The 288,358-nt window shown below is 42.5% G+C and overlaps 4 protein-coding genes, 1 long non-coding RNA gene, 1 other non-coding gene and 1 pseudogene across 15 annotated transcripts; 5 read left to right on the forward strand and 2 right to left on the reverse strand.

Moving 5' to 3' along the window:
• Positions 1 to 37,466: 37,466 nt before the first annotated feature.
• On the reverse strand, positions 37,467 to 56,364 carry LOC135524155 (Wilms tumor protein homolog). Of its 4 annotated transcripts, none has more exons than XM_064951406.1 (9): positions 55,572 to 56,364; positions 50,960 to 51,076; positions 49,808 to 49,910; positions 44,532 to 44,615; positions 42,038 to 42,137; positions 39,759 to 39,903; positions 39,552 to 39,641; positions 39,229 to 39,312; positions 37,467 to 38,859 (listed from the first exon to the last, which is right to left on the reverse strand). In XM_064951406.1, the coding sequence occupies exons 1-9, from the start codon at positions 55,969 to 55,971 to the stop codon at positions 38,738 to 38,740; spliced, it is 1,245 nt and encodes a 414-aa protein (XP_064807478.1). In that variant the 5' UTR covers positions 55,972 to 56,364; the 3' UTR covers positions 37,467 to 38,737. The 4 variants fall into 4 exon arrangements, with proteins under 4 accessions (XP_064807478.1, XP_064807477.1, XP_064807476.1 ...); XM_064951405.1 differs by having other exon boundaries at positions 39,220 to 39,312; positions 55,572 to 56,362; XM_064951404.1 differs by lacking the exon at positions 44,532 to 44,615 and having other exon boundaries at positions 55,572 to 56,360.
• A 1,008-nt stretch (positions 56,365 to 57,372) lies between these two features.
• LOC135525243 (uncharacterized) lies at positions 57,373 to 68,200 on the forward strand. Its single transcript, XR_010453100.1, has 3 exons — positions 57,373 to 57,505; positions 60,192 to 60,336; positions 67,842 to 68,200. It is a non-coding gene; the product is annotated as an uncharacterized LOC135525243 (long non-coding RNA).
• Positions 68,201 to 93,434: 25,234 nt separating this feature from the next.
• Positions 93,435 to 97,227, forward strand: LOC135524970 (DEP domain-containing protein 7-like; annotated as a pseudogene).
• A 4,369-nt stretch (positions 97,228 to 101,596) lies between these two features.
• tcp11l1 (t-complex 11, testis-specific-like 1) lies at positions 101,597 to 114,780 on the forward strand. 2 transcript variants are annotated; one of them, XM_064951407.1, is made up of 11 exons: positions 101,597 to 101,691; positions 101,878 to 101,984; positions 102,979 to 103,126; positions 104,550 to 104,682; positions 104,854 to 104,974; positions 105,715 to 105,935; positions 106,122 to 106,258; positions 106,406 to 106,569; positions 107,295 to 107,476; positions 107,720 to 107,892; positions 108,113 to 114,780. In XM_064951407.1, exons 3-11 carry the CDS (start codon positions 103,006 to 103,008, stop codon positions 108,325 to 108,327), a joined length of 1,467 nt encoding a protein of 488 aa, XP_064807479.1. In that variant the 5' UTR covers positions 101,597 to 101,691; positions 101,878 to 101,984; positions 102,979 to 103,005; the 3' UTR covers positions 108,328 to 114,780. The 2 variants fall into 2 exon arrangements, with proteins under 2 accessions (XP_064807479.1, XP_064807480.1); XM_064951408.1 differs by having other exon boundaries at positions 101,882 to 101,984.
• An 11,416-nt stretch (positions 114,781 to 126,196) lies between these two features.
• On the forward strand, positions 126,197 to 168,912 carry LOC135524971 (homeodomain-interacting protein kinase 3-like; the record flags this gene model as incomplete). The annotated part of the gene is made up of 14 exons (XM_064952783.1): positions 126,197 to 127,350; positions 151,208 to 151,331; positions 154,614 to 154,733; positions 156,057 to 156,143; positions 156,320 to 156,504; positions 156,686 to 156,839; positions 157,097 to 157,217; positions 157,344 to 157,453; positions 157,612 to 157,730; positions 157,844 to 158,002; positions 158,332 to 158,775; positions 158,898 to 159,154; positions 164,417 to 164,547; positions 164,706 to 168,912. Coding segments are annotated over 14 exons (3,579 nt in total), but the record flags the coding sequence as incomplete, so codon positions are not given.
• On the reverse strand, positions 129,273 to 129,348 carry trnaa-ugc (transfer RNA alanine (anticodon UGC)). Its single transcript has one exon. It is a non-coding gene; the product is annotated as a tRNA-Ala (tRNA).
• Positions 168,913 to 169,797: 885 nt separating the features above from the next.
• LOC135524157 (UPF0606 protein KIAA1549L-like) lies at positions 169,798 to 206,458 on the forward strand. Of its 6 annotated transcripts, none has more exons than XM_064951411.1 (23): positions 169,798 to 170,067; positions 186,492 to 186,806; positions 187,254 to 187,850; positions 188,030 to 188,145; positions 189,022 to 189,244; positions 189,401 to 189,534; positions 189,653 to 189,821; positions 194,807 to 194,866; positions 195,359 to 195,510; positions 196,133 to 196,304; positions 196,572 to 196,732; positions 196,964 to 196,999; positions 199,183 to 199,373; positions 201,256 to 201,386; positions 201,737 to 201,864; positions 202,214 to 202,428; positions 202,863 to 203,001; positions 203,522 to 203,902; positions 204,142 to 204,239; positions 205,003 to 205,145; positions 205,330 to 205,490; positions 205,608 to 205,681; positions 205,765 to 206,458. In XM_064951411.1, exons 1-22 carry the CDS (start codon positions 169,845 to 169,847, stop codon positions 205,635 to 205,637), a joined length of 3,975 nt encoding a protein of 1,324 aa, XP_064807483.1. In that variant the 5' UTR covers positions 169,798 to 169,844; the 3' UTR covers positions 205,638 to 205,681; positions 205,765 to 206,458. The 6 variants fall into 6 exon arrangements, with proteins under 6 accessions (XP_064807483.1, XP_064807482.1, XP_064807486.1 ...); XM_064951410.1 differs by having other exon boundaries at positions 205,786 to 206,458; XM_064951414.1 differs by having other exon boundaries at positions 205,330 to 205,481; positions 205,786 to 206,458.
• Positions 206,459 to 288,358: the final 81,900 nt, after the last annotated feature.

A 288,358-nucleotide genomic window follows, 5' to 3' on the forward strand; every position in this document is an offset into this window, starting at 1 on the left:
AGGAGAGTCACAGAGAACAACAACATGCATTTGGCCACCTTAAATACCCTTTCTCATGATTGGATGCACTTGTCTATGAAGTTCAAGGCTTAATGAGCTCACCAAATCACCAAATCAGTGCTAAGTAGTTACAGGTATTCAAATCAACAGAATGACAAGGGTGGCCACATTTTTGCAAAGCCTATTTTTCACATCTGATTTAATTTCATACAACTTAATATTGCTACACTAAAAATCTTTGTCTGGACAATACCCCAGTACTCAGCTTTTATTAGAAAATGAATGGCATGCCACTGTGATCATTTTCTGTGACGACAGAGTAAATTACTATGCAGCCTCAGAGGGGTGCCCAAACTTTTTCATACGACTGTATATATATATATATTTAGCTCATTTAGCAGAAACATTTAGCAGACTTCTGATACCAATACAAGGGTGAACCACACACACGTTGTGTTATAGACAACTAGTCAGTATTTAGAAAATACAAATGACAAAATACTCAGAAGTAATTAAAAAACCTATTTCAAATACAAATAAACATAAATACTGCCCATCGCTGCGTGGCGCCTGATTAACAGGGAGATCACCTTCAGTCAGCTCAAAGTGGATGTCAAAGCTGATCTCTCCACTGTCGTCTTCTCTCTGCTTTTCAGAGGGCCCTCCACACTGCCACAGGGGAACCTAACAGACACGCTACTGAGCAACCAGAGAATACTGAGTTAATAAGCTTTGTCGTCTTCCCACCAGCATATGTGTCAGCAATTGAGATCATGCAAGAGGGGGTAGGACTTACCTAACCTCTAACTTTAATTGCATCCTTTGCCTTATCAGTTTTATATGCTATGTGTCGGAGGGAAGGCCCCTGACACAACAACTTAATGACCTATGGCCCTGGTATAAAGTGACACATTGTGTTTCCCTCACGTCCTCCATTAGGGATAATAAGTCTCCCATTTGTTCTTATTGACAGTGAAAATGACCTACATTATCCCCTTCTTCCTCATTGTCCTCCATTCACAATGAGGTAGCTAGTGCCAATCTACTGAAAGTGTCACGGCTTTCGTTGTGGGAAGGAGGAGCGGACCAAAATGCAGCGTAGTTGTGATTCATTTTATTTAATAAGGAAACTATACACGATGAAACTAACAAAATAACAAACGTACGAAAACCGAAAACAGCCCTATCTGGTGCGAAACACAGAGACAGGAACAATCACCCACAAACACACAGTGAAACCTAGGCTATCTAAATATGGTTCCCAATCAGAGACAATGACTAACACCTGCCTCTGATTGAGAACCATATCAGGCCAGACATAGAAATAGACAAACAAGACATCCAACATAGAATGCCCACTCAGATCACACCCTGACCAACCAAAACATAGAAACATATAAATAAACTATGGTCAGGGTGTGACAGTAAACCCCCCCCAAGGTGCGGACTCCGGCCGCAAAACCTGAACCTATCGGGGAGGGTCTGGGTGGGCATCTGTCCGCGGTGGCGGCTCCGGTGCTGGACGTGACCCCCACTTCACCGTAGTCCTCCCCCACCTTGTCCGCTTCCGTTACCTCCTAGCCACGGCAACCCTGCTAAATAAAACGGGACAGAGGGGCAGCTCGGGACAGAGGGGCAGCTCAGACTCCGGCAGCAGAGCCGTACAGGCGGGAGACTCCGGCAGCAGCGGAGAGGAGGAAGGCTCTGGCAGATCCTGGCTGACTGGCGGATCTGGAAGAGTCTGGCTGACTGGCAGATCTGGAAGAGTTTGGTTGACTGGCAGAACTGGAAGAGTCTGGTTGACTGGCAGATCTGGAAGAGTTTGGTTGACTGGTAGAACTGGAAGAGTCTGGTTGACTGGCAGATCTGGAAGAGTCTGGTTGACTGGCAGATCTGGAAGAGTCTGGCTGACTGGCAGATCTGGAAGAGTCTGGTTGACTGGCAGATCTGGAAGAGTCTGGTTGACTGGCAGATCTGGAAGAGTCTGGTTGACTGGCAGATCTGGAAGAGTCTGGCTGACTGGCGGATCTGGAAACTCCTTGCAGACTGGCAGCTCCTTGCAGACTGGCTGCTCCATGCAGACTGACAGCTCTGGCTGTTCCATGAAGACTGACAGCTCTGGCTGCTCCATGAAGACTGACAGCTCTGGCTGCTCCATGCAGACTGACAGCTCTGGCTGTTCCATGAAGACTGACAGCTCTGGCTGCTCCATGCAGACTGACAGCTCTGGCTGCTCCATGCAGACTGACAGCTCTGGCTGCTCCATGCAGACTGACAGCTCTGGCTGCTCCATGCAGGCTGGCAGCTCTGGCTGCGCTAAACAGGTAGGAGACTCCATCAGCGCAGGAGAGGAGGAAGGCTCTGGCTGCACAAAATAGGCGGGAGACTCCAGCAGCGCTGTAGAGGAGGAAGGCTCTGGCTGCGCTGAACAGGCGGGAGACTCCGGCAGTGCAGGAGATGAGAAAGGCTCCGGCAGCGCTGGAGAGGCGAGAGGCTCCGTCAGCGCAGGAGAGGAGAAAGGCTCCGGTAGCGCTGGAGAGGCGAGGCAAACTGTAGGCCTGATGCGTGGTGCTGGCACTGGTGGTACTGGGCCGAGGACACGCACAGGAAGCCTGGTGCGGAGAGCTGCCACCGGAGGACTGATGTGTGGAGGTGGCACTGGATAGACCGGACCGTGCAGGCGCACTGGAGCTCTTGAGCACCGAGCCTGCCCAACCTTACCTGGCTCGATGCCCACTCTAGCCCGGCCAATACGAGGAGTTGGTATGTACCGCACCGGGCTATGCACCCACACTGGAGACACCGTGCGCTCCACAGCATAACACGGTGCCTGCCCGGTCTCTTTAGCCCCCCGGTAAGCACAGGAAGTTTGCGCAGGTCTCCTACCTGGCGTAGCCCTACTCTCTGTGAGGCCCCCCCAAGAAATTTGTGGGGCTGACTCTCGGGCTTCCTTCCGCACCGCCGTGCTTGCTTCGCCATCTCCATTCTCCTATAATCCTCTTCGCACTGCTCCAGTGAATCCCAGGCGAGCTCCGGCACTCTCCCTGGGTTGACCGCCCACCTGTCTATTTCCTCCCAAGTAGTGTAGTCCCAATATTGTTGCTCCTGCTGCCGCTGTTGCTTCTCCTCATACCAGCGCCTCTCAGCTCTCTCCGCTTCCAGTTCTTCTTTGGGGCGGCGATATTCTCCAGGCTGATCCCAGGATCCCAAACAATTCGTCCCCCCATGTCCATTCCTCCCTTTGTTGCTCCTGCCTGTTACCACGCCGCTTGGTCCTGTTGTGGTGGGTATTTCTGTCACGGCTTTCGTTGTGGGAAGGAGGAGAGGACCAAAATGCAGCATAGTTGTGATTCATTTTATTTAATAAGGAAAACTATACACGATGAAAATAACAAAATAACAAACGTACGAAAACAGCCCTATCTGGTGCAAAACACAGAGACAGGAACAATCACCCACAAACACACAGTGAAACCCAGGCTACCTAAATATGGTTCCCAATCAGAGACAATGACTAACACCTGCCTCTGATTGAGAACCATATCAGGCCAGACATAGAAATAGACAAACAAGACATCCAACATAGAATGCCCACTCCGATCACACCCTGACCAACCAAAACATAGAAACATACAAATAAACTATGGTCAGGTTGTGACAGAAAGTAGCTAGCTAGTGTAACCTTTCACTTTTCCCCTCTGACAACTCCTGCTCCTCTCCCTCAGCATGCTGACAAACCACCCCAAAAAACATGAATTATTCAGCTCCAAAATGAAGCCTATATAATGCGAGAGCGTAGTGAACAAAAAGGAAATGTGTTCTCGTCCTCTGAATTAAACGACAGACTGAATAAGATTACAGCAGGTCTGTTTTAACGCTATACCATTGCCAACCCAACCAATTTACCTGCTTGACAAACACAGGGGAAGGGGCGGCATGGGGTTGATAGCTGTAATGCAGAAATGTGGCATTCATCTGACCACGTCAACAGGAACCTTGTTATTTGTGTTAATGTAACTTCGCTCGAGGAGTCAGCTTGTAAGAATGCCTTTTTCTTTTCTTGTGAGACAGAGGGTAGATCGAGTTATTTCTTTAACTGTCTGGTCTCGCCTCTTTTTCAGTTTGGGATTCACGAAGAGAGAAGTAGGGGTCAGGCTACTCATTGACACACAGTAGGAAAGGTCGGTGAGACGTTAAGGTAAGTCGTGTTGTGGGGGGGGGGGGGGGGTGAGCATCATCCTTCAGCCCCATGAGCTCAGTGCTGAGGTGAAAGTGTTTACATGATGTAATCAAGAATAAATGAAGGGACATGGTATGTTCGTGAAGTCAGGGGGTTCGACAAGGCAATTCATCTGATGTCTTATCACATGGGCCAATTTATTCCACAGTCTACTCTTGGGGAAAGAAACAGGCTAGTCTAGGCTAACCGGAGGGCTAGACGTGTGTGGGCTGGCAGAGTGTGACTGAGACATCATTTGTCTTCCATTTCATGTTCTGTCCATCACGACATGGACTTCTCTTCATCCGTGTATCATTATTTTACACCGCGTGTCATGCTTATTATCCTTAGCATCGGCATACAGATGGAGATAATTGGCAGAGATAGTAGGGCAGGCTAATGGCTAAGCTAATGTGTGTGAGCGAAACGAACGGGCCCAATGAAACGACGCCTTGCGTGATGGGAGGTGACAAGACAAGGTGACGAGGGAACTTTAGGAACATTTTTGTTCACTGTCATTTCAGACACAGCTAATGACTCCCCCTCTGTAAATGTGTGTATATATGCCTTTGGTTGCAATGAAATGGACCAGGACATTGCTATAAGTTGCACACGGCGGATTGCCCAAAGGAGAAGAGGAGTCTCAGGACTTTCATTGGGTGCGCTAAACTCACACGTAGGTTATGGCACTGATTGTTTTTCCTTTTGTTTCAGCTCTGTACTATGCCTGCTTAAAAAAATCTATCTATATATATATATATATATATATATATATATCTATTATTTCAACTGTTGATTTAAGCATGCTGTGTTTTCATCAGCCAGCGGTAGGACCACTATCCACTCTCAGCATACTTATCAATATCAGAAATATCCCGATCCTGATATTTATCATCATGTGGCATTAATGTGAGCCGCCACAGAAAAGCATTGTTAGCGTTGTTCCACAATATGGGGCAAGAGGTAGCCTGGGTGGTTAAGAGCTTTTGGCCAGTAATCAAAAGCTCAATGCTTTGAATCCCCATGACGGCAAGGTGAAAAAAATCTGCCCTTCTGCCCTTGAGCAAGGCAGTTAACCCCCAACAACAACTGCTCCCCGGGCGCCGATGAAGCAGCCCCCCGCACCTCTCTAATTTAGAGGTGTTGGGTTAAAGGCAGAATACTCATTGAGGTTGAATGCATCCAGTTATACAATTGACTAGATATCCCTTTCCCAATAAAGAAATCTACCTAAACGGAATGGAGCTGGAGAGCAACTCTACTCAACAGAAAGTCTAAGGACTCGCTTTTAACGTTTTTTTTTTAATATAAATAATGGCTAGCTGAACTTTATGATTTGACAAGAGATCACGTGCACAGTGAGATTTAAAAAAGACTTGAGTGTGATTTAGATACTGTACGAAGCGACTGTCTTATCTTGGAACTCATCTAAAAGGGGAAAGGAGCGCCTCGTCGTTATCTCTTGACGACACTAATTGAGTCAGAGCTGTATGGCGGTTCAAATGGGCTGCCAGAGGAGAGCCATTAGGTTCCTCCAGGCCTGGAGAGAGGAGGTGTTGGAAATTATAGGTGACAGAGAACATAATTACCCTTCACTGACGAACCGACCTACGAGAACCTAGATCACCGGCTTCCTGGAGGGGTGATTCATCCACATGAAAATAATAGAATCTAGTTATTCTATTTTCATGGAAACATCTTTCTACCATAGACGTGCAAAAGCAGTGAAACAAAAGATGGACATTAAAGATAATTGACTCATGTGGGACAGTCTGTGTTTTGATTGGTGATCCTGACAAACGAAAGTGACTGTAAGAAATGATTGCTCAAGTCAACGGTAGATTGTGGATTTACTGATTCAGATGGATGTTTTCCTGGGCAAAGTAATTGACTAAATCTAAAAATAATTAAGAGCAAGTAAATGAAAGGTTTGAATGGCTATTGAGTGGAGCTACAGAGAACAGAACAGAAGCCTAGGCTCTAGAGAGGTGTGAAGTCAATAGGATTACATAGAACTAATTATTGTCGTACAGAGCCTTCAGGGCGCGCTAACACCACAGTGACTTGGCCCCGCAGATCCATCAATCTGGCTTAAGCGTCACTTGAATGAAGGAAACAGAGCACGCTACCGCTATCACTCTCTCACTCTCTCTCTCTCTCTCTCTCTCTCTCTCTCTCTCTCTCTCTATGTTTAATTCAGTAGATCAGTAGACTTTATTGACATGGCAACTTACATCACTTACAGTACATTGTCAAAGTATACAAATAACAAAACCGGTAGTACCAACCGCAATACTAATAGTAGCAGTTGAAACAATATTAATGAGAATAATAATACATGAAAGCAACAGTAGTAGACTAGTCTCAAACTGACTGAGAAGCCACATGACATGGTATGAAAATGCTTTTCACTGGCTGTCCCTCAGGTTCTGTCAGGAGGACACATACTTGGTTACCGAAACTGCACATTTTGGCTTTTCAACCAATAAATATCCAGTTTCAAATTCTTTGTACTGAATGATCATTTTGGGGAAAGAAAGATTCTCTTAGGTCTGAGTATTTGTCACAGTGTAATAGGAAATGAAGCCCTGTCTCTACCTCTACCCTGGAGCAGAGTGAGCACAGCCTGTCCTCTCTGGGCAGCCAGGTTTGCCTGTGACAACCAGTCTCTACAGCCAGACTGTGCTCACTGAGTCTATAGTCAGTGTTTTCCTCAGTTTTCTATCAGTCACAGGGATAAGATAGTCTGCCACCATGTACTGTCTGTTTAGAGCCAAATAGCATTGACGTTTACATATATTGTTTTGTGCTATCTTTCCAATAGGTGATGTATTTTTATTTTTGCTGTGTGATGATTTGGTTGGGCCAGATTTTCTGAGTGTTGTCCTGAGGCTCCATGGGGTTGGTTTGGGTTAGTGAACTGAGCCTCAGAACCAGCTGGCTGAAGGGACTCTTCTCTTGTTTCATCTCTTGACATTGTAGGGCTGTGTGATGGAATGTTTTGGGATCACTTGTTTTTAGATGGTCGCAGGATTTGATGGCTCTATTTTTCTATTTGAATACGGAGGGGGTTTTGGCCCAATTCTGCTGTACATGCATTATTTAGAGTTTTTCTTTGCACTTGTAATAAAGTCTGGCAAAACTTTGCATGCAGTATTTCTATTTGATGTTTGCCCCAATTGGTGAATTCATTACTAGAGAGCGGACCCCATACTTCGCTGCCATATAGAGCAATTGTTTCTATAACTGATTGGATTTTTTTTTTGTGGCAGATTCTAATTAGAATTTTGATTTTAATGTTCCTTTTAATGGCATAGAATGCTCTTCTTGCTTTGTCTCTCAGCTTGTTCACAGCCATGTGGAAGCTACCTGTGTTGCTGATATTTAGTCCTAGATACGTGTAGGTTTTGGTGTGTTCTAATAGAACTGTGTCCATAGAATAGAATAGAATAGAATTTATATTTATGATCCTGATTTCCGGTTTTGGAATATAATTATATTTGTTTTTTAGGTTAACGGTCAGAGCCCAGGTTTGACAGAACCTGTGCAGATGATTTAGGTGCTGCTTTAACGCCTCTTAAGTGGGAGACAGCAGCACCAGGTCACCTGTCTACAGCAGACCCTCCTTAGTGGGAGGAGCAGCACCAGGTCATCTGTCTACAGCAGACCCTCCTTAGTGGGAGGAGCAGCACCAGGTCATCTGTCTACAGCAGACCCTCCTTAGTAGGAGGAGCAGCACCAGGTCATCTGTCTACAGCAGACCCTCCTTAGTGGGAGACAGCAGCACCAGGTCATCTGTCTACAGCAGACACTCCTTAGTGGGAGACAGCAGCACCAGGTCATCTGTCTACAGCAGACCCTCCTTAGTGGGAGACAGTAACACCAGGTCATCTGTCTACAGCAGACCCTCCTTAGTGGGAGACAGTAGCACCAGGTCATCTGTCTACAGCAGACCCTCCTTAGTGGGAGACAGCAGCACCAGGTCACCTGTCTACAGCAGACCCTCCTTAGTGGGAGACAGTAGCACCAGGTCATCTGTCTACAGCAGACCCTCCTTAGTGGGAGACAGCAGCACCAGGTCACCTGTCTACAGCAGACCCTCCTTAGTGGGAGACAGCAGCACCAGGTCATCTGTCTACAGCAGACCCTCCTTAGTGGGAGACAGCAGCACCAGGTCATATGTCTACAACAGACCCTCCTTAGTGGGAGACAGCAGGACCAGGTCATCTGTCTACAGCAGACCCTCCTTAGTGGGAGACAGTAGCACCAGGTCATCTGTCTATAGCAGACCCTCCTTAGTGGGAGACAGTAGCACCAGGTCATCTGTCTACAGCAGACCCTCCTTAGTGGGAGACAGTAGCACCAGGTCATCTGTCTACAGCAGACCCCTCCTTAGTGGGAGACAGCAGCACCAGGTCATCTGTCTACAGCAGACCCTCCTTAGTGGGAGACAGCAGCACCAGGTCATATGTCTACAACAGACCCTCCTTAGTGGGGGACAGCAGCACCAGGTCATCTGTCTACAGCAGAACCTCCTTAGTGGGAGACAGTAGCACCAGGTCATCTGTCTACAGCAGACCCCTCCTTAGTGGGAGACAGTAGCACCAGGTCATCTGTCTACAGCAGACCCTCCTTAGTGGGAGACAGTAGCACCAGGTCATCTGTCTACAACAGACCCTCCTTAGTGGGAGACAGCAGCACCAGGTCATCTGTCTACAACAGACCCTCCTTAGTGGGGGACAGCAGCACCAGGTCATCTGTCTACAGCAGACCCTCCTTAGTGGGAGACAGCATCACCAGGTCATCTGTCTACAGCAGACCCTCCTTAGTGGGAGACAGCATCACCAGGTCATCTGTCTACAACAGACCCTCCTTAGTGGGGGACAGCAGCACCAGGTCATCTGTCTACAGCAGAACCTCCTTAGTGGGAGACAGTAGCACCAGGTCATCTGTCTACAGCAGACCCCTCCTTAGTGGGAGACAGTAGCACCAGGTCATCTGTCTACAGCAGACCCTCCTTAGTGGGAGACAGTAGCACCAGGTCATCTGTCTACAACAGACCCTCCTTAGTGGGAGACAGCAGCACCAGGTCATCTGTCTACAGCAGACCCTCCTTAGTGGGAGACAGCATCACCAGGTCATCTGTCTACAGCAGACCCTCCTTAGTGGGAGACAGCATCACCAGGTCATCTGTCTACAACAGACCCTCCTTAGTGGGAGACAGCAGCACCAGGTCATCTGTCTACAACAGACCCTCCTTAGTGGGAGACAGCAACACCAGGTCATCTGTCTACAACAGACCCTCCTTAGTGGGAGACAGTAGCACCAGGTCATCTGTCTACAGCAGACCCTCCTTAGTGGGAGACAGCAGCACCAGGTCATCTGTCTACAACAGACCCTCCTTAGTGGGAGACAGCAGCACCAGGTCATCTGTCTACAACAGACCCTCCTTAGTGGGAGACAGCAGCACCAGGTCATATGTCTACAACAGACCCTCCTTAGTGGGAGACAGCAGCACCAGGTCATCTGTCTACAACAGACCCTCCTTAGTGGGAGACAGCAGCACCAGGTCATATGTCTACAACAGACCCTCCTTAGTGGGAGACAGCAGCACCAGGTCATCTGTCTACAACAGACCCTCCTTAGTGGGAGACAGCAGCACCAGGTCATCTGCGCACAGCAGACACTTGATTTCAGTGTTGTGTAGGGTGAGACCAGGTGCTGCAGATTTGTCTAATGTTTTTTTCCAATTCATTCATGTAGATGTTAAATAGTGTTGGACTTATTGGGCAGCCCTGTTTCACTGCAAGTCCCTGAGAGAAGAAGTCTGTTTGCTTGTTGCCAATTTTTACCGCACATTTGTTTTTAGTGTACATTGATTTTATTACATCATGTGTTTTCCCTCCAATACCACTTTCTATTAGTTTCTAAAAAAAAATACCTTCCGTGCCAAATTGAATCAAATGCTTTCTTGAAGTCTACAAAACACGAGTAGATTGCGCCTTTGTTTTGGTTTACTTGTTTGTCAATTAGAGTGTGTAGGGTGTAAATGTGGTCTGTTGTACCATCATTCTTTACAAATCCAATCTGGCTTCTGCTCAGAACGTTGTGTTCATCAAGGAAATGACGAAGTCTGCTATTTATGATACTGCAGAGAATTTCCCCCAAGGTGCTTTAACCCAAATGAACCCAAATGAATTCCACTGTAATTATTTGGGTCAAATTTGTCTCCATTTTTTATAGATTGGTGTGATCAATCCTTGGTTCCAAATATCAGGGAAAATACCTGCAGTGAGGATAATGTTGAAGAGTTTGAGTACAGTCTATTTGAATTTGTGGTCTGTATATTTGACAATTTCATTTAAATTACCATCAGCACCACAGGCCTTTTTGGGTTGGAGAGTGCATCGTTTTTCCAATAATTCTTCATCTGTAATTGAGGTATCCACATGATTCTGATAGTCTTTGACTGCTGATTCAAGGATTTGTCATTTTTCCTATACATCTTTTTGTTCTGGGCTCTTTGTTATATTGCTGTAGAGGTTTGCAACGTGATTTCGCCGCATATCCCCATTATTTGATAGCCAATTCCTCATGATGAGGCTCATCTAATTTATTCCAATTCTCCCAGAAGTGGTTTGAATCTGTGTATTCCTCAATTCCATCCAGCTGATTTCTAATGTGCTGTTCCTTTTGTTGTTCTTTGGGTGTGTTTGTATTTCTTCCGTGTTTCCTCATATTGGAGGCGTATATTTTTGTTGTCTGGTTCTCAGTGTTTTTGATTCGAAATTTGACTTTCTTAGATTTCTGCAATCATTATAAAACCCTTTTTCATTATCTTTTATTTCTAGTTTGCTCTTATGTTTCTTTAGATTAGCTGGCTAATTTGTCAAATATAAAGTTTATGTTCCAAAAGGCCAAATTTACACCTTCATTGTTGTAGGAGAAAGTTGTCCAGGAGAGATTATATTTTTTGGCTACTAAATTGCTTTTTGGTAGATTCCTGTACTGTTTGCACTCCATCTATATAAGACTGTTTAGTACCATGTAATGTATTGGGCTGTGATGCTTCTTGGCTGGGTTCCGCTCCTCTCAGATACACTGTGATTTTACTGTGGTCTGAAAGAGGTGTTCGTGGGCTGACTGTGAAGGCTCTGAGAGACTCTGGGTTTAGGTTGGTGAGGAAGTTGTCTACAGTACTTACCTACCAAAAGAGTACCCTATAAGCCTACCATTGACGATGTACAGACCCAGTGTTTCGACAGAGTTTCAGGAGCTGTGCTCCATTTTCATTTTTCACTTTGTCATAGTTGTTTCGGGGGAGTTATGTGGGGAGGGAAATGTTGTTGCTTCCCGGTAGGTGTTTGTCCCCATGACTGTTAATAGCGTAACGTTCTTCTGGTGGTCTAGCATTGCTCCGCTGTTTGTCGGTGAAGAGGTCGGGCTGCGGTTTAAAGCAACGTCCTTTGTAGAGGTCTGCAAAAAAGGGTTTCTGGCCTCCCCCTTTGTAGTTTCTGTTAAAGAGCTTTCCTTGTTGAGGGGAGTGGGGACATGGTGCCTTTGGGCTCTGCTACTGCTGCTGTTGCTGCTGCACTGTTCTGCTGCTGCTGCACCATTGCCATGGCAACTGTTTTTGTTTGACTGCTGCTGTTGCTAGCTAGCTCTAATGTAGCGCAAAAAAACAGCAAAAATAGTGAAAAAATCTTGGCAAGGATGGGGACTGTCTCCCTGTACAGGTGAACATGGTCATAGAGACAGTCCAGATCGAGGGTGGGATGGTGGGCCAGGTCCACATTGGGTCGTAGGGCACAGTCCCTGGAGAGGCTGGCGTTTATTCTTTGGATTGTGCCAGGGTTGACATCACTCCCGTAGTGAAGTCACCACCCTCTCCCGCTGAGCACGCAGGTCATTGCTTCCGGTTTGTATGATTACATGGCTTGGTGACCCGAGCTGGGCCTTATCAAGCAGCTCCATGGCACTCTGCGTTGTTGGGCCCCACACCTTTCTCCTTTTGTGTTGAGGGAAAAGTTTCTTCTCCTGAACAAACTTCCCATTTGAGTCCATCAACAGGACGATGTCAGACAGTGTTTCTTCTGGAGTGGAGGGGGTAGAGTGGGGGCTGAGGTGTGGCTGGTCTGTGCAGGTGCCACTGTCAGTGGGAGACTGTTCTGTGGGCTGGGGGGGAGGCGTGCAGCAGGCAGGGCTGGGGAAGCCTGGCTGGTTGAGGTGGGCTCCTCTGCTGTGTGAGGGCAGGTCATAGAGTGGTGATCTAGCTGCTCCTGCAGCCTGTCCTCTGTTCTCTTTCTCTCCTGCAGCTCCTCTCTTAGTGTGGTCAGCTCCTTATTACTGCTCTGCCTGGATTTTTTGGAGCTCTCTCACCTCCTTTGCTAGATCAGCCAGCTCTCTCTTGAGTCCCACTCTCTCTCTTAATGAACCTCTTTCAGCTGTTTTGCAAGACTGCTGTACGGCTCTGTCCGCACCTTAGTTATTAGCTCCTCCAAGGTGTGGATGTCTGGTTGCTGTTTGCTCACGCTCTCCCTCAGCAGGATAACCTCCCCCTCCAGTTTGGTGAACTCATCCCTCATGGCAGCCATGGTGGTAAGGAGGGCCTGAGCCTGCTTTGCACTGAGGGTGGTCACTCTCCTCCTGGGGTGGGAAGAGAGGTGCTGGATGTGCCCTTTTGGGTGGGGAAAGTAGGGATGAGGATGGTGCTGGTGGAGTCTGTCTTGTGGGAGGTGGTGTCCTTCTCTCTCTCTCTGCTCTCTCCTTTTAATGGTCTGAAAGTCTGTTCCAAACAGCCTAAGATTACCTTGCACCATGAGAGTCCCAGTCTTGTAGATGTTGATTGTTATCATGTTGCTGTCAGGGTCATCTTTCTCTTTGACTTTCAGCTTCCACCCATTACAGATTCCCTCTTTCTTTATGGATGGGTGAGAGCAGACTGCTGAGCCCCATGCATTTGGTTGGTCAGTGAGAAAGATGAGTTTACTCACCGTTTTTGTAGAGGGTTTGCAAAAAGGGTTTCTGGCCTCCCCTTTTGTCGTTGCTGTTTAAGAGCTTTCCTCGTTGTGTCATTTTTGGCCTCTGGAGGGTAGAGAATGGACTCAGCGCTGTGGGGGAGTGGGGACATGGTGCCTGTGGGCTCTGCTACTGCTGCTGCTGCTCTGCTGCACTATTGCTATGGCAACCATTTTTGTTTGTCCGCTGCTGTTGCTTGAATTAATGGATTGAAAAATCTTCACACAAAAAAAACAGAAGATATGTTTTAACGTTAGAGTCCGTGCTCCTTTTCGGTTTACTCACACAGTTTGGTCTTTGACATAGTTGTATTAACTCCCCTTGCTAGGTTAGTTTAAGCTAAATTCTTCTGGCTCCCATTTTTGTCTCTCTCTCTCCCTCTCCTCTCTCTTTCTCTCTCTCCCCTCTCTCTCGCCCTGTCTCTATTTCTATTTCTGTTTCTCTCTCTGTCTGTCTCTCTCTCTCTCTCTCTCTTTCTTTCTCTCTCACTCTCTCTCTTTCTCTCTCTCCCTCTCTCTGTGTATCCTTGCAACTTGGAGAGAGAGAGAGACATAAAGGGCTTGAGGCGTTGGGAGGCTGTTGGCCTGCCCCGAGAGACGGGGAGCCCATCTGTTCCTCTGTGTTCCTGAACTTTAACTACCACAATGCTCCGCTCTGCCTGACCCTCCACAGAGAGACCCTCTACACACACACAAACACACACGGCAGATGGAGCGCTGTGCTGCCTCCACACTCTCCACATACCCTCCGCAGCCATGATGTTTGTTTAAGACATTTAATTAATATCCCCAAACGCCTCAATCGGGACCAAAACCCTACTGTCTTCCTCTTCTTCGCTGTGTTCCCTCTCTACTCACCCCCCCCTCTCTCCTTCCCTGCCTTTTCATCTCCCCCTCTCTCTCCCTCTCGCTCTCTTTCTCTGTCTCCCTCCCACTCACTCTCCCTCTGTCTGTCTCCGCTCAGTCTGATTGGCAGTATTAGCAATGGGGGTGATTATTATACATGAAGGACAGGGTAACAGTGCCCAGGAGTCATGTGTAAATGAAAAGGCTCCATGCAGTTCTCATCGCGGCGTGATGTGTTAACCATAGCAACTCCTCCAGAGGAACAGTGGATCTCTGGGCCTCTCTAAGAAGTCGCCCTCTTTTTGAAAGTGCGCATTATCCAACACTCTTCTGACCCTATATGCCCTCCTTTCACTCAACATACCCCTCTGGTATGAACACTGTGGGATCTGTGACTAAACACCCTATATGACTGAGCATGGCAACATGACATGAGGGTCCACCCTTAGGCGATACAAGGCCAGACGACTTCTCACAATTAGTGGGTTATATTTTAAAGGCCAATTTAGACCGTGACTTGTTTTTCCGTCTTTTATTTACCAAAGGCAGGGAAGCAATCCTAGAGTCATCAGCAGTCTCATGTTATCCTGGGGTTTTAGACCAGAGGGGGATACTGTCATTTAGACGTTTAGACAGGCGCACACGCCTCGCCTCGCGCCAAACCTGCAGTGCTTTCCAGCTGGGTGTGATGCTCTGAGTGGGCTAATATGGGAGCATTCCTAAGAACGGAAAAGGTCAGGATCTGAGTCACGGTTGGTTTTTACTTAGATTGCCGCCTCTTCAAGACTATAAATTGGGTTGAAAGCCTAACAGGCGTTTAGGCATAGAGTAGCGTAGAACTGCATGCATGCAACTATGGTCTTTTTGGTATGTATTGAAGATTCTTTGGTTTTAAAATCAAGCAGATATTTTTGAGGAATACAAAACCAAATGAAATGCTGAAACCATTTGATTGTACTAGGTAGTGTATGTGTTCTTTATTACATGTCTTACCGTAACACAATGTTCATTTGAGCTCCGTCTCCTGTGCCACTTGTTTTCTCCGCGTTGCAATCATGATATCTGCATCTCCCAGTATGTAGGGCAGATCAGTCAAGCAGAAAATATACCGTTGCATCTCTTTCTAGGATGATCAAATTCCAACGGCTATTTCTCTTGGTGCCTATTCCCTCCCAACTCTATGTGCACACTTCCCAGCTGGCTGGAAAAGCCCAATCTGTTGGCATGTCTTAGTCCACTACTCTGACCTTCCCACACGTACCTGTGTGAAAATAAGCCCTGAGCTGACCGTCACATGGCAATAGTAATGGTGGATCTTAGACAAACAGGAATAAATGAGGAGAATTACATTCATTATTCTGATAGCGAGTGCAACCTTCAGTCTGTAAATAGCAGCCTTCACCAATTACATGCCAAGAGGCGAGAGTCTGGGCCAGAACGTGCTGAGATATGGACTTCCCCATTTAACTAAATGCCTGGATACTATGTCCTATTAGTTGAACTGAAGTGGAGGGGTGGGGGGGGGGGGGGGATCAGTGATGACTATGGACCCATTTGACCCATTCAGTGTTTTAAAAAACCCAGAGAAACTCCACCAGAACGAACAGGAACTACAGAACAACGGCCTTTTTAATGAGTGAGTCGGATATTTAGAACGGCTGAATCCAGGCCGAGGCTGTGAAAAGCCATACAGTATGTAGGCGTCCCTACTTATGAATGCGTAATATAGTTAGCTAGGAGTTACGTTTTCACCGCCAAGTCAGAGCATATCCTTTTCATCGCAGTGAGCAGCGGAGAGGAGAGAGTTAAATCTCTTGGCTCTATACGATTTCCCCCCACAGACACCGAGTACGGGCATCCATCCGGCCTGTTTCATGTACCACTGTAGCACAGAGGACGCGGAGGAGTGGGAAAATATTTCAGAAAGGGGAAAAACAACAACAAAGGACTATAAATCCCTTGATAGTAAAACATTGGCTTTGGTTGAAATCAACGTCCTGAGACCCATCAATATTATTATCTATTATGAACATCTGATTTGTCCAAGATACTGTTCTCTTTACATCGAAGCATATGTAATAGAGAGTCAGTTGTCACAGTGCCACTGTGGCCCTGAAAGCTTAGTAGCTTTACAAGGCCCTTAGAGAGGGGTTTAGGACGGTCGCCAAAGCTGCAGCTTACACAAATGAAACACAGCAACTCCACAGATGAACACATATTTGGGCAGCCCACTCCTCGCTGCGACTCATCAGACATCACCATCAACATAAAGAGAACACGGCATGAGCAACTCCAACCTGTCGTGAGCATATGCACAACAGGCTCATTTGACTTGCAAACACGACAAGCATGGGTTTTTGCCACCACAGATATAGTTTAGTATCTGGTGATTGAGGTGAAGGGTACATAACATGTTCCTCTCTCTGCACTAAGGCTTGTATCCCCCAGGCCTGCTTTATTCAAATCAGCTTGATTTGACTACAATTACTGTAACATCCAAATTAAAATGTTCCATATGCCAAAACATACCTCCAACATGACGCATTGTTTGTCATGTAAATGTGTTTTTGTTTTGTTTTATTCAAGCCTCCAAAATATTTTGCTCGATAATGTCAGTCATTGTGATGAACAAAGTAAACATTCTATTTGAGAGTTATTTTTTCTTTACAATATATTGATATACATATATATATATACACACACACACACACCTTTAGAGCCATAAACACAGTGTGATCTAAAATTGTAACATTGACAGAGCTTTTAAAGTTTTTCCTGAATCACTAAATTAAGATGGTGATTTAGAATGGGGTGATTAGGAAGGGGGTGATGTAGAATGGGCTGATGTAGAATGGGGTGATGTAGAATGGGCTGATGTAGAATGGGCTGATGTAGAATGGGCTGATGTAGAATGGGCTGATGTAGAATGGGCTGATGTAGAATGGGCTGATGTAGAATGGGCTGATGTAGAATGGGCTGATGTAGAATGGGCTGATGTAGAATGGGCTGATGTAGAATGGGCTGATGTAGAATGGGCTGATGTAGAATGGGCTGATGTAGAATGGGCTGATGTAGAATGGGCTGATGTAGAATGGGCTGATGTAGAATGGGCTGATGTAGAATTTTGTGCAGTAGTATTTACTGATTGCCGGAAACAGTGAACACAATGACACATTTCAATGTGTTATATTCTATGAACAAAATACTTTACCGTATTCACTGATGACATTTGTGTGTGAAGTTTTGCAAAAAAAGGTGGTCTAAGATCTTCAAGTCCGTTACTAAGGCAAGAAAATGATCCGAAGTTCTGAATATGTATATGTGATGTGCGGTAAGGTCGGTGGTTGGGGTTAGCACTGGCTCCTACCAAAGCAACATTTACTCACAAATAAACCTTGATGAAGCCCAAGTTTACCATACAACAGATACAGTACCTACAACAACCAGAGTGGCATAGACTATTAATCAAAATCGACAAACAATATTCACCAAAATGTAAATACCAATGTAGCCAAGATACATAAGAGATAGCTGCCTCCACACTCTCCACATACCCTCCACAGCCAGGAAGTCCAGGGTCCAGTTGCAGAGGGAGGTGTTCAGTCCCAGGGTACTAAGCTTAGTGATGAGCTTGGAGGGCACTATGGTGTTGAACGCTGAGCTGTAGTCAATGAACAGCATTCTCACATAGGTGTTCCTCTTGTCCAGGTGGGAGAGGGCATTGTGGAGTGCAATAGAGATTGTGTCATCTGTGGATCTGTTGGGGCTGTATGGGAATTGGGATGGGTCCAGGGTGTATGGGATGATGGTGGTGATGTGAGCCATATCCAGCCTTTCAAAGTATTTCATGGCTACACATTTGAATGCTAGTCATTTACAGGTTACCTTGGCTGCCTTGGACACGGACTATGGTGGCCTGCTTGAAACATGTAGGTATTACAGACTGGGTCCTGGAGTGGTTGAAAATGTCAGTGAAGACACCTGCTAGCTGGTCAGTGCATGCTCTGAGTACGCGTCCTGGTAATCTGCCTTGTGAATGTGGCAGCTCACGGCTGGGTTTCCCTTTGTAAATCCATGCTAGTTTGCAAGCCCTGCCACATGAACGTCAGAGCCAGCGTAGTACGATTCAATCTTAGTTCTGTAATGACGCTTTGCCTGTTTGATGGCTCGTCAGAGCTCCTATCAGGATTTCTAAAAACGTCTGGATTAGTGTCCCGTTCCTTGAAAGCGGCAGCTCTAGCCGTTCGATCAATGTGAATGTTGCCTGTAATCCATGGTTTTTGGTTAGGATATGTACGTACGTTCACTGTGGGGACAACATCGCCAATACACTTATCAATAAAGCCGGTGGCTTATGTGGTAAACTCCTCAATGTTATCAGTTGAATCGCACAACATATTCCAGTGTGTGCTAGCGAAACAGCCCTATAGCTTAGCATCCGCTTCATGGGACCATTTCTGTATTGAACATGTCACTGGTACTTCCTGTTTGTTTTTTCTTGTAAGCAGGAATCAGGAGGATCAGATTTGCCAAAGGGAGGGTGAGGGAGAGCCTTGTATGCGCTTCCATGTGTCGAGTAAAGGTGATCTAGAGTTGTGTTGCCTCTAGTTGCACTGGTGACATGCTGGTAAAAATGAGGTGAAACGGATTTAAGTTTCCCTGCATTTGTCACGCCCTGGTCAAAGTTTATTGTGTTTGTCTTTATTTATTTGGTCAGGCCAGAGTGTGACATGGGTTTATTGTGGTGTGTTTTGTCTTGGGGTTTTGTTAGGTATTGGGTGTGTGGCTTAGTGGGGGTTATCTAGCATAGTCTATGGCTGTCTGGAGTGGTTCTCAATCAGAGGCAGGTGTTTATCGTTGTTAGTTATTTCATGTTGAGTTCCCTTTCATTAAAGAGTTCCCTTTCATTGAATAACCACCACGCTGCATTTTGGTCCGCTTGTCCTTTGACAGACGAGAACCGTTACAGAATCACCCACCACAACAGGACCAAGCGGCGTGGTAACAGGCAACAGCAAGAGCAGGAGCAACAAAGAGAGGAATGGACATGGGAGGACGAATTGTTCGGAGAAGGACCCTGGGATCAGCCTGGAGAATATCGCCGCCCCAAAGAAGAACTGGAGGCGACGAAAGCTGAGAGGCGCTGGTATGAGGAGCCAGAGCCGTCAGTCTGCAAGTATCCGCAAGTCAGCCAGACTCTTCCAGGTCCGCCAGTCAGCCAGACTCTTCCAGATCCGCCAGTCAGCCAGACTCTTCCAGATCTGCCAGTCAGTCAGACTCTTCCAGATCCGCCAGTCAGCCAGACTCTTCCAGATCTGCCAGTCAGCCAGGATCCGCCAGTCAGCCAGACTCTTCCAGATCTGCCGGTCAAACAGACTCTTCCAGATCTGCCGGTCAACCAGACTCTTCCAGATCCGACAGTCAGCCAGGATCTTCCAGATCCGCCAGTCAGCCAGGATCTTCCAGATCCGCCAGTCAGCCAGGGTCTTCCAGATCCGCCAGTCAGCCAGGATCTGCCGGATCCAACTACCTGCCTGAGCTTCCTCTCAGTGCTGGCCTTCCTCTCAGTGCTGAGCTTCCCATCAGTCCCGAGCTTCCCATCAGTCCCGAGCTTCCCATCAGTCCCGAGCTTCCCATCAGTCCCGAGCTTCCCATCAGTCCCGAGCTTCCCATCAGTCCCAAGCTTCCCATCAGTCCCGAGCTGCCCCTCAGTCACGAGCTGCCCCTCAGTCACGAGCTGCCCCTCAGTCCAGTGGGGTTCTGGGTGAGGACTACTAGGCCATGGTCGGCGGCGAGGGTGGACTATCCAAGGACGCGAGGAGGAGGGACTAAGACATTGAAAGAGTTGGGTCCACGTCCTGCGCCGGAGCCGCCACCATGGACAAAAGCCCACCCGGACCCCCCCCCCTATGGTTTTGGTGTGCGTCCGGGAGTCCGCACATTAGGGGGGGGGGGTTCTGTCACGCCCTGGTCGAAGTTTATTGTGTTTGTCTTTATTTATTTGGTCAGGCCAGGGTGTGACATGGGTTTATTGTGGTGTGTTTTGTCTTGGGGTTTTGTTAGGTATTGGGTGTGTGGCTTAGTGGGGGTTATCTAGCATAGTCTATGGCTGTCTGGAGTGGTTCTCAATCAGAGGCAGGTGTTTATCGTTGTCTCTGATTGGGAACCATATTTAGGCAGCCATATTCTTTGAGTATTTCGTGGGTGATTGTTCCTGTCTCTGTGTTTGTTGTTCACCAGATAGGCTGTATAGGTTTCCACGTTCCGTTTGTCGTTTTGTATTGTTAGTTATTTCATGTTGAGTTCCCTTTCATTAAAGAATATGAATAACCACCACGCTGCATTTTGGTCCGCTTCTCCTTCGACAGACGAGAACCGTAACAGCATTAAAATCACCGAACACAAGAAGCCCCTCCTCTGGATGTACATTTCCTTGTTTGCTTATGACCCTATACATCTCGTTGAGTGCGGTCTTAGTGCCAACATCAGTTTGTGGTGGTAAATAGACAGCTACGGAAAATACTGATGAAAACTCTCTTGGTAAATAGTACGGCCTGCATCTTATCATGAGGTATTATAAAAACTCAAGTCTTCCATAAAATTTGAGATTGCACACCAGCTGTTGTTAACGAAGAGACACCTCCCACCCCCTCTCATCTTACCCGAGGCTGCCGTCCGATCTTGACGACGCCTGGAAAAGACAGTGAGGTGTATATTATACATGTCCTTGTTCAGCCAAGACGCTGAGAAACATAGGATGTTACAGATGTTCAGGTCCCGTTGATAGGATAGTCTCGAACGGAGCTTGTCCAGCTTGCTCTCTTGGGATTGTGTGTTTGCTAACAAAAGGTATATGCTCGCCGTCGTAGCCTAATCATGACGCCACCTCGCTTGCCTCTCTTTCGCCGCTGCTTCCACCTTCGAGTCCAGGGCCTGATCAGGGGTAAATATGAGGTCAGTGATCGTTGTTCGGATGTCCAGAAGCTGTTTTAGGGCATAGGAAATAATGGCGGAAACATTATGTACAAAAAAAAGTTAAGATCAGCATAAAAACACACACAAATAGCTGAGTTGGTCAGGAGCCTGTGAGACGGCAGGGCCCATCCTTCAAAGTCCGAAAGACAAAGGAACTGGACTACAGGAAACAGAGGTCCGAGCACATCCCCATCCACATCGACATCGGGGACCATACAGCATATCGGGGCTGTAAATATGAATTTGTTCTTAACTGACTTTCCTAGTTAAATAAAAGAAGGACAACGCATTTAGGCCTACCTTTACTTGTAAACAAAGTCCATTCATCTGGTGAACCTCTTGGTGACAGAGTTGTAGAAGTCAAAGCAGAACCTCATGTCCATTATTTTATTCTGCATGCACACAGCAGGCCCCAGTCCTGGGAGACCCCAATGCCTACTCCGGTTCCATTGTCACACTGACACAAGTCATTCCCATTACATCCAATGTTCGCTTGCCCGGCAGCTAGCAATGAGGGATATGGTGTTTGCGCGTCATGGTCACTTCTTGTGTGTAGAGCCCCTGTATGCTGCCTCTGTCTGGTCTTAACTTTCATTATAGGTTCCACTCTTCACCCTCCAAATGGCGCTTTACATTATTCCAACTTGGAACATTTTGGAGGTGCAATAGTGTCCATTTCTCAGGTTGTTTTTGTTCGCTAGCTAGCTTTGTTCAGTTCAACAGATGCAAGTGCCGTTATGTAGACCAGATCAAATGTGCGCAGTTTCCCATGGTAATACCTACACAACATGTTTAGGCAATATGAATGCGCAAAATATGAAATCGGCTCAATGCAACAAATTAACCTTCAAGCTAGGTAAAGCAGCGATGCCTATGCTTACCCTGTCCATTAACCATGACTGGACTCAGGAACGGCTGCGCCCTCAACGATTTGAACGTATTTGAATGTCTGGAAAGGAAGGCAATGAATACCCGAGGACATTTTCTGAGGTTTTGATGCAGTTTTAGCAAAGTTTTAGATTTTTTTGCATAAAAACCACTAGAATTGTTGAGGAAAAAAACATTAGATATAAAAAGAATGACAATATTTTATAGAATTTTCTTAACAGCTTTTTTAAATTAGATTATTACAGGGTTGGCACTGCCTACCTTGCCTACCCTGACTGCACATCCCTGTGTATTACAAGAGGCTGGTGGCACCTGAATTGGGGAGAACTGGCTCGTGTTAATGACTGTAGCGCGAATTAGGTTGAATGGTATCAAATACATCAAACACATGGTTTTCTGACATTTAATGCAAATCCGTTCCGCAGTTCTCCCCTTAGCAGCCTCCTGTAGTGCGTGTGTGTGTGTGTGTGTGTGTGTGTGTGTGTGTGTGTATGTGTGTGTGTGTGTGTGTGTGTGTGTGTGTGTGTGTGTGTGTGTGTGTGTGTGTGTGTGTGTGTGTGTGTGTGTGTGTGCGTGCGTGCGTGCGTGCGTGTGTGTGTGTGTGTGTGTGCGTGCGTGTGTGTGTGTATCTGTGGCTAGTTTGCATGCACTGTTGTGCAGTCATGAGAGAGAGAGAGAGAGAGCGAGAGAGCGTTTATATGTATGTGTGTGTGTGTGTTGTCAGTGGTTTATTTTAAAGTAATATCCAGCAAGTAAAGGCAAGTTGAAACACGCAAATTTCTTCCAGACCAAACACGGACATGTTTTACTTAAAACACCTTTACCACAATAATTCCTATATGTAATTGAACTGCACACAAACTGACACACAACTCCATACACATCATAAATGCTTAACCCACACTGGATTCCGACCCAAGTACAGGTGCCCTGACATAAACCATTGTAGGGTTTCACACTCCTCCTCAGTGCAGTTAGTAATTACACTCATCACTCCAGGTCTCTGACAAAGACTAACACTGCTCTCATGTGGTTGGGAAAGAGCAACTGCAACACAGTATTTTCTCAGAGCAAGAGATAGAGGTTTTTCCAGGGTTCTTTTGTGGTGGGCCTTTATGTGCCTGTGTGTTAGTGGAGGCTTGGCCCCTATAGTGGCCCTAGCAGAGTGTTAGAAATCCCCTGGGGGGATTGATGTGCCTTCCGAGGGGGACAGCTGAGACAGAGAGGAGAGGGAGAGGGGGGTTCTGGGAGGAGGTGTCTCAGTACTAGGGCTCAGGATCCTGCTGAGCTGGAAGCTGAAGTATGGAGGGATGGAGGGAACAGGGAGGAGGGTAGTTGGCAGGGGCCCAGTCCCTGGGGGGGGGGGCACCCCTGCCAATTCCAACTTAGCCTTGGGGACAACAACCACAACAACAACTGTCTTACACACTGAACTGACATACATATGGTAAGAAACAAGAGCACGCACACACACATACACCTACAAGTACACACACATGCACACAGTTATAGAGTAATGCACACACATTATAAATCATACCAGTAGCCATTCATACAATAAAAAACCTGTTCATAAATTTTTTTCTGCTTTTAACCAACCGTACTTGCAATAGTAGTATCCTTGAATCTAGACAACACACATCCAAATGAGAATTACAAACCTAAAGCAACCAAACAACCTAGCCCTGGCTGATAGCCAATACGCCTCTCATTGTGTGTCTGTCCACCAGCACCTTAGCTTCTGTTCCCCGCTGACTGTTTCCCTGGCCGCTCGCCGCCTCTTCACTTTGTTTATATCATACATCTCCTTGTTGAGGCTAATCTCTTGTTAATGTGATACCTCTGACAGTTCATAAATCAGACAAACAGCGCAGCATGTGACTTTGAACCTTCCCAGGTAGTGGCCAATGGCTGTCTGTGGCTGCTGTCTGTAGAGTGATGGATGTGCCCCTGAAATGTGATACTCTGCTGGGTAGTTTTCACTTGGCTCTGTACAAACACACTCCACATGTTTAGGGCTACTCCTTCCTGATCCAAACCATCCGTTTTATGCTCATGGGGCTTTCATTCTATAAGGGAAATATACAAGAAACACCAATTGAGAAATATATTTACACTGTAAATTACTGGATGAGTTTATGATAATCTGTCGGTTCCAATTGCTATTATAAAAAATATATAATTTATTTCAAGTCTTGGCACTAGGTGGCGCTGTGGGTTGGCAATTATAGCATCATTCAATATAAGTCCCTTCTATTTACAATGGATGGGAAAACAACGGGTAAAATGTGATGATGAGCTTTTCACCACTAGAGGGAGCTATTGCATATATTTTAAAGATTTTCTTTAACAATTTTTCAGAAAATACATTTTTTCAAAGGACTGCCCTCTCAGGTACTGTATTATTTAAATCAGATTTCAGCTAATTCTCCTCTCCACATATTTTACAGCACTTTTTCAGAATCACTGTTTCTTTTTAAATGTATTGCACGAAAATGTATATATATTATACAACCTGCTGTTGGAACATGGGCACATACAGTCAGGTCAATAATAATTGGCACGCTTATTGAAATGAGCAAAAAAGACTGTATAAAATAAATCATGCAAATACTAAGCTATATTGTATGATCCCCCAAAAATTACATTATACCGTGGTGGAAAAAGAACCCAATTCTCATACTTGAGTAAAAGTTAAGACACCTTAATAGAAAATGACTCAAGTAAAAGTGAGTCACCCAGTAAAAAAATACTTGAGTAAAAGTTTTAAAGTATTTGGTTTTAAATATACCTAAGTATCAATAGTAAATGTAGTTGCTAAAATATACTTAAGTATCAAAAGTTAAAAGTAAAAGTATAAATTATTTAAAATTCGTCATATTAAGCAAACCAGACGGCACAATTGTCTTGTTTTTTTTTACATTTATGGATAGCCAGGGTCACACTCAGACATAATTTACAAACAAAGCATTTGTGTTTGGTGAGTCTGCCAAATCAGTGGCAGCAGGGGTTCAAGCTGTAGAACTCAGTTTCTACATTTGAATATAAAAATGGATTTGATCAAAAACAACTATACTACATTTGATCTCTGGGACACTCAGGATGACAAATCAGAGCAAACTTACTGAATGTAAGTACATTATTTACCTTCAGAGATGAATGCATTATTTACCATGATAAAAGGGTTTTGTTGTTGTACATTCTCCTAAAACAATAGCATGTTATTTTTTTCAATCTAATATCTAATGTAAATTGGACAATGCAGTTAGATGAACAATAATTGAAGCTTTCTGCCTGTATAAGACATGTCTATGTCCTGGAAAGTTGGCTGTTACTTACAACGTCATTCTAGTCACAATAACGCACCCTTGCAACAACCGTCCCGTCCCGGGTTTAGGGACACCGATCCCTTAAAGTGTTTTTACTTTAGTACTTTACGACACTCCAATTCTATAATTCTATTATTTCAAACTATGATAAATATATTTGAACTAATCAAATTTCCCTCTAAAAAAAGATAGGCGTCAAAGTTATAGGCACCCCTTTTTTCAATACCTTTCAACCCCTCATCTTGCAAGTATAATGACTGAGCCTTTTTTTGTGTGTGTGTGCATTGTTCAGTGGCCAATCTTTTTAGATAATGGGGTTATTTTCTGCATATGCATCCTTATTTCGACCCCACACCAACCACCGGTGTGCTTGGCCAAAGAGCTCTATTTTCATGTCATCTGACCATTGCACCGGTTTCAATCCAAGTGCCAATACCCTTTAGCAGACTCCAGGCATTTACATTTGTTGGATCACATTAAAATAGAGCTCACGCTAGTAGTGGGTTTGGCATCAAAATAAGTATGCATAAGCTGAAAAGAACTCATATTGTAAAATATGTTGGTGGATCTTTGATTTTATGGGGCTATTTTGCTTCCAGTGGCCCTGGGGACCTTGTTAAGGTCACCGACATCATGAACTTTACCCAGTACCATGACATTTTAGACAAAAACCTGGTTGCCTCTACCAGGAAGATATTCCAGCAAAACAATAACCCCAAACAAGCACACATCATAATCCACAAATAAATGTTTAATTGACCACAAAATCAACATTTTGCAATTGCCGTGTCAGTCTCCGGACGTGAACCCCATTGAAAATGAAATTGAAGAGGGCAGTCCCTAAGCGCAGACGAAGAATATCAAGGATCTGGAAAGATTGTGTATGGAGGAATGGTCTAAGATCCCTCCCAATGTGTTCCCCAATGTCATAAAACATTTTAGAAAGTTTGGCAGTTTTCAGTTATGAAACATCAGCAAATTGATGAATCAATTCCGCAATTGACTTTTTTTATACTTGCACTTCCTGTACGCCTACAGATAATCACTCAGAATCTCGAGAGCCAGTCAAATGTTTTATCTTACCATTAATCATAAAATATTTGTTTAATCTATTTATAGGTTCCGCTTGATGTTTTTATAAGATTTCATCACCCAAGAGAACACATCTAGGCTAGTTTATGTTTTTATTATGTGAAATATTTCCCATCTATGTTAATACACCATGGACCGGATAAGGCTACAAAAAAAGAGTGTTTCACTTTCTAAATAAACGTATTGTTCTTAATCTTTCGGACTCCTTGGAACTAATGAAACTCCACACGAACCGCTGTAGCAGAGTCGCGATAGGCCATAACCCATATATTTCGGGGCCCGTCTCCCTTGGCTACTGGAACATGACACGGGAGTGGATATATCTGTCCTTTATTTACTGAGATCCCAACATCATTGTTGATATACTATATTCACTTGTAAGGCTTTACATGATTTCATCACCTTTTTATAACACGGAACACTGGGAAATATTCCATCCAGGAATGTTCTCTTCTATTCCCACTTTTCATTCCGATCATATATTCTTCCCCGTTCTATTTCAAGAAACAACGTAGTCAATTTTACAACAGTGCTGAGAGAATAACGCTGCGTGAGGGAGAACAACTTTTTTTGTGGTGAACTCACTGCATCAGATGAAGTCATTCATCAGAGGAAAGTTGGTGCCACAGTGAAGGCCCTGAGAAGGACCAGCACCCACCAGTCTCAGAGAGGAAGAGCCATACCTGAGCAGAAAAAAGGCATTTAAATCAAACCTCCTTTCTCTGATCACTCTGTTCCCTTCTCTTAGACCAGGGGGGATGAATTATCAGACAGTGTGTGTGTGTGCAGTAACCTGGCTCTCTTCTCTCCTGAGTCCTGCCATCTAAATGGTTACGTTAACTGACACTTTCAGGGGCCACTGGAGATGTGCACCCAAAGCACCTCACCCTCTTCCCTCTGTGGTGCAGCTGCAGCACTGACCTCTCTAAAGCACTTTATGTCATCTCCTGTGTGTTTGCTTTCTTCTGTCAGCCTGTTTTACTGTGTGGAACGGGGCAGACCCCCTCATCACCCTTAACTCACAGGACAGGCTTGCAGAGCAGCTCTGCTTGGGCCTGAAACAGAGATGTGCACTTCCAACATTAAACCAAACATTCCATCACATATACTGTTTCAGCTTCTAGTCCAAGTTGAGGGTATGACTCCACTGTTGTGCCTCTCCATGTGTTTCACAATGTTCTGCAGATCCCGACTGAATTCTGACACACTGACTTCATGTCCACTTCTTAGTTCAACCCTAACCCTCAACCCTAACCCTAACCCTAGTTCATGTCCATATCCTGGTTCAACCCTAACCCTGGCCTCAACCCTAACCCTCGTTCATGTCCATATCCTGGTTCAACCCAAACCCTTAACCCTAACCCTCGTTCATGTCCATATCCTGGTTCAACCCTAACCCTGGTCTCAACCCTAACCCTTCCCCTTAACATTAAAAGTACTATAGGGCCGCTCTTTTTATTCTGGTAGGAGTTTGAAGTGACCTGTGTGACCCTTTCCCCGAGCCACTCTGGCTAGTTTTGAAGTGTTCATTGTTAACTATAGATGTTTGGTCTAGTGTTCCTTTATAACCTCTCTAGGGTACTTGGGACGCTAACGTCCCACCTGACCAACATCCAGTGAAAGTGCAGGGCGCCAAATTCAAACAACAGAAATCTCATAATTCAAATTCCTCAACCATACATGTATTATACACCAGTTTAAAGATACATTTGTTTTTAATCCCACCACAGTGTCCGATTTCAAGGCTTTACGACAAAAGCATACCATGCGATTATGTTAGTTCAGTACCAAGAAGAAAAAGAAACGTGCACCTATTTAGGCAAGGTGCTGGTTAGCGGAGTAGAAAACTTGAAAATAAAGGAGAATTTTTAATCCAAATTTAATCCAAATTTAATATCCAACGTTTCGGCAGCCAAGCTGTCTTCATCAGGGTATAATCACAAACACTGCGGGATGACTCGTTTATATAGTGTCAAAAGATACACAGGTGTCTGTAATCATAAAGAGTGGCCTAATATCATTGGTTAATTCTCAAATTTTAAAATGGCATACAAAGAACAGCATACAAAAAACAAATGGAGAGCATACGATCATAAATTCATTTTAGACTACACAAGCTTACAAACAATTACAATGGCAAAGTCACAATAATCACAAGAATGGCTTCAGATCAAAGTCTACGTTGAGACAGAAGGGAGCAAGGGTCTTTAAGTTAAAGATCCAGGCAGCCTCTTGTTTTAACAATAAATTATCAAGGTCCCCCCCCTCTCCTAGGGAAGGTGACAAGTTCGATGCCAATGTAACGCAGAGACAAAATCAAGTGGCCTGCCTCCAGAAAGTGGGCCACAACTGGGTAAGTCAAGTTTTTGCACCTAATGGTGCTACGATGCTCTGAGATACGTACGTTTAATTCGCGCTTTGTTTTACCCACATAATTTTTACCACAAGAACAAGTTATAAGATAAATAACTGCCTTAGTGGAGCACGTAATAACCCCTTTGATTGGGATCGATTTCCCTGTTTGTGGGTGTTTGAAGGATCTACATTTATAAGTGCCATTGCATCGAGCACAGCCATTACACTTGTAATTTCCATCCAGTAGGGGTGCAAATAGACGTTGTTCAGGAATATCTTGGGGTGGTAAATCAGAGACCAATTGGTCTCTGAGATTTCTGCCCCGCGAGAATACAGAATACAACCAAGGGAAGGTCCGAAAACACATTACCGAGACAATCATCGGATTTTAGATCAGTACCTAGTCACACAAAAACACAGCCATTTTTCCAGCCAAAGGGAGGAGTCACAGAAAGCAGAAATAGAGATAAAATGAATCACTAACCTTTGATGATCTTCATCAGATGGCACTCATAGGACTTCATGTTACACAATACATGTATATTTTGTTCGATAAAGTTCATATTTATAACCAAAAATCTCTGTTTACATTGGCGCATTGTTATGTTTTGCCTCCAAAACATCCGGTGAAGGTGCAGAGAGCTACGTCAATTTACAGAAATACCCATCATAAATGTTGATGAAAATACAACTGTTATGCATGGAATTAAATATATACTTCTCCTTAATGCAACCGCTGTGTCAGATTTCAAAAAAGCTTTATGGAAAAAGCACAACATGGAATAATCTGAGTACAGTGCTCAGAGACCAAAACAAACAATACAGATACCCACCATGTTATGGAGTCAACAAAAGTCAGAAATAGCATTATAAATATTCACTTACCTTCGATGATCTTCATCAGAATGCACTCACAGGAATCCCAGTTCCACAATATGTGTTAGTTTTGTTCGATAAAGTCAATAATTTATGTCCAAATACCTCCTTTTTGTTTGCGCATTTAGTGCAGTAATCCAAATGCGCAGGCACTAGGTCCAGACAAAGTCAAAAAAGTTATATTACAGTTCGTAGAAACATGTCAAATGATGTATTTAGGATGTTTTTATCATAAATCTTCATTAATGTTTCAACAGGAGAATTCCTTTGTCTTTTGAAATGAAAGGGAACGGAGCTAACTCTCACGGGTGCACGCCTGACTGAGCACATTGCCTTCTGGCAGACCCATGACTCAATCAGCTCTCATTCTCTCCCCCTTTACAGTAGAAGCCTGAAACAAGGTTCTAAAGACTGTTGACATCTAGTGGAAGCATTAGGAAGTGCAAAATGACCCCACAAACACTGTATATTGGATAGGCTAAGACTTGAAAACCTACAAACCTCAGATTTCCCACTTCCTGGTTGGATTGTTTCTCAGGTTTTGCCTGCCATATGAGTTCTGTTGTACTCATAGATATCATTCAAACAGTTTTAGAAACTTCAGTGTGTTTTCTATTCAAATATACTAATAATATGCATATCCTTGCATCTGGGCCTGAGTAGCAGGCAGTTTACTCTGGGCACACTTTTCATCCGGACGTGAAAATACCGCCCCCTACCCCAGAGAAGTTTTAACTACAGGTGTTTTGGTTTGGTCTGGTGTTCCTTGTTAACTATAGGTGTTTTAGTTTGGTCTGGTGTTCCTTGTTAACTATAGGTGTTTTGGATTGGCCTAGGACATCATATGCACCCGTGCACCCTGTTCCCCTTGTGGGTAACAGACCTTTAGTCCCCTTACTAACCCTATATTCCTGTGCACTTCCTGGTTTAATCACAACCTTATAGCCTCCTTACTAACCCTAGGTAACTGTAACTAACGTGTATCAATTAGTATTTACAATAATTACAGTGTAATATGAAACACAGTAATAAGGTCACTGTAATGTAGTGCAACCAAAATCCTCTGTATTCTTTATTCAGAATTGGTGCAGCACTGTTGGCGGGTTTTCGGAGAGAATGCCAACTTTCTGCAAAGCTGTCATCAAGGCAATGGGTGGCTACTTTGAAGAATCTCAAATATAAAATATACTTTGATTTGTTTAACACTTTTTTGGTTACTACGTGATTCCATATGTGTTATTTCATAGTTTTGATGTCTTCACTATTATTTTACAATGTAGAAAATAGTAAAAAATAAAGAAAAGCCCTTGAATGAGCAGGTGTGTCCAAACATTTGACTGGTACTGTACATATCTCTATTTCACAGCCGTGACTGATTACAATGCTATCAAAGAGGCACTACACAACTACAGTTTAAGGCTCAACTAGCTCCTTTCCCCCCTTTCCAGAGCCACCCTCCCCGGCCCCGCCTTGGCCCATGTCTCTGACAGGCAGCAGGAGCTGAAGGAATGCAGCCTCCAGAGGAACAGGCCGCACTCTGCTTCGCGCTGAGTCGTACCAGGGCCCAAACATCTACAGTATCATCTCCTACCATTACAGCATTACCCTAGAGGCCTGCGCAACACCAAGACTCACTAGCTCATTTACTCTTGTTTCTTTCTTTCCCTCCCTCTCTCTCTCTCTCTCTCTCTCTCTCTCTTGCTCTCTCTCTCTCTATCTACTCTCACTGTCTCTCCTCTCAATTCAATTAAATTCAATTAAATGTGCTTTATTGGCATGATGTAACAATGTACATATTGCCAAAGCTTTCTTTGGATATTTACAATGTGAAAATAACAAGAATCAAAATAGTCAACGGGACAACAGTAACAACAATAACCAAGGGTCAAAATAACCATACATTGGACAATAACAATAAGCATACCGTCACGCCCTGACCCTAAGAGAGCCGTTTTATTTCTCTATTTTGGCCGGGTATGGTTCTCAATCAGGGACAGCTGTCTATCATTGTCTCTGATTGGGAATCATACTGAGGTAGCCCTTTTTCCCTCCTTTCAGTGTGGGTAGGTAACTTTGTTTGTGGCACTTTGCCCTGTAAGCTTCACGGTCGTTTTGTACTGTTTATTGTTTTTGTTGGCGACATTATCAAATAAAGGAAAATGTACGCTCACCACGCTGCACCTTGGTCTACTTCCCATGACGATCGTGACACATACAGTAGAGGACATGTGCAGGCTGATTTGTCTGTCAGACACTGTCCCTCATCTTATGGCAAGCAGCAATGTAGTGCGCTGCCAACCCACAGCTCTCTGTGTCCTCCCCTAACAGGACGGGGAGCCTACTCTTATCAGAGAGGTATTTGAAACCTTGAATAAGGGTTTCAAATTTGGGGAAATGACGTTCTCTAATTGTTTTATATTTTTGACATTTTGTCAGGAAATGCCGCTCTGTCTCATGTTCTGCTGTTGTGCAGTGGTTGCACAGCCTTTTCTCTACAGGGAGCCAGGTTTTCCTGTGTCTACCCTTCTCAATGGCAAGGCTGTGCTCACTGAGCCTGTACTTTATCAAGGTTTTTCTAAGGTTTTGATCAGTAACCATGGTCAAATAAATAAAATAAAATCTCTCTCTCTCTCTCTCTCTCTCTCTCTCTCTCTCTCTCTCTCTCTCTCTCTCTCTCTCTCTCTCTCTCTCTCTCTCTCTCACTCTCTCCAGCTTTCCCTCTCTCCTCATTGGTTCACTTGTTCCTGTGAAGGATTTATAGCTGTGATTTGGCTCAGCTTACTGACTGCCTGCTGAGAAAAAATATGGGATTTGAGTGTTATTAACGATTTCACTTTTCCATTCTATCTTCAGTGATGCATTTCTCATAATCATAATAGGATTTAAGTGCGCTATAAACAATGGAATAAATAGCATTTTACTCAAACACCTCTGCATGTGCTTGTGTTTGATCAGCCCTCTCCTGTTTGTTATAGGGGAAGAGCTTCTATAAATTGCAGGTACGGCAGTGTTTAGTTGCCATTACTTGTGAAAATGGTATTTGCGTAGTACGCTAAGGAACTCCCATTGCATTGTGGCCCATAAACCAAGGAGCGTCCCAGGAGCATCCTCAAGCATCCACAGATGATTTGGAATCAAGTAAAAGGTTAATGAAGGAGGCTCGAGCTACGAAACAACTCTGACCCCAAGGTGATGTTACAGGTTCTGTTTATGCACTCCATTGCCATGCAGGTTGGAGTGCACATGTCTTTGGGATAAGTGAATGTGGTTGGGGGTGAGAAGTGTAACTCCATGAGATTTACAACTCACTGATACTTCATATCCTCTCCACCCTCCTCGGGTCAGATTCTCAGCAGCCGGCTTTAAGCCGCCGACGGCCGACAGACTCCTCTGGTCTCACTGCCAATCCCCCCAAATAAACAAACCGATCAGATGCTGAGTGCCTAAGACCTTACACATTCCCTCCTGTGTCTTTATTTATTTATCGCCCGTTTCCCTGTTAATCTTGTCAGATGAGAGGCTCGACTAAGAGGCTGAGACTGGCTCAACTGGTCTAGCTGGTAAACGTGTCAGCGTCGCGGCAGGCCAGCAGAGCAGCGAAGCGGCTAAGGGTTTATCAGGATGGAATCACCCACCAGCACTTTACCAGCTCAACACACCAACCACACACACTGGTCACACCCTAACATCACCTATCGGACTTGAATGAATGCTTTTGGTGCGTTTAATAAGGTCACTATTATATATAAAGGGATATAATATATCGTTCTTGATGTATTTAGAATGGTTGAGTGTGATGAAAATAGGATGGAGATCAGGTTTGAAATTGTATAAGCTCTGAACAGCGTCCGTATCAGCTGAATAGTTTGCATAACTTTAATGTGTTTCATATACTGTACACCTCGTGTCTGCTAAACTGGAAGACTAGCGCATCTGAAGACCATAGGGTAGTCATGCAAACGTGTTAATGACCTTTTATGATGAAGGTCAATCTCATGAACAACGTCTTCAGAAATAACACTAAAGGCCATTCATGCCGTGTATAAAGTACGGCAAAGTTGGCCTGCGATAGTACACTACACTGACGTCGAACGCATCCAATCCCATTCAACCCTGTCCTCCTAGAAAGTCCCACATTTGTCTAAAAGGAACTTACCAAGTGGAGGGTTTTCATACAGCCTCTATTGTGACGATTGCAAGTGGACCGCATTAAAGTTACAAAAAACAGCCACCTCTCTTCAAAGGCCGTGGAGCTGGGCCATGGAGCAGAAATCTGGGACAGAGATTAACCACTGTCACTCTTGAGATATAGCGGGGGATTTTTTTTTTACGTGACTAATAGGGTGGAGAGTCAAGCTGATTTACGGAACGCTGGGGCCAAGCGAATAGCTAAAGAAGAGGATGGCCACAACAATATTCTCTCAACGTGGTCAAACACCATCAGATACATTTAGGTGACATCCGCATCGCTGATGTTTTGGCGGTGTCAGAGGTGGAACTGCATCAGAGCTGTTAACTCCACAAGGGTCTCGCAGGTCTTATACCTAAAGCGGACATTACCATTGGAATCTGCACCTCCATTAACATGATAGAAACCCTCATTATTTAGTTGAATGATTTTTCAATTTGAGTGTAATAGAGCTCGCCCGCTTATAGTCCTAAAAACGGAAGTGAGTTATCTCTGGTTCATTCAGCCATTCCTATGGGGAAAATGTATAGGGCAAGAGTAGGGTTTTGGGATAAACTCCGAAAATAAGGTCTGAGGTTATTAACACAGGTTTAGGAGATCTTTTATGTTTTTGTTCTATGAGATAATAACAGTCTGTTAACATGACCTTTGTGAATTATGAAGCCTTTATGTGTTTTTTTTGACTGCATAAATGCTTCCAGGTTCACAAAAGGTGAAGTTAGCTGATGAAGATAATCTGACTGAACAAAAAGTACAACATTCTCCTAAGCCTGTGTTTACCACAGACCTTATTTTCGGCATTTATCCAGAAACGGCATTCATTTCCCATGAAAGGCTTTGTCCAGCGAACGACGGAGGAGTTAGTGCCTACAAAAAGACACCATTACTATTTCTCTCTATTATTTCTCTGCAGCCTACACTTTTTTAGTTCTGAGCTTCTAACACGAGTGGGGCGGAAGTGGCTTCCTGACAATGATCGCAAGAGCAGCTGCTCACCGATTTGACAGCTCCAACGCAGTTCCGCCTCCAACTCCAACACCAAAGCATCAGATGTGCCGCAGTCTGCTATTGCTGGTTAACGCTTGATCTGATTGAGTCTAGGCCACAATGCAGCGGTATTTAAAGTCTTAGTGGCGTCGTGGGGGAACAGCAGTTGGGTTACCAAAAAACAAAACAAAAACGATATACACTACCTTTCAAAAGTTTGGGGTCACTTAGAAATGTCCTTGTTTTTGAAAGAGAAGCTCTTTTTTTTTTGTCCATTAAAATGAACATCAAATTGATCAGAAACACAGTGTAGACATTGTTAGTGTTGAAAATGACTATTGTAGCTGGTAATGATTTTTAATGGAATATCTACATAGGTGTACAGAGGCCCATTATCAGCAACCATCACTCCTGTGTTCCAATGGCATGTTGTGTTAGCTAATCCAAGTTTATCATTTTAAAAGGCTAGTTGATCATTAGAAAACCCTTATGCAATTATGTTAGCACAGCTGAAAACTGTTGTTTTGATTAAAGAAGCAATAAAACTGGCCTTCTTTAGACTAGTTGAGTATCTGGAGCATCAGCATTTGTTGGTTCAATTACAGGCTCAAAATGGCCAGAAATAAAGCACTGTCACGACTGCCGAAGTTGATGCCTCTCCTTGTTCGGGCGGTGCTTGGCAATCGACGTCACCGGTCTTCTAGCCATCATTGATCTATGTTTAATTTTCCATTGGTTTTGTCTGGTCTTATTACACACCTGGTTCCAATCCCATTCATTAATTGTTGTGTATTTAGCCATCTGTTTCCCCTCATGTCCTTGTCAGAGATTGTTTATTGTTATGTTCATGTTTTGTGGATTGGTGTGCGATGGGTTTTTGTACCCACATTTATTTTACTATGGACTTTGGTTTTGGAGTTTATGTTTTAAGTTATTAAAATACTCCATTTATACCAAGTTTAATTCTCCTGCGTTTGACTTCCCTGCCACCTACATACGTGACAAGCACTTTCTTCTGATAATCGTCAGTCTATTCTTGTTCTGAGAAATGAAGGCTATTCCATGCAAGAAATTGCCAAGAAACTCAAAATCTCGTACAACTCTGTGTACTACTCCCTTCACAGAACAGCGCAAACTGGCTCTAACCAGAATAGAAAGAGGAGTGGGAGGCCCCGGTGCCCAACTGAGCAAGATGACAAGTACATTAGAGTGTCTAGTTTGAGAAACAGACGCCTCACAAGTCCTCAAAAACACCAGTCTCAACGTCAACAGTGAAGAGGCGACTCCGGGATGCTGGCCTTCTAGGCAGAGTTTCTCTGTCCAATGTCTGTGTTCTATTGCCCATCTTAATCTTTTCTTTTTATTGGCCAGTCTGAGATGGATTTTTCTTTGCAACTCTGCCAAGAAGGCCAGCATCCCAGATTCGACTCTTCACTGTTGATGTTGAGACTGGTGTTTTTGAGGACTTGTGAGCCGTCTGTTTCTCAAATGTTGAGACTGGTGTTTTGTGGGTACTATTTAATGAAGCTACCAGTTGAGAACTTGTGAGGTTCTCAAACTAGACACTCTAATGTACTTGTCCTCTTGCTCAGTTGTGCACCGGGGCCTCCCACTCCTCTTTCTATTCTGGTTAGAGACAGTTTGCCCTGTTCTGTGAAGGGAGTGGTACACATCATTGTATGAGATCTTCAGTTTCTTGGCAATTTCTCGCATGGAATAACCTTAATTTCTCAGAACAAGAATAGACTGATGAGTTTCAGAAGAAAGTGCTTTGTTTCTGGCCATTTTGAGCCTGTAATCGAACCCACAAATGCAGATGCTTCAGATACTCAACTAATCTAAAGAAGGCCCGTTTTATTGCTTCTTTAATCAGGACTACAGTTTTCAGCTGTGCTAACATAATTGCAAAAGGGTTTTCTAATGATCAATTAGCCTTTTAAAATGATTAGCTAACACAACGTGCCATTGGAACACAGGAGTGATGGTTGCTGATAATGGGCCTCTGTACGCCTATGTAGATATTCCATAAAAAATCATTACCAGCTACAATAGTTATTTACAACATTTGATGTTATTTGATGTTATTTTAATGGACAACAAAAAATGCTTTTCTTTCTAAAACAAGGAAATTGTAAGTGACACAAAACATTTATACATTTAGGTTTTAAAAAATGAGGAGTACAGATTATTATGTTGGACAATATACAAATGTTTTTGAGAAAGGCAATTTGAAAAATACAATTTTATTCAGTAAATTTATTGGTTTCTTTTCATTTTGATGAAAAATGAAAATGAAATTATTAAAGGTTATTTGTTTATGTAAAAATAGAAAACTACCAATTTTAAGGTTGTGTCATTACATTTGGGGGTGAAGTCGCAAGACATTTTTGTTGGATAAAAATGGGGTCCAAGCAGAATAACTGCAGTCCCCGCTGAAAAAGTTAGAATTCCACTGCCTTAAAGTTTTACAACTAACTGTGATTCATTTTGAAATTGTACCAAACTTTTGGTTTGTTGTTTGCACAGAGACAGTGCATTTACGTGGTCTTCGAACGATAAAAAAACTCACAACTTAAAGTGGATATTTTTTTCTTGTTTGAAAAACAACAATAGTGGATTAAAAGTGTATTTTTTTCAAAGTGCAGGGAGACTGCACCGCTTAATTAAGATGAATAGTCCCAAGGAACAGTGAGTTTGAGAGAAAACACGTTTATTTTTTATCTGCGTCTCCTGTTTCACTCAGAAGTCAAGGAATTTGAAAAGAATCTGCTCAGAGATAAAGAAAGCAGCGGATGTTAGCTACAGTCAAGAGTTGTATTTTGTTATCATAGCTATTTTTATTCGGAGACCGGGCCAGTATAAGCCTCCTCTGGTAACTTGTGTCAGGTGACTTACAAGGGGTCATGACCTGGTCAGGTTACGCTCTGGTCAGTGGGTCTCAGGAGCGCGGTTGATCAGCCCTGTTAGTGAAGGCAAAAGTAACTCAACACTGGCCCCTGAGCCAACACAGCTGCCCAGGCAGTTTGCAGACTCCGAGGGGGCTTTAATACAGAACGCAATGGGAAAAAATAACAACAACAACAACAGAATCAGTATATATACTGTATAAAAACAGTAAGAACAATACAGTTTCAACAGATGGGAACAGACTGCAATGTATTTATAATACACTTCAGAGAAAAAAAACAGATAACTGTTTTATGACTTATGAAATACACACTTAAAAAAGCATTTCCTGGATCTATCGAAGTAGGTCTAGTCTAAACTATAATACTTAAGTCACATTTTCCATGGCAAGAATATGAATGCAATCCATGGTCCAGTCTGATTATTTACATCATTTAATATGACAACTTCTTGGCCACATAGCCAGTGTGCCCGATACATATTTGTTTAAACTCACAGCCCCAAAATCCACTGTCAAAGTGAAACAATATTTACAGACAACATCACAGACAAAAGCGGACATAGTGTAGTTTTATGTTTCAACTACCCGGTGCAGATCAAATCAAAAACACAGGGATGTGGACTGAACAATAGCGATGATGAAGATACTGTCAGACCAAAGTCCCCCTTTCCAGAAATCCCCCTTTCCAGAAATCATTCCAGTGAAAGATTTTAATTCACAAAAGTATGATCAAATAAATTAGTCTGTAATACTTCAACTGAGAAATGGGCACAAAAGTTATACACATCTATAGAACACTGACAAGCGATAGAAACTGTTTGGTTTCCTCATTAAATATATCTTACTAAAATAACCCTCTGAATCAGAGTGTATGAACAGAGGACTGTCCCTAGGTGGCACTGTTTGGAGAACTGTCCGTTGGTAGGCTGTACAGTAACATGCAGATGAACAATGTTGTCGGCCTCCTGCTCTGCTGCTGCTCCCCCGTGCGAGTTGGGGGATTCAGTCTCATGTAGGGAGGATGTTTGAGAGCAGTGAGGCTGGCTAAGTTCTGGCTCAGATGGCCAGCTGGAGCTTGGTCAGGTTCCTCTGGTGCATGTTGTGGTGACGAACCAGCTCATCGGACCTGGCAAACTTCTTCTGACAGTTGGGCCATCTGCAGTTGAAAGGCTTCTCACCTAGGAGAGTGAGCGGGAGAGAGAGAGAGAGAGAGAGAGAGAGAGAGAGAGAGAGAGAGAGAGAGAGAGAGAGGAGAGAGAGGAGCGAGAGCTGTCAGTGAGTATTGTGGTTTAAACCTAACTGAAGGGGAGGAAGAGATGAATGAATTGCCTATGATCATTTTCGATCACTTTCAGTAACAGGTCATTTGTTACAATGAACTGACTTAACCTATTCTCATCCAGTATGATAACAGACCGTAGATGAGTTGAAATACTAAACCACCAAAGCCTTGAGACGTTACCTACCGACTGTTCATGAAAAAGTGAAGTAACTAGCTAAGTAATAAGCAGAATGTGGAAAAATCAAAGTTTACGCACTTGTTTTACCTGTATGAGTCCGGGTGTGGGTCTTAAGGTGGTCAGACCGTGAGAACTTTCTCTGACACGTCTCGCACTGGAACGGTTTAACCCCTAGGCACACGCACACATACACACACACACACACACACAGAGAGAGAGAGAGACAGAGTAGAGCAGAGGCCAGGGGAGAAGCCATTCCAAAGGGAGCACGAGCTACAGCGTTCTATTTACAATACGGAGGGCAGAGAGATGGAGGGAGCTCGAGCAGAGAAGCTGAAAAGAGGGAAAAGGAACGAGAAAAAAAGAAGCAGTGGGAGAGAGAGAGAGAGAGAGAGAGAGAGAGGGCAAACCTGTGTGTCTTCGCTGGTGTCTCTTCAGCTGGTCGGACCTGGAGAACCTTCGTCCACAGTCGGTGAAGTCACACTGGTAGGGCTTCTCGCCTGGAGCGAGGGCCCAGGGGAACACAGAGAGGGCTTTGGTACAGCAAGACCTGAATCCCTGATACACTGGTATGTTAGTCTCATGAGCGCTTGATCTATGGCTGCCCTGGCACTTACCTGTGTGTTTTCTGCTGTGCATCTGCAGGTGGGACAGCTTGAAGTATCGTTTGTTGCAGCCAGGATATGTGCACATGAACGGCCTCTTCTCACTGGTCTCTGAGCGAACAATGGCAGGGACGATACCTGGCACCCGTCGGACATCCTGTGAAAGGGTGGGCGCGCGCACACACACACACACACACACACACACACACACACACACACACACACACACACACACACACACACACACACACACACACACACACACACACACACACACACACACACACACACACACACACACACACACACAGTGAGCCATGATACAGGTTTAGAACCACGACATATCATACGAAGAGATAATAGTAACTAAGCTACCCACTAGTCTATTGCAGCAAAATGTAACTCAAAAATAATAAACACATTTTTTTTTAAAGGCAGAAGAAGTGTAATTACCTTGCTAAGGGGGGCTTCATTATACTGGAATTAGCCGTAAAATGATTGGTCAAATTTACTCCATGCCACTGATTTACTCTCTAAAGCAGTTAGTCACAGACGTTAGGCAGACCCCATCTCAGTTGTCCGTGCCCCCCTGTGCTCCCCTCTCTCCCCCTCTCTCCCCCTCCCTCCCTCCCTCCCTCCCCTCCCTCCCAGACCTTGATACCCATCTGCTGTCCATTAGCAGGCGCTTAGTGTAATGGGCTCTGTGGGCACACTGGCGCTCTTATAAATAGCGTTAGCAGCCTATTGATAAGCAAATTACTTCAGTGTTTTATGACACTACCGTATGCCTGACTTGTCCCTTGTCTAGACGCCCCACTTCACGGAGGGGGCAAAGCCAATGATGGGAATGTCAAATAGAAAGCTTTCTGAGCACCAAGTGTCCACATACAACTTGAACATGACTTTCAAAAAATATACACTGAGTACACCAAACATTAGGAACACCTTCCTAATGTTGAGTTGCACCTCTTTTTGCCCTCTGAACAGCCTCAATTTGTCTGGGCTTGGACTCTGCAAGGTGTCGAAAGCGTTCCACATGGATGCTGGCCCATGTTGACTCCCAAGGTTCCCACAGTTTGTGTCAAGTTGGTTTGATGGCCTTTGGGTGGTGGACCATTCTCGAAACACACGGGAAACTGCTGAGCGTGAAAAACCCAGCAGCGTTGCAGTTCATGACACAGGTGCGGCTGGCGCCTACTACCACACGCCGTTCAAAGGCACGTAAATCTTTTGTCTCGCCCATTCACCCTCTGAATGGCCCACATACACAATCCATGTCTCAATTGTCTCAAGGCTTAAAACGTCTTTATCCTGTCTCCTCCCCTTCATCTACACTAATTGAAGTGGAGGTAACAAGTGACATCAATGGTCGCTCCATGTCATGGAAAGAGCAGGTGTTCTTAACGTTTTTGTACACTCAGTGTACTTTTGCATACTTATGTGATTAAGCATACTTATGCGATTCATTTTGTGAATGAGGTTTTACTGAATTCATTTCACTTGAGAACAATGAGAAGGGAGAAAGAGACGGATGTAGTACCAAAATTCCCATTTCTCAACGGGAATAGGTCTGGAGAATCTCTGCTCTCTCTGTGCTTTAAAGCTGCTGACGGACATTAATGAAGAGCTAATGATTTATTAACATGGGCCTGTGTAAGGAACCTGTGGCTTTATTGCTAATGGATTTCTTGAAAGTGATTCCTCGTCCCTTTTCATCCTGAGATGCCTTTTAAATGTCTCAACTGTTCTGGCAGAGGACTGCTTCCTCTCGCATAGTCTGCTCATTGCGTCAGGCTATTAACTCTCTCTCTCTCTCGCGTGCGCTCTCTCTCTCGCTCTCCCTCTCTCCCTCCTGTACTGTATCTCTCTAGTCTCTCCCACCTCCTCCTCTTCTGCCAGCACCCGTGCAGTGCCTGGAGCTCGGGAGTAGAGGATGACCTTGTGCTGGCATTTAGGGAGTGTTTGTGTGTGTGTGTGTGTGTGTGTGTGTGTGTGTGTGTGTGTGTGTGTGTGTGTGTGTGTGTGTGTGTGTGTGTGTGTGTGTGTGTGTGTGTGTGTGTGTGTGCGTGTGTGCGTGTGTGTGCGTGTGTGTGTGTACATGTGTGTACATGTGTGTACATGTGTGTATGTACATGTGTGTGTGTACATGTGTGTTCATGCAAGAAAGTGTTGGTCTGTGCTCCACATCCCGGCCTTGGCCCTGATCACATAAGCAAAGATGTGTATGGAGAGAGGAATCAGAGTGTGTGACCTGGATGCGAACTCAGAAGCCGTGAGAGGACAGAACTGACCTGTATGCCTCTGAATACTCCGTGGGTGTGGATGCGGTACTGGGTGCTGCAGCTATACACCATGGGATTGCTGGGGTCACTCTCATAGCCCGTAGCATGGCTGTCCACAGAGAGAAAGACACAAGAGCATTTTTAGTGAGGAAATATGTGACCGTTTCCTATTTTGTCTGCCAAATTACAATTCACATAAAAGTTGTTCAAGAGCATTCAGCAGTTTTAAGAGCGGACTGAGTGAAAGGCAAGAAAATGTAGGATGAATTGTAGGATGTATTGTAGGATGAATCTTAGGATGAATGGCTATTGTCTTCCACGCCGTTAAATGTACTGTAAAATGTTGCCGTAAACAGCCCACTCCTGAAATGTAGGGGAAAGTTGTTAAGAAAGGGTCTCCCACTCGTAAATAAACGTTGTCGTTTAAGCGTTTCCCACTCTTATCTGTGTAAGCCAGTTCACCAAAGTTGCATTGGCATTGTATTTCAATAGCATGCACAGCAGGTAAAACCTCCCAATAAATAAATGCAGCAAAATCACCAGCTATAACTTGTCTTGACATAGGGGCAAATTGCTCTACGGGTCACAGTGCAGTATATTCACCTAAAGCATCCAAAGTGGAACTCGGAGGAAAGACTAATGGTTAACTTCCTGTCATTCCCAGATTTATTCATACGGCTAGGCGGTAAACTGGCCTCTCTCTCTAACCCTGGATTAACACAAATTCAAGCTGCATACTAACTTATTTTTCTTCCATAAATAAGGGCCTGTTTTAGTAAATCAAAGAGCAACTGGTTAACACCGCAAGACGTTCTGCCAAAACGTGTTGTCACCCACACACTACTCTCAATCAAATAGACGTACAGGATAAGGACATACAGTAGCACAAAAGGACAATGATCCATTGTAGTATATGTAGAAATAACAAACACAGGTCAGGTATTGTGTGCTATCCATCCATTGTGTACTAACCTACTTATTTTATGAGGTAAAAAACAAACAAAAAACTATTCAATTTAGAAATGGCAATTTTAGCTGAACACTTATTAACCCCTCAAAAGACGAAGGTAGCTCCCCGAAAGTATTCATTCAAGTTGGTTCAGTTACACACACTGCAGCTATTTCAAGGCAGCTAAGGGTCACATCCAGTTTCATAATAACCAGATGGCAATACCGTTATATTATTAGTCTTACAAAACTGTCCGTCATTTTTGTATTTCATGGAAGGAGGGGGTTGTATCCTGTACAGTTAAATTATGAATAGATGGTTGAGAAGGCATAAGGCTGTATTTGTCTCTACTCTTTCCAAGGATAGCCGGAGTCGGGACAGTGCAAGCTGCATGCTGCAATAAATCTCCTCACAGTTCATTCATTCACTCATTCACTGTGGAGCTAAACACCTCAAGCTCACGTTAATGTATGCATCCAGGGCCTGGGGAGAAAGACAGGGCCTGGGGAGAGAGACGGGGGAGTGGTGGCGTTTATCTGGAAGAGGCACATTGCATACTTTGGCGTGAGTCCCTGGAGATGAGACTCCAAGTCTGATTTTCCACAGCCTAAGCACCAGAGTCCCTCTCATTTAGCAGCAGATTAATCATTCAGTCACCCCGGCCTTTGCTGGCTTTTTCGGGGAGGTGGTGGAAGGGTCAGACCCTCCCCTCCAGTCTAACTGAGCCCTGGCTCTGTAACCCTGGCTGGAGAATCCCAGGGGGAAAGCCATCCCATTGTGTACTGATCCACTTCCACTACTCCCCAGTGCAGGGCCCTTCCCCTCCATTACATGTCCCACTGTGGTCAAGGCTAATGCCCTGCACGGGAAAATTATAGCAGGATACATTTCACAGGAAGGTACAAAACAGAGAAGCTAATTTAACCTGCACATGATACCTGGCGGAAAGAGAGGAGGTTCGGGAGGAGATGGAAAGGGAGTTGGAAAAAGAGGGCCACAAAAAATGACAAGAAAGCAAGAAGGCAAGAGGATATTTTCATTAAAGCACTAAAGCAGGAGAAAAAGTGATGTTTCCCCCTCAACTAGAAATAGCCCTCTGAAACGATCCTAGACTTACTATCATGGCTTGTCACCTTTAACATATCAGGGTCACACACAGGCATGGAAAACATCCAAAATCACCATTTCAGGCACAACCCGCACAACCCAACTTGCTCAGGTAAAACAACAAGCAACGCGTATGCGACTTCTGTGATACGAGGTCTTTTCTCCTTTCTAATCACCTCAGTGAGAAATGACAGGGCCCCTGTGGAGTCCCACTCTGCCGCAAAATCAAACACCTCAGCAATGCCCGTGAGTGGTCAAACGTGTGATTTAATGAAGGGAGCCCCCCCCCACCCCGCCCCCCGCCCCCTCTGCCCCCTCTGCCCCCCCCGCCCCCTCCACCCCTCCACCCACCCCCTCTGCTATTCTGAGACAAGTGCAGATTGACGACTGTTAATCCAGATCAAATAGGAGTTCTTCAGATGACAGGAACTGGTCATGTCGACATACCTAGTAATGGTGGAATCCAGCGTGTTAACAGGGTTCTGTGCCGTACATTCCGGCTGAGATGCCATTTGATATAAATGGTCACCGCTAGGAATGTATTCCTCGGGCGAGGACGTCCAGCGGTGGCACCACTGTTTTCAGTCTGGACGAGCGCCACAAGAGAGAGGATTATAACATTTGGCCCCATCTATACAAGTGCATCCTGGGTAACGGCTCTTGAATACACTGCACAGTGAGGATCCTCCCACACGAATAATTACAGCCCTCCATCACTCAGAACCAAATAAGCAATCCGTTACTAAGCATCAGATGCCAGGACCATTAGTTAACCTGCTAGGTGCTTTCCCAAACGCATACTTTAGATTTATTGGGACAGTAACCGAAAGGTCGCTGATTCAAATCCCCGCGCTGACTAGGTGAAAAACATGTTGATGTGCCCTTGAGCAAGGCACTTAAACCCTAATTGCTCCTGTAAGTCGCTCTGGATAAGAACGTCCACTAAATGACTAAAATGTCAATGTAAATCACTGCCGCCCCTGACATCACAAACGTTTTATCATACCACGGGAACAGCTCACTGCGCTGGGATGCTCTGGTGCCTGGTACCCTGCACATTGACCGTAGTAGCCTACACTCTGTTTGGTACCTACATACAATAAGGGAGAGTGGAGTATCTTGAGTCATTTATTACATTCAGCAACACTCCGTCAAGGGAAACATAGTATTATTTCGATCAAAGATATCTACACATATTTTAGGATGTTGTCTATCCCTGGAAATAATCAGAATTCATGTAAACATTACAGATTTGAAAAAAGCTTGTCCAAAAAAAAAGGTGGTCTCTTGGCATAATTTATGGGGTAAATTGAGCTTAGGGCCAGGGTAAGCATTAGGACTCATTTCTAAACACTAAGACACTTTTAACAATAGGTCAGGCCCAGGTGTAACATCATATCCCAGTGATAATGCCTTGCATTACCCATGGGGGGAAAAAACACTTCAATTGTGGCCTAGCCCTAGAGGGGGGCGCACCCAACTGAGGATGGCATTTTTTATCATTTCAACATGACTAATCACACAAATGCGAGGTGTCTTCAAAATACTATGCATAATATGCATAAAACTGACCAAATGTAATCATCATTTGTCTGGGGTAGATTGATTCGCCATTTGCTCAACTTGCCCCTTGCCAAATGGCACAATTTACACCAAAGCAACCATTTTGACTATTAGCCCACACAGCTACAAGGATGCACATTATTGCTAGGTTTAAGACCTCATATTATAGCTTACAGAGACCCTAACTGTCTTACAACGATCTACTTTGGTTTAGATACAAGCATCTTGAAACCTATAACAAAATAAATTAATTGAACTCCGTTTTATTTTTACCTCATTTGCTTACCACTTTTTCCATGTGGTTTATTCCTTCACAGACTCCATAAAATTATGACCTCTTCCTAAATATTTGGTCACATGATTAATTTTGTGTATGGTTTTCTAAAAACAAGTGGTGGCTCAACTAACCCTTTGGCACGACTTACCCCAACAGTGCTCAGAAGAGTTTGACTTTTTAGGCTGTAGTTTTTTTGTTTAAATCAATTCAGCAATTTGGATGACAGAAAGTGTCACAGTTGAGTCTTGAGGATTAAAGGAAGAAGAAAGGTGTGCCCATTGTTAGTACACTGCAGTGGCAACCCGTCATTCAGGGTAGGTGGGGCAGAGCCTGTTTTGAGCCCCACATTTTTGGCAAAAAATGGGGTGGGGCATGCCTGTTATTTTGGCATTAATACGTGTCACATATCAGTTTGCAAACAATGTAAAAATATATTTATATATCATTGAGTTAATAAAACTGCACACAAACATGGTCTCTTTTTTGTTTTCTTGAATGATGCAGCTCCAAAATGAAGGTGTTTCAGCCCAGCTCAGTGCTTTCTGTGGTGGTGGTGGGGCAAGCCAGCAGGAAATACGGAGCGGTGTGCCATGATTGGCTCAGAGTTCTGTCACTCATGGGGAAACTACGTCACTGTGAAGTCTAAGGGGAGACCTCGAAAATTTGAGCCCTTTGGGCTCTAACATAGAGATACATTAGAAGTGCCCCTCCAAGAAGGCTCAAGGTCATTGGCCACAGATATAATGATGTAACATCAAGTTATAGGTACAGTAGCTGATCATGTCAACATCATACTTTCAAAATCTTAGCTAGCAGTCAACATCATCAATCAAGTCAACAATCTACTGGCAAATCCTTTTCAATCCTTGTCATTTGAAGATAAATAATGAAGAGAAATTATAGATAAAGCGTATCGGTGCTCATCGGCCACCGGACATTAACATTACACAACAAGTTGGAAATCGTAAATTCAACAATGAGTGGTATGGAAGGAAGTGACTACAACAAAATGTGAGTCCAAAAACGTATTGTTTGCTGCTGCATAAATGATGTAATATGCCAGGGAGATATGTATACTGTAGCTAAGAAAGTAATACTAAGTGTATGCTATGTAGTAAGATGTTAGTAGCCCATGTGCCTCACCCTAATAATTTAATAATCTTAATTGTGCCTACTGTTCTGACTTGGTGTTTCACATGTACATGTAGCCTATAGCCTGTTTTAGAGAAATTTAATCATTGAATATTGTAAGAGCATTCATTGTCTGCTTATATGGCCCCTTTATTTATCCTGCGGTTCTGACTTGGTGTACAGGGAGAATACTGTACAATTCAAAAGTGCTGAACAAATAGTTAAATTGACAACATCCATACTAGCTCGCTCATTGATGTCTTAATCGAAATTACGGATTGCCTCTAATCCGCTCGTCTTTCCCTTATGCCATAGTTTGTACATCTCAATTGTCAGTAGAAACCACATTTGTTTAAACAAGTCCGCCTATGTTTTTTAAAAAGACAGTAAATGAGGCTGAATTAACTGTTTCATTGCCAGACAAGGCTCCGCTGATAGCCGGGTGTAGCAGTGGTAAGGTGTTGGGACTGCTGTTGGGATAGCTTTATGTAGGCCACTACACAACAATTTTTGGGCACCGTTTGTCACCGTTCTACTGCAATTAATGTATTGTTTAGTGTTGTGTTGTGGCTTTGCTGGCATACATAATAAAAAAATATTTTTTTGCACCACCAAGATTTACATGCTAAAATTGCCACTGGTACACTGTGAACTTTCTCTAAACCATTACTGTACAAGATAGGTAAAGTCCTCTATGACAAGTTCTAGACATACCTAAGAATATCTTGATAAAATAACCAAATGTTTGGGTATTTTGATTCAAGGTGCTCTGGAGCTTTTTTTGGGGACACACACACCAGTCTTCATCCTCTACACCAGTGCTTCCCAAAGAAACCTTGTCCCTAGCTTGTTTTTACTTCATGTACTTCCAAATCATTAGAAAGTGCATAACTGCAGTCTCACTGTATAAATACAGAGCTGTTGGTACCAGGAATTTGATTAGAGAGCGGCTTTGATTTGAGTATTCCCAGCCCCCTTCCCTTCCCCAACAGATATCAGGAGGATATAAGGAGGAGCAGAACCTGAAGAATGGGCTTCCAGACCATGTCTTACACACTCCCATTATCTACTATCCTCTTATTTTGAATCTTTATGTTCCCTTGAGCTGAAAACAAAATGTTAAAGCTATTCGAGGAATGCAAGCTAATTTTGTGCCGTCTCAAGACCAGTGAGTTAACAGCAGTGGTGTTTTTTACTTAAGTAAAAATATTTTAAAGTACTACTTAAGTAGTTTTTGGGGGTATCTGTACTTTACTTTACTATTCATATTTTTGGACAACTTTGACTTTTACTCCACTACATTCCTAAAGAAGATAATGTACTTCTTACTACATACATTTTCCCTGACACCCAAAAGTTACATTTCGTTACATTTCGAATGCTTATCAGGGCAGGAAAATGGTCCAATTCACACACATCAAGAGAACATCTCTGGTCATCTCTACTGCCTCTTATCTGGCAGACACACTAAACACAAATGCTTCGTTTGTCAATTATGTCTGCGTATTAGTGTGCCTATCCGTAAAATAATACAACAAGAAAATTGTGCCTTCTGGTTTGCTTGATATAGTGAATCTGAAATTATTTATACTTTTACTTTTACTTTCGATACTGAAATATATTTGAGCAAGTACATTTACTTTGGATAAGTCAGTCAATTTAAAACCAAATACATTTCGACTTTTACTCAAGTCTTATTTTACTGGGTGACTTTCACTTTTACTCGAGTCATTTTCTCTTTTTAAGGTATCTTTACTTTTACTCAAGTATGACAATTGGGTACTTTTTCTACCACTGATTAACAGTTGTGCGAGGTTACAATGGGGTTCTCTCCACAATGGGGTTCTCTCCACAATGGGGTTCTCTCCACAATGGGGTTCTCTCCACAATGGGGTTCTCTCCACAATGGGGTTCTCTCCACAATGGGGTTCTCTCCACAATGGGGTTCTCTCCACAATGGGGTTCTCTCCACCCAGAGGACAGTGAGCTACTTTTTTTTAGGAAGAATTCAACATTGGTCTAAGACTGGAAAGCAGTAGTGGATCACACTGTTTATCTTGGCCTGCTGAGCACTGCTTCTGTCTTGAAAACTGTTAGGAGTTTATCTGGACATGATCCTCATCCACACCATCTACGCAGTGTATTGAAGTATTATTTTGCCGCAAGACAACTAACTTTCAACGTGAACACAACACTGTAAATGTGCTTTTATAGTATACTATTCTTTGTCAAGAAGGACTGCGGTGGATTTAGTCCAATGGAAGGTTTTCAGAGTACAAAGTCGACAAATGGCTTTATTTTGATAATTTCCTGACTGAAAATCAGGATGTTCTCCTTCTGTCCAACTTCCTTTCCCTGTTACTTTACTTCCTCTAGCCACTGGGCGTGCTCAATGGCAGCGTGACATTTTAGAACCACAATGCTGATGATTATTGTCTTAGCAGACAATCTGGCTGAGGGCAGCACAACCTTGGCCAGATTAGGACTACTACACAGGTGAACATCCTGTACAGATTGTCCTTAGAGCATCCTAGCTACCTTTAACAAGACGATAGTCACTACAAACAGGATTCCTTAGTAAGATTTCTGCCTGTCAGCCTGCTGCTTTGTGGCAATAGATGACAGGTGAGTGGTAGGCCTATTCGACTGGGACTTATGTGACTGATAAGGATGGGGCTAAGGTGAGTGGCAGGGATGTGATGTCAGGTAAGAACAAGTGAAGCTACTGTAGTGGGGAGGCTCCAGCGCCTACCTGTTGTAAGGATTCCTTAGCAGTAGTGCTTGGCTGCCTGCACAGCTGTCTGATGGGGTGTGACATCCATACACGGGTGGAGGGACAGGATACTGCTGCTCACCTACACAAACAGACAAATGAAACCGTTACTGTTCATCTCAATTATCACCCACCAACTAAACACATGACAGATTGAGAATTTAAACAGTGTCATGGGACAGTCCTAAGGATAAAAGACAGCTTCACGACTGAACTGGAAGTGAGTTCCCCGATCCTTTATTTCTCTCGATGACCCAGACGCACGGCTATGAGAGAGTAACAATGGTAAACATTTTTGTCTGACGGTTCATTTTCTGTGCGTGAACAAACAAAATTTTTCAATTGAAGCACTTTGCCGTTCTCCGATTGACGTGGGTATGGGTCAAAGAAAGAAGAGCCACATTAGCTATAAAGCTTTCAGGGAACTCATCTCTGAACGAATGGATCCTTCTCTGAGAAAAACTATCCTGAAATGGAATTGTGAAAGAAACCTGTGACCTGTGGCCCGAATGTACACAGCACTTATACAAACAAGAGGCTCTTCTTTGAAGCCGTAAAGCACACTGAATCTTTTTGCTTTTTCAAAGCGCAAATGAAGGATCTCTGCTTTGGCTCTGCCTCCACATATTGTGAATTGGTCCCAGGGCAGTTCTAAACATTCCAACAATCTTGTATCGCTGTTTCCTACAGTTATCATTTCCATGAAGAGAGTCTGAAATTTACAACATCACAGATATAAAATTAACAACACACGTTCAGCCGTTTACTAACAGGAGGGCCATGGATGAAGAAAAGGAAAATGAAAAACCCAAGATGGTAGTGATTTAGGACACTGACGTGAAGGTCACTGTAAGACTTAACCTCGCAGTGACTTTAAGATGGAGGCCACTCCCTAGGCGAGGAGTATGGAGTTCACAATACACGTGTTTACACACATATATACTTTAATACTCGCTCGCTCGCTCACAAACACACCCACCCACCCACACACACACACACACACACACACACACACACACACACACACACACACACACACACACACACACACACACACACACACACACACACACACACACACACACACACACAAACAAGCAGGAATCTAGGTGAGAATATTGTGCTGTTTACCCATACTGGTCTGCTGAGTGAGGGAGTCTTCATGTTTAAAGGAGTGGTTGGGGAACTGGGAGGAGTGGTGTGCGGGAGTGTGACCGTAATTAGTGGTACCATCGAAAGCACTGTAACCTGTAAAGACAAAGAAGAGCGGTTTAGAAAAACTAAATTAATAACATCAAGGTTTTTCAGACCATGGAAAGTACGTAAAAACGTGTTTGCATGTGAAAAGTTACTTTATAAATTCTGATTTAGCTCATCCGTTAACATTCAGAACCATAACCTTTTGTACTGAATGGGTAGTAAATTACCTTCCTCTTCCCTCCTCAAACTCCAGTTGCCCCTGGGTTGGGGTGAGAGTGAAAGCGTCCGGAGTGAAAACAAACTGTGGCAGGACACTGGAGGGCTGACACCAGGTTCAAGGCTTAATCATGTCTATGTCTGACCCAGGGTGGAGCACCAGTTCATCAATCACACACCAACCAACACCGACGCCAGTAAGTGCACACCACAGCCACTTTCACCAGCGCCCCAGCAGGGTTTACTCAAAACTCATTAAAGAGCTCTATTTGTCTTCCACTCATCTCTGTCTTGACAGTGGAGAGGAGGACAGGAATGATCCCCATTACAGTAGGCTTACATAGGGCTGGGTAACCTCCTGGGCTGGTCTGGGAGACAAGGGGGCATAGTGAAGGGCACTACCCAGGAGTTTTTGTGGTAGTGTCCTCACCTTAAACCAGTCTGCTTTACGCACTGCAGTAGAGCGGGATGTGAAGAAAACCAAATGCACCTACGAAGTGACCAGAATTTTCTGCCATATACAGTGCCTTTGGAAAGTATTCAGTCTCCATGACTTTTTACACATGTTGTTACGTTACAGCCTAATTCTAAAATTGATTAATTACATGAAAATCCTCAGCAATCTACACACAATACCCAATAATGGTAATGTAAAAAACAGAAATACCTTGTTTACGTAAATATTCATATCCTTTGCTTTGAGATTCGAAATTGAGCTCATGTTCATCCTGTTTCCATTGATCATCCTTGAGATGTTTCTACATCTTGATTAGAGTCCACCTGTGGTAAATTCAATTGCTAGGACATGATTTGTAAAGGCACATACATATCTATATAAGGTCCCACAGGTGACAGTGCAGGTCAGAGCAAAAACCAAGCCATGAGGTAGAAGTAATTGTCCAAAGAGCTCCGAGACAACATTGTGTCAAGACACAGATCTGGGGAAGGGTACCAAAACATTTCTGCAGCATTGAAGGTCCCTAAGAACACAGTGGTCGCCATCATTCTTAAATGGATGAAGTTTGGAACCACCAAGACTCTTCCCAGAGCTGACTGCCCGACCAAACTGAGCAATCGGGTGAAAAGGGTCTTTCTTGGTCAGGGAGGTGACCAAAAACCCAATGTTCACTCTGACAGAGCTTCAGAGTTTGTCTGTGGAGATGGGAGAACCTTCCAGAAGGACAACCATCTCTGCAGCACTCCACCAATCAGGCCTGACAGCCCGTTTGGAGTTTGCCAAAAGGAATCTAAAAGACTCTCAGACCATGTGAAATAAGATTCTCTGGTCTGATGAAACTAAGCTTGAACTCTTTGGCCTGAATGCTAAGCATCACATCTGGAGGAAACCTGGCACTATCCCTATGGTGAAGCATGGTGGTGGCAGCATCATGCTGTGGGGATGTTTTTCAGCGGCAGGGACTGGGAGACCAGCCCTGAATATCCTTGAGTGACCCAGGCAGAGCCCGGACTTGAACCCGATCAAACATCTCTGGAGAGACCTGAAAATAGCTGTGCAGCAACGTTCCCCATCCAACCTGACAGAGCTTGAGAGGATCTGCAGAGAATAATGGGGGAAACTCCCCAAATACAGGTGTGCCAAGCTTGTAGCATCATACCCAAGAAGAGTCAATGCTGTAATCGCTGCCAAAGGTGATTCAACAAAGTACTGAGTAAAGGGTCTGAATACTTATGTAAATGTTATATTTAAGTTTTTAATTTTTAATAAATTAGCAAACATTTCTAAAAACCTGTTTTTGCTTTGTCATTATGGGGTATTGTATGTAGATTGATGAGGGGGAAAAACTATTTAATCCATTTTAGAATAAGGCTGTAATGTAACAAAACGTGGAAAAAGTCAAGGGGTCTGAATACTTTCCGAAAGCACTGCATATATCTTGTAAAATATAATGCGTTGCACATTAATTGTAATAATTTATTTGATGGTCTGCTTATTACTTTTGCTGAAAAGATTATGAATCATTCACAAGCCATTTATTATAAGGACAAGTACTCAAATGTAAATCACTGAACCACGGCCTTATGCGTATTACTTACAGTATAGTATCAATGTAATAATAAATTATAAAGAGTTTTTACTGACTCCCAAAGAGTTAAAATATTACAGATTTGTGAATTGTCAACCGGTAACCCAATTGATCTATAGTCAGATACAAAGTGTCTAATTCTATAAATTAGTGCCTTCATCAATAAAAACTAATATCACAGTGACTGTATAGGTATTAATCAACTTCGGAATTCCATCTATATTTTCCCAGTAATTGTACTTCAATAAGTATCTTTTTTTATTGTTCGTTTTGAAAAAGCGGGTCAAGAAGTAGCCTACAAATCTTGTATAAGTTATTACAGAATTTCCGTGTATTAAAAATGTCAACCAGTATGGTAAACCAAGGGAAGTCAACTATAAAACTGTGTGACCGTTGGAATATCAGAATGATACTTAGAAGCAACACGTTAATTAAAAATACTATACTTAACAAAAAGGGTTCTGAAGGGTAATATAACCCATTGAAGGGTAATACAAATATTTGCAGTTTTTAATATTTTTTTTACAAGGAAAGCCCCTACTAAGACTATTCTCTTTTCCTCAGCTTCCATTCAAGTAAACTCCCCCCCCCCCCCCCCCCCCACACACACACACAAGTACATTTTAATGGCACAGACACTACTGCACACAAAATACCTGTCCCCACACTAACTCGTTTTGACTTTCAAGTTTCGCATTTTAAATGTAAACACAGCATGACTACAGTGGATATTCCCTCAGTGACCATCATTGTCTTAGTGTTTAGTGAAAGTGACCCCCATGAGTCTGAGCCATGCTTGTTTGCACTGCCTGGCCAGGCACAGAAGGGGTGTGATAAGTGGGTTGAAGGTTGGACGAGCCCTTTGAAACTGATGTTATTTCTAATTAATCCTCCGTTGAAAGTGCAGACTGATTACATTTGGTGTGTGAACATTGGTGACCCCCAACAGCCCTAAAAAGAAATCCCAGAGCCTGATTACAAATAGCTCAGGTCAAAGTGTAAACTGAGGCATAATAATCTTTTTTTTTTCTTGGAAATCAGAAGCCAAGTATATGTCACACTCACAACTGGTCAGCTTCAGATAAACTTTTATTGATTTAAGGAACACTACTGAGATTAGTTCATGTCATAATACAATTTAAAAAATAATGACCTTTTCTGTCATCACTGAGCCTTTTCCCCTTAATTTGTAATACATTAGCATACTCTTCTATAGCCTATTCAGTGGCCTAATGCCATGGCTAATTCATGGTTCTGCATAATACTGAACGTTCAGTAGCTATGTATATTAACCTCTCGCAGGACTCTTAAACATTTGTATTTGAGATTCAGTGGTAAAAACAAAAACACAAGTCCACGCTAAAGGCAATGTTTTTTTTTTTAGTATAATCAAATGTTTAAGAGTCCTGCGGTTGTATGAGGATTGGCAACTGTATGATCAGCTGAACAACAACACAGCTACTGCTATTACAATTTCAGAGATCAAATTGTACATCCATTCGTGATGAAATGAATCTATTCTGTTTGAAATAACGCTTTGTTAATAGGGCACATTCATTTAGAAGCAATGTCAGTAATGCATAGTATCATTCGTTATGAAATTGACTCACTGCAGTGGAATATACTACTGGTAAATCATTTAAACAGTACTAAGTTCAGTGAGCGGCACTAAACAATATTTTTATATATATATATATATATATATATATATATATATATATATATATGTATGCAACGCACTAATTATAAACTCGCTAAATCAATCATAAGTTTGTGAAAATTGTGATAAGGTAATAAAGAAAAGAGCATAGCAAATGGAGAGATTTTCTCAATTGGAAACTCATGTCAACACATTTTCATTGAATTGTGCTGACAATAAGATCAGTGAGTATCACTGACACACTGTACAATAGCATAACAAAACACAAGTTTCCTTGCAATGACGAATGCATTTACTGTTCATAGGACCTTTTTCTCCAGGTGTATCTATTAATCATTTGTTTGTTTATTGATCGTGAACTACAGACAAATGTACATCACTCGAGTCAGCAAAAAAAACTGTCGGCAGGGAATATAGTCAAATCATAAGGAATGCATGAATTCGCAAAATTATTACAGGACCAGAAACGTAACTCCTTAAAACTACTTTGAACAACACGGAACAAATCCATTCTTTCTGAGAATTAAAATATCGTATTTAACCTAATATCAAGTCTTTATGCAACCACAGTAACACTTCACTACACTAAATCTCCAGAAGAGATGATTATGGTTCATCTTACCCTGGTTCCTGGAGGGGGGCTGGGTGTCCATACAGTTGGTCAGGTAGGGTGCATTGCTGAACATCCTTGGCTGGCTTGGTGGGGGCTGGCTGGGTGGAGGGGGAGCCCCGAAGGCCCCGTACCTGCAGGCCCCTGTGCCAGTGAACTGGCCGGAGAAGTGCACAGTGAAGGCGCTCAGGCCGCAGTGGGGGTCCTCATGGGGGTCTCCAGAGCTCCAGCTGGGTTCCTGCTTGATGAAGGGGTGGGGTGCCAGCGAGCTGTAGGGGGTGCCAGTGTGGAAGTCCAGTACGGGGCCCCACTGAGGAGCACTGCTGACGGGCAGGGTACAATTCCCGTTCCCCCCTGGCAAGGATGGCACCGGGGGCAGCAGGGCATTGAGATCACGCACATCTGAGCCCATCTCTGGCGGAGCAACCGCACCCTGAAACCAGTCTGTCCAAAACCCCGACAGGGTCGCTCGGAAAATGGACCTAAGTCTTCTTCGGCGTTCTGATGTACCCGGCTCCTGGTTCTGTGGAAGTTCACGCCCAACAAAGCCTCATTGTAACATAGGAAGACGGCAATCTTTGTATCTAGGGAAACACAGACAGTTGCCCCCAAACGAAGGTGAAACAATGGTGTTTCTTTTGTTGTGTGCTGTGGTGGACAGAGAGAGGTGCTGTCTGGAGGTCCAGCCTGGGGAGTGTTCTCTCAGCTCGGTGAATGGAGGAGAAAAAGTGGGAAGGGAGGAGAGGAGGAGAGGAGTAGCCCTCTATTCCTTTACTCATGCGTCTGTTTTCTTTAGAGCCCACAGAGCTCAAATAGAGACCTAGTGAGGAGGCTGGAGGAGGAGCCAAGGCCAATGAGCAAGAGGGATGAGAAGCTGGCTTCATTTCATTGACAGTATGGCTCCTCAGCCCCTCACTCTAAACACCTCTCTATGTATGCTCACACCATGCAGTAAGTCTAAATGGGCCTGTTTGTGTGATTTGGGGTATTTTATTAGGATCCCTAGTAGCTGTTGTGAAAGCAGCAGCAACACTTCCTGGGGTCCACAAAAAAAAACATGAAACATGACATAATGCAGAACATTAATAGACAAGAACAGCTCAAGGACAGAGCTACACACATGTAAAACATGAAACATAGCCTACATACACACAGAATATCTAGGTCAAACAGGGGAGAGGCATCATGACATGAGGTGTTGCTTTATCTGTTTTTTTGGAACCGGGTTTGCTGTCTACGTGATCAGCGTGTGTTCATGGATGCATGCGCATGTGTGTGTGTTTTTGTGTGCGTATGTGCGTGTGTGTGTGTGTGTGTGTGTGTGTGTGTGTGTGTGTGTGTGTGTGTGTGTGTGTGTGTGTGTGTGTGTGTGTGTGTGTGTGTGTGTGTGTGTGTGTGTGTGTGTGTGTGTGTGTGTGTGTGTGAGAAAGTGAGCGAGAGCGTGAGAGAGTGAGTGACTGAGAGAGAGTTCCACTTAAATTGAAATAGTTTGGTGGATTTAGAAATAAGATGTGTACATGCCTTCACTATATTCCTTCCGCAGCACATGCAAATAAGTTGTGAGTACCAATATCACTGCTTGATTTGTCTTGAACACGATTATTCACTGAATCTTTGGATGTTGCCAAAAAAAGTTAGATTTGGAATTATTATACCTACTGTTTGTTTAACTTATTAATGGGGCGGCCTCTATCTATTAATAATCAGCTTTACCAACCAATAGAACATATGTGTGATGTTGACACATAGCCTATTTAATTTTACTGCATTAAAGAACCACAAAATGTAGGCAGTGCTTTCGAAATAACAACATCATCTCAATTCTCACATTGTTGGTCATTTAAAACTGGAACATACACTTAAATGAGTTACATTCTTGTTGACGCAATGAAATCAGCGTCTCTTTCTCATGTCGTGCGACGTGATGAGGATGATTTCTTGGTTCGGTGAGTTGGATATACATTATGTGTTGCTCATGCCTTGTCACTGCACGAAGCCTAGGTTGTATATCACGAATGCAATTAAAAGCCCTCTATTTATGAACAGAAAATGTACCTGAACACGACATATAAACGATGGAGTGACATTCTCGTCTCTTGAAATAATACCATAGCTTGAATATGTGTTGGTTGACATTGATTAAATAAGCGGCTCATACAAAGTAACACAATTCGTTTTTCGATATAGGTGCCTTTGTCAATTATTTTCTGATTGGCATATTTATGTTTCAAGTTTTAATGTCATATGCACAAGTGCAGTCAAATGCCTTTCTTGCAAACTCAAAGAAAGGCATTTCACTGTACTTGTGCACGTTACATTTCAACTTGAAACTGAATTGTTTTGACTAAATGTATTCCGATAATCCCTGTATTTTTTCTTAATTCGTTCACTGTATCTCTAAACATTATAGGAACCTCTGTCTATCGAACCAGTTGAATTTAGCTCAATGGCTAAAAGTTCATCCAAGTAGAAAAAGAATACTAATAGTCTACTAATACTAAAACTACTACTAATAAAGCACTATTACATGATATTGTTATATTCTATTATATGTGTATTAATAATTCAAACTATGCTTCTAATTTGTAGTAGGCCTACACTTATATTAGTAATGTTTTAACGATGATGAAGTACATTTTCTAGACATCGGTTATTTGCATTAATTCTTTCAAAAAAGGATTGTGACCCTGAGACCAAAATAGACTGTTAATACATCCTTAATTATGAATACATTTCAAATGATCTTCCAGTGTAAATTATGTGTTATGGCGCTATGACAAGGCAACACATTGAAATGCATTATTTATTAGTTATATATATATATATATATTAAACATATAAATATTCTGAAAGACAAAACAAATAGGCCTAGCCTACCTCTCTACTTTCAATCCATTAATACATTTTGCGCATTCGGAAAGACTCCAACATCTTCTCTATGCCCCCACTGTAACAGCGATAGGATTTGGAAGGCTATTTAATTAGGCTGTCCTACCTAATATTACCATGCATCTGATGATGGCAGCCGCTGTGGTAGGGAACTAGACAAAACTTCACAAGATTATTAATGTGTCTCTAGCCTACTTCAGCACGGATAATTCCGTTTTGAATAGGGAGTAGTCTATATGGCCAGGTCTTATCTTCTTATAGCCTACTAAAAAGGGGCCACGCAAAACCCATCCACAGGTTGCAAAATTAACTCTAAAAGCAGCAATGGGTCCGTTTGGAAAAATGTCTCTCTTTTGTATAAAAGTGGTGTGTGTAGGACCTCCCGAGTGGTGCAGCGGTCTAAGGCATGGCATCGCAGTGTTGCGGCATTACAACCGGCGGTGACCGGGAGTCCAATAGGGTGGCGCACAATTGACACAGCGTTGTCTGTTTTAGGGCCTGCAGGCTGACTGCGGTTTTCAGTTGAATGGTGTTTCTTTCCAACAAATTGGCGCAGCTGGCTTCTGGGTTTAAGCGAACGGGTGCTAATAAGCGCGGCTTGGCGGGTCATGTTTCCGGGGGACGCATGACTCTACCTTCCCCTCTCCGGAGCCCGTTGGGGAGTTGCTGCGACGAGACAAGATGACAATTGGATCTTAATTGGATATCACGAAATTGGAGAGAAAAAGTGGGTAAAAATTACAACAAAAAAGTGTTGTGTGGCTGAACTGAAAACGTTGACTCTGTAGTGCACTTTGTGATACAAGCACAACATTTGGCACAGAGCAGCTATACAGGAGCCCATCATTCTGTAGCGATACACTATCCCATCTGGTTTGCGCTTATTGGGACTATCATTTGTTTTTAAACAGGACAATGACCCAAAACACACCTCCAGGCTGTGTAAGGGCTATTTGACCAAGAAGGAGAGTGATGGAGTGCTGCATCAGATGACCTGGCCTCCACAATCGGCTGACCTCAACCCAATTGAGATGATTTGGGATGAGTTGGACCGCGGAGTGAATGAAAAGCAGCCAACAAGTGCTCAGCACATGTGGGAACTCCTTCAAGACTGTTGGAAAAGCATTTTTTATTATTTTTTATTATTTTATTTAACCTTTATATAACTAGGCAAGTCAGCATGGATTCCAGGTGACTACCTCATGAAGCTGGTTGAGAAAATGCCAAGAGTTTGCAAAGCTGTCATTAAGGCAAAGGACTGATCATGTCAACATCATACTTTCAAAATCTTAGCTAGCAGTCATCATCATGAATCAAGTCTACAATTTACCGGCAAATCCTTTTTAATCCTTCTCATATGAAGAGAAATAATGAAGAGAAATTATAGATAAAACGTATCGGTGCTCATCGGCCATTGGCCATAAACATTACATAACAAGTTGGAAATCGTAAATTCAACAATGAGTGGTTTGGAAGGAATCAGTGACAGTGGCTGTGTGGTCCCAAATCTGGGATGAAGGGGCTTGTTTCCAAGTTTAAAATGATAAACATTCAACATTGGCCATGCTGTCAATGAAGCATGATTTGTGCTGTGCTCAAAACAACTGTTAACTAGGAACTGCGAAGTCTTGACTTCAGCGAGTTTAAGTCAACTGGGAAGTCAGGAAATAACCAGCTCTGACTGGGAAAATAGGTTTTGAAAGGTCATCCAATTCAAAATTGTAAATCCGGCCTTTTTTCTAGAGCTACGACCTGAAGATCTTGTTTTTTTCCGGAGTTCCCAGTTGTCTTGATAGCACCATAAATCCAGAGTATACCAGGCTTTGATGACAAAAGTTTCCCACGAAGGACTGCCGCGCCACCTTCCTGTTCAAGTGAGCACAACAAGGTGAGTCCAAAATGTATTGTATGCTGCTGCATAAATGTTGTAATATGCCAGGGAGATATGTATACTGGAGATAAGAAAGTAATACCACGTGTATGTTGTGTAGTAAGATGTTAGGAGCCCACATGCCTCACCCTAATAATTTGGTATATTTACCTCTCTTCATTTCACCTACTATTCTGACTTGGTGGTGCACATGTAGCCTATAGCCTGTTTTAGAGAAATGTAATCATCGAATATTGTAAGAGCTTTCATTGTCTGCTTACATGCCCCCTTTATTTATCCTACGGTTCTGACTTGGTGTACAGCGAGAACACTGTAAGAACGTCCCATGTTCTGAATTCTGTCTCCGTACATTTCATAAGTGCTAAACAAATAGTTATATTGACAACGTCTGTCCTAGCTCGCTCATTAATGTCTTAATCGGAATTACAGATTGCCTCTAATCCGCTTCTCGTCCCCTAATGCCATAGTTTGTACATCTCAATTGTCATTAGAAAACACATTTGTTTAACCAAGTCAGACATATCAGCTATGTTTTTTTGAAAGGCAATAAATGAGGCTCAATGAACTGTTGCTGCCAGACAAGGCTCCGCTGATAACCAGGTGTAGCAGGGGTTTGATGTTAGGACTGCTGTTGGGACAGCTTTATGTATGCTCTAACAGTTTGTGGTACCGCTTGTCACCGCTATAGTGCAATTGATGTATTGTGTTGTGTAGTGGCTTTGCTGGCATGAATCCCACTTTTCCCCCACCAAGATGTACGTGCTACAATCGCCACTGCATATTTCAGATGTAATTAGAACTGAGTTGATAGCCCAAAGCATTCCAAAGATAGAGCTAAAAGTCTCATGGCAGATAAGCTCATTTTGCCTATATCGGTGGCCATTTTAGGTTGTACTGATATATGTATGTCAGATTAGCTCAATCGACAATTTCTCAGCCTCTGAGTATCACAGAAATCCAACACTTTGAATGAATACCAGAAAAATGTCCATGACAAGTGGCTATGGATCAAATTCATCAAAATAACTTTTCAAAACATGAAAACCATACAAAAACATTTATTTTCAAACATCCAATTTGCTATAAATGTCATTTTTTTCTAATATATGCTTAGTTTAGGGCATTAAACCATTTATTTGTGTTATAAAAAGTTAATAAAATAATAAGTGTTACTGCTTGACAGACAGTGTCAATTTGCAGCCATTACCAATTATGACCTCCACTGACGCTTTTATGATAAAATATGTTGGCGCTTTCATAGTTAAGACGACAGCGGCCGTATTATGGGGCAAACCATCCCGACCCCTGAGAGCAACGAAAAGACACTTTCTGCAACGATGAGTGATCATGACCCCGACCCTATCTCGGCTAGTTAAGAATTTCAGGAATTGTACATTTCAGGAAAGTTAAATGGATGCATTTTAAGTCCCAGAGGAATGATCAGATCCTTGTCTATAATACACATTTGTGAAGAATGTGAAAAAGTGAAAAAGTGGATACAGAAAGTAATGACTTGTAAGGACATCACATTAACTTTTGCCAAATCACGCACATTCAGCTTCAACAAAAATAGTAGGCTACTTTCCCTTCTGGGACAGTGCACCAACTCCCCTTTTCAACCCCGTCTCTGTTGTAATCCAATCCAAGATGTTTAGTAAGGGAGAGAATAGGAATCCACTAGTGGCCATCTTCACCTGGGAGTGAAGCCTATTCTGTACGCCCACAAACAAGGACGCTTGCCCATATAAACAAACACACATCACACCCACACACGCTGTGTTCCTCACTCATCATAACTCCCAATAAGCAGTGTCCAACTGTAAAACAAGGCAGAGACCCAGGAATCTGTCAGGCCCAGTGTCTGTATGGTTGGTATTCCTCAGTGAGTTTACTGAGCTCAGTAATAAATAGCCGGGGTGACCCAGCTTTAGCCTGCTGGAGGCTGGGGGGACACAGCAGAATGCTGGATCAGAGTTCCATCAAAACACACAGCAACACACAGAGAGAAAACTAAACACAGCATAATGTTTGTGTGGTTAGAGTTAGTGACTCACTGATTTTCCTAGAAAAACAGGGATTTTTGTGAAAAGTGCTTGTAGCATAGAAAACATTGGAAACAGGGCCTGTCTGAGAGTGATGGTAGGCTAGCGCGTGAAATGGCTTTGAACAACGCGGGATGTCTGTTTTGCAAAAAAAATGGCAAAAACTGAGATTAGGCCTGCCATCGCTATATACTGTATGTTTTCATTTTGTGCCGTCAGTATCGATAGCTAAATCATTTGTTGCTGGAACAACAACTTTGGGAGAAACAAAGCATGTTAATGAAGAAACATATTTATAAAGAAACATATGTTTGGTAATGTTACCAATAGACCCAGGGCAGGTTCTAGGCAGGAAATGAACTTTACATGTTTCTCTCCACAGTCAAGAGGGGGCCATTAAATGTTTTCACGCGAGGTGGGGGAGCCCCCCAACCAAACCTTGCTTCGGGTCCCCAAAAGGCTAGCGCCGGCCCTGAATTGACCCCAATGTGTTGTTGCATTTAATCACAAGTATTTTATGTAGTCCTTGTTTTTGATCTATCTCCACTGCTTCCGATCTTGCCAACCCCTCAGTGCTCATGGCAACACTGACACAAACAGGAGACATGAATGAAAGTGAACTCAAAATGGCCACCATCTCTGTTTACATGGAAATAAAAGTAGATTCTCAGTAACTGCCTCAATTTGTTACATTCCAGAAATGTTCTTGCAGGGAATATTTCCCTGATCATTTTTTTTAAACATGGTGTCATCTTTCCTCTTGGTATAGAAGAATGTTCAGTAATACACAGGAAAACTGCCATAGGCCTAGATGGACATTTGGTCAGTCAATACCGTAGGATGACGTGTCAGAGTTTGGGATTCCTAACGGAAATATGCACTCAGCATCATTTCACCCTCGACAGCTTCCTTGTAGGGTACATAGTGGTCATCATGTAACCAATTAGACAAGATATGTCTCAATTTGTTCCTTTGGGGCCATGGTGTGGCCGGAAGCTTTGGCCCGAGCAAGCGTAGATATATGCAGCAGCACTCTGTTAAATTGATGAGCTGAGATAGTTTCTGACTCCACCATCTGGAATTCTAGTCTGGAGTTCTGCTAAAAGCTGCTGACCCACGTTTCAACTCTTAAACTCGGGGAAGAAGGCAAGAAAGAAAAAAAAGCCTGTCATGTCGGGAAGAGTCACTGTGTCAAAGTCCTTTATCTTACCATCAACAGGGGAGTTGGAAATAAGATTGGAGGGCTGAGTCGTCTGAGGCTGGGGAAATAAAGACAGAGCTATGAGACAATTCAAACTGCTGTTCGTTCTAACAGTGTGCAGCAGGGCTTGGTCCCCGGTCCCTTATGGTTTCACAGCTTAATGCTATAATGTTTCATATTTGATTGATTTCTAGCAATAACTACATACTTATTGTTTAAAACATGAATGCAACAACTGGACTCTGATGAACATCTTTTTGTTCTTTGTGTTCTGATCAATGGGCAGACTAATCTTGATCATTCTTTAGATGTCCGATAAGGACTGAGACCTAATACCCCACCTTGACAACGAAGATCTCTGTCTGTCTGTCTCTCTCTCTCTCTCTCTCTCTCTCTCTCTCTCTCTCTCTCTCTCTCTCTCTCTCTCTCTCTCTCTCTCTCTCTCTCTCTCTCTCTCACTCTCTCTCTTTCTCTCTCTCTCTCTCTCTCTCTCTCTCTCTCTCTCTCTCTCTCTCTCACTCTCTCTCTTTCTCTCTCTCTCTCTCTCTCTCTCTCTCTCTCTCTCTCTCTCACTCTCTTTCTCTCTCTCTCTCTCTCTCTCTCTCTCTCTCTCTCTCTCTCTCTCTCTCTCTCTCTCTCTCTCTCTCTCTCTCTCTCTCTCTCACTCTCTCTCTCTCTCTCTCTCTCTCTCTCTCTCTCTCATACACCCTTTCACTCTATTTAAAAAAAAATGTATCAAAGGTTTTCCTATCCCAGAGGATCTCCTAGGCATTCTGTAGATGTCCGATCTGGCATTTCTTAAAAATAGCAAAGAGGAGTAATAGCTCCCAGGGCCATACAATGCATTTTTACTCTACAAACAACAAATGATCTTCAAATAAAACCTGACAGACTTTTACCCAAGTGCTTTCCAGTCTCAAGAAACACAGTGATCCAGCTGACCCAGAAAATATTTTGTTTTTCCACACCCTTCAGTTCCTTCGAGAATGATGGACTTCAAGGTAGAACATTGGGCCACTTCATTTGCTCTGCACTAATTGATAGCCCCAGTCGACTTTCAGTCATTTGATTCATCTGTGGCCTAAGTCCACTGAGAGGCCTTAGAGAAAATGAGAAATTCTGCTTTTAATCCATGGCAGAGAACACTCAAGTTTGAATATGCTTCTGGCGCCTTGAGCAAACAGACAGCACTTGAAGCGACAAATTATTGTAAACATGGAGAGAATATGGCCTCACTTCAATGGAGTGCAGAGGACAGCTGTTGAGAGCAGTCTGCAACAACCTGTACAGATGTTACAACTGACAGATAACACAAAACCCTTTTTCAAATAAATCACTGTCTTCTATATAATCAGCTTTCGTCTTCAGTGAACTACATCAACTGGGAAGGGGATACCTAGTCAGTTGTACAACTGAATACATTCAACCGAAATGTGTCTTCCGCATTTAACCCAACCCCTCTCAGAGAGGTACGGGGGAGGCTGCCTTAATCGATGTCCACGTCATCGGCGCCCAGGGAGCAGTTGTTTTTGGGGGTTAACTTCCTTGCTCAAGGGCAGAACGGCAGATTTTTTCACCTTGCCGGCTCTGGGATTTGAATCCAGCGACCTTTGGTTTACTGGCTCAACGCTAGGCTACTCGCTTTTGAAACCCCCCTAAGTCTGCTTCAAAACAATGTCCCTCTGTTCACATGCTCAGCATAAATAATCGGACACTCTCTTGTACTCGTACTGGTGCCGTTAAGGCCCTTGCTCACTCCCTTCTACACTATCTGCGGATACCACCGAGGTCAGTTCACATCAGCACAGCATGGCCACATGCAGAACGACATAAAAACTACACAGGTGTTGGACGAGAAAGAGCCTCTTTGGGGCGTCTCTCTCTCTGGGGATAGTAGACTGATACAGTCATTATTACTAAGGTCCAGTAGAGAGAGAGATGTGGCCTTGGGGCTGGTGCTCCACAATGCCCATTGTTTACTAACTGCTACAGAGGACTGACTAAGCTATATCTGTACCGCCATTCAGTTAACTCAATGCTATATAAAAAGTTTATAACAAAAACACAAAACATACTAGCTACTGTAGTCACTGTAACAAACCTTCGCTGATTATATTGGAGGAGCAACATTGGACTCTCAGAGAGGGGGAGAAAAAGTCACATTTAATCCTATTTTTTATCAACTTAATGCAAATGACAACAAGACTAAACTGGGCCCACCTCCACGGAAAAGTTACAGACGGAGCTCGCAGTCTGGTCAGAAATAATAATGTAGCGTGTGGGAGTTTGATTTACAACCAGAAAGAGGAGGATCTAAGAATAACAGGTGGTACTGGACGTGCAGGTGGTGATGGATTTGGGCAGTGCAGTTGATAAGGCAAAGGCCCAAAACTTGTGTGAGACTTGAGTATCTTAAAAACACTGGCAACTCTTCAAAAGGCTGAACGGGGAAATGTTCAGCTATTTGAGCGGATGTTGGAAGCCGTCCAACATTACCTAAACACAGGGAGACTGAGGCACTGAGCGCCGTATCAGCCAGAGAGGTACCGCCAGCTGCAGCACCATTAATTCATGCGCCTTGGTATGCTGCAAGTCAGACTAACTTGAATTCATGTCAAAAACACTACACTAAACTATGCCTGGAAAGTACAGAAACATACCAATAGGAATATTTAGAAATGCAGTGATAAGGATTCATAAGGAGTCATTTTGGTAGTAGTTTCTATGAACCCGCTGTATATAACACGTTCACACAGTGTCTACCTGTGTACTGTAGGACATACAAAACTTCAATAACATCCATTATGAACTATATGAATTACTATAAGCCGTTGCAACTGCTTATGGCTCCCTATAACAGCCTTTATAAACAATTTCCAGACTACATTGCAGTCCTTAGCAGTCCTTTGAGTTGAAACTGTTCAGTCTCTACTCTCTATGGTTTATGAGGAGGAGAAAGTGGAGAGAAGGGCTGGCTGGGGTTCAACAGACAGAAGAAATGATGTTTGGTCTGCCCATTTTTCTCAAACTTACTTATCTCTGTGTATAAGAACGCCACAGCATCAGTATAGTAGGAATCAAAGTCCTACAAATAACAGAGCAGTTCTGATCTGCTGCCAAATCCACGGTACTGAACTCTTAAAGTGAAGAGCACGTCAGACGATTGGTGTCAGCGATGGGATCCAACTCTGCTGATAGTGAATGGAGAATGAATTGCTTTGATAAAAAGGTCACAATGTTACAGTGTTTCAAATTGAGAAAAGCATCACCCAAGGACAAGCGTTCATTGGTGTACTAGCTTGTTTTGGTCACGCCACTGTCTGGCTGTTTTGATTCCTCTGACTCACCAGAGCTGGGAGATAATGAAGTGTCACTTGATGATGGTCTCAATTTTGATCTATCCTCATTGCTGGGTGGTGAGTGAGTCATGAGTCGTGGTAATATAAGTAGGGATGTGGAAGCCACATTCAAGGTTGTGTTCTGTTCCCTAAACATCACGTCCTTGTCACCTGTCCATGAGGAACATACTCCAGTAGTTACTAATGGGGAGTCGGGCGAAACAAGATTACCTTTCTGCCTAGAACGTTTGGCAGGAAAACTAAGAAGAGCACAGTAAACATGAGGTCTAGTCTGTGTCTGCCACTGGGTTCACTGGCTGGTCACTACAGTTTCACATGGCCTACAGTAGCCTAAATGCAGGGCCTTACCACGACAAAAACATGGAAGTAGAAAGAACATCACTCAAGTTCCAAGTAGGCCTACCATATGCATCACAGATTCCTAAAGAAAAGTTTGACATTTTCCAGAATAATGTAATATTCTGACTCCTTCGTCGTAACTATGAGACCAAGGCGCAGTGTGATTTGAATATATTCTCCTTTATTTACAATGAACACGAAGAAACACTAAACAAATTAATAAAATAACAAAAACGACCGTGACGCTAATAATAACGAGTGCTGACATGCAACAACACACAGACAATAACCCACAAAACAAAAAAGGAAAATGGCAACCTAAATAGGATCCCCAATCAGAGAAAACGATAAACAGCTGTCTCTGATTGGGAACCAATTCAGGCCACCATAGACCTACAATTTACCTAGACAATACCAAAACACATGACAAGCCAAAAACACACATACCACCCTCGTCACACCCTGACCTAACCAAAATAATAAAGAAAACAAAGACAACTAAGGTCAGGGCGTGACATATTCTAACATCATTTTTTGATATTCTCTTTGTGTTATTGGCAGATTTGACATCCTGATCATCAGTCATTGCTCTGGGGCATGACGTTTTAGCAGTGCCACTTCAGCCACTATCAGTGTAAATTCAGCTCACTCCTGGACCGTGGCTGTGAGGCAGTGAGTACCCACTAACTAAACACTCCCCAGTGACATGAAGGCCATCCATCACTGGACTCTGCCATTGTAGTGCATGTGAGAGAGCGATTGGGTCAAACTCTGCTAAATCATCTGAATTCCTGCTGTGTCTTGGCCCTTGCTCTCGAGATGAAGATAAAGAGTCATGCACATTCCTCAATTTAATAATTAATGAAGTGACATGTGATGATGTTGTGGTGTGTAATGTCTATTAAATGTGCGACATAAAATCAAATCAAATCAAATCAAATTTTATTTGTCACATACACATGGTTAGCAGATGTTAATGCGAGTGTAGCGAAATGCTTGTGCTTCTAGTTCCGACAATGCAGTAATAACCAACAAGTAATCTAACTAACAATTCCTAAACTACTGTCTTATACACAGTGTAAGGGGATAAAGAATATGTACATAAGGATATATGAATGAGTGATGGTACAGAGCAGCATAGGCAAGATACAGTAGATGGTATCGAGTACAGTATATACATATGAGATGAGTATGTAAACAAAGTGGCATAGTTAAAGTGGCTAGTGATACATGTATTACATAAGGATGCAGTCGATGAGTACAGTATATACGTATGCATATGAGATGAATAATGTAGGGTAAGTAACATTATATAAGGTAGCATTGTTTAAAGTGGCTAGTGATATATTTACATCATTTCCCATCAATTCCCATTATTAAAGTGGCTGGAGTTGATATGTAATATTTGTATTACATTTTTGTTCTATACAACGTTACATTATTGCAGGTATTGTAATAACATTCTAATGTAGTGGAGCTTTTTTTTATTTTTAAATGTTCCCACCAAAATGATCACACTATCGACTCTTGGTGATATATACGTCTTCTTGGAAGACATGCCAAAACTTGAGTTCCGATGGTTATACTGTACAGAAAGCACTAAATAAATAAACGTTGCTTATCCCTGCTGAGGAATAGAACACACAGTGGCACCAGGAACTCCACCGACATCAATCTGAAGACCTTTGACCCCATTTTTCCTCCAATCTGACAGGTCATTAGACACTGAACGCTACATCATCAATCTGAAGCTCATTGATCAGATCTGATCATTGTTTCCAGAAAGTTGCCTTACAGACTTCATCAACACATCTACTTTTTATCCCAAGGAACTCAATAATCGAGAAAGAAACAAATCATCTACACTGAGCGGCATGACAAAACAAGGAAGTGGGTAGATCAGAGAGACTGTCCTTCCAAAGAACATCCTTCCAGACACAAAGTCAGTTAGCATTATTAGTGAGAAGAAGAAGAAAAAAACAACGACAAAGACATTAAGGGGCATCCCCATGATTGGATGAGGGCTAAGGGATGGACAGGGACTGTCAGCCTGGTGTTTTTATGTGCCGACAGATGCCTATGAACATAGAGGAAGACCGCGATGGAAGGCACCTGCTCCAGGCACTGGTTCCTCTCTACTGAGCCCCTCTTGGATGGCCTATCCTCTATACTTTCACTGAGCTTCCTATATCTGGGGCTTCTCCCTCCAGCATACCAGCAGCTCACCCAGACGTAGCCTTCTCTGATGAGCTCTTCTCTGGCCAGTGGGAACCAGGGTGAAGGGCCACAGTGCTGAAAACTGAGACTGGATCTACTAATTAAGTGGTAATAATGTGACCCAGTTGGAGGATGTATGAGTGCCTGCGCGACAGCTCCCTTCTAAACAGATTTATGAGCGAGAAAGAGACCAAACCTCAAATAACACGCTCCATAACATCTGTCATCTCATAACGTCCTTTTCCGTCTCATATAATATTGTCGTATCACTGAAGACCCTGCACCAAGATTCACACAAAAAAACAGGGTGAGTGAGAGAGAGAAAAAGGGACAACTAACCTGGCATCAACACTCCCCAAGTCAGAGGCTACATTCATCAGGGAGGTGAAGTCAAGGGTCGCTTGGTAAGAGTAATGGAGCATGTCATTGAAGCCTCATCAGGAGGTTCTCTGGTTGGCTGCTAAAGTAAGCAGATACCCTATAAGGAAAGAAGGAAAGACAGTTCGCAAGTGTAAGTAGATCAAATAATTCCAGGTTAAATCAGAGTTACAATACTTTGTGGTGTGTTGAATACAGCAAGAGCACGGAACATTCCCTATTAGGTGGATCTAAAAACATTAAGCAGAAGTTTCAGTCTTAAGTTTCTTCAGGTTATAAGCAGAGTTCAGAGCGCATTCTATAACAGTATTTTCATTTGACGTGGAAAATCATTGCAGTGGAAAATATAGTGGAGAAAAGCAGTATTGAGTAACACAGTGAATTCTGAACACATGAACGCCCACACACAGTAGGTCTACTGTAACTTTAAACAACACCTTATTGATCCTGTCATAAACTAGCATTGACATGGTTACAGAGGACATTGGTTTTTGTACAGTATTCCACACATATTTTAGCCCTTTGAAACATTAAACAGGACAAAATGTAGCTCTGATCTCCATCCATGTTTCAACGTTAAATAAATAGAACACCACTACTTAGTGAACAACAGAAACACGCCTTCTCTTAGCTATTCTACAAGTTGCTAACTAAACACATTCGCCCCTTACTGGATGTTGGCGTGCTATTATATAGTCGTGATTTAGGAAGAGAGTAGTGCAGGCTGAGGTTGAGGCCCAGACAAGGAGGAGAGGCTGGGGGCATGACAGTTTTACAAGATCCCCTGGAGTGAAGAAAAGTTCTCCATCATTTGGCTGCTGCGTCCTGCTGTTGGAGACTTATGGGCTGACACCTCAATGGCGACGCGGCTTAATGCAAGACGGCATACTGTTTAAGGCCCGGCTCCAGTTCCTCCCCCAATCACAGCTGAAACAGTTCATCCTTTATGGAGCTCCACACAGTCAGAGTTATTCATACAGATATATAGGGTGACATACTGTACCTCCTAGCCGTGGGAGGAGGATGTCCCCATGTGATGTTCTCAACCTTGCTCAAATCAAACGCGTGTGTGGTGCTGGCATGGTGGCCTTTGATGTGTATAATTCAATCAGAGGAACCATCCAAAGAGTGTTAGCCTTACTTCCATGTCTCTCACCAGAAGGATTTGTACGGAAATATTCCATCATTTGAAGACTGATAACTGACGGCAAAAAGTGAGACCGCGGAGAGACAAGGGCTGAGCTTACTTATTAAGAGCATAAATTATATAAAGGATGAACTTCAAACCCTGGTGACCTTTGACAGCGGGGGACGGCCTAAGATGATCTTCTCTATGCTCCAGATCCGGGGTAAGACGAGAGGGCCAGAACAGAAGTGCTTCACAGCGGTACACATGCACACAGGGAGACCAAGAGCGTAGTCGTTCCTCTTAAACCTTACAAGCAAAGGTAAAGTCAGTTATTCATTGTTCAGTTGTGAGTTTTAGTGCAGCTATTAATTGCAGAGGCTGTATAATTTTTCGAACAATACTGAAGTGTATAAATGCTACAAAGTCGACGTGTAAAATGAATGCCAAAAGTTCAAGCTCGTTTGATCTTTAAAACTATTGAAAATATAATCAAACACTAGATCCCTTCTTACTTTAAATACACATCTTTGGTTTATGTTTTCATTGGATTGCTATAACACTCTTATGTGGGCAATGCATTTCTAAAAAAAACTCTGGTTTCTCTACAGAGGCACTATGGGGGGGTCCAGAGTAAAATCAGCCCAGTATAATGTGCTCATGTACCGGAAGTATTTTATAGACCAGCAGCTGCAGTATTTCACTGCATGAGGCAGTGCACACAGAGTGCCAGGATTGCACTCAAGCTTTCTTAAAAGGACATTTTCTTCTCAATTTAATAAGACTTCCTGGTTAGATTTATTGTGATGGCTTTTGAAGTAAAGAGGCATAACGTGACAAAAAAACAAGCTCTATAACCTCGGGATATTCCACAAAGTGCTGAGCATTCCGAGGGATCCGTTTGGTTGATGGTTGCAGAAAATTGGAAAAATAAAATGTTTTCCCTGCCTATAAAGACTTTCAATTCAATTGATCCGGGGATGTAAATCCGAAGCAAACTCAAAAATGGACTCAAACCGTAAAGATGTGAGGTGTTTGTTCGGTTCTTCAAGGCTCATCACCTACAGTATGTGGGGAATACGTTAAAAACGGCAAGGTCTTCTAGTATTTTACGCAAATTTGTTTGTCATACTCTGGCAGTAATCATCGCTCACACACTCACCCACGATGAACAGCATTGTCTATCGGATCTAAAAAGAGAGAAAAGATGAACAATAGCACAGCTGAGACATTCAAACAATAAGACAGGAAGTGCTTAATAAAAAAAATGTTAATTCATTGAGGTCTAGGATTCACACAACCTCACAGCAAAAGAAGACTATGTTGACATGATTTTGAACAGGGCGCCGTGTTCCCAGAGAGAGGCACCTTCCTCAACAGTGTTATTCTAATGTTAGCCGAAAGCACACGACCCAGTGGAGCATGCAGAGAAGAGCAAAGAAAGGGCCTGGCTAATTCACTCGGCACTCAGTGAGGACACAGTGATGGAATGTGAATGTCAGCAGCCTCTTTATTTACACACTGTATAAAAACCAACTGGTAATTAACACCGGGGCGCCCTCCCGCGCTCAAGTGTAATTGACTGTTTCAAAAGGACCACCGCTTCCTAATCCTGTCTGTGTATTAATATTACCCTCTCCATATTGCCCCATATCCCACCCTCCGTTTCAGGACAGGGGTCACCAACACTGGCTGAGACACTCAAACACATAAGACTTCTTTATGAAGGCATTAACATTTTGACGTGTTCATGATGAGTAAGTGTAGTAAGATGGACCTCGGAGAGACCTTGTGCTACTGTCGAAGGTGTGTGGAGTCTTATTTGTGCTGTGTGAGGAATTCTCTTGTGGAATACATCTTGAGTGGTAAGCCTACTGAGCATCTGTAGGAGCAAAACGATAATTGGCATTTTAATTGCATTCGTACGGGTAACTGGCTGAAAAACTAGTCAATTTGCCTTTGTATCTGCCAGGGTTCTGTAGTTGTAAAAATTGGAAATGGGCAGAATTGTAACACATTTCTGCTGCGTTTCGATTAGATCGAGTCAATTTGACAGCATCTTCTGGCATCCATTTCAAAGTGATCACCCCAATAGCCAATTTACAGCATAGTAATTATCCATGGTTACAAATAGTATAAGTGTTGTGGTTAAAGACTAGTTCTTTATTCTCAACACTGCTCTCTACACCCGCTGTTAGTCGGAATAAAATATTCACTTGTTAATCTTGACCGGTGAGGCCTGTGAGCAACATACTGTATCGCCCTAACATGTGTCTATCTGGTCTCTACTGCTTCCTCACAGGGGGGACATAAACTTAATGAGAAGCTCATTTGCATTTGTTAATTTGGGTTAATGTGCACTAATTGATTCTTGTAACTTGTGTATTCCAATTAACTCAAGTTACAGTTGCCCAGTGGTCCTGCTCCTGCTGGAAATGAGTGGTGTTTTCTCCATTAAATTCCCTCTGAGACACTGCCAGATTGGCTGTAGAGTAATTAAGAGTTAATGAGCTTGGAAACAATTAGACCAAGCAATTTTCTTCCTACTTTGTTTATCTATTTCAGTGTGTCTATATTGCAACGTAAGACTGCTGACGACCCTTTTGAAGTCTATAACGATACAACTAAAACATGCCAGGTACAAAGAATTCGGCTACTTTTAATTGACTGAACTGTAGGTAAATAATAGACTGCATGGATCCGAAAATAAATACAGGGAACCACCGAAAATACTCAAGCTATGCCTTCCTGTCTTGGGAGTAGTTTTCAAATCTCAACAACAGAACATTTGATAGTTTAAACAAGTGAACTTGTGGAATGTAATGATCAATAAATGAATGAAATCTACTCTCGTACTTCTTTATAACTGCGTAGTTTCACTCTGCTCCATTTTTGAGTCTCTTGGGGAGTCTCAACCTCTCAGAGCACAGGAACTGCTCGATCTTGGCAGTTTGGGCTCTGATGTTAGACTGCTGTGACACCTCGTTGTCCTGTGAGCTGGGTGGAAAAGCACCAGAAGCAGTCCCTCTGCTGAAGCTGGAGTGACAGGGAGAGGAGTCGGCCCTGGGGTACTCCTGCCACACCCTGCTGCTGCCCATAGTGGAAGGGGTCGGGATGTTGGGCAACACAGAGCTGACAGTTAGTTATTAGTTATGAGCCTTTTAGGCTTAAATAATAGATCCAACTTGTTGAAATTGTCCCTTTACATGTTTTAGGTGCTTTCCCCTCAAACATGTAACTCATGCTCATTGTTTCTCATTTCACAGCACCTGGCTCTAATAAACAGCAGACTGACACACTGCGATGATTGTGACGAGAGAGTAAGTGAGTGTGTGTGAGTGAGTGAGTGAGGAGAGGTAGCAAAGTATCCTTAGGTAGCCTATTCCCACAGCCACTCCATTCTCTATCTAGCAATGTGAGTTGTATGTGTTGAACACACGTTGAAAATCCCAACCCCTCCACAGTAGCATCTCTGTGACCCTCAACATTAAGACTCAGACTCTGTGACCCTCAACCCAGAGGCCTGGATACAAAATAAAAAAAGATTTACAGGAAACAATTATCTGAAATAGTTTTAACTGTTTTCTGTCACTTGTGATTGGACAGAAATGTCTGAGGGTTCCCTATAAACTTATGCGGAAGAGTTGATTCAACATTCGAGACATTCCCGAAGCAGGGTTGATCGCATCTACTAATCTATCCCTCCGGAGTCGAGATACTGCTGTTCTCCATCAACCTCTAACTGAGAAAAATGCTGTCATTTCACACGGTTGAAACGTTTTTGTAAAATAAGAAAAAAAGTGAGCTTCAAGTTATTTTCATTGCTCTGCATAACTGCTCCTTAGATACTGTATATGAACTCACCTTTTCTATTGATATTTCATAAAGGGTATCTCTGATTTGGTTCCACTTCCCTCGATGATCTGTCTTGCGGGAAGTCAGGATGCTGTCATCTTTCTGTGAGTCTGCAGACGTGGTCATCACTGACGGATCTGAATGACAAACAGGGAATGGAAGATATACTCAAGCCAATCAGATTCCAATCGCAAGGGGTCAAAACAACGATGTTCCTTTTTCAGAGTAAATCAAATCAAATCAAATGTTATTTGTCACATACACATGGTTAGCAGATGTTAATGCGAGTGTAGCGAAATGCTTGAGTAAAAGTACTTCGAAAGACTATTTGAAGACTGTACTGACCTTCTCACTGTTTTGCTTGCCCTTTAGGATGATGGGTATTGTGAATGGAGAAGGAAGCTGTTGGAACCCAGAGGACTGTTTGGTTTTCAGTTCAGACACTGGAGATATCTGGCATGTAGAGGTTGTAGGCCTACTGTCATTGGTACTTTGACTAATTGCGATGCCCTGCATGTTCCTGGAATATATGTCCAGTTAACACAAATGATGATTCATATCTTTTGTTGCTTGCAAAAATCACATTGTCTTCTCTTCAACTTTTAGCGGCTCAGATTGTTTTGAATGATTGCTTTTGGAGGAGAGATTGGTCTCAATTCTTGGGGGCTTTGACGTCAGTGGGTTGTTGTGCGTAACTGCAGCATCCTTTTCATTGGCATGTTGTGGTCTCAACTTTTCCTCCATTGTAGAGTTACGGCAGTGGCCTTCATGAACCCTCTCAGACTGTGGTGAGCCCATAGCAAGTGGAGAAGGTTGGGACTGTGATCCAACAGGGCCGACAATGTCCACACAAACATTTGAAGAAGGATGTTCAGGGACATCATCTCCATGGGTTCCATCAGGGCTCGCATCAAGCTCTCCACTCTCTGGTAAGGTCTCCTGACAGTTAGGATCCAGTGTGTCCTCTGTCACCGGCACACAGTCTTTAGCTGGTTGTTCATGCTTATCCTCCGACTTCTTGGTGGCAATATTATAGTCCAACTGAGCACAGTCCTGTGCAACAACACTCTGGGGACTGTTTTGCTGTGGATGGTTCAGGGGCATTGATGGAAGACAACATATTCCCGTTATCTCTTGCTCTGTTGTATTCTCAATGTGTGTATTGCTGTGTTGCGCTGAAGCTGGTAAGGACCTGCTAGGTGACACATCGTTGACCTCTGGCGTGTGACATCTTATTACATTGATTTCAAAGACCTTCTGAGGAAGCGCGTTGCATGGATCTGAGGACTGTGAGACTGCCAATGGGGTCTCAGCTCGGACTGGGCCAATGTCCTGAAATTATGATGATGCTTTTCTGGCTGCCTCCGTGTTTATCACATGTCTGGCTGGTTGTCATCTCTGGTGTATACACCCTCTGTTCTTGCTATCCATCCCTTGTTCCTCCAGCCACTGGGTTAATGTCTAGCCCACCACAGACAGACCTGTTCTCAGAGCCAGATTGCACCCTCATAGAGTGACCTTTGTCGGTTAGATGGACATCCAGACATTACTAATCAAACTGCAGACTGGATCATTGGAATAACTGGAGTTACGTTTGTTGTTTGAGTCAGCTGGCTGACTTTCCCCTGCTCTGCAGAAACTCAGCACATGGACCACGTCTGTGACCGTGGTCGGACCATCTGCAGATCCAGACTGGAGCGAGGCCAACCACTTCAGACTTCCTGCTAGTGGCAGGAGCACTGAGCTAGGTTTGTCAATACCCTGATGGCTCTCTCCACCTCCCTTTATGCCTGTGTACGCTGGATCGGAACCATGGGTGGCCAGTACGCTGTTGATAACCTTATAGTTGGCTGTCTGTGGAGAGACCTCCATCACAGTCTCCAAACACCCCTCAGGACCGACTTCACAGCTTTGATCTGTGTTGGTAAACCACATAGCCAAACAACATCAAAGATATATTTGGTACAATTTCTACAAAGTTATTGAACCAACATCGATGCCACAATTAAATATGCAATTAACTTGAATGCGATGGTAATGAATCATGCAATGGCAATGACTGGCAAACAATATAATGTTATGTTTGTACAATATAATGCATCTTACCTGGCACATTTGTAACAATTCCCCTGTTTGTGCCTCTCCATCCACCACATCTGCATCCTCTCTAGGAATACCCTTAGCAGATTGGTCTCTGCCTTCACCCACTGGGGTCTGGTTGTCTTTCAGCCCACTCTGTATAGATGAACGATAACCGATAAGAGTATTATTGAGGAATTCATGGTGTAAGGTCGAAATACGGCAATTAAACATCTGTCTCTCTGTTATTAATTAGCAGTGTACAAAACATTACGCACACCTGCTCTTCCCATGACAGACTGATCAGGTGAAAGCTGTGATCCCTTATTGATGTCACTTTTTAAATCCAGGTTAAAGAAGGATTGTTAAGCCTTGAGGCAGTCGAGACATGGATTGTGTGTGTGTGCCATTCAGAAGGTGAATGGGCAAGACAAACGATTTAAGTGCCTTTGAACAGGGTATGGTAATAGGTGCCAAGCGCACCGGTTTGTGTCAGGAACTGCAATGCTGCTGGGTTTTTCACACTCAACAGTTTCCTGTGCGTATCAAGAATTGTCCACCACCATCCAGCCAACACGCCAACTGTGGTAAACATTGAGGTGGGCCAGCATCCCTGTGGAACGCTTTCGATACCTTGCAGAGTCCATGCCCCAGCGAATTGAGGCTGTACTGAGGGCAAAAGGGGGTGCGACTCAATATTAGGAAGGTGTTCTTAGTATTTCGTACCCTCAGCATATGTCAGCATGTGTAACTCAGATTTTTATTTGGCAAATGTTACTGTCCCCCACCTCTAGGCCCTGTATGCGTTCTGCTTGCAGTATAACATGGGGATGATAGTTCTGTGTGTTTCTCGTGAAGGTGATCAGAAGCTGGACTGACTGGATCCCCACATGTCACATAAGCTTCTGTTTAAGCACACGAAGTACACACAATTTTAACACAACTTTAGTATGCTCAGCTGTGTTCAGCTATGTGAAGCAGTGATACGAACATACATATGTCTAGTTAAGTTTGACCACACTTTTACATCACAAGAGAGACTTGGTCCATTGAATATATTTGTCCAGTGCATCACAGCATCTATTCAACCATATTTGACAATATTCAGGGACACCTCATTGTCCCGTGTCATCTTTGAATTTCTGCACTCCTCCATCAGATCAGTCTTCGTTTTTCCTGGGTTTTCTCTCGGATCACTTCATGTTCTCTTTTAAGGGCCTGCAATAAAATTAATCACCCGAGAGGTGTTTTTGTGCAATAATACATTTTTATGTGTTTATTTAACCTGGACTGAGGGATCTAAACAGGAAGAGAAGCCAATACAAATCAGCTGGGCTGTGTCATGTTAATAATGATTTTAATAAATGAATGAATATGTGAATTAAACTGGGGTAGAGGGGGCGAGTAAGAGGCAATAAGATACGCGGCTGTAAACAGAGGATAAGCACACTATCATTCAGTTGCACTTCGTGTGTACTAATGTGCAAAGTGTGATATATAATGCAGTCCGCCATCTTTATGTGCGGCGCAGACTATCGTCATTTATTTCTGTCCTTGTAGAAATTCACTTCATAATCATTTAACTGGTTTTAAGAAGTCTTTGATCGAAAAGAGAATGACAGATGAAGTGTTTGTTCCACCATTTTGTATTAAACCATCAACAGTACTCTCTGGTCATTTAAATCATACCTATCAAATTGTGTTCTATTTTCAGAAAATCATGGGGCAATTAAAAAATGCAATAAGTTGTAATAGAGCAGAATAAACATGGAACGGGAAAGTGAATTTTGCAGACCATTTTGTAATCTGAAAAGAAAAACCATTTTCTTGAGCTTAGTTTGCTTATTTGAAACGAGGAGACACTAATAACTGCTAAAAGGCCTGATCTGGTACTCCTTCCGCTGTGCTTCAACCTCCAGCTCCACTCAGCTCACAGCCTGAGTTGATGACAGCAGAACCTGCTGGACATGCTGTAGTGAGATCATCACCTCTTGAACACACACAAAGGGGTGGGGGCTGTGTTAATGACATAAAGCACAACCGCTTGCCTGCCCCGTGTGGGAATCCCCTTTCCCAACCCCCACAAACCAACCCCCTTCATTTTACACTGACACACTTTCCCCAAATCCATCAAATGTCACCTTTTAACATTTTCACCCCGTCAAGCAGCCAATGTAATACACTATGCTATGCAGGGAAAGACCATTTGGATGCTGACCTTTTCTCCAGCCCTTTCAGTCGTACACTCATTAATTTATGTTTCCTGCAAAATAAAAACCTGTTTAATTATTAACATTTCATTCATGTTGTCTTGATATACAAGGTAATAAATACCCTGCTACATATCTAGTTTTCTCCCAAAAACGAAATCCCTCTTACCACATGCAGTCTGTGTTGCTCTTTGACTATGAGGTTGCAGTTCTCCAGATCCACCCACTGATGACACTTTGGCCTTAAGAAGCTTGCTATTAAGTTCCTCCACATACTTGACGAAGACAAGAACATAAGAGTGCTTTCATTTACAAACTTGGAGACCCCAAAACTCCGATCCACATCCATAAGAGGGAAAAGTAACAAAATTATGTCATGGTAAAATGTGTGTAACCTTCAGTCTTTTCACTTTATAGTGCACTATGTATATTACAGAGATACTGCACAACAATGATATATATCTTTGATTGTAACGCTCATCTGAAGAAGTGGACCAAGATGCATTAATCATATTCTTTAATGATCACCAGAAAAACAAGAAAGAGAGAACCAACGAAACGTACAGCCTTGTAGGGCTCAACAGCAACAATACAAGGACAAGATCCCACAACATAGGTGGGAAAAAAGGCTAGCTAAGTATGATTCCCAATCAGAGACAACGATAGACAGCTGCCTCTGATTGGGAACCACACTCGGGCAAACACAAATACTCCATGCTCTGGACACTACACTGACAGACACAACCTTCTTGACACAGCTCGCATTGATGTGCCATCCTGGATGAGCTGCACTACCTGAGCCACTTGTGTGGGTTGTAGACTCCGTCTCATGCTACCACTAGAGTGAAAGCACCGCCAGCACTCAAAACACAGAAACAGACAAACTAGACATCCAACACAGAATGCCCACTCAGATCACACCCTGACCAAACAAAACATATAAACATACAAAGCAAACTATGGTCAGGGTGTGACACTAGGTTTTTTCCTAGGTTCTGGCCTTTCTAGGGTTTTTTTCCTACACACCGTGACTCTACATCTGCATTGCTTGCTGTTTAAGGTTTTAGGCTGGGTTTCTGTACAGCACTTTGTGACATCGGCTGATGAAAAAAGGGCTTTAAAAAATATATTTGATTGATTGATTGATGACGCTACAAGCTTTGCCACACCTATATTTGAGAAGTTTTTCCCATTCTTCTTTGCAGATCCTCTCAAGCTCTGTCAGGTTGGATGGGGAGCGTCGCTACAGAGCTATTTTCAGGTCTCTCCAGAGATGTTCAATCAGGTTCAAGTCTGGGCTCTGGCTGGACCACTCAATGACATTCAGAGACATGCCCCGAAGCCCCTCTTGCATTGCCTTGGCTGTGTGCTTAGGGTCGTTGTCCTGTTGGAAGGTGAACCTTCGCCCCAGTCTAAGGTCATGTGCCAGCCAGCCTGCCTGGCACATGACAGCCAGGCAGGCTGGCTGTCATGTGCTTTTTACTGAGGAGTGGCCTCCGTCTGGCCACTCTACAAAAAGGCTGATTGTTGGATTGCTGCAGAGATAGTTGTCCTTCTGGAAGGTTATCCCATCTCCACAGAGGAACTGTGGAACTCTGTCAGAGTGACCATCGGGTTCTTGGTAACCTCCCTGTCCAAGGCCCTTCTCCCCCAATGTATCACTTTGGCAGGACAGCCAGCTCTAGGAAGAGTCTTGGGGGTTCCAAACTTCTTCCATTTAAAGAATGATGGCGCCCACTGTGTTCTTGGGGACCTACAATGCTGCAGAATGTTTTTTGGTACCCTTCCTCAGATCTGTGCCTCGACACAATCCTGTCTCTGAGGTAATAAGAAATAAGGGATTTCTGTTTCTACAAACATTTCTAAAAACTTGTTTTCCCTTTTTCATTATGGGGTATTGTGTGTAGATTGATGAGGACTTAAATTTAAAAAAATTTTTTTTAGAATAAGGCTGTAATGTAACAAAATGTAGAAAAGGGGGAAGAGGTCTGAATCCTTACCCAAATGCACTGCATATGTAGCTTCATCTTCACTGCAAATGGAAAAGTAACATCCTCCAGATTAACTCCACAAGGTGGAAAAAATGATTCCTATCTTCTTTAAATTAATAGCAGCTGTTGACCCCACCGTAACTGTATCACTACTTTACATAAATAGTGATACTATGGTTTAGGGGCAAAAGATGAACATGTTTCAAAAACCAAGCGAGTTACTGGTTGAATGCCAGACAAGCTAACTGGGAAAATGTGGCCTGCCACTGATTTCAAAGGCACTTCAATATTTTGACTTGTCCATTCACCCTCTGAATGACACACATACACAATCCGTGTCTCCACCGTCTCAATCCTTATTCAACCTGTCTCCTCCCCTTTACCTACATTGATTGAAGTAGATTTAACAAGTGACATCAATAAGGGATCATAGATTTCACCCGGATTCACCCGGGTCAGTCTATGTCATGGAAAGAGAAGGTGTTCCTAATGTTATGTACACTCAGTGTATATTAGAGTCTTGGGCAAAGTCTGGCTTTTAAAACGTATGGTAACACTTTACATTAAGTTCCTCTGCACAGGTATAAGAGCAACTTAAGTTTGACATCAAATGTCTAAATGTTCTAGTGGGCATGGCTGTGGTGGGAGTACTATTTTGCTCCAGCTTCTTGTGGGCCTGCTTGACCATGGCCCACTGTCTGGAGAGAGCCCCACACCACTTCTCCACTTCCGCCAGTTGGTTCAGGTGGCTGTCTTTAGTCTGGGTCTGCAGCTGCAGCTTCTGCTCCTCTAATAAGAAGTAAAGAGGGTTCTCTCTCAGCAGAATGGTCAGGATTGGTATGATTTTTCAAAGTCAGTCGCCACAAAGGAGGACACTGGGAAAGAGTTTGCTGTCACTTTGGGCTGAGAGGACCTTTGTTTAACATCTTGGCCGCCGGCTCCCCTCCTAGAGATAAGGAGTCAACTTGACACATGCCTGAGAGCCTTTTATTGTTCGTCGCTGTCATTTTTGTTTGATTGTCTGTATCAAGCCGCTTTTTTCTTTGCCACTGGAAGGTTAAACAGAGTGAGGCTCAGTTGTAAAATATTATAGTGATATTTTCCCGGCTGCACTGGCAGTTCAAGTGTCACACACTCCCTATCCGTTACTCCTGATGAGCCAATCCCTCCCCTCATCCTCCTCTTTAATTCCGCCCACTCCCACTCTCCCCCGTCGACATTTTATATAATTGGAATCCGTACCAGCTCGCTTAATTTCTTCTCCAAACTGTACTCGAACAACTGTAGAACCGTAGTAAAAAAGACGATTATGTTTACAGTCTACAGTGCAGACTTTCAGGGAAGTTTTATAGTATTAAGCAAAGCCTTGCATATGTGCAAATAACATTCAGTTAAACTAACAATACAAATGATTTAATATACAGTACGACGTCAAATAAAGTCAACACAATTGTGCCATGATATAAGCAAGAAGTCAATTATTTTACTCCAAAATAAAATGTCAAAAAATAGCCTGCATTCCTCAATAGCAGGGTTAGGTTGTAAATGCAGTGAACCATGGGGACTTCCATATATCAGCTGTCTCAACCCAGTATCTATTCCACATACACACCAACTCATAAGGCCAGCGGTGGGATAGTATTTCACATCGTTCACCCATATCCTCCAAAATGGGAAAAAAGCGGAGGGAATCTTCCTGGTGTTGTTTTCTAGAAATGTTGCCTGTAACAATTTCACTTCCTTCTTCCGACTGTTAATCTCCTTGTCCAGCTGGTGCTTTCCCTTCAATTAAACATTGTCACAATAGATGTTTTTAGTTTATTAGAATCAATAGAATAGTATTTGGGAACAATAAACTAAACTCAGTAACTTAATTTTGGCATTACTGAATTACTGCATTTGTACAACACAATTTGAAATAATAATAAAAAATAGTATGAATAAAGGGAAAAAAGTTAAGAATAGCTTTATCATATTGTTTCATCTTCGACACCACTGATTTGGGACTGAATCTAAATTCAGGGGAGAAAATTAAACAGATTGCAAAATTATTATATCATGATATCAGAATCAAATGTTTCCAAACGATAACGCAAAATTGGACACAAAAAAAAAAAAAAAAAGCTGGCTACATTGAGCATGTTTACATGCACACCAATAATTTGATATAAAACTGATTATGGCAGTAGGCCGAGTATGGCAGTAGTCATGGAAACACTTTACTCTGCTTATCCTAAGGTCAAAATCGAAGTAAGCACACGCCGACTAAAACACCTGGTTTTCTGAGCAATCTTTGGAAGGAAATGTTTACAGTTTTATCCAGCGGTGTATTTGATCTGCGCATGTGCCAGCACCAGCAACGCAAACGTCTTGCTTTTGCACGAGTGCAGTGAATTCAGAGAAACGGAAAGTATGCATTTTATAAATAGTTTTCACATACAAACTTTATATATCCGAACTCGGAATCAAATGGTCTTTGCAAAAATAACATGATATAACCAGGTGCTAGAACGTTTATTTTCATTGGCGATTTTCTGCATTTATTTAATTTAAGTCCCACCAGGTAGCCTGATTTCAGATGTTAGAACGCTCATTTTGATTGCCGATTTTCTGCATTTTATTTAAGTCCCATCAGTTAGCCTGATTTCAGATGTGTCCATGTAAACAGAAATAGTAGGCAAATCCTTCTTCCTGCAAAGCATGTAAACATTTTAAACAAAGTATGACATTAATCTGACAATCCACAATAACCGTATTATTGTGTGCACGGAACCATAGTCATGCTTCCACTCCACCACATAGTCGCGGGAAGTAGGGGTGTTGAGGGTGAAACATCTGGAGAAAAGGAAAAGAAAAAAGGGGTGCTGTCATTTGTGAGATATTCTGCTTTTCTAATTTCTGCTTCTTCGATACAAGTTTACTAATCTTTTCTTCATACTGAGTTTCAGCCTCCGGAAGCAAAGCGCATACAAATAATATATAAAATACATAGTCAATCTTAAATTTAAAATTATTACTAGAGTATTATTTGCAGTGCCGTCAAAAAGGCCCAGTGCAGGCAAAATCTTGATTCTCCAGTGTTTTATAAATATTTCCACACTGTGAGGTTCGGAAAAATACTGTGAAAATTATGACATTGCCCTTTTAGTGTAAGAGCGGTTTGAAAACGCCACCTGAGATTTCAGCCTGTTCGGGTGGGATGGAGTTTTGGCCTTGCAGTTTTGGCCAACGACCAATAAGAAAGAGTTCCAAACCTCTCTGCCAATAACAGCTCATTTTCAGTATTCTCCCCCCCCCCCCGCCCCCAACTCCCAGACAGTGTTAACGAGTTCAAATCAAAATCAAATCAAATATATTTATATAGCCCTTCGTACATCAGCTGATGTCTCAAAGTGCTGTACAGAAACCCAGCCTAAAACCCCAAACAGCAAGCAATGCAGGTGTAGAAGCACGGTGGCTTGGTGGCCAGTCCTCTTCTGGCTGTGCCGGGTGGAGATTATAACAGAACATGGCCAAGATGTTCAAATGTTCATAAATGACCAGCATGGTCGAATAATAATAAGGCAGAACAGTTGAAACTGGAGCAGCAGCACGGCCAGGTGGACTGGGGACAGCAAGGAGTCATCATGTCAGGTAGTCCTGGGGCATGGTCCTAGGGCTCAGGTCCTCCGAGAGAGAGAAAGAAAGAGAGAAGGAGAGAATTAGAGAACGCACACTTAGATTCACACAGGACACCGAATAGGACAGGAGAAGTACTCCAGATATAACAAACTGACCCTAGTCCCCCGACACATAAACTACTGCAGCATAAATACTGGAGGCTGAGACAGGAGGGTCAGGAGACACTGGCCCCATCCGAGGACACCCCCAGAGTTTTGTTTCTTTTTACCATTCTAATTGAAAACAATCACAGTAAGGTACTTAATTGTTAACCAGAAATGGTTTGATATTGAGATAAAAACATCTGCAAACATTTAAAATGACTGAACAAATCATGATCAATACCAATTCATTTTTCCTAAAGACAAAGTTGGATATTGGTCTACAGAATAAATTCAAAGAGGGAGGCTCAACTATGAATTGAGTTTCAGTAGTTCATCCCAATATCTTCGGGGAAGTAGCGGTACATTAGAGTGGTGATATTAGTGCCCTGGAAAGCAGGTAAAAGGAAAACGCTTTCTACATATAGTTCATTTGTATATGCGTGTGGCATTTGGCTCATGGAGTTTATTTAAGTTCCCATTAAACTATGCATTGCATACTCGAAAAGTGCACACAAGATTAAGCTGTTAGTTTGCAGAGGAATAATGGGTGGTGAGCCCAGTAAATAGGTTATTAAACTTGGTTATCCAAGTAAATCAAGAGGCAACAGCAGATTAAATAATGCCTGAGCCAAAACACATTGTCAGGCCTATCCCATATGCAATCTGAATACATGTAAATAACCTTATGTGAAAATTCACAACACAGTATTCTAAGATCAGATCAATGCCTATCATCGGCTTTCATTTAATTGCTAGTCTGGGCATTAAAGAATCTGGAGTTTGAATGCAGGTAAACCAATGAGATACCCAGACGTTGACGTCATGCCCCTAAAACGTCCATATGATTCTAAAAAAAATTGGTGTAATTAAAATATTTGCCACTACTCCATCGTCACACTGTATAGGAAAACAAACGTGATGGAATTTATCTTGGGCAAGATATTCTGCCGAGACATCCTCTTCTTTTAACCTCACACCTATAAACCCAAGAACTACAAAGTATTACTTTAATGGCATGCCTGAGGATCACATAGATGCAATACTTTTGTTTCTGTTCCAGAAACATGGCAATAACAATAAAAGGCAAGAGACAATAGTTTATTTTCCTCTTATAATCTTAAACATGTCCAGTGTCAGGTTTAAAGTGCTTGCTCCAGGGTACCCCTTTTTACAAGCAAATACGAGAATTCATCAGGTCTTTGCTTGTATGACCCCGTTCTGGTGTGCAACTACAGCTGGCTGGTGTCCAGATGGCCAAAAATGTCGGTGAGCTTCCTCTGAAAAATCATAATACACCTCCTACGAAATTACACTCCCCAATTCCTCATGACTTGGCCAAATAGAGCCGTACGTGTCCGAGCTCTTCCTGGTAAATAATGGGATGAAGAGGAAGTTGTTGTTGTGGAGACATTCCTGAAAATGTTAGTTTTTCCAAGAATGTAAAAATCGATAATCCGGCTTTATGTTACAGGAACATCAAGAGATATTTAAAGGGTGTTTATAAATCCCCATTCCATGTGAATATGTAGTTCTTCCACTGCAGCATGTAGACTTGTTTTAAATTCCAACACTTGTAAGGAAATGATCCCACTGTCTGTCTCGTGAGGGGTGTACGATAATGACAGCTCCTTTTCAAAGTCGTGTCCTCCAGTCAAAAAAATAATAATAATACAATTATTGTATTGTAAGTTAGGGAAATAAGAATTCAAATGCATTCTATAATTTATGTCTTTCTAGCGTGGCAAGGAGTTTTCCTGAGTGTGCACTGAGATCCATCAAGACGTTTAGGTCAGGAGGTTTTGTTGGGACTAATTAACACTGATAACTCCTGTACAAGGAAAAATATATAATATAATAATAAGTCATATTTGTTATACGCCTAACGTTACAGAACTGCAGGGTATACTGTGCAATGATTTGGTAGTAGTAGCAATTCTACTGCATTGAGAATAACATCTTCAACCCATCAAGGTGGAAATGAAGCTGTCCTGAGAGTCTAATAGGGGTCAGAGCCATTACACTGAATGGACAAATTGCCCTGTCATTCATCTTAAATTAAATAAGTTATTTAATTTGACCTGTAGATGGTCCCTGTCTCCTCATCATGACCACTTTTTAAGTGGGAGGTCTCCACTGCCGACGATCCTTTAATAGAAAATAGTATTTTCTCCATTCAAACTGCCCCATTATCAATCAAATGCAGGGATTAAATGAACCAGTTAGAATTTGCTACTATCATAAATGACATTGTGACCTGGGGGGAGGGGGGGGGGGCAATTTCTTTATTTGCCTGTCCTCTGATTCATTTGAGCAGATATTAAACAATTCTATAAGCCATGAAAAGCTAAATTAAAAGGACACCATCCATACAACGGGATAATTCCCATCAGCAACATGAAGGGTTTATTACCTTTGAGTTTTATTACTATTGTCTTGTAATGCACTGAGGGAGACCACTGCCATAACCAAAGCCCTGAGGTGGACTTGATACGTACTTAATCACAATGTCATCGATCATGACGGCTGGGCTGACTTAAATGCTTAAAGCACAGCTACAGCAAACTATTTAGGGCTCTTATACCACAATTACATAATTACCACCAGGTAGTAACTGAGCTCAATAATATTGTAAGAGATAAAGTAAACAAGCATCATAAATTCATGCCATAGAAAATAAATGACCACACAATAGCATGAAAATACTGACTGTGCAAATAATATAATATAAACACAACATGCAAACATTTCAAAGATTTTACTGAGTTACAGATCATATAAGGAAATCACTCAACTGAAATAAATTCATTAGACCCTAATCTATGAATTTCACATGACTGGGAATACAGACATGCATCTGTTGGTCACAAATACCTTAAAAAATGGATAGGGGCGTGGATCAGAAAACCAGTCAGTATCTGGTGTGACCACCATTTGCCTCATCCAGCGCGACACATCTCCTATGCATAGTTAATCAGGCTGTTGATTGTGGCATGTGGAATGTTGTCCCATTCCTCTTCAATGGCAGTGCGAAGTTGCTGGATATTGGCGGGAATTGGAACACACTGTCGTACACGTCGGTCCAGAGCATCCCAAACATGCTCAATGGGTGTCATGTCTTGTGAGTATGCAGGCTATGGAAGAACTGGGACATTTTCAGCTTCCAGGTATTGTGTACAGATCCTTGCGACATGGGGCCGTGCATTATCATGCTGAAACATGTAGTGATTGAGGTGGATGAATGGCACAACAATGGGCCTCAGGATCTCGTCACGGTATCTCTGTGCATTCAAATTGCCATCGATAAAATGCAAATGTGTTCATTGTCCATAGCTTATGCCTGCCCATACCATAACTGAACCGCCACCATGGGGCACTGTTCACAACGTTGACATAAGGAAACTGCTCGCCCACACGATGCCATACATGTGGTCTGCGGTTGTGAGGCCAGTTGGACGTACTTCCAAACTCTTTAAAAAGACGTTGAAGGCGGCTTATGGTAGAGACATGAACATTCAATTCTCTAGCTTCTGGTGGACATTCCTTCAGTCAGTATGCCAACTGCATGCCCCATCAAAACTTGAGCCATAATGTCGTGTGACACATTTTAGAATGGCCATTTTTGTCCCCAGCACAAGTTGCACCTCTGTAATGATCATGCTGTTTAATCAGCTTATTGATATACCACACCTGTCAGGTGGATGGCGTATCTTGGCAAAGGAGAAATGCTCACCAACAGGGATGTAAACAAATTTGTACACAACATTTTGTAGATATAAGCTTTTTGTGCATATGTAACATTTTTTGGGATCTTTTATTTCAGCTCAGGAAATATGGGATCAACAATTTACACATTGCGTTTATATTTTTGTTTAGTATGCTTCCATTATATGATGATTCCTTTATGGGATGATTTAAAATTATTTAGATGACTGGGAGGTTCAGAATTACATGATCACTTGCCAAACAATATTTGGCAGCTCACTAAAGAGCCTCACATATGACTCTCTGTTTAAATAAAAGGTTAACTACAATAAATATAACATCCAAGTTAGACAATACAGTAAATCCTTAGCCAGGGTGGGCCAAGGTGAGTGGAGGCTTTTGTTTCAGCCAAGCAGTAACATATTTTTTACTATGGTCTTTTACCTTATCAGTATTTTGATATCTAGCAAGCGAAATCAACATTTTATGTGCATGTGCTTCCGCATGGTCGGCAGCTTTATCATCCCTGCCAGTTATAATCCATAATGTGTTTAACGCATATGTAGCCTAATAATTGCATTTAATCCTATGCATTCACCAATAATTGTGACTAGCACTAGGAGGCGTGAGATGACCAGAGTACACACTTACAGCAGATGGACGGTACAGCTGAATAGTTTTAGAAATATTCTAAAACACACAAATTGCCATATTTTGAAAACCTTGGTCACTAACTTTATAACATTGAAATATCAAAAGCTTGTGATTTTAGAAACTATTCTGCATCATTGTATGTCAACATCACCGGGTTGCTTCAACTTCAACATGAGCTTATTTGAACCCGAGCACTTAGCAGGTATGACATCGGTTCTCTGTGTCCAAATATGATTCAGGACTTTAAATCAATCCTGACCTAAATCAACTGAAAAATAGAGCAAAAAACAAGGGAACAGTGCATACCTGGAATAGTGATGAGCGATTAGGGCTTTTTGAGGTCGGTTCGGGATTAATGCTGTAACACAGAATTATTATTTTTTAAGTCCCATGATGGTAGTGACTGCCCATTACTGCTTATCAGTTACTAACCATAATTTCTTCAAAATGTTTTACTAAAATATTTAAGTTGTTGTGTAGATTACATTTTTTGATTCGATTACTTTATTACTTCATTCCCAAGTCATCTCTATTGAGCTGCTGCCTGTGCTGTCTGACTAAATTGGCACCTTGTAGATCTTCAAAGTAAATAAGGTATACTTTTATTTATTTTTTATTTCACCTTTATTTAACCAGTTAGGCCAGTTGAGGACAAGTTCTCATTTACATCTGCGACCTGGCCAAGATAAAGCAAAGCAGTGCGACAAAAACAACTACACAGAGTTACACATAAACAAACGTATAGTCAATAACACAATAGAATAGAAAAATAGAAAAATCTATGTACAGTGTGTGAAATGTAGAAGAGTAGGGAGGTAGGCAATAAATAGGACATAAAGGTGAAATAATTACAATTTAGCATTAATACTGGAGTGATAGATGTGCAAATGATGATGTGTAAATGAGCAAGAGGGTAAGTAATAATATGGGGATGAGGTAGTTGGGTGTGCTATTTACAGATAGGCTGTGTACAGGTACAGTGATCAGTAAGCTGCTCTGACAGCTGATGCTTAAAGTTAGAGAGGGAGATATAAGACTCAGACAGCTTCAGAGATTTTTGCAATTCATTCCAGTCATTGGCAGCAGAGAACTGGAAGGAAAGGCGGCCAAACGAAGTATTGGCTTTGGGGATGACCAGTGCAATATACCTGCTGAAGCGTGTACCACTGGAGCCAGTGGGTTTGGTGACGGATATGTAGTTAGGGCCAGCCAACGAGAGCATACAGGTCACAGTGGTGGGTAGTATATGGGGCTTTGATGACAAAACAGATGGCACTGTGATAGACTACATCCAGTTTGCTGAGTGGGGTTTTGGGGGCTATTTTGTAAATAACATCACTGAAGTCAAGGATCGGTAGGATAGTCCGTTTTAAGAGGGTATGTTTGGCAGCATGAGTGAAGGAGGTATTGTTGCGAAATAGGTCATGACTCCTGAATAGAAACTACCAATGTATTTTCAGATAGTGATACCTCGTGAAGCAACAGCTGTTCTCTATATTTACTCCCGATCGCACATTCTTCTGTCTCTTCCATTGCAGGTGTAAAAGAAACAAACTGGACAAGTAGATGCACAATGGATTATGATCACTGTAGTTAATTACCTTTATGTGCTAAACTATGTTGGACATTGGCCTGTTGGAAACTACAACTCCCTACTACATTTCCAGGCTGGATCACAACCGGCTGTGAATGGGAGTCCCATAGGGCGGCGCCCAATTGGCCCAGCATCGTCAGGGTTAGGGTTTGGCTGGGGTAGGCCGTCATTGTGAATAATAATTTGTTCTTAACTGACTTGCCTAGTTAAATAAGGGAAGAAAAACTTTGCAAAGTTCAGGCTGGATCTGATTTATCTCAAGAGAAACAATGTGGGCATTGAGCTCACCGGGAAAAAAACAGAACGAAATGGAATTCAAATAGTTGAAACAATGTTGGTCAATTAGTTGTTTGAAAACAGAAAAAGAGAAAGAGAAACATTTTGGGTAAATCGCTCAGCACTAAACTGGAATAACTAATTCATTGATTGAATTGTGTCCTGTACATCTCACTGATTGCCTCCATGTCTATCTCTTTGAATAAAAACCTTCAGCATCACCTTGTCTCGGTGTGATCAATCTTCTAGTTGATCAATCTTCTAGTTTTCTATTTGTTAGATTGCTCCTTCCCCGTTCATAGACGCTAACTACCGTTACCGCCTATTGATGAGGTATCTTTAACGCTTATTGATGAAGGTATATTTTTCCTGGGGGACTTTTGTTAAGATCCCCTTACACTCGGTCTGATGACTAAACACATTTAAAGGGTTAGTGTCGCACATGTCCATATCTCCATGTTACAGCACGTGTTCACGGAACACAGATGGACGGTCAAGGCGACCACCTGCGCTAATTAGACATCTAGCATGCTCTGAACACCCGTGTGTAAAGGAACGCTGCCAGAAACGTAATTGAACTGAAAAATACTGTCAGCTTCAACTGTAATAAAGCTGGTTACAACAGTAAGTGTATATTTTTGTATTTGTGAAATTATTTTTTGTGTGATATGAAAGTAAAGGGCTTTATGTTTTCTAAAACCGTGTCACAATTGAGAATTAATTCATGTTTAGATATAGTTTTTGCCTGTCAGAGCCAGCCTACCCCTGAAAATAGCCAGGTCCTTGGACCTTAAGGAGTAACGGTAGGTTATCTCAGCAACATTGGGCTAGATTTCTCCCTGCCTTTTCAGGAACCCCCTAAAAGCTCACTCGGGCACCCATAGGACCTCTGGCTGAGACCCACTGGTGTAGCTCTAGGCCTATATAGTTAGCAGACCCCTGTTTAGAGAAATGTGCCTTTGACTAACTACATGGCATCGACCTCAGAGCCTGGGGTCACAGGGGTGTATTAGTCGCACATGGTATTTTACAATGTGTTTTTCTACATGACAAATTCAGGTCGTTTTCCCCGTTACGTTTGGTTCCTAGGTTGTACAACCCTGGTTAAGTCTGGTTTCTAAAATCACAAGCTTTTGATATTTCAACCGTCTTCAAGTCCAAGGGCCTATAAACCAGAACAAGGCACCAACTTACTGATAGACCCCTTCCAGAGAGCTAACGTTAGCTGGCAAGGTAGCATGGTTGGTGACTTACCAATTTCACAACTGATTTCCTTTGGATGGGAAGAAACAAGCACACTTTCGAGAATACACAATAAGTGATTTTAAGTAAATCTAGCAAGGTTTCTAATATTATATAGTGACAGTGTTGTTTGCTTAGCTAGTTAGCTACATTTATGAAAGTAATAAAGGCAATGTTGTAGGCCTAGCTAGCCATCTGTTATTTAAATGTAATCAGCCGCTAGCACAGCTCACACACAGCCAGGCCAGCGCGCGAGAAAAACAAACAAAACTGGACATCATTTGGACCTGTGTTCTGACACCTGAATGCAGAGCACACATATCTACAAAAAGCCAATTTCTGAAATGTATCATCTTAATATTAAATTTGCAACCTAACCATAACCACACAATTTTGACTTTGTGGCTGTGGAATCTGACTGTGGCTACAGAAGCTAGTGGAAACCCGACCGCTGATTGGGTGCATGCCAGATATGTGACTGCACATTATTTTACCTGTGCAAACGGAAGGAAACACTTACGTTACACACTCTCCAACCAAAGTGCATGTTTTGAGAATCAAACTGAAGTGAAGAGCTAATTTAGCAACACTTTGAGGATAGTGGAAGTTTATGCTTATTTATGAACCATGAAAACAGCCCCAGACCATTATTCCTCCTCCACCAAACTTTACAGTTGGCACTATGCATTGGACCTGGTAACATTCTCCTGGCATCCGCCAAGCCCAGATTCCTCCGTCAGCCAGATGCTGAAGCTCCACTCCAACCGACACTTGGCATTGCTCATGGTGATCTTAGGCTTGTGTGCAGCTGTCTGGCCATGGAAACCCATTTCATGAAGCTCCCGACAAACAGTTCTTGTGCTGGTTGCTTCCAGAGGCAGTTTGGAACTCTGTGTTGCAACTGAGGACACTCAGCACTTGGCGGTCCCGTTCTGAGCTTGTGTGGCCTACCACTTCACGGCTGAGCAGTTGTTGCTCCTAGACGTTTCCTCTTCACAATAACAGCACTTTCAGTTGACTGGGGCAGCTCTAGCAGGGCAGGAAGTTGACGAACTGGCTTGTTGGAATGGTGGCATTCTATGACGGTGCCACGTTGAAAGTCACTGAGCTCTTCAGTAAGGCCATTCTACTGCCAACCGTTGGAGACAGTTGGGAAATCTGAGCATCAGTCCAAGCCAAGCAGTCCATGACGCTTCAATTCCACAGACCTGTAAGTCATCATCTACTATCATAGTGTAAAGTCAAATTGAAACCAGAGACTACATTTTATATAGTATCTATACATTTGAGTCCATTTTTTTCTGATAGGAGAAATGTTTTCATTGAAATATTCTAAAATCTGCATGAAAAAATAGCATTTTCCCAAAAGAGGTGTGTTTCCCTCAAACTGACTTGTTGCAGATGTATAACTATTGGTCATGACGTAATGCACTTAAAAAGCACTTAGTTGTATAACTTTTCATTTACCAAAAAAAATAAAAAATAAACTTCTGTGATTCCATCCGATTTTTAATAATCTCTGTTGATGGTTTTTGGACAAAGTCTGCGATAAACAGCAAATATGCCCACTCTACAGTGCGGAGGGTACATGATGAGGTTATAGATAAGAGCGGGATCATTTTTATTTGCCAATTGGCAGCCAAGCACCGATCATCATGTCGCCACAATACAAATAAAGATCCTCAACAGTTATTGGAAAGGAGCATCGAACTCACCACCTGCACTATCACAGTCGTTGTAACGAGGAGACCAAGGCGCAGCGTGATGAGAATACTTTCTCTTTATTAAAGGAAGCACACAAACAAAAACAAACAAACAAACAAACAAACAAACAAACAAACAAACAAACAAACAAACAAACAAACAAATGTGAAGCTATAAACACTAGTGCTGACATGCAACTACACATAGACAATAACCCACAGATAAACCAAGGAATATGGCTACCTAAATATGGTTCCCAATCAGAGACAACAGTAAACAGCTGACTCTGATTGAGAACCAATCTAGACAACCATAGACATATAAACCCCTAGACTAGTAAACCCCAAAACATACAAAAAACCCTAGACAATACAAAAACTAAACACACCACCCTTGTCACACCCTGACCTAACCAAATAATAAAGAAAACAAAGATAACTAAGGTCAGGGCGTGACACCTGTGAAGTTCATCATATCCTTTTTCATCTGTAGCCTAATCAACTGCTCATGCTTTTCCAAATCTCAGTGGGAGGACCACACAACATAACATCGCTTGACTGCAAGTTTACTTCGACATGATTGTTATTTGGTCAATATTTGCACAAAAGCGTTTCCACAAAGCGTTTCCAATGCAGTTGTCGCATCTATTTCACCAACAAAAAAATGATTAAACCTTTTCTAGTGCATTTTGTTTTGTCGATATCAAGAAATTTTACTGACAAATTAGCTGTTTTCATCAGGTTACATTTTTGCCATCTCATAAACAGTCTGGACCTGTTAACTGTGTTTATATTGTCTAATACTCTTCAATTTAGCATTTGGGAACCACAGGGATGCACATTTTGTTATAGCCCAGGACATATACACCAGATTCAACTAAAACTAAGTACATTGGGGATGCTGGTGTCGGGAAAAAACTTAAATGTCGAGCCATGTAAGGTACCCAGGAGTAGGATTGAAGAACAGTCCATTCCTTTACTCTGGTTGATGAAGTGAGGCAGGAGGAGACAATTCTGAGACTGCTGCAGCTAGTAGCGTTTCCTATGCTGGACAATCTGTTGGAAGGTAGAGAGGCCTCTCTCTCCTCACTTGATGTACACCAGCAACTACCTGGACAATGAGACCCTGAGGGCCTTCAAGGAATCACAGTATGTTGTGTGATTTTTTTATCGGTCTTAATTTAATATCTTATATGAATATTTCTACCATAATTGAAGATCTCATACAGGCCTACAGAGTACAATATTCCTGTTGGTGAGGACAACAGTTTTTTCAGTGGCACAAAATTGTATGTTTTCTTCTGTGGAACGGAGGATAATTGGCTTTCAGCAGCATTGGTCTGTCTGGAGTACCTGCCTGACCAGCAGGTGGTGGAGGTGAGTCGTGAGCTGCCCAGGTGTCCAGGTGCTGTGTTGTTGGCCAGGGCCAGCACCATTGCTCTGGCAAACAATAGTCCATCCGACGCTGTATGAAGCACTGGTGAATACTACAGCCGGCCCGACCGCTCGCCCCTGCTCGCCAATCACATGTCCGACATATACATTGGGGTTACCGAACTTCTAGGTGACCACTTCATTTGACTTCGGTCAAGATGGCACCTTTTCTATTACCAGCTATTTGTAATGCTGCATTAAAGGGGCAATATGTGGTTGCTACATACATTTTTTAAATAAAATGAATAAATATTTATATGCAGACATTTATTCTTAAAAAATATTACTTACCAATGTGTCATGAGCTCAGTTCAACTGTCTAACCCCATCAGAACCCAAAATATAAGCTTGTTTTACTCCATTGTTTGTAAACGATGTCATTGTAAACTAAACACATTGTAGCTTCTAAACTATCATTTTGATCTCACGGATGGTCAGTCCCTGCATCCATATACCCGTCTATGAATTTGGTTACATTTCTCCAGTCCCACCCCTAAGCTGTTTATCCAAAACTGTGGTGGTGTGAATGCGTTGTTGTTATTTGAACTGCAGATTCAGTTAATGCAAAGTTTGATAAAGCTCTGGAGGCATTGCAGTTGTGTTTGAAGCAACTGCACCCTTGTAAGTGAAGCGGGAGGAGCTGTGCACATTGTTGGGCTTCATGGCTGTGGCTACAGACCCACTGGAAATCAAGCTAGACAAAGAGGTGAGACTGTAAGAGTAATGCCCTGCTGGTAATCTATGAACGTTTGAACATCTTGGCCATGTACTGTTATAATCTCCACCCGGCACAGCCAGAAGAGGACAGGCCACCCCTCAGAGCCTGGTTCCTCTCTAGGTCTCTTCCTAGGTTCCTGCCTTCCTAGGGAGTTTTTCCAGAGCCTTGATTGATTGATTGATAATGCACATGGGTCAGTTACTGTTTCTGTAGGGAGTCCGAGCATTCTAATTCAGACCTTGATTAACCAGAATACATTCTGTTTCAAATTATCTTGGAATTACTATCGTCATTATATAGTCTCATTTTCAGATTGAGAACAAAATGGTTATGAAGATAGCTTTTTCCAGAGCTATTATCCTCAGCAAATTGCTAGCCAATGAGAAAGTGAACCTTCTGGGGCTGTTTATGCCGGACAATCATCATGATATTTTTAAGGTATTCTTGTTTTGTAGACAGAGCAGTGACTGATTTATTTGGGTCCTTGAAAAGCTATATGAATGTTTTATTAACATTGTATGTTGTGAGAATTTCTCATGAACATGCATTCATTACATCATTACATTTGACACATGGCTTAATTGAAAAAACGTCTGTTTCAGATACCAGAATCTTTGTACAACCTGGTCAGAGACAAACTCGCCAGAGTTGTGCACGGGAAACAACCAGAGGTCAAATATATATCTGGCCTTAGTCTTTGTGGAGAGTGCTCTGACTCAGATGTCTCACATTTTGCTCGCTTTGTTATCCTTAGGCTCCACCTTCTGTCAGCAAGCCTCAACAAAGGCTTATTATACTCAAAGAAGGACTATATTCAAAGAAGGACTATACTCAAAGAAGGACTATACTCAAAGAAGGACTATACTCAAAGAAGGACTATACTCAAAGAACAACAAATGAAGAGCTGTTTGCATTACTGAAGAACAAGCGTTTCACTTCACCTGCAATAACATCTGCTAAAAACGTGTGAGAAATGAAATTTGATTTGATGAAGAGCCAAATCAGAGGAGGTTGGTGGGAAGGGGGGGGGGGGCTTTAGGAGGAAGTGCTTCTTGTAATGGCTGGAATGGAATAAACTGAACAGTTTGCATATGTTTGATGTGTTTGATACCGTTCCATTGATTCCATTCCAGTCCTTGCAATGAACCCGTCCAACTAGAACTCCTCCCACTCAGGACCGCCTCAAGCCTTTTAGGGGCCTATGCGAGATTTGACGGTGGAGAGAAACATTTATGTTTTAAAGTTGATTTCCTGCAATTCTATACATTTTGCCATGTGGCGCAGAGAAAATGTTGCAGGTCAGGGCCTCTGGGCGGGTGCCATGCATGCTCGATTGGTATTCGACTATGATTAAATTCCATCAGATAAAAAAATGTCATGACATGCCTGATGGAAACAGAACATTTGACGGTAAACTTTCCAAATGTAGACAAAACTAAATACGCTAGTGAAGGTGGCCTCTTTTTGTCTGTAAAATTAATTATGAGAGAAATGTCGGTGGAAATGCTTTTATGTGAAATGTATGTATATAATAACCCTCATATCGAAGTAAACTTGGAGTCACGCGATGACATGTTCTGTGACCCTCCAACTATGATTCGTTAGGAAATCATGCACTTTATTCGGCAACAAATGAAATAAGTTCTGATGAGCTTCACAGGGTGGTGAAAGTGCCAGGTGATGAGCTTGATGCTCCTTTCCAATAATTATTGAGGGTCTTATGCTGGTGACGTGATGAAAATCGATGCTTGGCTAATGTTTGACAAATAAAAATATCTTGCTCTTTTGTCCATAATAATATTATCATGTATAGTGCATTCTGAAAGTATTCAGACCCCAAAATTCAGCTCAGGTGCATGCTGTTTCCATTGATCATCCTTGAGATGTTTCTACAACTTGATTGGAGTCCACTTGAGGTAAATTCAATTGATTGGACATGATTTGAAAAAGGCACACACCTGTCTACATAAGGTCCCACAGTTGACAGTGCATGTCAGAGCAAAAACCAAGCCATGAGGTTGAAAGAATTGTCCGTAGAGCTCCAAGACAGGATTGGGTCGAGGCACAGATCTCTGGAAGGGTACCCAAGACCACAGTGGCCTCCATTATTATCAAATGGAAGAAGTTTGGAACCACCAAGACTCTTCCTAGAGCTGGCAACCCGGCCAAACTGAACAATCAGGGGAGAAGGGCCATGGTCAGGGAGGTGACCAAGAACCCGATGGTCACCCTGACAGAGCTCCAGAGTTCTGTGGAGATGGGAGAACCTTCTAGAAGGACGACCATCCCTGAAGCACTCCACCAATCAGGCCTTTATGGTAGTGGCCAGACGGAAGACACTCCTCAGTAAAAGGCATATGACAGCCCGCTTGGAGTTTGTCAAAGGAACCTAAAGGACTCAGACCATGAGAAACACGTCTCTGGTCTTATAAAACCAAGATTTAACTCTTTGGCCTGAATGCCAAGCATCACGTCTAGAGGAAACCTGGCACCATACCCAGGGGGAAGCATGGTGGCGGTATCAAAGACTAGTCAGGATCAAGGAAAAGATGAACAGAGTAAAGTACAGAGAGATCCTTGATGAAAACCTGCTCCAGAGCGCTCAGGAACAGGAGTGGTTAACGCAGGAGTGGCTTCGAGACAAGTCTCTGACTGTCCTTGACTGGGCCAGCCAGAGCCCGGACAAACCCAATCGAACATCTCTGGAGAGACCTGACAATAGCTGGGCAGCAACGCTACCCATCCAACCTGACAGAGCTTGAGAGGATTTGCAGAATCAAATAGGAGAAACTCCCCAAATACAGGTGTGGCAAGCTTGTAGCATCATACCCAAGAAGACTCAAGGCTGCAGTCACTGCCAAAGGTGCTTCAACAAAGTACTGAGTAAAGGTTCTGAATACTTATGCAAATGTGATACTTCAGTCTTTTTCTATTTGTTTTTATACATTTGCAAACATTTCTGAGATATTATGGGGTATAGTGTGTAGATTGATGAGGGGAAAAAACTATTTAATCCATTTTATAATAAGGCTGTTACGTAACAAAAATCTGGAAAGTGGTCTGAATACTTTCCGAATGCACTGTATGTCCTTTGCATAGAGTTGTTCAGGCTGTTGATTGTGTCCTGTGGAATGTTGTCCCACTAGTCTTCAATGGCTGTGTAAAGTTGATGGATATTGGCGGGAACTGGAACATGGTGTCATACACATTGATCCAGAGCATCCCAAACATGCTCAATGGGTGACATATCTTGTGAGTATGCAGGCCATGGAATAACTGGGACATTTTCAGCGTCCAGGAATTGCGTACAGATCCTTCTGACATGGGGCCTTGCATTATCATTCTGAAACATGAGGTGATGGCGGCGGATGAATGGCACAACAATGGGCCTCAGGATCTCATCATGGTATCTCTGTGCATTCAAATTGCCATAGATAAAACACAATTCTGTTCTTTGTCAGTAGCTTATCCCTTCCCATACCATACCAGCACCACCACCGGGGGGCAATGTTGACATCAGCAAACTGCTCGGCCACACAACGCCATACATCCTGTCTGTCATCTGCCCGTTACAGTTGAAACCGGCATTCATCTTTGAAGAGCACACATTTCCAGCGTGCCAGTAGCCATCGAAGGTGAGCATTTGCCCACTGAAGTCTGTTATGACGCCTAACTGCAGTCTGGTGAAGACCCTGGTGAGGACTATGAGCACGCAGATGAGCTTCCCTGAGACGGTTTCTGACAGTTTGTGATGAAATTCTTCGGTTGTGCATAAGGGCAGTTGGGGTGACCGTTTTACCGTCACATCGGCAGTCATTAGTCATGACCGCAGTAAAATTCCACATGACCTTGAGTCACGTAATCTCTTCTTATGCACTCTGGACATGCTTTGGTTGTACCCAACTCATGACCTGAGCTAATGGCCTGGTACTCAGAGCTCTATTGTCCCTCTAACGACTCTGACATCAATGTAAATGGGATCAAAAATCACATCCAACACTTATCAAAACAGTATCCTGCTTTTAAAACTAATTTTGCTGTGATGATCAATTTGAAGAAAGAAGTTCAACATTGTGGATGTTGTTTCATAGCCTTACTCAACGAAATGGACAGGGAATTAAAAAAAAAATATTTTCATAATTATTTGGGTGGCACATTACCTTTAGCTACACAGAATTTCTCAACACCATGCATTTCCATATCCTCCTCTCTCCCCTTTATTCCTTTATAGAGCGGGCAGAAGGGCTGTCAACTGTTTAGTGAAATATGTTTAGTTGCGAAAACATGTTACCGTCGATGTTCCCAAACAGACTTCACTTGGTTTCCCAAATTAAGCACTGGGTAGCTGCAGGAACAGGGTTGGAGAGCCCATGGCATACTGAGTTTCAGCAGCATACCACCCTGCGGCCCACTGATGGCTTGCCTCTGAAGCTAAGCAAGGTTGGTCCTGGTCAGTCACTCCCTGGATGGGACACCAGATGCTGCTGGAAGTTAAAAAATATATATATATATATATAAATTCCACACGGTAGTGATTGGGGACATTGCCCTGTGTAGGGTGCTGTCTTTCAGATGGGACGTTAAATGGTTGTCTTGACTCTCTGTGGTCACTAAAGATCCCATGGTACTTATCGTAAGAGTAGGGGTGAAATGCCACGTTCAAAACAACTGGGAACTCAAATCATGACGTCAGTGATATTCAGGTCGGAAAGTCAGAGCTCTAGAAAGAAGAAGTTCCCGAGTTGGTTGACAATTCAAATAGATTTTTACTGAGTTCCCAGTTGTTTTGAAAACACTGAAGTCTGAGATTTATTTTTGAGCGTATGGAACATTTCTGGGATCTTTTACTTCAGCTCATGAGACATGGGACCAACACTTGACATGTTGCGTTCATAATTTGATTCAGTGTATATTTAATAATTTTGGTCGGGGCCACCTAGCGGCCGGGGTTCCTAAGCGACCGATTATGCCTGGAATCGGCCCTGCACCCACCATCCTCCACTGATCCAAAGTACTCTGCCAAAGAGAAGAAATGCATCCTTTCTATGTCTGCTGTCAGTGTGTAGCCAGTTTCAATGTTGTCAAAAGATCACACTTTGTACATGTTTGTATAGGCCTAAGATAAACTTTGTAAACATGCATTATGAATTGCATGTAAATAATCCAAGTTTTTTAATACATGGAGATGGATGGTATTTGAATTTAACTCGAGTGGGAGAACTCTGATTGCATCAGTCTTATTTTACTTTAAGTTTCCGTGTTTTTGTGTTGAGGGACACATTGCAGTCATAAACATTGTAGCCATCTTCCATCTGAGGATGTATTCAGCAGGGACCTCACGACTAGTTCGACGTCACTTTGGCCCAACCCACTACCGGAAGACTTCTCTTCATTTTCACCAGAGATCAACAACGCATTTAGCTAGCTATGTAACTTCATCCACCATGTCAGAAGTACACTTTGATTAGGTAACCAAATTGATTGTAATTATTTTACATGTAACATTAGCTAGCCTGGCTTCAATTCAACCAAGATAGTTTTTTTTTTTAACTATCTTGGTTGAATCGAAGCTATAGTTAGCCTAGCAGCCAGCTGATGAAAGTCAGGCAATAGGTAACGAATCGCTTTGTCACACGTTATTGTTTTGTTGTCAGCCAGCAGAGAGACTACTACTCCATCACTCGACTGTCCATTCACTTCAGGACTGGCAAAAGTCGGACCGAAGAAATCTACCCTGCAAGCTAGCTAACCACAGTATACGGTATGTTGCTCACAATAATATAGTGTTTTTGCTTGCTAGCTCATGACGTAAATTAGGCTGTCTCTGCTGTCGAGGTGTAAGGACTCGGTGATGTCATTGAAATCACACTATTGGTTTAGCCTTGACAGAACTGTGCATGGTTTGTTATGCGCCAGTGATCTTATGACCAGACGCCACAGAGCTCTGATTGTTTTTGTTTGCAATCACATCATTAGGATGGTGCGATGTCCTGGCTGCCTTAAGTTGTCTTAATGCTTGTGTTGGCGTCAGGTTGTCTTATCAGCCTGTTACCATGGTTACTCCATGCTATCAGTCTGAAAGATGTCGCTGTAAAAAAAAAAAATTCTCTACAAGCCAGCATGTTGAATACGGTGATATTTAAACGTACTTTAGGAGATAGGGTAACCACATGAAAGTATTGTTTACCCGAGTTTTTGCGGCGTCGTTAGGTTCTGTTGCTTGCTTGTGTTTTCCATCTCCTGATGCATTTCGCGTGGTGCACAGTATGTAAACAATAGCCGAATGTAACCAAATGTTCTCGACCAAAGCTCTTCCCTTGCAATCAGCTGATTGTGTGGGATTTTGCCAGATGATTGTGTGGGACACCTTTTGGTCTGTGCTTTGGTTAAACTCGGCTATTGTTGAAATATTGTGCAAATCGCGTGTGAATTGCGGCAGCATTGAAAATACAAACCGATTTACAGGCCTTCATACTGAAAGTAGTGTTAATAACACTACTCTGTGGCTATTTTGGCTCAGATTACCTCCTACATAAGGACAAAATCTGCAGACAACATGTGAAGTATGTTCAAGGGAAGTTTATTCTGCAGTCTGACTTGTGATGAGACTGTACACAAAAAGTGAGCCTACATGTTAGAGAGGAGAGAGGAGTCTTCCACTCTCTGATTCGTAGAGGCGGGTGGTCAGCCATCACACAACTGAAAGTATTTGAACATGTTTCTTATCCTAATTTATCCCAACTTAAATTGTTCAGTCCCGGGACTCAAGTGAGAGGAGCAACATGCCCAAGGACTCCGACAAACCTGGGGATGGAGAGGACAGAACTGACTCCTCTGAACAGTCCCATAGTAAGAGAGTCTGGAGAGGCACACCGAGTCCTCACAGAGGGAACACCCCACAATGTGAGTAGCACTTACAGGGTGGGAACTAGATGGTATACAGTTTCAACAGTGGTGGGCTAGCAAGGCCTTCTCTGCTGGCCTAAACATCATCAGAATATATATATATTTTTTAATATATTTTCCCACAAATATGTATTAAATTATTCCCCAGAGTAAGAGTTACACTCTTCATTTCATAGCGTTCCTCTTGGTTGCACTGCTTCCAGCCCCAGGTTGAGATTTGGAGGGCTGGTCTTTATGTTAGATATTTTATCCAATCATATTCAGCCATCATGTGTTGCCAGGGGTCTAAAATCTGCCCTCAGGCCTTCAGAATCAACAGTGCGGGCGCTTGTAGCTTAAAGTGAATGGATATTTAAATTTAGTGTCAACCAATCAGCTTTAGAGTTGGCTATTGTATGCCTGCTGGCTGGCTCCAGTGTTACACAGGAGCCAGCTAGCAGGCGTAGTGCCTGCACGTCTTTTGATTGGATTACCAACTAGGAAACTGAAATTGATCAACGATTGATCAACAAATTAATTTGCGTACTACTAAACTGTTTTTTCAACCCACAATGGCGGAAGGAGAAGATATCGATTTGGTCGAGGATATAATTATAACGCCATTCTCAAGACAAACTTTTCAAGAAAAGTTAGACATTGTCAGGAGAGGTAGACGCTGACGCTACAAAGCCGACGCTACAAAGACAGGCTCCGAGAAGCACTGCAAACTGTACTGCTGGGAATGCCTATTATTTTCAAGTGATCGATTTGGTGTTTGGAGCCACACTGGCTTTGCAAACCTGAGTTGTCTAACCAAGGCAGCAACGAGACACCAAAGTACGGCTGGGCACTTACAAACAATGGTGCTTTTGAAAACTTTTGGGGACACCCGAGTGGATCTACAGCTCAACGAACAAACACGCAGGGCAACGAAGCTGCACAATGAAAAGGTATTGTACTCTTCCCCTGCAAATCTCTGAAAAGAAATGTAAATTTCAAGGTGATGCAACGCCTGGTTATACTGCGTTTCTGTCTAAATGTAGTGTCTAGAGCCATGGCATCATAATGATGGTAATAAGAGGTGGATTAATTCGGGTGGGACTGTGTAGGACTTCACTCAAGGCCCAGGCCCCAGAACCACGGCACGCTACTGAGTTTCAAACATAATTTACTTTTTGTAGAAGGTTAGGAAATGTGGGTTAAGGTTAGGACAATGGTTAGGTTTAGGGTTAAAATAAAAAAAATCTCCCTGAAACGACAAAAAAAATATGATTTTGACAATTTGTGTTTCGCTATAACCCAGCTTCCTTAATGGTTCAAAATCAGGTGTACTATTTGAAGGCTTGAAGTCTAAAACTAAAAGATGTACTTTAAGTATAAGTTGGTCCACATCCCTTTTTAGAGCTACATAACCTGTTGCCATTGCTCCCCTGTTTCACAGCCAGCCCGCCAAGATTTGTGTCAACGGAGGAGCTCATGGAGACGGCGAAAGGTGTGACCAACATGGCCCTGGCCCATGAGATCGTAGTGAATACTGACTTCCAGGTGAAGCCCTCGGAGCCAGCAGAAGGAAGGTGAGCACAATGGGTAGTCTTATAGAAGTGGCTGTCACTATGTATTCTGATTGCTGTGCCATGCACAATTATAAGACCTGATGTACTGATGCTATCATCCACAATTTTGTAAATATGCTATTTTTGCATTTTGTATTTCCATTTAAATTATTATTCTTGCTATGCTCCCAGTTTGGAAAAAAGGGTGAAGGATATTATGCATAAAGCATTCTGGGACGTTCTAGAGGCACAACTGAGTGAGAACCCGCCATCATATAATCACGCCATCAAACTTCTTGCTGAGATCAAAGAGGTAAGACAGCTGTTGTAGTAAAGAGGTCTACGGACCGCAGACCGTGGGGGATAGAAGAATGACGCCTGATTGGCATTCATTAAACAATTCTGATCGAACAAAGTAAATATTCGTCAAGTCCGTCACGATTAATGTACGGTATCAGGCCCAAAGGGTGGTTGCTAAAGTCCGATTTGGATATATCTTCGCTGCATAACATTTAGTAGTCCCTTTTCAGGTTTAGAAAAAGTGACTGCTAAATGCTAACTCCAGTTCATATGAGCTGGTAGCATAGCTAGCGTGGAGAGGTCATAGGGTGGTATTGAAAGTTGTTTTTTAACCGTAACTGCAGTTGATTGGTGACAATGACATGAATATGTTTTGGGGTTGAAGGCCATACAAGCATCAGATTTTTACCTCAAGAGCGAAATTCCCATACATTATAAACATTAGCCTAAATGTAGGCTAATTTTGCTGGAGGGCAATGAGGAGATTCGTGATCTTTCCCCACAGCATCTTTCTCCCACATGTTTCCATATTTCCTATTCTTATTTCTCGTGTTTTTTTCTTCTTCTAGTGATACATTGTTATTAATTGTTGGGTTTTGAGTTTGCAAGAAAGGCATTTCACTGTACCTGTGCATGTGACATTACAACTTGAAACTTGTTTTGGTCGAATTCCATTGACCTCTTTACCGCATCTATGTTTTATCATTCAGAAGAGCAATTTTCATTAAATGGTCACTCTCTCTACCACTGTAGACTCTGCTGTCCTTTCTGCTTCCGGGTCATGGTCGGTTGAGGGGGCGAATTGAGGAGGTGCTAGACCTCTCTCTGATCCAGCAGCAGGCAGAGAACGGAGCTCTGGACATCAGTAAGGTGGTTGAGTTTGTCATTGGTATGATGGGTTCACTCTGCGCTCCGAGCCGAGACGAGGAAATCAGGAAGCTTCGGGAAATCACAGATCTTGTGCCTCTATTAAAGTAAATCGGCAGTCAATTCTTTTTAGTACTGTAATGGGGTTATGTTTTGAATGATATGTTAACGTGACACAATTGATGTCTCCCTCTTTTTGTCATTCTAACATACGGCCTTATTTTGTTAAGATTTGTGCTTGGAATGTCTTCCTCCCTGTCACTACTTTAAAATTGTCATACTCTCTCTCATAGGGCGATATTTCCAGTGATGGATAAAATGAAACTTGATATGGCCAATTTTGCAGTCAGCAGTATTCGACCCCACCTCCTGCAGCAATCCGTTGAGTACGAACGGAAGAAATTCCAGGAGTTTGTTGAAAAACAACCCAGTAAGGAGGACATCATTAGCGTCTCGCATCACATCACTGGTTGCTTCAGTCATCACTGGTTGAACAAAATCCTACCTAAGCTATGCTGTGCTGGCTCTTACTGTAGATGATGTAACTGTTTGTGGAGTAACATGCAGACTTTTTCAGACGCCTTAGACTTTACTGAGAAGTGGCTTCAAGACTCTGCCAAGTCTGTACTTCATGAAGATCAAGCGGGTGGTGCGGGTGGTTTACCCACTCCTCTCGCTGTGCACAACCATGCTTACCTGAGTCTGCTTAAATGGAACCACGCCTCTGATCCTTTCCCTGAGGTAGGCTTGTCTGTCATACACCTAACACAGTCCCAACAATGGCCTAACAGTGGTTAATAAACCTTAAGTCTATTGATGCACCTGTGTGTCGTAAGTAACATAATCATTATAAAAAATCCCATTAAAATCCATCAGTTTAAGGTAGAGATATCAGTTTTTTTGGCTACGCCTGGATCTACCGCATTCGCCAATGTTGGCCTTCCGCATCTGCAGTGGAAGGGGGCTGAGTTACAGCGGTATTCAGACCATGAAACAATCCAGATCATCTCACGAAAACATCTGTAGCATCTGAATTGTAACGCTTATGTGCCAACTTCTGTCTGTAACGTCCAAACCGTTTGGGCTACAAACGAATGTGACCCCATGGGACTCGTCTGAAGGTAACCCATACAAATGAATGGAAGTATGGAGGTCGTTTTCTGCCAAAATAATAAGGGGCTAAGTACTGTATGTCAAAAACCCCAACAAAATTTCCTGAGCTTTCTTGTATCTCCTAGATAAAGGACAGACACTTCAAAACCTTATTCCTTATTATTTATTTTTTGAATGTCTTTTTTTTTTGGCCATTTATGAATGTTTTTCTTCATTGCGTTACTATGGGCTATAGTAGTAAAGGCCAAATTCAATATTCAAATATATATATATATATATATATATATATATATATATACCTAAAGGGGTCTTAAAATTCCAAATCAAATCATCACTTTTTTATATGTTCCCAGACTCTTCTCATGGACCAGGTGCGTTTCCAGGAAATGCAGCAGGACTTGGAGCAGCTGGTTCTGGTGGCGTCTGTGCTGCTCATAGTGTACAACACCACGGGAGAGGCCATCTCAGGCCTGCCAGGCCTTATGGACAGACTGAAGAGGACCATCGGGGTTCTGCTCACAGAGATGCACATGCCGTAAGTACACATTTAAACACCCACTGTTGGAATGATCATACACACCCTTGAATATACTCATAACCATGGTCTACGACATTAGGCATAGTGACAACTCTTGTTTGTCATACATTTAAAAAGAAATACACGTATATATTTCACCTTTTTTTAACAAGGTAGGCTAGTTGAAATAACGTAACACCCAGAGCTCTCATTCATTTTATGAATTTATGAACTCGCCCAACTCTTAACTTTGGTCTGAAGGTCTTTCATTGCAGATGAAGCCTTGGCTACCATTGGAGAGAGGATGTGTGTGGAGCTAAGTGGACGTCTGTCTGAGCATGGCTTCTCCCCGTTCTCCACCAACCGGCAGAGCATTCTGAAAGGCCAAATCTCGGCTGTTACTCTCCCAGACAACGCCATCCGCAGGCTTATAGGTAATCTAAACATAGTTGAATGTATTTTGCCAATCCCATTCCCCTGAATGAAGTTCTGTGCAAAATATAGTTTGGGTCTGTATCTTCTGTCTATTCTTTGATCATCGTTTACATGTGTGGTCATGCCAATGACATGATCTGCTTTTGATGATAGCATACCTAGTTTGTTGCTCTACTGTGTCACTAACCCTCTGAGCATGAACATTCTTTCCTTACTCAGGCTCCCGCATCCAGACTTACCTGCTTGCCTTCCTCGAGTCCAGTCACAGGAGTGCTCCAACCCTGCCAGGGGGCCTAGCTCCAGTCAGCAAAGAGCTGGAAGAGATTGCCATGAAGTTTGGCCGTCTGGTCCACTTCAACAAGTTGGTTTATTCCCCTTTCTACCAAAAGATCCTTCAGGAGATTGTGCAAGAAGGAGAAAGTAAAGACACCTAGGCTTTAACACTGAACTGTTAATTAAAATGGGATCACTGTAGGTTATCCATGCTTTCCATTGTATGGCTAAAGATAATGTAATAATGACAGTATTGTACAATGCCAGTATTAATTGATATCAAAATACTTATACAACAAGCGCTGTTGCATTCACATGTTCTACTGCAAAGATAGCCTGCAGAGTTCTGTCCTGCTATCCAGGTCTGTACCCAAACAATTTGAACTTCTACTTTTAAAAATCCACCTCTCTAAAAACAAGTCTCTCACCGTTGCAGTCTGCTATAGACCACCCTCTGCCCCCAGCTGTACTCTGGACACCATATGTGAACTGATTGCCCCCCATCTATCTTCAGAGCTCGTGCTGCTAGGCGACCTAAACTGGAACATGCTTAACACCCCAGCCATCCTACAATCTAAACTTGATGCTCTCAATCTCACACAAATTATCAATGAACCTACCAGGTACTTCCCCAAAGCCTTAAACACGGGCACCCTCATAGATATCATCCTAACCAACTTGCCCTCTAAATACACCCCTGCTGTCTTCAACCAAGATCTCAGCGATCACTGCCTCATTGCCTGCATCCGTAATGGGTCAGCGGTCAAATGACCTCCACTCATCACTGTAAAATGCTCCCTGAAACACTTCAGCGAGCAGGCCTTTCTAATCGACCTGGCCGGGGTATCCTGGAAGGATATTGATCTCATCCCGTCAGTAGTGGATGCCTGGATATTTTTTTTAAATGCCTTCCTAACCATCTTAAATAAACATGCCCCATTCAAGAAATTTAGAACCAGGAACAGATATAGCCCTTGGTTCTCCCCAGACCTGACTGCCCTTAACCAACACAAAAACATCCTATGGCGTTCTGCATTAGCATCGAACAGCCCCCGTGATATGCAGCTGTTCAGGGAAGCTAGAAACCATTATACACAGGCAGTTAGAAAAGCCAAGGCTAGCTTTTTCAAGCAGAAATTTGCTTCCTGCAACACTAACTCAAAAAAGTTCTGGGACACTGTAAAGTCCATGGAGAATAAGAACACCTCTTCCCAGCTGCCCACTGCACTGAAGATAGGAAACACTGTCACCACTGATAAATCCACCATAATTGAGAATTTCAATAAGCATTTTTCTACATCTGGCCATGCTTTCCACCTGGCTACTCCTACCCCGGTCAACAGCACTGCACCCCCCACAGCAACTCGCCCAAGCCTTCCCCATTTCTCCTTCTCCCAAATCCGTTCAGCTGATGTTCTGATAGAGCTGCAAAATCTGGACCCCTACAAATCAGCCGGGCTAGACAATCTGGACCCTTTCTTTCTAAAATTATCTGCCGAAATTGTTGCCACCCTTATTACTAGCCTGTTCAACCTCTCTTTCGTGTCGTCTGAGATCCCCAAAGATTGGAAATAGCTTTTGCAGTTAAATTCCCATGTACCGAATATATTTTTTTTTAAACAAGTTAGTTGGGTTTTCAGCACATTTTCACAAAAAAAGTGTTGGATTATATAGTGAGTGTGCCCACTCTGGTATTGGCATTGCTGTTGGCTAGAGCGCATGTATAGTTTACATGATGAGATTATTAGGACAAAAGAGCGAGGTTATTTGATATGTCAAACAGCAGCCAAGCATCGATGATCATGTCACCAGAATGAGACCCTCAATATTTATTGGAAAGGAGCATCAAGCTCATCACCTTGCACTTTCACCACCCTGTGAAGTTCATTATAATTTATTTAATCTGTAGCCTAATAAACTGCATGCTTTCCCTACGAGTCGTAGTGGGAGGACCACAACATGTCATCGTTTGACTCAATGTTTACTTCAACATGATGGGTATTATATCAATATTTGCGCAATAAAAGTGTTTCCATTGATATCTCTCCCATAATTCATTGTACCAACACAAATCCCACCTTGTCTAGCGTATTTAGTTTTGTCAACATTTGGAAAGTTCACTGGAAAATTGTCTGTTTCCATAAGACCTGTCATAACATTTTTGTTATCTGACATGTACTTTGCATAAAAAGTTTGGATGGGAACCTGGTTATTGACAGTGATCATGATTGGTGCCTTGCATACCTTCATGTGACCAGCTGTAGATTCATGATTTGGTAATTGTTTAAACATGTTTAGAAACAAATATGAAAGGAAAAAAGGTAATACTGAAACATACAATCAATCAAATGTATTTACAAAGCCATTTTTATATCAGCAGACACAAATATACACGCTATACAGAAACCCAGCCTAAAACGCCAAACCGCAAGCAATGCAAATGTAGAAGCATGCTGGCAGGAACCTAGGAAGAAACCTAGAGGAACCAGGCTCAAATGGGTGACCAGTCCTCTTCTGGCTGTGCCAGGTGGAGATTATAAGAGTACATAGCCATTAAGGCCAGATTGGTCTTCAGTATGTTGAAATGTTCTTAGATGATCAGCTGGGTCAAATAATAATCACAGTGGTTGTAGAGAGGTTGCAACAGTTCAGTACCTCAGGAGTAAATGTCAGTTGGCTTGTCATGGCCAAGCATTCAGCAGTGGTGTTAAGTACTTATGTTTTTGGGCGGTATCTCTACTATACTATTTATATTTTTGACAACTTTTACTTCACTACATTCCTAAAGAAAAGAATGTACTTTTTCCCCCCCATATATTTTCCCTGACACCCAAAAGTACTCATTTACATTTTGACAGGAAAATGATCCAATTTACGCAAGAGAAGATCCCTGCTCATCCCTACTGCGTCCGATCTGGCGGTCTCACTAAATACATACTTAATTTGTAAATTATGTCAGTGTCGGAGTGTGCCCAAGGCTATCTGTCTGCTTTGCTTACTATAAGGAATTTGAAATTATTAATAGTTTTACTTTTGATACATAAGTATATTTAAAACCAATAATTTTAGACTTTTACTCAATTATTATTTTAATGGGTGACTTTTACTTGAGTCATTTTATATTATGGTACCTTTACTTTTACTCAAGTATGACGTTTGAATATTTTTTCCACCACTGGCATTCAGAGGTTGAGACAGCAGATATGGAGAGCGAGAGTGTCTAAAACGCCATGTTTTTACAAGCTCTGTTTGCTTTTTGGCAAACCAGGTTTCCATCCAACCTTTTTATGTGAGTAAAGTACATGTTGGATAAAAAAAATGTAATGACAGGCCTGATGGAAACAGCAAATTTGTCTGTAAACTTTTCATATCTCAATAAAACAAAATACGCTAGACAAGAGGTGGTGGAATCCTTTTGTGTCTGAAATGCATTATGCGAGAAATGGCAGTGGAAATGTTTTTATGTGCAAATATTGATATAATAACCATCATATTGGAGTCACGTAATGATCTTTGTGATCCTCCCACTACGAGTCGGGAAAGCATGCAATGTATTAGTTAGGCTACATAAAATAAAAATTATACAATTGTATTTAGCCTTTATTTAACAAGGTAGGCCAGTTGAGAACAAGTTCTCATTTACAACTGTGACCTGGCCAAGATAAAGCAAAGCAATGCGACACAAACAACAATACAGAGTTACACATGGAAAAACAAACGTACAGTCAATAACGCAATAGAAACATCTATATACAGTGTGTGCAAATGAGGTAAGATTAGGGAGATAAGGCAATAAATAGGCCATAGTGGCGAAGTAATTACAATTTAGCAATTAAACACTGGAGTGATAGATGTACAGAAGATGAATGTGCAAGTAGAGATACTGGGGTGCAAAGGAGCAAAAAAACAATATGGGGATGTGGTAGTTGGATGGGCTATTTACAGATGGGCTATGTACAGGTGCAATGATCTGTGAGCTGCTCTGACAGCTGATGCTTAAAGTTAGTGAGGGAGGTATGAGTCTCTAGCTTCAGTGATTTTTGCAATTCATTCCAATCATTGGCAGCAGAGAACTGAAAGGAAAGGCGGCCAAAGGAGTAATAGGCTTTGGGGGTAACCAGTGAAATATACCTGCTGGAGCGCGTGCTACGGGTGGCTGCTTCTATGGTGAACAGTGGGCTGAGATAAGGCGGGGCTTTACCTAGCAGACTTATAGATGACCTGGAGCCAGTGGGTTTTGCGACGAATATGAAGCGAGGGTCAGCCAACGAGAGCATACAGGTCTCAGTGGTGGGTAGTATATGGGGCTTTGGTGACAAAACAGATGCCACTGTGATAGACTGCATCCAATTTGCTGAGTAGAGTGTTGGAGTGGCTATTTTGTAAATGACATCGCCGAAGTCAAGGATCGGTAGGATAGTCCGTTTTACAAGGTATGTTTGGCAGCATGAGTGAAGGATGCTTTGTTGTGAAATAGGAAGCCGATTCTAGATTTCATTTTGGATTGGAGACCGATGAAAGCTATGAACTTCACTGGGTGGTGAAAGTGCACGGTGATGAGCTTGATGCTCATTTCCAATACCCAATACCTATCGGGGGGGGGGGGGTCTTGTTCTGTTGACATGATAATTGATGCTTGTCTGCCGTTTGACAAATTAAAATAATATCTCACTCTTTTGTTCATAATAATCTTATCATGTAGTAGGCTATACCCACACTGTATCTGCGAGTGCGAGCTGTTGGCTAGAGCGCACATGCACTTGCCAGAATGGGACGTTCGCAATGTTACACAAAATGTTTTGTGACAAAACCATCAGTAGAGTTGCAAATGTGATGGAAATGTTTTACTCGCCATTTGGCACGGCCATTTATTGGCCACTAGCCAATTGGATGGAAACGTCTGTGGTGGGAAAATGTACATATTGTTTTTAAGAATGTTTGAATATTGGCATTTAAAATCTGTCCCCAATTGGATGGAAACCTAGCTATAGATGCAGATAAAACCAGTCGTGCATGCAAATGTGTATATACTGTAAGAGCTTGATGTTACTGTTTAACTTATTGTTTTCTCAACATCTACTGCATGTCCATCAATCTTTTGACTCATTCCATGCAACATTAACGCTCCTTCAATGCATAGCTGCGGGAAATAGGGGTGCCGAGGGTGCTGCAGCACCCCCTGAAAAAGATGGGGGGGAAAATTAGATTAATTAAAATATACACTACCAATGAAAAGTTTGGACACCTACTCATTCAAGGGCTTTTCTTTATTTGTACTATTTTCTACATTGTAGAATAATAGTGAAGACAATAATATTGAAGACATTGTGGAGGCCAGGTCAGCTGATTCAGCACTCCATCACATTTTTGCAAAAAACTCATCTCTTTTTGCCTTGTTATTATGGGGTATTGTGTGTAGATTGAGGGGAAAAACAACAACAATTTAATCAATTTTAGAATAAGGCTGTAACATAACAAAATGTGGAAAAAGAAGTCAAAGGGTCTGAATACTTTAAGTGCACTGTAAGTATTTTCTTTTTTTGTAGGCAGGTATCCTAGTGGTTAAGAGTGTTTGGCTAGTAAAAGAAAGGTCACTGGTTGGAATCCCAAAGCCGACTCGGTGAAGAATCAGTTGATTTGCCCTTGATTTGCCCACGTAACCCCAATTGCTACTGTAGGTTTCTCTGGATAAGAGAGTCTGCTAAATGACTCAAATGTAATGATCAGCTCGTCAAAAATTGAAGGATGCAAACTTGAAACCACTTTTCATGACAATTTAGCCCACGGCGGAAAGCTCCTGGACAGCAGTTGTGAGTAGCCTGATTATCCATTCCATATTGTCCATTTTACTTTGACCTGTCCTGTTTTTAGGATCTGTTTTTTGGCAACTTGTCAGAAATGTTTATTTTTATTGGGCACCATTTATGTTAGACATATCATGCAGATTTATCAGATCAAATTACATTGTCATACAATTTTATCTCCAGCCTGTAGGCCACAGAAAAGGCCACATATTCTTTCTGCCATATTTGATATCTGCTATGATTTATGTCAGATTATTTGTCGTTGTTGGCGGAACGTTGGAGAGTGGCAGTGATGCAGTTGTCCAACAGCACCATGGAGACGCACGCTGGGAATGGACAAGCAACATTTCTTGCGCCCCTGCCTTTGACAAAGTGGCCACTGTGTATTACACGGCGGCATCAGCACTCACTTAAAAAGCCCATATGCCACAGGTTGAGAGAAATTGTCATTGTTTTTGTGCAGAATTATGTGAGGTTTTTGTGTTGTTGAAGGTGTGTCTTGATCAGTTTAGCTCAGAAATTGCCACCTTCAATCTGCCGCCATTAGGCGGCCGCATAATCCTGCCTAATGAGCAGACAGGCCTTGCCTGTATTAGTGGACGGATACAGCAGTCTGTAACACGAGAAGAAATGTTTTTCTCCCAAATTTGCAGCACCCCCACCCCCAAACATCTTCCCGTGGCTATGCTTCAATGTATTGTTACAAAGTGTTATCACATCAATGTTACTTATTTTGTGTAAGGCTGTAATTACCTATCAGCAATGTTCAGCACCGAACATGAAGCACTCAATAAAACCTGTGAATATTTATTTGTTTTCAGGTTTGTGTTGGTTGTCAAGCCTTTGCTCAATTTAGTTTGCAGCCTTTTTGTGACTTTGATATGATTAGGATCTTCATTAGCCGGCGCCAATGGTGACAGCTAGTCTTACTGGCGTCCGACACATAAGGAAAAAGACATTACAGACAAAATAATACAATTTACATACATTTAAAAACATGAATGTGTGTGTTTGCACGCGTGTGCGTGCCTGCATCTGTCAGTTAGCCCATATGCCACTGGTTGAGAGAGATTGTCATTGTTTTTGGGCAGAATTAAGCGAGGTTTGTATGTGTTGTTGAAGGTGCGTCTTGGTAAGTTTAGCTCAGAAAATGTTACCCTCTTCAATCTGCCGCATTATCCTGCTTAATGAGCGGACAGGCCTTACCTGTATTAGTGGACGGATACAGCATAAATGTCAGTACATACACACAACTTTGAAGGTGAGAACGATCTATTTTTTTGTTTAGAGGAAACAAACATGTATGTATATATACAGTTGAAGTCGGAAGTTTACATACACCTTAGCTAAATACATTTAAACTCAGTTTTTCACAATTCCTGACATTTAATCATAGTAAAAGTGCCCTATCTTTGGTCAGTTTGGATCACCACTTTATTTTAAGGATGTGAAATGTCAGAATAATACTAGAGAGAATGATTTATTTGAGCTTTTATTTCTTTCATCACATTCCCAGTGGGTCAGAGGTTTACATACACTCAGTTAGTATTTGGTAGCATTGCCTTTAAATTGTTTAACGGGTCAAATGTTTTGGGGAGCCTTCCACAAGCTTCCCACAATAAGTTGGGTGAATTTTGGCCCATTCCTCCTGACAGAGCTGGTGTAACTGAGTCAGGTTTGTAGGCCTCCTTCCTCGCACATGCTTTTTCAGTTTTGCCCACAACTTTTCTATAGGATTGTCGTCAGGGCTTTGTGATGGCCACTCCAATATCTTGACTTCGTTGTCCTTAAGCCATTTTGCAACAACTTTGGAAGTATGCTTGAGGTCATTGTCCATTTGGAAGACCCAAGCTTTAACTTCCTGACTGATGTCTTGAGATGTTGCTTCAATATATCCACATCATTTTCCTCCTTATGACATCTATTTTATGAAGTGCACCAGTCCCTACTGCAGCAAAGCACCCCCATAACATGATGATGCTACCCCCGTGCGTCACGGTTGGGATGGTGTTCTTCGGCTTGCAAGCATCCCCCTTTTCCTCCAAACATAACAATGGTCATTATGGCCAAACAGTTCTATTTTTGTTTCGTCAGACCAGAGGACATTTCTCAAAAAAGTATGATCTTTTCCCCATGTGCAGTTGCAAACCGTAGTCTGGCTTTTTTTATGGCGGTTTGGGAGCAGTGGCTTCTTCCTTGCTGAGCGGCCTTTCAGGTTTGTTGATATAGGACTTGTTTTACTATGGATATAGATACTTTGTACCCGTTTCCTCCAGCATCTTCACTAGGTCCTTTGCTGTTGTTCTGGGATTGATTTGCACTTTTCGCACATAAGTACGCTCATCTCTAGGAGACAGTACGCGTCTCCTTCCTGAGCTGTATGACAGCTGCATGTTTATACTTGCGTAATTTGCATGAATGTGGTACCTTCAGGCATTCGGAAATTGCTCCAAAGGATGAACCAGATTTGTGGAGGTCTAACATTGAGGTCTTGGCTGATTTCTTTTGGATTTTCCCATGATGTCAATCAAAAGAGGCACTGAGTTTGAAGGTAGGCCTTGAAATACATCTACAGGTACATCCGCAATTGACGGAAATGATGTCAATTAGGCTACCAGAACTTATATAGCCATGACATCATTTTCTGGAATTTTTCAAGCTGTTTAAAGGCAGAGCCAATTTAGTGTATGTAAACTTCTGACCCACTGGAACTGTGATACAGTGAATAAGTGAAATAATGTCTGTAAACAATTGATGGAAAAATGACTTGTGTCATGCACAAAGTAGATGTCCTCACCGACATTACCGCTCAAAAGTTTTTGGTGACTTAGAAAACAGTTTTCAGCTGTGCTAACATAATTGCATAAGGGTTTTCTACTGATCAATTAGCCTTTTTAAATGATAAACTTGGATTAGCTAACACAACGTGCCATTGCTAATGGGCCTCTGTAGATATTCCATTCAAAATCAGCCGCGTCTAGATACTATAGTAATTTACAAAATTAACTGTCTACACTATTTCTGATCAATTTAATGCTATTTTAATGGAAAAAAGTGTTTTTCTTTAAAAAACAAGGTCATTTCTAAGTGACCCCAAACAGTAGTATACGTAGTCAAATGTTTAGACAAACCTACTCATTCAAGGGATTTTCTTTATTTACTATATTGTTGAATAATAGTGAAGACAAACTATGAAATAGCACATATGGAATCATGTAGCAACCAAAAAAAAGTGTTAAATCAAAAATGTTAAATTTGAGTCACCCTTTGCCTTGACAGCACACTCTTGGTATTCTCTCAACCAGCTTCATGAGCGCTTGTTGGCTGCTTTTCCTTCACTCTGCGGTCAAACTCATCCCAAACCATTTAAATTGGGTTGAGGTCAGGCGATTGTGGAGGCCAGGTCATCCGATGCAGCACACCATCACTCTCCTTCTTGGTCAAATAACCCTTACACAGCCTAGAGGTGTTTTGGGTCATTGTCCAGGTGAAAAACAAATGATAGTCCCACTAAAGCCAAACCAGATGGGATGGTGTATCGCTGCAGAATCCTGTGGTAGCCATGCTGGTTAAGTGTGCTTTGAATTCAAAATAAATCACGAGTGTCACCAGGAAAGCACCCCCACACTTCCTCCACCTTGGGAACCACACATGCGGAGATCATCCGTTCACCTACTCTGCATCTCACAAAGACAACGGTTGGAACCAAAAATCTCAAATTTGGACTCATCAAACCAAAGGACAGATTTCCGCTGGTCTAATGTCCATTGCTCATGTTTCTTTGCCCAAGCAAGTCTCTTCTTATTGGTGTCCTTTAGTGGTTTCTTTGCAGCAATTCAACCATGAAGGCCTGATTCACGCAGTCTCCTCTGAACAGTTGATATCAGGTTTGAAGGTAAGACCCAGATGCAGATTGTGTCAAAGTAACCATGTTTATTACAACAACAGGCAATAACGACAGGTCAAGGCAGGCAGGGGTTGATAATCCAGAGTAGTGGGGCAAAGGTACAGGATAGCAGTTAGGGTCAGGTCAGGCAGGCAGGCAGAGGTTGGTAATCCATAGGTGGGGTATGGGTACAGGACATCAGGCAGGCTCAGTCAGGACAGGCAAGGTTCAAAACCATGAGGGTGAGGGAAAAAAGAGAGACTGGGGAAAAGCAGGCGCTGAGACAAAACCGCTGGTTGACTTGACAAACGAATCAAACTGGCACAAACAAACAGAAAACACAGGTATAAATACACAGGGGATAATGGGTAAGATGGGCGACACCTGGAGGGGGGTGGAAACAAGCACAAGGACAGGTGAAACAGATCAGTGTGTGACAATTTATTTATTTGGACTGCAATTTCTGAGGCTGGTAAATTCTAATGAACTTATCCTCTGCAGCAAAGGTAACTCTGGGTCTTCCTTTCTTGTGGAGGAAAAGTAATTATGGACATTTGTTTTTCTGTGCTTATTTGAGCTGTTGTTGCCATAATATGTACTTGGTCTTTTACCAAATAGGGCTATCTTCTGTATACCACCCCTACCTTTTCACAACACAACTGAATGGCTCAAAGGCATTTAGGAAATAAATTCCCCAAATTAACTTAAGGCACACCAATTAATTGAAATGCATTCCAGGTGACTACCTCATGAAGCTGGTTGAGAGAATGCCAAGAGTGTGCAAAGCTGTCATTAAGGCAAAGGGTGGCTACTTTGAAGAATCTAAAATACAAAATATATTTAAAATATAAATATATTTCTACAATGTAGGAAATAGTACAAATAAAGAAAAATCCTTGAATGAGTAGGTGTGTCCAAACTTTTGACTGGTAGTGTATATATATTTCCTTTGCTGAAAAATTACACTAGTTTTAAACCCCATGCTTTTGGGACAAGCAGAGCCTTCACTGTGGAGTTACATGCAATATACATATCTAACAGCAGAGGGAAACAATACTCAATATTGAAACAGACATTCAAATCAAGTTTTATTCATACATTAAAGTGGCCAGCGCTATCATTTAGGAAAAGGTTAATGTATTGCTGTGGGGAAATGACAGAGGTGTTCTCTTTTTATAATTTGCTGAAACCGAAGGGCATTCTGAGGGCCTGGGAGGGTTATTTTAGAATTTCCCATAATATAACACAGCCTATTATTATTTTACTATTATTATTATTAGCTATGGATAGAATGCAGAAATGTCCTTATTAATATTTTGTTGCATTTTGCACTGAACAAACAAATCCTATTTATGATGTTTTATGTGGTGGGGTCTTCACCTTGCCGTTGAAAATGGATTCAATAGAATTGCATTAATTGCATTAGATATTGGAGGTAACTAAAGTTCATTTTGAAATTGATACTCTAATTAAGCAATAAGCATGAGGGGTGTGGTATATGGCCAATATACCATGGCTGTTCTTAAAAGCACAACGCAATGCAGTTTGCCTGTGTACAGCCATTAGTCGTGGTATATTGGCCATGTACCACAAATCCCCGAGATGCCTTATTGCTATTATAAACTGATTACCAACCTAATTAGGACAGTAAAATCCCATTTTTTTCCACCAATGCATGGTCTTACGGTCTGTTATAAACTGGGTGATTCGTGCTCTGAATGCTGATTGGCTGAAAGCCGTGGTATATCAGACTGTATACCACAGGTATGACAAAACGTTAATTTCTACTGCTCTAATTACATTGGTAACCAGTTTATAATAGCAGTAAGGCACCTCAGGTTTGTTATATATGCCCAATATACCATGGCTAAGGACTGTATCCAGGCACTGCATTGCATTGCCCTAAGAACAGCCCTTAGCCGTGGGTGTAGTATATTGGCCATATACTACACCCTCTCGAGCTTTATTGCTTAAATATACCACCGTTTTTAGCCAATCCGCATTCAGTGCTCAGAACCACCTGATTTATAACTGGATTTAAGGAACTAAGGAAATAAATCACGTGACTGAGGCTATGGGGATTGTTCATATTTGCTCAAATTTGTCAGTTTTCTTTTTTTACTTTTTATAAATCATGTTTCATAAATGTTATTTTCTTTATAGATTATAATTGGTGCAGTTCGTTTTGCTTGGCCCGGTGCCCCGATTGAGTGGCGATTTCCTTTAAGGACCAATGGAATGGTCTAATATCAGTTAACTCCGCATCCTCGGGGAACCGGGCCATGCAAAAAGAACTCTGCCAGCGGCTTTGACGATATCGTGCTCAGGAGTCAGCTCGTAACGTGTCGATGGTTGATTTCTCTGGTTTTGCTCTATGACTCTTTAACATTGCACACGCAACGGGGTGGGGAGACTTTTCTGCTGGCTTCCATCATAGCTAGTGCTAGTTGATGAAATAACGAGCAAAGTGCTGGAACTGCACGGCCTCTGGGATAACTGGTCCCAACAAAGATTAGAAATATGGGCTTCGTTACCCTTTAAACGAAAACAAGAGCCACTTTTTTTGCGAAACTGGCAGTTGTTGACTACGCGGTGGACGAAGACTGGTTTCATTTAACGGTGTAATACGTGAGTTATTTGGAGTTTAAAATGTGTGAGATTGTGGGTTTATCGAAAGCCTCGTTGTCCAGGAGAACAAGATGGCAGCATTGCAGGCAGACTGAGCATGGTGTGGGTACTTGTTAAACTCGTTAGCATGTTCAGAGAAGCCCTGCTGACTGTATTCTGTCACTAACTACTGTTAATAAAGATAGCAAACGTTTATATATCATAACGTTAAAAATTATCAAGCCATTTGTGCGAATTTCAATGCATTTCGTAACTAGTAAATAGCTAGTTTGTTAGTTTTACTCAGTTTGACTTCAATGCCTAATGTAGACGTTGGCTAGCTAACGTTAGCAAATCTGTCAAACTAGCTAGCTAGTTGCTAGTCAATAGTTAATGTTAGCAAGACGTTTGTTCGTCAGCATGGGTTGCATTTTTGATTCGTCCATTGGTTTGTATGTATATTTTAATTCTGATTTTGGGTGATTTTTAATTATTGCCTATCATCTAGCTGGCTAGCCAACGTCATGAAATGGCTAACGTTAACTAACTACATTGTATAGAATAGTAACAGTAACGTTACTGCACACACACTGTCTCTGAGTAGTAATCCACTCGGGGGGAACGAGAAGTCCCAGTCATGTCCTTCCTCTTGTTGTGACATAACGTCAACTGACAAGATGAACTCTTACATTCACCAGCCATCTAACTTATAATAATGTTTTATCCCTCAGACATATAGTTAGTTAAAACATTAACTCTCTTATATAATTGACATACTATTGGATTTCTGCCTTGGCACTACTAATGTTAGCTACTTACTTGAAATTACTTAAGCTACGTTGTCAACAGGTGCCTTATCAACCACCCATGCCCGTCCTCAGTTTGCACCCCCTCCCATTTGTTGATTACTTACACAGAAAGGTCAGTCAGTCACTAGGGATTCGATTTGACTTAGTTACTAGTGGCCTCTTACAGCAGGCAGCCTTTACAATCCTGAAATGGTGAGGAGTGTAATTCAACACTAGACCAGGGTCTCCTACCGATGATGGGGTATCAAGCCTCTGCGTGTATGGACAGATGGCATTGCAGCTGACACTGTTTTTGTACTTAGCTAGTGTGGTAACTAGTAAGTGTTGGACAAGGTTTATGTAAATAATGATAAAGAATTTAGACTTGCTATTCTGATTTATATCACCACAGGGTACCTCTGAGTGTGAAGTGAACCTTTTCATTGGGTAATCAGTTTATTTTATTTTGCACTGTTCATTTTGGTAGGATGACATCATTTCAGTTCATGTGTGATGCAACTAGCGATCTGCTTTTTGTTATGTTTGTTTTTACAATTTTAAATTAGGAACTGAAGTAGGGATGGGCATTTAATATTATGGTACTATTCATATTAGTTTTTTGGGATATTGTCACAATACAAAATAAAATAGCTTACTGACTCTCGAGCAATCAGAATATTTGTCAGGGGTCTCCAACAATTTCCAACAGGAGAGCTACTTAAAAAAATGTTTTACTTATTGCGAGCTACTCATTTTGATTAATTTCTTCCTTTCAAATTGGCACATTCTTCTCTTCTACTCTCCCTAGTAACTCTTTCTCCGGGTCCTTAGTGTACAAGAAAAAGTGCACTCTGTTTTCTGTCAATATACCTGATAAAATAGTGGCTAATAAGCAACTCTATAGAATCTGATTGTTTTATATTTTTCCTTGTAGAATATTTTTTCAGTAAAAATTACAATTGTTCTTGTTTTATTTAACTAGACAAGTCGAGAACAAATTCTTATTTACAATGGTGGCCTAGGAACAGTGGGTTAACTGCCTTGTTCAGGGGCAGAACAACAGATTTTTTTCCTTGTCAGCTCGGGGATTTGATCTCGCAGCCTTTCGGTTACTGGCCCAACACTCTAACCACGAGGCTACCTGCCTCCCCTCTTAAAGAAACATCAAAATTTGATGTTCTGAGTCCTTGTCAATGTTTAAATCACATCAGAAGATCTGGAATCATTTAAATTGCACCTCTGGCCCTTTTTACATTGCAGATCTAGTGAGGGAAGAGTGTGCTGTCTAATCTGCTGGTCTAGTGACAGTTCTGAACTGCTGCTGTTCATTTCATGGCAACGTTTGCAAATAATAGATACACTTATTCATGATATACTTCTGCCAGGTAAGCCTTCTTTGCAGTTAACATTTAATTGAAGGTTTTGGGGCAAGTATTTCTGTCGGTGGAACAAGCAAAAATTGCATGTACTTTCAGAATTGTTTGGCGAGCTACTGGTAGTGTGTAATTAACCTGTTGGAGACTGCTGATCTAAATGCCGGACAGCAGGTATGCTGCTTTTCTTCTGTAGTTTGGCTAAAAGCAACAGAGAATGAAAAGTCAGATTTCACCATAACTGACTATGTAACAAAAGATTTTGGGGTCAGAGTGTTGCGGTCATCTGTCAGGTATTGTGAAAACCGTTAGGTGAGGGCCTGTAATTGCTTTTTGAAGTGTGGGAAATAGCATACTAATGTCAAGGCAGCCTGGGGGGCTAAATACGCAGCAATAGTTCAATGCACCATTATAAAAATGGCATTCAAAAGTTGTTTTACTCAATTAAGACTTTCAAATGTCATGGGGTATACTTGTTGGTAAAAATGTCAAGGATAATTTAATTTAGACAAAGCCTTTCAATTGTTAAAATAGGCCTATATATGCAGTATGGACACCTACTCATTCCAGGGTTTTTCTTTGTTTTGACTATTTTCTGCATTGTAGAATGATTGTGCTGACATCAAAACTATGAAATAACACACATGGAATCGTGTAGTAAACAAAAGTGTTAAACAAATTAAAATATAGTTTATATTCTTCAAAGTAGCCACCCTTTGCCTTAATGAAAGCATTTCACACTCTTGGCATTCTCTCAACCAGCTTCACCTGGAATGCTTTTCCAACAGTCTTGATGGAGTTCCCACATGTCAATGTCAAATATCCCTTACACATCCTGGGTCATTGTCCTGTTGTACAAATGATCCTTCCGATAAGCGCAAACCAAATGGGATGGCGTATTGCTGTGTTTGCCATGCTGGTTAAGTGTGCCTTGAATTCTAAATAAATCAGACTGTCACCAGCAAAGCACCATCACACCACCTCCTTGCTTCACGGTGGGAACCACACATGCAGAGATCGGAACGAAATTTGGACTACTTTGAAGAATCTCGTATCAAATATATTTTGATTTGTTTAAGACCTTTTGGGTTAACACATGATTTGATATGTTTCATAGTTTTGATGTCTTCACTATTATTCTACAATGCAGAAAAGAGTAAAAAATATATATCTCAAGTACCGTAAATCTTCAATTAATAGCCCTGGTGTTGAGCGTTTTAAGCAAATAAACACAACGGGTGCTTTTTGGAGACAGGAATCTACTAACGTCTGTTCGGATATTCGATTAACCGTGCCCCTCCCTAAACTAAAGCCATTTCAATACGAAAGACACACCCATTCCTCTGTCTGAACATGGCATACAGTGCCTTCAGAAAGTATTCATACCCCTTGACTTATTCCACATTTTGTTGTAGCCTGAATTCAAGATTGCTTAATAACCCATGACAAAGTGAAAACATGATTTTTGAAACTATTGAAAATGAAATGTAGAAATATCTCAATTGCATACGTATTCACACCCCTGAATCAATACTTTGTAGAAGCACCTTTTACGATGATTACGGCTTTGTGTCGTCTTGGGTATCTCTGTCAGCTTTACACATCTGGATTTGGTGATTTTTCTCCCATTCTTCATTGCAGATTTTCTCAAGCTCTATTAAATTAGTTCAGGAGTAGCTGTGGACAGTGATTTTCAAATGGCATGCAAGTATGGTCTTTGGCTGGGCTCCTCAAGGAGTTTTACATTCTTGTTCTGGAGCCATTCCAGTGTTTCTTTGGCTGTATGCTTGGGGTCATTGTCCATTTGGAATGTAATTCTTTGCCCCAGTCTAAGGTCGTTTGCTCTCTGAAGCAGGTTCTCATCAAGGATTTGCCTGTATTTGTCTCTCTCTACTCATTGTTCCCTCAAGCTGTACCAGTCTCCCAGTCCCTGCTGCTGACAAGCATCCACATAGCATGATGCTGCCACCACCATGCTTCATGGTAGGGATGGTGTTAGACGGATGTTGAGCTGTGCCTGGTTTTCTCCAGACACAGTGCTTTGCAATCAGGCCAAAGAGTTATATTTTTGTCTTCTTCGACCACAGAATCTTTGCAAACTGAAGGTGTGCTGTTGTTTTTTTCCTCAGGAGTGGCTTCTGACCTCCCATAAAGCCCAGATTGTTGAAGTGCTGTAGAGACTGTAGTCCTTCTGGCATGTTCTCCAATCTCAGCCAAGGAACTCTGTAGTTCTGTCAGGGGTTATTGGTCACCTCCTTGACCAAGGTCCTTCATGCCCGGTTACTTAGTTTTGTCAGACAGCTCTAGGCAGAGTCTGGGTAGTTTTGTATTTTTTTCAATTTCCCAATGATGAAGACCACTGTTATTGAAAACACTCTATTTATGGACAGTTCCTTGAACTTCATGGTATAGTTTCTGCTCTGACATGCACGATCAACTGTGGGAATGTTATAGAGAGGTGTTTCGAAATCAAATAATTGATTTGGCCACAAGTGAACTCCCAAGTTGTTGTGACATCTCAAGGATGATTAAAGGAAATTGGATGCACCTGAGCTCAATTTGGAGCGTCATAGTAAAGGGGTATGAACAGTTATGTAAATTCTATCTCTGTATAATTTTCAATAAATTGGCTAATGATTAAATAAAAAAAAATACTTTGTCATTATGGGTTATTGTGTGTAGATGGGTGACAGAAAAAAAAATATTTCAACTATTTTGAATTCAGGCTGGAACACAACAGAATGTGGAATAAGTCGAGGGGTATGAATACTTTCTGAAGGCACTGTATTTGTACCCCATGGTGTAACTATTGCCATGTCAGCATAAAACCTTTCCATACTGTTTGACGCATTCACTCACTCTGATAGAATCCGCAGCACAGCTAAAACATTCATGTTTCCCAACTTTGATGATCCAACAAGTGCTGGTACTCCAGAGACTATAGTGACAAGATGAGACATTTTAAAAGGTAATGCTGAAATGTTAGCTCTTGACAGGTTGGCTGTCTGTTTGCTTGTGGTCTAGAGTGCCACATAGTTTGCTGTTTGAATAAAGCCCCCCCCCCATCTACTGTAGTTTCCTTTTTTGCTTGCTCTGCTTTTCCTGCCTGAGTGAGACAGACACATTACAGCTCGCCCACAGAGGGATGGGATTCCCCCTCATTACATTGATATGGTTTTAGTTTTTTGCTGAATGCGCCCCGGTAGAGCTTGCTATGGAGAACCAATGGAAATTCTGGAAACCACATGCTATCTGATCTAACTGAAATGTCTAATTGCCTCCTCCATAGCAGTTTTTGTTGGAAGTTGTGTTGATGGCCTAACAATCAGCCACGTAACAACAACGTGGCTGGCTAAGTTTTATTATACAGCGTGAATAATGTATTTTGGATAGTTATTGCCTGCAAAACAAGCGGTGCGGTAGTTGTAAACTAATCTTTCCCATTCCTTCTCTCTTACAGGTATGGCCTCAAAAATATTGGTGTACCCACCAGATGTTTATCAAACACAAACGAGTGCCTTTTCCAGTGTGAAGAAACAAAGTTGAGTTCAACAGCTGTTTTTTTTGAATGATTGGACCCTGTCGACCTATATAATTGGAATAAACCTTGGCATTGCCCAGCCTACCAATATCCTCCATTTTTAAGACAAACTTCAACATCTTGTAGACTCCTGAGTGGGCAGGACATATCTTTGCAGGCCACTGCATCCCTGAAAGTAGTACACAGTGAGTTGCTCCCAAAAACACCTCAGACCCAGGACCAGGGTCCCCCCGTCAAGGCAACTGTCCAGAGAAGCCGGCACAGCAGCGGAGCTACAGGGGCAGTCAGACTGGCTAGAGGGGACTGTGGCAAGAGAAGTCGGCGGCACAGCAGCGGAGCTACAGGGGCAGTCAGACTGGCCAGAGGGGACTGTGGCCAGAGAAGCAGCAGTGAAGGAGGTGAGGAGATAAAGAGCGAGGGAGGTTTGAACTCGTTGAAAAGCCCCCTGCAATGTGGGCTGAAACGTCAGGGTGAGCACCCGGAGAACTGTGGGAAAGCCATGCAGATAGTGGAGGACGTTTCCATGATACCTGCCATGTTGCAAACTAACATAGGGAACACGGTGGGGGGAGTGCCCCGCAAACAGAATGGGGGAGGGACTGGGGCTCGCAATGCGGTCGGGGATGGGGACTACCAGTTGGTGCAGCACGAGGTCTTGTGCTCCATGAAGAACACTTACGAGGTGCTCGAGTTCCTGGGGCGCGGCACCTTCGGACAGGTGGTGAAGTGTTGGAAGCGGGGCACAGGAGAGGTTGTGGCTATCAAGATCCTGAAGAACCACCCGTCGTACGCGCGACAGGGCCAGATAGAGGTGGGCATCCTTGCCCGTCTGAGTGGCGAGAATGCAGATCAGCATAACCTGGTGCGGGCCTTTGAGTGCTTCCAGCACCGCAGCCACACCTGTCTGGTGTTTGAGATGCTTGAGCAGAACCTCTATGACTTCCTCAAGCAGAACAAGTTCAGCCCGCTGCCGTTGAAGGTAATCCGGCCGGTCTTACAGCAGGTTGCCACTGCGCTGAAGAAGCTCAAGAGCCTGGGCCTGATCCACGCTGATCTGAAGCCGGAGAACATCATGCTGGTGGACCCTGTGCGACAACCTTACCGGGTGAAAGTGATCGACTTTGGCTCGGCCAGCCACGTGTCCAAAGCTGTGTGTTCCACGTACCTGCAGTCACGCTACTACAGGTAGGTTGGGCCTGCACTTTTACGTCACAATAATACAATTTAGTATTGTGACCTGACTGCATGAATAGTGTTGTTCATGCCTTTATCTTCATAGAACTATTCTAAAAGTTGGAATGACAAATCAGCACAACTCCAGTTAGGCTACCAATTAAGCACTGACCAGTTCAAGATACAGGGTTAGCATTTCACAAGGGTTAGTCTATTGTCCAGAGCTTTATGCATTTAGTCCATTATGCAATATGAACAAAGGGCCCTGTAATAACCTGCAGATCTTTCAGAGGGAGCTTGACGGCATGCAAACGCTTTCCGTGCTCTGCCTCTGTTAACCATCAGACGGTCACACCCAAATGGGCCGACATTACGTAACCTGTTGAAGGAACAGAAATGTTTACATGAACAAGAATGCCTTTAATGTTTTACATGTTTCCGGATGAGACACATGGAAAATTCTTGATGTCTAATCCTTTTGGCCACTACCATATATAGGCCTTACGCTTCCAATTTAACAAGTATGTGAAATGTTGAAACGGTGTTACGTAACATACCTCCGTGACCCGCTTCGGTGTTATGGTGCTTCTCAGAAACGGTCCTGGTCTATGAAGAGCTTAGAAAGCCAGTTTATTCTCATGGCTTGGCTGCATATAGCCAGAGAGGTCAGTAGGCGGGGCGAAGAATGTTGCGTGTAAATGCACATTTAGAGACCGGAGAAAGGCATTTGGACGTTCCTCTGTTTTAGAGTGTGTGTGTGTGTGTGCAGCACACGGCACCAAGGAATTTATTTTCTTTCCATCTGCATCTTGGTATTGGGAACAGCAGTTCTCGTGTTCATGGAGCATGTCGGAGGCTGACATGAGGTTCACAACAGCTAAGGCTGGTTGCCTGCCTTCTGAACTGTACACAGTGAACAATTGGCTTCTCTTGGATTCATATTTCCATATCATTGTGATAAACTACAGTTATCTATGTGTAGACATGCCAGTATGTCCAGTGAACTCAACCTACGCAGATAGCAGTATGTGAACACCCCTGCAGTTGCACACCTGCTAAACCTCCCCCTACGCTGCTCATGTAGGTGTTGGACTTATCTACTTTCTTGATGATGTAATGTTTCAGTGAGGGTACAGAACCCGTGTGTGACTTTGTTGCACTCAGGTTATCAGTCAAATGGATATAAGGAGGAACTGAGTGCATAAACTGGAGGTTTAAACCGAGTGTTTCATAAGAGGGATATTACTTCTTTTCATAGTGCTTCATATTTTGGAGGTGACTAAAGCTTTACTTTTTTACTTCTCCACTAGGCCCGGAATGCAGCTCTCAACTATTACTGCTGGATTAAATCAGAAATGTGTTCAAATTACAATGCATAGACTGCTGCCTGTGACATGAAGTTCAAGTTCGTTTTATAGCAGTGGTCACCAACCTTTTCTGAGTCCAGGTCACTGAGTCAAAATGTAACCTGAGATCTACCATTCACATTTTTTTAAATAATATTATTTAAACATAAGCCTATGCTACATTAACCAATTAAAAACAGTTCTGTAGCAATGAGGTTTGTGCAGTAGGCTATAGGCCCAATACATTATCACAGCCGTGCTTGAATTGCCCTGCCAATGTTCTTGTCAGACTATTTCAACATTTTTGGTATACACTAGTAATAGATCATTTGTTGTATTATTTGTGGCAAAGCTGAGTGAGCATAATATATACATTTTTGTTACTGGACTGATGGCCTGCATCTGATGGTCATTCTGAGGGGATGGAGGGAGCAGCCGTGAGGCTGTCTCTCACCAGACACCGTCCCCTCCGCTCTCCCTCCTTCCGCTGAGAAAAGGGGACACAGTCTTATAATATATCCCATTTAGCAGACGCTTTTGTCCAAAGCGACTTACAAGTCGGCTGGGGCCACTACTTTTACATATGGGTGGCCCCAGCGGGAATCGAACCCGCGACGCTTGGCGTTGCAAGCGCCATGCTCTACCGACTGAGCCACACAGGACCCCAGTCTTCCAGCTGATGGTGAAACTTAACTCGCACTGCATTATTTCTGCCTCCGAGACCAGAGAAAGTGCAATATTCCTTGATAATAAATAAGACACAAGCCACAAATAATAACAGAACCTTAACAAAAACATTTTGCTGTACTCGTTCATTGCAGCTGGTTGTAGCATGAGTGGAAGTAGGGAAACGCACATTTCATGGCTTTATAAAATGGTTGAACAAAGTGTTGACAGGGCCGAATAACAACTTACACATGAACTTACTCATAAAAACAGCAGCTCTTTGCTGTATTCATTGAGTCTCTATAGTCGTGGTTTTTAAAAAAGTTTTGAAATCTCACATCAACTTTGCTGTGCATTCAAGGCTTCTTTTTAGTCTATGGCATGAGGTAACCGAACTCTGATCACTGTCTGCAATCTGATTGGAGAGCGGTAGGCCTATAAGTGGACTTAATTTGCTCTCTGGGCCTGCCAGGTAGGTGGAGTTCAACCTTCAGACACAAATGGTTCAAAAATGGGAACACTTACTTCCTGGCACTAGGGCTGCTGAATCAAGTGCACCTATCGCCAACAGCGCTGTTTTTTTATTAAATAAGAATATATATTTATTTTATATATATTGCTGAAATGTTTGGTGAATGACTAGGAATGCCTTGGAGACTACTGGTTGGTGACCAATGTTTTTTTATTTATTGGAACACATAAAGTGAGTTTTCCGAGGTACCACACTGTGCCTTAAAAGCTCTCGTTTCGTTTTTTCAAAGTCACTATGATGCCTTTTGCCTCCACTCTCATTTGTACCTGCTGTTTGTAGTCTTCACTTTGCCTCCCATGAAGGTTACCTATATATGTACCTGCATGTTTCAAATGGTAACCTCTTTTCTGACATCAGTTATCCAAATCCATGGACTGCAGGAAAACCCTGGTCTTGAGTAAAATACCCCTAAAACCTCTACAGGATCGGTGTCCCTATACTGGGACGGTTGTTGTCTAATTTGCAAAAATGTGACTAGAAAACGTTGTATACAACAGTCAACTTTCTGGGACATAGACCTATCTTATATGGGCAGGTAGCTTTAATTTCTTGATAAAACATCAGACAGAAACAATAAATGAGGACGGTTGCTAAATATCATGTGCGCAGACCTTTTAGATTAAAGCAATTGTGCATATGCGTAGGTGTGTCTTTGCCTATGGTTGTGGGTTATGCCATTTAACACATGCCTCAGTTTTTTTCTTATTTTCAATGTGGTCAGTACCATAAACACACTTACTGATTGCCCATGGTGAAGAGCAACCTTTATTCATAGTCAGGCTCGTATGCTGGGTTGTCATGACTAAGTACACTTGAGGGGCTTACACAGTAATTAGTTTTTAGAAAGGCATCAATCCGACGTACGGTCAGACTGCTACGAACTCTAATTCACATATACAGTGCATTCGGAAAGTATTCAGACCCCCTACTTTTCCACATTTTGTTACGCTACAGCCTTGTTCTAAAATGGATACATAGTTTATTTTCCCTTTATCAATCTACACACTACCCTATATAATGACAAAGCAATAACTTTTATTTTTTTTGCACATTTATTGGAAGAAAAAAAACTGATCACATTTACATAACTATTCAGACCCTATACTCAGTACTTTTGTTGAAGCAGCGATTACAGCCTCAAGTCTTCTTAGGTATGACGCTACAAACTTGGCACAACTGTATTTGGGGAGTTTGTCCCCATGCTTCTCTGCAGATCCTCTCAAGCTCTGTCAGATTGGATGGGGAGAGTCGCTGCACAGCCGTTTTCAGGTCTCTCCAGAAATGTTCATGTCCGGGCTCTGGCTGGGCCACTCAAGGACATTCAGAGACTTGTCCCGAAGCCATTCTTGCGTTGTCTTGACTGTGTTTTTGGGTCGTTGTCCTGTTAGACTAGTTGAAGTTTCACCTTCCGAGGTCCTGAGCGGTCTGGAATGGGTTTTCATCAAGGATCTCTCTGTACTTTGCTCCATTCATCTTTCCCTTGATCCTGACTAGTCTCCCAGTCCCTGAAAAAACATCCCCACAGCATGAAGCTTCACCGTAGAGATGGTGCCTGGCTTCCTCCAGACGTGACGCTTGGCATTCAGGCCAAAGAATTCCATCTTGGTTTCATCAGACCAGAGAATCTTGTTTCTCATGATCTGAGAGTCCTTTTAGGTGCCTTTTTTTTGCCTAACTCCAAGTGGGCTGCTGTGCCTTTTACTGAAGAGTGGCTTCTGTCTGGCCACTCTACCATAAAAGCCTGATTTGTGTGTAGATTGAGGATTTTTTTATTTAATACATTTTAGAATAAGGCTGTATAACGTAACAAAGTGGAAAATGTCGAGGCGTCTGAATGCTTTCCGAACGCACTATGAGAGACTGCATTTAATTATACCGCATCTGGTAGATGTGTGGTAGTGATACTGAAAGTGGTGAAAGCCTAATGTGGAGGTCCTGGGTTGGCATGGTTACACATGGTCTGCAGTTTTGAGGCCAGTTGGACGTACTGCCAAATTCTCTAAAATTACATTGGAGACAGTTTATAGTAGAGAAATTAACATTAAATTGTCTGGCAACAGCTCTGGTGGACATTCCTGCAGTCAGCATGCTAATTGCACGTTCCCTCAACTTGAGACATCTGTGTCATTGTGTTGTGACACAACTACACATTTTAGTGGCCTTTTATTGTCCCCAGCACAAGGTGCATCTGTGTAATGCACTTTAATTCGTTTCTTGATATGCCGCACTGGTCAGGTGGATGGATTATGTTGACAAATGATAAAGTGCTCGCTAACAAGGATGTAAACTAATTTGTGCGCAGTTGAGAGAACTATATTTTCTTTGTGCATTTGGAACTTTGGGACCTTTAATTTCAGTTTATGTAACATTGGACCAGCACTTAACATGTTGTGTTTTTTTAAAATATTTTTGTTCAGTGTAGTTTGCACTTGCCTTGAGTTCTCTCTTCAACTATTGGTTGAGGTTGTTGTTACAGTTTGGCTGAGGAGTGCGTAAGAGTTGCTGAGCATGATACACTGCTGCTAGAAATAGGCCTAGAAATAGGCCTAGCCTTTGAGTGTTGGACAGTGCAGTCTGACTGCTACAGATGGTAAGCTGCTGGCATGGGCCACAGTAAAACATGCCAGAAGTAAATCCCCGAAGGTCACACTCTTCTGGCTGATCTCGGATCAGTTTATAGATTAAATTATACTTTCTGAATATTCCAGGATAACTTTTATTGGGGGGGGGGTTGTTCTCTTAAAAGTAGAATAATGTGCCTGTCACCTGGCCGCCTCCTTTGAGGAATTTGACCGCTGGGTGTTTTTTTTCATTGCCCTGCTTGTCAGGTTTGGATGTTATTTGGGCATGTGTGCTCTTGAGCACAGCCCACATGTGGTGTGTGGTATTCTGATGAGAAAATGAAGTTGAACCTATTGAGATGCGAGAACAGATAAAATTTCATAAATATGGATACCATTCCTAATTTAGGCCTAATCAGGAGCACTGGTAACAAGTTCATCCTTTTAGAACAAACTAAACATTTTAAAACACTTCTTATGGTTATGCTTGGCGGTGTACTGTTTATGCTGTATACAATGATATTTGGAAAAAGCCACAGGGTGTTTTTTTTCAATACGGTCAAATGTTTATTGGAAGTTTTTTCTTTTACGACGTTTGAATATTTGTAGCTATTTTTTTAAAGTTGCAGTCAGCTTGTGCAGTACGTTAGGGGAAGCAGATTGCGTTCTTCATTTCACCTGTAACATTATTTGACATTATGAAGCCTACTGTAGTTCCCCAGGACAGTTGAGCCAGTCACGTGTTTGTTTGTAAATGGGAGACGGCGGGAGCTGGTGAGTCCAACATTCTGTATCTATCAGCTAGTCTGTGAGGCGCATATGAGGTGATAAAGTTACACTTGTATACAATTCACTACTGAGTGTTTGCTATCGGATATCTTATAATGGCTTTCTGCTATAAATCAAAGAGCTCTGGATGAGTAGTCTGTACAGCTACCATTTTTATTTTTACCCCTGTGCGTCCTAGTGTGTTTTTTTGTGTGTTTTTTTTCTCTCTGTTCTTTTCCACTCTGCTCCGTGTACACGCGCATGCTTTTCTGAAGGAAATGCAGCATCACAACTTTGTCAATTTGCACAATTTATCTCATTCACTTTTGCTTGTAAATGTCCACACTCACTGAAATTGACATTTGGTAGCTATTAGCTATGCTTAACTTTGAGCTCGAGTTGTCTGTCTTTGTAATTTTGTTTACGTTAGTTTTCGCACATTAGCATTTGGTTAACGAATTTGCTATTAGTTTGTGCAAATTGTCTTAGCATTCTGTTAATTGAGGCCCGATGGGCTTTTCTTGTTTTAGCACTATAGTTTTGGCAAGTCGGTTAGGACATCTGTTTTGTGTGTAACTCAAGTAATGTTTCCAAAAATGATTTACAGACAGATTATTTCACTTATAATTCACTCTCACAATTCCAGTGGGTCAGAAGTTTACATGCACTAAGTTGACTGTGCCTTTAAACCACTTGAACAATTCCAGAAAATATCATGGCTTTAGAAGCTTCTGACTTCTGGCTAATTGATGTCAATTGGAGGTGTACCTGTGTGTATTTCAATGCCTACCTTCAAACTCAGTGCCTCTGCTTTACATCCTAACTGACCTAAAACAGGGAATTGTTAATAGGATTAAATGTCAGGAATTGTGAAACTGAGTTTAAATGTATTTGGCTAAGGTGTATGTAAACTTCTGACTTCAACTGCATATACAAAACCTAATATTCCTACTGTAATCTGTAAATATGACATTGTGAAGTGACTCCAGTAATGTAGGCTTATTAATTGTTAGGCTAGTCAGTTAATCATTCTCTTGTGAGAAATGTTTTTTTATTTTGTGGTTAAGATATGGGTTAGGTGTAATTTTTAAATTGTATTTTTATCCTCTTGATGTTTAGCCTCCTCTAGCTGTAGTTGGGCAGTGTTCACCCTCCAGGTTCTTATCCCAGAATAAATGGAGCACTGTGCTCTTTTGAATAATTCAACCACCAGCTCGTGTGTTGTGTTTAGGTTTTCTGGACAAGAGAGTTCTGGAGTTACACAGCCAAAGAGTTTGACTTCATGCAAGGTTTCAAAGTAGCAGGCTATAACCGGGGTTTAGTGTACTTTCCCTGAGCGCTAGGCTATTTTTGTTCAGTAGTTTTGTGGTTTAGCCCTACCCTGAGGTTGGACTTTCCCTCTACCGCCCCAGGGCTGTCAAATGCACAGTTTGCCGTGTCCATGCTGTTATTTTTGCACTAATTGTCATTAGCAGTGAGCCCTTCATTTTTTGCTTTTAAAGACCCGTTTCTCCTTCTCCGCTCCTGACTGCATGTGCTGGTGCTGCAGGGAGGGGGACGTTGCCTAGGCTACTGAAGACTCGTTTGCCGCAACAGCTTGCATGTTTTAGCAAGGAGGAACAAAGTTTCATCACGTTGTGGAGTCCACGTTACAGCAGAAACTGACTCAACCGCACGAATGCCCAGCCGTCACGTCTCCTGTCAGCTATTCCATGTTCCATGTTTATGGCAGGTATTTTATTTACTGTCTTCATCCATAACCATCGGTTATACTGTAATTGTACCAGCCCTACTTGGAGTACTACCACAAGTGGCATCACTGCTCAGCCACTCTTTTTGTTGTTTGAGAACGACAAGACTGTCAAATGTTGGCGATGGAGGTAAACCAGTTTTCATCAGTGTTTTACAGTTTGTATCAGCTCCTAGATCAAATCTTGATAACGACTATCTGGAATAAAATGCTTCTCTCACTGTATTGTGAATGACATTTTCTCCGTTCCATTTCCATGACTTTTGGGTTTTGTAACAGTTAGGCTAGCACCACTAAAACACAGCCAGGTAATTACAGACCGTTAGAACAGAGCTGAAACGCGAGACAGCCTTGATACCCAAATGTGCCTAATTGCTTTAGTCTTATACTCTTTTTTTTTTTTTTTTTTTTTACAGAAATGCGATGGGTAATTGGATCAGTCTAAAACTTTGCAGAGACTCTGTCAAATGTTAACAAGGGAGGTAAACTGGTTTTCATCATACACTGCTGCCATCTAGTGGCCAAAATCTAAATTGTGCCTGGGCTGGAATAATACACTATGGCCTTTCTCCTGCATTTCAAAGATGATGGTACAAAAAAATACAACTTTTTATTTTCTTATCAGATCTAATGTGTTATTCTCCTATATTAATTTAACATTTCCATAAACCTCAGTTTTTCCTTTCAAATGGTATCAAAAATATGCATATCCTTGCTTCATGTCCTGAGCTACAGGCAGTTAGATTTGGGTATGTAATTTTAAGCAAAAATGGGGGGGGGTTCAGATTCTTAAAAGGTTTATGGATCGTGTGTGCTTTCCACATAACCAGCTTATCTTGTGCCAGCTTAGGGGAGAACCTTACTTTTATGGCTGATTGTTGCTTTGAAGCAGTATTCCTTCCTTCAGTCTTGCCATCTAGCCGGTTGCGTTGTTGATCGTCATATTTAGTTTAGACTTGTAGAATGTTACTGTGCCAATTTTTTTGATATGACACGGATCTCTGTGTACACAACCAGGTCAATGTATTTCCCACATCATGATTATTGATCTAGTGCTGATAACTGTGATATAGGCCTATTAGTGTTCCGCAGTTGTCTTTCTAATTCTATTTACTAGGAAAATATCCAACAATATGTTTTTTCTTGCGTGGAGTCCGATGTTAAGCGTCGAATAGGAGGCACTGGTCTTATTGCCTAGTATGCTATAGGGTAGATATGGGTTTTGTACTTTTATTTTAAAGCCATAAACTTCCTGGAACAACATGTTCAGGGCCTTTTCTCTTTGGGTACATGCCTTGTGAAATGCTTGCATGCAAGTCTAGGCAGGATCTGTCTGTGGGTGCAATACAAGCTGCTTGACGTTAACCAGAGCTATTTGCCTTTGCCACAGTAAAATGAATTACTCCCTCCCTCGACATTATGCAACATCACTGTTTTTCTTCCTCTCCTCTTCGCTTTGGTTCATAAAGCACATTTTTCATGTCTGCTCTGTCGTATGGCAGACTTGAATGGCCTTAACATATACCTGCTGTTATATTTTAGGTTGGACCCCATTCCATAGAGCCAGGAATGGAGTGGCTCACAATGTGTTTGAACACTACCTCCTTAAACTCTGAACATTCTGTACCGAGCGTTAGTAAACTTTAGAAATTAGGCAAAACAAATTTCACTTGCCCAGGTGCCTGCTAAAAGTGTTTGTTTGATTTCAATAGATATTCCCTGGTTCTCTCCACCCAAAACTATTTTGTCCATATTAAAAGTGCCCTCTTAAACTTAAGGGCAAGCTGCAGTTTTCATCACAAGGTGTTGGATATTATCTAATCCATGACCTGCGTAGTTGTATCTGATCCCATTCAACAGATCACAGAACTGTGGTGTAACAAGCCTCCTCGGATGTCTTAACCATGGGCTTAGTCTCCTCTGACCAGAGGCCAGTCTCTCGATGAAGTCTGGCAATTGACTTGACTCTTGGTGTATTGAAATGCCTGCAGGGAATGAGGGCAGTGTTAATTACGCATTGGCTTTGATGATTAAGCTGTAAAGACCGATCTGAAGACTTACACCAAAAAGTGTAGAGAAGCTAGCCATGTATCCTACTAATAGTTACCACTATAGTAGTGCATCTCATCTTGGTATAGAGCTCTTCATGCAGTTGCTCTACTTTGTTTGTGATTTGTCCCGGTAAGCATGCTGGCCCTCATGGGGCAGCAGGTAGCGTAGTGGTTAAGAGCGTTGGGCCAGTAGCCGAAAGGACACTGGTTTGAATCACTGAGTCGATGATGTGAAAACTGTTGATATGCCCTTGAGCAAGGCACATAACCCCAATCTGCTCCTGTAGGCTCTGGATAAGAGCATCTGCTTAATGAGTAAAATGTAATGATATTGTTGCTCTGTGTTTGATTGCTTTACCCTATCCATATCAGTGTCTGGTTAGGGTTGGGCAACTTACACTCTTGTCTAGCTGTTTAAAAGAAAGAAAAAAGACTGCCTATATTCTCTCGCTCGCTCTCCATTTGATAGGCTAGGAATATGACTGAAGGCGGGTTATGCATGGCTGTCCCCTGATTTAAAATGTAAAAAATAAAACATTTAAAAAAAATGAATAAAAAATAATATAAGTTTCATCTCATTATTTGAATAGCCTAAAAATGCACGATGCTTACAGAAAGTATTCACACCCCTCAACTTTTTTCCAAATTTTGTTGTGTTACAAGGTGGGATTAAAAATGATTTAATTGTCATGGTGTAGATCTTTGACAAACAAAATACTTTTCTGTAGCGTTTAAAAGGTTTGGCCTACAAACTACTATGACCCCTCTGGAAAGATGACTCTCATTAACACGATGATGTCCTTTGTTTTGCTCGTAAGACCCCCACAAGCGTTTTGTGACTCGTCTGAAGTCGGTATAGCCGATCTGCCAACTTCTGTCTGTAGCGTCCGAACAGTTTGGGATACACACTAATATGAACTGCCTTTGGAAAGGTGACGCATTTCATTTTATATATATATATATTTTTTGGTATCTGCACAAAGGAAATATCTGCAATTTTCCACCAGTGGTGTGTTTCCACCAAACTGACTTGTTGCGGATAAATAACAGTGCATACAATATACTTTTCCGCTTAAGTTTTTGTTCACCAAATAAAAATCCAATGTGTTTCCATGGATTTTCAACTCTACCGATTTTTAGTTTTGTCTCAAATGTGTCTACTCTGGTCTTGGCACATGCACTCTAACCAACAGCTGGCAGATAGTGCTGGTAGGCTCTGTGGATAGGGTAGTCTACATCAGGAGTCATCAACTAAGAGTCACCCTCCGGAATTTAGTTTTTCTTGAGCAGATGGTCATGGGGCCGGAACAGAATTGGACTAAAACCTAATAATTTCAAACCTTGCTTACATTTTGTATACGATTATATTATATATATATATATATATATATATATATACTGCTCAAAAGAATAAAGGGAACACTAAAATAACACATCCTAGATCTGAATGAATGAAATATTCTTCACATAGTTGAATGTGCTGACAACAAAATCATACACAAATTATCAATGGAAATCAAATTTATCAACCCATGGAGGTCTGGATTTGGAGTCTCACCCAAGATTAAAGTAGAAAACCACACTACAGTCTGATCCAACTTTGATGTAATGTCCTTAAAACAAGTCAAAATGAGGCTCATTAGTGTGTGTGGCCTCCACGTGCCTGTATGACCTCCCTGCAACGTCTGGGCATGCTCCTGATGAGGTGACGGATGGTCTCCTGAGGGATCTCCTCCCAGACCTGAACTAAAGCATCCGCCATCTCCTGGACACTCTGGTGCAACGTGGCGTTGGTGGATGGAGCGAGACATGATGTCCCAGATGTGCTCAATTGGATTCAGGTCTGGGGAATGGGCGGGCCAGTCCATAGCATCAATGCCTTCCTCTTGCAGGAACTGCTGACACACTCCAGCCACATGAGGTCTTGCATTAGGAGGAACCCAAGTCCAACCGCACCAGGATATGGTCTCACAAGGGGTCTGAGGATCTCATCTCGGTACCTAATGGCAGTCAGGCTACCACTGGCGAGCACATGGAGGGCTGTGCGGCCCCCCAAAGAAATGCCACCCCACACCATGACTGACCCACCGCCAAACCGGTCATGCTGGAGGATGTTGCAGGCAGCAGAACGTTCTCCACGGCGTCTCCAGACTCCGTCACATGTGCTCAGTGTGAACCTGCTTTCATCTGTGAAGAGCACAGGGCGCCAGTGGCGAATTTGCCAATCTTGGTGTTCTCTGGCAAATGCCAAACGTCCTGCAAGGTGTTGGTGTAAGCACAACCCCACCTGTGGACGTCGGGCCCTCAAACCACCCTCATGGAGTCTGTTTCTGACCGTTTGAGAAGACACATGCACATTTGTGGCCTGCTGGAGGTCATTTTGCAGGGCTCTGGCAGTGCTCCTCCTTGCACAAAGGCGGAGGTAGCGGTCCTGCTGCTGGGTTGTTGCGCTCCTACGGCCTCCTCCACGTCTCCTGATGTACTGGCCTGTCTCCTGGTAGCGCCTCCATGCTCTGGACACTACGCTGACAGACACAGCAAACCTTCTTGCCACAGCTCGCATTGATGTGCCATCCTGGATGAGCTGCACTACCCTGAGCCACTTGTGTGGGTTGTAGACTCCGTCTCATGCTACCACTAGAGTGAAAGCACCGCCAACATTCAAAAGTGACCAAAACATCAGCCAGGAAGCATAGGAACTGAGAAGTGGTCTGTGGTCACCACCTGCAGAACCACTCCTTTATTGGGGGTGTCTTGCTAATTGCCTACAATTTCCACCTGTTGTCTATTCCATTTGCACAACAGCATGTGGAATTATACATGCATGCATGCATACAGTGCCTTGCGAAGGTATTCGGCCCCCATGAACTTTGCGACCTTTTGCCACATTTCAGGCTTATTGGATATTTCAAACTTTTTTAACAAATCAAAAACTGAAAAATTGGGCGTGCAAAATTACAAACAAAAACACAAAATTGGGCACACACACACACACACACACACACACACACACACACACACACACAGTGGGGCAAAAAAGAATTTAGTCAGGCACCAATTGTGCAAGTTCTCCCACTTAAAAAGATGAGAGGCCTGTCATTTTCATCATATTTACACTTCAACTATGACAGACAAAATGAGAAAAAAATCCAGAAGATCACATTGTAGGATTTTTAATGAATTTATCTGCAAATTATGGTGGAAAATAAGTATTTGGTCACCTACAAACAAGCAAGATTTCTGGCTCTCACAGACCTGTAACTTCTTCTTTAAGAGGCTCCTCTGTCCTCCACTCATTAACTGTATTAATGGCACCTGTTTGAACTTGTTATCAGTATAAAAGACACCTGTCCACAACCTCAAACAGTCACACTCCAAACTCCACTATGGCCAAGACCAAAGAGCTGTCAAAGGACACCAGAAACAAAATTGTAAACCTGTACCAGGCTGGGAAGACTGAATCTGCAGTAGGTAAGCAGCGTGGGTTGAAGAAATAAACTGTGGGAGCAATTATTAGGAAATGGAAGACATACAAGACCACTGATAATCTCCCTTGATCTGGGGCTCCACTTAATTTTGACCCCATGGGGTGAGATCTTATCACAAGAACGGTGAGCAAAAATCCCAGAACCACTCACGGGGACCTAGTGAATGACCTGCAGAGAGGTGGGACCGAAGTAACAAAGCATACCATCAGTAACACACTACGCCGCCAGAGACTCAAATCATGCAGTGCCAGACGTGTCCCCCTGCTTAAGCCAGTACATGTCCAGGCCCGTCTGAAGTTTGCTAGAGAGCATTTGGATGATCCAGAAGAAGATTGGGAGAATGTCATATGATCAGATGAAACCAAGATATAACTTTTTGGTAAAAACTCAACTCGTCGTGTTTGGAGGACAAAGAATGCTGAGTTGCATCCAAAGAACACCATACCTACTGTGAACCATGGGGGTGGAAACATCATGCTTTGGGGCTGTTTTTCTGCAAAGTGACCATGACGACTGATCCGTGTAAAGGAAAGAATGAATGGGGCCTTGTATCGTGAGATTTTGAGTGAAGACAGCAAGGGCATTGAAGATGAAACGTGGCTGGGTCTTTCAGCATGACAATGATCCCAAACACACCGCCTGGGCAACGAAGGAGTGGCTTCGTAAGAAGCATTTCAAGGTCCTGGAGTGGCCTAGCCAGTCTCCAGATCTCAACCCCATAGAAAATCTTTGGTGGGAGTTGAAAGTCCGTGTTGCCCAGCAACAGCCCCAAAACATCACTGCTCTAGAGGAGATCTGCATGGAGGAATGGGCCAAAATACCAGCAATAGTGTTTGAAAACCTTGAAGACTTACAGAACTTTGACCACTGTCATTGCCAACAAAAGGTATATAACAAAGTATTGAGAAACTTTTGTTATTGACCAAATACTTATTTTCCACCATAATTTGCAAATAAATTCATTAAAAATCCTACAATGTGATTTTCTGAATTCTCATTTTGTCTGTCATAGTTGAAGTGTACCTATGATGAAAATTACAGGCCTCATAAGTGGAAGAACTTGCACAATTGGTGGCTGACTAAATACTATTTTGACCCACTGTAAGTGCAAGAATGTATGTATTTGTCAAACGGGAGTCGAGCATTGATCAAAATGTCACCAGAATAAAACCCTCAACATTTACTGGAAAGTAGCATCAAGTTCATACCGTGCACATTCACCACCCTGTGAAGTTCATCACTTATTTAATCTGGAGCCTGATAAACTGCATGGTTTCCCCGAGTCGTAGTAGAAGGACCATACGCCATGTCATCGTTTGACTCCAAGGTTACTTCCATATCATGGTTATTATATTCATATTTGCGCCTAACACGGAACCCAAACCGGCTGCTCGCGTGCGCCATCGTGCATAAATGTATTTTGTCCCCCCACACCAAACGCGTTCACGACACGGAGGTTAAAATATCAAAACCAATTACATTAATTTGGGGACAGGTCGAAAAGCATTCAACATTTATGGCAATTTAGCTAGCTCGATGTTGCTAGCTAATTTGTCCTGGGATATAAACATTGAGTTATTTTACCTGAAATGCACAAGGTCCGCTACTCCGACAATGAATCCACACAACGGTCAACCTAATCTTTTCTAGTCATCTCTCCTCCTAGGCTTTTTCTTCTCTTGACTTTATATTGCGATTGGCAACTTTCATAAATTAGGTGCATTCAGTCACCCATGTGGGTATAACCAATGAGGAGGTGGCACGTGGGAACCTGCTTCTATAAACCAATGAGGAGATGGGAGAGGCAGGACTTGCAGTGCTATCTGTGTCACAAATAGAACTGACTTCTATTTTAGCCCTTGGCAACGCAGATGCTTGTTGGCGCAATAATTCAATAATATAGATTTCTAAATTTATTTTGCAACGCTCACGCACTCGAGCGGTATAGTCAGCCTGTAAAGGCTTTTCCACCGCCAGTTCTTCCATAATGAATTTTACACAAAGATCCCACCATGTCAAATTAACAAATTACAGTATCTTTCGGCATTTATTATATTGTACTTCCTGTTTCCACCACAACTGTCGTTTTTTATATTTTTTTTATATATGTTATAACTTTACGGTGGATGGAAACTAGAGGTCGACCGATTATGATTTTTCAACGCCGATACCGATTGTATTGGAGGACCAAACAATCCGTTACCGATTTAAAAATAAATAAATAAATAAATATATATATATATATATATATATATTTTTATTTTTTTTTTGTAATAATGACAATTACAACAATACTGAATGAACACTTATTTCAACTTAATATAATGCATCAATAAAATAAATTTAGCCTCAGGTAAATAATGAAACCTGTTCAATTTGGTTTAAATAATGCAAAAACAAAGTGTTGGAGAAGAAAGTAAAAGTGCAACGTGTTATGTAAGAAAGCTAATGTTTCAGTGCCTTGCTCAGAACATGAGAACATATGAATGCTGGTGGTTCCCTTTAACATGAGTCTTCAATATTCCCAGGTAAGAAGTTTTAGGTTGTAGTTGTTGTTATTATAGGACTATTTCCCTCTATACCATTTGTATTTCATTAACCTTTAACTATTAGATGTTATTATAGGCACTTTAGTATTGCAAGTGTAACAGGATAGCTTCCGTCCTCTCTTCGCTCCACACCTGGGCTCGAACCAGCAACACAACGACAATTAGCACGCGCTAACTAGCTAGCCATTTCACTTTGGTACACGAGCCTCAGCTCGGGAGTTGATAAGCTTGAAGTCATAAACAGCGCAATGCTTGACGCACAAAGAAGTGCTGCTGTCAAAACGCACAAAAGTGCTGTTTGAATGAATGTTTACACGCCTGCTTCTGCCTACCACCGCTCAGTCAGATACTTGTATGCTCAGTCAGATTATATGCAATGCAGTACACGCTAGATAATATCTAGTAATATCATCAACCATGTGTAGTTAACTAGTGATTTATGATTGATTGTTTTTTATAAGATAAGTTTAATGCTAGCTAGCAACTTATCTTGGCTTACTGCATTCGCATAACAGGCAGTCTCCTTGTGGAGTGCAACGAGAGAGAGGCAGGTCGTTATTGCGTTGGACTCGTTAACTGTAAGGTTGCAAGATTGGATCCCCCGAGCTGACAAGGTGAAATCTGACGTTCTGCTCCATTACAAGGCAGTTAACCCACCGTTCCTATGCCGTTATTGAAAATCAGAATGTGTTCTTAACTGACTTGCCTAGTTAAATAAAGATGTGTGTGTGTGTGTATATATGTGTGTGTATATATATATATATATATATATATATATGTATATATGTATATGTATATGTGTATATATATATGTATATGTATATATACATATACATATGTATATATGTATATATGTATATATGTATATATGTATTATTTTTTAATCGTATGTATATATACGTATACATATACGTATGTATATGTATATATACGTATGTATATATACGTATACATATACATGTATATATGTATATATGTATATATGTATATGTATATATGTATATGTATATGTATATATACGTATATGTATATGTATATATACGTATGTATATATACGTATGTATATATACGTATGTATGTATATACATATGTGTATTATTATTTTTTAATCGGTGCCCAAAAATACCGATTTCCGATTGTTATGAAAACTTGAAATCGGCCCTAATTAATTGCCAATCGGTCAACCTCTAATGGAAACAACATCGTTATTGACCATATATTTTCAGTGGATTCAATGGCAGTTTTTACTTTCGCCACAAGGGGCATTGTGCTGATTTTATTTATTTATTTATTTTTTTAGTGCTTTTGGCACGTGTGCACATTCCAAAAGTACCTTCAGCGCCAACGCTGCTTCACAGGCACTATTCATGGTTCAAAAGTACATGTACATGCATATCCAAAGCTCTTGCTATCAAATTCAATGGGATCTGGCTCCAGCAGATACCTTCTCAGGACACAGACGTGAGACAGACGAGCTCAGACGGGTTTAATGGTGCCAGAGAGGATGGTGCGTTACTGCCACCAACAGTTGGTGTGTGCGTTGCACACTGATGCCCTGCAACAAAGCTACTGACTCGTGCGATACACGCGACCAACAAACTTCTACCGTTTGCACGCACACATACCATCTGAGATGCAAAAATACAATTTGGAGGTTCGCAGACCAGGCGGCGTCAGCATGCATAATCTGCAGCTGGATGCTTCTCAGCAAATTGGCAGTTCTTGACTGTTAGCAGTCTCTTACTGGCAGTAAGAATGGACGATTGACAGAATTGTTTTACTTTCATCAATATTACATTTCTATTTAACATACGAAACGTTGACAAATACCATTATGTAAGGTAAAATAGAAATCTAAACCGATCTGTGCATCAATACTGGTGTATATAGTGAAATGCAGTTTACGGCCCAGCCCTACCACTGTTTTACAATCGCACTAAGTCGAAGATTGAAGCTTCTATGGTTATACAATCACACAGTAGAGAGAAGGTTGTGTGGTCGGATCAGCCAGGGCTGCTGTTTTGATCAGAGAAACATGACCTTGGCAGTCCACATCATTAAAGTAGAAATGGTCAGAAACACAATGGCCTGTGGCTGCTTGATGAAGACCTGTTTCTTAATTGGCACATTAAAGGAGGGTCATCTGGCCATGTCTGGGCTGATGCTGCTGATGAGTCCCTAATAAAGTCAGTCAATGTCCTGTGTCGACAGACTGCAGATGGGCCTTCTCGAGTTGGAGAGCAGTTATCTGCTGGTGCAGAGTCACTACTCTGTTTGTTTAATCACCCAAGCAGACATGGAAGATATTTAATGGCTGTTGAGTAAAGTAAATGATGCCCATTTTGTTTTTGTGTGTGGCTGTTGGCTAGAAACTAATATCTTCCTTCCCTGTGTAATCTAATCTACATTCTTAGCTGCTATTCCAAATGCTCTTTTGGCATCACAGTATTCTTGCTATGTCAGTTTGGTCTGTTTCTACCCAGATAAGGCAGCTCTCATATGAATGGTCCAGTGTATTTTAATTCTGGAAATGGTTGCCCCCCACCCCCACGAGGCTCCACAAAGTGCTGTGTTCCATCAAATATGGTGTGTGCATTGTACGGGCAGCTTCTGGAAAGGCAGGCTGTGGCTGCAGCCTTTATCACACTGCCGGATTTCAGTTATGAGCTGTATGCTTTCCCTGCTGGGTGTGAGAGCGACACAAATGGTCCGATATGTATATTCACAGGTTCAGTCACTCACTCACACACACTTCAGCCACAACACATAAAGAATGCACTAGCTTACATTAACTTGATCGTATCTCCTCTTTCTAAATATCCAACATTAGGTCTTAACAAAACATTTTGTTAAACTAGTCTTTCTGGTTCCTGTGGTATCTGTATGGAGGAATTTCTGACTGTCTGTGAATTTGAAGGGCTGTAAAGTGCATACCCTGTTCTGCTGTAAGAGTATAGGCAAAATGGAAACACTTGAGTAAATGAGGGATACAGGTGTGGTTCCAGAATTAATTAAGCAATTAACTAACATCATGCTTAGGGTCGTGTAAATATGGCGACCTTGACTATGCCCCCATAGAATGACAATGCCCCCATCGATAGGGCACGAGGTCACTGAATGGTTTGATGAACATGTAAACTATGCCATGTTCGTCAGTCACCAGATCTCTACCCAATTGAACACTTATGGGAGATTCTGGAGCAGCAACAGAGAGAGCAGTTTTTTCCACCACCATCAAAACACCAAATAATGGAATTTCTCGTGGAGGAATGGTGTCTCATTTCTCCAATAGAGTTCCAGACACTTGCAGAATCTATGCCAAGGTGCATTGAAGCTGTTCTGGCTCGTGGTGGTCCAACGCCCTATTAAGACATTCTATGCTGGTGTTTCCTTTTATTTTGGCTGTTACCTGTATTTGCATCAAAGAGCGCTTCTGTTCTTGCTGCTTGGGTAATGGGGTAAGTTCAGTCATTTATCCTTGACCTCTGATAAGGCATCTCAATGGAAGGTTGATTTACAACATTTAAACATTCTCCAAGTTTTTCCAAAGAACACATGGCTGTGTTTATCAGCTGTGGAGATATCTAGCTATGCACCCCATGAGTCAGAGTATTTTTAGCCCAGCAGGTTGAGAACCGTGGCAGGAGAGCTGTATGTAGAGCCGTATGTCTCTAGACACAACGTGAGAACCGTCTGAACTGGAATAAACTGATGTAGGAATGGAGAGCCAATGTCGCTCCGAGAGATTGTCTTCGCCTGCACCCAGCTGTGCTGACAGGTTGAGGAAACCCCCTCACAGCTCCCCCTAATCGGCATTCCCCTGACAAATGTAGTGTTTATTTTAGTAGATTGAGTTTAGTTGGGGCCATGGTTAGATATTCCCTGCTCCTGGGCCTGTGGAAGACATGTGTTCTCCCCAGAACAGCTGCAGTGTGCAGAATTCCCTTGGACCACAGGGAGGCGGATACCCAGGCCTTGTTGACCAGGCGGTCAGATCCTTGGTCACAGTAGCCTAGGAAACACGTTCTCTGGGGATGAACTTCCTGCTCCAGCCTGGATTAATCAGTTACTTGCATGTTATCTATATTAGTTCATGCCGGTGTTATATAGGCTAGGCTTTATCTCTAACGGGACATTTTGTAATATGATATAACATACTCTTCTGAACTTAGCCGTAAGCACACCATGTACAGGAGTTTAAAAATGATATTTTTTAAATAACCCACCCACCACTCTAATCCATTCCTTTGCCAATGTTTTGCAAAAACATGGGGAAGACTATCTCTGCTCTGGATAGCACTCGGACCTAATTTCCACTTTATGCGACGGATACTGACGTTGAAATGTTCTGCGTTTCTCAATGTCCCTTGTCCTTTCTTTGCTTCACAACTCTAACTTTATGCTCTTTTTAGGAATGACAGGAAATAGTTAATTGTTGCTTCCCCTTCCAGCACAGGGTAGAAAAACATTAACTGTCCTGATCTTCCTGTTAGAGAAATGCCTTTTATAACAGGTGTTACTTTCCCAGATAGCTAAGGTTTTATACTATGTCTGGTTATCTCTTATTCACAATGTTGCCTGAGGTGAACACTGACCGTCTGTCTCCCTGTGGGTGTACATGATCCCCCTCAGCTGTTGCCAGTGTTGTCCAGGGCTGGATATAGAGTAACTCTGCATCTCCTCTTCCTGTATGCTGGGTGTGCTAAGCCATGCTGTCATCAGGGCACAGAATTAACTGCTGATGCAAGAGAGGGTGCCCATGGTCACAATATAAGATTGCACTGTTGATATTCTCTTTTTCAGACGTCTCATAGCCATGCCCACTCTTTGGATGTCCAAAATAGGTTTTGAGAAAGTAGTTCATTCTTTCTTGCCTGAAATAATTACAGATGGCCTATTTGTCTGTATCTGAACTGAAGTTTAATGGGTCTCTGCTGCACAATATGATAGACTATATAACCAGAGGCGCGTACCCATGGATGCCAAAAAGTTAACTTATTAAAAAAAGAACATGAAAGATAAAATGTTGTCTCTGTTTCATAAAAATAATAGCCAACCAGCATTGAGCTAAACTGTGAATGATGCAAGCACAACAAATAAAGTGTTAACGGAAGCCAGTTTGGATTTGGCTTCACACCATTCACATCACATCAAAAACAGAATGTAATTTACAGAAAAACTTGAATTGTTGCATCTCTTTGTTTTGTTGACCTCCAGTGGCTGGCCAGCTAAAATTGTCCCTTACCTAAAATAAGCCATGCATGGAGATAGGGATTTGAATTTGTGGTTTTACTTACTTCTCCACACTGGCCAATGCTTATAACGGCGATGCTAACCATAAATTCATACGTTGTGCCCCTGGCCTGAGAGGATCGAAGTTCAATATGTAGTAGGCTAGTGTTCACTAGCTGGCCTGGCGCATCGTTGTCCATGAAAGGAAGTTAGGCTAACGAGCAAGCATTTTAGCCAGGTAACCTAGGACAACGAACTAAAAGCCTGTACTGTATGACAGTCAGACCTTTTCATCAACATGAATGAGGGGAGGATGTTGTTTGCGTTTCTCTACAAGTAGGGTGAGTCAACGTTTTTTTTTTTTTTACTCACGTGCACACCAGCACCATGGACAGCTACTTCATATTTAGCTTGGACTTAATAGTTTTTGATATCTTTTTAGTTGTCACTCTATTAGACTTAAGCATAAGTTACTTGATGTTAAAATGGTGCTGGAATAGTGGAGGCAGCTCCTGTTTTCTTTTAGACTTGCAGTAACTCTCCGTGGTTACTAAACAACCGTTGATTTAGAGTCTGAAAATGTCGGAAACATTAACTTGCTTGATCCTGCTGTAGGTCATGTAACTGTTCGATACATGTAAAAATGCTTTGTGGACATCACCTGACGTATTGCTCTCTGGTTTTGTGATGAAACAAAGGTTATTGTCTCTGCTTTAGGCCTATACACACAGTGCATCCGGACAGTATTCAGACACCTTGACTTTTTCAAAATGTTACGTTACAGCCTTATAAAATGGATTCAATAGTTTTTTGCCTCATCAATCTACACACACTAACCCATAATTTAGAAATTATTGCAAATGTATAAAAATGAGAAATTGAAATCACATTTGCATAAGTATTCAGACCCTTTACTCAGTCCAATTTTGAAGCACCTTTGGCAGCGATTTATAGCCTCAAGTCTTCTTGGGTATGACGCTACAAGCTTGACACACCTGTATTTTGGTAGTTTCCATTATACTCTGCAGATTTTTTCAAGGGCTCTGGCTGGGTCACTCAAGGACATTCAGAGACTTGTACCGAAGCCACTCCCGCGTTGTTTTGACTGTGTGCTTAGGGTCGTTTTTTTCATCAAGGATTTCTCTGTACTTTGCTCCGTTAATCTTTGCCTTGACCCTGACTAGTCTCCCAGTCCCTGAAGCTGAAAAACATCTCCACAGCATGATGCTACCACCACAATGCTTCACCTTAGGGATGGTATTGGCCAGATGATGAGCGGTGCCAGTTTTCCTTCAGACATGACGCTTGGCATTCAGGCCAAAGAGTTCAATTTTGGTTTCATCAGTCCAGATAATCTGGTTTCCTTGAGGTGCCTTTTGGCAAACTCCTAGCGGGTTGTCATGTGCCTTTTTACTGATGTGTGGCTTTCGTGTGACCACTACCATGAAGGCTTGTTTTGGTGGAATGCTGCAGAGATGGTTGTCCTTCTGGAAGGTTCTCCCATTTCCACAGAGGAACTCTGGAGCTCTGTCAGTGACAATTGGGTTCTTGGTCACCTCCCTGACCAAATCCCGTCTCCCCCGGCTGCTTAGTTTGGCCTGGCAGCCAGCTCAAGGAAGAGACTTTGTGGTTCCAAACTTCCATTTAGGAATGGTGGAGGCCACTGTGTTCTTGGGGACCTTCAATGCTGCAGAAATGTTTTGGTACCCTTCCCGAGATCTGTGCCTCGACACAATCCTGTCTCGGAGCTCTACGGACAATTCCTTCAACCTCATTGCTTGATTTTTGCTCTGACGTGCACTGTCAATTGTGGGACCTTTTTATAGACAGTTGGGTCCCTTTCCAAATCATGTCCAATCAATTGAATCTACCACAGGTGGACTCCAATCAAGTTATAGAAACATCTCAAGGATGATCAATGGAAACAGCATGCACCTGAACTGAATTTAGAGTCTCATAGCAAAGGGTCTGAATTCTTATATAAATAAGGTATTTTTTATACATTGGCAACAATTTCTAAAAAACTGTTTTGGCTTTGTCATTATGGGGTATTGTGTGTAGATTGACATGTTTTAATCCATTTTAGAATAAAGCTGTAACGTAACAATGTGGACAAAGTTACGGTCTGAATACTTTCAGAATGCACTGTATCATGGTGGCAAGGCATAAGAACTAACCTGTTGTAGAGCAAACAACTTCTCCAGTTATTTTACCCGACCACCGCTACTGGATATAACCTCCCATTTTGCATGCACTTCTCTGAGGGGTTGGGTTAAATGTGGAAGACACATTTCAGTTGAATACGTTCAGTTGAACAACTGACTAGGTATCCGCCCTTTCCATAGAACTAAGAGCCTGTTTTTTTTTTTGGTCGCACCTTCTCTCACTGAATTTGTTTCAGCATTTATCCATCGACAGACGTTTCCTGCCAGCAGGATATCAAAACCGAGTGATGACGTCACAGGTTACCTTGTGTGTCACCCTATAATGGTCGCATTAGGGTGTTGCATCTGTCAAGGCAGCCGCTGTGCTCCGCCTTGGTTTTAAAATGGTAACTGATTGATTGGCCTTAATTTTTTATGGAAGTGGAACGTTGCGGTAATGCCCACAAAATTGCTTGATGGCCGTCAAAGTCCACGAGTGTCACTCGGCTTGATTAAACATTTGTTTTGTGTGCGTGTGTGCTCTGTCTCAGTATTTGTGAAGAACTAACACGAGTTCAATATACAGTGACTAATGTGTTTGTGACCTCATGGTCTTCATACATGAGTTCCCACAATAAATCATGTTAGTTAAGATCTCATCTTGAGTTCCCTGCCCTCCCATGAGTATAACAAATCCAATGCCTGTTGTGTATGTGTGTAACAATGGTTGTTGAAAGTGCTCCCCACTAAACTCATTCCTGTGTTGTATTCCCTATATACAGGGCTCCAGAGATCATCCTGGGTCTCCCATTCTGTGAGGCCATCGACATGTGGTCCCTGGGCTGTGTCATCGCTGAGCTCTTTCTGGGCTGGCCCCTCTACCCAGGAGCACTGGAGTATGACCAGGTAAATCAAAGCACCTGCCTGACATCTCCAAAGCTAGCAGACTGTCAAGGGAAGAGAGCGATACTGACATCTCAGTGAAGACTGGCCACACACAGACCAATGGAGCAGTGTAACAGACCCTGATGCCTGTGTGCTGGTGCATTTTGAATCTAAATGTGATGGTTAAAGCCTCCACTTTTCGTTTGTTTTCTTATTGAAACCCTGTCTTATTTTGTTGGTGCTCTCTAAGCAGTGAAGCATACGAATACAAAATGTCTCATCTGGACATTAATGGAACAGGAAATTGGCTGTGTCATCTTTTGATTATTTCCCTTAGGCCAGTAACTAAGTGATTGGGACTGAGTCCCCCAGCTTAAAGGGGAGACCATGGGAAAGCTCTGTGGTGTGCTGGTGTAGGGCTGTCATTCTTGGGTCTAGTGGTCATTTGGACCACCACCAGGCAGTAGTGCTTTGCTGACCATGAGCCCCCCTGACTGCTGCACCGCGCCAGCGCTGGGTCCAGTTCCATGCCACACAGCAAAATGTATTTATAAGCCTAATGCTAGACACACCACACACACCTCGACCCCAAGCCTGCACCATCAGCAGGTTCTCACTTCATTGCTCTCACTGTGTTTGTGCAGCGTTGTGGCAACCCAATTTGAATCTCTATAACATCCAAATCATCAAGCCTTAAACAGAGCCAGTTAATCTCGCCGGTCTCCTGGCTGTATTGAGAGATACAGCGGCAGCTTTGCAGAGTGAGGAAAAACCCCTGCCTCCTGTCCTAACACATGCCTGGTCTTGTAGTTTTAGCAGCTCTAAGGCACAGTGTTTTGGCTGGAAGAGGGTAGATATGACGTACCCTTTCTGAGAAATAGGCCTTACTGGCTTTACTGTCAGGGACAGATGCTAACTTGTATTTGTCATACTGTCAGTGTCACTGCTCCCACAGGAGAGCAAGTGTCAAAATCTAAGTCCGGTCTATTGCTGCTTTTAAAAACAATTTTAATAATGAGCTCATGGGCAGCAATGACGTTGTTTGAATAATAAAGAAGTAGATCTCTTCATTATTGTTTTTGCCATGTTACCAGATGAGTACCATGTCTTTTTGTAAGGTGATTTTATTTTTATTTTTATTTTTTTTGCATTTATCTAGGTCACCCTACCTCCACTTTGTGGGATTGGAAAGGTTTCCATGGCAATTTTGGAGCACATTACATCTGTCCTGGGCATGTCAAGTGGCTCTCAGCATATTGGCCTGGCAAAGTAGCAAGGGATTAGCAGCAGTACTATAATAGAAGAGTAACCGATATTCCTACTGGAATTATATTTTACAAGTGTATGACATGTGTCCATTTACTCCGTTTGGAAGACCTACATGTAACCTTTTTGATTAGCTTGGATTAGTAGAGACCGAAACACCCTGTTTGGCTTAAGTGTCTTTGTCCTGCGGGTATGTTTGGTAGCGCTGGGATAGCCATGTGCCTGTGTCAGGCTCCCGACGTGGGGGTGACGGAATGCCGCTAATGGGAAGTTCTCCTCGACACCACTCTCACAAACCTCACAACTCCATGACCACACTTGGAGGTCCAGTCATTGCATGCCATCAATAGCAGTGCAGTGGTCAGCTCTATTTACGTCCTGCATTAAAATATTATCGTGTAGTTTGTTTTGATGAATATCTGTGTAGTGCCATCGGGGTTTTTTCAAGATCAAAATGGGCTTTTGGGTGGTTGGTGTGGCTGGGGCGTGGCCAATTGGTGCGGTCTCCGACCACCATTTTTAGAGGCCCTCCTGTTGACTGCAGTAACAAATGTACATTTCCTGCAGTTCCACACATCTTGCCATGGCTTATGCTATCTGACTGACTCAAACATAACAAAATCAATAGGGGCCCTATTCAATGACAAAAATACAATACACATTTTTTGGGGGAATTTTTGATTCTCTGTCTAGCTTTTATTTTGGTGATTGTTAGTTCTCAAAAATGATCTTATTTGAAAATATAGGTCCATTATATTTTCTACATACTTTACATCTGGTGTTAGTCATTTAAGTTGACATGTTTGTCCATTATCCTTAATGTTTGTGATTCCTTTGTAGATGTATTCAGAAAGTATTCGTACCCCTTGACTTATTCCACATACAGCCTAAATTCAATTTTTTTTTCCATCCTTCTACACACAATGCCCCATAATGACAGTGAAAACATGTTTTTAGAAGTGTTGTCAAATATATTAGAGAAATATCTCATTTAAATATGTATTCGCACCCGTGAGTCAATATTTTGTAGAAGCATCTTTGGCCGCGATTACAGCTTTCAGTCGTCTTCGGTATGTCTGTGTCAGCTTTACACATCTGGATTTGGGGGATTTTTCTCCCATTCTTCCTTGTAGATTTTCTCTAGCTTTGTTAAGTTAGATTGGTAGCGGTGGTGAACAGCCATCTTCAAGTCTTACCATAGGTTTTCACATGGATTCCAGTCTGGGCTTGCGCTGGGCCACTCAAGGATTTTCACATTCTTGTTCTGAAGCAATTTCCAACATGGCTTTGGCTGTATGCTTGCGGTCATTGTCCTGTTAGACTGGGGTGAAGATTTACATTTCCAAGGTTATTTGCACTTTTTGATACAGGTTCTCAAGGATTTGGCTCCATTCGTTGTTCCCTCTATCCTTACCAGACTCTCAGTCCCTCACTGAAAGCTGCCACCATGCTTCATGGTAAGGATGGCGTTAGACGGGTGATGAGCTTTGCCTGGTTTTCTCCAGACATGGAGGGTAAAGTTTCTCATCAGACCACAGGATCTTTTACATTATGATATCTGTCCGCTCTCTCATAAAACCCAGATTGGTATAGTGTAGTAGAGCTCTCATCTCAGCCAAGATACTCTGTACTTCTGTCATTGGGTTCTCGGGACACCTCCCTGACCAAGGTCCTTCTTGCCCGTTTGGTCGGACGGCCAGCTCTAGGCAGAGCATGATCAAAGGAAATTAGATACACCTGAGCTCAATTTGGAAGTTCATAGCAAGGTGTTGTGAATATTTGTATAAATGAGATTACATTTTCATTTAGTTTCATTTTCAATAAATTAGCTAAAATAATAATGTGTTCACTTTGTTGTTATTTGTGTATAGATGGGTGAGAAAATCAATATAATCAGGCTGTAACACAACAAAATGTGGAATAAGTCAAGGGGTATGAATACTTTCTGAATGCACAGTATATTAGTAGGTCCAACAAGCAGGAATATGATGTAAACACTGCAATCATATTGTCTTCCTCTGTCTTTCTTCTACACAGATTCGCTACATATCTCAGACACAAGTGTTGCCGGGGGAGCAACTGCTAAACGCGGGGACCAAGACCTCCCGCTTCTTCTGCAAAGAGTCCGACTCGCCTTATGCTTCCTGGAGACTGAAGGTAACATTGACACTCTGATTCCTGAACATGGGCATCCTAGACCAAGGCTAGGCAACTACACTGAACAAAAATATATAAACATCAACATGTGAAATGTTAGTCCCATGTTTCCTGAGCTGAAATAAAAGGTCCCAGAAATGTTCCTTACACGCACAAAGCTTATTTCTCTCAAATGGTGTGCACAAATTTGATTACATCCCTGTTATTGAGCATTTCTCCTTTTGAAAGATAATCCATCCACCTGACAGTTGTGGCGTATCAAGAAGCTGATTAAGCAGCATGATCATTACACTGGTGCACCTTGTGCTGGGGACAATAAAAGGCCACTATAAAATGTGCAGTTTTGTCACACAACACAATGCCACAAAGTTTTGAGGGAGCATGCAATTGGCATGCTGACTGCAGGAATGTCCATTAGAGCTGTTGCTAGAAAGTTGAATGTTCATTTCTCTACCATAAGCTGCCTCCAATGTCGTTTTAGAGAATTTGGCAGTACGTCCAACTGGCCTCACAATCGCAGACCATGTATGGCATGGTGTGGGCGAGTGTTTGCTGATGTCAATGTTAACCCCACCGCCACCATGGGGCACTCTTATGGTATGGGCAGGCATAAGCTACGGAACACAAACACAATTGCATTTTATCAATGGCAATTTGAATGCAGAGATACCGTGACAAGATCCCGAGGCCCATCGTCATGCCATTCATCTTTCCCGCCATCACCTCATGTTTCAGCATTAAAATGCACGGCCTCGTGTCGTAATGATCTGTACACAATTCCTGGAAGCTGAAAATGTCCGTTCTTCCATGGCCTGCATACTCACGACATGCCATCCATTGAGCACATTTGGGATGCTCTGGATTGACGTGTACGACAGCGTGTTCCAGTTCCCGCCAATATCCAGCAACTTCGCCAGCCATTGATTTAGCCGCGGGATGATTTGTCATAGCAGATGGTAGGGTGGTCGGAACATAATTGTAATAATTTTGAGTACTGCAAATGGGCCACAACTAAGCCAAAAATCGATTGCATTTGATTACATTGAGACACGATCACATATCTATTTTATTTGTGGGAATACTTGGAACAGATTTCCTGAATTATTATTATTATTTATTATTATTATTATTTTTTGCTGAACTGGTGATTTTATTTTTCAGGTTTTTGTGCAAAAAATAAATCACCCACAGACTAAAAACCGAACCGCCTGTTGCCGACCCCTGTCATAAACCATCAACAGACCCAGTTCTGAGTACACTAGGTAGAATTCTAGAGAATGCATGTTCACAATTGAAGACTCCTCACATTTTCTGTTTCTGCAGACGACAGAGGAGCATGAGACTGAGACGGGGATGAAATCCAAAGAGGCCAGGAAGTACATTTTTAGCAGTCTGGATGACATAGCACATGTGAGTACAAAACTTTGCTTAAATGTGTCAGATAATCATGTCATTCAAAGTACAAATTTGCGTACAAGTAAATTATGATGTGTGAAAACGACCATATGATACAGTAGTGTGACAAGTGGATACCTGTGTATTTTGATACATAGTAGCTAAAGATGTTGGTTTTGTTTTGCTGCTAGGTGAATCTGGTGCTGAATATGGATGGCAGTGACTCGCTGGCAGAGAAGGCAGACCGGATGGAGTTTGTGGGCCTGCTGAAGACCATGTTGCTGATTGATGCTGAGAAGAGGCTCGCTCCCTCAGATGCCCTCAACCATCCCTTTGTCACCATGCAGCACCTTCTTGACTTCCCCCACAGCAATCAGTAAGTCTACCCTAGGGCTAAACAATAACATAATAAACCCAACAAAAGCTCTTGCATGCTCTACCAAGAAATTAACTACAAACTGATTACAGATGGACACTGATCAGAAGTAGGCTGCAATGTTCCATGAATGCGCTCTGCCAGATCGTCCATCTCACCCGTTCTCCTCCCTTTTCTCCAGTGTTCAATCGTGTTTCCACATCATGGATGCCTGTCAATCACGTCCCAACACTTATGATACACTCAACCGCAACAAAGCACCGTTCCACAGACCCTCAAACAACTCAGCTGGACTGCCAATGGCCTTCAATAAAATGGGATCGGTTCACTCTCAGGTAATCTATTCATCACAATTACAAGAAGCTTAATGTATGGCCTGAATGGATGTAAACTGGAAATCTGTTACATTTATGGTTGGGGTAAATAGACTTCTTATTTAACCAATATTGCCACCTACAGGATTATTGGTGCTATTGAATTGCTTTTAATTGCTATTAATATTTACCTTTGATGGTACTGCTGTCTCTCTCACTTCAGTGTCTGAAGTAAATAATGAAAAGAAAAGTTGATTAAACGTACCCCCCCCATGCAGGCTTTGACGCAGTCTGCGCCCTCTGTGATGCATCCTGGGATGCTGCAGACTGGAAATGGTCAGTTTGGGTGTAACGACTCCTTTCAGCCAGCCCTCATCCTTTGCCCCCCAACCATGCAAGGTATGGAGCGCCTCAAATTAGCAGTCGAGTCATTTCATGAGAGCTATAAGATTAATGCTGGATTTACAGTGGCCTTGTCGATCAAAGTTCAAATCCAATACTAGGCTATGCTTGTTGTTTTTGTAGGTAACCCAAACCAGTCTGGATATGCAGTTCGGATGGAGAGCACGATACCAATGGTGAACCAAGCCCCTCCCATACAGCCTTTGCAGATGCGACCTGGAGTTATGGCACAGGTGAGACTGGCTCACATTGGAGATATTTGTATACAGGGGTCAGATGCCACACTGTACTTAGTTGAGGTCCTTGACTCATGCTAGTCGGAGGTAACACTTTCAAGTGAGGCGGTTCAGGAGTTTGGCGTGCTAATGATTCCTGTCTTGGTTCTTTGCAGCAACCGTGGCCAAGTAGAGGCCAGCAAATCCTGGTACCAGCCTGGCAGCAAGTGGCTCCTCCTACCTCCTCTATGGCTTCTGATAATGTGGCTGGCCCACAGAGGCTCAGTGACTGGGGGTGAGTTAGTTCACCATTGAAGAAATTACCTTTTTAACACTTATTTCACTTTCCCCTTTCTTTGTACTGTGGAGATAAAACGTATATAATGTTGTTGTTTTGCCTTTTTAAAGGAAGGTACGGCAACACAGCAATCATTACACCAACATGATGCAGCCTATTCTAACCAACCAAATGACCATATCCGGTCCACAACCAATCAACATTGGTATTGCACACGTGGTGTGGCCACAGCCGCACGCCAACAAGAGGAACCAGACCAGTCAGAACAGGTGAGATTTCCTTCTTCCGCCCAACGCTTCTCCTCTGTTCCAGTTAGATAGTGTCCATGGCAAATCAATGCTGTTGAATTGACCCGAGTTCATTGTTTCTGGCTTGATAAATGATTGATTTTGCATCATCATGATAATGTGACGCTTTGCTTCTTGAAAGTCTAATATCTTTAACTTTACTGTTTTGAGACAATAAAACAAATATAAATGTATAGTTTTGAGTGGATTTTCCCTTTAAGTGAGTGTACTACTTAATCATAGTCATATTGTTCTTACATAAAAAAATAGTCAATGTACGGATAAACAACTTTTACTCTACTACCTATTAGGAGCATGAACTACTCACACAACAACAGGGACATCCAAATCTCAATGTGCCGATCTCCAAAGATGTCCGACCGTGTTAGTAACACAGGAGGAGGTGATTCGTCCCATCGGGAGAGGCCTGTGGAGGTTCAGCAGGAAAGAAGTGAAGAAGTGAGCTGCTGTAAGGCAGTGGAAGACGAGCGGATAGATATGTCCCACCAGCAGCGAGAGTCTGTGGTCATCGATGACCTACCCAGCCCCACCCTCAGCGTAATCAGTATCAGCAGTGACACGGATGGGGAGGAGGATTCTTCCTGCAGGTGCAAAGGTGGCTCTGACTGCGAGGCTTGTAAGGGCTCTCTGAACATGGAGAGGGTGTGCTCCCTCAGCAGCCCAGACAGCACCCTCAGCACCAGCTCCTCTGCCTCGGTGCAGTCCAGCCCGTCCCCCTGCAAGAGGCCCAACAGGTACTGCCAAACTGCACAACTTTTGATAACTTGCCTGAGAGGTCTTGATCATCAGTAGCACGCCTGTGCATTTAGTTGTTCTGTTAGTTATTCTGTTATTGATTGTGTTTGTCTGTTTTCAGCATGTCTGAGGATGATGGTCATGGGAGCGGCTGCGAGACGGTAGACGGTTCCCCCGCCTCAGACTCCAGCCAGAGCCACAGCCCCTACCTGGAGAGCCGCTACCTAGGCAACCACAACCATCAGTCCCTGGGTATGACGACGCGTGGCATGGACCCCGAGAACGAGCCCAGCAAGCTCCCAGTGAGAACCATGGTGGTGCCCCCTATGAGGGTGGTGCAGAACAACAACAACATGGACCAACACACAGACAGAACGGGTCAGTTTCTATTTGCAGAATTTCACGTCAAAATTGTTTCAGTATTAACAGTAAGAATAGGCCTATACAGTAATCTTTTGTTTCAGTTTTGTGTAATGCAAAGGCCTGGTTAGAACTGATCTCTGAACTGTTCAAAGTTAATTTATGGAATTTCTTTCCTCAATGCGTTTGAGACAATTATTGTGTTGTGACAAGGTGGTATACGGAAGATAGCCCTATTTGGCAAAATACCAAGTCCGTATTATAGAAAGAACAGCTCAAATATGCAAAGAGAAACAACAGTCCATCATTGACTGGACCTTTGTCTTAAAGTAATCTGGAAAATTTCAAGAACTTCTTAAAGTGCAGTTGCAAAAGCCATCAAGCACTATGATGAAACTGGCTCATGAGGACCGCCACAGGAAAGGAAGACCCAGAGTTACCTCTGCTGCAGGGGATAAGTCCATTAGAATTACCAGCCTCAGAAATTGTAGCCCAAATAAATGCTTCACAGAGTTCAAGTAACAGACACATCGCAAAATCAACTGTTCAGAGGAGGCCTTCATGGTCGAATTGCTGCAAAGAAACCACTACTAAAGGACACCAATAAGAAGAAGAGACTTGCTTTGGCCAAGAAACATGATTTAATGTACATTAGACCGGTGGAAATCTGTCCTTTGGTCTGATGTGTCCAAATTTGATAAATTTGGTTCCAAGCGCTGTGTCTTTGTGAGACGCAGAGTAGGTGAACTGATGATCTCTGCATGTGTGAGTCCCACCATGAAGCATGGAGGAGGTGTGGGGGTGCTTTGCTGGTGACACTGTTGGGGATTTGTTTAGAATTCAAGGCATACTTAACCAGCATGGCTACCACAGCATTCTGGAGCGATGCACCATCCCATCTGGTTTGGACTTAGTGGGGGACTATCATTTGTTTTTCATCAGGACAGTGACCCAACACACACCTCCAGGCTGTGTAAGGGCTATTTAACCAAGAAGGATAGTGGTGGAGTGCTGCATCAGATGCCCTGACCTCCACAATCCCCCTCTCAACCCAATTGAGATGGTTTGGGATGAATTGGACCATAGAGTAAAGCAAAAGCAGCCAACAAGTGCTCAGCATATGTGGAAACTCCTTCAAGACTGTTGGGAAAGCATTCCAGGTGAAGCTGATTTGAGAGAATGCAAAGGGTGGCTACTTATCTAATATATAACATTTTAAACTGTTTAACAATTGTTCTATTTCATAGTTTTTATGTCTTCACTAGTATTCTACAATATAGAAAATACTAAAAATAAAGAACCCTTGAGTGAGTAGGTGTGCAAAAAATATAATAAATACATGTTTTTGGGGGGGGGGGGGGTGTAAGTCAAAGATAATGGACTTATATATTTTATATTAGTATAATCTTTGAGAACTAACAATCACCTAAATTAAATCTAGGTAGTCAGAGAATAGAAAATTCAGAAAAAAGACGTATTTATTTTGTTTGAGCGAAAGAACACCGCATGGCAAAATTCATGGAATTGTAGAAAATTTGCTTTAAAACCTCATATCTCTCGGCTCAATGGAGAAATGTGTAGAAATGCAGGAAACAGCTGACTGAAGAGAGGACGGCCGGGATTTGTGTGGTTAAATTACTTTTTGCGGTAACGTGGACTTTTAAAAATGTATTATAGTGTGATGAAAAGTTGTTGCGCTTTGCTGAAATATGTAAGCAAGCCTTTGGTTGTCGAGGCACCACCCTGCAGCATCAACCAGCACATTGTCAGGAGCAGAGGCGAATGACCAATAAGTCATTAAAAATTCCATTACCCTCACAGCCCTGTCTTTACACAGAGCAAAGGACTGTCAGCATACTATGGATTTTTTTAGTTATCAAATAAATATAAACACATTATTTGATTTAAATATAGTTGTTTGCCTTTACTACTAAAGCCCACAGAAACGCATTGAATAACACATACAGAAATGCCAAAAGGACAGTCAAAAAACATATCATAAGAAACAAAGTTTTGAAGTGTCCTAAATCTAGGAGATTTTTTTTTTAAATCAGAAAATATACACTGCTCAAAAAAATAAAGGGAACACTTAAACAACACAATGTAACACCAAGTCAATCACACTTCTGTGAAATCAAACTGTCCACTTAGGAAGCAACACTGATTGACAATACATTGCACATGCTGTTGTGCAAATGGAAGAGACAACAGGTGGAAATTGTAGGCAATTAGCAAGACACCCCCAATAAAGGAGTGGTTCTGCAGGTGGGGACCACAGACCACTTCTCAGTTCCTATGCTTCCTGGCTGATGTTTTGGTCACTTTTGAATGCTGGCGGTGCTTTCACTTTAGTGGTGTAGCATGAGACGGAGTCTACAACCCACACAAGTGGCTCAGGTCGTACAGCTCATCCAGGATGGCACATCAATGCGAGCTGTGGCAAGAAGGTTTGCTGTGTCTGTCAGCGTAGTGTCCAGAGCATGGAGGTCCTACCAGGAGACAGGCCAGTACACCAGATGTGGAGGAGGCCGTAGGAGGGCAACAACCCAGCAGCAGGAACGCTACCTCCGACTTTGCAAGGAGAAGCACTGCCAGAGCCCTGCAAAATGACCTCCAGCAGGCCACAATTGTGCATGTGTCTGCTCAAACGGTCAGAAACAGACTCCATGAGGGTGGTATGAGGGCCAAACGTCCACAGGTGGGGATTGTGCTTACAGCCCAATATTGTGCAGGACGTTTTTCATTTGCCAGAGAACACCAAGATTGGCAAATTCGCCACTGGCACCAAGTGCTCTTCACAGATGAAAGCAGGTTCACACTGAGCACATGTGACAGACATGACAGAGTCTGGAGACGCCGTGGAGAATGTTCTGCTGCCTGCAACATCCTCCAGCATGACCGGTTTGGTGGTGGGTCAGTCATGGTGTGGGGTGGCATTTCTTTAGGGGGCCGCACGGCCCTCCATGTTCTCGCCAGAGGTAGCCTGACTGCCATCAGGTACCAAGATGAGATCCCCAGACCCCTTGTGAGACCATATGCTGGTGCGGTTGGCCCTGGGTTCCTCCTAATGCAAGACAATGCTAGACCTCATGTGGCTGGAGTGTGTCAGCAGTTCCTGCAAGAGGAAGGCATTGATGCTATGGACTGGCCCGCCCGTTCCCCAGACCTGAATCCAATTGAGCACATCTGGGACATCATGTCTCGCTCCATCCACCAACGCCACGTTGCACCACAGACTGTCCAGGAGTTGGCGGATGCTTTAGTCCAGGTCTGGAAGGACATCCCTCAGGAGACCATCCGTCACCTCATCAGGAGCATGCCCAGACGTTGTAGGGAGGTCATACAGGCACGTGGAGGACACACACACTACTGAACCTCATTGACTTGTTTTAAGGAATACATCAAAGTTGGATCAGCCTGTAGTGTGGTTTTCCACTTTAATTTTGAGTGTGACTCCAAATCCAGACCTCCATGGGTTGATAAATTTGATTTCCATTGATAATTTGTGTGATTTTGTTGTCAGCACATTCAACTATGTAAAGAAAAAAGTATTTAATAAGAATATTTCATTCATTCAGATCTAGGATGTGTTATTTTATTGTTCCCATTATTTTTTTGAGCAGTGTATATACACAAACACTGCGTTCAGAAAGCAATCAGACCCCTTTACTTTTCCCACATTGTTACATTTCAGCCTTATTTTAAAGTTGCTTTAAAAATCAATCTACACCCACTATCCCATGATGACGAAGCAAAAACAGGTTTTTAGAAATTGTTGCAAATGTACAAAAAATAATTACAATGAAATATCACATTTTTTACATAAGTATTAAGATCCTTTACTCATTACTTTAAGCACCTTTGGCAGTGATTACAGCCTCAAGTCTTCTTGGGTATGACGCTACAAGCTTGGCACAACTGTATTTGGGGAGTTTCTCACAATTGTTCTCTGCAGATCTTCTCAGGTTTGATGGGAAGAGTAGCTGCGCAGCAATTTTCAGGTCTCCAGAGATGTCCGGGCTCTGGCTGGGTAACTCAAGGACATTGAGACTTGTCCCAAAGCCACTCATGTTGTCTTTGCTGGGTGCTTAGGGTCATTGTCCTGTTGGAAGGTGTACCTTTGCCCCAGTCTGAGAACCTGCTCCAGAGCGCTCAGAACTTCAAGGATCTTGACTCGTCTCCTGGTCCGTACTGCTGAAAAACATCCCCACAGCGTGATGCTGCCACCATGCTTCACCGTAGGGATTGTGCCAGGTTTTCTCCAGATGTGACAGGCCAAATAGTTAAATCTTGGTTTCATCAGACCAGATGATCATGTTTCTCTTGGTCTGAGTTTTTAGGTGCCATTTGGCAAACTCCAAGTGGGTTGTCATGTGCCTTTTTACTGAGGAGTGGCTTCCGTCTGGCCGCTCTACCATAAAGCCCTGATTGGTGGAGTGCTGCAGAGATGGTTGTCCTTCTTGAAGGTTCTCCAGAGGAACTCTAGAGCACTGTCAGAGTGACCATCATGTTCTTGGTCACCTCCCTGACTAAGGCCCTTCTCTAATTGCTTAGTTTGGCCGGGCGGCTAGCTCTAGTAAGAGTGTTGGTGGTTCCAAACTTCTTCCATTTAAGAATGATGGAGGCCACTGTGTTCTTGGGGACCTTCAATGCTGCAAAATATTTTGGTACCTTTCCCCAGATCTGTGTCTCGACACAATCCTGTCTCAGAGCTCTATGGACAATTCCTTTGACCTCATGGCTTGGTTTTTGCTCTGACATGCACTGCCAACTGTGGGTCCTTTATATAAACAGGCGTGTGCCTTTCCAATTAATGTCCAATCAATTGAATTTACCACAGGTGGATTCCAATCTAGTTTCAGAAACATCTCAAGGATGAGCAAAGGAAACAGGATGTACTGGAGCTTAATTTGCTTGGGTATTCAAACCAGCGACCTGTCGTTTACCGGCCCTACTCTTTAACCGCTAAGCTACCTGCCGCCCTTAGCCCTGAAAGTGCCATCTGCTGATCGTAAGCCTTAGACCTGGTGCCAAATAGAGATTCTCTCTAGTTGGCCATGCGGATGAAACCGAGATGAATACTCTTACTAATGGGCTTTATTACCACTAGCAAAGAGGAGCAATTGTATTTCTGTCTGCCAAAGCTTCTCTCTCTGTGTTTATTTCAGCAAAGCATGCTCTTGTTTCCAGTGGGTCCTTATTGGTGTTTTACCCAGTCATATTTAAAATACTTATTTTATCTGTTAGTCTTACTGACCCCTTTTGTGGTTTCTCTTGCAGTCTTCGAAGTCTCGTGCCAGTCCAAAGGGCGTTGCGCCCCCGGACGACTGAACCACCACTCCACACCTCTCCATCCCCGGCAGCAACAGAAGATGACCACGTTCCAGCAGCAGCCCCTGGGCTTTGGCCAGGTTAGTCCCCCCTTCTTACTGGTGTCTTCCAGGTTTTGTCATTTAAATCTAATACTACCTGCATCATTTTACTTTGACATTTTAGTAATTTAGCAGGTGCTCTTATCTAGAACGGTGCTCTTATCTATCTCTTCTCCCTCTCCTCTGCCCACCCTCAGGTGCAGCATTACGGCTCCTGCAACAAGGAGTGGAACGGAAACTATGGGCAGCACCGGCGGCCGCACGCTTACATCCCTCCCACGGTGCACGGCCATGCTTTCACCCTCCCCCACAGCAGCCCCACCCACAACTCGGGACACCACCCCCAAGCCGCCCTACTCTCCTACCCTCCCTCGGCGCCCGTCGCCCACCTTCTGGCCTCGCCCTGCGCCCAACGGCCCGTTCTGCAGCCCACCTACGGCATTGTCCACCAGGTGACCATGGGCATCAACCACCGGCTGCTGCCATCGCCCACCATCCATCACCAGGGCCAGTACAAACCCCTCTTTCCACCACACTCCTACATCGCCTCGCCCACCTATACAGGTTTTCCCCTCAGCCCCACCAAACTCAACCAGTACCCTTACATCTGAGAACCAGCCACCCAGTGCCATGGGCCAGCAGGGGCAGCCAGCAGTGACAACTACAACCAAGGCCTTCATCTGTCATCTCTCATGTTATGACGGATAAAGAATCCCCTTTGACAAATCATGTTGGTTGATGGTGATGATAATAGAATTGAAACCGTTAGCTTTAAAAAAATATAATTAAAAAAACATAATGGAAAAAGAATGAATAAATCAGTGAATGATTAAGAAATTCTCACTTTTAATGTGTTTTGCACATTTGCTCTGCTTTGTCATTTGGATTGAATGGTTCTCTCTATGAAATGGGTCAAATGGAGGGGTTAGAGGTCATTTTCTCAACCCCCACTTTTCCTGTTTTTCTGTATTGCCTTCGATCTAGCACGTGTGCTAATCACATCACTCGTTAAGCCATCCCAGTCTCCAGTGCTAGGACAGCAGAAGTTTGTCTCCGTTCGTTTGTTGGTTCATTGTGGTGTAAAGGTGTTGTTTGCTAATGTCCTCTGTTTTCAGTGTGATACCGTCAGTGGTCTGAAAAGGTTCTTCCACACTGCATGACGTCGCATGGGCAAAATAACATAGTCAAGTCGTTGACAGATGCTTAGATGTCACTCTTTCTATGTGTACTGTGAGACTTGCTGCATCGTAACTTGTTCCCACACCTACTAGTGCCTTAAATATATGAGGTTGTTAATGTTACTTATATATATAAAATAAATGTACTGGACTGCAGCACTTGAAGATTATTTTTACTCTGATATGCTTATCAGATAATCAAATAAGTCTTGCTTATTTGGCCTCATTGTATATTTGAGTAGTTGAGCTTCTTTTACCAGAGGACGCCAGCATGCTTTGCTGTGGCAAATGTTTATTTGGTTTGGACTTTTCCCAAATGAACTAATGTACATAAAACACAATTTGAATGATTTTAATATTTGATAATCAATTTCTAGTCACTTAGTACTTAATTACTAACAGTATTGACACTGTTTTTTTGAAACTGCAGTACAATCTAGATATTAGGCGCTGGTTTGCTGTGGTATGGTTTTTTACAGCCTTTTTCTTAAGTTAATACTGAAGTGAGGCATAACGTTGACTATCGACAAACATGCAAATGGTTGGTTGGTTCTTGGTACAGTATGATCTCATTATCTTCAGAACACCTATACAGTGTTTGATATACCCATCTATCAACCTACAGTATAATTGCTGGACTATGTAGTGCTTGACAAGGTGTATTGGTTGAGTGCAATTTGCTTTCATTGTTCCATTTAAATATTTGTCGTCGTCAACTGCTTTAGTGCTTATTTTCTACATTCCGTCAGGGAGGAAATATATTTTGAATTTTGTTTTTAATTGCTTGCATGAGCATTAGATTTGTCTTTCCTTACTTTTCAAATGCTCTTTCAGCACCAAAGACTAATTCATATCCTAAGCAAGGTAGCTACTCTTTTTCCGTTGACCTCAAGTATTCTGGAGTCATCGAGATAAAATATATTTTAAAAAGGTTTGAGGTTTTATTTTCAGCATTTTTGGCAAGTTGTATGATATATTATGTATTGAATGTATCCTAGATAAGCTGCTAGCTATGTACTGATTGCCACATCAAAATGATTAACTTAGTTCTTACTGTGTTCTTACTTTTGTATAGTTTTAATTACCATATAACAGAGGTGGATTTTATTTTAGTATAGAGTATACTTAATGGCATTAATACTTGTTAGTGCCTCTGTATATTTGCTTTGACGTTTTGAAGTGCGATTGTATCTACTGTATTGCAAGTAATGGAATTTAGCGTTTTTGTTGGGGGGTTTTCTGTTTTTTTTGTGTGTGCCTATAGCATCAGTATTTTATGTTATTAAATATAGGTTGGGTTCATCATTGCATACAGTAATTGATGTGTTGACGATTTTGTGTTGATTTTTAGTTATTGTTCTGTTAACACGCTCAAAAGCCTGCATCTTACTCACATTATCATTGATTGACAGATCTGTATTACCATGCAGATATATTTACTGCAACACATCTATTTGGTCCTTATCTAAACATTGGGCTACAGGGAGGCCTTCTTCACATATGTACTATTTGTTATGAAATGCATCAGTAAGCACTTGTTGAAATTTATTGAACTCTCCATATGCTCATCAGGTTCAGTAGAAGGCAAAATCCCACACAGTTTTCATGAAATTGCTGTGCTCTGTGGACTTTGACTATATGATTTTTTTCTAGACATTTATTTTAAGCCTAAGAAAATGTTCTAAACCCACTTTTTGTATCTAAAGTGGATTGAGAGATTTTCTACAGATTATTCTGACCTATTCCTAGTTGATTGACTGAGGCAAATGGGTGGGATTTTTCTTCAATCTTTAATCCAAACAAGGGGGATTGTCAAATGACTGATCTTTTTTTCTTTCAAATCTTGCCACTCCTTTTGTAGTCTCATTACATTGTGGACTGAGAGATTTGTTTAAATTTGTTTACTCACTAGCCCCACAACCCCAGACACACACGGATGCATTTTTTTTGTCATTCTGACTGTCTACAACCTAGTGCCTTTTTTAGATATGTGGTCCAGAGAATAACTGTCGGTCGATAACTCCCTGACCCCTAGGCAGTCCCCTCTCCCGCAGAGGTGTGGCAGTAGAGTCAGACGTGGATGCTCCTCAACAGAATAGAGTATTACACATCCAAGCGGAAGGATGTTAGGATTAAGCAGCCTCTTGTTATTTCAGGACTTCTGCAGCCTGTCTCCAAATCCAAATATGTTTTACATGTTTGCCATCAAGTGAGAAAGCATTCTGCTTTTGGACTCGTGTACAGTATAATAGAGCTGACAAATCCAATGCATTCTTCTCTCTTGAGAAGCTCTTATGGGTGCTGGCTTCTATCTTCAGATCACTCAACCCCAATGTGCAACCTTAGACCATATGGTCTGAATCCATAAAGCTTTTCTACAGAATATAAAAATACAAATGTTATTCTTAGTCAGGGAATATTTTTTTACACTCTTCACCCAAGACACAGTTGATCTCTTATTGGACATGCACAAATGCAAAGCTTTACATACAATGTGAATGTATATGTGGAGTTGAACATATGGTTTGCGGACTTGACAAAATGTAGTTTTGTTTTAGTTTTCGATTGGCTACAGAGAATTCTGTTCTGTGTATATGATCAACATCCATATAGCAGCCTTAGTTTTGATGTATCACTTGTTGGTATTTGCTTTAACATCCCACGTAAATATTAGGTCCAAAGTTGTCACATATACTGCAATTGTATTGTTTTATGACTTCCTATATGATTCATTCAGGGTCTTTTGTATTCTACTGTATTAACCTTCCAATCCTTACCACTTTGTTTGATTGCTTTGGATATTTTTTGCAGTAATTTCACCTGTTAGCACAAGTTGTTTCACTTCAATTTATTGGATAATATACGGTATCTAAACAACACAGCATATAGACTTGATTGTGAAATTGGAACTGTTACTGGTTTAATGTGTAGTTTTTGTGGCTTTATGATTTTGTTTGATTTTATGCTACACTAGTTTGCCATGTAGCAAATGCACTGTGCTATATATATATGAGGACTGGGACAATTTATTATTTTGGATGTAATGTCTTTTACAGTTTGCGGTCGTATTTCTCTCTAGTTCTCAGTGATTTCAATGTGACCAAGCCTTATGTACTTTGTCATAAAAAGCGGGTTTTCCTGGTGAATATTGGCGAGTGTCAAATTAAGAATTGGTGTACTATTGTCAAGATTCACTTTGAATAAAAAAAAATGATATTGCTTCAGCCATCTTGTTTGTCACTGTGTTACCCCAGTTTAGAAAAGGTATTTGCTTTGCTAACTTGTATTTTAGTTTGTCCAATTTCAGATGCAGTAAAATACAGTAGCTGAAACGGGTCGAAGCCAATAGCACCACCCTGTGCAAGCAGAGTAGAAAAGCATTACCTGTATTTTGATTGCATTGACCATGTACAGTATAGGGCATGGTAAATCATAGTGATGTAGATGACACCATGTTCCTCAGCTAATGCCTGGAGTGTTCTAAATAATAGCAGACATGTTAATATGAGCTGTCATTTTGAAACCAGCCAATTTTTTAAATAACATGCAATGCTGTTCACAAACCCAGATCTCAAATGTCTCATCACTTATGTATGCCATACCATTGGCCCGCCCTGGCTGCCCCCTGGTGACAACCTGTCCTTTTTGAAGCCCAATTTTAATTAATGCAAATCAAATTGGTGATAGAATTAGCGTTTTCCAGTTGGTTTACTATTGATGGCTTATTAGTTTGGTTTGCCATCTATACCCAGAAGCGGTCGTCTCTCACTGAGAATGCCAAATATTTTTAGCAGTCAATGCTGGCGTCACTGGCGTGAAATGACGGGTTTGAAAGTAAATATTCTGACGGTGTCGTATGATTTCAGTTCGTTTTTTTTTTCAATGGGAGACGTTTGTTTCGTCAGTGACTGAACTCACTACTATGGATATGAGTGCATCTTTAATTTTTCGCAGATAATAGCTTATTACGCGCTAGCAGGTCGACGTGGTGCATGGAGTGTGCCCTACAGACGCATTACACACAAGTGTCAATGCTGCCGTTTTGTGTCAACCTCTGGGAGAGACGGGCTTACGCAGAACCTCTCATTGTCCGCAGTGAAGGATTGATCAAATGTATTTTACAAGATTAAGACTGTTAGATGTATCAAGGATAAACAAATGGCTTCAAAACATGCGTGTAACAGCCTCGATGATTTGATCGCCAGCGGAATAAACAATGCTCGCGCGCTTGGTTCGATTGAATGGATAGGTATGGGGATGGGATCCACCTTATGTTTCCAGAAAAACGGAAAAACACTGGGGCTGAATCGAATGTGGACTAAATGTATTTTATCCGTTGGAATGGTTTTGCTTTTAATGCCGTCGGTCCTAGCTGCTGATGGTAAGACTTATTTGGTTGATGACAACCTGTTCGAGTAATATTTTTCTTGATTTTGGTAGGACAAACTAATTGGTCTTCATTGAGATGTTGGGCTGTATTATTATAGAGCCGTACCCCAAATTGGTTGCTCTTCAGGTTGGTGGAACTCTTCGTGCCCTGTCCCTATATTATGACTATCAGCTCACACACGGGGATAATGACCGTGGAGAAAGTAGCCCACCACCTAGTTATTTTTTTCGATGTAGGAAATTGCGATTTATTACAAAAATCTAGATTTTAGAAGACAACAACAACAAAAAGCGCCACTTGCAATGTAGCCTATGTGGAGGGCACTTCACAAATCCACATTATTTTTTTTATATTCAAACAATTTGGGTAGTAGTGGTTTATTGTGCGTAAATGATGACATTGCGCCAATTTTTGCATGATCTAAATGTCCCACTAGCCGTGTTATCTGTTGCAGACACATTCAAGCTATTGAACGTCCCTAAATCAATATGAATGTTGATTTTCTATAATGCAGCCTCCCAGACACTGTCTTTCGAATTAGTACAATAACTGCTGGAGTGGCCTTTGTGCCTGGGGTGGCCTGCCTGTGTGCGGTCAATACTGCAACCGCTTTTAATAATATCCATACTAACTTACTTGATCGACGGTGTTGGCAACATTTGTGGAGGTTATTCACAATATAGATTTTTTTTTAAAGAACACAACTCGTGAAACGTTCATACTCATTATTTATAATGCTGTCATAAGAAGCTAAAACTAGCCTAAATTGGTTTTCGTTTTTTCTTTTCCTCTCTGATTTGAACCTGATGTTTATTAGCCTATAATTTAACCATGGGTAGCTGTTTTCATCTCATTGTTCCTTCAAGTAGGAAAAACAGCTCGTAACTTAGCCATGGGCCTGACCTATACACTTTCAGGTCCTCTCAGATTGCCATAATATACCCCTATTCCTCCATTCATAAAACAATATTGGAATTTGGCGTTTGGCTGCGGTCCAGGGAGGGCTAGATCAACGTACCATTTTGAGAATGAGGTGTTTTTTTCTGTATTTCCCGAGGGGGGGGGGGTTGAGCTGTTCCTTTGAGTCAACATGGAGCCCACTGTGCCTTGTTGCCATGGGAACTGATCTGTCTAACGCTTTTTTTCAGACTGGGCTGTATATAGCCTGCCCTATAGCATCTGAATAACCAGTACACGCTCCAATTTGTGTCTGCTTTTAGACAATAGTTTAAGATTGATTTGAAATTATTGGATATGCTGTGTGATTCGAATAGTACGTGCAAACAAATTGCTTCTTTGTGTAAATGACGGAAGATAGGATTTCACACTGCTCAACGGCATCAACAGGCATTTTGGAGATACAGTACAGTGCATGCCTAGGCCTATAAGCATTTCTTCACAAGAAAATACTGAATTTTGTGCTCCATTTTCTTTCCAGTGTTGTTCTACCATTACACACAACTAGACCTTTCACATTTCTTTAACCAGGCTTTCCATGATGTGGTCATGTCTTGCTGCTATATCAGTATTGGTGTGGGAAACACTGGCCTTATTCAACCCCATAATAAGATGCCCAAAATTTGGATGAATAGTTGGGTTGCTTGGATACTTAGTCTTTAATTTTACCTTTATTTAACCAGGCAAGTCAGTTAAGAACAAATTCTTATTTTCAATGACGGCCTGGGAACAGTGGGTTAACTGCCTGTTCAAGGGCAGAACGACAGAGTTGTACCTTGTCAGCTCGGGGGTTTGAACTCACAACCTTTCAGTTACTAGTCCAACGCTCTAACCACTAGGCTACCCTGCTGTACAGCACCTTGCCCCATGCACTCTGCTTTGCTTCATTAGGGTGATTGCCTGTGCTGTGAAAGTTAATTATGCATTGCTAGAGCCACTCTCAATGTGTCAGATCTTAAATAGATATTTCCCTTGTACATTAAATACATTATGCATGACGAGCCTCTACAAATCATGTGGTTTGGATGATCTTGTTGGCTAATTTGATTTCTAATCCCAATTAGGTATAGTACTTATTTCCCAATCTATGGGGAATTCTATATCGTGTTCTGAACATGAGAGTATGTTTGAAACACAGTTTGTGTTTTTTGTTGTTGTAATGAAGTGTAACCCTTGATGCAGAAGATTTAATTATGTATGCACAATATAATGTATTCGTGGGTAATACATGTTATTACATAAATACATGTTAGTATATTATACTGTGTGTGCGTATGTGTGTTTTCCAAATGTCTGTATTTTGGAGTCTGCACAGCAGCTATAAGTCCAGCCACTGTGTCCCCTTTTTAAAAGCTGTAATTCTGAGTGACATGTAATCTGTATCTGACAAGCTTAGACGTCCCCAGAGATTGTCCATATTCATAGACACAGTGTTTTGTAATTTCTTTCCTTGGAGAATAGCGTTGACCCCAAAACCAATGCATTAGGTAACAGAGATTTTTCAGTAAAAATCACAGCCAGTGAATGCTCTTGACTTGCATGAACATTTCATCAAGTCCCTCAAGATTGAGTGAAGAATGGATTTATGTCTCCGTCTCCTTGAGCATTTTCTGAACTCACAATGTGTTAGAGCGCCCTCTCGTCATCGCTCACAGTGACGGCTGTGTGACGGCCTTAATAGATGCGTTGTGTTGGCCTGGGAGGCTTCAGTGCTGACTAAAGAGAGAAACACAAAGGGAAGGGCTGTCTGGCTGGCCTCACCTTAGACCTGAGCAGATCAGCAGGTCAAACTCAAAAGAAACTGAAACAGAAACAGAAAAATAACTGCTTTGATTCATGTCAGCACTGCCATACAGAAGCGCTGTGTAGTTATTTATTTGGCACGGCTTAGATATAGGGCTGTAAAGGTATTTGGAATTTGCATGTAAAAAATGTTGTGCTGTATACCCTGAAGATAAAGCAAATGAAACCTGGTTGGCACAACCCCAATGAGTTTGGAATCTTAGAAGTATTCTTCCCTCCAACTTTAGCGTCCATTTAGAACCCACTTGCTGTATCCTCAACTGGCGGAGAGCTGCAAAGATGCTTCTCACTGTGTGTTGTATGACTGTGTCTATTATGTAACGGGAAAGGACATCCAAGAGTCTTGGCCTTCTAATGAATACTATATGCAATGGAATCAGAGCCATTTAACAAATGTGTTCCCTAAGAGGGGTTGAAAAGTCAGGCGATCATGTGGTGGCCTCTGTCAGGTTAATGCTTCTGATTCCCAGAAACAATGATGAAATCGCTTCTGTGCTCACACCATATGTTCCTGCAAGTCTTCCACTACAGTAGGTTATGAAACAGAGTCCTTTGTAGCTCAGTTGGTAGAGCATGGAGCTTGTATTGCCAGGTTAGTGGGTTTGATTCCCGGGACCACCCGTATGTAAAATGTATGTACGAAATTGTTGTAAGTCGCTTTGGATAGAAGTGTCTGCTAAATGGCTTTTATTATTATGTATTGAGCCACGGTTGGGGACAAGGAAGGGCAAAGCATGGCTAGTGGTTCTTCATTGGACAAGTGGCGTCACGTGGTCCTGCAGCAGTTTTGGCATTTGTTATGAAAAATCAATGCATACTTTCATTTTAAAAGTCTTATCAATTGAAGTGCTTCTGCTTCCCTGGAATAGGCTGTTGCTAGGGGCTTTTATGATTTACTGTCTGTGTTTGGCCATTTGAGTCAATAGGAATTCATAATAAATAATATGGTTTGTGTACATGCCTGCAAGTGTAGTGTGTGTGTGTGTGTGTGTGTGTGTGTGTGTGTGTGTGTGTGTGTGTGTGTGTGTGTGTGTGTGTGTGTGTGTGTGTGTGTGTGTGTGTGTGTGTGTGTGTGTGTGTGTGTGTGTGTGTGTGTGTGTGTGTGTGTGTGAGCGCGTGCGTACATGCGTGCATACATGCCTGCCAGTGTGCGTGCATTTGTCACTTAGCTACAAAAGTTCAGGTGACTGACTTTCCTAATTTCGCTCTACCCTCAGTGCCAGTTCTGACAGTTGATCATACTGTAGTGAAATAACTGTGAATTCATCACACAATCTGAATTTGAGAGAAGCTATAAGAAATGTTCTTAACACCTTTAAAAAATAAAAAACAATCCGTACTGAAAAAATATTCTTAATATACAAATTGGTCTTATAGAAGGCTTGTGTAAGCAATTCAGTTTTAAAATGGGCATGTTGTATTGAATTGTGTAAATGACATTTTATTATGAAAAGTTTTATTTTTGTATGATCAGTAATGTGTTTGCCAACACCAATCATGTCAGTATCTTGTTTTGTCAAAAGGCCGTACATTGCTTCTGATAGTATTTGGAAATTAAGTGGGTTGTCTTTAGTGTTGGTCTTATATTTATGAGTGAGACTTACTCACGTGGACATGATAATGATATTGTCTGTCTGAGGATCAGTAGGCTACAAAGAACAATTCAACAAGAACTAATGCAGAGTGAAACTAACTTTCCCAGTGTCTATGTCTTACTTCTGGTACCCTGAGGTCAGTTTCGACTCCTCAGATATGAGGGGGGATTCTCGCTGCTCTTTTGCAGGGTGGTACTGGAGGAGCAAGACACTCATCCACTTTTAATAGGGTTGTGATTTGCCTCCTGCATCCCTGGGACTTGAAGCTTGAAGCATGTGTTTCTTAGGATGCACTCAGGTGAAGGAATCTCACATGCTCTCCCTTGCAGGAGCTTAGAAAGCTCTCAATATTTCAGTCCCTGGCTGCTGTGATGCTAACCAAAGGAGAAGGCTGCAGAGCCAGACTCAGAATACAAAACGAACAAGGCCTGCTGAAATCCATGCTCCATCCATCTTTGTCGCCATTCATTATCACTGTCCCGCAAGCCATCAGGTTTGTTGTAGAAAGCCAGTGTGGCAGGATCAGGATATGTTTGTTTGCCAAGGTGGATTTAGGGCAATGTACTGTAATGCTGTTTGTTGTGTCCCCTTCTGTGTTGTTTTTCATGAGCTACCGTGCTAGACTAGAGTTCTCCCAACAGTGTCTTTCCCCTCCAAATCAAAGGCATGCAGTAGAAATAGTCAAAAGAGCCTCTCTCCTCAGTGCAGCTCACTTAGTGGATTCTTCATTGCTGCCTGCCTGATCACCATATGGCCAGATTGTCAACTGTATAATTTCCACTCTCTCAGTATGTCCTTACGTGACCAATTTTAAAATTGTCGTGGCTCAGAATGTCTCACCCTCACTCTGTTTTTGCTAGACTGCCTTGACATACCCCGAGCCAGGAAATGGTCACATGATTGTCTTGTCTAGTCACATGGGACCACTTAATGCCTACACAGATGAGCTGCTATCCATCTGCATCATTGACATCACAACCTAGTTTTGTTTATCACATTTGGAAGGCATTCTTCATGTGTGTGCAATGTGCTAGTTACATGTTTATTCCTCCAATTAAATCAATTTCCAGGCTCTTTAACATCAAATCATTTTAGTTTGTGGTTAGAAGTTTAACAAGTAGGCTTATTAGTTGTTGTTTTTTGTGATATTGAGTTATGATAACACAGTTGTACTAAGCTATAACTTATAACTTATATTCTTAGAGAATCTATGGGTATTTTTGTCACAGCCTGAATTTGAAATTGATTCAATTTAGATTTTTTTGTCACTGACCTAAACACAATTTCCAATGCCTTGCAAGGTTGGGCACCTATCAGTAGATGGGTAAAAATAAAAGAGCAGACATTGAATATCCATTTGCGCGTGGTGAAGATATTCATGATATTAATTTCACTTTGAATGGTGTATCAATACACCCAGTCACTACACAAATACAGGCGTCCTTCCTAACTCAGTTGCCGAGGGGGAAAGATACCGCTCAGGGATATGGTGACTTTAAAACAGTTACAGCGTTTAATGGCTGAAAACTGAGAATGGATCAACAACATTGTAGTTACTCCACAATACTAACCGAATTGACAGAGGGAAAAAAAGGAAGCCGGTACGGAATAAAAATGTTCCAAAACATGTATCCTGTTTGCAACAAGGAACTACAGTAATACTGCAAAATCAAATCAAATTGTATTTGTCACATACACATGGTTAGCAGATGTTAATGCGAGTGTAGCAAAATGCTCGTGCTTCTAGTTCTGACAATGCAGTAATAACCAACGCGTAATCTGACCTAACAATTTCACAACAACTACCTTATACACACAAGTGTGAAGGGATGAAGAGTATGTACATAAAGATATATGAATGAGTGATGGTACAGAACGGCATAGGCAAGATGCATAGGCAACATAACAAAGCGTTATGTTTGGGGTAAATCCAATACAACACATTACTGAGTACCATTCTCCATATTTTATTTTCAAGCATAGTGGTAGCTGCATTATGTTATGGGTATGCTTGTAATCAATCGTTAAGGACCGGGGAGTTTTTCAGGATAAAAACAAAATGGAATGGAGCTAAGCACAGTTAAAATCATAGACAAAAACCTGGTTCAGTCTGCTTTCCACCAGACACTGGGAGATGAATTCACCTTTCAGTAGGACAATAACCTGAAAACACAAAGCCAAATCTACAGTGGTTGCTTACCAAGAAGACAGTGAATGTTCCTGAGTGGCTTAGTTACAGTTTTGATTTACAGTAAATCTACTTGAAAGTATATAGCAAGAGCTGAAAATAGTTGCAATAGTCCGTATCAAATCAAATCAAATTTTATTGGTCGCATACACGTTTAGCAGATGTTATTGCGGGTGTAGTGAAATGCTTCTGTTTCTAGCCCCAACAGAGCAGTAATATCTAACAAGTAATGACTAACAATTTCACAACAATGCCCACAATGCACACAAATCTAAAGTAAAGGAATGGAATTAAGCATATATGAATATTTGGACGAGCAATGTTGGAGCAGCATAGACTAAAATACAGTAGAATAGAATAGAATATATTATTAAAGTGACTGGTGTTCCATTATTAAAGTGGCCAGTGATTTCAAGTCTATGAAATCACTGGCCACTTTAATCAATCATGAATTGTTTAGGAAATATTGCAGACTGTGGCTTTAACGTGTGTGATAACTGAAGTGCCAGAGTATGTCCATCATATTCTCCCAGGACCCAGGAGTGTGATTACTGCAATATGGGTCACCCACACAGGGCCTGGGCTCCAACAAGATATCAAACAGAATATGGCACTCAGTTTATTCTGCAGCTGAATCTTTTTTTTTCACTGTCACAACATCACTTCATTGGCTTTTTTTTCAACTTTCGAAAAATGTTTAATACTCTCCTTAATCATAAGCTGTGCAAACCTCAGGCTCTGATTTGACTTTAGGTTGGCATTTCTATGAGTTAGTGTCCTGTAGGGTTTACTGACATAACTTAATACCTTGCTTCTATCATGAGAATAATTGGTGTGCGTTTTCTTCCCAGTCTGAAATGGAACACAAAAATATCTTTCTTCAGATAGTCATTTATGGTAATGTTTTACCTGGGAGACAGTGGCACTAGCTTACAATTGTTTTGTGTGTGCATGCAATTACAGTAGCCTAGGTTGTTTGCTTTGATTCTGCTGATTAGTAATATTGAATGACCACTAGTAACAGTACTATTGAATTACTGTGAATAGAATTCCATTGAATCAGATGGAACAACAGCCTTTTGGTATTTGGTATTTGGTATTTTATTAGGATCCCCATTAGCTGTTGCAAAAGCAGCAGCTACTCTTCCTGGGGTCCACACAAAACATGAAACATAATACAGAACGACATAATACAGAACATAAATAGACAAGAACAGCTCAAGGACAGAACTACATACATTTTAAAAAAGGTACACGAAGCCTACATATCAATGCATACACACAAACTATCTAGGTCAAATAGGGGAGAGGCGTTGTGCTTTATCTGTTTTTTGAAACCAGGTTTACTGTTTATTTGATCAATATGAGATGGAAGGAAGTTCCATGCAATAAGGGCTCTATATAATACTGTACGCTTTCTTGAATTTGTTCTGGATTTGGGGACTGTGAAAATACCCCTGGTGGCATGTCTGGTGGGATAAGTGTGTGTGTCAGAGCTGTGTGTAAGTAGACTATGCAAACCATTTGGGATTTTCAACACCTTAAAATGTCTTAATAAAAGAAGAAGTGATGCAGTCAGTCTCTCCTCAACACTTAGCCGAGAGAGACTGGCATGCATATATTTATATCAGCCCTCTGATTACAATTAAGAGCAAAACGTGCCCCACAGTTTAACTAGGTCTTTCCTTGCAGCACTGGACCACACGACTGGACAATAATCAAGATTAGACAAAACTAGAGCCTGCAGGACTTGCTTTTTGAGTGTGGTGTCAAAAAAGCAGAGCATCTCTTTATTGCGGCTGGACCTCTCGACCACCTCCACATCTTTAAAAGGCAATGTTGTTGCTGTGACTGAAGATGCATGCTGAGCTGCAGTGTGACCGTGCTTAGCAGGTGTCTGTCCAGTGCCACAGGGTAAATAGGAGCCATATTCTGTTGAGTTTGACAAACAAAACAGTGAAATATCAGCTGAACTTTCATATAGCTTTTAGAGCTCAAATCTGCAAGCCCTGCTGTCACTGCATGCTGAACGCACTCTGTCCATACTTGATGATTCCCTTTTCTTATCTGCCTTGTCTACCAGGGAGATGACATACAGTGGCAAGTAAAAGTTTGTGAACCCTATGGAAATATCTGGATTTCTGCATAAATTGGTCCTCACATTTGATCTGATCTTCATCTAGGTCACAACAATAGACAAACAGTCTGCTTAAACGAATAGCAGCAAAGCAGGCACAAACCATGATGCTCCCTCCACCAGACTTTACAGTTGGGATGAGGTTTTGATGTTGGTGTGCTGTGCCGTTTTTTCTCCACACACAGTGTTGTTTGTTCCTTCCAAACAACTCAACGGTAGTTTCATCTGTCCACAGAATATTTTGCCAGTAGCTCTGTTGAACATCCAGGTGCACTTTTGCAAACTTCAGATGTGCAGTAATGTTTTCTTGGACAGCAATGGCTTCTTCTGTGGTGTCCTCCCATGAACACCAGTCTTGTTTAGTGTTTTATGTATCGTAGACTCGTCAACAGAGATGTTAGCATGTTCCAGAGATTTCCAAGTCTTTAGCTGACACTAAGTTCTTCTTAACCTCATTGAGTATTCTGCGCCGTGCTCTTGCAGTCATCTTTGCAGGACAGTCACTCCTAGGGAGAGTAGCAACGGTGCTGAACTTTCTCCATTTATAGACAATTTGTCTTACCATGGACTAATGAACATCAAGGCTTTTAGAGATAGTTTTGTAACCCTTTCCTGCTTTATGTAAGTCACAATTCTTAATCTTAGGTGTCCTGAGATCTCTTTTGTTAGAGGCATGGTTCACATCAGGCAATGCTTCTTGTGAATAGCAAACTCTAATTTTGTGGGTGTTTTTATTGGGCAAGGCAGCTCTAACCAACATCTTCAATCTCGTCTCAGTGATTGGACTCCAGGTTAGCTGACTCCTGACTCCAATTAGCTTTTAGGAGAAGTTGTTAGTCTATGGGTTCACATACTTTTTCCAACCTACACTATGAATGTTTAAATTTTTATTCAATATAGACAAGAAAATACAATAATTTGTGTGTTATTAGTTTAAGCACACTGTGTTTGTCTATTGTTGTGACTTAGATGAATATCAAATTTTATGACCAATTTCTGCAGACATTCACATACACTACCGGTCAAAAGTTTTAGAACACCTAGCCATTCAAGGGTTTTTCTTTATTTGTACAAATTTCTACATTGTAGAATAATAGTGAAGACATAAAATCTATGAAATTACACATACAGAATCATGTAGTAGCGAAAAAAGTGTTAAACAAATCAAAATATATTTTATACTTGAGATAGCTTAAAATAGCCAGTATATTTGAGATACTTAAAATAGCCACCCTTTGCCTTGATGACAGCTTTGCACACTTTTGAGTTTTAGATGTGTGCAATTTTGCAAAGTACAATACAATGTGATACCTATTTTTTTTTTTTTTTTCATATTCACGTTTCCTGTGTTTTGCTTGTGGAATAAATTGCTCGAATCATCATTTTCAAGGTTAATTGTTGCATTTGGGTCCTGTAGTCTTCTTGAAAAGTACTGTAGAAGTGTGACTTACTCTCCAGATCCAATATTCAACCCAGAGAGACAGATGGACACTATGAATAGTTTCAGGAAGTGTGTATCTGTACATCCTGTTGGAAAGGTGTCACTCCATGGAAAGCACACCACACTGTTGCAATGGGTTTCAGTTCAGTTGGACACTTCCCAAAGGCCCCCTCCTCACCACCTGCGCCTTGGATGGTGGTGCACTGTGTTTCGCCATGCGTCCCTCTTTCCTGCCCCAATGGCTCACTGTTTTGAATGGGCAGAGGTTCTTCATGAGTCCCAGGACGGCTGGAGTTGCCATGTGTTGTCATAGGAGCCCAATGGAGGAGCTTTGCTGTCTACTGCCATGGCTCAGTCTCTCAGTGATCTCTCAGTGCTGCTGAGGGAGGGCCCTTATGTTGCCCCCTGTTAGAGCAGGTGGCTTTCTGTGGGGGGATAGGATATATACAGGAGAGGTCTTCAGTGTGTCCTGTCTGGAAGACACTAAATACTGTCACACTCACTGCTGAGCCTATAGGGTATTTTAGGATAAATATCTCCTGATCATGTTTGCTATAAAGAACGTACAAACTCGTTGTCATATATATATATATATATATATATATGTATATATATATATATGTATATATATTCATGTAGGGCTTTAAATGATTGGTTCATTTGAGTTTTTTTGTAGGATTAAGCAATGCTAGTTCCTGCTAGACTCATTGTTTGAGATGAACAGTCCAGTAGGTAGTGTTAATGGAAGACAGTGGGCTTGCATCCTGGGGATGTAAGCACAGGCCTGGTTGTACTGTACAAAGCCAGCCTGGTTCGGAAATCCTTCCTTTTAATTAAACAATCCTCCGATGAATAGATTTAGAGTGTGGGGGAAGCATGTGCTCGGTACGGAAGTACAAATGCGCTCTGGAGGTCTGCCAGTATTTAATCGTCTCCCTTATAGAAGGCAATAAACCCTGCTAGCTGCCCATTCCTCATCGTTCACTTGTACTGAGGAAAGATGTCTTTGAAAACACCACCACCGTATCAGCACTGATTCAACGCACTAGCTTTCCCTCGTAGGTTGAGATTATATGTTTTTAAATCACAGCAGCTGCTTATGTGTGCCCCAGATATGTACTTGAGAGCATCTAAATTAATTCCCTATGCTCATCCTGAACAAAACATAAGTGACCTACTTATTAAGATTATTTTCCCTCTGTCACGGTTTCATAATACTGCTCCTGGATGACTAAGAAGTGTTTGTATCCTCAAATGTTCTGCTCCATGGTTTGACGTTGGCCTCTCCCCGTACCACTCATGTTGTTGACAGGGGGCACTGCCAGGCTGTGTTTTGGAGAACAATATTTCATGCTTTCAAGATGTGGTTATAGAGAGAGACGATGTTGATGAGAAACATAGGGGGACAGTCAGGATGTCATCATCAGGCCTCTGGGATTGATGAGTCAAATGGAGAATGTGTTCCTGCCTTCCCAGCTAACAATTCTAGGGCGAGAGAGAATGTTTTAGTAATGTTAGCTGTAATAGTGCCTAGATGTTTCAGTGTCCAGTTCTCAGTTAGTTAGGTGAACATTCTATGTATGTAAGCAAAACTCTCCTGAGAACCTATTTTGCATGTTTTGGAACTAGAATTAGGAGAACGTTCCCTAAATTTCAAACAGAACTTACCCAGAATGTGGTTGCCATGTTCTCAGAATATCCTATATTAATATTCTAGACACATTTCATTGGATGCTGCAAGAACATTCCTGTGTCCAGTTTTCTGAGGGTTAGGATAATATTCTATCAGCGTCCCACCAAACATACACAGTAAATGGTTACCATGTTCGTAGAGTATAAGATATTAATGTTGTAGACACGTTTCATGGGAACATTGCAGGAACATTTCTGTGTAGTGGTCTAAATGTTGGGGCATTTTACCCAGTCTTAATGTTACTCCTGAATCACTATAATCAATAAAACAGTTTTTCTTGAGTGTACTTTTAGGAGAGCTGAGATTTACTTCAAAGTGCTATTCAAGAAGACAATGCAGAGATGCTCAGCTATTCAGAATGGATAAATACTCATAATTTATGAGAGGTAGTGGATATTATTTGCGCTGAAAGTAGAATTCTACAGATTCTCATCTTTCAATGAGGAACTGATTTTAATTAGACCAGATGAGGGTGTTGTAAATGTTGCCAAGTAATGACACTAACGTATGTTGCTAAGAATGTGAGAGTAGTGTGACTCCACTAGCAGGTCTCGAACCCAGGCCACCAGCATCAATGACAAACACCTTAACCACAGTCCCAATAAGGGATCTCTCTAGGTCATGTGCTTGTTCGGCCTGTCCAGAAGCAAAACCTAGCTAACATATGGAATTGTTTTAAGAGGGTCATACAATGGACCATTTAGCTATTTGATTTTGAATGTTAGGACCCTTGTACATAAAACAAAAATATATACAGTATATACAGTACCAGTCAAAAGATTGGACACATCTACTCATTCAAGGGTTTTTCTTTATTTTAATAGTAAAGACATCAAAACTATGAAATAACACATTTGGAATCATGTAGTAACCAAAAAAAGTGTTCAACAAATCAAAATATATTTGATCTTTTAAATTCTTCAAAGGAGCCACCCTTTGCCTTGATGACAGCTTTGCACACTCTTGGCATTTTCTCAACCAGCTTCACCAAGAATGCTTTTCCAACAGTCTTGAAGGAGTTCCCACATATGCTGAGCACTTGTTGGCTGCTTTTCCTTCACTCTGCGGTCCAACTCATCCCACTAAGCAAATTCTAAACAAATCAGTGTCACCAGCAAAGCATCCCCACACCATCACACCTCTTCCTCCATGCTTCACAGTGGGAACCACACATGAGGAGGTTATCCGTTCACCTACTCTGCGTCTCACAAAGACATGGCAGTTGGAGCCAAAAATCTCACATTTGGACAGATTTCCACCGGTCTAATGTCCATTGCTCGTGTTTCTTGGCCCAAGCAAGTCTCTTCTTCTTATTGGTGTCCTTTACTAGTGACTGTCTTCTGTATACCACCCCTGCCTTTTCACAACACAACTGACGGACTCAAACGCATTATGAAGGAAATCAATTCCACAAATTAACTTTTAACAAGGCACAACTGTTAATTTGATATGCATTCCAGTTGACTACCTTGTGAAGTTGGTTGAGAGAATGCAAAGAGTGTGCAAAGCTGTCATCAAGGCAAGGGTGGCTCCTTTGAAGAATATAAAAAATATTTTGATTTGTTTAACATTTTTTTTGTCACCACATGATTCCATATGTGTTATTTTATAGTTTTGATGTCTTCACTATTATTCTACAATGTAGAAAACAGTAAAACATAAAGAAAAACCCTGGAATGAGTAGGTGTGTCCAAACCTTTGACTGGTACTGCATATAAAAAACAATATTTGATGAAATATTGATTTTGTCCTTTACCATTATAGCCCATAGAAATGCATTGAGTAACACATTTGTACATGGCAAAACAGACAGTCCAATAATGTATCATAAATAAGGTTTTGAAATGTCTGTCCTATATCTGAGATACAATAGATACAATTTAGACACAAGTTTGGTCACTTTATTCATGGCACCTTTTACCCCCTATGGACGTTGTGCCTTCACTCCTGTGAAGCTTGTGTGCTTCATAGAGCAAAACAACCAACACCGTCGTGTTTGTGAGAGACTCCCCTTTTGATATTGGTGTCTTATAGCTCAAACGGTTCGGTCTGGATAGTCGGTTTTGTGAGCAGACTTCTTCGAAATGAGAACGTCCATGGCAGAGAGTTCAGACGATTGCAGTAAAGCTTGTGGATGTTGTAGAGCGAGATGATTGTTATACAGACGATTTTGTGACCATTCTCTTGTCCGGATCCTCTCACGTGTAGAAAAACAACTCTTTTACAAGCCCCATGTTATGGAATAGGCACAAACGTTATATTGGCGGACAGAGGTGATTGAGCTGCAGCCACTGCAAGAAATGCTAATTCTCTTGCATAAACATACAGGGGGCTATTCGATATTCAAAATTGCATCACCGTGTGATGCACGGGGGTGCGTCAATCGACTCTAGGTGGCTAACCCTCAGAAAACTGGACAGGTATGTTCCAGCAACCTTCCCATGAAACACGCCTGGAACATTAGTATCTTATATTCTGAGAACATGGCAACCATGTACTGTGCATGTTTGGTGGGACGTTGATGGAATAGTCTCCTAACCCATAAATCACTAGATGCAGGTATGCTTTTGCAACGTTTCCATATTCTAAGAACATGGTAACCACGTTCTGGTTAACTTCTGTTTGACATTAAGGGAATGGTCTATTGGCAACCGCTTGTATGTCAGTGAAGCCAGGGGCGGACTGGGACAAGAATTTGGCCATTTTATCTACACCAACCCACGTCACTGCATGCAGGGCCGTGCACAGACCTTTCAGGGGGCAGGTGTTCAAAATGGTTGATGATTGATGTAAATCTGCTCGTTAGCCCGTTAAATATTAGTTTTACTGATTGCTATTTAGCTTCAGTGCTCTTAAATAATAATTTTATGATATATCCTAATATTCATAACCTTCTAACTCATGATTTATGGCTGGCTGGCTGGCTGGCTGGCTCGTGGCTTGTGTGGAATTTGCATGTATGGTGGTTAAACTACCTGTGAGCCTCTTTTTTTAATACCTCACAGAATTTTTTTTAATACCTCACAGAATATTTTTTAATACCTCACAGAATATTTTTTAATACCTCACAGAATCTTTTCTTAACACCTCACAGAATCTTTTTTCAATACCTCACAGAATCTTTTTTCCATACCTCACAAATGATCACGACAGGCTACTTTGACACTAACAAGCTGAGAATTTGCGATCAATCAAAAGGACCTCATCTTGAATCCATCAATAGATTAGCCTACGCCTAGGTGTCTGGAGACACACATTGTACAATATGAGGAGTCCGATGTCTGATGCACTTGTGCTAAAAGCCTATCTCTCTTGTTTTGCTTTGTAAAACAATGTTTGCTCAATGGGCCTATTTGTATGTTAAAGAGAATATTTTGGTAGCCTACAGCAGACAGATTATAGTCTTCACTTTTCAGTAGGAGCCATTTGCTTTCCAAACTCTTTTCCCTGGATTGTATTAGAAATTTAGTGAAAGGCCTGCTTTGTCTGCATGCTGTTCACTGATAGATTTGTCGCGTGTTCCCGACTGCAGGCCTAGGCTTATGCCTTCTTATTGGGCTACACACAATCCACAGGTAGGCCATTTTTTTTAAAGAAGCTATGGCTCCTCTGTTTTTTTTTGTTTAAATTTTACTAGGCAGGTCAGTGACAGCCTAGGAACAGTGGGTTAACTGCCTGTTCAGGAGCAGAACAACACATTTGTACCTTGTCAGCTCGGGGATTCGAACTTGCAACCTTTCGGTTACTAGTCCAACGCTCTAACCACTAGGCTACCCTGCCTCTGTGGCTATGTTATAAGTCTACTCATGGTGTAGTAGGCTGTTCTGAAGGATTTCATTTATATTTCAACATACGGCAGTTAATTCTATAACTTTGGCAAATGTATTTAAATTCGTCAGGGGGTTGCAGCACCTCCAGCACCTTTCCCATAGCTATGATTCTATAAGGAAACAAATGATGAAGTGCTGCTGTGTGTAGGCCAACCAGACTGAATATTGATGATGATGTAGCCTAAATCAAGTGTTATGCTGCTCTGGTAGTAGCCTAATGTTGATATTTAAACTAAATAGCTTGCTACACACACTCGACCGGTCAATTCTCAAGCCATGCATGTTTGGATACTGGGCGCACACAATCTCTGTACCCTGCAGGGCAGACTGGTTAGGGGTGGGGTGGTGAACTTCACGACATCACAATGATATTTGGGTCAAACGACAAAAATGGTATACAAAAAAATAATAATGATACCAATACCCAAAAGAGCACTTGGAGAGTGAGAGGGCAAAGGGGCAGGTACTCAGGCACAGGTTAACCTCTATCCGTGCCTGACTACATGCACTGCCAACTCAGTGCCACCAACCACATGGAAGAATAAACACATATGCTGTGCTTTCTTGTGTTCAAAAACTGTTAAATTATTGTCTCATTTGTATCCTGTCACTTTAGTTGATACATGATGGAGTGCTGTGTGTGTGTGTGTGTGTGTGTGAGAGAGAGAGAGAGAGAGGTAACCATATGGAATGTGTTCTTTCTACATTTCCATGCTGCATCTACATGCTTTCAGTTGCTGTTTAAGTCCCATCTCTCTCCTCGTTTTCCAGATGAAGGGCACTACAACGAGTCATCAAGGCATGCGGCTCTGCCTCAGGACCCAGCCGTGCCCTCTAACCTCTCTGCCAGGGCAACGCCAGTGGAGGACGGGCCCCGGGCCCCTCCAGCCATACCCACGGACCCAACAGACCCATCAGGGGTGACAGCAGAAAGCACCAGAGAGCAGCCTGTGCAACCATCAGTGCTAGCTAATGCCTCCTCCTTAGCCTCCTCCTCAGCCATCAACAGTGACAATCAAACAGCAGGAACAACAGACCCTTTGTCTTTAGCACCTGTAACCAACAGCACCTCAAACACCAGCCCAGGTAGGACATGTCATCAAACAATAATCAAACCCATCTTGTTGTAGAAGGGAAAAAAACAATCGGAATGTTATGTACGCACATACCCACCTCATGACTGTTGTGTCTCTACACACTAGAGAGACGTTGGTTTCTTGTCATCATTGTTGTCGTCATCATCATCAGCGTTGTCGTCATCATCATCATCCTCATCATCATCATCGTCATCATTATCATCGTCATCATCATTATGCTCTGCACCTTCATTCCCTCAAAATCCCATTTTCTTTTGGTCCAGCTCAGTCCCACATTACCCTGCTCCGTCCCCTCCATCATGCTGCCTCTCCAGGTTTCACCTCATCCTCACATAATGGGACATCATCCAAATGGGACATTTTTCACCTGATATGAATGACCTGATATGAACCGATTTTTGAAATCCTTTAAAAGCTGCTCCTTCTTTCATTGCAGAGAAGGGAGACAGCAGTTTGCCTGCGAACCCAGATTTACCTACAGTCCCAGTGTCCTCTCTGGCCACAATGGGAGAGAGCGACGCCACCCTCCCAGACAATGTGACTAGTCCTTTCTCCACTCACACATGGAACACCACTACACCTGCAAGGGCTGACACCAATACCACTACACCATCCACCACAGCAGCACACACCAACCCAACACCAGACACTGTGACCAATGACAGTCTACAGCTCACGACTGTGACCACCACGACCGTCACGCCCCTGACCGTGACCACCACAACTGTGACACCCCAGACCACCACAGCTTCGACCACAGAGGCGGTTACAACCACAACCTGGACCACTACGACCACACAGGAAGTGACCACCCTCCAAGAGACCACAGTGATGGCAACCACAACTGACCAAACCACGACCACAACCACAACCGCTCCCACTACAACCACAATTGCACCGACTACCACTTTGACCATCCCCACCACCACCAAAGGAACAACCCCTGGACCGACCACAACTGAACCTACCCCCACCAGTCCTGAAGGGGAGAATCTACCATGTAACATCACTGAGAAGACCTGGGTCAAAACAGGTACAGTATGGGCACTCAATCAACAGCAGCTCAGTTTGAAAACCGTTCATTAGTGTACTCTGTTTCGCCAAATAAATAAAACAAGTTTTGAGATGCCACCGTATGATTACATCCCTAATGAAGACCTTCATTAAAAAAAAAATATATATATATATATAACTGTTTGTTTTCCTCCAAAGTTTTGTCCATGCAGCTGTGGAGGAACAGGCTTGATATCATGACGAGGCAGAATCTGTCTAAAGGACTCACCCATGCTCTACAGAGGGCCTTCAACGACACCAATGTTTATGTCCAGGTCCGTATTATTCTGCTCTCTACTCTCTGTGTTAGGATGTTGTTACTGCTGTAGTGTAACTGGAGAAGAACACCTACCACATCAAATACAGAATACAGTGCCGTAGTCCTGTTTAAATGTTGATAGTCCATGTTCACGTTGTGGGACAAGGATTTCATATTAGTTACTCTGGATGTCCAGCTCTAGGAACTAGAGTGAGTGTATTTACTTATTCTGGCTCCCCTCTTAGCCATACTATTCATGGGGTACAATCTCTCACTTTGATAGCGGAGGAGATTGAAGTGACTAATGGTGAAAGGATTTCAGTATGATGATAAATGGCATCTTGAATGGTGAATAGGCTTAGCTTTATAGAGGCTGTTAACAGTATGTGAAGAGAATAGCTCTTTATTGACCCTACTAGCTGAATGACTAAAACCTATTATTGCAGGCGTTTCCTCTTCAGACACGTCCGTTATTCAGTTCTCTCTCTCTCTCTCTCTCTCTCTCCTCTCTCTCTCTCTCTCTCTCTCTCTGTCTGTCTGTCTGTGATGGCTGACTCAGTTTAAGTCCATTGATTTCCTACCTGTGCTGTCTGTTTTTCTGTCTGTCTGCCCGAGGTGTAATTCAGTGATTGCTACTCTATCCCAGTCCTCTTCTCTCCCCCATCAGAACCCATGTATTATTACTGAGCCCGGAAGTGATCGGCAGGAAACGACACAAACACAAGCTGCATAGTTATGTGTCCGGAGATAGCTAGCTAACACATACTGGTGGAGACTGGAGAGGAGTGAGTGGTAGTACATAGGACCAGAAACACTAGTCTTGACCCACTGCAATTGTGTTGGGTGTTAGCGATAGCGATCAAGACATAAACAACACGTTTTCTCTTCTCAGGTTGAACGGGACGTCTGCAGCCCTCATAATGTCACTCTTGGGTACTATGTAGCCAGTGAGAAAACGGTCTACATAGCATCTGTGGTGGTGGAGACAATGAATACCTATGGCTTTGACAAAGTGCTGGCAGACATCCGGCAGCACAGTCCTCTGGTGAAGGCTGTTCTGCTCCCTGTAGCCCCCTGGGCCTCCAGCCTCAGTGTCCATCTGCAGCTCAAAACAGGTAAGGCCCAATAGGGACAACACTCCACAACAACACATGTAACGCTGCTGAATGATGTGACCATGCTTGTAGAAAATGTTGTACTGCGCTCTTACGTACTGTAACTGAATGTACTCTACTGGTATATTGATTGTTGCTCTGCCTTTTTGTTTTTAGTTCTCAGGTTTGTAGGCCCAGAAGACAATGTCAACTCCTGCAGTTTTGTTCAAATGATGGAACAACGGCTGGAGAATGCATTTGAGGAAGCTCAGGACAAAGTGCTGGAATCTTACAGCGGGCTTTCTGTAGAGGTGTGTTAATGACTTTGGGCCATATTCAATCGCATGCAATTAGCATACCTGTTTAGTGTGTTGTATTTACTTTCGACATGTCTGATATTGTACAGCATCCTTGTCTGTGTTTGTTCAGATCCAGAGCACCGCCCAGGTGATTGGCTCTCCTGCCGTGTCTCTGGTCTATGTGGTGAAGAATGAGAACGCGGTGCTGAACGGAACCGTCTCCAGCGCTCTCCTGAATCAGCTGACCGCAGAGCTGGTGGGCTACTTCCTCTTCTTCCCCCCGCTCATCATCGCTGAGCGTAAGTGGCCCCAGGGCATCACGGGAAGGGTTTGGGTGATAGTCGTTTCCAGTGGCGTTTTCGTCTTGTTTTCTTCATTTTTTTACAGAAATATGTCCTATTTCCACTGAGTGTTGTCCTCAGCGAAAGCTTACGTTTGCGTGTTTGTAAGTGTGTGGTCTGAACATGAAAATATGGAATGGTGTCTTTATTTCATTATACCAGCAGAGTACTGATAATTAGATGTTGAACTAATTGACGTTATGGTCCAATATTGTGCAGTGGAGAGGAGGCTGATTAGCTCACTTCATGCTAACCTGCAATTTGCATCACCTTCTGGGTGTTTCTTCAGAGAATTGATGATTTGAGCACGAAGGGAAGATCAAATAATATTCTATGTTTACACTGAGTGTACAAAACATTAGGCACACCTGCCCTTTCCATGACATAGACTGACCAGGTGAATCCAGGTGAAAGCTATGATCCCTTATTGATGTAACTTATTAAATCCACTTAAACCAGTGTAGATGATGGGGAGGAGACAGGTTAAAGAAGGATTTTTAAACTTGAGACAATTGTGACATGGATTGTGTATGTGCGCCATTCAGAGGGTGAGTGGGCGAGACAAAATATGTAAGTGCCTTTGAACGGGGTCTGGTAGTAGGTGCCAGGAGCACCAGTTTGAGTGTGTCAAGAAGTGTAACGCTGCTGGCTTTTTCACATTCAACAGTTTCCTGTGTGTATCAAGAATGGTCCACCACCCAAAGGACATCCAGCCAACTTGACTTGACTGTGGGAAGCATTGGAGTCAACATGGGCCAGCATCCCTGTGGAACGCCTTCAAACACCTTGTAGAGTCCCGACAAAATCGAAGATGTTCTGAGGGCTAAAGGGGCTGCAACACAATAGTAGGAAGGTGTTCCTAATGTTTTGTACACTCAGTGTATTTGAACCCTTCAAATCAAATCACGCTTTATTTATACAGCACATTTCAGACATGGAATGCAACCCAATGTGCTTTACAGGAAAACACTAATAAAAACAATGAAAATAAAAGCTCAAATATCCACTATACAACAAGCATAATATGAAAAAACACAACGAATAACACAAACTGAACAACTAAAAAGCACCCGAAGGACAAAGATGTGTTAAGATCTCTTTTAAATATGTCCACAGTTTCAGCCCCCCTCAGGTTCTTTGGCAGGCAATTCCAGAGACAGGGGTCGTAATAAATAAAGGCTGCCTCTCCATGCCTCTTGGTCCTGGGTTTTAAGATAGTTAAACGGCCAGTGCCAGAGGACCTGAGGGACCGACTGGGTACATAACTTAAAAGCATGTCTGACATGTATTGGTGTGCACAGTCGTGGATTGATTTAAAAACCAATAGAATAATCTTAAAATGAATTCTAAAACTCACAGGCAGCCAGTGCAGAGACCTTGAAACCGGTTTAATGTGGGCTGGCCACCTGGTCTTGGTCAGTCCCCATGCTGCAGCATTCTGTATGTTTTACAGCTCACCAATGGCTTTCTTGGGTAGACCAGACAGGAGAGCATGACAGTAGTCAAGCCTGCTTATAATAAAAGCATGGATGAGTCTGTCTGTATCAGCCTGAGAGAGAAAATGTTCCTCAGGTGATACTAAGCTATTTTAGTCACATTCCTAAATAAAATTGTTCAGAATCTAAAGTAACACCTAGGTTTTTTTTTCCTGGTGTTTTATCTTTACTGCCCGTGAATTCAAATGTACGGCTAGATTCTCTCTCTGTGCTTTGGCTTCAACAAAGAGTACCTCGGTCTTGTCTTGATTTAGCTGGAGGAAGTTGTGAGCCATCCAAGTATTTTAATCACTAATACAGTATAATAATTTATCTGTGGAGCTAAAGTCGTCTGGTGACACAGAAATGTAAAGTGTGTGTCGTCTGCGTAGCTGTGAAAATCAATGCTGCACTTTCTGATAACACGGCCGAGGGGTAACATACAGTATATAAACTGAACAGTATCAGACCCAAAAATCGAACCTCATGGAACTCAACATTTGATATGTATTTTCTCTGAGTTATGTAAACTAATTTAGAGGCCAACCCACCTCTCCAGTCTGTCCAGAAGGACTTCATGGTCAATAGTGTCAAATGCAGCCCAAGGATCGGACCCTTTAAAAAAAATCACCTAAAATGACATACCCAAATCTAACTGTCTGTAGCTCAGGACCTGAAGCAACAATATGCATATTCTTGATATCATATCATTGAAGGAAATGAATGTAGGAGAATATAGCACATTATATCTGGTAAAAGATAACCCGTTTTTTTGTATTGTTTTTGTACCATATTCTTTGAAATGCAAGAGAAAGACCATTATGTATTATTCCAGCTCATGCGCAATTTAGATTTTGACCCTAGATGGCAGCAGTGTATGTACAAAGGTTTGGACTGATCCAATGAACCATTGCATTTCTGTTCAAATTTTGTGTCAAGACTGCCCAAATGTGCCTAATTGGTTTATTTTTAACTTTTCAAAATCATAACTGTGCACTCTCCTCAAACAATAGCATGGCATTCTTTCACTGTAATAGTTACTGTAAATTGGACAGTGCAGTTAGATTAACAAGAATTTAAGCTTTCTGCCAATATGAGATAAGTCTATGTCCTGGGAAATTTCCTTGTTTCTTACAACCTTATGCTAATCGCATTAGCCTACGTTAGCTCAACCGTCCCGAGAGGGACCCACCAATCCTGTAGAGGTTAAATCTACAAGTACATGGACAGAGAGCTGTTTGGCCTGTGTTGGCTCTAAGATAATTTATCACTTGAACTAAGGCTGTCTATGTGCTGTGGTTGGCACGAAAACCAGATTGTATTTTTTTAAATTACAGTTGGCACTTAAAAATAATTTTGCTGTTTGAACACCAATTTCTCCAAGGAGTGATTAACAATAGCTTACACTTCTTCAGATATGCAATTAAAAACATTTTTGACGAAGGTGCTGGGGATAGGATTGAGAATGCAGGTAGATGGCTGAAGTTGTGATATCACTTTCCTGCGCATGTCTGTGTCAACCAGGTAAAATGCATCCATTGTGCCTTTGCTTGGTAGCCTGTCATCAGGCTGATACCCAGCCTAATGTTGGTTATCTTATCTCTGTAATATGCCACAAACTCATCACATTTAGATGTGCAAGAAAGTTCACATAATTTTGGATTCATCAGGCCATCAACTGATTGAGAAGAGCACTCAAAAATTCTGATTAGTAGTGATCAAGTAAGAAATATTTGCCTCTCCGGCATTTCTAATTGCCTTGTTATACACTACCGGTCAAAAGTTTTAGAACACCTACTCATTCAAGGGTTTTTCTTTATTTTGACTATTTTCTACATTGCAGAGTAATAGTGAAGACATCAACACTATAAAATAACACATATGGAATCATGTAGTAGCCAAAAAAAGTGTTAAACAAATCAAAATATGTTTTATATTTGAGATTCTTCAAATGGTCACCCTTTGCCTTGATGGCAGCTTTGGACACTCTTGGCATTCTCTCAACCAGCTTTGTGAGGCAGTCACCTGGAATGCATTTCAATTAACAGGTGTGCCTTCTTAAAAGTTCATTTGTGGAATTATTTTCCTTCTTAATGTGTTTGAGCCAATCAGTTGTGTTGTGACAAGGTATGTGTGTGTGTGTGTGTGGGGGGGGGGGGGGTATACAGAAGATAGCTCTATATGGTAAAAGACCAAGTACATATTATGGCAAGAACAGATCCAATATAGTAATGGAAAACCCAAAGGATAAGTTCATTAAAGTCACCAGCCTCAGAAATTACAGCCCAAATAAATGCTTCAGAGTTCAAGTAACAGACACATCTCAACATCAACTGTTCAGAGGAGACTGTGTGAACCAGGCCTTCATGGTTGAATTGCTGCAAAGAAACCACTACTAAAGGACACCAATAAGAAGAAGAGACTTGCTTGGGCCAAGAAACAGGAGCAATGGACATTAGACCGGTGGAAATATGTCCTTTGGTCTGCAGTCCAAGTTGGAGATGTTTGGTTCCAACCGCCATGTCTTTGTGAGATGCGGTGTGGGTGAACTGATGTGATTTATTTAGAATTCAAGGCACACTTAACCAGCAGGGCTACCATAGCATTCTGCAGCGATACTATTCCAATCTGGTTTGCGCTTAGTGGGACTGTGATTTGTTTTTAACAGGACAATGACCCAACACACCTCCAGGCTGTGTAAGGGCTATTTTACAAAGAAGGAGAGTGATGGAGTGCTACATCAGATGACCTGGCCTCCACAATCCCCTGACCTCAATTGAGATGGTTTGGGATGAGTTGGACAGCAGAGTGAAGGAAAAGCAGCACAAAAGTGCTCAGAATATATGGGAACTCCTTCAAGACTATTGGAAAAGCATTCATCATGAAGCTGGTTGAGAGAATGCCAAGAGTGTGCAAAGCTGTCATCAAGGCAAAGGTTGGCTACTTTGCGGAGTCTAAAATCTTTATACTGTATAACATTTTTTTGGTTACTACATGATTCCATCGTGTTATTTCATAGTTTTGATGTCTTCACTATTATTCTACAATGTAGAAAATAGTCAAATGAAGAAAAAACCTTGAATGAGTAGGTGTGTCTAAACTTTTGACTGGTACTGTATATATGCATTTTTTTAAGCACAAAACTATTTCGGCAACAGGTATCTTGATCCAGAAGGGGATTGAATGTCTCTGCTGTAACCAAGAGGCTTGATCTCGGTATCAAGCCACGTCGCTTTCAAGTTAGCCAACCAAATGCATAGCTGGACTCCTGAGCTGGATATAATTTATTTGGCACATCTTAGATTTCTTGTAGTTATACTTAACTTATTGTTATAAGCAGTGGCCGAGCACGCACCCCTGCAGCCCCTTGTATACGGTATAAATGGTGTATTGCCCAAGCCTACTCTCTGTAACCTCTCTCTCATCTCTGTTTTCCCTCTCTCTTTCTCTCTCCCTTTCACCCCACAGCACTAGAGTACCACAACCTCAACACATCCACTGCCACAAAGCACTACTGGGTGATCACAGGTAATTTAAACTGTCATTGATTTTCACTAACTGCTAGTTAGTTAGTGCTTTGGTCGACTGTGTGTTGTGTACATTTGCCCCTGTGGTGTTTCTTCTCCCAACATCTTTGAGCTCCTCCTTTCCCTCCCGAATCCTATTGATGCATTATTTAGAGCTTCCTGACATCTGTTTGTGTGAGATCACATCGGATAAATGCTCGGTGTGAAGGAGGCCCTGTTTTGTGAGAGGACTCTAAATGGCACACCTTTCTGCCACTGTCGTGATGAGACTGCAGTGCGCCCAGGTCAGCCCTACTATAATATGACTTACAAGTTTTAAATTGAGGAATGACCAAACCTCTCTTTCCTCCTCTGTCCCTATCCCACCTCTCCATTACCTCTCTATCCCTCTCTTTTCCTCTTACCTCTCTCTCCCCCCACATCCCCCTACCTCTGTCTCCACCTCTCTCTCTCTCTCTCTCTCTCTCTCTCTCTGTGCTCCACTGTTCTGCAGTAATTCAGGATGTTGACAGCTCTTCTCTGGAAGGGAATTATCAGAGCTTTGCTAGTTTAATGGAGCAGCGGCTGGCTGAGCTTTTTTTGGTGTCTGGGCGTCAGGGGAGCCGCTTTAGAAGGGCCACCACCGTCGGGAGCTACACCGTCCAGGTGAGGCGGGCACGCACACACACACACACACGCACGCACGCACGCACGCACGCACGCACGCACGCACACACACACACACACACACACACACACACACACACACACACACACACACACACACACACACACAGGGGACTGCATGCTCGCTCACTGATAAACCACTCAGTCCCATTTTATGTTCACTTGCCCCAGACTTTCACTATTTTATGAAGATTCACGTAATTTCTATGTCCCCTTTTAGGTTTTGTCACAGATTAACATTTTTATGTAACGTCACAGATGATCAGGTTTTATGAGGGGGGAGAGAGCTCATGTAACGGATGTTGATCTCTTCCATTTAACACTCCCTTCCCCCTTCTTTATGGCAAGCTTTAATCACAGCCCGTGATGAAACCATTATGATATATTATGGACATTAAACATGTGATCTATACTAAAATACAATGAATTCCGCTGATTCATATTAATCCCATGAGTGTGTTCCCTGAGTGCTGTTATTTTTGGAGTGTTTCAAATACATAATTATTGCTATTGTATTTTTGCAATGTCTCATATGACAGTACTGCATGTCTCATGCCATATGACAGCACCGAATCCACCAAATTGTGCTGCTCTTGTTTAGATGGTTGGCATTCGTCGACTCCCGGGGCCTAAGAACTCAGCCGAAATGACCTACTATGCCCAACTGAATGGTGCCCCCATAACTGGCACCACTGCAGCTAAGACCCTCAGTACCTTGGATTCCCAAACCATGGCCCTCACTCTGGGCTACTTTGTCCTGCTCCAAGCTGATCGTAGGTTGTTTTTTTACACATCTTTACCCAACAGCCTTAACATTATTCTCTTACATGAAGTCTACAGAATGAGCGTCTTCAGTCATAAAGAGATGGATGCACAGGAGGTATTGCAGTACATTTGAGTTATGCTCAGGCTGAAGCACTTCTATCTGTCTCGCAGCCTGTTGAATAGCTATGTGCCTCAATCATTTTGTCATGATTGCAAACAAAAATACACATTGATAGATAGTGTGTATTTCTTTTGTCTCCGTGGTTCCCCGACAGCTGTGGTAAAGGTCCCGCCTGCCAATCTGTGGATCATGGCTGTGCTGACGCCTGTTGCCCTGGTGATGGTTGTTGTCGCCATGGTCACCGCCATCGTGTGCAAGAGGAACAGGGTCATCTTCAAGACCGGCGCTTTCAGGAGCTTCAAACCCCGCTCTAAGGTGAACTTTACATATCTCTTATCACCTTAATGCGCAGTTCAGAGAAATGTCTCTATCTTGGGCGGGTCTTAACACTTGGTCTTACGTTCGCTCCATTACTTCTAGCCAATGGTGACGATAGTGATGGGTGCTCAATAAGCATGATGGGGCGGCGAAATGAGAATCCAGATGGTTAATGTGATGGAAGTGAATCCTCGGCTAAATGTCCCTTTCAATTGTCTTCTTGTTTAGACATCCTATCGGAGGGAGGGCAGTTATCACCACCAGGTATTGACTGAGTGTTATTTGTCAATAAATGCATGTTGACGGTGCCTGGGGGGAATCAATGGAAGGGAAGGAGTGGGCTCACCATGGCTTATCGTCCACGATCACTGGGCCATTTTATACGTCCTTGTTGCCTTCCAATGCATAGTAATGATTCTTATCCACCAGGCTTCTTCTCATCTCATACCAGCCAGTGGCTCAGTGGCGCAATCCAAGCGATCAGTAATTTTGTTACTGGATTAAATATTGTGCCATTTAAATGAATAGAGATAATGTGTGTGTGTGTGTGTGGGGGGGGGGGGGGTTACCAAGGTCTGCCCCTCAACCTTTCAGACTCCGACTCAACACGCACTCGTGTAACTTCTGTACGTCACACCAAAATCACTCCCTCCAGAAGAACAGATGTAACATCAGTGCATATTTCTCGATGGGAAAAAAGAAGTGCCAGCTCCAGTTTATGGTGTAGGACAAGGTCAGACATACACTAGTGTCAAGTAATAATAGGACAGTAGGATAGGACTTCCTCTCCCAGAACGTGGCCAATTAGCACCATATTTGCCAACTGTATTCTACATGTGCGAGTACAGTGCTTCAAGGCTTTGTTGATTTGTGAAACTGTTTGTGAACCTTTCATGTCACTGGGTTGGTTTTGAATGTGACATGAATGATTTGAAACGGCACCAAAATAGGAGATTCGCATGCGATGCTGCGAGGCAGATTTCTCTCTCTGTCCCTTGCTGATCCAGAGATGTGGCACGCATGCGCAAATTAGACACACGTTTTTATAATTACTTGGTTTATGAATAGCTTGTGGCGATATGACAAGAGGACATTAGTGGTAAATGTGCTGAGTTGAGCTCGTTGGTTCCACCACACTGCACATATGTGCAGTCTGTTGCAGTGGAATGTGTTTGTGTCCAAACGTTCTGGGAATGAAGACAGAATACCAAGCAGAGCCTAACCCACTAGGGAGATAGTGGACTTCTTGAAACACCAGTCCCAGCACATAATTATCCATCAAAGTGGGACAATGACACAAAGCTGCAAATCAATGGCATGGCTTCAGTCTGCATGGGTGTTTTTGTTGTTGTTGCGTTGATCATTCAATACATGAGCGTATTTCATTGCTCTCCAAACACAGTATGTGGTATAGTCCGTCACGTGGCTTTATTTTTGGCTGTTTGTGCAACGAAAACAAATATCATGTCAATCATAATTGAGTTGTTTAGAGTGGCTCTGCCATGAGGTCTCTTTACAAAAAGTTGTTAAAAAATAAATAAATAATCAAACCTCTCCTTCTCCATCAGTATACCAAAGGAGCCCAAGTCAAAACACAGAATCCATCTTTGTCGAATACATCACAGAGTAGCCTTGTGCAGAGTCTCGGATCAACTCCATGTCTTTATCAAACTGGGCAGTTGAAAGATGAAAGGAGGCCATTTATAAAGTTAACCGCATCAAGTGGACAAGAGAGGTCTGCCTCCTGCCAGTGAAACATGTCTCTGTTGAGCTCAGCCTTCAAGGTTCATCTGTAGAAACATTCCCCCTGACTGTGAATGTCCAATAGGATGAAGCCACCCTGTCCTCAAACATTATCTCAGCCAGAGTCTCACTGTTGTGAAATGTCACTAATCTCAGGATGAGTTAAAGATGTCTGCACAAAACAGTATGTCGATTTATCTCACAACCAGGTGTGGTGATGCAATTGATGGCACCGTGCAAGACACTTTAATTATTAAAGCTGTGTGAGGTTGTATTCTCCCTTTCTATCCCCACATGCACTAGAAAAACATTGAATATAATGTATTTGCATATTTAGAGTTTAAAAAAAAATGGAATTTGAAAACAAATGTATCTGTACATTCTGTTCCCTTGGCTGTTTTGCAATGAAGAGGCTTCATGAAATGAGAGTAATTTGGTGAAACAAAGAAACTGCCTCTGTATAATATAAATCATAAACCAATTTATTTGTCCATTTCTTTCTTCCAATATATCCCAACTTCAAAGGTGCCATTAGACGTTTTGTTTTAACATTTAGTAGTCTTTACTTGCTGACTGAGAGAAATCAGAGCTCACCGAGCCAACTTTGCTCATTTACCTTATCTGTAAATGAAATGTCATTCTCCTTTACTTTACCATAGATCATATGTCATCGTAAACCCTTTTGTAAACCCTCTCTGTCCCAGCATGTGCAGGGATTTGACTATGCCAAGAAGCACATAGGCCATCAGCAAGGTGAGGAGACCGTCTCTGTTACCAAGGAGACGCTGGTTCTGGGCCTCCCAGTGAGAGATGCCCCGTTGTCATTGGACAGGAAGGTGCACCAGGATGGGACTGCCTCTAAAAGACCTCCTTCTGCTGACATCATCCACAAAGGGTAAGAAGAACACTGAATTCAATTTAAACAGAATGATCTCCCTGTTTTCTTTAGATTACCAGAACACATTTGGATTTGTTTGTGGCAATACTTTAAGTCAAGGAAAATGCACCAAAAATATGACAGTCTTGGACAGATTGCATAGAATCTGCTTAAATCTGCTCATGTTGACTGGCTTACAGTTTGCCTGTGTGTTGCCAATTCCAAGAATCGTAGCCATCTATCACTAGAAAAAGGCAATAGAAAGAATAATTTGTAATGAAAAACTTGTGATTCATGAATGCGTTATTGCCGTGCCACAAAATGAAAACAGCCTCCTCTCTTCCCTCTAGTCTAGAACACCAAAGACTGTCTTTAGACAGGCAGCCCAATTCTGATATTTTTTTCCCCACTAATTGGTCTTTTGACCAATCACACCAGATATTGTCACATCAGATCTTTGTAATAGTGGATCTGATTGGTCAAAAAAAACAGTTAGTGAAAACAATATCAGAATCGGTCTGCCTGTCTAAACGTAGCCAAAGCTAAGCTTGAGCTGCCTATCGAGCCATCTTTCCTTTGAATTTCCAATGCATAAAAATGCTCATTCGAACACACTGGAAGAAATGGTACAGACCAACCAAAGGCTTGATTTTTTTTTTTTTTACTGACCCAACCCAAAACATCAGTCATTGTCAGCTGTCAAACAGATCTCTCCTATCTTTGGCTGATTTAGACCCACTTGGACTTTTTAGTGCCATATTTACGGCTGCCATGCTGGAGGTGTGACATGAGTCTGCTGCAATGATTACTGGGCCTTGAAGGCACTGCAGTGCAGACCTGGGTTCAAATAGTACTCTAAGTCTTTCAAATGCTTTGTGTATTTGCTTTGCTCTAGCCTGCCTGGAGTACCAGACGAGTGGGCGTTGTAGTTTTTGACCATTCTATTGACTCATTAAACCAGGCAAGCTCAATCAAACACTGATCAAGTATTTCAAACGATTTGAAATAGTATCTGAACTCAGGTCAGCTGCTGTTCCAGTCACCCTTTGGATGGACCCCAGGGCTCATTCAGACTGGGATTAGCAAGGCTACAAACACAGCTCCTCTGCTGCTGTCATTGGGATTCTGCAGTGTGATGATTATACAACAAAATGCTTTTGAAAGGATACTGTGCATAATAACTGGGGGAAAAAAACAAACAAGGGGTAAACACACAGTGGTGTATAGTGAATAGAGGCTGAACACTGGGCATGGTAACGTGAGTGAACTTACACAGCCTGGAGAGATGCTTCCAGGGCCATGTTTGATTCAGTGTTTTTCTGGGCTCACGTTGACAGGAATACACACAGACATACATTCTCTCTCTCTCTCTCTCTCTCTCTCTCTCTCTCTCTCTCTCTCTCCCTCTCTCCCTCTCTCCCTCTCAGAGTCTGGCTATTTATCACATGAGTAGAACGGTGCCTCATTATACAAGCCTCATGAATGCGAATGTGGATCCCATTTTGCATTTCTGAATGCATAACACCCTTCGAATGACCTGATCCATATATTCTGAAGAGGGATGTCGATATGAGCTGACATGATGGGTGTACTTGTTCCAAGCTATATTATATGACATCACATCAGACTGGTGTGTTAGTCACCCATGTCTGCCTGTTGGTTACTCCTGAAAAGATACCAGGGGAGATATGTTGACATTAAACTGGAAGCACCCACTGTGCTATAGCCCGTGGTCTTAGCTAGCACACCACCTGTCGAGGTGTCTGTGTTACGCACTGCAGTAAGCCTTCACGGGTTAGAACTGTGGCCAGGGGGCTGTGTGATAGCGGCATTAACCTTGGATAATACTGTATGCACAGAGCTTACCACTGCCTGCCTCTGTTGCTATGGTTACCCGCAGCAGGTTGCCAAGCGAGGACGGCTCGGTTGCAAGCAACGAATCCGGGAAACTCAACACGGGCAAGAGCTTGGCGGCACGGAGGGCTGCGGCACAGAAGAGCACCAAGGAGGATCTGCTGCACAAGAGGAGCGGTGAGAGAGAGGCGAGAGGCCACGCTCTGACTACTGTAGGCTACTGCTGCGTGTCCACACAATGTTATGTCATCACACCGGCTTGAGACACTGTAGGACCAATAGGAGAGAGCTAATGAATTGTAAATAAACACATGTATGCATGGACACATGCCCTCACTCACACGGTGCTCTCACTCACACACACACACACACACGCACACACACATACACGCACGCACACACACGCACGCACGCACACCGCATGTCTTACTGCAGTAACTCAGGCTGTGTGATTGGGGATAACAGCAGGATCAGTAGTAGCTGGGCTAGCTAGTGCTGTGCTAAATAGCAATGTCCTCTCACCCCAGCAGATCCCTACGAGGACCACACCGGCTCACTGCGACTCATCACCATCAAGCCAATGGCGGCCCAGCCCACATACTCCTACCCATCCTCCTCCAGTCACAGCCAGGATTCAGTCGTCCTCAATGGGGAGGTAAGAGCCCGTCCCTGGCCTGCTGGGAATGATGTCATACTTAATCGGCCAGCCTGTCTCAAATTGCTCCCTTCCCCTTGGACCCAACCCTTTATACGCAGATCTGAAGATAGTTCTTGATAGGTATGGAACGGGCAGTGTAGAGGTGGAGCTACTGTATATTGCACTTGGACTACAGGTCTGCAAACATCAATGGGTTAGGGCCAAGGAGAAATAAGAATGGAATAGAAACCAGTTGTTTATTTATAGGGAAGAGAAACCTCACCAATGAGGTATATGCATAATACCAAGCAATGCCAAACTAGAATCAATATACAAATGTAATGGATACAAATGACTTTGTCCACAGGCAAACATGGGGCTCAAGCAGAAAACCGACATCGAACACTACAGGAACAAAGTACGCCAGAAAGCCAAGAGAAAAGGCTACTGTGATTTCCCCATCACAGACAATGGCATCCACCCATTCAACCCCAGAGAGAGGCACAGTAGGCCTGAGATGGCAAAGGAGCCAATGACTGCTGAGGAGAAGAGGGCCTCCTATGCAGGATGCCACATCAGGAGGTGGGGGAGCATCCACATTATGTAGTATGCCGAGAGACATACAGTATGCTATACAGGAAGCATTAATTTCATGTTTGAGTGGGTGTTCAGTGGGCGTTCAGTGTATGCGCATCCACTGATTTAAAAGTCACTTTTCAAAAGGCCTGTGCTGCAGCACCGGTGCCTTTTCTGGGCGAGAGTATCTGCTGACGTGATGCTTGACTGCCACTTCTCCCTGGTACCTGTTTAGTAACTGTCTGAAATGTTCCGGTAAGGGAGCAGTTGTAAGTCCATTTTGTATATCCAGGTGTTCAGTTTAAACCTGTGCTGCAGCGCAGAGAAATAATTGAATCAGCCCAACTGTAGATGTTTGCAGATTACATTTTTTACTGATGATGATGATATTATTGATGGCTATAATAATGACGACGGCAACTATGATATCCCTACTTCAGGCACCCCCCATCGAGAGAGCCAGCCTACTGGAGCCGCCAGTCCCTGGCCGCCAGCAGCCCTAGCCCCGTGGAGACGGAGATGGACCTGCTGGTCCTCAGGGAGAGGTCCAGGAGAGGCATCCGCAACAGCGGTTATGACGTGAGTCATCACTGAATATCACTGCATCCATGAGACATAGATGTCCTTAAATGTACACCGTACTGCCGATGTAACTGCAGGGAGAATGTCCTAAAATGAACACCGTACTCCTGGAGTCACTGCAGGGGTAAAGGTGGTTGAGCCTAGAGAAGTTCTGGTACTGGGGTGCAATAACCTAGAGAAACACCTAGGACAAAGCCTTTCCCATTATACCTACCTCTCTCAATCCTCACTTTTAAGCTCCATGGCTGAAATGAAGAGGATTACCTTCAGCCGAACTTTAAAACCTTCATCTAGCGCTGCCTGGGAGCCCATTCTTTATGCTGCCTGCCTGAATCTTGCTGAATGTCAATGACAGTGAAGATGATTTATAGCCTGTTCAGTAATTTAGATTGGAAGTTCGATACCAGTTAATAGCTCTCAATGTTCGGTGCTTTTAAATTTCAAATGGATAACCATGTATGTGTACGATTCGTGTGTGTGTGTGTGTGTGTGTGTATTTTGTCTTCCTGTGAGTCAGGCAGAGCCAGAGACGTTCCAGGAGACCAACGTGGACCGACTGATGTGCTCCCTGGGTTATGGTGGAAGCCATCAGGTCAAAGGTCTCTCGGACTCGTCCACTCTGAGCTCTCAGCCCTCCATCGACGAGGTCCGGCAGCAGATGCATATCCTGCTGGGTAATGCCTTTGGGCTGGCCCCAGACGAGCCCTCGCCTGCCAGCCACCACCACCACCACCACCCTCACCCCCACCTCCACAGTTCCTACAATCCCAGCCACACCAGCGCTTACTCCGAGGGTGTGACCAGCGCTCCTGGCACCATGAACCATCCATGCGGAGGAGGCCACCAGCGCGGGTCTGCCTACGGGCCGGAAATCCACCAGTGTAGCTTACCCAAACCTGTGAGTGCTTTGATTAGACTATGCAATGTAAAGCAAATTATTTAGAACAAGGCATTTGTGTACGTGTGCTCTTGTAGAATTGCTTATGGTGGTGCTTCAAGCAAAAATCCTGAATTCTACTGTAGAAAGTCAAGGTGTGTCGAGAGAGTAGCTGCACAGTACATATGTTTAAACACCCGCACACTGATTTAACTATGTTGTGTGTGTGTGTGTGTGTGTGTGTGTGTTTGGTGCTGCAGGGCTTCAGGTTCACTCAGCTTCCTGATATGGGCGTTGGACCCCCACCTCCTCTGATACCCTCCAGGCCTGGACCCCCTACCGGGACCTCAATGAGGCTGTACGAACCCCCCCTCCTCCTTCTCCCTTCAACACTCCTCTAGCTCTTAGAAAGACAGTAAACTGATGAAAATAACATTAATTATGATTTATTCACATCCTCCCAATGCTAAACATGCCCAACCTATTTAAAAACTTTTTTTTAAAAGTCTACTTAACTTGTGCACTGTGCATCCCCCATGTTTTTTTTTTTAAATCTACCGCTTAATAAAGGGAAACGTAGAAAAAAAAAGTCAACTTCATATTCATCTCCAGCACCATCCCAAAGTCAACATATGTGAAAATGGCACATTTCTATGTTTTGTAGTTAAAAAGATTGAGGAAGATAAGCGTTTCCTATGACGATTAGATAAGCATTTCCAAACTTGTGTGAGTTTGATCAGTTTTAGAGTAGGCATTGCCTACTAATTGGTTGATGATGTCATTAGAAACACTTGTCTTTCTTTATCTTTTTTTACTACAAAACATAGAAATGGGCCATTTTCACATAATCTGTTGGTGTTGATGTTGGGATGGTGCTAGAGATGATGAATATGAAGTTGAAAAATTGTTCAGTTTAAGTCCTTTGACTTTAGATGTCATACTGTTCATGCATTGTGTTGTAATTCTACTCTGCCCTGTACTTTTTTCCGCATTATTTAAAACAAACAGCATCTTCATTTGAATGCCTTGACTGTTACCAGGTTTGCGCATGAGGTTTACAGGCCACCCAGTGGTGAGATGTATGAATTACAAGGCTTTTGTATTTGTTTCCCCTTCTGCAGTTCTTCACCCGATGTCAGCCTGAAGCCTCGTGTTTCCGAGGCCTCTGAGATGCAGAGTCAGCACAATGGTGCCCCCTATCTGCCTATCAACAGAGCGCCCTTCCCTGCTGTTACTGTTGACCAGTCCATGACCAGCTACTCAGGTCAGAATAATAAATAGTATATATATATATATATATATATATTAGGACTAGTAAATGTATAGGTATATACATGTAAATGTGTATATATAATATACATAAGGCATATGTATACCTTTCTCTGTCAAATTGCTTCAGTTCACTCATTCAAGCCTCTGATTGGCAAAACACTGCTTATCTCGTACAGGAAACCCAATGACAGGAGTCTACGCCATATCAGCCAACCGCCCTGGTTACTCAGACTACTTTGTCATGCCTCCACCAGCGTCGTATGGAAGCCCATCCTGGATGTCCTACCCACCAGAACCCGAGGACATCCCACACCAGTGGAATGATACTGTAAATACTGTTAGTATCTGAACCAGACAATATCCTCTGATATTGTCCCTAGATAACTCTGTTGGTTTGATCTGGATTTATCCTCACTATTTGTCCCTGTTTTACATCAGTCTCTTCTCTTTGCAGAATCCGTGTCATTTAGAAACCATTTGTTGAGATTACATGATCTTTGGAGCTGAGTGGAGACAGCATATATTTCGGTGGGCACACACACTTCGTAACACAGCACTGAATTTTCCGATCAATGTACAGGGTTGTTGTGGCTCATTTCCTCTCATTCCAGTTCCTTCTCTTTGTCTTCCAGGTGTCCTTTTGGTTAGACAGTAGGGCCTCCCTCCCTCACATTGAGTACCCCTGGACTCGAGCACCCCGCCCTGCCCTTCACCCCTGGCCCTGGCCCCTGGCTACTGGCCCCTGGTCTGCCTCCTCAGCCAAGCCAGGCCCTCTCTGCTCTGCTCTCTGAGCCCCAGGTCTCCCAGACCTCACAGCCTCCATGTCAACTGCCACCAGCCAGCAGAGGATGGCCTAGACTAGAGTACAGCAGCACTATCCCCCATGGTAGTGCCACATACAACCTCTACCCTGGTCCACACCATCCAACGACAGGGCTGGCAAAGCTGGACTAACTAACTGTGCTTTTTGATTCTCCAAATTCCTTAATGGGCAGAAGACTTGTACCTACTACTGGTGGTTTGTGTGTATTTAAAAAAAAAAAAAAACTTAGTCTCTCAGTTTCAGTTGTTGGATATTTGTGTGCTTTGTCGTTTACTTTCATGCTTTACTTCTTTTTAAAAGGGGGAAATAATTGAGTGAGTGTATGTTGTGCGCTCACCTTATTAAAAAGGCAAAAGAGAAAAAAAGAAGAAAAAAAACGTGGGAAGAAAGGCTTTGGTGTGAGTGGCTATGTCATTCTGTATTTTTAAAATGTACTCATGACCTTTACCCAATCAGATTACAGTAAAACAAAAAAAACAACAGTCACCTGTTCTGTCATTCATATGTTTATGAAGTTTGTCTACTGACCACGATTATGAAAAGATGAATAGAGTCGTATATTGCCGCACACAAATGATCTTACAATAGTTCTTCACGTGTTACGGTTTTGTATTTGGAGATTTTGACTTATATTGGGTCCTATCCTTTTCACTGGACAGAGTAGTAAAGAAGATGCGTGTCGGATTGGGCCACAGGTGTGTTGATTAAATATATTATGTAACGTGAAGACATTAATTATTGAAGAGACTTATGCCAGCCGTGAGAGACAGAGAGAGAGCGAGAGATTTTCTTGTATATTTTGACACCATTTTCTTTAAAGTTGACTTGCTTTACTGCATTTTTTTTAATTTGAAGGATGGTCAGATTGCTTTCAATCCTATTTTCTAATTTGTCAAAGGGTACCAACACACATAGTGTAAAACAAATAGCACATTTCGAATGTATTCATGTCGGTGCATATGCTGGTATATGCAAAATTACTCACTTGGTCATAGCATAAGCAAAATTATGGATAATTCTATGTTTTACTAGTATTTACTGAGTTTTCAGGATCTCAAAACAAGGAAAACGTGACGGCTAGGGCCCTGACGGCTAGTACCATGTACTGTACATGCTACTAGTTCAGTTCATCAGTACAGTTAGGTGTAGATCAACAGCCACCAAAACATTACCAGATTGGGTGATGTGTATTACTGCGCTGACATTGCATATCTGATAATGACATAGCGTTGGAAAAGCTTTCACACTTTCGAAATAGTAACAGAATAAGGTCTAATCAATGTGATATAATAGGAAATAGAAAATACAGTTTGGTCTATCACAATGTAGGTACGACATTAGTTTAGTATGAACATAGTACTTTCTTAGATTACCTGGCTCTACAAAACTGCAGTATCAATGTGAAGACTTTGTTAAGCATGCAATATTCATATTTGAAATATTATGTTGTTGTTTTTTTGATTTGACAAATTTTTTGAGCTATACTCAATGATAATGACGCAAATGTCAGTATCTAGTCCATTCGTTTGACTGGGTAGGTGTCTTTAAATGGATCTCAACTGTTGCTACCCAGTTTGACAAATGTATTTGACTATTTTTCTACAAAATGATGAATCAATTATTTTTGGGAGATGTAGTTCCAAAAATGTAAGCCTAATATTCCACAGGAAATATGATGACATTTTAAAAAGCTGAAATGCAAATACCTTTTGAGAATCTATATGATCTGCTCTGTAACACTACCTTCCTTTTCACCTCTACTCATACATTTGTTAAAGATTCCTCTACCAGATTTTACTCACAATAAAGTTTCACTCAACAATGTGGATGAGACTTGAAAAGGAATCATAATGTAGCCTATACATTTAACATCTTGGCCTTCGTCGAGCACAAACAATTTGGTTGGTGCTCGGAATCATCATCATTATCACTTGTGTCGCTTAAAGACAAAAGGTACTCCCGTTTGTTTCAAATAATATCATTGGTATGTTCACCCATATTTCAAGCTAATGAATGGAAAATATGATTAAAAACAGTCAAAAGGAACATAACGAATGAGTTGACACAAGTTGATGCACTGCTGATGCGTCTTTCATCAGACACATTTCTGAGGTGGAATGTGACGACAAGGCCCCTGAGGTTTCTGAAGGCACAGCAGTTTGAATCATGTCATACAGAATGCAGTTGGATGTAGTTATGCAGAATTTGGGTGGAATAAAAACCAATAAATTACAACTTAGAATTTGTTTCTTGTGTGGAACATTACAGTTTTCAACCCTGAATAAAAAATAGCTAGGGGAGAGTGAGGTACGTTGAGACATTCTTTATATTCAGCTTCCCTACTGGAAATGTAGTATTCTTTCTAACAAAGATTTCCACTGGACATACATTTCATGATGTTGTATATCCCTGGAAATAATCAGAATTTATGTAAACATGACCATTTTGAAAATATAGCTTGTCCAAAAAAGGTGTTCTCTTGAAACAACTTACCCCCAGGTATGAGGTAAGTTGAGCATAGGGACAGGGTAAGTTGAGCTGCCTTGGGGTAAGTGGGTGATGGTGTCCTGTGACAGTGGGTGATGGTGTTGGTTGGTCAAATGCAAATTAATGGAATGGGGTTGTGGTATATTGCACATCATAAATGTCGACCAACATTCGGATATAGATCTCTCTGTTCAATATCACTTACCCTTCCATTTCACATTTTTAACATTTAGCAGACACTCTTATCCAGAGCGGCTTACAAGAGCAATTAGGGTTAAGTGCCTTGCTCAATAGCACTTTGGCAGATTTTTCACCTAGTTGGCTCGGGATTCAAATCTTATCCCACCCCAAGACAAACATTTTGACTATATTGGCCCACACAGCTACAATAATGGACATTCATGCTAGGTTTAAAACCTCATATTGTAGCTTATAGAGACCCCAACCGATGTACATCTACTTTGGTTTAGATACAAGCATCATGAAACCTATAACACAATAAATGAATTTGACTTTGTGAAAATCTTTTTTTTTTTTATGACCTAACTTGCTTACCACTTTGTCCATGTGTTTTCTTCCTTCACAGACACCATGAAATTATGACCTCTTCCTAAACATTTGGTCACATGATTCATTTTGTATATGGTTTCCCAGAAACAAGGGGTGGCTCAACTAATCCCTTTGGCTCAATTTACCCCGCTCTCCCCTACTGTAGAAACCTGCATGTGAGGGAGGTGTCTGACATTTTCAGTGTTTGACATTTTCTACTAAGTTCACGGAATAAATGTCAGGGTCTCACAGTCATCTAACGTGCATTGTTCCCATTGTGTAAAGAGCAGAACTTCCCTAGTGTGAAACTCATTTGACAAGTGACATTGGAGTATTAAACAAAGACTGTAAAAGGACTTTTCTTGACTGGACATTTCAATGAGCACTGAATCCCACGTCATGGTCCTTGACTTTTTTGGGTGAGGGAACGCAACAACAAAAAAGTAAATGAAGTAGGTATCATTATAGAACAGGACTCGCAAAAACCTCTTCCTGGAGATCTATCCTCCTGTAGGTTTTCACTTCAACCCCAGTTATAACTAACATAATATATTTTATAAACCAGCTAATTATTAGAATCGGGTGTCCTAGATGTGGGTTGGAATGAAAACCTATAGGATGGTAGCTCTCCAGGAACAGGGTTGGAGAGCCCTGTTATTTAATATGCATAAAATGCATCCTCCAATTGCAACGTCTGCCTATGCCCACACATGTTGTCTCAAGAAAAACATGTATTTTTAATACCCTCAAACACAGGCATACCTAATTTTAAAATAGGCCATCATCACTGTCAATGGCGAATGGTAATTATTTACGTTTTATCGGTGAAACTGCATCTGCATGCCAATCATTTTCAGGGGAATAGCCTATGCATTTCGATATTCCTGAATTAGTGTTTCGTGAGCGAATTAGAACAGGTTATGTTTACGAACTATTAGCCTGTCTTGTATTTTGTTTCAATCAAAGCATAAATCCTGCCTAGTGGCGCGCTCTATTGAATTTTGGTGCATTATATTTATTTCGGTGACTATTCAGCTTCAGCTAACCATCCTAAAATCTCATTAGAACCGAGGAGGTGTTTTTTTCCGGTAACAGTAACATTATAGGCCTACTACCGTATGCTATGCTATTATATTCGGTTCTGTTATGTAAAATACTCATGATTCGTTATGTCAACTCCCATAGACAGATTCTCGTGGACATGAAACAGCGAGGCAATCATTCAGTAATTCAGCTCGGATCGAGATTTTCTAAACGAGCGCCATTGTGCGAATTGATCATCTTCTATTTGTAATAATAACAATACGTGACGAGTAGGAGAACTATTAGGCGTAGGCAACAGATGAGTGTTGTGATGAGTGCTATTTTAAACGATTGGAGCGCCCTTCGTGGTTGTGATAGGACAGCACCAGGATCGCACAGTGGTGTTCAAGAAGTTGAACCAACTTGTTGTGCTTACGGATAGCTGGATGTTAGTTCAGGAAAAATATATAATTTGCCTTAAATCCTAATAGGCCTACGACTACCTGGTATAGCTATTTGTAGGCTATAACCTAATGTTAATACAAGCACGTGTATCATTGTTACCTATCATCGTTACCTTTATATCATTGCATTGTCTGCGAGGAGAGCTTTAGTTGATATAGCCATTTCATTGTATTGTGTGGCAATCCTTATACAGGCCTCAGCAGTGCACACAAGTAGCCTATAGTTCAGCATAATTATCGCCACTGCCAGAGACAAGACAGGGAAGAAACCACCGTTTACTGTACCTCTAGGCTGTTATACATATTTATTTGGTTTGACATAATATCTTTTTAATTGATTTTCTGTGGTAATTAAATATAATCTATTTAGAATTGATCAGAATTATTTTTTTACCAGCTCGGTGTATTCTCAAATTGAAGTAGGTGAAGGAGCGCCCGGCAGCACTCCACCCCTGGTTAAGATACACTTCCGTTTTAGGGACATAAATCCATATGAGATCTAAAGTAACATGGGATGAGTTTAGCTTTTAGATCCAGATTGTCAGTAAGCCTGAGAGTAAACCAAAGAGTCTCGATCAGGTGTTTTATTGGTCTAATCTCAAGGCATAAAGCCCGTAAAACATGGGGTCAAAACCCTCAGCTCAAAACACACTCAGCTCGTAGTAAAAGTGTGATCATCAACTGGCAGTTCTCCTGTATTTCCATAAGGGGGAGGCAGAATTCCTCTAATGCATTAAGGTTTCATCTTCCTCTCCTTTTGCAAAACATTTCTTGCATTAATGGAGGTCTAGATGCTATTTTCCTCCCATGATGCCTCTGGATTTCTTCTCAAACACATTATAGTGTTATCCAGACATGGCTCTTGTCTAATGTTCCCGCCCAGCGGGCAACACTGGTTGGAATGACTTCATTGCTTGCTCTTTATCTTGCTGCTGCTGAGACAACCCTGTTTAACAACAACACCATACCCAGGTAACCCATCCCCTGCGGCTCTGGATCTGATGGCCCTACCTGCCAAGGTGTCTGTCACATCTCATCTCCCTGACCATGGAACAAGCCCCAGGCAGCGATGCAGTGACAAAAACAATCCCCTCTTCACCACATTGTTTTGATCTGTTTCTTCCTCTCTCCTACTGAGGTAGTCAACACACAGAGCACAGCCTCCAGGACCACTGCTTCTGCAAAAGCAATGGGATTATATCCAACTTTAATAACAGGGTGTCTCTAAATCAGTGGAGGCTACTGGGGGGAGGACGACTCCATTCCAGCCATTGTTATGAGCCGTCCTCCCCTCAGCAGCCTCCACTGCTCTCAATCCCTGATAGCTTAGTGTTTTGCTTGATCTACATCTGGTTGTCATGATGGATCCATACTACCCCTGAACTGGACCAAACTACGCACACAGAAGTTTAAATCATTAATGAATTAACCACCATAATGGCAACATTGAGGACACACCTACTCATTTAAGGGTTTTTCTTTAAATGTACTAATTTCTATGTTGTAGAATAATAGGGAAGACATCAAAACTATAAAATAACATATGGAATCATGTAGTAATCAAAAAAGTGTTACTTTTCAAATTCTTCAAAGTAGCCACCCTTTGCCTTGATGACACCTTTGCCCACTCTTGACATTCTATCAACAAGCCACACCTGGAATGCTTTTCCAGCAGTCTTGAATGAGTTCCCACATATGCTGAGCACTTGTTGGTTACTTTTCCTTCACTCTGTGTCCAACTCAACCCTAACCATTTCAATTGGGTTGAGGTCAGGTGATTGTGGAGGCCAGGTCATCTGATGCAGCGCTCCATCACCCTGCTTAGTCAAATATACCTTACATAGCCTGGGGTGGGTTTTGGGTCATTGTTCTGTTTAAAAACAAATAATAGACCCACTAAGCGCAAACCAGATGGGATGGCGTATCGCTGCAGAATGCTGTGGTATCTATTCTGGTTAAGTGTGCCTTGAATTCTAAATAAATCACTGACAGTGTTTTAGGAAAGCACCCCCACACCATCACACCTCCTCCATGATTCACTGTGGGAACCACACATGCGGAGATAATCCGTTCACCTACTCTGCATCTCACAATGACACGGCGGTTTGAAGCACAAATCTCAAATTTGGACTCATCAGACCAAAGGACAGATTTCCACCGGTCTAATGTCCATAGCTCATGTTTCTTGGCCCAAATAAGTCTTCTTCTTATTGGTGTCCTTTAGTAGTGGTTTCTTTGCAGCAATTCGACCATGAAGGCCTGATTCACGCAATCACCTCTGAACAGTTGATGTTGAGATGTGTCTGTTACTTGAACTCTGTGAAGCATTTATTTGGGCTGCAATTTCTGACGCTGGTAACTCTAATATGTACCATGTTTTGTGCTGCCACCATGTTGTGTTGCTACCATGCTATTGTTATGTTGTGCTGCTACCATGCTGTGTTGTCATGTGTTGCTGCCTTGCTATGTTGTTGTCTCTCTTTATGTAGTGTTGTGTTGTCTCTCTTGTTATGATGTGTGTTTTGTCCTATATTTATATTGTATTTTTTATTTAAATTTTACCTTCATTTTACTAGGCAAGTCAGTTAAGAACCAATTCTTATTTTCAATGACGGCCTAAGAACAGTGGGTAAACTGCCTGTTCAGGGGCAGAACGACAGATTTTGTACCTTGTCAGCTCGGGGATTTGAACTTGCAACCTTTTGGTTACTAGTCCAATGCTCTAACCACTAGGCTACACTTGCCTAGTTAAATAAATCCCAGGCTCCCGTCCCCGCAGGAGGCCTTTTACTCGCCCTAGCAGAGCTGGTTAAACTGTTTTCATGTTATCCAGAGTGTTGGTGACTGTAACAGCGCTGCTGGCAACAATTTAATTATACTTTTTTTGCCAACGTTAATAACCTCTTGGAACTCCCCATCCCGGATCCGGGATCGTGACTAAAGCCTCAGGCTCATTAGCATAACGCAACGTTAACGATTTCTGAAAATCGCAAATAAAATGAAAATAATGCGTCTGCTCTCAAGCTTAGCCTTTTCTTAACAACACTGTCATCTCAGATTTTCAAAATATGCTTTTGAACCATAGAAATTGACTAATTTGTGTAAGAGAGCTTTTCTTAACAACACTGTCATCTCAGCATATGCTGCAAAAATGCTAGCATAGCATTTTGAGTAGCATTTAGCACGCAACATTTTCACAAAAACCAGATAACCAAATAAATAAAATCATTTACCTTTGAAGAGCTTCTGATGTTTTCAATGAGGAGACTCTCAGTTACATACCAAATGCGCAGTTTTTCCTGAAAGCGTCTGTGTGTAGGAGAAATCGTTCCGTTTTCTACATTGCGTCTGGCTACCGAAACGACCCGAAAATTCAGTCACCTACAACGTAAAACTTTTTCCGGATTAACTACATAATATCGACCGAAACATGGCAAACGTTGTTTGGAATCAATCCTCAAGGTGTTTTTTCACATATCTCTTCATTGATATGCAGTTCGTGGAAGCTTGCTTTCCTCTCTGTATCCCATGGAAAAATACTGGCAGCTCAGTTTTGCGCACCAATTTCGGCGCAGGACACCGGGCGGACACCTGGTAAATGTGGTCTCTTATGGTCAATCTTCCAATGATCTGCCTACAAATACGTCACAATGCTGCAGACACCTTGGGGAAACGACAGAAAGGGCAGGCTCATTCCTCTCGCATTCACAGCCATATAAGGAGACAATGGAAAACAGAGCCTCAAAAATCCTGCTCATTTCCTGGATGCCGTCTCATCTTGGTTTTGCCTGAAGCTCACGTTCTAGGGCACGCACAGAAAATATCTTGGTAGTTCTGGACACGTCAGAGTGTTTTCTTTCGAAAGCTATCAATTATATGCATAGTCGAGCATCTTTTTGTGACAAAATATCTTGTTTAAAACGGGAACGTTTTTCATCCAAAAATGAAATAGCGCCCCCAGAGCATCAACAGGTTAACTGACACCGGCCATATTCAACGGGTGTTGAGCGTTCGTAAACTAATGAGTTATTCTGCTGCTCTGGCACACTCAGATGAGAGTGCTCTGAAATCGGAGTAGATAGCCAGACTGAACTTACGAACGCACCGAAATGGTTACTTACATAGTGGAGCCTTTTGTTAAGACAATTAACCATAATCTCAATTCATGACGTTACTACCCTATGTCAAAATTAGAAATGTTATATATCTGAAAATGTAACTACTGTAGCTAGACTATCTTACCCGTGGTCTGAAATCGGAGTAGATAGCCAGAGCAATTTTACCAGCTAAGTTTCGTCGCAGTGACATTCTATTGAAAAGGATACTTTCATTGATGAGTCTTTTGTTTAGACATGTAGCTAGCCAGCAAAACAATTAAACACAATTCCAACTCATGATGTTACTACCCTGCATGAATCTGCAGGTAGCAAACCAACCAGGTTCAATGCTAGCTAGCTAACATTAGGCTGTAGCTAGCTAAGTAAATGGCTCTGAGATACGAATAATACGATAATACAAGTAACCTTAGCTAGCAAGCCAGCCAGCTAACGTTAGCTAGCTAACAGTACACCTTAACTTGAAATGAAACCAACTTCGTCAAAATTAGAAACGTGTAATATCTGAAAATGTAGCTAGCTAGACTATCTTACCCGTCACCCATCATGGTTGGACACTTCTCCCTGTCACGGATGCCATGGTTGCCGTTAGTTTGAAGATGTAATCTGGAGACAGGTGTTTTATCCATCTCCTTAGCTATCATACTCTAATTCCACTGATTTCAAAACTCAGTCCTCCAGAAAGTGGAGAGCAACACTTTGCAGTACTACTAAGCAATATATATATATTTTAAAAGCCGTGTTAGACAGGATTACCTACACATACTAACCAGCTGAAATAGACAGAAGCATGCTATATGGCAGTCCAATCCAAACGCATCCCCCGGCATGTCCAGCCCACTCATTATCTCAGCCAAGCATTGTTAGTGGGAAGGTTGCTGACTTTTTCTGTGGCTAAACTAACTAGGCTCATCAAGGCAAAGGGTGGCTATTTTGAAGAATCTAAAATCTAAAATATATTTTGATTCTTTAACACTTTTTTCATTAGTGCATGATTCCAAATGTGCTATTTCATAGTTTTGATGTCTTCACTATTATTCTACAATTTAGAAAATAGTAAGAATAAAAACACTGGAATGAGTAGGTGTGTCCAAACTTTTGACTGTTACTCTATATAAAAAATATTTGATAAAACATTTAATTTGTCCTTTACTGCTATAGCCCATAGACATGCATTGAGTATCATATTTGTACGTGGAAAAAAAATGTACATGGCAAGACAGTCCAAAAATGTATCATGAAGAATAAGGTTTTGAAATGTCTATCCTATATCTGAGATACAATAGATACAATTTAGACACAAGTTTGGTCACTTTATTCATGGCACGGTTTACTCCCTATGCATGTTGTGCCTTCACTCCTGTGAAGCTTGTGTGCGTCATTGAGCAAAACAACCAACACCCCTTTCAATATTGGTGTCTTATAGCTCAGAAGTACAATGTAGAAAATAGTCAAAATAAAGAAAAACCCTGGAATGAGTAGATGTGTCGAAACTGGTACTGTAGATAGATAATTAGCTTATCAGAACAATACATTTTCCATTGTTCTGTCTTCCAAATGGCCCAAGGACGTGTTACTTTGAATGGAAAAATCCGACAGCTCTCTTTTGTGCTTGCGAAGGATTTTGATTTGAGAATGTTCTGTTTTGTCCTTGGATGGCTTGCCTTGTCTCTTAATCCTTTCACCGCCTGCTGGAGTTGATTTTACACTCAGCTTGGACTGTGCACTTGTCCATCAGATTTGCACAGAACAGCATCTTCAGGCCAGCAGTTTGTGTGTGTGTGTAAATAAGGGCTTGGAGGCCCTTCAGGCAGTGCTGGCTCAGCTCCTCTGCCTGGGAGGCCCACTGTAATGAGAGATGTTTAATCGCTTCTCACAGTAATTAATGAGCAATCACTGAAAGGCAAACAAATGAGAATTATGAAATTGGGGAACTCAGCAAAAGATCAGAGCACAGGGCTCAAACTGTTCAGAGGATTTACGTTTTGATAGAGCAGCAATTTCCCCTGTCTTCCCATTCTCTAACTGCAGTGTATTAAGAATGTATTTTTATGAAGAATTCCACATAGGTTAGGCCTACTTGCGTTTTTCAGTTTTAAAAATGGAAGGTAAAACTACAGAGATTCTTTAGCTATAAAAACAAAGAAAAAACACTTATTTTTTATACTGTTGTCACAAAGCACAGTGTGCTGATCTAAAAGAAAAGAGGGGGAAAATGGCATGACAGCAAGCTAGCCTGGTGGAACCAGTCTGATCACTATGTTCACCACTCTATTTCACTTCAGAGTAAAATCAGGCTGTGATGAACAAACATCCTTGCTATCCGGGATCCTTGGGACAGCCCTACCCCATTGAAGTTGAAATGTAAAATGGTTAGGGTTAAGGTTAGGGTAGGCACATCCCAAGGATCCCGGATAGCACTAACAATGAACAAACAAACTCAAACTGCAAAATTCTGTCAACAAAATATTTGACAATTCTGAGTTATTCGTAACCACACCCAACAAATGTCACAAAATATTAAAATGTGCTAAATTACTAATTGCTAGCTAGACATGACGGCTGATGATATGATTCAAAGCTCCAATGTGCCGATCATACTGGGTCATTTGCAACGGACAGGCAGAATTTAATGAGCTCCTGCAGGTTATCACTGGATTTCTTAAAACGCCAGTAACAGGAAATTACATGCATGATTGCAACCAAAAACCCACAATTGGTTTATCTCTCGCTACCGTGTCAAGGGATTATGATACTAGACAGCTGTTGTCTACGTTCTCTACTCCCACCCCCAATGAAATATCAACCTATCAAGAGTATTGGAAACCGCACATTCTGTTCCATCAGCAAAAATCAGAGACAATCGGTTTTCAGGGGAAAAGGAAGAAAGCCTGTGACGCAACTTCCGCTTTGGATGTGCACCTTGCTATTTACAGTCCCCGGTGGAACATATAGAAGCTAGCCACGGCACATTTGCTAGCTTGTAACCTAACGTAGCAGGCGTGGCTAGCTAGCTCTCTGAAGTTGACACTCCATCTTAACTCCTCCTTCACATTTACCGGATTGGTTGAACAACGCAAAAGAGAACCTCCGCTGAATTGTTTTCCTGAATATTTAGCTAACATTTTCTACTATCTCACAATCTTTTTTAGTAATTTAGCGTACGGTTTCCCAAGCTCGGTCCTGTCCCCCCGGGTGCAAGTTTTGGTTTTTGACCTAGCACTACACAGCTGATTCAAATAATCAAAACTTGATGATAAGTTTGCTATTTGAATCAGCTGTGTAGTGCTAGGGCAAAAACCAAATCAGGATTGGGTTCAAGAAACCCTGATTTATCCAGAGCAACTAGGGTTAAGTGCGTTGCTCAAGGGCACATGGACATTTTTTCACTTTGCCCACTCAGGGAGTCAAACCAGAAATCTTTTGGTTACTAGGCCAACACGCTTAACCACTTGGCTAACTACCCCTCTATGAGTAAATAGGCTATATCAGTCATTTTTTGAAAATATCTCATGTAGGGCCTACTGGTAATGTAATCGCCCAATGCTCAATTATGAGATTTAGTTCAAAATGTTCAATATAATCTGAGTGAACAATTTTCAAACAGGAATAACTACTACCAGTGTCTTTCTCAGTTTGTCATATTTTTTGAGCCATCATTGTAAGAATAATTCATGTTTTTTATTTAGCTCTTATCCTCCAACCCTCTTTCAGCTGGGAGTCAGTAAGGCCAGGGATATGGATATAATGATGAGATGCTTATGTCTCCTTCCTAATAACGGGAATCCTTGTCCATAGAGCGCAACTGCCGGGTGGCTAGCTCTTGCCTATTCCTCCCTTTGTTTCAACTGTGCAAAAGAGAACCAATCTGGCAAAGGACCGGAAAGAAAGAAACACCACTCAGGTTAGGTTAGCTTTCTAGGTACATCAATAGCTTTAGGTTGGTTGTTTTCAGGCACAACTTCCAAGATTTCCATCAAGGACATTGCCTCTTAGATCATCACTCTCCCTCGTTTGGGCAAGCGACATTTAAGGTACACTCGAATGTGACAATGTAAAACATAATTCAAGGGCTGGTGGCAGAGGGCCAAGGGCTGTCTGCTTTGCGTTTGGAACGCAGCCTGAGTGTCTCCTTGTAATTGGCAGGACCAAATGGAGAGATGTGGGGGAAAGAAGCCACTGCCTCATAGCGAATGTCGTTCATTGAGAGAGAATTGGATGTCCTTGTTAGATTTAAAGCCACAGGGGGAGACACTGGTTCAGTTGAGCCAGGATGATGACAGGGTGCCACCCGCTCTAGATGGCTGTCTTTGTAAACTACGGGGGACAGGCCAGTAGAGGGCTGCAGTTTTCCTCTTATCTGTTCTGGGACGCTGATCTCAACAGCCGTTTGCTCCAGTGTAATGTGGGAGCGGTGAGTGTTAGCCAGACACCTTGTTTGGGCAGAATGAATTAGGTTTGGTATCCCTCCCAGGGCCCATTATCAAAGTCTTATCTGCTAATAAGAAACTGAAACTGTAATTACAGTTCAATATACCTGGCAGAGGAGAGGCTCTGATTAAACAGTAATGTGAAGACCTGTAAAGTGAAGAGGGATGGAGGGAGGGAGAGGTGGAAGGCAGGGGAGAGAGAGTTTTAGAGAGAGAGAGACAGAGGAAGAGAGAGGTGGGGAGGGCAGAAATGGCGATCCAGGAGAGTGATGAAATATGTAAGCCTTTGGCACTTAAAACGTTACAGATCTTACAAATGTTTCTCCAGTGTGTGTATGTCTCTATGTGTGTTTTGTCAGATGTAGGCCATTTTTGTTCATGTTATGAAATCGTAACAGTCATTGCATTGATCACTTATCCCCAATGTATTGCTAGTCTCCTTCAGTGCAACGTTTCCCTCTCTTCAGAATATGTCACCTATCTTAGGATACACAAGAAATACACTGTGGGCAATTTAAATCACTGATGGAGGGGCAATGTAAGGCAATTATAACACAGAGACCTAATTCATGAGTTTTGGGTACGAATGATTTTTGCTTTATTAAATGCAAATGATCAGGCAGTAGGGGATGCAATATCAGCGCTCTAAGCACGCACGCACGCACACACACACACACACACACACACACACACACACACACACACACACACACACACACACACACACACACACACCAACACACTGTTGTCTCCTTTCCACACTAATGACTCCTCGCAGCACCGCCACAATTACAGGTAGCACTCAGGGAGAGATGCTTGCTCTTCAGTAATGGGGGAGAAAGCAAGAGCCGGGCATACTTTTCTCGGAAAGGATGCCATTTTGTCATCTAAGTCTCCTGAATATGACATCTCATTGTCTGGTCTTGTGTATCGATTAGGGCTCTCTTCTAGTTTAGCCGGCTTTGCGAGACTGTCCCCAAGATAATTAATGACAGAATATAACCATATCCTCCAGGCAATTTGTATTTTTATGGTAGCGGTGGACAGCAGCAGCTTTCTGCACAGCTTTCTGTCCTCTGTTTTAAAGAAGGCAGTGACCTGGAAATAACCTTTAATACAATTTTACAGCCTGTGTGAAAGCACAGAATATTAAGCCGTTCCATGTGAAATAGTTTTCTGGGACAAAAAGTATTTATCTCAATGTACCAATGTACTGAGAAAAGTGTGGGTGTACATCTACACCGTGATTCCTTTTCATTGCAAGGTGATACGTCTTTATAACATTTGGTGTTTTTGAAGACGGCACACCTGTTTTTTCTTTACTCTTGAAAGAGAGATTGCAGTGATGTTACCAATAGGTGGATCTCTGTGTCATAGAGTATGAACTCTTCTGATGAACACATCTTGCTTCGGCTACGTTCCAGGGGTAGGTTGCTTCATCCCCAGACCTAAACTGAGACAAAGGGATAAAGGCATGGCCGCGGGAAAATGTTTTGGGGTGAGGGTGCTGTCGACCAGGACTCTAATGTAGGATTTTCTCAGTGTGCCGGACAAAGCATTTGAAGTATTTGAGGATTACGAGAGCAGTGTTTCCCAACCCTGGTCCTTGAGTACCCCCTACGCTACACGTTTTCATTGTAGCCCTGGACAAACACACCTCACTCAACTCATTGATGATTAGTTGACAAGTTGAATCGGGTGTGCTTGTCTAGGGTTACAAGAAAAATGTGTACTGTAGGGGGTACTCGAGGACCAGGGTAGGGAGCACTGTATACTGAGGGTGAAGAATTTCTCTCTGCTGACTAGTATTTTTTTCAGATCATACAGGAGTAATAAAGGCCTAGTGCAATAATGTTTTTTTCATTTTTATTTATTATGATTTGATTTATTGTGATTTATCAGGGCTGCTGCAGCACCCTCAGCACCCCTACTTCCCACAGCTATGGATAAAAATCATAACACTCAGTGACTTGTCAGGACTTGCACTATTGTCCCAGTGTGACTAAGTGTATCAGCTATCATTACAGGATCACACTAAGCCTAGCTTCATGTCGACATCTCTAACCATAGGTTTGTGTCCATATCTCTGGTCAACCGTTACCCTGCACTCTAAGATATTTTTTTGCTATCTAGAACCTAAAATGGTTCCTTGACTCCCCATTGGAGAAACCTTGAAGAATCCTTTTTGGTTCCAGATAGAACCCTGTTGGGTTCCACGCAGAACTCTTTCAGGAGAGAGTTCTTTTTGGAACTAAAAGGATTCTACATGAAACCAAAAAGGGTTCTACCTGGAACCAAAAAGGTTTATCCTATGGGGACAGCCAAAGAACCCTTTTGGAGTGTAAGGGTGTAGCCCTAAACCTAACCCTTGTTTGGGTTGGTTTCTAAGGCGTCCTCTGACTAGGGTCCTCTTAGACTGGTTGGTACTGCATAATATGTTCCTGTTCTGTGTCCACACTTAGCACAGTAATTGCGAACAAGACCAGAGCAGCTCTCTCTATTGCTGCCACTATCCAGTTTGGGATATTTTTCTACCTCTCCATCTATCTCTCCCTCTGTCTATTGACTGGCACCCTCGGCGGGGGCTTTATGTGATTGTTCCTGTGTGTCCTGTTATCCCCTCTCTCACCTCCACATGGCCAGCTGTGCCCCCCCCCCCCTCCCCACAAACACACACAACCCATCAGCACCACCTCCTCTAATCCCAGAGCCCGCCAGCAGCTATTTCTGTCCCTGTGTGTCTCTGCCACATCCCCTTTACATCACCTCTTTATCTCAGAGGTAGAATGCCCGCGGGAGAGGTGCTCTGGAAATGTCTCTGCTGACCTGGGGGAGTTGTCCATAATTATCCACCAGTTTGTTAGTTCTTATATTCCCCTGTACTTGTTGCCCTCTCTATCTTCTGTAGTCGTCTGATACACTGCAGTGTTTTTACACTCATCACGTAATCTCTGACTTTGTGGTATGTGAGAATGCTGTTCGTCGACGACAACTCAGCCTTCAACACCATAGTGCCCTCCAAAGCTCATCGCTAAGCTCAGGGCCCTGGGTCTGAACCCCTCCCGGTGCAACTGGGTCCCGGACTTCCTGACGGACCGCCCCCAGGTGGTGAAGGTATGAAACAACACCTCCGCTACACTGATCCTCAACACAGCCCCCTCCTGTACTCCCTGTTGACCCATGACTACGTGGCCACGCACGTCTCCAACGCAGTCATCAAGTTTGATGGCGACACAACAGTGGTAGGCCTGATTACCAACAACGACGAGACAGCCTACAGGGAGGAGGTAAGAGCCCTGGGGGATTGGAGCCAGGAAAATAACCTCTCCCTCAATGTTAACAAAAGGAAGGAGCTGATTGTGGACTATAGAAGATAGAAGAGAGAGCACGCCCCCATCCACATCAATGGGCCTGCAGTGGAGAGGGTCAAAAGCTCACCGACAACCTGAATCCATAACACAGACAGCTTGGCAACCTCAGGAGGGTGAAGAAATTTGTATTGGCCCCTAAGACCCTTACAAACTTCTATAGATGCACCATTGAGAGCATCCTGTCGGGCTGTATCACCGCATGGTACGGTATTTGCACCGTCGGCAACCATAGGGCTCTCTAGAGGCTGGTGCGATCAGCCCTCCAGAACATCTACAGCACCCGGTGTCACAGAAAGGCCAAGAAGATCATCAAGGACCTCAGCCACCCGAGCCACGGCCTGTTCACCCCGCTACCATTTTGATGCAGATGCATCAAAGCCGGGACCGAGACACTGAGAAACAGCTTCTATCTCCAGACCACCAGACTGTTAACAGTCACCACTAGCCGGGCTCTGCCTAATACCCTGCCTTGAACCTTAGTCACTGTTCTAGTCAGCTACCATCCTTAGAGACGGCTGCCCTATGTACATACTGTTTCACTCACATCATACTGAATTCTAGTCATGGCTCATCCTGGTTTTATACGCTCCTGAATATAGTAATATCATCATAATTATGGTCCGAGTTCAATATTTATTCACTGTAAGCAGCGATTCAACAAGTGTCTTCAGTTGTTGAGATGGATGTATCTGCTGTCTGTTGTCAGAGCTGACAAGAGGAACGTTCGGGACATCTAGAGACGAGACGTTGCATTCTAAAATCAATTCAAAGTTTATTGGTCACATACACAGATTTGCAGATGTTATCACAGGTGCAGTGAAATGCTTGTGTTTCTAGCTCCAACAGTGTAGTAATACCTAGCAATAAAAAAAACTATATATTAGATGAGCCATGAGCCAAATATATACAGTTTGAGTCGGAGGTTTACATACACCTTAGCCAAATACATTTGAACGCAGTTTTTCCCAATTCCTGACATTTAATCCAAGTCAAAATTCCCTGTTTTAGGTCAGTTAGGATCACCACTTTATTTTAAGAATGTGAAATGTCAGAATAATAGCAGAGAGAATGATTTATTTCAGCTTTCATTTCTTTCATCACATTCCCAGTGGGTCAGAAGTTTACATACACTCAATGAGTATTTGGTAGCATTGCCTTTACATTGTTTAACTTGGCTCAAATGTTTCGGGTGGCCCTCCACAAGCTTCCCACAATAAGTTGGGTGAATTTTGGCCCACTTCATCCTGACAAAGCTAGTGTAATCGAGTCAGGTTTGTAGGCCTCCTTGCTCGCACACGCTTTTTCAGTTCTGCCCACAAATGTTCTATAGGATTGAGGTCAGGGCTTTGTGATGGCCACTCCAATACCTTGACTTTGTTGTCCTTAAACCATTTTGCCACAACTTTGGAAGTATGCTTGGGCTCTTTGTCCATTTGGCTGACCAAAAGTGATGTCTTGAGATGTTGCTTCAATATATCCACTTAATTTTCCTACCTCATGATGCCATCTATTTTGTGAAGTGCACCAGTCCCTACTGCAGCAAAGCACTGCCACAACATGATGCTGCCACCCTGTGCTTCACTGTTTGGATGGTGTTCTTTGGCTTGCAAGCATCCCCCTTTTTCCTCCAAACATGACGATGGTCATTATGGCCAAACAGTTCTATTTTTGTTTCATCAGACCAGAGGACATTTCTCTAAAAACTATGATCTTTGTCCCCATGTGCAGTTGCAAACCGTAGTCTGGCTTTTTTATGGCGGTTTTGAAGCAGTGGCTTGTTCCTTGCTGAGCGGCCTTTCAGTTTATGTCAATATAGAACTCGTTCTTTTGTGGATATAGATACTTTTGTACCTGTTTCCTCCAGCATCTTCACACGGTCCTTTGCTGTTGTACTGGGATTGATATGCACTTTTCACACATAAGTACGCTCATCTCTAGGAAACAGAACGCGTCTCCTTCCTGAGCGGTATGACGGCTGCGTGGTCACATGGTGTTTATACTTGCATCTATTATTTGTACAGATGAACGTGGTACCTTCAGGCATTTGGAAATTGCTCCCAAGGATGACCCAGACTTGTGGAGGTCTACAATTTATTTCTGAGGTCTTGGCTGATTTCTTTTGATTTTCCGATGATGTCAAGCAAAGAGGCACTGAGTTTGAAGGCAGACCTTGAAATACACCCACAGGTACACCTCCAATTGACTCAAATTATGTCAATTAGCCAGTCAGAAGATTCTAAAGCCTTGGAAAATTCCAGAAAATTAGGTCAAGACGTTTAAAGGCACAGTCAACTTAGTGTATGTTAACTTCTGACCCACGAGAATTATGATACAGTGAATGAAATAATCTGTCTGCAGACAATTGTTGGAAAGATTACTTGTGTCATGCACAAAGTAGATGTCCTAACTGACTTGCCAAAACTATAGTTTGTTAACAAGAAATTTGTGGAGTGGTTGAAAAATGAGTTTTAATGACTGCAACCTAAATATATGTAAACTTCCGACTTCAACTGTATATATATATTAATTTGTTTATTTATGTGTGTAAAGTTTATTTATGTGTGTTATTTTTTTATTGCTAGGTATTATTACTGCACTTTAGGATCTAAAAGCACAATAATTTCACTGCATCTGCGATGACATCTGCAAATCTGTGTATGTGGCCAATAAACTTTGAACTGATTTTGATTTCATTTCTGCCCTTGTTTTGTTTGCACTCAGGAGATGTTAAAATGATTTAATATAAATGCCACTACACTATAAACGAATGCAGGAAGGGTGAGAACAAAAAATAGATTACATTTTCCATGACTTGTGTACAATAAGATATCATGTGGACTTGTTTAGACTGAGTTTTACACACACACAGACATTCCTGCTGTACACTGCAATATGTTTACAATTAGACTGATAATGCAAATGGCCATGTGGTGGCAAATGAAATAGCAGATGCTTGTTTTTTCGAGACAGGATTCATATGTACAAGTACTGTACCCACTTTCTCCATACATTACATAACTCAGCTGCCAAAAGGTTTCCCAGGTTAAAGAGCATCTCATTGCCAATTAAAGTCAGTTAAATCATGAATTATAGCCGGTATACTGTGTGTTCATAAACTGTTAAAGGTGAAGGTGTTGCCACACTGTACTGTGTGGGTTCAGACAGTCCGATGATGTGTTCAAGTTATAGTTTTATACGCTCCTGAATACAGTAATATCATCATAATTATGGTCAGAGTTCAATATTTATTCACTGTAAGCAGCGATTCAACAAGTGTCTTCTGTTTTTCAAAACAACTCCCATTGCTGAGATGAATGTATCTGCTGTCTGTTGTCAGAGCTGACAAGAGGAGCGTTCAGGTTCTCGAGACGGGACAAAACAAGCCGATCAATATATGACTTAAAACTAAATGCATGAAAGTTCATATTTTACTTAATTGCTACAAGAGCCCAATGAGTAGTTATCGTTTTTGGCATACTGTCTGAGCAGCCCTTGGCAATGCTCATGAGTAGACGAATGGTATAGCCTACAGAGCCCATTATTGTAAAGTTACGTGATATATCTCTGGTTCCTGTGCCACCTCCACTCCAGACCTCCCTAACCTTTCATGACAGGATGTAATTTTCACACACTCTCCCTCTGTACACCTGTCTGGTAAACCTCTTAAATCACACGGTTTCTGTGTAATAGACGTGCAAATGAAATCTGGCTTAATTAAACAGACCAGACTAATGGCGCTGTAAATCAGCAAAGTGCTTTTTTTGGGTCGTGAACCTTCATTAAGTCATCCCTTTGATGAAAATTACAGGAAACCGTTCGTACAGCAAAAACATATTTTTGACGGATTATCTTTATCAGATACACATTATCTCTGTAATAGGCACTTAATAAAATTAATTCTAAAGACAAAATAAACAAAATGTTGAATGGACTTATCATTGATACATGAATGGAATAAGACTCTCTCGCTCCTGGTTCCCTGGTGCACATATTCCCCAATGAGTTCCACACTACCTTGTTTGAGACTCTGAGCAGACTCCCACCAAATGGAATCATGCTGCATACACTCTGCATACACTCAAAATTCCAATCCTCTACAGAGAGTCTGTTAAACACAAGTTGCGTGTAGGCATGTGGAACCACTGGAGTCTGCTATGTAATGATCCACTCAGTACATGAACTGTTTCTAAACAATGAGGAGTAGCAGTAACCAGCCCTCAGAGTCTAAACACGCCACAATGAGACAGGAGGGGTTTGTTCTGGTCTGATAAGCCCGGAAATCTCCTGCAGCTTGGGTGCACAGTCAGCACACTGAGGGTTGTTGTGAGCAGCTGAACACGGTCCATCTGAAAGCGTCTTTCAGGTGGTTCCAACAGTCATTATTCATGTGGTTGGTGATAACTCCACCTGGACTGATTGCTGAGTGTCTTTGCAGCACGGGGTAGGGTATATACTCTACTCTGGTAGCTCTGGCCAGCATGATCACAATCTGTGGCTTCAGCCCAGCCGTGATAAGGCTAAATCAATAAATTTCTCCAAAGTATTAATTGCAAACATTTCAAGGACCTCCCCCCCCCCCCCCCCCAAATTCGAAAAGGTAACTTTCTATGGAGGAATTGTTGGTCACTTTCCAAATAAGTGCTTCTCGTAATTCTAGAGTCAATGGGAGCTTTTCAGTGAAATTATTAGTTGAGAGAGATAGAGTGCTTTGAGAATAAGAAGCGTTGTCTGTGTTTTGTAGTAATGCAAAATTTCAACCCTGCTCTGAGTAACTTCTCACAACCCAGCAGGTTCCCATCGTGGAAACCAATAAGGCAATTAAATTAGCTCTTTATCTTAAAACATGCTTATTTAACTTATGTATGGAAATCCCACAGGCTCATTTCTGGTATGTTTCAATCAATTGGCCTGGACCACGCCACGTGTAGCTGGTTTAAAAATTATTTAAAGGACCGTGTGTATTTACTGATGATGTTAAATCCAATTATGTGTACAGTATAAACTCTTTGATGACTGACAGAGGGTGCTGTATCAAAGCCAGTGCGCAACCATCTTGGTACTCCTCCAGTTTAAATTTTTTTGGGGGAAGCTATAGAAATGCATTTATTTTATATGTCCTCATTTGTTTTTGATACATGTATTCTATTACAGACACCTTAATGCATACTTTAAAATTATATTATGTGAACTAAACATAAAAAAAAATATATATATATATACAAACAATTTCCTTGAAGTATTTTCTTTAGAAAGTACTAATGTTATGGTCCCCATTACAACAAAAAGTACTTAAATGCATGTAATTTTGTCTTTGAAACATTTATTTTAAATACTGTAGAATTCCATTCATTCCTTTGGAGGACTGCTCCTACTGGGGATTGCCAATATGGCCGACCGGTGGCTTCAAAGCCTCTCAATGGCCAATACATAGCATCAGCAATCCAGGATTTATATACATCGTTGGTTAAATCAGGTTGTCCCACAGGGATCGATTCTTGGTCTAATTCTTTTCACTATTTAAATGAACAATTTTGGTTTATCTGCTAAATAAATGGTCACTTTCACCTGTATGCAGATGACACTATGGTCACTGGGACACTATTGCCCCCACAGCTGACCAGGCTCTGTCAGAGCTTCAATCTGCCTTTATCAGCCTGCAGAAAGCTTTTGTTGAAAACCAAGTATATGTTATGTCCAAATTATAGAAAAATGTATTTTATGATTTACGCATACGTACCTTGGACGGTGTCCTCACTGATCGTTTGCACAATTATAAATATCTGGGCTTCAGGATTTACAAAAATCTATCTTTCAAAAAGCATGTGGAGTGACATAGTCCTAAAACACTTACAGGCTAGAGTACCACAGGTTATAAAAGGAATACAAAAAAAGCCTTGTCTATTAGAAAACGGAACGTACAGACAAAGAGCTAAGCAACAAGAAGGGAACGTGCACCGTACGTTGCCAGGATGAAAATTACCAGTCTTATTTTCCATCAGTGAAATGATAAAAGAAGATATCAAGATATTAAAGGTACTTATTGTCAATTATAAAAGGCCAGCACCTTGTGAAGTAAATGGACATGATAGGCTACTAAGGACTAGGTATTATTCATAGCAGAAGACACAGAGGAAACGAATTAGCTACTGGAGCGTATTCATTGAATAAATTACCAGAGAGCATGTGAAATAATTCATAGGTAACTTATGGCACTCACTATATAACTTAGCAGCATTTAGCAGGTTTTTACATAAAATAACACTGGGATAAAACTGGGATAGGACTATGGTCATACTCATTAGGGGATTGTTGCTCGTTCATCCATCTATGTCCACAACACAGTAGCCATCTCCTCTTTCAACAGAGTGACTTTGATAAACAGCAAATCCCTAAAAGCCTGTAGAGTGCTCTATTTAAAAAGCTGAACCAAACAACTTCACATTAGATGGGAAGCTGCAAATTAATATGGGCATAAATTATACCACAAGATGCTCATTAGTTCAGCTACCAAAAACTACTTTTAAATTCAGATGAGAAAGGAACTAATTCAGGTAACTTAAAATATGATCAATAGAACGCAAGCCACTTTTGGTTGGTAGATTTGATTTGATTTATTAGGATCCCCATTAGCCGACTCCAGTGGCGACAGCTAGTCTTACTGGGGTCCGACACTGTTAGGAGTGTGTATTGGAGGCGAAGTCAGGTGCAGGAGAGCAGAGTGTAGTGAATAGGCACACTTTTTATTCCGGTCCAAAATGACAGCCCAAAGTAAAGTCGTGACAGGAAGTCGTGACAGTACCCCTCCCCACCCCGACACACGGCTTCGGGTCGAGAGCCAGACCCTGTCCCCTGGTGCGAACACCGGGGCTTCACAGGTCTCCTCACCGAGTCTGAACCACCCATCCACCGCAGGAGCCTCAATCTGACTCCGATGCCACGGTGCCAGAACCGGCTGGTACCACAATACACACTGAAAGGCGGAGAGATTAGTGGAGGAGTGGCGGAGCGAGTTCTGCGCCATCTCTGCCCAGGGCAATAGGCAACATGACCGCATAAACCTGCCCACATCCTGGTTCACTCTCTCCACCTGCCCATTACTCTCGTGATGGAGACCCGAGGTGAGGCTGATCGAGACCCCCAAAAGTTCAATGAACGCCCTCCAGACTCTCGAACCGGGGGGACCCCGATCCTCAGGCACCCCGTAATGCCGGAAGACGTGTGTAAACAGGGCCTCCACAGTTTGTAGGGCCGTAGGGAGACCAGGCAGAGGGAGGAGACGACAGGACTTAGAAACGATCCACAACGACCAAGATCGTGGTGTTCCCCTGTGAGGGAGGAAGATCCGTTAGAAAATCAACTGACGTGTGACCAAAGCCGTTGTGGAACGGGTAAGGGATGTAACTTACCTCTGGGCAGGTGTGTAGGAGCCTTACACTGGGCGCACATCAAGCAGGAGGAAACATAAACCCTCATGTCCTGAGCCAAGGTAGGCCGTCCGGGACTTCCTAGACAGACAGCGCACCGTCCGATAGATCCCCGGATGACCAGAGGAGGGTGATGTGTGGGCCCAATAGAACAACTAGTCACGGACAGCAGACGGAATGTACCGAAGCCCGACGGGACACTGGAGTGGAGCGGGTTCAGTACGCAACGCCCGCTCAATGTCCAGCTCCCACACGACCGGCGCTACAGGCAGGAGCCTGAGAGAATGGGAGTCTGATCCATGGGCCACTCCTCTGTGTCATACAGTCGGGACAGTACCCCTTAACATTCTGGGAACCTGGTCTGTAGGACAGGGTAAACACAAAACGGGTAAAGAACATGGCCCACCTTGCTTGACGAGGATTCAGTCTCCTCGCTGCCCGGATGTACTCCAGGTTGCGGTGGTCAGTCCAGATGAGGAAAGGGTGTTTAGCCCCCTCAAGCCAATGTCTCCACGCCTTCAAAGCCTTAACCACAGCCAACAGCTTCCGGTCCCCCACATCATAGTTCTGCTCTGCCAGGCTGAGCCGAGGTAAACAGAGCTCTCAGCTGCCCAAAAGCCCTGTCAACCGACCGACCACTGCAGACATACAGGATCCCCCTTCAGCAGTGAGGTAATGGGAGCAGCCACCTTGCCAAAACCCCGGATAAATCTCCAGTAGCAATTGGCAAACTCTAAAAATCGCAGCACCTCCTTTACCTTGGTGGGAGTCGGCCAATTATGCACGGCTGCTATGCGGTCACTCTCCATCTCCACCCCTGATGTGAAATGCGATACCCTAGGAAGGAGACAGACTGTTGAAAGAACAGGCATTTCTCAGCCTTGACGTACAGGTCATGCTCCAACAGTCGTCCAAGTACCTTGCGCACCAAGGACACATGCTCGGCGTGTGTAGCAGAGTATATCAGAATGGCATCGATATACACCACTGCACCCCGCCCGTGCAGGTCCCTGAAAATCTCATCTACCAAGGATTGGAAGACTGATGGAGCATTCATCAACCCGTATGGCATGACGAGGTACTCATAATGCCCTGAGGTGGTACTAAATGCCGTCTTCCATTCGTCTCCCTCTTTGATACGCACCAGATTGTATGCACTCCTGAGATCCAGTGTAGTGAAGAAGCGCGCCCAGTGCATTAATTAACTCAATCGACGTGGCAATAAGAGGTAGCGGGTAACTGTACCTCACCGTGATATGATTGAGACCCCTATAATCAATGCACGGGTGCAGACCTCCATCCTTCTTCTTCACAAACAAACAAACTTGGAGGCGAGTGAAGTGGAGGACCGAATGTACCCCTGACGCAGGGATTCGGAGACATATGTCTCCATAGCCACCATCTCTGCTTGCGACAGGGGATACACGTGACTCCTGGGAAGTGCAGCGTCTACCAGGAGATCTATCGCACAATCCCCCCGTCGATGGTGTGGTAATTGAGTCGCCTTCTTCTTACAGAAGGCAAGAGCCAAATCGGCATATTCTGGGGGAATGTGCATGGTGGAGACCTGGTCTGTACTTTCCACCATGGTAGCACCAACGGAAACCCCTAAACACCTCCCCGAGCACTCTCACGACCACCCCGTGAGAGCTCTCTGTTGCCAGGAAATGGTGGGGTTATGACGAGCCAACCAGGGAAGGCCTAGTACCACAGGAAACGCATAAGAGTCAATGAGAAAGAGACTGATTCTCTCATCGTGACCTCCCTGCGTCTCCATGACCAGGGAGATGTTGGCCTCCCTGATTAGCCCGGATCCTAATGGTCGACTATCCAGAGCGTGAAACGGAAAAGGTCTATCTACAGTAATAATGGTGATCCCTAAGCTAAGTGCTAACTCTCTGTCAATACAATTCCCAGCTGAGCCTGAATCGATGAGCACCTTATGCTGGGAATGCGGGGAGAACTCTGGGAAACGAAAAGGTACAAACAGGTGGACAACAGAGGACTCTGGATGAGAGTGGTGCATACTCACCTGGGGTGTCGCCAGAGTGCCCTGCCGGCTGCCTCGACTCCCAGAGGGACCAACCCGGCACCGACCGGCAGTGTGCCCTCTGCGGCCACAGATGGTGCACGTGAAGGCCCCTCCTCCAGCCTCCCTATGCGCAGCCCCTCCCAACTCCATAGGCATAGGAGCGGGTGTGCTGGGAGATGGAACCAACAGAGCACCCTCAGGACGTCCAAGGATGAACAGCAGGTTATCCAACCGGATGAACATTTCACCAGTTGATCAAAGGTGGGAGTGGCATCCCTGCAGGCCAACTCCCGTAAGATGTCCTCATATAAGCTGCATTGATAGTGGTTGATGAGGGCCCTGTCGTTCCATTCTGCTCTGGCGGCCAAGGTCTGGAACTCCAGAGCAAAATCCTGTGCGCTCCTCGTCACCTGCCTCAAATGGAAGAGTAGTTCACCCACCGCTCTACCTTCGGGCGGATGGTCAAAGACGGCCCGGAAGGGTAAATTCCTCGAAGTGGTCCAACGCCACGTCTTCCTCTCCCCACACAGCGTTTGCCCACTCCAGAGCTCTCCCCGAGAAGCATGAGACGAGGGCGGATACTCTCTCCCTTCCTGAGGGAGCTGGGTGAACAGTGGCCAGGTATAGGTCCAGTTGTAAAAGGAAACCCTGGCACTGTGCGGCTGTCCCATCATACTCCCTGGGAAGGGAGAGACGTATTCCACTGGAGCTGTATCCGGACGGGACGGGTAGAGATAACCCCGGTTGAGCTGGTCGAGGCGCTGGAGAGACTTCCTCTCTCTCACAGCGGGTCCATGGTCTGGACAACGAGATGATGTAGCATAGCCACGTGTTCCTGGACGCGTTCCTCAACTCCTCTGACCGGGTACCTGCTCCTGCTGACTCCATGGTTAGGTGTAAGATTCTGTTAGGAGTGTGTATTGGAGGCGAAGTCAGGTGCAGGAGAGCAGAATGTAGTAAATAGGCACACTTTTTATTCCGGTCCAAAATGACAGCACAAAGAAACATAAAATGTGCCTGAACACGGAACATAGACAAAAAGTAATGCGTGTAACAATATCCAAAATTCCAAAATACACAAACAATCTTACACAAAGACATGATGGGGAACAGAGGAATAAATACATATGGATTGATTGGGGAATGAATGACCAGGTGTGCAGGGAACAAGACAAAACAAATGGATACATGAAAAATGGAGCGGTGATGGCTAGAAAGCCGGTGACGTCGCCTGAACAAAAAGAGGAGCCGACTACGGCGGAAGTCGTGACAGACACATAACGAAAAAGACATTACAGACCAAACAAATACTTACAATTTACACACATTTAAAATAAGCATTGACGAAGTGCACAGTGGAACACATACATTTATTAATACATTTTATCTAGAAAGTAGAATTTTCTCAACTTAGACATATGATTTAATGTCTGTATGACGACATATACTGTATGTGTTAATGTGGAAGGGGAGATGGATTCCATCCTTGCGTAATTCCTTATCCTAGTGTACAGTACTACAATGTTATTGTGTAGCCTGATGTGTGTAATATTCCAGCTCCATTCCTACTCTCTAAGAGCAGGAGACAGAGTACAGAGACACACAGAGCCAGCTGGGTGAATAGTTACCTAACAGAGGGGGTACAGGCCAGGACTCAATATCAACAGTCTTTTTTTAACTTGCTCCCAGTTCCCTTAGCAATGCAAAGTACTCCGGAAAAGCAATTTGAGGAAAGCAAAAGCCTATGGCTGCGAATCGATACAAATTATAGAGCAGAATGTTGTATCTAATCGTTTTTTTAACGACTTAATTAAATTGATATGTATAGGTTACAGGAAACAGCCACAGATTGTAAAACAAGCTTCTTTCCTGCTCAGCCCTCTGACATGAGTTTTCATCTTGGCGACACCGGGCGTGTTCTGCCCAGCCTCCAACATTTTTTATTACAGGATGTAGCTATGACATCCACTGTTTTGATTTATAATCCTTGTGATGACTCTGCCATAGTTCGCTGCTCATATTATTGCCAATCTTGGTAATTTCATTCAAAAACAGACAGGGTTTTTCTTCACTTCACTGTCTTGAACATTGCCAAGGTCGATTGGGTATGATAATTCCAATCAGTAATAAATTGATTTCTTCTTGCTTGCTAATACATTACCCCCCCCAACCCCATCCTCCTGAACCCCCATTCCTAAAGCACCCACCACTTGAAGAGGGAGAATCACAATTGAAGTGATTCAATTTAAGATCAGAAAAGCATTACTGGCTTCGTCTGTGTGAGTGAGAGTATGCCATAAGGAATGGAGGGTACTTAGGAATAGAGGGTCCACAGTCCAGAACACCTACTGTTATCTACCAGTCTACCACACTCTTAGACACCTAACATGACTCAAAAGCTGTTAATCTAATAAGAACAGTGATAAGCAAATGTCTGACAGCTCACCTGCCCAAGCCCCCCCACCCACCCCCCAAAAAACTCACAATTTAGGATTTATTTAGAATACTTTTCACACGAGACTGCTTTGACAAATAGTGATGAACAATATTCTCACTTTTAACAGTGTCTTGAAATATTCTATATTGATCTTCAAGGTGCAGTAAAATACCATATAACCACAGAGCGCTCTTAGTGGATAGAAAATCAATTGTATCCTGAAAGTTTTGCAGAAAGTCTCAGATATGTGTTAAAATATCAGTTTTTCATCCTATTCATCGTAGTCAGCTCCCCCGGCTTCAAACGCTTATGGATGTTGAGACAGTAAATAAGAAAACATAAAAGCCGCGGGCACGAAATGATTCATCTCACATGGAACTTATATTTTCATAGATTGTACATTTTTTCCCCTATTAATGAATGGTTATGAATTAATAAATGAGCTGTCATAACAGTCAGACAAACATTAATAGTGTTGAGAATAAGTCTATAGGAAATAAGTAGCCTAAAAATAAAGAGTATCACGGAGTTCCCTATGCTCTTTGGTGATACCTACAGTAGGGTGGTGTAGTCATAGAATGAGGGGAATAGTTAGATACTGAATGTAATAGTGAATTTAATACCTAATTGGGCTTTTCTCCATCTTCCTTTCATCTGTCCAAGGGGCCATTAATTTAGAGCATATTGGAACCCAGCCCACAGTTAGCTCTTCTCATGAACCATCCCAGCGGAAAGGTCAGTCATACTGAAAAGGAACCACGGAATCTTGAGCTGCATCCAATTGGTATTAGTCTGTCACAGCCATCAGCTCTGACAGATCCAGACAGATAGGAGCCGGGAGATTTGAGGTAGTGTCTGAAACATGGGCTGAAATGTCTGGTTCCCCCCCTCACAGCTTATCCACCTACGAGCCTGCCCACCTTTATTGATCTTCTTAAAGAAAAACCGTCCCACAAACAGGTGATCATAAAGTCTCATGGTCACCCAGCTGTCCAAATACTTGTTACGTCCAAAAACAGAACCATTTGGGTTCACTGTGAGGCTTCATTTCGGGAAATTGAATTGTCATCATGTGGTGGTATGATTTGGCTAGCGGCTCTGTGGGTTGTTGGATTTGCTCTGGTTTATCTAAATGACATTCTTAGAGCCTGAAAAGTTCCAAATTAATATAAAAATACCACAGACAAGTAAATACACAATGCCATATTCAATAAAAACCTGCCATAGCAATGTTTATGGAGCCTATCTTTCTTTAGGTGAGCATAACTTCCTCCTCCGTTCAAAAACATTGGCTTACTCGGTACTTAATGCTGTACAGGTACTTGACCCAGTGAAATGGTGCCGCCACAATAAACAGACGATACCGACAGACAAAACAACGAAGACCTGAGCGGCAGCAAAACATTGTGGCTGCCTCTCTGGGCGTCACACACTCTCTGTCAATGTAAAGCCAATTCATTGTATCTACTTGGTCAGGTCCTAAGGAAGCATAGATATGAAATTGTAGGTCGCTATTGCCTTCTGTAGTGTCTCATAAAGCACAATGGTTCACTGATTGCCGCACTGGCCATGCTATTGTGAATTCATGTGCTATTAATATGCTATTGTGAAAGAATATGCTCGTGAGAAGATTGATTTGGTCTAAATCCGCAGACTACCACAGAGATCCACACCATGCTCGGTGCCCAGTATTATGACATGGAGTGTCCACATCATGTATTCACTACAGCTATTTCCTGAGCCAAACCAAATCTAAACTTTCATGCACTTAAAACCGGCCTGCCTTTGATAACTTTGACATCTCGCTATGAGAGTGGCTCTGACTTTTGATTGAATTCCAGTCCCTGATAAAATCACCATTGTTAAAAAAAAAAAAATTCATACGGCATAAAACGCTGAAATGCCAGCATTTTCTCAAGTCTGTCCCAAACTCCTCCTGATAAATCGATAAAGAAATGATTACCCCCCCCTCCCCCCAACCTGTTTGGACAAACCAATCTCAGAGGATTCCTTTCCTTATATTGAGCACGATTCATAAGAAGTGGAGTAGAGGGCAAATATAATCAAAGGAAAGCCGTTGTCACTAAGAGAGCACATAGCTCCATGTCAACTCCCAGGTATATGACGAGATCAATATTTTATTAGATGAGATGAATAATCTAGGGATGCATTGACCCAGGAGAATGGCAGAGTAGTACGGTGTCCATATTAGGACAGCCGCAGTCTCCGCAGGACGTTGTTTTAGTGTCAGCCTGACTTTTCAGCTGCTTTTTTAAATTATTTTTTTACTTGCCACATGGAGCATTGCCTATAGGGACTGCTGATGTTTGCTTGCTATACATTTTGAAACGGGGACGTTGTAATTGTACTATTGTACTTGTAGGGAACAGATGCAGTCTGTTCACTTGTAGGGAACAGATGCAGTCTGTTCACTCTCCCTATAAGTCATTATCGCATTAAACTTCAGAACATCCACACGCATATAATTAAGTCTCAAAGCATTGCCTTATCTGAATATTTCTCATTCTTAATCACCCACTGAAGTTTTATAGCAGACACCGACTCAATAATTGCTTGGAGAACAAGGTCATTCAAATCAGGTATCTATCTAAGCATATATCTTTTTACAATATCTACTGAATCATAATAGAGAATGTTTTATAAAATGGCAAAATCATACTTCTTAATGAGAAGGGTATTGCGGTAGCTCTACACCAGCACTGTGTAAATCACATGTGAAAGGAAGGTAAAAATGTCTCCATCTCCGTCTGAAAGTTCCTGCGGATGGACAGATTGATGGAAGGGACAGACGGAGATGAGTATTAGAAGATCCCTGTCACACTGCCACACTACCACAAAGCACACAGAACAATCACCTCGCAACTCCAATACATTAGCATGTGAATAGAGGCCAATGGTCCAGGAGGTGAGGGTAAGATGGCAGAGAAATAATAAATAGCGCCTGGCATTCAAACCGTCAAAGCATCACGATTTGACTCATTGGCTCTATAGTCTTCAAACTCTATGGTGCAGCTTGAACAGACATACACCAGCCCAGTCTGGTTGAGATCTGTCACACTTTTTCATGCTCAATGGAGTTGTGAACAGTAGGCTTTACGCGCTTCTCTAAACATGAATATATAAAGTTGCTTTAAACACATATTATTCTTTAAAATATTTGGAAGCAGATTTTAAACAAAAATGTTGAACATCTTTTTACAACGATACAGATTACAATGTACGCCCAAAGATTGTAAACCTACCACCAACTTTGTTTCTTAACCAATGTAAATGAAGTGAGCTCTGTCGCCTGGAAATATCTGGACTCTATTGATTGGCTGAAAAGGGAGACAGCATATTTACCCAGGGGTCAAGTTGTTGAACCCTCCCTTCTTATTTACCACAGCTGTGTGTGTTTAATTTCCATGGCAACAATTACGGCTCTTTCCAGCTCAGAACAGGCACAGGGTTATCTGCACAGCTGTAATAACACCGGGGCTCGGAAACAAATTACAACCGTCAATCAGAGCCTGTTAGGGGGCGGAAAGGTCTTAGGTCACTTATGAAGCCCCATGAGACTGGCTCAGGCAACCGCAACACAAGTATGTATAATTCAACTGCTTTTCCACTTACCTTCCACATTACTTTCCACTATCAAGGAAGCAGGATTCTGTGGAACAAACTGTAGTGCCCCAGGACTATCAAGCTAACTATAAACCACAAGACCCAGTGACCTGGATCCTTTGATCTCTCAGACTCTCTCTCTCTCTCTCTCTCTCCCTGTTTGCAAAGGAAGACTGACTGCTAAACATAAATTGAAATTTGTGGATTAATGCCTATCAAGTTGAACATTTAATGATATTGAAAATAAGAAAATGTGAAAACATATAATGAATTAGTATTAAGGGTTTCCCTACATCATGTCAGTTTTATATGATCATGCTACTCATTATCAGGCTGAATGCCAGCCTTGTAAAAACATACACTATTACCTAGCAGGGACTAATGGGAGAGAGTGAAAGAGCTTTCCAGATTTAAGCCCACACTTCCACAAAGGGGTGAGGGCCAGAGCCTTCAGCCCACTCCACCTCACTGGCTGTTCTCTAACTAATGACAGGCTATTCCTCCACCCACCCACACGGCCACCACCTGACCCTGCAAGGTGACCCCATTTAGAGAGATGCATCAATTAAAGTCCATGAACTGAAACTAAATGACACTAATGAGGGAATAGTTTCACACTCACAACACCAGTTGACATACACTACGTTCTGTTCATACAGTAACTGCATAGCATACCATGCTTGCTGCACACAGCTCTACTTCAGACTGCTAATCTCTGGACAAACATCAGTCTCAGATTGCCTAGCCCATGCATTGGTAATCAGTGGACATAAGATAAACTTAAAACGAAATGAAATAAACAGTTTTGTTTTTCTTCAGTTTGATTCATTTTGATGAATCGTCCCTTCCGTGTTGGGTTCTTTATCTAAACAACAAGCCCACTGAAATGTCTGACTGTGTGCAGTACAAGGATGAAGACAGTCTTGAAATCAGGAAGAAATAACATAATGGAGATTGAAGAGAGAGAAATACATTTCTGCCCCACACATGCACAGAAGAAAAAAAAATGACACAGCCAAACTTGAATAAATTTAAAACTAAGAGGCATTACTCATAGGTTGTTCAATTGGACACACCCCACTGGGCACAGAGGTCAGTTTAACGTCTAATTTTGTCAACTAACGTGAATTCAATGTGAAATCAACCAACATTTCAACCCGTCAGTGGATTTAGGTTAAAAAAAATGAAATTGACGGACTTTGTGTAAATCCAATACGTTTTCCACGTTGATTCAACGTCATCACATTACATTTTTTGGTTAAAATGACATGGAAACAATGTTGATTCAGCTACTTTTTGCCCAGTGGGTCAAGACAATAAGCTCAGGGTAGGAAAGGCAAGAACTAAGAAATTTTCTACCTCATGCAATAGTGATGGCTAAACTTAAGTGTTTAAATTTGCCTTAAAACGTGTATCCGAATATAATCAGTGCTACCGTTTGTCTGGTGTCTGTGGCAATCACACTCCACACTGCCCTTTCCCATCTGGACAGAAAGAACACCTATGTGAGAATGCTGTTCATTGACTACAGCTCAGTGTACAACACCATAGTGCCCACAAAGATCGTAAGCTAAGGACCTTGGGACTAGCTAAGGATCCTCTACAACTGGATCCTGGACTTCCTAACGGTCCGTCCCCCAGTTGGTAAGGGTAGGCAAGAAAACGTCTGCCATACTGATCCTCAACCCAGGGGCCCCTCAGGGGTGTGCTTAGTCCCCTCCTGATCTCCCTGTTTACCCACGTCTGCGTGACTAAGCACGACTCCAACACCATCATTACGGTTTCTGATGGCACAACAGTGGTATGCCTGACCAACAACAATGATGAGACAGCCTATAGGGAGGAGGTCAGAGACCTGTCAGTGTGGTGTCAGGCCAACAACCTCTCCGTCAATGTGAGCAAGACAAAGGAGATGATCGTGGACTACAGGAAAGGGAGAGCTGAACAGGCTTCCATTAACATCGACGGGGCTGTAGTGGAGCGGGTCAAGAGTTTTATGTCACCAAGATACTATCACAGTCCAAACACACCAAGACAGTTGTGAAGAGGGCACGACAACACCTTCTCCCCCTCAGGAGACTGAAAAGATTTGGCATGGTGTTACATTCGCCTCTATGAAGAGGGAATGCAACACCCTGCTACAACTCAACTCCCCATGAAGTGAAAGAGGTATGGGACTGTAGGTGCGAGTAAGGATGACAAAAGGCAGAGATTTTACCGTTTACTAGGAATTTATTCCTTCACACGCTAATATGGGGAAAAGGGGCTGGACGGAACCAAAGCAAAGAAAGTAAATGTCAAAGCCCCCTCTCCTACCTTACCTGCCTACCCACTACTTACCTAACTTAGCACCACCTGGTGCGCTAACCAAAATACAGGGGGTGGTCCGCCCAGGTCTTGCCTAGTGTGCCTAAACAGTGTATATACTACGGGTATATGTATGCCAGAGGGTCTCTTGCCTAAGCACTCCCTTGGTGCCTTCCCCCCTGGGAACAAATGAAACAGAATATTACAAACAATTCCACAATCAAAAACAGTCCTTTTGTCATAGACATTCCTTAGTAGGACCGGCTACAAAATACTGGCAACAAATTATACCTCTGCGCACCACCGAAAGCACAGGACATACTAATCAGCTCCCTCTGAGCACAACCAACACAGTATATAGCCATCAGCCTCCTCTCTCTTCTGAGCAACATAACTCTCTGGCTTATCTTGCTTCAGAAGGAGTTGGTAACTGAAGACAGCTGCGTCCTGACGAAGGGGCGGGGTCAGCTCGCCAATCGTCAATGGGGCTGACCAATCAGCTGCTTGGGTAGAATTTCAGGAAGCCATTTCCTGAAATACATACATGCAAATACACAAACCACAACACAGAAACTGGGGAACGTAACACATGGGTCCCCAGATCCTCAAAAAATCCTACAGCTGCACCATTGAGAGCATTCTGACCATTTGCATCACCACCTGGTAAGGCAACTGCTCGGTATCTGACCGTAAGTCATTACAGAGGGTAATGCATACGGTCCAATACATAACTGGGACCAAGCTTCCTGCCATCTAGGACCTACACTACCATTCACAATTTTGGGGTCACTTAGAAATGTCCCTGTTTTTGAAAGAAAAGCTAAACTTTTTGTCCATTAAAATAACATTGGATTGATCAGAAATACAATGTAGACATTGTTAATGTTGTAAATGACTATTGTAGCTGGAAACGGATACTTTGAATGGAATATCTACATAGATGTAGAGGGCCATTATCAAAAACCATGATTCCTGTGTTCCAATGGCACGTTGTGTTAGCTAAACCAAGTTTATCATTTTAAAAGGCTAACTGATCATTAGAAAACTATTTTGCAATTATGTTAGCACAGCTGAAAACTGTTGTGCTGATTTAAAGAAGCAATAAAACTGGCCTTCTTTAGACTAGTTGAGTATCTGGACCATCAGCATTTGTGGGTTCAATAACAGGCTCTAAATGGCCAGAAACAAAGAACTTCTCTGAAACTCGTCAGTCTTCTTGTTCTGAGAAATGAAGGCTTTTCCATGCGAGAAATTGCCAAGAAACTGAGGATCTCGTACAACGCTGTGTCCTACTCCCTTCACAGCACAGCACTAACTGGCTCTAAGCAGAATAGAAAGAGGAGTGGGAGGCCCCAGTGCACAACTGAGCAAGAGGACAAGTAAATTAGAGTGTCTAGTTTGAGAAACAGATGCCTCAAAAGTCCTCAACTGGCAGCTTCATTAAATACTACCCACAAAATACCAGTCTCAACGTCAACAGTGAAGAGGCAACTCCAGGATGCTGGCCTTATAGGCAGAGTTGCAAAAAAAGCCATATCTCAGAATGGCCAATAAAAATAAAAGATTAAGATGGGCAAAAGAACACAGATACTGGACAGAGGTACTCTGCCTAGAAGGCCAGCTTCCCGGAGTCGCCTCTTCAATATTTACGTTGAGACTGTTGGTTTTTCTGAGGTCTTGGCTGATTTCTTTTGATTTTCCCATGATGTCAACCAAAGAGGCACTGAGTTTGAAGGTAGGCCTTGAAATACATTCACAGGTACACCTCCAATACACTCAAATTATGTCAATTAGCCTCCACAAGTCTGGTTCATCCTTGGGAGCAATTTCCAAACCCCTGAAGGTACCATGTTCATCTGTACAAAAAATAGTACGCAAGTATAAACACCATGGGACCACGCAGCTGTCATATCGCCCAGGAAGGAGACATGTTCTGTCTCGTAGAGATGAACGTACTTTGGTGTGAAAAGTGCATATCAATCCCAGAACAACAGCAAAGGACCTTGTGAAGATGCTGGAGGAAACAGGTACAAAAGTAGCAATATCCAAAGTAAAACGAGTCCTTTATCGACATAACCTGAAAGGCCGCTCAGCAAGGAAGAAGTCACTGCTCCAAAACCGCAATAAAAAAGCCAGACTACAGTTTGCAACAAATATTGTACTTTTTGGAGAAATGTCCTCTGGTCAAATGAAACACAAATAGAACTGTTTGGCCAAAATGACCATCATTATGTTTGGAGGAAAAAGGGGGATGTTTGCAAGCCGAAGAACATCATCCCAACAGTGAAGCACGGGGGTGGCAGCATCATGTGTGGGGGTGCTTTGTTGCAGGAGAGACTGGTTCACTTCACAAAATAGATGGCATCATGAGGTTGGAAAATGATGTGGATATATTGAAGCAACATCTCAAGACATCAGTCAGGAAGTTAATGTTTGGTCACAAATGGGTCTTCCAAATGGACAATGAACCCAGGCATACTTCCAAAGTTGTGGCAAAATGGCTTAAGGACAACAAAGTAAAGGTATTGGAGTGGCCATCACAAAGCCCTGACCTCAATCCCATAGAAAATTTGTGGGCAGAACTGAAAAAGCGTGTGCGAGCAAGGAGGCCTACAAACCTGACTCAGTTACACCAGCTCTGTCAGGATGAATGGGCCACAATTCATCCAACCTATTGTGGGAAGCTTGTGGAAGGCCACCCGACACGTTTGACCCGAGTTAAACAATGTAAAGGCAATGCTATCAAATAATTGAGTGCATGTAAACTTCTGACCTACTGGGAATGTAATGAAAGAAATAAAAGCTGAAATAAATCATTCTCTCTATTATTATTCTGACATTTCACATTCTTAAAATAAAGTGGTGATCCTAACTGACCTAAGACAGGGAATTTTTACTATGATTAAATGTCAGGAATTGTGAAAAACTGAGTTCAAATGTACTGTATTTGGCTAAGGTGTATGTAAACTTCCGACTTCCGACACTGTACTGTCTGTCTCACACTCCCTTTCTCTGTCTTTCACACGCTCTGGTACAAACAAATACAACATGTTCTTTGTTATTCTGAAAAACGGAAGCAAAAATGAAGGGCTGGATTCAATCCGTAGTGCCGAAGATCAGCGTTTTAGCACGGTTGAAATCTAAAAGTAATTTTTGAATGAGCCGACATATGCAGCGTTTACCTTTAATGCAGTCTCTGTGAACACAGAAAGATTGCCTTTAAATTTCAATCACGCTTCAACACTGATCTTTGGTGCGACAGATTAAATCCAGCCCTAACTGTGCAAAACTTTCCTTAAGTTTACATTGGAGGTGGAAATATATTCAAATTCCTTTGAGGGGCAGGAAAGCTAGTACCAAGTCGAGTCAGGCAGAGATATGTATTGAGAATGTACCGTTTATAGGCCTACACCTATGTGTGGGTGAGAGTGAAGGTGGGAACCAAAGTTTACAGCCAGGTAACTGAGGTTGGTATTTTATCCATGCATCCACTGTATTAGGTTTACAAAATAACCCTCTCTTGAAGGCCACATTGTCAACTCTGTTTTACTTAATACGAATGATTGGTTGGTGACTGATAGAAAACTATAATGGAAAACTGTAACGAATTCCAATGCAAAGATGACGAGTATCTAATTTTGAGTAATAGCTGCCCCATTCATCCGGATGAGGGTCTTCTTGGCAAAGCACATGACATTATTACTCTCGATTTCTGGAGGAGACAGTGCCCTCCATAAATCTGTATTAGCTGGGATTTCACTTTAAAATACTTGAAGGTACAATTGCTTAAATCAATATTACATTCCCATTTCGTTTCTCATAACAAGCAGTTTCGTAAGAGTGATGAATTACTGACATTGTTAAAATGTCACACGGAGAACAGGCAGTTTAAATTGTGCTCTAATATTTCATGTTCAATTTTTTTGTACCATTAAACAATGGTTATGATTCAGTGTTGCTAAATAATTAATGTACAGTCTCACAGTAAGTTCCCTGGAACCGATTATGTTGGATTTTATAAGAATATATTGCAATATCTCTGATTCATCTTTAAATTTGAAACACTACTGTGACTGTCATATTACAAATGATGCCAGATGTTGATACAGGACCATACATCATGTATGCCTATAGACTAATCCCAACATCTTTTAGAACGTCTGTATGCAGCTCTATGGTTTCAGACGGCTAGCTGATGCTTCTCAAAGAGACCTTGAGTAGGTACCAGCCAAATCTCAATAATGCTGCAATCAGCCACGGGTTCTGTGACCACATGGTTTCATCAAGGTTCTCAATGTTGTTATCTGCTTTTTGTGTTTGTTTTTTTAGATTGAAGCGTTGACCTTAACCTTCAGCAATTTCAGATAAGTCGTGCAAGGTTTAAGAATGTTACCCTAGCCCTATATTGAATGTTTCAGTCATTGTCTACAGCCTTGTGCAAATGTGATCCTGACTAGACATCCAGCGAAGGGACTTACAATAAAAGTTATTTTATTCTCTGCTAGTGAAATGACAGTCCCATTGTTCTCTATCCTATGCTTTCAACACACAGCGCAGCGATTACAGCGAAAATAAAACAGGACAGCTCCAGCATTAGTCTTGGCAGACAGGACAAGCACGACCACCAGAAATGAAGTCCTTTCAAATAAAATAATATTTTATACTATAGTTGTGCATATTAGATAAGCGGAACAGTAGATAATTTGCCTACGACAGAGGATTTTCTCCCCCTGTCAGATGAGTGTGTTAACAACCAATGACACAGGGAGGGGGGGCTTAAATCTGGAGGCATGAGGACCCCAAAGAGGCTTGTTTGACATAGTTCTGATGAATAGCACACCAGGCCTGCATCAATCAGCCCAAGCAGAAATGGCTTTGCACAACGTTTGATGTAACATGAAGGTGTAGTGAATCATATCAGGTCTTATCACTGCAGCATGGCCTCCTTGTGTAGCCTGTCAGAGGCATTAAAGCTCCTTGGTAGACGTTGCCCCGGGGTGTGTTTCTCCACACTTGATTACACATGGACGATGCGTCAGCTTCAGGCCCATGGTGATAAATGAACACAGGTCAAGACCCATTCTGCTACACAGGCTTTACAATACTATCAAGATGTACAGGTAACTGCCAAAATAAATTAAACGCCAACATAAAGTGTCTTAAAACTTCTTATGGCTTGAGCCCCACTAACGGGATCGATATGACAACAGCTAGTGAAAGTGCAGGGCGCCAAATTCAAAACAACAGAAATCTCATAATTAAAATTCCTCAAACATAGAAGGATTTTACACCATTTTAAAGATACACTTGTTGTTAATCCCACCACAGTGTCCGATTTCAAAAAGGCCTTACGACGAAAGCACACCAAACGATTATGTTAGGTCAGAAAAACAGCCATTCTTCCAGCCAAAGAGAGGAGTCACAAAAAGCAGAAATAGAGATAAAATGAATCACTAACCTTTGATGATCTTCATCAGATGACACTCATAGGACTTCATGTTACACAATACATGTATGTTTTTTTCAATAAAGTTCATATTTATATACAAAAATCTGAGTTTACATTGGCACGTTATGTCTAGTAGTTCCAAAACATTCTGTGATTTTGCCACATCAATTTACAGAAATACTCATAATAAACATTGCTAAAAGATTCAAGTGTTATGCATGGAATTATAGATACACTTCTCCTTACTGCAACCGCTGTGTCAGATTTCAAAAAGCTTTACCGAAAAAGCACACCATGCAATAATCTGAGTACAGCTCTCAGACAACAAATCAAGCCATGTTGTGGAGTCAACAGAAGTCAGAAATAACATTATAAATATTAACTTACCTTTGATGATCTTCATCAGAATGCACTCCCAGGAATCCCAGTTCCACAATAAATGTTTGATTTGTTCGATAAAATCCATAATTTATGTCCAAATACCTCCTTTTTGTTCCCGTGGTCAGCCCAGTAATCCAAATTTATGACGAGCAGTCCAGACGAAAAGTCTAAAAGTTCCGTTACAGTCCGTAGAAACATGTCAAATGAAGTATAGAATCAATCTTTAGGATGTTTTTAACATAAATCTTCAACAATGTTCCAACCGGAGAATTCCTTTGTCTTCAGAAATGCAATGGAACGCAAGCTAACTCTCATGTGAACGCATGTGATCAGCTCATGCCACTCGGGCAGAGCCCTGACTCATTCAGCTCCCATTCCCCCCTCCTTCACAGTAGAAGCATCAAACGAGGTTCTAAAGACTTGGGAAGTGCAAATAGACACTGTATATTCGATAGCCAAAGAGTTGAAAAACTACAAACCTCAGATTTCTCACTTCCTGGTTGGATTTTTTCTCAGGTTTGTGCCTGCCATATGAGTTCTGTTATACTCACAGACATCATTCAAACAGTTTTAGAAACGTTTCTATCTATTTTCTATCAAAATCTACTAATCATATGCATATATTAGCAACTGGGCCTGAGTAGCAGGCCGTTTACTCTGGGCACCTTATTCATCCAAGCTACTCAATACTGTCCCCAGCCATAAGAAATTAATAGGGTGTCCATGAGAAATTCAATAATTTGGTGTTTTGTTGATGGTGGTAGAAAATGCTGTCTGAGGTGCCACTCCAGAATCTCTCATAAGTGTTCAATTGGGTTGAGATCTGGTGACTGAGACGGCCATGGCATGTGGTTTACATAGTTTTCATGCTCATCAAACCATACAGTGACCACTCCAGTGGATGGGGCATTGTCATTCTACTGGGCCATGGTAGCCAAAATACTGGCCTGCCCAGCATTTTTATTCCTAAGCATGATGGGATGTTAACTACTTAATTAATTTCAGGAACCACACCTGTGTGGAAGCACCTGCTTTCAATACACGTTGTATCCCTCATTTACTCAAGTGTATCCATTATTTAGTCAGTTACCTGTATTTTAAACACTGTGCAAATGTATTCATGTGTGTAAAACTCCATAACAGCCTAATAGACTATCAACTTCCCAGCTTCGCTATGCCTTTCTACTTCCATTGATTATTTTTAAACAACTATCCCTTTAACAACAGAGTTCTCTCTTGTTATCTGGAGAGGTGTCAGACTGGTCCAAAACATAACCTTTGGCTAGAGACAAAATTAAAACTCTACCAGAATCGGTAACACTTTACAATAACCTTCAATTGTAAAGGGTTTATAAAGGGTTTGTAATTACATCACCGGTTATTTAAAAATGTGTAAGTGCATTATAAACCATTAAGTTGGTTATAACAAAATGTTTCAAAATAGTACGATAACCAGTCATTGCTTGCCAAATAATAAGACACTATATACCTCCATCTATTAATGCACTTAATGTACACATGCATATAATATTGAACCCTTATGTATCATCATGCAACCTTATTTTAAATGGCTGCACAGTTAAACAATAGCTATTTTCTCACTTGTTGGTGTGACGCATTGTTGCTCTGTACCAGGAACAGAAATGGTTGGATTCCATGATGTGTCTTGCACCACTTTTGAAACCCTGATGATGGATTGGTACACTTATTTATTCCAGGAATGAAGGCCTCAACTGAAGATCGCAAGCCATATTACTGGTGTGGTTCGCTGGTTTCTGAGATATTCCCCCGATTTTGTGAGATCTTCTCATCTGTGAAACGAACTTGAAATAAAGACGACCTGGAACATGCCCTGAATTTTGTGTTGACACTTACACCATGTGACAGTGCATCTTGAAGAATCAGGATGGAAGTGGCTATGAGAAGTGTACAAAGGCCAGACAAAAGAGATTGCACGAAAGAAACGTTGTTCACAAAATAAAAATGTTGAGAGGAGAGGAGACAGTATATTCTCTATGGAATGTATTTCACGTTTGGATACAGAAGTTCAGCTGGATGATTTATCACACTGCTCAGTTAGCTAATTAGCTAGCACCTCTGTCAAAGATAGAACAATGAGACAGATGTTTCACCGGATGTATAAATATGAAGCATCTGGTTGGCGTTTCCACTCACTATCCAATATATGGTAGTGAGAGAAAGCCCAATAACCAGCAGTGGGAGAACATGGGTTTTGTCAGACATTCTGATAATTTACTCAACGATTAAACATTTGATCTCAATACAGTTCCCAAAACTACAAACTGTCACGAACAGAGTGGGCTAAGTTTTGTAGACTACCCTTTGCCAAAGGTTTAACATTTTTTGTTGTTTAGAAAGAGTGCAAAGGCAAATTTAGTTATTGCATATGTGCAGTTCACAGAGTAGGCGTTCCCTAAACATAAATATGCAAAGGTATGCTAGAATGTGTCAATATGATCTTGCTAGCTCGTGCTTGGCTTTGCCCACCTTCTTGCTTGTTCTGCCTACTATGGCTCATTTGTTCCCATTTGAAATGACAGGCTGTGGTCTGTCTTGGTTTAGTTAAAAAAAATATTTGCCTCTGTACTTGCTAGCAAGCATTAGGCAGAAACTAAAATGTGTTTTTAGGATAGAAATTCTGCTAGACGATTTAGCATGAGATTTTTGGCATGGCATAGTTAGCTAGCTAAGTATATTGTGTTTGCTGGCTAGTTAGCTTAGCTAGCTAGCAAAAGTTAGCTGCCAGCTAACTAGCTAACATCGACATGACTGAATTTCCATGCAATTTGTTAGCTAGCTTTTTTGGGGGGGATTAGCACGCTAGTTAGCTATTTATCTAACTTTTGAACTCAGGCAATGTCTCTTACTCGGTAATTGGTAAGTTAGCTAGCTAGCATCCACACAAGTGGTTTCAATTTTAAGACTAACTTAAAAGCTGTGTTCGAATACCCATACTAACATATTGTATACTACAGACTGAATGAGTATATACTATATACTATTAGTTCATTTTAGTATACTGTAAAAGGACAGTATCCTTTCAGTTGAGTGTTCTAGCACTTTGCATATCTACCAGAAGTTGATGTTGTTGCTATGCAACTTCTGCAAGCTTGTTAGCATAGCTTGTTAGTATAGCTTGTTAGCATACGACTTCATTAACAATGTCCATTGACAACGGACAATGACTATACCACTTAGTTAATCTAAGATTGACGTGAATAATCAAGTCAATAAATGTTGGGTACATAGTTAGATAGCATATAGTTAATATACTGGTAAGTTCAATATATTAGTAGCCAACTAACGTTAGGATGGTAGCTAGCTTATATACCGGTACATACAGTGCATTCGGAATGTATTCAGACCCCTTTCCTTTTTCCACATTTTGTTACGTCACAGTCTTATTCTAAAAAGTATTAAATATTTTTCCCCCTCAACAATCTACACACAATAACCCATGGTGACAAAGCGAAAACGGGTTTTTATAAATTGTTGATAATTTATTACAAATAAAAAACAGAAATTCCTTATTTACATAAGTATTCAGACCCTTTGCTATGAGACGCGAAATTGAGCTCAGGTCTATGCTGTTACCATTTGGCGTCATAGAGATGTTTCCACCTGTGGTCAATTCAATTGATTGGGCATGATTTGGAAAGGAACACACTTGTCTATATAAGGTCGGAGTGTTTACAGTGCATGTCAGAGCAAAAAACAAGCCATGAGGTAGAAGTAATTGTCCTGCAGCATGGAAGGTCCCCAGGGTCACAGTGGCCTCCATCCAGAAGGACAACCATCTCTGCAGCACCCCACCAATCAGGCCTTCATGGTAGTGTGTGGCCAGACGAAAGTCAATCCTCAGTAAAAGGCCCGCTTGTAGTTTGGCATAAGACAACTCAAGAACTCTGAGACCATGAGAAACAAGATTCTCTGGTCTGAAGAAATCAAGATTGAACTCTTTTGCCTGAATGCCAAGCGTCACGTCTGGAGGAAACCTGGCACCATCCCTACGGTGAAGCATCATGCTGTGGGGATGTTTTTCAGCGGCAGGGACTGGGAAACTTGTCAGGATTGAGGGAAAGATGAACAGAGCAAAGTACAGAGAGATCCTTGATGAAAACCTGTCCAGAACGCTCAGGACCTTCGGGACAGCCAGAGCCCAGTCTTGAACCCGATCAAACATCTCTAGAGAGACCTGAAAATAGCTGTGCAGCGACGCTCCCCATCCAACCTGACAGGGCTTGAGAGGATCTGCAGATAAACTTGGAAGAAACTATCCAAATACAGGTGTGCCAAGCTGGTAGCGTCATGACCAAGAAGACTCGAGGCTGTAATCGCAGCCAAGTGCTTCAACAAAGTACTGAGTAAAGGGTCTGAATACTTGTTTTTTTTAAATAAATTTTCGAAAATTCGAAAAACTTGTGTTCGCTTTGTCATTATGGGGTATTGTGTGTAGATCGATGAGATGAAAAAACAATTTAACCAATTTTAGAGTAAGGCTATAACGTATCAAAATGTGGAAAAAACCAAGGGGTCTGAATACTTTCCGAATGCACTGTAAAAGCAACTGCTGTAATGATATGCTATGCGTTCGTAAGCCTAGCGAAGCTAACAAATTGTCAGACAACATAACATTCAATGTAACTTATTTGAAAAGGCATTAATTTAATACATTGCTCAACATTTTGTTAACATTTGTCATAATTAGTTAAAGCAATGAATTTGTATCCGCTCCTGTCGTACTTCGGCTGCATATTTTCCTCCATATTCTTCAAATTTGAAAATGTTGTGAAGCCATGCCTATTTTCTGAAGAGCATTATGGGCCGCAAAAATTTCAGAAATAGTGGCTCACTACTTTGCAATCACTGATGAGTTATTGCCATATTTTGACTAATACGATATAACCAGTTATTAATGGTTCATATTGCATTTACAAATGATTAAATAATCATTAACGTAATTATAACTCCTTTATAAAACCTTTACAAATGGAAGGTTATTGTAAAGTGTTACCTGTATCGGTATCTTTTGTGTCCTTCTTTCATTTCCACCAGGCAAACTTTTATTGTTTGATTGTTGCAAACAATAACCTTTCAGTTGACTGTGCTACAACTGACAATGAATTTAATCAAGTGAATCGCCCAATAATTGACAATAAAATACAAAATAGTGTAGCACCTTTCCCAAGGAGTTATCTGACATACACTCTTAGAAACATAGAACCCCTTTTTATCTGTGAAAAGGGTCCTACATGGCACCCAAAAGGGTTCTCCAAAGGGTTCACCTATGGGGACAGCCGAATAACCCTTTTAGGTTCTAGATAGCACCTTTTTTTCTACTAGTAGCTTTCTCGCTTGTCATGGTTATCACAACATGCTGACTGGTCAGAGGCCCATCTAGATTGTTTTATTCCGCCAACAGACACTGTATCTATTACATTCCTCCGCTACAGAATAGCTGTGACAGCAGGAGGCCTTTCCAGGCTCCTCTATGGTAGCTAGACCTTCCAGATGAAAGAGAAGAGAGAGATAAAAAGAGGAGAGGGAGAGCTTCTGTCAGATTAATTAATGGGTGATGCTTCTCGTGTCATCTGATGTGATGCATTGCAACCAAAGTGCGAAGTCAGTCATGTATCCGCTGGCGGGAACATTTAGAATTTGCTAGCACATTTTGACAGGGCGCTTTAACTTTTCAATGCTTGACTTGGGCAGGAGTTCACCTGAACTGAGTACTGGCACCTCAAATGTTCTACTGCTTGTCTGTGGCGTAATTAGGTCTGGGCTTCTGGGGCTTAAGTGCTGGAGGTTTTTGGCCCAGCCCCGAATCTTTTGATGGTCATTTTTTTAAATTACATTTGTGGCTGATCATTTTTGTGCTGTTCAGTACATATAACAAGTTTTACTGACACATTTCTATGACAAAAATTAACAATACAATTTACTGCACTAGGCAGTAGCAGGCACTGCAAGAAACCCCTGGAGTGACGTGTTGCCTGATGTGATTGGTCGAGATTTCACAATGCAGTGAACCACCCACATGCCTTGATCCGCCGTTACACCGTTACAGCACCGGTTACATGTCAATGTCATCACTCAGCAAAACACCTGTCATTCAGTCAGTCTATAGCACAGAACAAATATGGATATTCTGAACTTCTGAAAGAGAGGCAAAAAATCGAGCAGGTTGAGCACAAGCAGGCAGAAGTGAATATGGTGGAGAGGGCAGAACAGCCAGCAAGTCAAAGTGCAGCAAGAGCAGTAGAGTTAGCCAGGGTTGGTGGTAGCTAACTAGCTAGTCTCCCTCAGCATAAGGGTTGGCTAATGCTAGTACGCTATCGTTCAGCATCCTTAAGCTATTGGGTGTCAGTCAGAGTTATTTAACAGTATAGTTAGTGACCAAGCTAAGGATGTCCATAGAAGTCATGATATTAGGAAAAGTGTTTATTTCTTACGACTGTATTTGATGGGTTTGGTTTCTGTAGCTAGCTCTTTTTGGTCGCTACTGGCTGGCTAGCTAGCTGAGGCCGAAGAGATGAGAGAACGATTTTTTGACTGAAGCACATATCTTCTGGCAGTGACACAGTGCTCCCTGTGGACTGAAGCTGAACTTTACAAGAACTTGTTATTTAACCCTGTTTAAAATTGGCAATGTTGAGGTGGTACAACTGATAAGATGAAATTAATCATCGAGGTCTTATAATCATTCATTCTACAGGTAAACATGCTTGGCTCATGTCTGTTATTTTCATATAGGCTATGTAACTATTTGCAAAAAACTGCCTGTTAGTAAATTTGTGAAAATATTTCAATGAGCTTTTATTTTGATGTCTCTTTTTATTCTCATAGCTACTTCATTTTTCTATTGCTGTTTCACTGTCGAGAGGTTAACCTGCAAAGTAAGCATTTCATTGCACTGTGTACTGCATGTATAGACTGTGTATATGAAAAATAAACAAACTTCAACTTAGAAGGTAAGGGGGCAGCCAGAAAGAGAGGGGAAGAGCCGGCCAGATTAATGGTTAGATTATAGGTAAATCAAAACATTGAAAATAGGCCCTTAAAATATGTGTCCTCGAATGTTACCTAATCTAAAAATCTCACATTAGCTGCTAGAACTGACTAAATTAAATGAATCATAGAGGTCTTATAACTTATTCAATTTTCCATTCTACAGGTAATTTGTTTTGGCTCATGTCTCTTTATATTCATTTAGCCTAGGGGCTATGTAGCTTCTTAACTGTCATGTCTGGAGTTATGGTGCTCTGTTATGCCTCCACTTGAATTTTTCTTCACAGTTGAGTTGCCCTGGTCACGTCAGTACACAGTAAATTTAAAGAGCAACTGCCCCTAAAAACCAACTTCTCATTTAGAAAACAGCCTATGTGGCATCAATAGTTAGAAACATTTATTCTACTGTCAAAATTGACTACAAATGTAAATAGGATAGTTTTGGTCATAAAATCAGTCTTGTCCAAAACAAAGATTTGTGAGACTTGTGGTCGTGACTGCATCGCAATGGATATTAAAGTTGGGTTACCCACATGCCCACAGCTGGCAGCACACAAGTAATCATCAATTCGGAGTGCAGCTGCAAGGGACCTGGTCGTAATGCTTGTGGTAAATCTGGGTTGACTTTGGATATCCCTATAGGGATGGTTAGGGACCATCGGAACACAATATACACTAACTGTCAAAATTTTTCGAACACCTACTCATTCAAGGGTTTTTCTTTATTTTACTATTTTCTACATTGTAGAATAATAGTGAAAACATCAAAACTATGAGATAATACATATGGAATCACGTAGTAACCAAAACAGTGTTAAACAAATCTAAATGTATTTTATATTTGAGATTTTTCAAATAGCCACCTTTTACCTTGATAACAACTTTGCACACTCTTCGCATTCTCTCAACCAGCTTCACCTGGAATGCTTTCCCAACAGTCTTGAAGTAGTTCCCATATATGCTGAGCACTTGTTGGCTGCTTTTCCTTCACTCTACAGTCCGACTCATTCAAAACCATCCCAATTTGGTTGAGGCCAGGTCATCTGATGCAGCACTCCATCACTCTCCTTCTTGGTCAAATAGCCCTTACATAGCCTGGAGGTGTGTTGGGTCATTGTCCTGTTGAAAAACAAATGATAGTCCCACTAAAGCCAAACCAGATGGGATGGTGTATCGCTGCAGAATGCTGTGGTAGCCATGCTGGTTAAGTGTGCCTTGAATTCAAAATAAATCACAGACAGTGTCACCAGCAAAGCACCCCCAGACCATAACACCTCCTGTATGCTTTACGGTGGGAAATACACTTGCAGAGATCATCCGTTTACCCACACCACGTCTCACAAAGACACGGCGGTCTACAATTTGGACAACAAGTCAAAGGACAAATTTCCACCGGTCTAATTGCTCGTGTTTCTTGGCCTAAGGAAGTCTCTTCTTATTGTTGTCCGTTAGTATTGGTTTCTTTGCAGCAATTTGACAATGAAGACCTGATTCACACAGTCTCCTCTGAACAGTTGATGTTGAGATGTGTCTGTTACTTGAACTCTGTAAAGCATTTATTTGAGGCTTGTAACTCTAATGAACGTATCCTCTACAGCAGAGGTAACTTCCATTCCTGTGGCGGACCTCATGAGAGACAGTTTGATCATAGCAATAGCAATTTTCCATATTGACCTTCATGTCTTAAAGTAATGATGGACTTTCGTTTCTCTTTGCTTACTTGAGCTGTTCTGGCCATAAAATGGACTTGGTCTTTTACCAAATAGGGCTATCTTCTGTATACCCCTTACCTGGGCTCAAACGCATTAAGAAGGAAAAAGAATTCCACAAATTAACTTTTAAGAGGACACACCTGTTAATTGAAATACATTACTAAATGATATCATAACCGCCATCGATAAAAGACAGTACTGTGCAGCTGTCTTCATCGACCTGGCCAAGGCTTTTGACTCTGTCAATCACCATATTCTTATCGGCAGACTCAGTAGCCTCCGTTTTTCTAATGACTGCCTTGCCTGGTTCAGTGTGTCAAATCGGAGGGCATGTTGTCCGGTCCTCTGGCAGTCTCTATGGGGGTGCCACAGGGTTCAATTCTTGGGCCAACTCTTTTCTCTGTATATATCAATGATGTTGCTCTTGCTGCGGGCGATTCTCTGATCCACCTCTACGCAGACGACACCATTCTGTATACTTCTGGCCCTTCCTTGGACACTGTGCTATCTAACCTCCAAATGAGCTTCAATTCCATACAATACCCCTTCTGTGGCCTCCAACTGCTCTTAAACGCTCGTAAAACCAAATGCATGCTTTTCAACCATTCGCTGCCTGCACCCACACGCCCGACTAGCATCACCACCCTGGATGGTTCCGACCTAGAATATGTGGGCATCTATAAGTACCTAGGTGTCTGGCTAGACTGTAAACTCTCTTTCCAGACTCATATCAAACATCACCAATCCAAAATCAAATCTAGAATCGGCTTTCTATTTTGCAACAAAGCCTCCTTCACTCACGCCGCCAAACTTACCCTAGTAAAACTGACTATCCTACCGATCCTCGACTTCGGCGATGTCATCTACATAATGGCTTCCAATACTCTACTCAGCAAACTGGATGCAGTTTATCACAGTGTCATCTGCTTTGTTACTAAAGCACCTTATACCACCCACCACTGCGACCTGTATGCTCTAGTCGGCTGGCCCTCGCTACATATTCGTTGCCAGACCCACTGGCTCCAGGTCATCTACAAGATGAAAACAGCGGGCCAATGGAGCACTTACAGCAGCAGCATTGGGCAACTGGTAGGCAAGATGATGTTAAGGTGACCCAGACACAGGCCCAAAACAAGTTAAGCTATCCTAGTATCCCCTTGACCATTTTGGATCGCAAAACTCAAGAGACACACCAGGCAAGACACAGAGACAGCAACATAAGAATAGGTGATGGAGAGAGACACACCAGACAAGATATAAAGACAACAGCAGAATAGTAAGATATGATAGAGAGAGACACACCAGACAAGACACAGAGACAGCAGCAGAATAATAAATGATGGAGAGAGAGACACACCAGACAAGACACAGAGACAGTAACATAATAATAGGTGATAGAGAGAGACACACCGGATAAGACACAGAGACAGCAATAGAAGAATAGGATATGATGGCGAGAGACACCAGAGGGACAGAACAGGCCATAACAGAAGAAAATAGACAAAGGAGACAATAACAAACAAGGTTCTGAGACAGCAACAGAGGAGACACAGGTAGCAACGGACAAAACACAGAGAAAGTGACAGAAGAGGGCAGATGGGGAGAGAACAGAGGTGGGTTGAGCACACAGTAGATTTTATCACTTCAAGCTGCTCTACAGATTTTTATAAATTGTATTTACACAGACAGTGAAAAGTAAAACATGGCTCACAAATAATTCACATTTGAGGTGAAAAAACCTGTGAAATTACTGTTAAAACAATAGTTTACTTTTACACTTTTTACAACCAGGACAGGAGGAGAGAGGAGGGTTGACAAAAGAGACAGCAACAGAAGAGGGCAGACAATGGAGACAGCAACAGATGACACAGAGAACACAATGATTCAGAGGCAGATGAGGGGTGTGCACACAGTATACTGCATCACTTATAGCTGCACTATGGATTCTAATTAGTGTGTGTGTGTGTGTGTGTGTGTGTGTGTGTGTGTGTGTGTGTGTGTGTGTGTGTGTGTGTGTGTGTGTGTGTGTGTGTGTGTGTGTGTGTGTGTGTGTGTGTGTGTGTGTGTGTGTGTGTGTGAGAGAGAGTGTGAGAGTGTGTGTGTGGGATTCTTTAGTCAGTTTTGCTCATTGGAAGGGTCAGAGTCTAAGTTGGAAGTTATTGAGTTGTATGGAGGTTTTTGGCAATACACTGTAGATGTATGTGTTCCAGAGTAGAGAGACTCACAGTTGCTAATGTAACTGAATACTGGCGGTGTCTACTGTGGCAGGTGGGAAGGTGCAAGTTACCTGAGAAATATCTCATCTCTGAATGTTCTAATCTCAAAGTGGGCCAAATGCATGCATTTAGCCATTGAAATTTGAAGTGGGAGGATCCACGCAGACCCCACCTTCTGGCTTTGGGCTAAGCCCAGAATGAAACACTCCTGGCTTGAGTTCCTGCACCTCTTATAGAATATTAGCTCAAAGGTATTGCTAAGTTCCTGCACCTAAATATAAACAGTACCGACACCCAAATTGAGTACGTATTTCAGTCGACGTCAAGCACAGCCCCTGACAGCAATGATTGGGCGGAGATCTCTTGGCCCTCCTTTCCCTATGGGAGGTCAGCTCCCGCTTAGGCCAGTCAAAGCTCTTCTTTGTCCAGGCACCCCAAAGTTGGAACAAGTTTCCCCCTGGTAATAGGACAGCAGAGTCCTTACCCATTTTCCGAATACATCTGAAACCTTACCTCTCCAAAAAGGTTTTTTTTAAATGACCACAGCACCCCCCCATCCCCCATTAAAAAAACACTTTAGAACACAAAAAAGGTTAAACAAATCCAAATATATTTTATATTTCAGATTCTTCAAATAGCCATCCTTTGCCTTGATGACAGCTTTGCACACTCTTGGCATTCTCTCAACCAGCTTCATGAGGTAGTCACCTGAAATGTATTTCAATTAACAGGTGTGCCTTCTTAAAAGTTAATTTTATGAATTTCTTTCCTTCTTAATGCATTTGAGCCAATCAGCTGTGTTGTGAACAGGTAAGGGGTATACAGAACATTTGGTAAAAGACCAAGTACATATTATGGCAAGAACAGGTCAAATAAGAAAAGAGAAATGACAGTCCATCATCATTTTAAGACAAGAAGTCTGTCAATACGGAACATTTCAAGAACTTTGAAAGTGCAGTCGCAAAACCCTCAAGCACTATGATGAAACTGGCTCTCATGAGGACCGCCACAGGAATGAAGAACCAGTGTTACCTCTGCTGCAGAGGATACGTTCATTAGAGTTACCAGCCTTAGAAATTGCAGCCCAAATAAATGCTTCAGAGTTCAAGTAACAGACACATCTCAACATCAGCTGTTCAGGGGGACTGTGTGAATCAGGCCTTCATGGTCCAATTGCTGCAAAGAAACCACTCCTAAGAAGCATGGAGGAGGATGTGTTATTGTGTGGGGGTGCTTTGCTGTTGACACTGTCTGTGATTTATTTAAATTTCAAGGCACACTTAACCAACATGGCTACCACAGCATTCTGCAATGATACACCATCTCATCTGGTTTGGGCTTAGTGGGACTATCATTTGTTTTTCAACAGGACAATGACCCAACACACCTCCAGGCTATGTAAGGGCTATTTTACCAAGAAGGAAAGTGATGGAGTGCTGCATCTAATGACCTGGCCTCCACAATCCCCCGACTTCAACCAAAGTGAGATGGTTTGAGATGAGTTGGACCGCAGAGTGAAGGTAAAGCAGCCAATAAGTGCTCAGCATATGTGGGAACTCCTTCAAGACTGTTGGAAAAACATTCCAAGTGAAGCTGGTTGAGAGAATTCCAGGATTGTGCAAAGCTGTCATCAAAGCTGTAAGATTCTGTTTCTCACCTGGTCTCATCAGCTCCCTATTTAGTTCAGTTCTTTCTGTTTTGAGGTATTCTTTGTTTTTTTGCCTGCCTGTGACCACGATTCCATCGGCTGCGCTCTGTGCGTGAATCTACACCTTTTTCTCCCTGAGTATTCAATGCTATTTGGAGAATCTCAAATATAAAATATATTTTCATTTATTTTACACTTCTTTTTGCTTACTACATGATTCCATCGTGGTATTTCATAGTTTTGATGTCTTCACTATTATTCTACAATGTAGAAAATAGTACAAATAATGAACCTACTCATTCAAGGGTTTTTTATAAACTTTTGACTGTGTGTATGTGTGTGTGTGTGTGTGTGTGTGTGTGTGTGTGTGTGTGTGTGTGTGTGTGTGTGTGTGTGTGTGTGTGTGTGTGTGTGTGTGTGTCGTCCTTGCCTTTTTTGAACTAGCAATTTACTTTTTTTCCTACTGGCTGTGACTTTGCTGATAGCTATTTTCTTGAAGAAAATATATCTGCCCCCCCCCCCCCCCAGATTGCATAAAAGCCGTGAACCAAATTCTCCGACCCTGCAGGGAGGTCCAGTGAAACTGAGCTACGCCACTGTAGGAGCATCTGCTAAATGACTAAGATGCTAATGTATGGCAAAACCAGAACAATTCAATGATTCATATACAGTAGTAGAAAAAAACAATCAATAGCCATCTTGACTGACAATATTGAAAGCAAAGACATATCCTTACCACGTCTTCATCTAAACCTCAGTTATCTTTCCATAGCACTTATAATGAAGTGCAATACTTCAAGACAGATCTTTCTAAAGCCTAATTTTTCATAATAGTAATTACGCCAAATATAATGTGATGCCTACAGCCTTCCTGAGTCCTCATTACATATGATTAAACAGTGGGTTGTATCGATCTGACTTTGTTTTATTCAGATGAGCCCTCACTGTGAGGAGAGAGTGCTGAGACTGCTGACTGAAGCCAATGGAGGACTGCAGAATGACTTGGGGTTATTGTTTAGATTCCTCTGCTGTGTGTGTGGGGAGGGGGCAGTCCTGTGCTCCCCACTGGACCTGGCTGGTCTTGAGAGAACACTCCACACAGGAGGTCACTTGACCTGCTTGACAAACTCTACAAGTTGGCGCCGCACTGGACGGTCGCTCCAACCAAACTTAGCTATTTTGTGATTATTTTGTTGTTTATTTTTACTTTATTTTCTCAATGTATCCGTTGTCATTTCTTACAACCAACAACTTTTGAAACATCAGATCAGCAGGTAGTTACCAGTTCTGTCTTCAACTTCGACTCATCTGCTCTGGGTTCTTTCTGTAATCCTGACCAAATTTTAGGGCTACTCAAGAGGAAACGTCGACGTTACAGAGGCAAGAGAGGGGGGATCCTGCCCTGATTAAGGTGAAGGGAGAAATGGCCCCCTCTTCCCTCTATTCTACTGGTCACTTGACAATAAAATGGAGGACCTCCGATCGCGGATTTGCTACCAATGGGGCTCTCGAAACTGCAATATTCTCTGTTTTTCTGAAACATTGCTCTTGGACAAGATGGCAATCCAACTCGATGGATTCTTCATTGACCATGCCCACAGGACAGTGGAGTCGAAGGGGGGAGGGGTTTGCCTCTTCATCAACAATAACTGGTGTGCTGATGTGGAAGTGTCGACCCATTGTTCACCCGTCTTGAAATACCTGATGGTCAAAAGCCTGAGGGAGTTTTCAGCTGTTATCGTGACTGTTGTACACGTTTCACCTCAGGACAAGAAAAATGACGAGCTGGCACTTAACGAACTGTACGAGGCTATAGCAACTGTTATTTTACCCATACAAGGCCCTCGCTCCTCCTCCATTCACCAAATCAAATCATGACTCTATACACATGCTTCCTGTTTACAAGCAGAAGATCAAACATGAATTACCCATAACTCGCTCTGGGAAATGGTCTCCAGAAACAGAGATTATGCTACACGACTGCTTTGCTGGCACTGATTGGAATATGTCTCAGGACTCCTCTGATAACATCGATGAGCGAACCCCCTCTGTCACCGGCCTCATTAGGAAATGCATAGGCAACGTCCTCACAGTTAAGGTTTGCTTGCTTCCCCAATCAAAAGTCCTGGATGAACACTGAGGTTGGCGCTAAACTAAAGGATCGGCTACAGCACACAGTGGTATGCAGACAGCCCTGGGGCTATGGCTGAGGATAGGAACAAGTAGAAGAAGTCCCGCTATGACCTCTGCAGAGTAATCAAATGAGCAAAAGGACAATATAGGAATAAGGTGGAATCATATGCTTACCCTAGTAAAACTGACTATCCTACCGATCCTCGACTTCGGCGATGTCATCTACAAAATAGCTTCCAATACTCTACTCTGCAAACTGGATGCAGTTTATCACAGTGCCATCCGTTTTGTTACTAAAGCCCATTATACCACCCACCACTGCGACCTGTATGCTCTAGTCGGCTGGCTACATATTGTCGCTACATATTCGTCGCCAGACCCACTGGCTCCAGGTCATCTACAAGTCCATGCTAGGTAAAGCTCCGCCTTATCTCAGTTCACTGGTCACGATGGCAACACCCACCCATAGCACGCGCTCCAGCAGGTGTTCTCACGGATCATCCCTAAAGCCAACACCTCATCTGGCCGCCTTTCGTTCCAGTTCTCTGCTGCCTGTGACTGGAACAAATTGCAAAAATCGCTGAAGTTGGAGACTTTTATCTCCCTCACCTCACCAAACATCTGCTATCTGAGCAGCTAACCGATCGCTGCAGCTGTACATAGTCTATCGGTAAATAGCCCACCCAATTTACCTACCTCATCCCCATACTGTTTATATTTATTTACTTTTCTGCTCTTTTGCACACCAGTATCTCTACCTGTACATGACCATCTGATCATTTATCACTCCAGTGTTAATCTGCAAAATTGTAATTATTCGCCTACCTCCTCATGCCTTTTGCACACAATGTATATAGACTCTTTTTTTCTCTTTTTTTTCTACTGTGTTATTGACTTGTTAATTGTTTACTCCATGTGTAACTCTGTGTTGTCTGTTCACACTACTATGCTTTATCTTGGCCAGGTCGCAGTTGTAAATGAGAACTTGTTCTCAACTAGCCTAACTGGTTAAATAAAGGTGAAATAAATAAATAAATAAAAAATTACACAGGCTCTGATGCCCACACAAGTGCGCACAGTCGTTACTAAAGCGTAACAGGGTATCTTCCCCGTCCACGTGGTTGAAAAGGTTTGGCATATGTCATGGTTCCTCCTGGCACCAGAGTGCAGCAGAGACCGCCCTAGAGACTTTTATTGGACTCAGGTGTGTCTTATTATTTCATGATTGTGTCCCTGATAAAAGAGGTGTGTTTTCTGTGGTCCGAAGCTTGTTTACTGTGTGCGTTTACTGTGTGAGTTTTTGAGACTAACCACTGATTCCTCATCTGGTCTCTTCTCTGCACCTGGGTCCAACCTTACCACCTCCCAGCAAGCTTCTGCCACAACATGGACTCAGCAGAGATCACGCTCAGATACGGAATGTGTTAGCCCAGAAAAGAACACTGTTAGCAAGAACAGCTCTCCCAGATCTCCGGGACCTTTCGGGCACTTGCCGAGTCCCTCCAACCACAGCATGCCCCCAACACAGGAGGAGCCAATGCCCATGTCTCATCACCCAGTGCTACAGATGTTGTCATGATTCCTCCAGGGAACCTGCACCGGGAACCCAAGATCCCAGCCCTGAGTGGTATGACGGCCACCGGGGAGAATGCAAGGTGTTCCTCACTTAGTGTTCTCTGGTGTTCGAGCTACAGTCCTCCTCGTTCCACACTCATCGGGCCATGATCGCCTACATCATCTCTCTACTCTTGGGCAAGGCACTGGCATGGGCAACGGCGGTTTGGGAACATATTGCAGATCCATAGTAGCTGTCACTGCTGTCTTCAACCACCCAGTCGGCAGACGAGAAGTGTCCAGCCGACTGTTCAACCTCCGCAAAATGGCCAGACCTTTGGCTGACTTCGCCATTGAGTTCCGCACCCTCGCCGCCGAGATTGGGTGGAATACGTAGGCACTGGTTACCGCTTTCCACCAGGGTCCGTCTATCTCCATCAAAGATGAACTGGCCGCTTGGGAACTGGGAGAGGACCTCGAGTCCCTGATAACACAGGTAATCAGGATTGACAACTGGATCTGGGAACGGGTGAGACAGCGCCCTTTTGACATCAACTCAGCATTCCTATTTCCTGAGCAACCCAAGCTCAGCATGGAGGATCCCATGCAGCTGGGTTGCACACGTCTGCGCCCGCAGTAGCATGACAGGCGAATGTGTGAAAGCTGCTGCCTCGACGACGTAGGTCTCGGCCATCTCCGTGCTACCTTTCCCGGAGCTGATGGGAATTGCCAGGGCTCGTCAGGACAGGGGGAGACGCTGACAAGCTGTGCAGTTACCTCCTGGCTACATAGTCACTGTCTGTTACTACCCTGCACTGGAACAACCGTTAGCACCAGATTCAAGCATTTGTGGACTGCAGGGACGCGGATAATTTGATGGACCAAGACTTTGCCAGAGAGTTACAGATCCCCTGCGTGAAATGTCCCATCCCTCTGCAGATTCAAGCCCTTGATGGACGCCTCATTGGCTCCGGGTCAGGTGGAATATCAGATCAATCCCACTCTACTGTAGGTTGGGGTGAACCACTCTGAGACTCTTAGTTTTCTGTTGATCACTGCTCCCGAGAACCCCCTTATCCTAGGGTACTCCTGGCTAGCGCTACATAACCCACTCATTTCCTGGTCCACGGGACACCTACTAGACTGGGGTAAGGACTGCCAGACTAAATGTCTAAGACCCCCACCAAGAGCCTCGCCGTGTCCTCCTGCATACATTGAAGACCAAGACTTTTCCGCTCTCCCTCCTGAATACTTCGACCTCCGGGAGGCCTTTCGTAAGAGGCAGGCCGCCACCCTCCCCCATCATCATCCTTATGACTGTGCCATAGAACTCCTTCCCGGCACCACACCTCTCCGGGGTCATTTGTACTCCCTCTTGACCCCTGAAGCAACAGTCATGGACAATTACATCCGGAAGTCGCTGGAGGCAGGCATTGCCCCTCTACATCCTCTACTGGTGCAGGCATCTTCTTCGTGGGTAAGAACGATGGAGGCCTGTGTCCCTGCATCGACTACAGAGGGCTGAACCAGATTACGATCAATAATTTTTACCTCCTACCACTGATGTCTTCCGCATTGGAGTTGGTCCAAGGGGCACAATTCTTCCTCAAATTGGACCTCCGCAATGCTTACAATCCGGTTGAGAGTCACGGAGGGCGATGAGTGGAAGACTGCCTTTAACATGCCTAGTGGCCACTATGAGTATTTAGTCATGTGCTTCAGATGATCAACTCACCGGCAGTCTTTCAAGCATTGGTCAATGACACCCTGATGGAGATGTCTTTGTTTAGCTCAATGACATCTTGATCTTCTCGAAGACCCTTCTGGAGCACATACTGCATGTCCACTAGTCCTGAGAAGCCTCCTGCAGAGTCAACTATATGTGAAGATAGAGAAGTGTGAGTTCCACGTATCCCAGTTTTCCTTTCTGGATCACATTATCTCTATCACAGAGGCATCCAAATGGACCCCGTAAAGATTGAGGCGGTCCCCAACTGGCCCCGTCCCACCTCACTCAATCAGGTCCAGCGGTTGCTCGGGTTTGCCTATTTTTTTTTACAGATGTTTTAATAGCAACGTTGGTGCATTGGTAGCACCTTTCACGGTCCTAACCTGCAGGTCCCAGACCCGTTTTTGCTGGACCCCAGGCTGACATGGCATTCATGGAGTTCAAGGGATGTTTCACCTCTGGACCCATCCTTGTTCATCCTGATCCGACTTGTCCCTTTGTGGTGGAGGTGGAATCCTCAGACACCGGAGCAGGGGCGGTCCTTTCACAGTGGAATGAGGAGGACAAGAAACTGCACCCATGCGTCTTTCTCTATAAAATTAAATCCTATAAATTAAAATAGCCAATTTGGATCCAATCGATTTAGCTTAATTTCTCAGAGATCAAATTATACTTCAACAAAATAATCTTGCAGGAATGCTAATCTGATCTGTTTCTAACAACGTAAACTATTTCAGAACAATCTGAGATGGTGGATGTCTCTTGTGCTTTTTGAGGTGGAACTCCCCACAGCCGATTCCCCCTTCCCTGCAGAGAATGGAGTCAGTAGGATGCTCCTGGATGACTTGGTGGATATTCCTGTTCTCGATCCTACCAACCAGCCATGGATACATGCCACTCACTGTGGAAGTCGAAAACAGAGACCTCTGGCAACGGGGGCCTCCTTGGCGAAGGTAAGCCCGGCCCGGACACAGACTAAAAACAACTTTGCCGACCTGGATCCAAAGGTTCCGGCACCTTCTTCCCTGGGGGCTTCCAATTCCAATAAATAAATGACTGTAGCACTGTTGAATGAACTTTTATAGATAACTTTGACACCTTCTAGGAACAGATGATGCTCTACAGGAATGACATAGTCCATCCAAATCATCTTGGCTCCTGGACTTTGTCCACACATTTCAAAAATGCATTTAGACAATTACTTTTCAATGACCCAAGCCCAGCTCAGATAATCCCTACCATTGTGTCGCTGAGTTGTCGTAATGCTGTAGCAAATGTACATTATCCCAGGGGCTTTGGCAATCACAATATAAGTAACCTAATTGATGTCCCTCTAACTCCCCTGAGTACTTCTGTCGATCCTACAGCATACAGTAATCATGTGCCTATGAACCAGAGTTATACTGTTAGCACTAAGGCGGTGCGCCCTAGTAGGATGTCCACTGTGTGCAGCTCACCCTGCACTATCAGCTCAAACATAAATAACATTGTCATGTCTACTTCTGATAAGCTTCCTAGTAAAGCAATAAAAACTATCAAGCATCCCAGAAAAGTGCTTAAAAATAGCCCACATTAACATATGTAGCCAAAGATACAAGGTTCATGAAATCAGTAACTTTCTAGTAACAGATGACATTCATATTCTGACTCTAAAACTCTTTTAGCTAATACTATTGATTATATAGTGGTAGCAATATATGGTTATAATATCAAAAGAAAAGACAGAAATGCCCATGTGGGTGGTGTTGCGGTCTATATCAGAGCCAAATTCCTGTAAAGCTTAGAAAGGTTCTCATGTTAAATACTGTTGAAGGTTCACTTGCCTCACCTAAAGCCCATTATTGTGGGAAGCTGCTATAGACCACCAAGTGCTAACAGTGAGTATATGGATAATATATGTAAATGGCTTGATAATATATGTGATACATTTTTCCAGTTACTAATAAGCATGCACCCACTAATAAAATGACTGTGAAAATGGTTAAATCCCTGTGGATTGAGGAGGAATTGAAAAATGGTATGGTTGAGAGGGATGAGGTAAAAGGAATGACAAGTCTGGTTGCACAATCGATTGGCAAATGTACTGCAAATTGAGAAATCATGTGACTAAACTGAATAAAAAGAAGAATAAACCATATAATGAAACAAAGATAAATTATATAAAGAATGATGATAAAAAGCTTTGGAGTGCCTTAAATGATTAATTTTAGGCAAAGAGGCAAACTTCAGCTCCATCATTAATTTAATCAGATGGCTCATTCATCCCAAAACACACTGATATTGCCAACTGCTTCAATGATTTTTTCATTGGCAAGATTAGCACATTTAGGCATGACATGTCAACAACAAACGCTGACACTACACATCCAATTTTAAGTGACCAAATTAGGAAAGACAGGTATTGTAATTTTGAATTCCGTAAAAATATTGACATATATCAACAATGACAAGGCACCTGGGTCTGACAACTTGGAGATAATAAAGGATGATATTGCCGTTCCTATTTGCCATGTTTTCAGTGTAAGCCTAAATGAAAGTGTGCCCTCAGGCCTGGAGGGAAGCAAAAGTCATTCCTCTACCCAAGAATAGTAAAGCCCCCTTTACTGGCTCAAATTGCTGACCAATCAGCCTATTACCAACCCTTAGTAAACTTTTGGAAATAATGTGTGTTAGACCAGATACAATGCTATTTTACAGTAAACAAATTGACAGACTTTCAGCCCGCTTATAGCGAAGGACATTCAACATGCACAACACTTACACAAATTACTGATGATTGACTGAGAGTTGACAATAAGAAGTAAAGCCAGTGGGTCTATGTATGCGGATGATTCAACACTATACACTTCAACTACTACAGTGAGTGAAATTACTGCAACACTTAACAAAGAGCTTGCAATCCATTTCAGAATGGGTGCAGTCTATCTGTCTATCACTGTGCCATCCGTTTTGTCACCAAAGCCCCATATACTACCCACCATTGCGACCTGTACACTCCTGTTGGCTGGCCCTCGCTTCATATTCGTCGCCAAACCCAAAGCACCACCTTATCTCAGCCCACTGGTCTGGTAAACCTCAACTAAACCTTGTAATAAATAATACAAACATTTAGCAAGTTGAGGTGACTAAACTACTTGGTGTGACCTTGATTGTTAACTGTCATGGTCAAATGTTGATGCAATAGTAGCTAAGTTGGGAAAAAGTCTATCCATAATACAGCTCTGCTCCGCCTTCTTAAGGATCAGAGCCTATTTAATTTTGTTTTGCCTAACATGACATACCCAAATCTAACTGCCTGTAGCTCAGGACCTGAAGCAAGGATATGCATCTTCTTGATACAATTTGAAAGGAAACACTTTGACGTTTGTGGAAATGTGAAATTAATGTAGGAGAATATAACACAATAGATCTGGTAAAAGATAAAACCTGTGTTTTCTATTTTTTAAATAATCTTTGAAGTGCAAGAGAAAGGCCATACATCAAGATAGGAGACTGGTTGTAATTTAGATTTTGTCCGCAAGATAGCAGCAGTGTGTGTGCAACGTGTGTACACTTCAACTGTGAGAGACGGAATCTAAAACAAAAATCCAGAAAATCACATTGTATGATTTTTAAGTAATTAATTTGTATTTTATTGCATGACATAAGTATTTGATACATCAGAAAAGCAGAACTTAATATTTGGTACAGAAACCTTGCAATTACATAGATCATATGTTTCCTGTAGTTCTTGACCAGGTTTGCACACACTGCAGCAGGGATTTTGGTCCACTCCTCCATACAGACCTTCTCCAGATCCTTCAGGTTTCAGGGCTGTCGCTGGGCAATACAGACTTTCAACTCCCTCCAAAGATTTTCTATTGGGTTCAGGTCTGGAGACTGGCTAGGTCACTCCAGGACCTTGAGATGCTTCTTACGGAGCCACTCCTTAGTTGCCCTGGCTGTGTGTTTTGGGTCGTTGTCATGCTGGAAGACCCAGCCACGACCCACCTTCAATGCTCTTACTGAGGGAAGGAGGTTGTCTGCCAAGATCTTGCGATACATGGCCCCATCCATCCTCCCCTCAATACGGTGCAGTCGTCCTGTCCCCTTTGCAGAAAAGCATTCCCAAAGAATGATGTTCCCACCTCCATGCTTCACGGTTGTGATGGTATTCTTGGGGTTTTACTCATCCTTCTTCTTCCTCCAAACACGGCGAGTGGACTTTAGACCAAAAAGCTCTATTTTTGTCTCATCAGACCACATGACCTTCTCCCATTACTCCTCTGGGTAATCCAGATGGTCATTGGCAAACTTCAGACGGGCTTGGACATGCGCTGGCTTGAGCAGGGGGACCTTGCGTGCGCTGCAGGATTTTAATCCATGATGGCGTAGTGTGTTACTAATGGTTTTCTTTGAGACTCTGGTCCCAGCTCTCTTCAGGTCATTGAACAGGTCATGCCGTGTAGTTCTGGGCTGATCCCTCACCTTCCTCATGAGCATTGATGCCCCACAAGGTGAGATCTTGCATGGAGCCCCAGACCGAGGGTGATTGACCGTCATCTTGAACTTCTTCCATTTTCTAATAATTGCGCTTGTTGCCTTCTCACCAAGCTGCTTGCCTATTGTCCTGAAGCCCAATGAGCCGGCAGAGGTGTGGGATCCCGGCAAGCCGGATGAGGCGTGGGTGTCTGACGATCCGTCTGACGCTTGACAGCCTGATGATCCCACTGAGGCGTGGGAGCCTGACGAACCGGCTGAGGCGTGGGAGCCTGATGGGCCGACTGAAGCATGACATTGGGTGGGCGTCTGCCGAGTCAACCGAGGCAACAAGATCTCTCTCGAGATCTCCAGCTAAGGCGTGGAAGCCCGACAAGCTAGCTGAGGCACACCCTGAGGATCAGACAGATATAGGGGTAATCAACAAAGTAATGGAGTCCAATATTGGGCAGCTGCACACAATGATAGTGACAGGTGTGCGTAATGAAGGGCAGCCTGGCGTCCTGGATCACCAGAGAGGGGGAGCGGGAGCAGGCGTGACAATAGCATTTCTGGAGGTGAATGTTGCCTTCATCTGCTCTGGTTACGAAAGGAAAACATCAACCAGCTTAGCTAAACAATGGAAGGTGCACAATCCATGGCTATAAAGCTAGTTGGCTAGTTAGCTATAACTACTCTGTAAGCTACCTTGACATGCTAGAAAGCAATATAAATAAGTTGAGAAAAAAGTACCTACAAGAAACATGGTTTATTATCTTATAAAGCAATTTGTTTATCCTGTCTTGATTGAAGAAGTTATATTTTGCCATCTCACAAAATGAAAGTTTTTTTCTCTTTGACAAGACATTTTGTCAGTGAATCAGGCCATCTCCATGGTAACCAGATAGTCTTTCTGCCATACATGCCTTCAAACTACTGTATAACCCCTTAAGTATGCCCTTACCTAAGGACTCTATGCAACGCCCTTAAACAATACCATTAAGAAAGTGAAAATGATTTCTTAAGGGAAAACTTTAAATGTTTTAAGCAACCGGGCCCTGACACCCAGGGCAGGACGGAGAGGGAGACTGTAATAACACAGTGAGGCTAACATCAATTAGCAGGAGTTCTGAACAGCTTAGGTCTAGCCATTAAAGAGGTTAACATGCACTGCAGATAGAATGACAGCAAAAGACGGACATGCTGAGTCTGTTGTAAGATGGACACTGTGCTAACAGTATGCACAGAGGAGACCCTTCCAAGGTCAAACACAAAGTTGTGCACTGTGATTCCATGTAATCAGTTCAGATGTTTCTGACCATTTAAAAATATTTTCCACTAGTTTCACTAAAGGGACCTCAGCACTAACTAAACTCAGCAAAAAAAGAAACGTCCTCTCACTGTCAACTGCGTTTATTTTCAGAAAACTTAACATTAGTATTTGTATGAACATAGCAAGATTCAACAACTGAGGCATAAACTAAATAGGTTCCACAGACATGTAACTAACAGAAATGTAATAATGTGTCCCTAAACAAAGGGGGGGGGGGTCAAAATCAAAAGTAACATTCATTATCTGGTGTGGCCACCAGCTGCATTAAGTACTGCAGTGCATCTCCTTCTCATGGACTGCGCCATATTTGCCAATTATTGCTGTGAGATGTTACCCAACTCTTCCACCAAGGCACCTGCAAGTTCCCAGACATTTCTGGAGGGAATGGTCCTAGCCCTCACCGTCCGATCCAACAGGTCCCAGACGTGCTCAATGAGATTGAGATCCGGGCTCTTCGCTGGCCATGGCAGAACACTGACATTCCTGTCTTGCAGGAAATCATGCACAGAACGAGCTGTATGGCTGGTGGCATTGTCATGCTGGAGCATCATATCAGGATGAGCCTGCAGGAAGGGTACCACACGAGGGAAGAGGATGTCTTCCCTGTAACACACAGCATTGAGATCAACCTGCAATGACAACAAGCTCAGTCCGATGATGCTGTGACACACCGCCCCAGACTAGGACAGACCCTCCACCTCCAAATCAATCCCACTCCAGAGTACAGGCCTCGGTGTAACGCTCATTCCTTCGATGATAAATTAGAATCCGACCATCACCCATGGTGAGACAAACCGTGACTCGTCAGTGAAGAGCACTTTTTGCCAGTCCTGTCTGGTCCAGCTACGGTGGGTTTGTGCCCATAGCCGATGTTGTTGCTGGTGATGTCTGGTGAGGACCTGCCATACAACAGGCCTACAAGTCCTCAGTCCAGCCTCTTTCGGGCTTTTGTGGGCAGTCTGAGCACTAATGGAGGGATTGTGAGTTCCTGGTGTAACTCGGGCATTGTTGTTGTTGCCATCCTGTACCTGTCCCGCAGGTGTAATGTTCAGATGTACCGATCCTGTGCAGGTGTTGTTACACATGGTCTGCCACTACGAGGACGATCAGCTGCCCGTCCTGTCCACCTGTAGCACTGCCTTAGGCGTCTCACAGTATGGACATTGCTATTTATTTCCCTGCCCACATCTGCAGTCCTCATGCCTCCTTGCAGCATGCCTAAGGTCCATTCACGCAGATGAACAGGGACCCTGGTGTGATCTTAATTGCCTACCGTTTGTAAGCTGTTTCTTAACGACTGTTCCACAGGTGCATGTTCATTAATTGTTTATGGTTGATTGAACAAGCATGGGAAAGAGTGTTTAATCCTTTTACAATGACAATCTGTGAAGTTATTTGGATTTTATTCATTGTCTTTGAAAGACAGGGTCCTGAAAAAGGGACTTTTATTTTTTTGTTTATATGGTTGGTAAAATCCTCAGTGCAGTCGCTGTTTTACAATGTGCATTGCACCCAATGTGCACTGCACTGTGATGGATGGAGAGCTGCTCCTAATGTGCTCACCTGCCTCCCTTTCTCTCTGAACCAACATAAGAGGCGGCTTTGGTTTCTGATACAAGTCCGATGTTTTCGAACAGACAATGAGGTGCATAAATGCACATTTCCTGCAGGGACAGTACTCCAGGTGGGAAAGAACTGATGGAATAGGAATGAGAGAGAGAGAGAGAGTTTAGGCTACACTAAGCAGTCATGTAGGCTCCTGGTCTGAATTCAGAATTCCACGAAATCCTTAAACGATGTGCAAAGAACTGTGAGCCCTTTTTGGCATAATCTCAAATCACCAACCTTGTGTTTGCATAAATATCTGTCTTATGACATCCTGTTTTCCTGTCTGTTCCCAGTTATCGGAAAAAGGAACAGTCCCATCTACATCCTTCCACTGATACAGAGATATCATATGCACAAACATGTGGGCCACGCACGCACACACACACACACGCACACACACACACACATGCACACACACACACATGCAAACATACACACACAGACACACACACACACACACACACACACACACACACACACACACACACACACACACACACACACACACACACACACACACACACACACACACACACACACACACACACGCAAACACACACACACAGACACACACACACACACACACACACACACACACACGCACACACACACACACACACACACACACACACACACACACAAAATCAACTACTGTATTTAGTTGTTTTCCGTCTGTGTGTATTATTATGTCTGTCCCACCCGGATGTAAACTGTGCTTGGATCCATATCAGTACAACTCAGCAGCTGCTTCACAGAGATAACACATCCCCCTCACAGTAACTGGGTTATTACATACTGGAGCTATAACACTGCATCCAACTTGTGCCTTGTCACAGAGGAATTGGTCATATTCGCAAGTTAACATTTAGAGCTTTTAGTAATGTTCGCTGCTAATGAGGCATAGCCAAATAGTAAAATGCTTCTTTCTGGGAAGTAGGTTGAGGACATAATATGGTGTAAGCAGATTTGTCTTCTGAACAATAACAAGCTACACTAGAGTACCTGGCAACATGGCGAGTAGAGCCGGCCAGGGTTATGTACTACACCAGAATTAAAGTAATGTCATTTGGCAGATGCTTCTCTACTCAGATGCTGGATAATGCATCATTACGCAGATGCAACTAACAGTCTGTGAGTACAGTAAGCTATGCATTGCATAGCAGGTGTGACAATAAAAAGTTATATTGAGCTCAGCACATTCTGCCTGATGTGATGGAAATCAGAATCTATGAAGCAGGTCTGGCAATGTGGCATATCTAGCTCAACGCAAATCAGCTATATGTTTTCAGAGTACTTTTTTTATTTTAAGAGCTTAAACCCGCCTCAAGAATCATAAAGTAGGCTTTGCTGTGGACATTTTTTGTTGTTACAGCTACTTTGCAGCCTATTGTGATTCATCATTAGTTACCATTTACATTCTATGTAATTAGCATCCTGTTATATGCTTTTATAGCATTTCCCATTTACATTCAATTTTGTCTTCTCTGATTATAGGAAGCACAGTGATGTCTGTGTCTGTAGCCAATGGTGTGTCACGCCAATTCTGTCCTCCAGATGGGACAGCGTCATATCCTTCAGTACTGGACAGGTTTAAGGTTGTGTGACCCTGTGATTGTATACACCTTTAGACCTTCCAGGCATTGACATATACAGTGCATTCGGAAAGTATTCAGACCCCTTCCCTTTTTCCACATTTTGTTACAGCCTTATTCTAAAATGTATTAAATAAATAAAAATATCAATCAATCTACACATAATAACCCATAATGGCAATGCAAAAACATTTATTAAAAATAAAAACATAAATAACTTATTCAGACCCTAAGTATTCAGACCCTTTGCTATGAGATCTGAAATTGAGGTCGGGTGTAGCCTGTTCCCATTGATCATCCTTGAGGTGTTTCTACAACTTGATTGAAGTCCACCTGTGGTCAATTCAATTGATTGGCCATGATTTGGAAAGGCACACACCTGACTATATAAGATCCCACAGTTGACAGTACATGTCAGAGCAAATACCAAGCCAAATGTCTGTTGAGCTCAGAGGCAGGATTGTGTCGAGGCACAGATCTGGGGAAGGGTACCAAAATATTTATGCAGCATTGAAGGTCCCCAACAACACACTGGCCTCCATCATTCTTAAATGGAGGAAGTGTGGAACCACCAGAGTTCCTCTGTGGAGATGGGAGAACCTTCTAAAAGGACAACCATCTCTGCAGCACTCCACCAATCATACATGTATGGTAGAGTGGCCAGACAGAAGCCACTCCTCAGTAAAAGGAACATTTGGGCAGTCTTGACAGCAAGTTTGGAGTTTGACAAAAGACAAGGAAAGGACTCTCAGACCATGAGAAACAAGATTCTCTGGTCTGATGAAACAAATATTTAACTCTTAAGTCTGAACGCCAAGCGTCATGTCTGGAGGAAACCTTGCACCATCCCTACGGTGAAGCATGGTGTTGGCAGCATCATGCTGTGGGGATGTTTTTCAGTGGCAGGCACTGGGAGACTCGTCAGGATCGAGGGAAAGATGAAAAGAGCAAAGTACATAGAGATACTTGGTGAAAACCTGCACCAGAGAGCTCAGGACCTCAGACTGGGGCGAAGGTTCACCTTCCAACAGGAAAACAACCTTAAGAACACAGCCAAGACAACACAGGACTGGCTTCGGGACAAGTCTCTGAATGTGCTTGAGTGGCCCAGCAAGAGTGCGGACTTGAACCCGATCGAACATCTCTGGAGAGACCTGAAAATAGCTGTGCAGCGACGCTCCCCATTTAACCTGACAAAGCTTTATAGGATCTGCAGGGAAGAATGCACCGAGTACAACAGGTAGGCCTTACCTTGAAATGCTTACTTACAAGCCCTTATCCAACAATGCAGTTAAAGAAATAGAGTTAAGAAAATATTTACTTATTAAACTAAAGTTTAACACAAGAAAATGACATAATAACGAGGCTATATACAGGGGGTACCGTTACCGAGTCATTGTGCGAGGGTACAGGTTAGTTGAGGAAATTTGTAAAGATACTATGCATAGATAATAAACAGTGAGTAGCAGCAGTGTATAAACAAAAGGGGGGGGGGGGTCAATGTAAATAGTCCGGGTGGCCATTTGATTAATTGTTCAGCACTTAAGCTGTTAAGGAGCCTTTTAGTCCTAGACTTGGCGCTCCAGTACCGCTTGCCATACGGTAGAAGAGAGAACAGTCTATGACTTGGGTGACTGGAGATTTTGACAGTTTTTGTGGCTTTCCTCTGACACCACCAAGTATATAGGGCCTGGATGTCAGGAAGCTTGGCCCCAGTGATGTACTGAGCTGTACACAATACTCTCTGCAGCGCCTTATGGTCAGAAGACAAGCAGTTGCCATACAAGGCGGTGATGCAACCGGTCAGGATTCTCTCAATGGTGCAGCTGTAGAAAGTTTTGAGGTCCTGGGGACCCATGCCAAATCTTTTCAGTCTCCTGAGGGGGAAAAGGTGTTGTCGTGCCCTTTTCACAACTGACTTGGTGTGTTTAGACCATGATAGTTTGTTGGTGATGTGGACACCTCTCGATGTGAGTGATGAGAGTGATGTGAACACTCTCGACCCTCTCCACTTCAGCCCTGTCAATGTTAATGGGGACCTGTTCGGCCCTCCTTTTCCAATAGACCAAGATCAGCTCCTCTGTCTTGCTCACATTGAGAGAAAGGTTGTTGTCCTGGCACCACATTGCCAGGTCTCTGACCTCCTCCCTATAGGCTGTCTCGTCATTTTCGGTGATCAGGCCTTCCACTGTTGTGTCATCAGCAAACTTATTGATGGTGTTGGAGTCATGCTTAGCCACACAGTCATGGGTAAACAGGGAGTACAGGAGGGAACTGAGCCCCCAACCCTGAGGGGCCCCAATGTTGAGGATCAGTGTGGCAGATGTGTTGTTGCCTACCCTTACCACCTGGGAGCGACCTGTCAGCATTCCAGGATCCAGTTGCAGAGGGAGGTGTTTAGTCCCAGGGTCCTTAGCTTAGTGATGAGCTTTGTGGGCACTATGGTGTTGAACGCTGAGCTGTAGTCAATTAACATAATTCTTACATAGGGTGTTCCTTTTGTTCATGTGCGATTGAGATTGCGTCATCTGTGGATCTGTTGGGGCTGTTTGAGAATTGGAGTGGTATAGGTTTTCCAGCATGATGGTGTTGATGTGAGCCATGACCAGCCTTTCAAAGCACTTCATGGCCACATTCACTTTCTTGGGCACAGGGACTATGGTGGTCTGTTTGAAACGTGTAGGTATTACAGACTTGGTCAGGGAGAGGTCGAAAATGTCACAGACATTTGCCAGTTGGTCCGTGCAAGCTTTGGGTACACGTCCTGGTAGTTCGTCTGGCCCCGCGGCTTTGGGAATGTTGACCTGTTTAAAGTTCTTGCTCACATCGGTTACGGAGAGCGTGATCACACAGTCTTCCGGAATAGCTGGTGCTCTCATGCATGCTTCATGAAGCGAGCGTAAAACGCATTTAGCTCATCTGGTAGCCTCGTGTCACTAGGCAGCTCAAAATCAAACCAAATCAAAGTTTATTGGTCATATACACATGGTTAGCAGATGTTATTGCTACTGTAGCAAAATGCTTGTGCTTCTATTTCCGACAGTTCAGCAATATCTAACAAGTAATATCTAACAATTTCACAACAAATACCTAATACACACAAATCTAAGTAAGGAATGGAATAAAAATATATGGATAAGCAATTTCAAAGCGACATAGGCTAAGATGCAATAGATAGATAGTATAGAATACAGTATATACATATGAGATGAGTAAAGCAAAATATGTAAACATTATTAAAGTGGCATTATTAAAGTGACTAGTCATAGATTGTTCTCTCAGCTATAGCACAGTTTTACTACAATATATGAATTGCCACAATGATGTTTGTTCTTCAAATTATGTATATTATTGGCTCTGTTGCTGGGGACACTTAAGGTAAGGAAAACAAAGTTTAATTTTGTAATTTGGGTGCTCCTTTAATAATCACTGTGGGTCGGATTATTTATGAGTCACAGAGTTGGAAGTGTTTCAGACCTGTCAATCAATCACTGTAGGTAGGATTTTGAGGGAAGATGGTAGATTAGTAATCTAGTCAGAAAAACTAGTCTAGTCCACTCTTTCAATGTAATTTATTGTGGAAAAAAACGAAATCTTCAATTTAGTTTATTGAGGCAAAAAAAACTAGGAAAAAATGTTGTGTTCTGTCAATTAAAAACTGATTCCTTTTCCTTGTTGAAACACTACAGAACTGCAGAGGACCCACAGACCCCCCACTAGATTGCGCAGCTCCACTTTTATACAATCAGTCCATGAATTGATCTACAAGTATGACTGAAGAATGAAGCAGCTGTTAAACATGGGCTTTGCTACACAGAATACTACTCCATTGTCAACACTTTAATAAAATCAGAAGTTCTATATCAATATATTTAATAATACCACAGTAATACCAAGTATCATGACATTAGCTTCCATATCCTTCAATCTGTTTCTTTCATCATATTTTGCACCAGAATGAGGCTTTCTCTCTTCTACGTAGACTCCAGCCACCCTAGTCATAGACTGTTCTCTCTGCTACTGCATGGCAAGTGGTACCGGAGTGCCATGTCTAGGTCCAAGATGCTTCTAAACAGCTTCTACCCCCAAGCAATAAGATTCCTGAAGATCTAATCAAATGGCTACCCAGACTATTTGCACCCCCCCCCTTCTACGCTGCTGATACACTCTGTTATTACCTATGCACAGTCACTTTAATAACTCTACTTACATGTACATATCACCTCAATTCCCTCGACACTGGTGCCCCTACACATTGACTCTGTACTGGTACCCCCTGTATATAGCCCTGCTATTGTTATTTACTGCTGCTCTTTAATTATTTGTTATTCTTATCTTTTACTTTTGGGGGGGCATTTTTCTTAAAGCTGCATTGTTAGATTTTTATTTTATTTCCTGCAGTGTGGATTCAACATCTTCATTGAAAGTTTTCATAATTTATCTGCAAATAATCTGCAAACGCAGTAGTAGCCTGCCAGTATGCAAATTAGGGAGTCAAATGAGTGGCTCTCTCAGCGATGCGATTTGGGTTATGTTAAAAGATCTGTTTATAAAGATCTGTTCATTTGCGAACAACCCATCACGAGGCTACACTGATGAGTCACTTTAGCGCTCACTGGCAAGCTTCGACATGTGCCTCGAATCTTAGGAATACACAAACAAGATCTTTGGTTTATTTGTCCCGATGCGATACCATGGACATATAACTACGTTGTATGATTTCTGAATAGCAAAGGGATTTAGGAGAAATACTTTATTCAGTCAGTTTGACACCTTTTATAAACTGGCTGGCTGTAGTATGCCTATGAAACACACAAAATCTTTGTGCCACAAAACAATCTTTATGTGGATTTCAACTCATCGTCACCACTTACATTACATGGGACGTGTAAATTCACTCTCAGGAGATGATGCTCGTGCTCTCCTTCACAACCAGGAGAAGATCAAGAAGCATCATGCTCTTCCTCCTCTATGAAAATAAATTTGACTGCAGCCAACCAGAGTGCACAAACATTACACAGGTACCGAGAGACGGGACAGGTACCGAGAGGCAGGACAGGCGTCCCTGTCATTCCTTGCTTTGTGACTGACAAGCACCTGTTCTATCAATAGATCACTAGAAGATGCATACTGTATAGTTAATTCTAGAGGGAGAAGGCTATACGGACCTTTCTGACTAGTGAATTGAAACTTTTAAATGAAAAGAAGCCTAGTTAATTAAAAAATTGGACAAGGTAGCCGGCTACAATGAGTCTATAGGCTATTTAGCAAACGGCAGGCACTTAATGAAAACATTGCATAGTGACAGTTGAGAGGTATGGTTTTCTTTAGTATGTCAATGACCTGAAATGGGCCTCTCTGTCCCTCTCCAGTCTGAGGGGATGATGGGATTTGAGAATGTGGATGTGAGTGAGTGAGTGAGTGAGTGAGTGAGTGAGTGAGTGAGTGAGTGAGTGAGTGAGTGAGTGAGTGAGTGAGTGAGTGAGTGAGTGAGTGAGTGAGTGAGTGAGTGAGTGAGTGAGTGTGCATGTGTGCGTGTGAGTGAGTGAGTGAGTGAGTGAGTGAGTGAGTGAGTGAGTGAGTGAGTGAGTGAGTGAGTGAGAGAGAGTTCATCTCATCTGGTGGTGGGGACTGTGGCGGAGTGTGGTACTTTGATGTGATAAACTTATTCCCCTTGTGTAATTCACTTACGTTTCTCGGATTCCCTATTTCCTGCAATTATGGGACCTTGTTTCCTCTTTACAGCCATTTGAATGTTTATTTGTTTTTTGCTGCGGCTATAAAGCCAGTCTCCACGATCATAAATCCCTCATTTCCAGCAGAAGTTGTTTTTTCCCTTGTATACTTGCGGTTCGACTTGTTTTCTCTCGCTCAACATTATTAGCTTAGTGCTGTGGAAATTCATCACTCAGATCCTCACCACTGAGCATTGGGGGGAGAGGCGGTTGGGTTTCAAAGACTGACGACAACCTAAGGAGAAACACGAACCAGGACCAGGGTTGGTGTTTGTGTTTATTTTTTTTAAATGCAGACAAGTGGGTACATTTAGCTGGTCCCCACAAAGAAAAAGGTTGTTTTAGGCTTAGGGGTTAGGTTTAGGGTTACAATTAGGGTTAGGATTTGGGTTTAAGGTTAGGGTTAAGTTTAGGGTTAGGTTAAGGGTTAGGGGAAAAAGAGGATTTTGAATGTGAATCAATTGTTTGGTCCCCACAAGCATAGTAAAACAAACATGTATGTGTGTTTAGGATTCACTAAACACACCAGTGGTATCCTTTCCTGTCTCATAGATCGACACTGCAATCATGCACAACATGCTGTCTCTGCCAGTGACATGCTATAGTAGCTATAAGCTTATAGATCATTTTTGGGCTGGACTGGGTCTGACCTTGACTCATCATGCCACAATCTCCAATTGACCTTACTTCTCCCCTTGAATCTGTGATGGAGAGTCTGCCAGGGACTCTGCCATTGCCACCCAAAATCCACTTAGTCACAGTGATCCTTTGGATACAGAAGTAGAATAGGAAGAGAGAACCATTCAGAAAGACACATCAATAGCTAGCGCCCCACCTCGACAACATCCGGTGAAATTGCAGAGCGCGAAATTCAAAATACAAAATTCATAATATTAAACATTCATGAAAATACAAGTTTCTTACATTGTTTAAAAGCTTAACTTCTTGTTAATCCAGCCGCTTTGTCAGATTTAAAAAAGGCTTTACGGCGAAAGCACACCATGCAATTATCTGAGGACAGCGGCCCGCATACAAAAGCATTACAAACATTTTCCAAACAAGCAGAGGCGTCACGAAAGTCAGAAATAGCGATAAAATAAATCACTTACCTTTGAAGATCTTCCTTTGTTTGCAATCACAAGGGTCCCAGCTACATAACAAATCGTCCCTTGGTTCAATAAAGTCCTTCTTTATATCCCAAAAAGTATGTTTAGTTGGCGCACTTGAGTCAGTAATCCACCGGTTTTCCTCGTTCAAAATGCATACAAATGAATTGCGAAAGTTACCAACAGACTTTGTCCAAACAAGTCAAACAACATTTCTAATCAATCCACAGGTACCCTAATATCTAAATAAATGATACATTTTAAGATGGAGAATAGTATGTTCATTACCGGAGATAAATAACGAAGTGCGCGCCCTCACCGACGCGCACCGTAATACTACAGCCAAAATGGGAGTGACCTAGAAAACTACAAATTCTAGCTAATTTTTCAAAAAACAAGCCTGAACCTCTTTCTAAAGACTGTTGACATCTACCAGAAGCCCTAGGAACAAACCTCCCAATCTGGGAGGGATTCCATTGATATTCCCATAGACAGCCATTTGAATGAGTGGTGAGCTCAAGAACCCCAAAAAATCTGGATGGATTCTCCTCAAGTTTTCACCTGCTATATCAGTTCTGTGATACTCACAGACATTATTCATAAATAAATATACACTTTAGAGTGATTTCTCTCCAATACTACCAATTATATGCATATCCTAGCTTCTGGGCCTGAGTAACAGGCAGTTTACTTTGATGACTCACCTCAGTCATTCAAACCGAATACTGTCCCCTATCACGAAGAAGTTGTTAATATGGAATATTTGAAATATTTACATTAATTCCTTACCACCCTACTACATTTGTCACTACCTAAACATAGTGGAAAAAGTTGCAAGAAAGGGAGAACCAAGCACAGTATTGATAATTTTGATCAACCTTCTATTACAGACTATTAACTAAATTGTATGTTATTTGCATACAATTGACAAATTACCAAAAACATGATTTTAAACCTGATGTTAGAGACATATAATCTCTATTGTTGTGTTTAAAATGTCCAATGTTGATTGTGCATCTAATCATTTATGTTGTTAGATGATAAATTGTTGCTTTTCCTATGTTTATTTTTGAAAAACATCAAGCGTCTTGGTATTGACATCATTGTTTCAGTTGTGACCTGAATGATCAGAGGCCGTCTGTGCTCTTTTAAGGTCCTTACTACTGAAAGGTGTCTGTTCCAGGTGTGAGTCAAAATAAGAATACTGGAAGAAATAGAGACCTGCACACTGTTGAAAAAAAGGAATAGATCCAAAACTGAAGCTTGAATGCAAAATAAAGATGATTATTGAAACATCATGGTGCCCAAATAATACATCATAGTGCAAAAAAAGTGCATGAATAAAAGGTGAAAACAAAACACATACGATTTGGCCTCAGGCCATTATCAGAGTAAAATGTTGATAATTGCATATTTCACATGATCGGGCAAGAAAATACATCCGTTGTGACCTGGCATATACACTATGAACTTAACTGGTTACTTAATTGTTACTATATCTAATTGGGCTCATGTTAATTGTTATCACAATTAATACATGGGGTGGGGGAGGTCTGATGACATGAAAATAGAGCTCTTTGGCCACGTACACCAGTGGTGGGTTTGGTATTGAAAAACAGAAGCATAATGCAGAAAAGTGCCTCTCTATCTATGGTAAAATATGGTGGTGTATCTTTGATGTTATGCTATTTTACTTCCACTGGTCTTGGGGCCCTTGGTATCAATGGTATCATGAACTTTACCAAGTACCAGGACATTTTAGACAAAAAACCTTGTTGCCTATTCCAGCAAGACAATAGCCCCATGCACATCAACATCCACAAAGAAATGGCTTATTAACCACAAAATCAACATTTTGCAATGGCCATCTCAGTCCCGGACTTCAACCCTATTGAAAAACTACTTCCACCCCATTGAAAACCTACTTCAACCCTATTGAAAACCTACTTCAACCCCATTGAAAACCTACTTCAACCCCATTGAAAACCTACTTCAACCCTATTGAAAACCTACTTCAACCCTATTGAAAACCTACTTCAACCCCATTGAAAACCTGTTGTTTGAATTGAAGAGGGCGATCCATAAGAGCAGACAAAGGATATTGAGAATCTGGAAAGATTCTGTATGGAGGAATGGTCTATGATCCCTCCCAACGTGTTCTCCAATCTCATAACATTTTTTGAACATTTAAAACATTTAAAATGTAAAACATTTGAAACACTTTAGAACATTCTAGCTCAGTCATTATTCTCACAAGGGGAGGGTGCTAGAACATTGAAAACAGGGGTGACAAGCAATTGTATTGGTATAAATAATATAGTTTCCCTTTTTAGTGCATACAATATAGCTCAGTAGTTGTACTTTTCATTTTATACACTTTATTATGATCATCTTTATCAAGAATGCCATTATGGACCTGACTGTATTTATTTCTCACTATGTCAGCAGTATTAAACTTGATACTCTCCCTTCCCAAAACACAGAAAATACACTGCCATAAAAAAGCATTTGACCCCTTTCTGATTTTCTCTATTTTTGCATATTTTTGATACTGAATGTTATCAGATCTTTCTCCAAAACCTAATATTAGAAAAAGTGAACCTGCATTTACAAATAACAAACTAAATCAATACTTTATTTATTTAATTAACAAAGTTATGCAACACCCAAATTCCACTGTGTGACAAGTAATTGCCCCCTTACACTCAATAACTGGCTGTGCCAACTTTGTTGATCAGTCTCTCACATCTGTGTGGAGGAATCTTGTCTTTGATCCTTTTTCTTAGGCCGTGAGTTAGCCTGAAGGAGCAGAGCCTATATCGCTAAGACTTTCATTTTTCATTCTTTAATAAAAAGTTAAACATATTTCTACGTGGTGTTTCCTTTCTGAACTAAATATAATGGGGTATTTCTGCTATTTCAGCACTAATGTATAGTGTAAATCAGGGATGGGCAACAGGCGGCCCGCGCGGTCCACCTTTTGTAGGAACTCAGTCAGGGTCTCAACTTACTGTTGAAAGTTAGAAAAGTAGAGTACACAAGGTGCAATTTTCTCTTGTTAAGTCAGTCCCTGATAGTAATTCAATTAGCCCATGTCAGCTAACATTTTTTGGGATTGGTAAATTAGTCCAGTCAACTAAATAAAGTTGTAGTAATCATGGTCGAATTACCAACCAGGGAGGCCCAATTGACTTTATTAGTCACTCTCACTCATATTCAAATCTGCAAACATTTCTCTCCATCCTATGGCAAAATGTGTAGAATTGCAGGAAATTAACTCTAAAACATACTATTTTTTTCTTTATGCTGTCAAGAGGTGAGCCGCTAAAAGGTTTTGCTCGCAACTAAATTTTACTTAAGGCCCCCAAAATGCTAGGACTGGCTCTGACTGTACGTGTGGGAATAGATGTGGGTACACAGACCCGCGAGCCACTGCGGCCCTTCATGATGAGTTCAGTTTTTTTTTGTGGCTACCACCTCATCAAAGTTGCCCATCCCTGGTGTAAATCAAAGACATGGTGGGCTCATTATTTTGGAGAGAGTACATCAGAGCTGGAAGCAAAGTGTCTTCTGTGATGTGTTTGGTAGCGTTGTCACGATATCAGAATGTTGACTTCGATACCGATACCAGGTTTAGTATCACAATACTCGATACCATCACAATACTCGATACCAAAACGATACCACAGCAAAGAAATATGCCGTATTAGCCAGTCACAGAAAGGCACTTGATCTAGACAGATCTTTTGAGATAAATAACAATACACTTGACATTTGTGATGTCAATGTATGACTTTTTTACTAGTCTAACTACATTATAACATAATGGTAAAGATTTATTTAAATGGTAAATATAGCTATTGATAAACTGGGTAAATATGTAGTCTATGCCTATTCACAATACAGGTGAATTCATATTCAATAGGAGTGTGTGCATGCATTGAGTTATTGCACTTGTTTTGGCAGATTTCGTGGGACTGCAGATGAAAAACAATCTGTTTACCTTCTATTTGGGACTTATTTTATTGTATTGATCAACAACAATTGCATAGAAGAAGTGATCGCTTCTTTTATAAAAGTGTTTGTGGTCTCTTTAAGAGTAATGATGTCATTCACTAGGTATATGCACCGTTACACCATAGAGTTTCAAAGGGTTCGTTCCTGTGCCGAGGCGTTGCTGACGCATGCCAGATCTTACAATGCCTGTGCTCACCACATCATACTTTATTGCAATCTGTCTCTAACATGTAGGCTCAACATTTCCGAACAGTCCCATAACAAGTCAGAATGTTGAATAAACTTCATTTGGACATACATGTGGTCCGCTTATTTTGTCCTTATGCCGGAGGTAATCTGAGACAAAATATCCCCAAGTAAGTGTTATTAGCCAGACTTTTACTAATGCTGGTATGAATATGGTTCAGTCGGTTTGTATTTTCAGTTTGTATTTTCAATAGTGATGCAATTCACATGCCGAGCAAACACAATACAGTATCCTCAGAAGGTTTTCACACCCCTTGACTTACATTTTTTGTTGTTGTGTTACAGCCTGAATTTAAAATGGATCAAATTTAGATTTGTTGTTGTTGACATACAAAAACAATACCCCATAATGTCAAAGTGGAAGGATGATTTTTGAAATTTTACAAATTAATGAAAAAATCTAAAGCTGAAGTATCTTGAGCCAATAAATATTCAACATCTTTGTTATGGCAAGCCTAAATAAATGTAGGAGAAAATATTTGATTAACACGTGTAATAATAGTGTTTGACATGATTTTTGAATGACTACCATATCTCTATACCCCACATATACAATTATCTATAAAGTCCCTCAGTCGAGCTGTGAATTTCAAACCACAAAGTCCAGGGAGGTTTTCCAATTCCTCGCAAACAAGGGCACTATTGGTAGATGGGTTAAAAAACTAACATTGAATATCCCTTTGAGCATGGTGAAGTTATTATTATTCACTTTGGATAGTGCATCAATACACCCAGTCACTTCAAAGATACAGACATCCTTCCTAACTCAGTTGCCGGAGAGGAAGGAAACGGCTCAGGGATTTCACCATGAGGCCAATGGTGACTTTAAAACAGTATAATGGCTGTAATAAAAGAACACTGAGGATGGATAAACAACATTATAGTTACTCCACAATAGTAACCTAAATGACAGAGTGAACAGAAGGAAGTCTGTACCTAATACAAATATTCCAAAACACGCATCCTGTTTGCAATAAGGCACTAGTAAAACTGCAAAAAAGGTGGCAAAGAAATTAACTTTATGTCCTGAATACAAAGCGTTATGTTTGGGGCAAATCCAACACAACACATCACTGAGTACCACTCTTCATATTTTCAAGCATGGTGGGGGCTGCATCATGTTATGGGTATGTGGACTTAGAAAAACGATCCACAACGACCAGGATCGTAGTACTTCCCTGGGACGGGGGAAGGTCGTTGAGGAAGTCCACCGACAATTGTGACCTGGGCCGTTGCGGAAAGGGGAGGGGCTGTAACCTCCCTCTAGGCAGGTGTCAGGGAGCCCTGCTCTGAGCGCACACCGAGCAGGAGGAGACATAAAACCTCACGTCCTTCGCCAATGTGGGCCACCAGTACCTCCCCCTAAGACTCCGCACTGGCCTCTCGATGCCAGGATGACCCGAGGAGGGTAGAGTATGGGCCCAATGAATTAACCTATCACGGACACCCCGCGGCACGTACTGAGCCCCTGCTGGACACTGAGGGGGTGCAGGTTCCAACCGTGATGCCCTCTCGATCTCCGCGTCCACCTCCCATACCACCGGTGCCATGAGACATGAAGGTGGAAGGATGGGGGTCGGCTCAATGGACCACTCCTCGGTATCATATAGGCGGGACAGTGCGTCGGCTTTCGTGTTTTGGGAGCCTGGCCAGTATGAGATGGTGAAACGGAACTGGGTAAAGAACATGGCCCATCTAGCCTGACGCGGATTTAGTCTCCTCGCTGCCCGGATATACTCGAGATTGTGATGGTCAGTCCAGATGAGGAAAGGGTGCTTAACCCCTTCAAGCCAATGTCTCCACACCTTCAGAGCCTTGACTACAGCTAACAACTCCCGGTCCCCTCTGCCAGGGCGGAGCTTTGGTGGCGCGCCCGAGCGCTGTGACAGCACGGCTCCTTCCCCAGCCTCGGACACGTCCACTTCCACTATGAACACTAAAGAGGGGTTCGGATGCGCCAACATGGGCGCATTGGTGAACAGCTCCTTCAGACGACTGAAAGCTCTACCTCTGCTGAGGTAATGGGAGCAGCCACCTGACCAAAACCCCAGATAACCATCCAGTAGTAATTGACAAACCCTAAAATCCGCTGCACCTCTTTTACCGTGGTCCAAGTCGGCCAATTACGCAATTACCGAGTCGGCCAATTACGCATGGCTGTAACGCTGTCACACTCCATCACCACCCCAGAGGTGGAAATGCGATAACCCAGGAAGGAAACGGCTTGTTTGGAGAACACACATTTCTCAGCCTTGACGTACAGGTCATGCTCCAGCAGTTGCCCAAGTACCTTACACATCAGAGACACGTGTGCGGCGCGTGTAGCAGAATAGATCAGTATGTCATCGATGTCCACTACCACTCCCTGCCTGTGCAGGTCTCGGAGAATCTCATCTACGAAAGATTGGAAAATGGCTGGAGCATTCTTCAACCCATATGGCATGACGAGGTACTCATAATGGCCAGATGTAGTACTAAATGTGGTCTTCCACTCATCTCCCCCCGGATACGCACCAGGTTATACGCACTCCTAAGGTCCCGATTTGTGAAGAAACGCGCCCCATGAAATGATTCCACCACCGTGGGGATGAGAGATAGTGGGTAACTAAACCCCACTGTGATTGAATTTAGACCTCTATAATCAATGAACGGACGCAGACCTCCCTCCTTCTTCTTCACAAAAAAAAGAAGCTCGAGGAGACAGGTGATGTGGAGGGCCGAATGTACCCCTGTCCCAGAGATTCAGTGATGTAAGTCTCCATAGCCACTGTCTCCTCCTGGGACAACGGGTACACGTGACTCCTAGGAAGATTAGCGTTCTCCAGGATGTTTATCGCGCAGTCACCTTGTCGATGGGGTGATAATTGGGCCGTCTTACAGAAGGCGATAGCCAAATCGGCATATTCAGAGGGAATGCGCACAGTGGAAACCTGGTCTGGACTCTCCACCGTAGTCGCACCTACGGAAACTCCTATACACCCACCTGCCTGAACACTCCTCTGACCACCCTCAAAGAGCCCCCTGTCTCCATGAAATCACCGGATTGTGATGAGCCAGCCAGGGAATTCCCAGCACCACTGGAAACGCAGGTGAATCAATAAGGAAGATACTAATCCGCTCCTTATGATCCCCCTGCGTTGCCATGTCCAGTGGAACCGTGGCCTCCCTGACCAGCCCTGACCCTAATGGTCGGCTATCTAAGGCGTGCGTGGGGAAAGGTTGGTCTAACGACACCAGGGGAATCCCTAGCCTTAGCGTGAGCCCACAATCCATGAAGTTCCCAGCTGCGCCAGAATTCACTAGCGCCTTATGCTGTAGAGAGGGAGAAAACCCAGGAAAAGAAGTTAGCCGACAGGAAGCTCTGGGTAAGTCTGGTGCTGACTCACTTGGGGTGAACGAGTAGTGCTCCGCCTTCCCTCCCGACTCCCAGACGAGCTCCTCCAGCACCGATCGGCAGTGTGTCCTTGCCGACCACAACTGGTGCAGGAGGAAACTCCTCCTCCGGTCCCCCTCGATGCAGCCCCCCCCTAACTCCATGGGGATGGAAGCAGGAGGGCCTGGAGGTGGAATTGACAGGGCCCGTTCTGGACGCCCGCGGGCAGCCAGCAGGTTGTCCAGATGATTGGACATCAGTTCATCCAGGCAGAGGGTGGTGTCCCGACACGCTAGCTCCCTGCGGACGTCCTCCCTGAGGCTACAACGGTAGTGGTCCATCAAAGCCCTGTCGTTCCACCCTACCCCTGCAGCCAAGGTCCGTAACTCCAGTGCAAAGGGCTCGCCCCATCAGGGCTCGCCCCGTCAGACAGGAGACGAGGACGCTCACGCTCTCCTCCCCTAAGGGAGTCGACGAACGGTAGCTTGGTACAACTCCAGTTGTAGGAGTAACCCCTGACACCCAGCCGCCGTCCCATCGTACTCCCTGGGGAGCGCCAGACGCAGGGCACCGGAGCCGGACGCTGAAACAGGGGTAGGTGGTGCTGGTGTAATGGGCGCTGGAGGAGCAGTGGGAAGGCCACTCCTCTCCCATCGGTCCATCTCCATCATCTGATCCATAGCCGACCCAATCCGGTGAAGAATTGTGGTGTGATGGAGGACCCTCTCCTCCATTAATGGGAGAGGAGGTGTGGCTGCTCCTGCTGACTCCATAGTAACAGGTGCGGGATTCTGTCACGG

The sequence above is a fragment of the Oncorhynchus masou genome, chromosome 31 (assembly GCF_036934945.1).
Source record: "Oncorhynchus masou masou isolate Uvic2021 chromosome 31, UVic_Omas_1.1, whole genome shotgun sequence".
Taxonomy (NCBI): domain Eukaryota; kingdom Metazoa; phylum Chordata; class Actinopteri; order Salmoniformes; family Salmonidae; genus Oncorhynchus; species Oncorhynchus masou.

Bases quoted from the DNA above. Each gene is read 5' to 3' on its own strand.
- LOC135524155 (XM_064951405.1), bottom strand. From the start codon at position 55,971: ATGGGCTCAGATGTGCGTGATCTCAATGCCCTGCTGCCCCCGGTGCCA. The intron at 44,616-49,807 runs GTAGGCGCTGGA...ATACATTCCTAG, and splicing joins CTAAGGAATCCTTACAACAG to CGGTGACCATTTATATCAAA. The intron at 39,904-42,037 runs GTCAGTTCTGTC...ACCCTTTCACAG, and splicing joins GAGTATTCAGAGGCATACAG to GATGTCCGACGGGTGCCAGG.
- tcp11l1 (XM_064951407.1), top strand. From the start codon at position 103,006: ATGCCCAAGGACTCCGACAAACCTGGGGATGGAGAGGACAGAACTGAC. The intron at 106,570-107,294 runs GTAGGCTTGTCT...ATATGTTCCCAG, and splicing joins CCTCTGATCCTTTCCCTGAG to ACTCTTCTCATGGACCAGGT. The intron at 107,893-108,112 runs GTAATCTAAACA...TTCCTTACTCAG, and splicing joins CGCCATCCGCAGGCTTATAG to GCTCCCGCATCCAGACTTAC.
- LOC135524157 (XM_064951411.1), top strand. From the start codon at position 169,845: ATGGCTTCAAAACATGCGTGTAACAGCCTCGATGATTTGATCGCCAGC. The intron at 189,535-189,652 runs GTGTGTTAATGA...GTGTTTGTTCAG, and splicing joins ACAGCGGGCTTTCTGTAGAG to ATCCAGAGCACCGCCCAGGT. The intron at 203,002-203,521 runs GTGAGTCATCAC...CCTGTGAGTCAG, and splicing joins TCCGCAACAGCGGTTATGAC to GCAGAGCCAGAGACGTTCCA.